The 279681-nt window shown below is 40.6% G+C and overlaps 11 protein-coding genes and 1 long non-coding RNA gene across 23 annotated transcripts; 7 read left to right on the top strand and 5 right to left on the bottom strand.

Annotated features, from left to right (window-relative positions):
- Window positions 1-72048: 72048 nt before the first annotated feature.
- On the bottom strand, window positions 72049-79013 carry gja1b (gap junction protein alpha 1b). The gene is made up of 2 exons (XM_037087200.1): window positions 78784-79013; window positions 72049-75933 (listed from the first exon to the last, which is right to left on the bottom strand). The coding sequence occupies exon 2, from the start codon at window positions 75915-75917 to the stop codon at window positions 74751-74753; it is 1167 nt and encodes a 388-aa protein (XP_036943095.1). The 5' UTR covers window positions 75918-75933; window positions 78784-79013; the 3' UTR covers window positions 72049-74750.
- A 3044-nt stretch (window positions 79014-82057) lies between these two features.
- Window positions 82058-84496, bottom strand: LOC119011976 (gap junction Cx32.2 protein-like). Its single transcript, XM_037085411.1, has 2 exons — window positions 84142-84496; window positions 82058-83105 (listed from the first exon to the last, which is right to left on the bottom strand). Exon 2 carries the CDS (start codon window positions 83087-83089, stop codon window positions 82220-82222), a length of 870 nt encoding a protein of 289 aa, XP_036941306.1. The 5' UTR covers window positions 83090-83105; window positions 84142-84496; the 3' UTR covers window positions 82058-82219.
- Window positions 84497-86278: 1782 nt separating this feature from the next.
- LOC119012671 (gap junction Cx32.2 protein-like) lies at window positions 86279-88633 on the top strand. The gene is made up of 2 exons (XM_037086700.1): window positions 86279-86363; window positions 87270-88633. The coding sequence occupies exon 2, from the start codon at window positions 87279-87281 to the stop codon at window positions 87987-87989; it is 711 nt and encodes a 236-aa protein (XP_036942595.1). The 5' UTR covers window positions 86279-86363; window positions 87270-87278; the 3' UTR covers window positions 87990-88633.
- A 1545-nt stretch (window positions 88634-90178) lies between these two features.
- On the bottom strand, window positions 90179-105891 carry mcm9 (minichromosome maintenance 9 homologous recombination repair factor). 3 transcript variants are annotated; one of them, XM_037086698.1, is made up of 15 exons: window positions 105691-105888; window positions 104060-104247; window positions 103222-103387; window positions 102557-102663; window positions 101657-101863; window positions 101439-101520; window positions 100116-100316; window positions 99888-100013; window positions 99096-99215; window positions 98726-98900; window positions 96436-96638; window positions 96090-96293; window positions 94593-94675; window positions 93558-93703; window positions 90179-92467 (listed from the first exon to the last, which is right to left on the bottom strand). In XM_037086698.1, exons 2-15 carry the CDS (start codon window positions 104222-104224, stop codon window positions 90589-90591), a joined length of 3864 nt encoding a protein of 1287 aa, XP_036942593.1. In that variant the 5' UTR covers window positions 104225-104247; window positions 105691-105888; the 3' UTR covers window positions 90179-90588. The 3 variants fall into 3 exon arrangements, 2 of the variants coding, with proteins under 2 accessions (XP_036942593.1, XP_036942594.1); XM_037086699.1 differs by lacking the exon at window positions 99888-100013; XR_005072557.1 differs by lacking the exons at window positions 90179-92467; window positions 93558-93703; window positions 94593-94675; ... (1 more) ...; window positions 96436-96638; window positions 98726-98900 and having other exon boundaries at window positions 99888-99978; window positions 105691-105891.
- A 2315-nt stretch (window positions 105892-108206) lies between these two features.
- On the top strand, window positions 108207-125205 carry cep85l (centrosomal protein 85, like). 3 transcript variants are annotated; one of them, XM_037087144.1, is made up of 13 exons: window positions 108207-108502; window positions 111097-111261; window positions 112200-113068; window positions 114553-114638; window positions 115093-115210; window positions 115306-115458; window positions 115765-115917; window positions 117961-118112; window positions 118800-118917; window positions 119013-119063; window positions 119919-120026; window positions 123004-123181; window positions 123347-125205. In XM_037087144.1, the coding sequence occupies exons 1-13, from the start codon at window positions 108454-108456 to the stop codon at window positions 123511-123513; spliced, it is 2367 nt and encodes a 788-aa protein (XP_036943039.1). In that variant the 5' UTR covers window positions 108207-108453; the 3' UTR covers window positions 123514-125205. The 3 variants fall into 3 exon arrangements, with proteins under 3 accessions (XP_036943039.1, XP_036943038.1, XP_036943040.1); XM_037087143.1 differs by having other exon boundaries at window positions 117958-118112; XM_037087145.1 differs by lacking the exon at window positions 119919-120026 and having other exon boundaries at window positions 117958-118112.
- Window positions 125206-126080: 875 nt separating this feature from the next.
- gopc (golgi-associated PDZ and coiled-coil motif containing) lies at window positions 126081-140653 on the top strand. Of its 2 annotated transcripts, XM_037086696.1 has the most exons (9): window positions 126083-126766; window positions 128419-128583; window positions 131042-131065; window positions 133629-133804; window positions 134216-134381; window positions 134466-134561; window positions 135493-135657; window positions 135745-135910; window positions 137190-140653. In XM_037086696.1, the coding sequence occupies exons 1-9, from the start codon at window positions 126506-126508 to the stop codon at window positions 137306-137308; spliced, it is 1338 nt and encodes a 445-aa protein (XP_036942591.1). In that variant the 5' UTR covers window positions 126083-126505; the 3' UTR covers window positions 137309-140653. The 2 variants fall into 2 exon arrangements, with proteins under 2 accessions (XP_036942592.1, XP_036942591.1); XM_037086697.1 differs by lacking the exon at window positions 131042-131065 and having other exon boundaries at window positions 126081-126766.
- A 4377-nt stretch (window positions 140654-145030) lies between these two features.
- Window positions 145031-171710, top strand: kcnk10a (potassium channel, subfamily K, member 10a). The gene is made up of 7 exons (XM_037085434.1): window positions 145031-145824; window positions 151257-151642; window positions 163829-163946; window positions 164477-164637; window positions 164902-165094; window positions 166466-166608; window positions 167130-171710. The coding sequence occupies exons 1-7, from the start codon at window positions 145770-145772 to the stop codon at window positions 167805-167807; spliced, it is 1734 nt and encodes a 577-aa protein (XP_036941329.1). The 5' UTR covers window positions 145031-145769; the 3' UTR covers window positions 167808-171710.
- Window positions 171711-174684: 2974 nt separating this feature from the next.
- cgrrf1 (cell growth regulator with ring finger domain 1) lies at window positions 174685-181398 on the bottom strand. Its single transcript, XM_037086425.1, has 6 exons — window positions 181146-181398; window positions 180139-180275; window positions 178243-178420; window positions 177728-177875; window positions 177296-177403; window positions 174685-176092 (listed from the first exon to the last, which is right to left on the bottom strand). The coding sequence occupies exons 1-6, from the start codon at window positions 181247-181249 to the stop codon at window positions 175727-175729; spliced, it is 1041 nt and encodes a 346-aa protein (XP_036942320.1). The 5' UTR covers window positions 181250-181398; the 3' UTR covers window positions 174685-175726.
- A 367-nt stretch (window positions 181399-181765) lies between these two features.
- ddhd1b (DDHD domain containing 1b) lies at window positions 181766-199762 on the top strand. Of its 3 annotated transcripts, XR_005072504.1 has the most exons (14): window positions 181767-182865; window positions 183466-183642; window positions 184057-184185; window positions 187457-187604; window positions 187689-187798; window positions 188337-188443; window positions 188683-188939; window positions 190844-190919; window positions 192232-192381; window positions 192586-192650; window positions 193012-193190; window positions 194702-194959; window positions 195085-195235; window positions 196660-196793. XR_005072504.1 is itself a non-coding variant. In XM_037086424.1 (13 exons), the coding sequence occupies exons 1-12, from the start codon at window positions 182103-182105 to the stop codon at window positions 193383-193385; spliced, it is 2262 nt and encodes a 753-aa protein (XP_036942319.1). In that variant the 5' UTR covers window positions 181766-182102; the 3' UTR covers window positions 193386-193402; window positions 194702-194836. The 3 variants fall into 3 exon arrangements, 2 of the variants coding, with proteins under 2 accessions (XP_036942319.1, XP_036942318.1); XM_037086424.1 differs by lacking the exons at window positions 195085-195235; window positions 196660-196793 and adding an exon at window positions 193285-193402 and having other exon boundaries at window positions 181766-182865; window positions 194702-194836; XM_037086423.1 differs by lacking the exon at window positions 195085-195235 and having other exon boundaries at window positions 181769-182865; window positions 196660-199762.
- Window positions 199763-204871: 5109 nt separating this feature from the next.
- Window positions 204872-219165, top strand: stxbp6l (syntaxin binding protein 6 (amisyn), like). Of its 2 annotated transcripts, none has more exons than XM_037086551.1 (7): window positions 204872-205121; window positions 205735-205902; window positions 211374-211504; window positions 211692-212019; window positions 212112-212207; window positions 217341-217498; window positions 218564-219165. In XM_037086551.1, exons 2-7 carry the CDS (start codon window positions 205749-205751, stop codon window positions 218585-218587), a joined length of 891 nt encoding a protein of 296 aa, XP_036942446.1. In that variant the 5' UTR covers window positions 204872-205121; window positions 205735-205748; the 3' UTR covers window positions 218588-219165. The 2 variants fall into 2 exon arrangements, with proteins under 2 accessions (XP_036942446.1, XP_036942447.1); XM_037086552.1 differs by having other exon boundaries at window positions 205715-205902.
- A 17716-nt stretch (window positions 219166-236881) lies between these two features.
- Window positions 236882-239387, bottom strand: LOC119012656 (gap junction delta-2 protein-like). Its single transcript, XM_037086671.1, has 2 exons — window positions 239317-239387; window positions 236882-238124 (listed from the first exon to the last, which is right to left on the bottom strand). The coding sequence occupies exons 1-2, from the start codon at window positions 239385-239387 to the stop codon at window positions 237281-237283; spliced, it is 915 nt and encodes a 304-aa protein (XP_036942566.1). The 3' UTR covers window positions 236882-237280.
- A 29797-nt stretch (window positions 239388-269184) lies between these two features.
- LOC119012724 lies at window positions 269185-271061 on the top strand. 4 transcript variants are annotated; one of them, XR_005072580.1, is made up of 3 exons: window positions 269185-269219; window positions 269419-269482; window positions 270827-271061. It is a non-coding gene; the product is annotated as an uncharacterized LOC119012724 (long non-coding RNA). The 4 variants fall into 4 exon arrangements; XR_005072579.1 differs by having other exon boundaries at window positions 269186-269263; XR_005072577.1 differs by having other exon boundaries at window positions 269186-269263; window positions 270790-271061.
- The last annotated feature ends 8620 nt before the right edge of the window (window positions 271062-279681 follow it).

The following is a 279681-nucleotide window of genomic DNA, read 5'->3' as shown; positions in this document are numbered from 1 at the left end:
CCAGGCACATCCAAAATAAAAGTCCCACAGCGCTTTTGTTGCTGATGGCTGCACAACTTTAGCAGAACTACCTGGTGTTTTTTCATGGACCTGTACAGCTCAAGTCTTGACTCCTAGGTGTCTCAAATACATAAGAGAAGGTTTCTTTAATGAAATAATTGTCTCTATGGCTGTGAACAAAAGATTCAAGGACATACAGCAAACAAATGTATTCATGAAGTGCTGCAGTATTTCAACTTGATCAGCAGTGCATCAAATGGCTTCACACGATTTTCAGCAGGACACTTTTTTAACATTGTGATGAACACTGTCTGAACTTAGTTATCCCAATCAACATTTATGTTGTGTGTTTTTAAAACTCTGGCTGAGAGTGTATCCGGCAGAATGTATGTTTTGTCCAACTGTCTTTACAGTATTTAGATATATGACATACAGAGAATATTAAATGATCTTGTCAGTGTGATGCATTCCAATGTAACATGACCACAAACTACACCCTTCAAAAAAGTTACAGCAGCATTGACATTGTGTCAAGAATGTCTTTGTATTTTGTTGCAGGGATGTCTAATGAAGTTAACTGGCTAACCTAGAAGACACTCCCGTCATGTCTCATAATACCACTTTGTACCAGAAGAGGTGATAATTGAACAGCGCCTTGTTACAGAATAAACTCACAAAATCTCAAGGAACTAAATAATGTTTACACTTATTTTCCTTTCTAGACAGACATACAGAGTATCTATCTATCTATCTATCTATCTATCTATCTATCTATCTATCTATCTGTCTGTCTGTCTGTCTGTCTGTCTGTCTGTCTGTCTGTATAATTATATATAGATATAGATATATACACATATATACAAACACACACACACACCACCCACCCATTGATATCTACTTATCTGGGGTCAGGCTGCAGTATCAGCAGGCTCAGTAGGGTATTCAAGACTTCCCCGTCCCCAGCAATGCTATCCAGCTCCTCCTAGTGGATCCTGAGGCATTCCCAAATCAGATGAGGCAAAGTAATCTCTCCAGCGAATTCTGGGTCTGTCCCGGGGTCTCTACCCAGTTGGTAATGCCCAGAAAACCTCCAAAGGGAGGCGCCTCAACTGGCCCCTTCGGACGCAAAGTAGCAAGGGCTCTACTCAGAGCTCCCTCTGCATGTCTGAGCTCTTTGCCCTACTGGTAAGGCTGAGCCCCGCCACCCTATGGAGGAAACTCAATTTGGCTCCTTGTATCCACAATCTAATTTCTTCGGTCACCATCCAATACTCATAACCACAGGTAAAGGTTGAAGGTAGATGGACTGGTAAATTGATAGCTTTGTCTTTTGGCTCAGCTCTTTATTCAGCACAACTGCAATATTGCTGATGCCACAGGAAACCATCTCTTCATCTCATGCTCCATTTTCCCATCGCCAATGAACAAGACCCCAAGTTACTTGGAAAAGGGCAATCCACCATTTGTCCAGCAGAGTGTATGGCCTCAGGCTTAGAGGTGCAATCTCATCCCATCCGCTTCACACTCATCAGCAACATGCCCTGGTGCCTGCTCTAGGTCAAGGACCAAAGATGCCAGCAGAGCCACATCATCCACAAAAAGCAGAGATGCAATTCTGAGGTTCCCAACTGGACACTCTTCTCACTGCCTTGTGATCTTGTCCATCACTGTCATGAACAGGATTGTGGAAAACCCTGGCTGAGTCCAACACCAACTAATAACGTGTTCAACTTTGTGCCTCCAACAGCTCTTACTTTGGTTATATTGAGACCAAGTAGCTCATAGTAGCTGCCCCAGTACCACATATTCCTTCAGAACCCCCCACAGTACTCTGGCGGGACACAGTCGCATAGGCCTTCTTCAATTCCACAAAACAGAAGTGGTTGGGCAATCTCCCATGACCTCCTGAGTATGCCTGCAAGGGTAAAGTGCTGGTCCGCTCTTCCATGACCAGGACAAACTCCTTTCCAGCACCGTGTAATACACTTTCCCAGGGAGGCTGACCAGTGTGATACCCACAACATTTGGAACACACACTCCACTCCTTTTTTCATAAAATGGAAACCACCACACCACTTCACAGGTACTGGCCCATGCCTCCATAAGTCACTGAAAAGGCATTTTAACCAAGACAGCCCAACAATGTCCGACCTGTTGAGCCGGCAAAGATGTCATGGGCCTGAATCAGTGAGACGTTGAGGAAAGTGGGGTACCTATTTAAACTGAAGCCATTCAGTACAACTCCAATTTAGAGGGAGGTACCTTACAGGACGGAAAGGAGGAAGCAATACCACAGGCTCATAGATTGCTCAGCTCGAGTACCTGTAAAGGTGTCTGGTTTGGGGGGTCGGTGTCATAAGTTGGCAACGTTAATGTCAAACTAGAACAACTATTTTGAAAAGAGGAGGTGGCCTACAACATTACTTATCACCCACCTACATTACATTACTGAGTTCCCTCCTCAGACAGCTTAACAACCATCCACGCCTAGGCTCACCTAGCCCTAGCATCCCACATGAAGTCCAGTTGGGTCAATGACTCACAAGTGGCCCCAACAACTCTGAAAAGTTTGCATGTGCTCTTAACAACTCTGTAAGGACATTCCCACACAGAGTTTAAAAGCCTGCAATTCCCTTCCAGTTAATAGGAACTGAAGAAGCCTCTTGGATGAGAGATAAAATGTCTTCAAGAAACTGAAAGAAGTCAGTTTGCCAGTTGCCTACAATATAGCACTAGAAGTTGTTATGAAAACTGAGCAGTCATGGGTCAAAATGTTAAAACTTCAGTCTGGAGTTATGAGAGAAATGTGGACTTAGCCAGAAAATTCCTTTTTCCTCTCTGCAGCCCTGCCTTCAAAGCCCCTCCCCACAGAGGAGCCTGCCATGCACGAGCAGGCTTGTAACCACGGTAACAGAGGAAGCCAGATAACCAAGATGGTGAATTCACATCAGGTTGAATGCCAAGTAAAATATTCCTCATATCACAGTAAATGGAGTTACCAGCTAATCATTACCCAGTGCAATGCCATGCTGCCTGACTGAAGCATGTGTAACGTTATTTCTCCAAACCAATTCAACCACTTCAGAGCTTACTGTACACAAACTAACATTACTGCCTGGTCACTTGAAAGACACTTTTGCTACGAATGGGGGGCACTGCCCAGTACACATTACATGAGGGTCGGGGGCTGCCAGAAGTTTATGCATGAGCATGATTGACACTTCTCAGACACTCCCCCTGACTCTGATTGGTTGTGTTAATTCAGGAACAATTCTTGCAAACCAAATTACAACTACTGGGTGGCCTCACAGACAATACTTTTTTTCACAGTTGATCTGTATTGTATTCTACTGTCAGATCATATTGACAGTTTTAGCAAATATAACAAAAAATTGATCTGTAGATTCCTTCTTGAATTCAGCATTAAGTGTTCACTTGAGGAGTTTATGGTGTGCATTGTATCATTGTTATCAGTGACCATCAAAACATAAGGGTAGATATCATCTTTTCTGTGTTAGGCATGTTTGGCTAAGGAATATGAAGCAAAACACATAGTTCACTTAAGGTGGAAAGTAGTATTGTCACCATGAGGTAATCTTGCAATGGCTCTATCTCTGAAAATATTCTAACTCCCATACCGTACAATTGTACCAAGTTTCATGCTTTCATGAAAAAGCTAATTACGTTTATCCATCATCTGGTCTAAGAAATGTATTTATGTATCTGATGCTGGTGTTAACTCACTCAACAATATTGGGTCGTCCTGGAGCAATTCTTGAGTGTCTTTGGGATCAAAAAATGTAATCATTACCCAGTACGCATCCAGGAATTAAGTTAATCCAAAGTAAACGGGGAAGGGGTGATATGCATGTTAGGGGGTGTCTTTTTTCAAACTTGGATAGAGGAGAGGCCCACATGCAATCTCAGACTCAGCCCTGATAGAGATATTCTGTTGCCCAGCTTGTGTATTGCAATGATGTCTTTGAGCAGTCCACACTTACAGCAGTCAGGAATCTGCAGGTATGTGTAGTTCAAAGAAACTGCCAATACACTGTGTATTTAATTTCAACATAACTATAGTCTAAATAATATTGATCATGGCTGGGGAGTAAATAATCCCTCTTCAGGTTTCAGACTGAGAGGAATGAAGGTGATACAAGCCCAATACAGCAGTTTGGGGCATCCATGTTTCAGGTAGTGTTTTTTGACAGTTTGCAAATCGGCATGGTCTCCGCTCCCTCGGCCGACATGCCCCTGGCATTTCAGATTGGAGAAAACTGCACATATTTTCATGATTGTTCAATCTCATTTTACAAACCTAGCAATTTCTTTTGGTCATTCACATTTGGATAGGTGGTTGATAACACATATCTTTCTGTAATGTGACAAACTAAGAACACATTTTAATCATAGTTTTATATTAATTGTATTAGAGTTGGCCCTCAGAGCTTGATTTAATCAATTTTGGTGATTCTTTGCCTTACCAACTGCTTATTTTTCATGAAAATCCATGACATGAACTAGAAGGTCCTTGGTGAGTTGATATGGCAAGACCCCATTGTATTCAGCACCCTTTTTTATCATTATTATTATTATTATTATTAATTAGAAACACCTAGTCACCAAGCCTGACTTGTGATCGACCCACATTTTCTCCCACGTGGCCCATTCAGATAGACTGCCAATTAACACAAGTATAATCCATGTCACTCAGTTCAAGAAGGGTCTGCAGGTTTCCATTCCTAAATTTTTAAGGTCAGTGGCAGTTGTTACCCCCAGCCCCCAACCAAACCTCACAATCTGTTCTGAGCTGAGATAAGCTGTTCAACCATTATAAAGTTACTGAAATTCCTGGATGATATCCAAAATGGGGCCTCAAGAACAAAATTATGCTCCCCCTGTCCAGAACACACACATACACCATACACACATACACACACACCCACACACACACACACACACAAACTTCTTAGCATCAGCCTTCTATACCATGAAAGTCTCACACACACTAATTCTTGCTGTCAGCGGCCTCTTTGTTTTCAGCGTCATCTAACTTCTTAACAGGTGACTGAGTGACCCCTGCCCAGAGATTAACTAATTTCTTTAACAACTCTGAGCTTGGTGTCACATTTACTACTGTCTCTGCGTTCAGACATGACTGGAAACCTGGGGAATTGAGCTCATATGTGTGTGCGTGTGTTTGTGTATGTATTGAAACCTGGTGATCACGTGGCTTTGATGGACCATCAGCTAAAAAAAACTATTTTAGAGCAATTTGCAGAGGGGGCTGACAGTCATGATAAAATACAGACCAAACCAAACTGAATCTATTTTTTCAACAAAATGTATAGTGCTGTATAGAAGTAACATTGAAAAATTCTCTCCAGAAAAATCTTACTGGTATGTATTTAAGAAATGAACATATCTGTATGATCAGGAGGGAGCTGTGAACGCAGAAAAATAATAAGCTTTTACCACAGCATATTTCAGACCTACTGGTGTTTGTTTGGGAAAATTAGCATATCTACATAGTCAGGGGTGAGTCTTGTCAGCAGTCTGTTCAATGTAACTCCAGCTGCAGAAAACACCCTCTCTGATGGCACTGATGTCCCTGGGATGCACAGCTATGGCCTCATTTTGTGTTTGCTTTCCACCAGTTAATGGGGTTTATATCAAGAGGAGCAAGGTTTGTCACTAAGGAAGTTTTTTTACTTCCATTTCAGCACTGTTGGGTGCATTTGAAAAGTACTGGTCGCAGCACTGTACTTTGGTCGAGCCATGGCTCCTTGTTCATCAGAGGTCAGTATTCCTCCATCTTCATCTCTGCTAGCCATAACATGACTCAATTCATCAGTAGCAGGGTCTAAAATAACATAACATAATGACATAATCAGTGCTGGCAGTGACACAAAGTCCAGTGACTGATCCTGTGCACACAAATAATTCAAGAAAAAAAAATCCTCCATAAGCTGCCAGTATTCATCTTTCAGTTCAAAAACTCTGGCTTCTTGGGGTGACTGCCTAGCACTGCTCTAACAGTCTTTCAGACATCTTGCGGACAGAGTTCCATCTCATTTTGCAGGACCAGTGAGCTGGTAGTTTCATTTGTTGCAGCTTGCTCTCCAGTGCTTTGGTAGCAATGGTGCTATGATTGAAATGCTTTACCAGCTTCAATGCTGCAGTAATGACCTGGTACAAATGGCTGGTAAATCCATCTTTGACGGCAACAGTGAAGTGTGCACGAAGCATGGAACAGAATGCCTGTTAGCACGAGTGGGATTGATGCTGTTAAGATATTTTTTGTTCTGTCGTGGACACAGGATGTCACTTGACCCGCTAGCCCCCACGTCCACAAAGCCTCATTCTGTGTTTCTGAGTGGTATTGCTCGGGTTAATAGGACAGTTGATTTCAAATGCCAGTCTTCATCGATGGTGTGGCAAGTAACTGTGATGTAACTCTATGCAGTGAAGAAAGTCCACAGACGGTCGTTATAGCCACCCTTGTTGGCTGAAAGTGACTGCTTCTTAAGTTCATCTTTCTTTTTACTGTATAGCTTCTTAACAAGAGGTAGTAATCGTAATTGTAGTGGTTGAACCTCTTGAGAGGATGCGATTTTCTACCATATAGCAAAGCCTTTGGGTCATTTCCTCTGCATGCACTTCACTACAGCCTTTCTGACTTGAACAGCAACCACCAAATGCAACCATCGGGTGTTGACTTGTCAGGAGTTGTATTTTAACACCGCAGTATTTATGTTGAACCTTGTCCTTTTTTACTGTGTAATGCTTCCATACTGGCCTACATTTTGCCCTCTTCATTTTTAATCACCATTTCCAGCACTTACCTCTTCCTTTGTTCCACCAGTAGTTTTTTTCTGAACTGCAAAGGTAATGTATGTCCTCTTGAGGTACAAAAGTTATAAATATATGTTGGCTCTGTAAAAATGGTACATAAAATATAATCATCAATCGATAATTGCCATACCGACAAGGAATGTTTTAACACGATTATACAGTCACTCGAAGAAAATAAGAATACAGAAGTAGTTCCATGACTTATTTAGGTGAATTAAGAGATAATGCTGTGTCTGTGATGTTTCTTCATTATATATTAAACACAGGTGGTCACTTCCTTACTTAGACCTGAAGATGACCTACTGTGTGTAAAACATTACATCAGTCATATCCATATTTGAGTGTGTCATTTGTTCTCTACTTTTCTGTCTCTTTTCAGGTTACACCAATAAGCATGTCTAGTTAAATGCATGGCACTGGGTGCTAACACGCCATTATCTTGAATATTTAAGTTAGGACAGAAAGCAGCAACAGTACTAGTAGTTGTACTGAGGCAGGATATTACCACAACAGACGCACCATAGGTTGAGTTAATTTGCCTAACTTGACATTGCCTGTCCTCCGAAGTGACTTGCACATGCGGATATTGCTATGCAGTTGCTGAAACGATACATTGTGCAGCCCTAGAACACAGCAGTGAGAAACCGGCCGCTGTGACATTTGCAGGGCAGCTGGTGATGATCCATTCATGGGTCTCATCGCCAGCTGTGCCCTTTCCACACCAGACCCCCAAGGGCCAATTCCCAATTTGTGGGGAAGGTTTGGCAGTGGGGAGTTACCTGCCCTCATTATAATGGATATAATACAGTAAATAACTAGGAATAATGGTTCAGCTCTTTTATTTTGCTGCATAAGTTTTGGCTAGATGTAATTTCCTAAATGGCTGTGTACTTTTTGTCTGACATTCTTAATTGTTTCTAAAGGCACAACATCATGTTCACAGTCACATTATTTGAACATATGTTCTCTTCTGGAGGGGAAACTCTGCACAGTTAAAGACATAGTAGGCTCAGCATGATGCTTATTACACCCAACAACTTCTTTACTGTGGCTTGAGAATAAATCTGGAACAAATTAAGCCATCAAATGACACCCCCATTACAAAGTTTAAAAGTAAAAATCTGTCCACATAGTTACAATCCAATGCCGATGAGCTGGGTATTTTAAATGATGCCAGTTTGACTCAGTCAGTGATTATTTTAATCGGCAGCATGTTTATGGTGTGTGTTTTTGCGTGTGTGTGTGTGTGTTGGGGGGGGCATGGTGTGCATGGTGAAATGGCTGAGGGAGTTAATTGGAGGGTAAGTAGGGAAACAAAAAGAGAGGGGTGGACTGAGGGTGGTGGGTGGCGAGTAGTTAAAACGCCTACATTAAAACTAATCAAAAAAAGGTAACTTCAATAGAGTAATATGACTGTTTTCACGTATGCCTTTACTGTACCATAATTGACAGTTGGTACATTACAGTAAGCCTTTTGTCTTTCATAAATGAATTAATTTTGTTTCACTTAGACATGAATTTTCCAAGATACATTTGCATTACATTACAATACAGACAGTGACACAGTGTATTGCATTTCAGTGATGTGCAGCTCATCCACCAATAAAGCACATCTTCACTTTGTATGTATGCAACTACTTTTGATTTAGATGACAAAGAAAACTGAATAATTTGAGTGTAATTTAGTCAATATCTAAAAGTCGCATTTGGAAGGTTATGGCACTGAGGTTTGTGCTGACAGCTCTTACATACTTACTTCTTGGAAGGATCTTTCTACACATGTTGCCCCTTACTTTTTTTAATGGTAAGTAAAATTGTAAGTCAAAATGAAGTCAAATGTTGTTCACAAAATTGTATGAGTAGAGCTGCTTAAAATGTTCTTGTATGCAAGCAATGGAAAGTCACTTTATTTTGTATAACAATTATGTTTCTGCAGGAATGCCAGAATACACCGCAGGCGAGAGCCACATCATCCTGCAAAAAATAGTATGTCACGGGCAGTGTTACCACAAATCAGCCCAAAGGTCATTAAAGCCAGCCCAAAAAACAGCCCTGTAACAGAAGTCAAAATATGTCCCTGCCAAATTACACTGCTATTAAAGTACAACAACATTTCTATCATAGCAACACCATAGGAGTTTTGTCAGCATTAGAAGCAGTTTTCCCAAATCCATTCTTTCACCCTGGTCCCAAAATCGCGTCACATTAGTAGAAAGAGTGTATTATCATGAACTTAAAACAGATATGCAACCGTTAAGACCAACACACTGAAGCATAAACAAATGTTATGCTTTGTCTTTCGGCTTTGTTATTCCTTGTGCCCATTCCTCGATGCCTAGAAAACATGACTTTTCCGTTTTAACTTTAACTTTACTGTTTTAGCTTAACATATACATTTACTGTAGTTCTTTCAACTGAAAAACACTCTTAATGTTGCTTCATTTTATTTTAATCATACCCTAAATGAATATACGTGTGAATAGGCTGCATTAATTCAGTGCAATGGTTTGTGTTTACACTTTTTAAACTGATGCACCCCGTCCTGTTATAACCAAATATTTTATAACATACACAATAGATGTAAAATAAAATCATTTCAGCTTATCTGTTTGACTTACCTTACCTGTTACCTGTTTGAAAACAAACAAACAGAAAAAAAACAAGAAAGAGAAAAACCCCTTTCTCCAGATGTTTGGGTTTTCCTTGGGATTGCTAGCTTGTTGATAACTTGTTTGCTTCAAACAGTTGGGATTGAGAGGCGAGTGCCGGCAGATGTAAAGCGTAGGCATACTGTACATATGTGCGTGTGTGACACACAGGGACCCACGCTAAATGCGGATGAGAACATTCTCCGGTTCAGCGATGTTTGAACCTTGAGAAGTGAGGACTCTGGTGGCAGAGTATGTTGTCGAAAATATGCTGCAACTGTCAACAGTGGATTCTCCATCTTTTAGAAAATTGTGAGCAAGATCCCCCTCCAGACTAGCAACGACAAGGTAAGCTATCATTGCCACAACAGGTTAGTGCTACTGGGCTATTGATTATAATATAAATAACCACCAGAACAGCGACATAACATCAATATGTTTCACTTCAGTCTGTATCCAGATAAAACATACAAAATCTTCTGTTAAACATAATTAACATTAGCTAAAAGGCCTTACAATGTCAGCAAATGAATTAGATGGTGGTCACAGGTGAGGATGTTTCAGCCTAATATAAATCAATAATATTTCAAAATAAATTGATGAGTTCGAAAAAATGGCTGCAAGGCTGATTTCATTTTCTTACTCGGTAATGACCAAATGGTCAGAGGGGTTATTTTGTAATTTAAATTTTTTTTGTTTTCTTTTACATTACTGAGGTCATCTGTCAAAGGTCAAAGTTACATTTATAGTGTTCTTAGTGGTTGTAAAGTACTGAATTAGTTATTGTCACTGTGCAGAAGTTTCCAGGCTGGGTGTGTTTGTGCCCAGATCAGATCTGAGCTAGCCTGGGTATGCTAGTGGGCCTGACAGGCCTCCTCCAGGCGCTCTCTAATAGGTGCTAATTGCATTCCATCCAAGCTGGTCAGTAGCCAGAGGGAATGTGGCTGTTATTATGGTTGAGCACTGGAGCCACAGGCCATCAGCACATTCTTCTGAACTCAGTCAATATACGGATCGTACAACCACAAAGGTGTGAGGCAGGCCGCTGAGAGAGTGGCCCCAGTGCAGGGCTTTCTCATCTGTGTATGAATGCAGATAGTTTGTGTGTTAATAATATTAATGTGGATGCTGATACCAATTTGCAATTGTTAGCACCCAATTGCGAGCACCCATGGCCAACTGCGGAGTGACCAACTCTGAGGATAGTAATGAAGAAAAACTAAAAGCAGTGACAATGCCAACAACTGATTGCATTGCATTGCACTGCCAACCCATCAGGAGCTGAACTTCCGAACCTGCGGTTCTCACAGGGTGTAATGACGGTTGCTGTATGTGCGAACCACGCTGCACACAAGAGCTTCCTGAAGCTTTCTAAAAAGCTTGAGGTGACCAGACGCATGATTTGAGCCTAACTTCTGTCCTGCACAACTGAAAGCATAATAATCATAAAAGACAGGTTCTAAATATCAAACACATTTTACAATTGATATTCAAACAAAAAGGGACTCAATTGCAAGACACGAAGGGGCAGGCAGGGTAAAGAAATAAAGGCCAGTTCTAATAACAAAGCAAAAGTCCAAATACAGAATCTAAAAATCAAAAAATGCAAGTTACAAAGAGAACTTGCTTTGGGATTTTTAAGTAAACTGCATTAGGCTGAAATATCTACCAAGATCAAAGATGGACAGAGCAATGTTAGCCGCTGCTGGTGAGATACGTTAAGAGAAATGCTTCTGTTGTCCACTGTGTTGCCTGCAGTGGTTTGTGTGACCTGGAGAGAGAGGTCTGTAAGCCGACCAGCGAGGCAGTTAGTATACATCTGGGTACTTCTTGTATACTCAGAATCTTCATACCATTCAGTTAGGACGCACGATATACTCAACTTGACCTCAAACTTATGAGTGAATATTATGTTTTGAATAGTACTTTATTGTGATCACCCACAAAAAACTTAAATATACAATGGAGAGAACACTAATAAGATGCAGGTAATAGGGCAATCTAAAGAAACAGGCAGAAACAAAGACTAAAGCTGTTTTGACATTAACAAATACATTTACTCATTTCCATAACAGCTATAGCCTGCACAAGCTTTATTGTTAAGGTGTACTTGCTATTCCCCATTTTGTGTTTTGCTTGCTACATAGTAGCATAATGCATATTAAGCCTCACACAGAGTCAGGTTCAGGTGTCCAAAAATGCTTGCATGTACCACCACATTTATCATGTGATTCAGGTCATGTGATGAGAGCTAAATGGGCAAAATGGATGCATGCACTTTTTGTTATTGCTTTTTGATTGTAAGTGTAATGACTGCTTTGAGTTCATCACTGAGCAAGGGTTAACGGTATGACAAAAAATAAGGAGGGCCAGGGTAGGGAGGGATCATGGGTTCTCTGTTAGCTTTACCACAGGTCATTTTGTGAGAGCATACTGAGGACTGGAACCTTGCCAGCTGAAGACAGCTGAGGATACAGTATGAGACCTCAGCTCCCACACAGCATGAATGAAGAACGATGCTTGCATCCAGTTAAAAGAACTGTTAACCGGTGGGAACTGCTTTCCCATCTGATGGGTTATTTCATAACCTGGAGGGCCTCTCACGTGTGTGTGTGTGTGTGTGTGTGTGTGTGTGTGTGTGTGTGTGTGTGTAAGAGAAAGAGAGAAAGAGAGAGAAAGAGAGAGAGATGAGTTACAGCAGAAAAGTGGGCTGACCCCGAATCAGAGTGCCCCTGTGAAAACATTGAAGAGAAACTGGCTATGATGGTGCATGTCACACTGTCTCTTTTTCTGTCTCTTTTTCTCTCTCTCAGTCCTTCCACCAGGTCTTTGTGAGCCAACAACTGTAGAGGAAGAAAATTAACTCTCTTATCCTTCCTGTCTTTCCTCAACTTCCGAGTATTGTTTGCTGAGCTAGAGCAAATGAGTAACACAGACACGGCAAAGTGTAACATTCTGTTGTGGAGCAGTGGAATGAGCAGATTATTTAAAGGATATGTGATGATGTAAAAGGGCTTGGTTACTCATTGTACGTGATGCTGAATGAGTCACATTGGACTGCCCTGGTGTCACATCCTGGTGCCTGCTGGTAAACGCTACAGATTCAGTCCAGCATTCAGAGGTTGTACACTAAACAGGATTATAGAATGTTATTTAAGATTTAGGACTGTAATATGGAATAAAATGCACTGTAAACTCAATTAGATTAGCAGAACTCAAAAATAACGAGGCAATCAGTTGCCACAAATTCATAAATTCAAACATCTTTGATATCAGAGCTTTGATATTTGGAGGTAGATTTACTTATGCTTTTTGATTACAGTTATATCGAATTATCGATTAAGTCAACTTAATTGTTTTTATCAAATGCAACTCAGAATATTAATTCATTGCACTCACTACAATGAATTAACAGACCTTACTTATTTATTATTAAGTATGAAAGGGTTAGTTTGATATTTAATGATACACAACTCAAAACCATTTAAAACAAAACTCAATATAATTGTGGCAACCAATTATCTTATTTACACTGAGTGCAACTAACTTACAGAAACAAATTACTAAAATGTAAATCTTTTTATCTATTCAAAAGTTGAGTATATCATCTTACTTTTTGGTTACGTTCAGGACCTCAGGAAACCTAATAATTATGATTAGCATGTGCTAGCATGCTAGTGCTAATCGTAATTAGCATGGTAGCTTGGTAACTATAAGCTATCTGAAAATAATACAGTATTAAAACCACAAACAGCAGCAAAGAATGCATGTAATGGAGCCTCTGTATTTCTATGCACTAGAGTAGCTGTGCCTGCCACGCACCGTATGACACTGCGGACCAGTCAGCCTTCTTTTAGGTGACTAAAATACGTTTCGCTGCCGGTACCCTTTACAGCAGTACAATTCTCTGCTTCCCTGTCAGTGCTGCGTGCTGCTTCTCTACAGAGGGGGAGAGCTGACGGCCATCGAACCCCAACCATCATTTCATCTGATCCACAGGATCCACCCACCAATAATCGTACTGTCTCCATTTCCCAGTTTCAAATTACTAACCTAACTACTACTAACAACTAAACTAAGCACTCTTTTCTTCAAAATTAGCAACTTTTTGTGAGCATAAAATCAGGATAACGTATTGTAATATATATCAGATCCAACACTATCAACCTATTTCGATCTCAAGTGCTCTCAGGCTGCCAAAACAGCTGGAGAAAATCGAGACAGCAGTCTCAGAACTGCACACTGCATGATTGCGCGCTCAAATCTGATTCTGCTCTTAGGAATCCATGCCTGTGTGCTCTCATATGTTGACTCGTGGACTGAATAGTTCTCAGAATTAGTTTTGTGCTCTCTCAAACCTTTTGTTTTCAATATACTTCCATAAAACATGCTTGGCATATCAAACATACACAGTGAAGAAAACATTTATCTCTATTACAACTCAGTCTTTTTATTTTTTTGCAATACTTTATAATAAATGAGCATAAGTACTAATTCCGATGAGAAGCAATACTCACGACAGCTAAGTGAACATGACAGACTGATGGACCTAAGCATTATCATACCTGATTCTATTGATGTAGTCACATGGTCCCCCTCCCAGGTGTTAATAGCATACATAGGTATTCTGTCCATACAGAGTAATGTTTGCCCGTCAAGCTGTATAGCTGTGTCTGGAATTTTGTTATGAAGCCACATTTCTGTGAAATAATAAACGTAGCAGTCTTTCAGTACTGTGTCTATTAGTAGACCAGTTTGTTTTGCAGAGATGGGGCATTGGAGGAATTGAGGGGACAGTTGGCCTGTTGAGGTTAGCCTTGAGCCTAGTATGGGTCCCTGCCCTCTTACCACATATCCATTTCCTCGGGCACCACCTCCTGTGCTTCCTTACCTGGGCAGTTGCAGCAGGGGGAGGGAAGGTCTACTTCAGTTTAGCTGTGCACAACAGTCTCTGCTGTTATTCTCTTTTACATCTCAGCACCTGCTTGTTCAGTGGGGTGCAGCAGCATGGAACCAGAACTCAGTGGTGACTGCAGTGTTATTTGAGTCAAAGTGAAAGGATTCACCTTACTGTTATTATTGTCCTTCTGGAAACTGCTGGGAGGGAGATAACAAAGCTGTCAGGCGCGGCAGATGACTCTCTCCGTCAATAAACAATCTCTGATCTTTGTTGAACATGGCTGTTTAGGCAGATGTGTCAAGTCAAATAAATAGAAGGGAGAGTCCATTAAATCCAGATCTTCTCTGTAAAGGAGACGGCAGCAACAGATGCTGAACCACAAGATTGGAAACATGTTTTTTGTGATGTTTGAATGGTGTTAACATCATAGTTGGGACGTACTTCACTCAAGTATTTCACAAAGTGCTTGGTGTTCACATTTTCACGTGTTCACAGTATTTACAGAATTAGTACAGACTGAACATACAAAAGAATCTTTCTCTTTTATTTATAAATTAACAATAATACTAATAAGAATAATGCATTTTATTTAAAGGCGCCTTCAAGGACACCGCACATAACAACAACAGTTCAACAAAAACAGGAGACAATTTAGTGCAAATGAGGAAATGAGGAATGAGGAAAATTGTGTAATATTTCTTTGTGTTGATATATAGATATAGTGCTTGCCAGTAATTGCGAAGGTCTCAGAACAGTGATGTCTGGCATTTCTTGAAACACAATCAAACAGAAAATGAGTGCATCTGAAATGTTACACACGCTCTCATTTCACAGGAACGGAGTGTTCACACCTGTAAATAGTACAGTAGGTCAAGGCAGGAAGTGAGTCTGTAAATTATGATGGGTGTCTACAACAGACAGTCCATGTGATTTTTACTCTTCACCTCTCTCTTTCAAATAAGTTTGTCTACCCTGAAGATTTTTTCCAATCATGCTGCTTGAAATTCTTAACCTGTCAAGACCTCTTTTTTATAGTTACTGCATTTTACAGATCTTGGCCTTTAAGTTGATGAGTGTGACGTTGTTGCTGAAAAAAAAAATAGATGACAGAACTTTGAGCTTTAATTCACAAAAATATCATCCTTTAAATCCTAAAGATGGAGCACACAAGTAAAAATGTAGTTGGAATTGTAGCATAATATTATTTTGCAGCAACATAGATGTTCATAAATCAGTCAGTTCATTTACATGATGTTTTTGTCATGACTATTTTGTTAGTCCAACAGAAATCGTATTAAATCAAATTTCTCAACGTCAGACTAACACACTCAGATATTGTGGTTGGAAGTTGATATACTCCTTCATATATATTACTATGTGTCTTAGTTGGACCTGAACTGCCCTTGCTAGTAACAACTAGCTGACACAGAGCATATTGCCACTTACCATGGTGAATTTGGACAACAATAAATTCATTCTCTGTCGTTGCTTGTACACTGGGACATTGGCAGAAGGCCAATTAAATGGCCTAATCAAGCTATGGCCGTAACTCGACTAAAGCGTACATAGAAGAAGTACTGAGTGGCTGAAGTTTGCTCAGTTGTCATGGAGATTTTTTTGTTGTCTTGACTATAAATTCAATAAACCCAAAATGAGACCAAATATTTTTCACAAAGCCTAGTATTACTTCGTCACTGCTCAATGTAATATCAAAGAATATGGAAGACACTAAAAGTGAATTAGTTCATCTTTTGGCCTGACCTACAATCTTCTGTGCAGCAGAAGATACATCACAAAGACCAAACTGGTGAGAGAACTCTGATTTGTTACCCATCTGCACATCCTGCCCCGTCAGTACTGCACATATGCAACTCTCACAGAGGTGAAAAGGAAGTGAAATGGCTCACTTGTTAGTGACATAATTGGCCGATTATGGCAACATTATGGCAAAACTTGGTTGTTTTAACTGAAAGAGTAAATGCCCCCAGTTGATTAAGGCCGCTGTATCATATATGCAAAATCAACATTTGCCTCCCGTTCACTTACATTACATGCACACGAGCAGTACAGAAACGATTTCCTTCCGTTAGCAAAGCACTTACACATCTTCGCTTTTCAGGGAGTTCAACTTTAGTCAGCAATGACACAGATCTGCTGAATGCATTCAGATGACCATAATTTACTTGGCAAGACCCTAATGACCTTGACTCATTGATGACGGATCTGACTGATTTGATGATAGGCCATGTTAAGTCGAGGTGTGCAATCTAAAAGGCTTTTCATATTGCATTTTGCCAAAAGCGTTCTTAAAAAAGAGATGAATGCCACTGTTGTTCAAATTGCCAAAAGGTTAAAAATTGTGACATTTAATAATTCCAGCAGCTTCTTAAGAGTCAAGACCAGTCTACCCCATTGTTCCCCAACTGCTGAAAGGTAAAAGGTTTTACTTTCCAAGGCCTGACTGATAACAATGACTGCAACAACTGAGAGTATTCTCCGCAGTGGAAACGCAAACAGCGTTTAGGTCGGGGAGAGCGGGGTAAGTCAAGCCAGTGGGTAACGTGAGTCACCCCCTGTATCTATGTAAGTAACCATAAACAATAGTTGTCATGGGACCACAAACGAAAGAGCTACACTTCACATTACCAAATTCATGTTGGACTGAAGCACATGGAGAGAGGGGTTTTGATTGGATTGGAAAGACTTTTTTGCTGAGTGGCAGTCTTGGTCTGCAACAGAGGTCAACTCAAGCAGTACACAGCATCATAAATAATGCTGTAAATAGACAGTGGTGAACAGACTAGAGCAAGGATAATGATAGTCGTCGTGCCAAGTAAATTCATCAAGTCCATCAAGCCTCTCTCTCAAAAAATTGATATGTTTTGGACAGTATCACATGTTAATTACAGTCACTGTAAGATACAAAACAAAGTCATAAACTTAACGTAATTATGGATTACACAATTGTAGACACACATTCTTGTTATAGCTAACAAACAAAAATTCCAGTTAAATCTTTCCTGAAAATGTTGAGTAAGCATATCTAATAAGCGCACAAAAAAATATGGTTTTACTTGAATCATTGCCTTTGTTTAATTCATGGCATTAAATAGGTTCAAAACCATCTCAAAATTGTTTGATCTTGTGTCATTTTTATATTTAATAGTGGCTGTTCAACCTTACAGGACTCAATTTACCCGGACCGTGGGCTCATTCTATCATCCCCTTAGCCCTCTGGCAAATTGTGCCAGAGGGCTACTTTCCCTATGTCGAGTTTTTCCATGGATGAAGCTGAGTCAGTTGACATGGGGAACAGCAGTTTGTTTCTGGCGAGTTTTATCAGAAATTTTGATTTTTGGTAACACTGTGGTTTGCCTATCTTACCTTATATATGCACATATTTTTTCCAACTTTCACAGAACTTGGTATATACCATATTTAGATGATCTGAAACAAAACTTATGCACATTTAAGGGCATAGCCTGTTGCATTTGATATAAAAGCGTGGACATCAGTTGCCTACACTGCTGTAAAATGTGATGTCAGTTCTATCCCAGGGGCCACTTCAGTAACAACATAACATGATAATGCTGCAATTCTGTTGCCTTTAATCTGGAATTTGGTATGCATGTGCATGACAAATTAAAGTGCAGTATCAACACCACCTCAGTGTGGCCATTAAAATGCTGTCACAGTTCTTTAATGCATTGTTTGTGTACACAGAGTTTTCTAAAAAGAAAGTTTTTGGACAACTCACGTTAGCAGATGTTTCCTCTGCTCACCACCGTCCTGCCAGTGAGAAGTGTCAATTTCTGAATGCGAGGTAACCTGGGGGACAGTTAAGGTGGACTGCTCCTAAAGCTTAGTTCCACTCAAATGCACGTATAATTTGTTCTTTTGTCATTAGCGAAAAACAATAATGACCTTGAAGTTGGAAAGGAGCCTCATATAAGAAACAATACTAAAATCAAAAGCCGGAAAAGTCACATGAGATATTGCGTGGAGAGTTGTTGCCGGAAGACAGTAGCATTCCACCTTAACTCTCCTCCATGTTACAGAGATTACTTCTCAACTCTGTCTACATAAAAAATGTTATCAATGGTCTTGTTCATGTGTAGAGACCCTGGTGATACTATGAGCAAAGTTAATGTTGTGTCAAGCCTTCTTAGTGCTTTAAAAATAGCCATTTTGATGCTATTGCTAATTTGCCCCAAGCACTCCTACTGAAAATGAGTTTGACCTGACAACGAAAATTCGGTAAATCTTAAAAGTGCCTCTTTCATCGCAATTATGCTTTTACACAAAGGTTTGACTCATATGCATTCCCAAAAAAAAAAAGCCTAAGTTGCATTTTGGCAAGAGTTTCACTTTAAGTACAATGCTTGAGAGAAGCTGCTAATCCAGAGAAACATGATTTGAGTGTATCACAGGAATGATGATTTGTGCATTGAGGTTTGATTAATTAAAACTTAATAACTGAGTGACCGGAAATGATCTATATGATAGTTGGTGTATTGAATTTTAATTTGCTAATTAGGAGATACTGCTTTAGGTTTTCTGGTGAATATTATCTGGTTCAGTCTTTACTCACAGTCCCATTAGATAAAGAGTCCGATCAATTCTAGTGTACAGCCAAGTTATTTATTTGTCTAAAATGTCTCCAGCTCGGTGTGAAAAGTTAGATCAAGGGAGAAACTATGTCTCCCCTGGCTGATAGACATTGTGCGCTGTTATACTTAAACATTCAGATGACTTCAACCAAGTTACTTGGTCTTATGCATTTTAGACAGTATGAAATTGTGTTAAGGTCCGCATTCAGTCGTGAAGGTGAAGACCTCGTTTATTCACTTTTTAAGGCATAAAAAAATGGAAATGAAGATCCTTCTCCTCTGATGAAGTTGCACCTTTAAAGATTTCTATGAAGAGGAAAGGATAAATCTAGGAAACTGTCCTTTAAATCTGATGGGAAGAGATTTGTTGCGTAAGCTACATGCCACCATTCATTGGACTCCAGATTGACTATATTTATCACGACCAGACAACAGAGCGTTTCAAGCAATGCATCATTGATGTCTGCCATGACACCTATATTAAATTGTTGTTGTGTTGCTGCAGTCAATCCATATGAACCATGTGGGATATGTGACATCTGCTTCACCTCCTAATTTGCAAGCTATAAGTAACATGGAGTTCCCACAGTTCCTGTTGTGCCAGATGTCAGTGTCATCCATGCATCACTGCCCCAGATATAAAATACTACACAGTCACTGATTTGTTTCCAGCCTACTTTTCTATCCTGTTGATCCAGATAGCAAGTATCTGTTTGCATTTACATTTAAAGGCCAGCAGCTGACCTTTAACCTGCTCACCACAGGTTTTCGTTGATAGTCCGACAGTGTACACTGCAGCAGTGAGACGCAATCTGCACAATTTGCACTTGATGATTGCGTGAGAGAGTCAGAGATGTCTTCACAGAAATTGCAGTATTGTCAGCCTATCTGGTCACCTATCTGGTTCATGTGTTGAGTGATGGTCAGCTGTTGTCTCCTGAGAGAGTGAAACTTCTGACCGACATGTTTCCACCACGAAAAAGAAGCAACTCTTCTCGTTTCTTGGCATGACCATTTACTGCCATCACTGGATTTGTGGGTACGCTGCAATAGACTCTGTGTTACATGTAACCACAGTGCAAAACAATCCATCTGATGTGCAGTGAAATGAAAACATGCACACTGTCTTCCAGGATCTGAAGGCCCCTCTTCAGGCAGCCCCTGCTTTGGGCCTACCGGACTACACACAGAAGTTTCATCTCCATGTCTGTGAAAGGGACGGTTTTGCCTCTGGCATTTTGGTGCAGGGTCGCATTACCGTCCTGGGGCGTACTACTCGTCTACTACTTTCTCCTGTTCTGGGCATGCCGGGGTGTCTCAGGTCAGTGGCTGCTGTTGCAATCATGATAGATAAATCTGTTCCTGCTGGACTGTCCAGTGACTGTGTTGTACTTGTTCCACATTCAGTGCCACGCATTTTGGAACACTTCCGCCACACAACACATGACAGCTGCACGTCGTCCGTCTGATAACACACATCTGGCTGAATATGCTGTAGTGAGTGACTAGGAAGTGATTGAAGCAAGGGTGTAGCCTCATGGCACCTAAGCACAGGCTGCAGAGTTGCATGCTCTTATCAGAGCCTGCATACTAACCAAGGACAGAGTGGCTACTATCTGCACTGACTCACGTTATGCTTTCTCTGCAGCATCACATTTTGCACAGATTTAGAAAATGAGAGGATTTGTGACATCATTGCGAAAGCCTATTAAACATCGTGATTTGATTAAACTTTTGCTCGATGCTATCATGCTACCTGCACAGCTTGCTATAGTCAAATGTGACGCACACACTTCTGGAACTGATTCTGTTTCGCTTGGACATGAGAGATCTGATTTCCTTAACCTCTGTGGGACATCAATGTGCCTCCCTACAACTAACACAACCCATTTTGTTGCCCTCCTTTGATGATGTTGCAGCATTTTAAAACCGTGCTGATGCTGAGGAGAAAAAAAGTATTGGTACGTAAACGATGCACACAAAATACAGAGTCTGGCTTGTGGCTCCAGCCCAGTGGTCAACCTGTTTGTTCTCATGCTCTCTTCCATGTGCTGGCAGACGTGACACATGGTCCCACACATGAAGGAAAAGAGCAGATAAATGAGATAATTCGTTCACAATGGTTGGCATCAGGTGTCACACAGGTTGTACACACATTAGTGGACAGTTACATGACATGTCTGCAGATCAGGAAGAAAGGCAGTTCAATAAGACACGATCACTTTCCACCGCCATTGGGGCCTTTTATAAAGAGTCTCGTTGCAGTGTTAGAATTCGCCTGGCAATTGCGTGTTCCCTACCATCCACAGAGCTCAGGCCAGGTGTAGAGAATGAACTCCATCAACAAAGAAAAGTTGATTAAAACCAGATGACAAGAGGCTGGAAGACCAGTGTTGTTTGTGATTTGAAGCGCACCAAACAGAACGATAGGGCCTCATCAGGTTCTGCTAGGGAGACCAAACTAGTCTTTGTCACCTCACAAAACCATCCTGTTATGGACTGATGAATATACAACTGAGTATGTGAAACAACTAACAGACATATCAAGGAGATTTCATTTCATTCAAGCCCCTGAAACATTCAGAGAAACCTATTCACTCTTTCTAATGTGGCAATTTTGTGTTAATGAAATCTGTGAAAAATAATCTTTTTTTCCCTAGTGGAAAGGTCCACACCAGGTGCTACTGGTCACACGGACAGCCCTAAAGGTTAGAGGGCAAAGCAGAAAGGATCCATGCATCCAGATGCCAGCGGGCTCCCTCATTGGGGGCCCAACGAGAGGGCTAAAACGCCTCCTCCTTCTTCTCCTGCTGATCAGGCTCTGCCAAGAGGCGACGCAAGGCAACCCTGGGGCTCCAGGTCAGGAGACAGAAAGTGAGGAAATGGACGAGTCTCACAGCGGGTCAGGGGCTCTCGTATTCAATCCAGTGGGCGGGGTGCCAATCCAGCACCACATGTGAAAACAAGTGGTACCGAGATAACGATCTGGGAACACAGAGAGCACGTAAGATGCACCACGCACACACACACACTCAACACCAGTTAACAACACAACATACAGAGAGAGGCAAGCAGAACACACACACTGATAGAAGAAGAAACAGAAGTGACTCTTAAAACATGTTTTGGTCTCATCCCGTCATAGAGATTACAGAGATGGGGGGAGGGTGATCATTGACTGTCCAATTAACAGATGTAAAATTAACAGCTGTTTCTTCGCATTCCCAAATCATAACGCAGGGGGGAAGATTGACATGGGATATTATCGATCCAAATCTAGTAGAATAATAGTGAAATTCTAAACCACCCTCATAGTAACTCTGATTAGCTCCAAAACAGTGATATAAGCCCCTCGAGTTCTAGTAAATAATGATACATATGTGACGCACGTGCGATATGATCATAACCGCGAGTATGCTGAACAGTGTGAAGATGTTAAAATGTGACTAACTGTTTATTTTTAATGCAAATGTAAGTACATGTGGTTATTCCTGCTGAGTCTTCCCTAGTTAGATTGAAATTGTGAGAAGAATCTAAAGGTCCAGAGCACTCTGGCCTCACAACATAGGATGTTTTACGCATGCTGTATAAACCACAGGCCTGATAAGGTATGGATGAGGGCATAGTGACATCTGCTTTATGAGTTTATAGCGCTCATGGTTTTTGCATCATTAACCATTTGTCCATAATTGGATATCAAACTTTTGAGGGCGTGGCCTGATGCACGTGACAGGCTGTAACTCTTCGATGCTAAATCCCATTAGGACCAAGAACTGGTAAATCCTTTAACACTGCACAAATGTGAGTCAAATTTCACATAATCTAACCCCAGGTGGCGCTATAGTAACAGTCTAACACTATAATCTGCAATTATGTTGCTATCAAACTCAGTACGTGAGTTCCCCATGGGCATGTGCACAACATGTTAAAGCATGTTAAGCGCATGATTCAATCAGCATCAAATTTGGACAGTGCCACTGGATCAGATTGTGATACTTTTAAGACAATGAACATTGGTATACAAGTTCTCCATGAGCATGTTTACTACATAACAAAGCATGGTACCAACAGTGTCACCTTGTGGATATTTAAATTATGTTATATCTCTTTGATGCAAGATTGATTTACCACCAACGCTGGTTGGTACCATCAGAAAACAATCCCCACTGCTACTGTGAAAGGTGATGTCATTCACCTCTAGGTGGCACAGCAGTACAAATCAAATATGACTGACTATGGTAGCAAAGCCGTATGTGCACAGAATTTTGTGATGAATTTACCACTCATGGCACATTGATTATTGAAAGCATCCCTCACCACAAGCAGTGGTGGCAGATGCAGCGATCCCATCTCTTACTCATGATCGTGCCTCACGCAGAGTAAGTTCGGCACTCATTTACTAACTAAGTAATCTGGAGTTATTCTGTGCAACCAAAATGCTGCTGTCGCTGTGGTGAGAGAGTTGTTCGCGTGTGCCACCGTCCACAAGCATGAGAGTTGGCAACTGGGCAGCAACAGGCAAGACTGGTTCAAAGTAAAGGAGAGAGACACAGTAAACAGCAGCTTTTGATCTAATGCAAAACCTACTAGGCATTACAGCATCAAGTTTTGATTGCAACCGATACAAAAAGACAGGAAGGACATTGGATGGGCTAGAAGTAGGGTTGGGAATCGAGAACCGGTTCCGACTGAGAAGCGTTCCAACTGACCTATTCCATCAGAATTTTGCACCTCCAATGTTAACGATTCTTCTTAATAAGTCTCTCATTTCCCTGCCTGCACAAGGTTTTCTGGTTTTATTGAAATTTTGCGTCATGGTTACATTTGCGTCATACTGTCTGGAACGACTCACACCTTCAACTGCAAGGCAGCATCATAGAGAGGAGGAAGCGATCTAAAGCCTGGCTGCATTTCACCAAACAAGATGAGAATTCTGCCATGTGTAATCAGTGCAATGCTGTAATATCGTGTAAGGCTGCAAATACCAGCAACATGCTAAAACATTTGTACTTATACGCAGGCGATCAATCTAATTTATTTAGATTATATTTCCTTTCTACACTATAACTTGTCAAGGTGTTGTTCAGTATGTTTGAGTTGAATATGTTCATGTTCACAGTCTTGTGCAGACAATTTTGGCAAAAAAAAAAAAAAGGTTGCTTTTGGTGCAGAAGAGTGTGTAGAACTCCTTTTTTGCCACTCATTGATCTACTCAGGAATCAATATGAGAATTGATAAGGAATTGGATTGATAGGCAGAATCGAAAGTGGCATTGATATCGATAAAAGCATATCAATTCCCACCCCTAGCTAGAAAGTATCACTTTCTGTTCTGACTCAAGAGCTGGATCAAGGGAGCATCTCACTGTAGCATGGGCTCTGGTTAGAAGCCAGAGCCTATTACACCTATTCTAACTATACCATTAATCATATTAATATAAATTTTTCAGAAGTATCTTAATGTCATTTTTTAAGGTTTAACTTAAGTCATGTTTTAAGCATGAAGAGACAGAGAGCAAAAGAGAGTGAATTGTGGGAAAGTTTTCCAATTAAACTCCCAGTACTCTGAGCTTCATTACTATACCTAAAGCCATGCCACTAGCGTGGCTAAAAAAACAATCCTTTTAGGTACAATTGCATACCTCTGAATCCTGTTTAAAGGCTAATCCTCTGCAGTGACGACAAAGCTGAGGTTGACCAGTTTCAAGTAGAGATAAAATCTGTGTTGTGTGTAAGACAAACGGAAGCAGATGGCTGTGCTGTGAGCTTGCAGTGAACTGTGGTGTGCAGACATCCATAATCAAGTTTAGAAAATGTTTCTGGATCGTACAGGAGGAGCCATGTGGTCACATATGTATGCACGCAAAGACATGCGAATGAAAACCACATCTCTCAGCCTGTCTACTTTTAGTTTGGTGTCTTGATACTTGCTCACTCTAATAGACATAATCTCAAAGAGTCTGTGTGTATGTGGTTTTGTGTCGCCTGTTCAGCAATTGCATGAAGAGAACAGTGACTGCACGATAGTGCATGAATAGAAAATCAGGTAGAGGCTATAAAAGTGGTGAAAGCAGACACAGACAAACATCTAAAAACAGGACTTTCTGTCTGGCCTAAAATTTAGCAGCTGAGGACTCCAGGGGGAGGAGATGGGCATGGGTTGGCTGGAGTTGGCCTGGCTACTGAGCAGGCTAGACGCAGCTGTGCCCTTCTGTGAGACCGTAATGGAATGCATGAATCCTGGGTTGGCACATTTTTTAAATGAAAAAGAAAATAAAAAATAAAAAATACAGGTCTGATCTCAGCAGTTTGGTGAAGTTACAGTGTTATTATGGCTGATGACCAAACTACTTTAATGAGACCAAGTATATAGTATCCTGGAAATTATGAACAACTTGGTGTCTAAATAAAAACAGTTATGCTTTTTTCAAATGTCTCTGAGAGCACAACTTCATTACATTATAATGGTTGGTCGGAGTCTAAGGCAGAAATGGGTCTGTCGCGTCCATGTTTCGCCGTAGGTGGACTCAAACAGATGTGACTAATATGTCATGTCATTGTCTATAACCTTAAGCTTATCCCTTTCCATGGGGTCACGGCGTGTTGCTGCTGGAGCCAATCCCAGCCTTGTCTCAGGGTGAGGTCAGGGTACTCCCTGGACAAGTCGCCAGCTTATTACAGGATGAGTATCTTGCTCAAAGACACTTCGACATGCAACCCAGCCTTACCCGGAGCCGGGATTTGAACTAGCGACCTTTTGATCACTAGTCGACCTGCTCTACCCACTGAGCTACAGCCGCCTCTGATGTGACTAATATGTCTGAGCATACGTGTTTGAAGCAGAGACTCTCCAGAGGGTGTAGCTATCAAACAGGAAAAGCCGCCTAGTGTTAGTGTGGTTTCATGTCCATCCTGGTATTATTGTTAGTGTCGAACATGGGGATGGAGGAGAGCTTGGGAACTGCCAGCTAACTTTGTTCTCTGCCATTGTTCATCTTCAGGATGTCCTTCAGGAATGTTGCACAGGAGGTCAGAGGAGCAGCTCTGTATTACTGTCTGGAGAGAGGCCAGCAGGGCCCAACTCCTCTGATGTCCCTGGAAGACAAAAGAGGCTACTAAACAGGCTACCTTTATTCCAAAGGGATACAAACTGTTTATGTACTGCAGGATTTTCCCTAGGTTCTTAGACAGGTTAGAGGCGGTGGCTGTTGTGACTGGGGGTTAGCTGGGGTCACCCCTCCCAAGAAAGTTATTTTTAAACAAATACTATGCATTTTCACATCATGTTGGACCATTTTCATTTTTTTTCCAGTTCCTTTTAATTAATGACTGAATAATTACCTTTGCAAGACAACCGTGAAATAGGCCACATGTTTGTGAACACCGTACCCCGGGAATAATGTTAATGGAGCGGAGCAGCGATCAGCTGACAACACACACTGCATTGAACAAAGAACACAAAATCTGTGGAGCAGCAAATAAATATGCTCAGTCTGTTTACCCCAAAAACCCACAAGACAGTGCTCTCCACTGCTGGAATTATAACATTAATTAACAACATAGCACATCAAACTCTGTCATTTTGTTGTCATTTTGTTTCAGTTGGGCTTCAGGCACAGTGAAGGGTCTGGCACAGAGTAGGCTGAAACAAGAGATTGAAAATAGTTGCCCCTTTTTACATTATTTCAAGAATCAGTTTTGAATCAGATTTTGAGTCTCAAAGGTCCACACCCTGACATCGGCAAGAAAAATAGTGAAACAATATTCTTATTGATGAAGCCAGTTTGATGCTCTGAGGTTATTCTTTGTATTTTTGAGACTGATCTCACTGTGTAGCATGAAGAATAATAATTGCTAAATTAAGTTGATTAAACACTTCAAGTGGAGGGATTTAAGCTGTGTCACAGTCTTCCTAATCCTCCTAATGACCGGCCGAAGCTACTAACCAGCTGTAGGAGGAGGTATTTATAGGATTTTATTTGTATTTTAACCAGAATTTAAGTGACCCTTTTCAAAAAGGAAGAGGAAAACAAATTGATTTATAATTCAAATAAAAATGACAAGAAATAATAGCAATTACAATTTGCTATTAGCTTAACAAGTCTGCTTTGGTTCTGTGATCAAAGCAGGTACAAAGCTTACTTTTCAACTTTTTCAACTTTTTACTTGACTTGCAAAAAAAAGTCAAGTACCCCATTAAAACGCTATTTTCACTTCAACTGACGAGCTGTCTCCACCACAAGTTGTCTGCTCTGTGTGTGTCTGTGTAAGCTAAGCCCCGCACTGCAACCATAAATGACTGCAAAATGTGGTAAAGAATTCTCAGTGTAATAACTGATTACTCAGTCAGAATGCATTGATTGATGTCGCGCCTGGTGTGATCCGATCTGTGATCCATGTGATCTGTGTTTTGTTTTTTTTTTACGTTTGGCGAAGGCTCTGTGAAACGTCAAACTCTGGATCAAGCTCTTGAGAGAAGTTACTGGTTCCAGCTGCTTTATGAATTGATCGTATGAAATAGCTAGCTACTGGACATACCACATTATTTTGTACTTAACTTCGCTATGCCATCCCTCTGGAAAATGTAGTTAAACTAGTAGCATTACTGAATGTAGCAAATGCTACCTCCAATACTGATTCAAGGACCATATCGTTAAGCTGTCAATAAATACAGCTATTCCCCACAGCCTCATATTAAAAGGGTTAAAGTTTTGGTTTTCTTTGTAAATATCTGTCTATGAGATTTTGCTTTCACCCTAACACAATGGGGATCAATGGAATTACATTTTACGCTGCTCACAGCATTATTTTATGAAAAGGAATAAAACATTTGCTTTCAAGACAATCAGACAATAAGCCCCCCGTAGAGTTTAGAGTTCAATTTCCAACCACTGATGGTTGGAAACATCTGTCATTAGTGTGGTTTCCTCTGCTCTCTGTTCTCTGGTAATGAAGCCTGTCTGCACTGTTATTTGTACTCAGCAATGGTGGGGTACACTGATGGAGCAAGGAGGGTGTGATTTGACCATTTGGATTTGTTTGTGTGTGTGTGTGTGTGTGTGTGTGTGTGTGTGTGTGTGTGTGTGTGTGTGTGTGTGTGTGTGTGTGTGTGTGTGCATGTGTGCGTGTGTGCCTGGGTAAGTGTGCGTGTGTTCAAAGGGAGTTGGGAAGGCAATTACATGAAGAAGCAATCCATGACGGCATTTACTGTTCTCAAAGCAAGGCATGGAGGAGTACTGAATGCGAGCAGAGCACCCCGAATAATGTCAACACACACATGTAGGCACGTTTACTTTGTGAGTACTCACACACTTACATCAGTTTATGGGCATGTAGGTGTGCATCCAGGCTATATGCTCTTCGTTCTCGCCTATCTTTGTTTTTCAGTCTGCACTGAGACAGCGTGATCAGCTCTGCGCTGTATCATCATCCAGCCTGACAGCAGTAATTATCTCAGACGTGGATGTGAGCAACAAACATCAAACCCTCTTTTAGTGCCTGGCTGGCTGCTGAGATCACACTGTAAATGAGTATCTTTCTCATTTGATATCCACACTTACTTATGTTGTGGCCAAATCTCTATTCTTCAGTCCAAAGTGGCACTTAAAATATTGAGATAATTACTATAATCTTCTGCAGGCTTTGTACTGTTTTGAAGAGCTGGGACTGCAATAACAGATATTGTGACAAAGCTGAGGTTCTGTTTTTCACGTCACATCTGAAACCGATTTAAAACAGTTGGGGGGTTGAGGTTATAAATTACTGCATACTGAATTTTTTGTCTGTTTCAGTTCTCATTGTACTGAATGTGGTCTCTACCTCTGAGTTAATAGTCTGCGTATGAGCAGCGTCACACACCCTGATTATATTGTATCTCATGTTATTTGTCTAATATAAGGAGGAGAAATCATATGACTCAGTCATATTACAGTCATGCGCAAACAGTAGTTAATACACACAGCGAATGTTGCTTACTATGTTTGAGACCCAGACGTAATTGCTGGGAGGACCATAATGTGTGCTCAGGCTGGCTGCTCTGTTATAATCCCTCAGTGCTCAGGCTGCATTAACATGGTTTATGTAATGATACCATGAGGCGCTGACTGGCCCTTTTCTCCGACTACGATGGTACAAATAGACCTATTGCCTTCAGGTATAGGTTTGCATATACAAGTTACCGACAGTCACGTGTAAAGTCAGATCGAGATTATACAATTTGTCACTTCACGGTAACAAGACCCACTCTTCACCTTGTTTTTCTCCAGACACTGTAAATGTGAGGTCATACTAAAGTGTGTAGGTAGAGTCCCTTTGATATTTAGATAATAGAGCTGCACCAACCACTCATTAATCTGGGATTAAAAATAACCAATGCTATCGACAGTTTTGCTGTCAGCTGTTTCAGGAGTTGTTAAATTATGGCTGGTGAAAACTCAACATTTTCTGATTCTGCTGCTTCAAAATAAAAGCTGTTAAAGACAATATAACAGAGGACTTTTATCGTGAAGAATTCATACGAAATGGTAAATGTGTGTATTATCTAATAAGGGTATCTTTTTTTAATACTGATTCTTGGATGATACTGCAGGGAGGTAGAGTGTTTACAACCTTCTCTGACTGCTAGTCATAGCAACGGATGAAATGGTCGCTCTCTGTGGAACACCACTCAACGATACATCCTCGCATTTTCCTAGTATGTATTTCTATGATGTGCTTGTATTGCGTAGTGGAGAGTTGCTGTTGATGAAATCCCCAAATTTCCTGAACTCCTGGTACAATGATGGATTAGAAGGGGGGATAATCTGCAGAAAAGCCAACAGGAGAGGCTGGAAGAAATGAACCACAGTTAGCATCATGCCAAGGTCCACTTACTATACGAGATGAATCAATTTACAAACAGTATAGTTATTCAGGGTCCAATGAGAGCAGGAGGATTATCAACAATATTAATGGTGACAGTTGAAAAGTTAAATAAGCCTATAACAAGAGCCTCCACTGGCACACTCAAAAAACAAGAAACAGAATACAGCATCTAAAAAGTCCAACTTTCACCATTACAGTCCTTAGTTACACTAAGTTTACTGAAATAGTTTTTTGATCTTCTGTTATTACATTCCAGTTTAAACGATCAACTCGTACCCAGCTGTAGGCTACAGGTGATCACACAATGTGTGAACAGCTGTGAGCAAACTTGTAATCAAGGGTATGTACTCTAACTGTAGAGACACCAATGTAATCACCATTGATATGTCACTCATGTTGTGTAAAGGAGGACATGTGTGAGTGCTGAGCTAAAAGAAAGCATTAAAAAGAGGCAGCGCCTGACATAGATTGAAAATGACAGGCAATTGTTTAATTTATGTCGAGTGACAAGCTAATAAGCCTTAACATCCGTATGTCTTGACACATGGGTACAGCACAGATTACATCCACCTGACTGACTGACGTTAGCTATATTACGTAATGCTGCTGTTCCTGCAAAGTAATATTCATAACAGCCTAACATATCATAACATAAACATCAACATACGCATAAAGAAGAACAACATTGCTCATTTGGGACAGAAACATAGCAACAGCAATCATAGTTCGCTGATGAGAAACGTTTAATCTAATTCTTAAACAGGCAAAAACTTTCCTGATGAAGAAATTCACATTTGGGCTTGCGACTTAAGCAAGTCAATCAAGTGACTTCTGAGAGTAGCGTTCCACCACCTTGACCCTTTAATTTGCCAGCTATGCATCTTTCTTACTGCCCTCTTAATTAAAATAAAACGTTTTCTCTGCAATTGCATTAATTTGTTTTTAATATTTGATATTTTATTATATGTACCTGTTCCTCTAGCTAGTTCAGACGGTACATTTCTTTGAAGCTCTAACCTATTTTTGTATGGGCAATAGTCATACATTTTGAGTTTCTCACATGCATTACGCATCACAGTGACCTTGACAACAGCCATGGACTTTTCTATACAACATGGTGCTGATTTCAGAGTTTACAACATGCACCTAAATGCAACATAAAGAATGTTAAATAGCACAATAAACCAACTTACGGGAATCATAAATCTTGTTAACGAAACCAAGAACCAAGTATACTCATAAACTGCCTAGTTCATGCTACATTACCACAACCCAGAGGGAGTCCTTCCTGTTGTTTACTGGGCGCACTCCAGCAGACTCAGGCCGAGGTCTTTGAGTACATATGTTAAATATGTTTCCTCTGTTACGTGATTGCATCCACATTCCCCACCCACATTAAAATAGCTCTCTGGCCACACTGCAAGGACTAATTTCATCCTGCTCATGAATCAGACTGATCAAACTGAGAAGAGGTGAGAAGTGATGACTTTGTTTCTGAGAGCATGCTACTGCTCATTGTGAGGGGTAATTAACAAGCCATGTGCCCATATACATTTTTAACATTTCTCTTCAGATTGTCACTTTTTCTTGCTGACATGCTGTAGTTAGGGGTGTTTCCAGAATCATCTTCATTAGATTTCTATTTCCTAGAGTTATTTCTCACAGTCCAGCAGGAAGAAGGACAAGTTTCTGTATTGTGTGTACAGCACAATATTATTCATGGGGCATTTATCTAAGGAATAGTTCTGACTTCAAAAATGCAATTGCATAAAACTACATGGACAGTTTTCCCAAAGAGGTCAGCATCAAGCAGAATGTAAGTGAACTACCTAACTGTAGTTCAGGAGTGTCAGTGAAATGACCCACCTAATCAGTGCATGCATTTTAACAGAAAACTGTCATCAGAGTGTAAAAGGATATGACATGAGTCATTCCTTTAACAGGAAGGAACAGGCCACAGGGAGTTGATGGGTCACTAGGATGACCTAGCTCACTGAGCAGAGAGTGCTGTTGTGTTGTTAGGCTGTACAATAAACAGTAAACAAGTGGATTGGTGGCTGTGGTAGCAGTAGTAGCACTGAGAGGCCTATATTGTACAGCAGGTTAAGATCTTAAAATCCTTTTTTTTCCCTGAGACTTTTATTCAAACAATGAGATTTAACCTTTCTCCAAAATTATATCCAACATTTCACAATGTAAATCAAATCAAAACTATTTTATTTGAAGTATATAACCCAATGTTACAATCACATTGCCTCAGTGGGCTTTAAACTCTGTACAGGGAAAAACACCCTCTGTCCTGTCCCTCGATTCAAGTGAGGAACAAAACCTAAACCTATTAAAAAGGAAAAAAGATGGAAGAAACCTCAGGAAAAGCCACAGAGGAGAGATCCCTCTCCCAGGACAGACAGATGCCATGTGTACAGAACAGAACAACAAAATATATCCATATACCCTCACCTTAACCACTGACCCTGACATCAGCTTTTTCCCAACTGGGGACACAGTTTTTGTCCCAAGATGGACAAGCTGACACCAATTAACTGGTCTATAGAAGAAAGTAGTCTATGTCAAAAACACATACACACACATAGACATTCACACACACAGTGGCAGACGTTTTATTTCTGTTCCAAGGAGCACTGAACAAGCAATTAGATGTGACTCAAAAACTTTATGATGAGAAAAGCTGTAGTAAAACACATTACTCACTTTCATTTAACTCTGAGGCACCAAAACAAATGTTTTAATTGCATCTCCGTCTCTTGTTATAGACAAACCAACAAACCAGATACAAAAACAATATAAAACACATGCACACGCACACACACACACACACACACACACACACACACACAAAATTCCCACAATTTTGGGAATGAATCCTTGGTTTAAAAGTGATATTTTTTTCTCAGTAATACTAACATCCTTTTTTCCCCCCCAAGTGGGGCATTTTCAAAACTCTAAACACAATTCATGTTGTCTTTACAGAATAAGTCCATTAAGACTTCTAAAATGCTTACATTTTTCTTGCATACGACCTTACCTTACTAAAAAAGATAAAAATAAAATACAAATGTAGTTTGTAGTATAGTACACTGAGTTGTATGATATAGTAAATAGTTGTGTAAGGAATTCAGTAATCATATTACTTACTGCATGGGAAAGCAAGGGAATAAAAGTGAGTCTTAAGACATTTTTTACTGGGTTCAGTAGATTCTACTGTTGTTATATCTAAAGGGAGGCTGTCCTGAAATCATGGTGCAGCTAAGGAGAAGGACCTGTCTCCAAGAGATTGTCCACGAGATTGTGGGATAGTTAATAGTCCTTGATCCTATGCACGGACTTGATTACTGTGCAAATTTGTTTGTCAAATTTCATTGTATTAATGGACTACTATTCGAAGGTTTTTTGCTTACTTATAGGAAATTACTAGCCACCCATCACTTTATATCATCAAGACATTTATATTGATGATCAAGAGTAGTAGGTCTGGATTGAATGGGGAGGTACAGCTGGGTGATGACTGAGACTTGAGGGACCCCACTTGAGAAATATGCAGGGGAAATATGCAGAAATATGAAGGATGAGTTGTTAACAGAGACAAAGAAGGTCCTACTTCTTATGTAAGATTTGAATCAATTGAGGGCTGTTTCAGAGACCCCACACCAGTGATGCAGATGGTCAATTAGTGCTGCCTGTTCCACTGTGTCAAAAGCGGCGCTGAGATCTAAAAGGACCATGAATGAGGAGAGGCTGCTTCGAGGAGATTGTTGGTTAACCTCAGCAATGCGGATTCTGTGCTGTGGTGTACCCGAAAACCTGACTAAAATTCTTTGAAAATGTTGCTATTGAGGAAAACAAGCATCTGTTTCAGACACCTGGAGGGGTGAACTTGACTGTTGGCCTGGAGTGGACAGGCAGCTGCTTCTTGATGGATGAGATGAGAGATGATGAGATGATGTGGGACCAGGAGCAATGGTGGTAGCCGTGGACCGTGGGGCGGGATGATCAGGAGGACGTCTCTGACCTGTCAAGACATGGACTTAAGATCTCTTAGGAAGTCCAGTGGTGTCTGGCATCAGGGCATTTTATATTGGACCCTCTGGGTCCTGAATGTTGGAGGGTGGGGCCTCTATGGATCAGACCTGCTCCAGCATGTCTTACAGATGCTCGATCAGATTGGGATCTGGGGCGATGAGGGGGTGTACTTGGTCTATAACAGTGTTGGACGGGTGGCGCGTGTCAAGTGGCATTCACATGAATGCCAGCAGCCAAGGTTTACAAGCAGAACATCGCATTGTGATGAGATGGTCAATGGTATTTACGTCACCTCTCAGTGGTTTTAATGTTGTGGCTAATCGATGTATTACCCAGTTCACCAGCATATGGTGAAGGCAAAGGATGGAACGTACATTTAATATTTAGTATGTAAACATTTTTCCATTTTTTAAAATCAACTTAATCTACTTAATAATGACAAATAAGTTAAATCAGATATTCTAATTTTGTAATGTGTAGCGATCTGTGTTGACATATTTCCACAGCAAAACTTGTATTTCTGCCTTGTACAGAGAATATTCTGTGGGGCTTTTTTCCAAAGTTACTAAACTGTAGTTGTTAGTCATTAATGGGTTAAAACTGTTTTTAATTGCAGAATGTTGCTAGAACCCCTTAAATCTTTGACAGATACCAAAGACATGACCTCATTGTCCCCAGTGGTAGCTATGACCCTATGACTACGCAAGTAAGACAGGAAAACACTCATTCCACTCTTGGCTGCAGTGTCTACAATTTCAGCAACTCTAACATAAACACGAGTCTAGATACACATACATATGGTATATATCAATTACATTTATGTTGAAACAGTAGTAAACTTTTAAAAAATATTGAAAAGCGTTGTGTGTGTGTGTCTATAGCACATACAGTGTACTCACTTCCTTTTATTTCAGCTGGTGGTCAGTGCCTCTTGCTGTTCAGAGGTCTACACACACACACACACACACACACACACACACACACACACACACACACACACACACACACACACACACACACACACAATAAATATTTATTTTGTGTGTGCAGCAATTGTATCCCCAGAAGACACACAGAGATCATCCATGTCAGCATTCAGCCTTGAGCAGGGAAGAAGGAAATGGACAAATGGCCCCTACTCCGTGTCTGTTTTGCATCTACACTGATGAGAGTGCTTTATCTACATGCTTCCATTTGACTGCCTTACAACGAGCATTGTGACATTAACATCATTAGGTTGCTGTTAAAAACACAAACGCAAAGATGCATACACATAAGAAATCATGTAGAACAATGCAGCTGAATAGGCAAAACTAAATAAATAAATAAAACTGACTCAATAAGAGACTTAAATGACATTACAGCATTGTTCAGCCAACACCAAGTGGGTTGGCCCGTTGTGTGTGGGGAACAGGGGGAGACTCATTCAGTTATCAGAAACCACAGGGTTGTCACATGGCTGCTGACAGGTTAAACGCTAACATAACAGATGACATGTGGTTTTTGTAATTTTGAAAACAATATTTAATTATTGTCTGAACATCAGATCACATCTCAGGCTGCCAAAAATGATTTTAGAGGATCTGAATAAACATATCAGAGCTGGCTTCTTTCTGGGGTAGGTCATTTCTCTTTCTCTCTGATATAATGTACCTTATTAAAAGCAGCTTAATAAACAATTCAATTATTGGAAAAACAAACAGAATGACATTGTTTATGAAATTATTAGATGTTAGGTAAACTATGCTCAAACCTCCCCAACCACTTAAACTAGTCATCAAGTTGTAATCCTTAACATTTTCAGTATGTCAAACCCCATTTTTTTACACTGATGATTGCCTACGATTGTTTTTTCTGTGTTACAACACAAGTGTGCCTTTACCCCCATATGATTTAAATTGTGTCTTGAAGCACATAGAACTTACAGGAAACTACCCTGAAAACTAACTATTAAGCCAGTTAATGCGTTATAGGTTTTAAATTACCTGCTGCCGAATTGACAACAATACTATTTCACATCCTAGGAAGTTAATGCCTAACTCGAAAGTCTCCAGTAAAGAACACTCCCTTTTTTATTATAATGTTCAGTCCACAAACTTATCTGGACATATTTATCATCTGCTCCTTCACAGTTATTGGAACTATAACCAAAACTGAGAGAGACTTGTTTACAGGTATCACTTTGGCTCTGAGAAGCCACAGCTAATGCCTACATCATGGCACCGATGAAAACTCCACAAACTAGGGGGACGGAATTTGTTTTGTGTGTGTGTGTGTGTGTGTGTGTGTGTGTGTGTGTGTGTGTGTGTGTGTGTGTGTGTGTGTGTGTGTGTGTGTGTGTGCGTGTGTACTGACTTCATGATCATGTTGGTGAAAGGTCCTTAGTGTTATTCCAGGCAAGGTGACTGTGGAACATGGGAACAGCTCATAACAAAATATCTAGCAGTGGCATATCATTGTTCCATGTGTTTGGAGTGAACACCACCTATTATTGTTGTAATATGAGGTTCAGGAGGGTTCAGGCCTATGCGGAGCTGATTCTTTGGCTTCTAAGAGGGGTCCTGACCTCTAGGTGTGGTAGCTGCTGTTAAAGAGGGTTGTCATATACAGCTGTTATGTGTTTTTGACAGTCTGCTTTATTATGAGTGAGCTTCCTCTTCCCCCAAAAATTGATTGATAAGAAGGGATAATACTGGAGTTGGGTTTGTTTTCCGACAGGCATCTTTCCCTGAGATGAATGTGATGTGAGCACAATGTTTCATACTGAATCCACTGACTGTAAATTATCACTTTAATACAGGGCTCTCAACCTAACTTTTTATGTGGTTTAACATTATGATATAATCTAAATGTGTTTCCTTCATTTACCCCAACTACAAAGGGCACTAAGTCTTGGAAACAGGCTTTATTTCGAAATTCCCTCTGTTTAATAAGTACATTTCATCATATGATAGTACAAAACACACTTGTTTCCTGGTCCAATGTTACATTTTTGCTATACTTTAGCCAATGAGTACACCATATTCTAAACTGTTTAATCTCCATTTTTGTAGCATTTAAATTATATAATATTCATTTTTGTAGTAGTGTTCACAATATATACGATTACAAGGTACATTTGTTGTCAACACAAGGGTTAAAAAAGTTTGAGCCCTTTGTGCGACATCTATTTTATGAAATGGAGAGTTGATGATGAATTGAGGAATATTATAGCCTAAGACCAAATATATCTAAGATTAAGCCAATTGAGTAGGATGATTGGGCCAAAAAACAATAAATGTCAAACCATTATTTCTATCAAGTTTAAGGGCAGATTCTTTACTTCTGAATGAAATCTGACAAAACCAATATGTTTAAGTTTTAAATTGTTCTTTATGGTCTGAACACTGGCAGACAGTGGAATAGTTCACCTATCTGAGGTTAATCATTAATACTAAAAAAATACAATGAATAAAAAATTAACAATCAACATCAAATATATGCAAGAATGAAATACGGAATATTCCTTTTTCAGTCCTTTTGCTCAACAAAATATCCTCACAGAAAATGTAAATCACTGTGTGAGTGTGTCAGTCATCCAGGTCATGGTTGTTCAGAATGCTGTATCATAGGCAACAGAACATGTTTCAGATTCTTGAGTATGTCTCCCCTCTCATCCAAGAGGCTTCTTCAGGTCTAACTAGCTGGTGGGGTGTTGCAGGCTTTTAAACTCTGTGAGGGAATGTCCTCATGGAGTTTTTACACATGTCAGCTCTGAGTTTCAGAGTTGGTCGTGCCACTTGTGGGTCATTGACCCAACAGGCCTTGATGTCAGTTGCAAGGGCTAGGTGAGCCCATTTATGAATGGTTGTTAACCTGTCTGGGGATGGAACTCCGTACGGCAATGTAGGCGGGTGATAAGTAGTGTCATAGGCCATCCCCTCTGTTCAAAGACAGACGGTTTTCCAGTTTGACAAAGATGGATTCCTTTACTCGTCTTTCAAACCATCTGTCTTCTCTAGCTAAGATGTTTACATTGTTATTCTCAAAGGAATTTTTCAACTTCAGATGTAAATGGACAGCAGAGTCTTGACCTGAAGAGTTGGCCGTCCTGTGTCATGTCATTTATTTATAGATATGTTGTTTTGTCTACCAAATGTAGAAATTTGTACAGTTCTGGCTGCTTTGAACAGCACTAACTACATTACTCTGCTTATGCCTGGGTGTTTTGTCCTTAGGATGGCCAGTAACAGCTTTACTAAATGAGATATGAATATAAATAATGGAAAAAATATAATAATAATAACAATAATAAGAAGAACAATGATGATGATGACAATGATGCTAGAAGTCAAGCAGGTACACAGCAGCAGGGCCAACCACCATCCATAGGAACCTGTGAAACAAGAGAACATAGGGACTCCGGTGAAGAAGCCAATTCAGTAACATGTAATAATAAGACATGAATGTGTACAGTTAGAGAGAAAGATAGTAGGAACTACAGGTGGCCAGCAGACGCTTGAGCTCATGGCTTGGGCTACCTGGTAACCTGGGACTGAGGGCTAGGTTCACAGGGCTACGGCATGACCAGCTCCATGCCAAGTCCACTCTGGGAGTCACTGAAGTTAAGTTTGTCCAACAAATTTTGGAGTACATCACATTACAGATTTTATGGAAATGACCAACTCTGATCAGCTGTGTCCGTAGTCTACAAAAAATATGTAAGTACTAGGCACGTGTGGACTGAAGAGGTGACCAAACAGTACCTCAGCCTCATCCACGAAAGAAACATCACAGCCATTTTAGATGACAAACAGCAAAGAAATGCCACAATTTACCAGGGTTTTAATAAGGAAATTCTCGCCCATGGACAAACCCTGACACAATGGTTCATGTCAGCAAAATCAGAGATGTCTCGAAGTGGTGCTAGTGGTAATAACAGAATTCATTTCAAGTTTTGTAATGACATGGACAGGATCTGGCTCCTCTAGCAACAACTGAGGTTGGTATCAAGTTATTAAAAAATCAAATTAATACCAAACATTTAAAGGGAAACTGTAGGCTAGCTACGCTATGTTCCTATCATTTTGAGTGACAAATGAGGACATGTTTTGATAGCTCTACCAGCACTGAGTGAGCTTCATCCAATGGATCTGATGCAGATCATGTAACCAATGCTGATTTAGACTGTAGTGTATAGCCCTTACTAACAGCTCGTTGCCAGGTATAGCCCCAGTATCTGCTTACCGTTCAAAAAAGTTGTAGGTTACTAAATCTATCCTCTCTTTGGAACAACCTCAGTGCTATACATTTGCAGGTCTAGGTTAAGATATCATGTTCATATGACTCATCAAACTACTATTAGCAGGAGAGGGGACCTTTTGAGAAATAATTGAGGAATAAACTGACAACTTTATCATTTTAATTAGAATAAGAGTCACCAGATAGACCTGACTCCATGGGCTCATTGGAAGCAGATGTTGAGAGATCTGAATCAGACATATCCCAGTCCGAGAGATAGGCAGCACTGCCAAGGAGGCAATGATTCTGGACATGTTCCACTGCACACACAAAGCCTACTTCAAGAGCAGAGGAGATGACAACCATCATGCCTTCCTGAGACTCCCTGGGAGCAAGCAGAGAAAGACCAAGACCAACCATGCTGTCCATTTCTATTGTTCTGACTCAAGCAGTGCAGTGGTTTTAGTGTTGTGCACAAGCAGCCAAGAGACAGTCACATGCAAGTGAGGTAATGGCTGAGTCAGGTAAACAGGGCAACAGGTCAGGGTCTACCTCCTGCCTAATTTTCCTCACATAACCAACAGTTTACCTCCTACAAACAATGACCAACGACATCTTATAACAGTGGTCTACCTCCCACAGCTTCGAACAGTCTACCTCCCACAGCCACCACCATTCTACCTCTCACAACCAACAACCACCTACCTCTGCTGATACACAGGATTCCAGCATATGTCAGCAGTTTAAATGTGCGTAGTTAATGAAAGCAGAAGGGAGGAGAGGTGAGGTGGGCAGAGAGGAAAGGTCAGGTCAGAGGGGGGGTGGAGAGGTGAGGTGAGGATAGAGGAGGGTAGAGTGAAGAAGGGTGAAGACAGAGTTGAGGAGAGGTAGGGGGAAAGGATCTGTCTTTCTTTTGTCTGTATAAGGCAACTTGTTCTGCCGCAGTGTCACCAGATGACATGTTTTTGATCTTCTGATTCCCACTTTAGGGAGACAAGTCTATGTCTACAGATAGGAAGGGTGGCAGATACAAAGATATGGCTGACTGCCCATTTCACAATGCTGATGGTTGATTGGTTGGAAAAGCACTGCAACAGATGCAGATCCCTGATGAATGGCTGCCTGTCCTTACCTGTCCAGGTTAAGTCAGTTTGCCACAAGATTATTCATGATTGCCCTGGTATCTCTGTTGGGTTGATCAACAGTGCTGACGACATAGGTGGTGTGGGGTTCCCAGGGAGTTCCAGAGCACCGGGTGGGCCAGCTGCTTCTCTTTCTCACACAAATTGTGTGACACACAACATAGAACCATAGCTGTTGGCATGAAGGAGTCATGCACATCTCACCGCTTGTCTAGAATATGCCATCTTGACTTAAGGTGCCTAAATGTGTGTTCAACCTTCACACGAATAGAACTGTGACGCACATTGAACGCCTCTTCCTCCTCTGAAAAGTTTGGACCAGAGAACCCTTTCGTGACCCATGGCAGTGGTGGATAGGCTCGGTCTCTGGCTATTAGTAAAGGCAACTGGACCCCTTCTACATCTGTGTTGGCTTGGGGGTGTTTCTCAGGACAGGAGGATCAATTGAACATGGAGTGAAACACAAACATTACATTATTAGGCTCTTATGCACATAGAGCCAAGTCTACTAACCGACTGGTTGTCTGGAATCATACCTGTACAAGTTGGACGTGGTGAACACAGCTGCACTGCCAGGTGATCCAACACACTCAAGCCCCTGTAACACTATGGTGGGCCAAACCCTTCTGGTTCTAACCCTAACCCTGCCACAACACTGTATTCTGCACAGGTAGCCAACTTGTACAATTATTGGAACCAGTGGTCCAATCATACAGCACAACCATTCAAAAGTGGACATGGAAATATGGAAAAACTTCAGGGGAGCATTTAAAACCTGAGGCAGACAGAGTGAAGGAGACAAAATGTGGCAACATCATCATTCCTTGTATCTGATAATCTGAGAAACTCAGAAGGAACTTCCTCTCCCTCTCTCTCCTCCTCTCTCTCTCCCTTTCCCTCTCTCTCAACCCAACTGGTCGAGGCAGATGGCTAGCCACCATTGAGTCCAGTTCTGCTTGAGGTTTCTGCCATTTTCATGCCACCGTCGCCAAGTTTGCTCATGGGGAAAATGTTGGGTCTCTGTAAAAACATTAATCAAAGAGTATGGTGTAGACCTGCTCAATTTTGAAAAGTGCTATACAAATAAAGATCAATTGATTAATTGATTAACTGATTGATTGATTATTTAGGAATATTTGTATACACATGGTCCAAGATACTTCTTCCTCTGGTGGGGATGTGAATATGCTGGTGGAATTTAGGCACTTCTTAGTTCTATTATATTAAAATTACCAGCTACCATGAATATCCCATCAGGATGTGTAGTCATATTGCTGCTCATGACATTACACAATTCCTGCAGTGCATTTTTTGAGTTTTCATCTGGAGGAATGTACAAAGCAACAATAAAAACACAGCTGATAATATACAACATCTTAGCATCCACTTGAACTCAGTTGAGCACCAAGCATTATTTATGTAGACAGACAGCCCTCCTGCGCTGCACTTCCCGGAGTCCTGTGTCTTGTCTGCTCTGAACAAGGTCTGCCCATCCAGTGCAATTGCTTGGTCTGGGGTGTTAGGGGTTAACTACGTCTCTTTTAAGATGTGCGCGCAGGAGTTTCTGATTTCCCATTGCTGAGTGATCCTGAGTCACACCTAACCCACGTTATTCTCCTGCAACCGGACACTAGCCAGAAGAAAGCTTGGTAGAGGAACAGCTCTTGGTCCAAGTAGGGTCAGGGCCACCTCTCTTTCCTATTTGCTCAGGCCAGTCCTATCGCTTTTTGTGATGTTTTGTCCCGCTGGTCCGGCTGTCTGCTCTGAAGTTTCTGCTAATGGTGAAAATCCTCTTGTGGTCTGCTGCGCTCAACCAAACCCCATGCTCCCTTTTACAATGTTGATAAATGCATCTTTATTGTAGGCAAAGCATGCTTCAGTAAAAGGGGGCATAGAGGCAATAAAAAAAAAAAAATGAATATTAAAAATGTTATGCCGTTGTCATAAAATGTAATGTTTTAGTAGAAGTGTCCAATCTGATATATCAAATGTTCTTTCTGCAATATTCATACAGCTTAAGACAGCCTATGCTTTCTTGTAAAAAAAAAGAAAAAATATATATTTATTACTTTCTCTTCCAAAAGAAGAGGAAAGTTGTGTATTTGGAGTATCCATTTGTAGCTTTTACAAAGTGCAGTGGCAAAGTGGCAGTGCTGGTAGACTACTACTGTCACACTCAGTCCTGTTTCAGAATGAATACACTTGAAATAGAGTTACACACGGTGAAACTACACCAAGATCAAAGATATGAAGAAGATATGAATCACCGCACTGGCACTGTGTTATAGTGTGTGAAATAAAATTACAATTTGGATGAAAATGAGGTTACATGACTTGTTTAGTTGAGCATTTTTTTCTTTTTTGTGGTTAAACAAATAAATCAGCTTTATTTTCAGCAGGAGAAATATCTCTCTACTGTCTTTCACGCTCCTCTCATCACTGGCTGCCAGTTCAGTTCAGCTAAAACATATGCGTAGTAGTTACAGCAGAGTTAGAACAGAACAGAGGTGGGGGGCTTTGTGTGTGTTGTATGCATGGCTGAGCCATTTATTGTGTAAGAACCATAAAGTGTAAAATTTACAACAAAAACTGCACCTCTGGAATGGGTCCACATGTTTTGATAAAGTAATACAGGATTAGCTTGGCTCAGTAGAGGGACAAGTATGTGGCTGCCTTGTGCTCAGCTAGGTCCTCGCAGTGCAGAAAACCGACAACAGCCACACCGATGCACCTCAAACAAGCATAAGGCATCTGTTAATTTTAGTCACCTGAATATTTTGAAGATTGTTTATGCCAGTAACATATCTTATACTTTTAGTTTAAAAATAACATTTTTTAAAAAAGCCACATGTCTTAAGTTTATCAAAAGTCAAGAGTTTATCAATTGCACTTCCAAAATTAAGGCAATAAATAATCATATGTATCTTTATGTAGGCACCTGGCATTTTCTTCAGAACTCTGACTGGACTATTTATCATCACGCAGCTCTGGTAGCTCAGAGTGTCATACTTCCACCAGACAGAAAAGAGTACGCTGCACAGGTCTTTATTTTCTACATTACTGGGGGTGGCTGTGTGTAAAGTGGTTGTCCACCAATTGGAGGGTCAGTGTTTCGATTCTCAGCCCCTACAGTCCACATGTCAAAGTGTCCTTGAGCAAAATACTGCACTCCCAGTGGGTCTTCCATTGTTGTGTGAGTATATTTGAGTTGTTGTCACTCATGATAAGCAGGTGGCACTATGCATGGCAGCCTCTGCTAATAGTGTGTGTGTGAATGCTGAATTGTGTTATAAAGCAGTTAGAGATGTTGACTACAAAAGTGCCATAGAAAGACAGTTTATTCATCACTTGCCATTCTTTTCATGCAAATGCATTTTTTGTTTTTCACAGGATGATTACGTTTTCATGGCTGTCAGTTTTCATTTCAACATTCATCCCACTGTGGATGGAGCACCTCTCATATCTCGAAATCTGACTTTTTCAGAGTTTATCCTATCTACTTCCAAAGACTGTGTCACCCAAGTTTCAAATAAAAAACTTAATAAATATCAACACTACAACTGTCTAAATAAAAGAAACATGACATGTGGACTCATAAGATCATCAAACATCAGATGTCTATCATCCAAAGCTATTTTAGTAAGTTATTTACAAACCCTAACCCTAATATCACAACATAATATTGACTTATTCAGTCTTACCGATACCTGGTTATGTAACGAAGAATATGTCAGCCTTATTGAATCCACTCCTCCCATCCCAACTTGAAACTTAGCTCATAGTATCGCCAGGTTCTCTACACATAGCTTAACTGAACCACATACACTCTACCCAGAAGTGTCAATCCCGTAGTAGGTGGAACGGAACAAGCTACTGCTAATGTGACTTGTTCAGAAACTTTCTTTTTAGTAAGTTCTGTGTATACAAACATGTTCTCAATGCTCTGTTCATGTGTAGAGACCCTGGTGATACAACAAGCAAAGTTTCATGTTGTGTTGAGCCTTCTTAGAGTTTAAAAAATAGTGATTTTGATGTTAGCGTTAAAGTTCCCCATGCACTCCCATTGAGAATGAGTTTGAGCCGAAAACGAAAATAGGGTCAATCTTTAAAGTGCCTCTTTTGTCATTATTATGCTTTTATGTGAAGGTTTGACTCATATACATTCATAAATAAAGCCGAGGTTCCATTTTGGCGGGAGTTTCACTTCAAGTTTTTAATTTTTTCTTAAACCAGATAAAGGAATTATCATGGATGACTTTAATATTCATGTGGACATTGATGGCCTTGGTACTCAATGTACTTTATCTCATTATTAGATTAGACTGGCTTCAGTCAGTGCATACATAAATAAACCCACTCTCTGTTTTAACCACGCTCTTGACCCTGTTCTAGTATATGGTATTGATATTGAGAAGAAGAAATTGAGGGAGAAAGGAATAATGTACCTGTAATAATGCATCCTGCCACACTTCGATATCCAATATAAAGGCAATACCACAATATTCAACTCCCCAACTATAGCAGAGAATTTTGTCTGAAAGATTAAGTATAGTCAAGGATAACATGTTGAACCTCTACAATTCAAATCCACTGGGTGAGCACAGAGAGCGGATCTTGAACTTACCCTGTATCGTCAAAGGACTACCAGTTGCGTATCAGCATCCCAGAAGTGGCTCTCTGCTCTGCTCCATGGAGAATACGCACAGTGTCTATTGTTGACGGAAGTTAACTGCTTCTGCATCAATCTGCACAGACCGGATAGAGCCCGACAGAAAGTCAGACAGTGGAACGCATCCGGTCAGTTTTCAAAATCAGCCTGTCCAGAGTTTTTAGGAAAACACATGGACTATTTAAACATCTTCCCTGTTTAGATACATGGACTGTGTAACCCCCTAGGTTACCACCCACATGGACTGCTCCTTAGATTGCTACAAAGACTGTAGACAGCACCTCACTCTTTGGACCAAAGGGACCTAACCACATGGTTCTATCAATAGAGCGGCTTGCATGTAGACCAAAGCCTAACATGTGGCCTCCTTGCTCTAACAAAGACTGGTAAACAGAGGAACATGTACTGATCCTAGTGTCTAGTAGGTAGCAGGGCCGTTGCCAGGATTTTTGAAATACCGAGGTCAAATACCGAGGTCAACATTCAGCAGACAATCCCCTAATATTTTAATGCCATGTATAGTCACATTATTACTTATCCATCCAAACATCCAAATAACATTATTGATGGATAATTCATACTTTGACTGAACATGGCCTTAAAATATTCTGATTCATTGCATGTCCTTTCATATTTTAGCCTAGGCTATATTTACAGTAGGTTACAGGTTATCATCTCTATTGGCTATCTGTTGCATCTGTAGGCTAGTTCACTATTTTTTTCATTCTCTTAGCTTGTTACAATTCTCACCTTTCCTCCTCTTTGCCTGATCATCCTCTGCCTTTCTTGCTGCAACAAATGATAACTTGGATTGATGCAGCCTCTTACCACTGCGTTGCATCTTTGCTCTGATTCATTCAATTGCCGTTCTAAAAATAGACCCGCAGTCATGTCGCGACTGTGTTTACTTTCGGTTTTACTGAGTCAAATATATGGACCGCTGTGTCACGCGAGACCGCGTTGATGTCATGATAATTAGGTGGGCTTCATGTATTTGGTTTTTCGCAAATGAAAATGAAATGAAACTTAAGGAAAAAATACAGAGGACATGACCTCGGGGCCCTCAATGGTGGCTATGGCCCTGGTAGGTAGCCCCTGGTTTCCATAGTCCCCCCCAGGTTGGAAAACCCGTCTCCCATTGTCTGAGAGTGCAACCCACTTAACGTTAGTGTACAATAAGCAGCATTTCCATCAAGGAACAGTGGTAGGTGAGATGGGTCACCAGCCACTGAGTGAGGTGAGGTGTGTCTCGGAAGCATCTACTTCAAATTCGGAACCAGAATCTAGCTCTGTCCAAACCACACTGTGATTCAAGGAACATGTCGAGATGACAGACAATGTTCAAGTCTGGTGTGGTCACTCCATGACATCATCTTCCAAGAGATCATATCAGCCATCTTGGCTCTCTTTTCTCCACATCCGTCATCTTGGCTTTCTCTCTTTATCCCAAATATGCACTGGTGTAGTCTGCCATTTGCCAGTCTTGTTGGTTGTACTAACACCAACTCTGTCCCTTCACCTCCTGATGTGACAGTCAGTTTATAAGAATATGATGTTAATGCGATAGCCACGTTTGCTAAAAAATGTCAACCTTAGAGATATCTGTAGTTTGCAGAAACGTTAACTGCTAACATGACATCCTGGTGACTGGGCTGTGGAAGTCACATGTGCACACAGAGATCACACAGAGAAAATTGGCCGTGCTTAAGAGGACCAACAAGAACAAATGTCAGTCTTTTCTGTCCTTTCAAAGATACACAAAGGGAGAATGGCACCCCTCTGAAAGCCCACTCACTCTCAAAAAGTGAGAGAAATCAAAAAGTGGGAGGACTCCAGATGTTTCCCAGAACAGACCTAAGTGTTCTGCTACCCTTTGCACCAACAGGGAGAACGCTTCAGCATTGTGTGCTGCAGACAAGAAGGCACAGGCAGGAGAAGTGTGGGCTTAACCCTTTGGATTTCTGCAGACAGGCCTTTCATCTGAACATTAAGCTTACATGTAAGTCGAAACAGCTTGAGTTAGAGTTGTAGTGGTCAGTATTATTCCCCAGGCACAGTCAAGCAAGTCAGTTTACTGCTATTGCGACTCGCTGACTCAGTCTTGTTACGGAGAGTCAAGCCAGGCCACAAACGGAAAGAGCTGCAACTTTCTCATGTAAAACCACTGGATACTGTACACAGTGTGTGTGTGTGCGTGTGTGTGTGTGTGTGTGCGTGCATGTATGTATGTGTGTCTGTGTGTGTGTGTGTGTGTACACATGGCATAGTTTTTTTCTGCAGAGTCAGTGCTGTTCTCAAGTATGCAATTGATTGTGCTGCGGCTTTGCCAGCCAAAAGCAGTTAAAAATACCCAGCCCAACCAAATGAGGTGCAATTTGTTTGTTTCTCTTCAAGCCTGTAAAGTGGAACCATGTGAAGCAAATACTTATATCTCCTGAAGGCTGTTTTCTTTCTTGTCTTCTTTGAAAATAATTGGAAATCTTGATATTCTAGTTACCACATTTCAAACATAATTACAAGCTCTGGGCATTGTTTTCTTGTCTGATGTGGTCCCATGTCTTTTTTTTCTCTTGTATAAAAAGGCTAAACAAGCATTTTTTCTGTCTTTATCCTAATTTGTTTCAAAACTGCCCTTTTATTAAAGTACTGTAGGCCAAGAAATGTTGAAACAAGCTCCAAATTAAACAAAGTTTTAGAATGCTGAGGTTGAATAACTATTACCAGAAAGACACAATTTCCCATCCTTTTTAAGCATTAATGATTCTCTCCGTTTGACTGTATTGCACTGCAACAGAAAGTGATTTTAGCTTGATGTCACATCTTGCTCTCCAGAAAAAAAAGTGATAGAAGATAGTCTGTTGTCTTCGGACTCCTGTCCGGGACAGAAACCTGGCTTCTGTTTGGACAATTCCTCTTCAGCCACAGTGTGGTGAGTTGGCTGAGATGAAGCTCTGCAATAACTCTATTGAAAACTATAATCATCAAAAGCTGTAATCACAGGCTGAGGTTCAGAGCGAGGTATCATCTCTCTTCTGTCAGGCTCAAAGCATTTTCAAATGTGTAGAAATGGGACAGCTGGTGTTTAGGGTGTGGTTCTATTTTCAACATACACAAAGTTTGAAGCGCAGTACATGTTTTTTTTATTCTATTTGATAAAATAATCACATAAATATCTATGTTTTGCAACATTCCTAAACGAGGGATAAGGTACAGGTATATCCTTGTCCTCTCTGCTGTAACCAAAAAAAAAATGACATGACTAAAGTACAGAAACAGGTTAAGGCAGCAGTCTATGTACATTTAAAGTGACTGTATGTCGATTATTGTTAACAACCTCTTGTGCCTATTATACCTATTGTATTGTTCCATCCAGGGAGAAGATGAGGATGTCATCCAGGTAGACGAACACAAAGCGGTAAAACATATTACGGAGCACATTGTTCCCAGAGCTTGGAACACAGAAAGAGCGTTAGTTAGTTGTTAGTTTCTCTAACTAGGTGATAGGCATTGCATAAATCGAGCTTAGAGATCATTACAGTGAATGTCAAACTGGTACCTGTTTTTCATGGTGATGTCATTGCAGCCAGTGTAGTCAGTGCAGGGTCTTAGGGTTTTTTTCCATCTACCTGTGGGAGGTGGACAGGTGGGATGTAGACAACCTGCTCCCCAAGCCCTGACTTTGTCTGTGTCAGGGCTTGGGAAGCAGATTCTATGTGAGGGGTTGTGGGCAATGAGTCAAAGATTACCCAAAATCAGGGTCTGTAAGGGAGCCTGGTAAAGGTGAAAACAAAGCTCATCGGTGTGAGAGTCAGCAAAGGTGAGAATAACAGAGGTGTGTGGTGAGTAACCTTACAAACTAAACGTAAAAGCGTCTAGGGCACTGGACTCGTGTGGACGGTGAATCTGCATACTTTGCGAATCGATGATGCCATTGCCCCACCCGTCAACGTCTAGCCTTCGAAAACTTACCCCCGCAACGCCTCATAACAACACCAAAAACAATGGCAGACTACATGTTTGTGTTTCATGCTGCAGAAAATGAGCCTTTATTGCAACTTAATAACCTGGTGATTCAGACCTCATTCTTTGGGCACATAATGTTGCTGAACCTAGACCTGACCAGCTGAAGCAACCCCAGATCATAACATGGCCCCCACAGGCTCATACATAGGTACTCTTCTGTCATCTGTCTTCTTACCCTGATGCACCCACCATTCTGTAACAGGGTAAATCTGGAGGCAGACCACATTAACTTTTTCCTTGCTCCAATCTTTTGCAAATAGCAAATTAGCCTCACTGAATTGATTTCACTAAATCTTGATCTCTGTAGTTTAACAAATGAGAAGCTAGTCACTGCATCAGTCAGGGTTAAGTAAACTGTTGCCAGCTGAAACATATGAATCACTGCAGTAAGTATCCAGTGGAAAGCTCTCAACTATTTGCCTTTTTGAATCCTGTGGGTGACTTTTCATTGGCTAGGCAGTGTAGTTCAATGATTTTCAACCCACTAACGTGCTCTGACTCCTAGTAGACACAACAGCCTTCTTCTAGCTTTTTCACATTCAAATAGTCTTATTCATGCTTAGGAGCTAAAATAATTAGGGCCTCAATTTCAGTGGGAATGGCCACGGGGCTGGGTGGTCGTTTCTAGTCTCAGATAATCCATCGAGGTAAGTGACAGACAGGGCAGACTGATTCGAGTTTCTGCTGCAAGGGTGTGAAAAGCAGTGGCATAATCAGTAACACGTCTCTTACCTCGAGAGGAGCGACAAGAGACAATGAGAAGAGTTTGAAGCCCCTACATTTTTAGCCAAAAGCAAACAAAATGTTTCCCTGGCACTCAGCCCCCTCCCTCATTTCATGTCTGAGAACACTTAACAGCTCGTCATGGCGATGTATTGTCTGTCCTTGGGCTTGGAGAGCATTGGGGATTGTTTCAGAGTCTGCAGGGTCCAGAGCATGCCCCGATCTCGCTATCAGGCACAAACAAAAGATAGACCTACAAAGCAGCAGCAAAGCAGACAGGATTGATTTCAGAGGCCCAGGTCAGTACATTTAAAATCAGTCCTGTAGACAAAGGTATCAAAATTGGCAGGCAAACGGTAGGCAATAGTGAAGAGCAAAAAGTCAAAACACACTAGGAATACTAAGAAAGAAATGCTGGAACTCAAGCTAGCATAAAGGCTAAGAAAACATGGCACAGAAGCAAGGGAAGACATGGACTGAATACACTAGGAGAGGGAAGACAATCAGACAACGATAGAACACATGAGGTGGAGCAGGCAACCACACAGGAAAGAGGCAGGAAACTTGACAGGAAGTGGATCTGACCAGAGGTAAGTGACCAAAATAAAGCAGGAAACACTGGGGAAATGTGGGGGGAAAAAGCAAAAAAAAACATGACCTTCTGAGGCTGGACGGGATGTGATTGATGTGTTTTTCATAATTGTATTAAAACTCATTTCTTTTTTTAAAACATCTTCTCCAAAACACTGAAATGCTTGAGAGGACATTAAGATGTCTACATGAATATGTAGCAAATAGATTACTATCCTATTCATTGACAAGGTCAAACCAATAGATTTGTAAATGGTATAAAAAGCAAATAAATAGATATATTTTAATTTCATGATTTAATTTAATCTATTTCCTTAGACAAGTTAATTTTTTTTTTGATAAATGCCTGAATAACAACCGTCTATGGCATTGGAAGTGCATTCATATGGAGCCAGCAGCTCCTTCAACTTTTGTTAAGTTTTTCAGGGAGGGATCCAGAATGGGAGTGTTATCTATCTATCTATCTATCTATCTATATATCTATCTATCTATCTATCTATCTATCTATCTATCTATCTATCTATCTATCTATCTATCTATCTATCTATCTATCTATCTATCTATGGATTTAAAGCTGCTCCAGTAAAAATGGGATGAAGTAACAAGCAACAGGAAATCAAGGTTATAAGGTAAATGTCTGTGTTGTATAATGAAAACTGAATAATGTTCAAGCTAGAATCTTGATTCAAACATGATTCCATTAAATAGTCAATCAATTTTAAACCACATATACAGCAGATGGCCATCTAAGCATGCAGCGTTAAAGGGACTGGTTCGGTCCCAATTTTGGCCTGTTCTAACCTGCAACTTAACCCAAAGCTAACAGTTGTTCAGAGTGTGGGAATGAAAACTCAAACACATGGAAACCACATCAAGCAAGGTAGCAATTACTAGCTGTTGATACACAAATACTGCCTGAACACACAAATACTCTTTAGCATTGATTGATTTAAATATGTTTAAAACAACACTGGCTAATCTTTTACATGATTGAAATGAGGCTATAATGTCTTATCAAGCATTCATTAAATGATACATCAGACCATGATGCTTTGGATTGGAACTCACCATTCTTTAGAATGAATATATTAAACACGTCCTCAGATATACTTTAAACTAGTGTTGTAATTGTTTATATAGCACACATCAACATATTTCTCACCGATGATCTTTGTTCAAGTGTTTATTTGTTTATGAAGACTGTTTACAGTATACGGTCTGAGAACTAGACATGACATGCAAACAGGCATATATTCACACAAAATGGAACACAGGTTCACTGGGTTTTGGGAGTCCGTCAAGCCCGTCTGTCTGTTTGGTTTGTAGATGGCTGAGGACTCCCTCTCTCTCTCTTGCTGTTGAGGGAGTTGTGGCAAAATGGCTGAGGCTAATGGAGAAACCTATTCGGCCCCTGCACAGTTCGAGACTCAGATTTTATCAATATACAAAATGCTGACCGATATTATTTGTTTCCATAAGCACCATCAATACCCAACTGATAATGTCTACGTGTCAGAAACAAACAGATTGTGAAGGTGTTCGTATCTTGACTGGACTGTCAGACATTTTGCTATTATTATCATTAGTGGTAGTAGTAGTTGTAGTAGTAGAAGTATCAAGTGTACACTATATTTAGAATACTTTTGTACTTTACCTTGCAGTCAGACGGCTCTTTCGGACAAGACGCTGAAGCCACTTTATCGCTTTCTCCAAAGCCACAGGACTGCCAGACTTCCTTCACAACTGGAATTGTTTGCTCAACTTTGACGCCAATATTGTTGAGAGGCCAAAGGTCTAGCTCGGTCTCTAAGATTTGTTTGTTCATTTTGGGTTGTTTCTCTTAATTTCAACCGTAAATTTCTCTATTGAGCTATGCGATGAGATTATACCATGTGGATAGTTATAGCCTGTGAACTGTGGTAGGCTGTCAGTATGTCTGGATAAAGCTGAGAGCTTTTGGCGTTGCACTCAGCTGTTTCCTTTTCATATGTATGTTACTGTCTAAAATCACCTTAAAAGCAAAAGGTTAGTATTATTGCCTGCAGCTTGGATTTGAACAAATATTTATGGTAATCATTTTAATGTTTGCCTCAGTTGCACTCATAATTAATGGTTTAGATGAGATGCTTAAACTGCTGAGACTGTGGACTTTTTAGGGCTTCTCCTTTGAACAAGAGAAGTAAAAAAGAGTGAAAAAAAGTGTGTGTGTGTGTGTGTGTGTGTGTGTGTGTGTGTGTGTGTGTGTGTGTGTGTGTGTGTGTCAGGGGGAGGGAAACAGTCAAGGGCAAAAAGCACTTAGCTAAAGGGATAATTTCTTTGTTTCTGCTTCATGCTGACTGCACTGCCTGGAAACCCCAAAGAATTTCACAAGGCATTAAAGACCCGAGAACATGATAACTAGAAAACCAAATAAATTGCCCAGGCTCCAAACAAGCTTTCAAGACTCTTTCTAATGACCTCTCCTCTCAACCTTTTCAAAAGAACACACAGTTTCTTTAGTGAATTTCCTCTCATACTGCCCACATTTTTAGCCTCTTACCTCTTCTTTTGATCCCACTGTTACTGTTTCTAGCTGCTGGTATTGTTAATGTGACAGCGTTCAAGATTGAAAGATCTTCCTTTCAATAGGATTTTGACCTTCACAGGCAAACAATCAGACCTATTTTAGCACTTAAGGAAGAAGACGAATAGAAGTTATAAGTTATACACCTAAGAGCCGACCCTCTCCTTGTGTGTCATAGTGTGGTAACTGTTTGAGGCTGTGCTTAGACATCAGTGAGGCATGAAAATGTGCAGCTACTTCATTCATTTTGACAGAATCTCTTTGTAGGATGCAACCAATGCAGAGGTCTCTGGCAAAATAACCTGCATGGTCTTCTGCTATGACACAATCCAAAGCTATTCTGCAAAGAGGGTTAGGGTTATCAACAAGCACACCATCCTAGTTGGCTCCTTATTTCAATACAAATGGCATATTCAACAGTTTTTGCAACACTGCTTATTATGGGTGTCTCTGAATCAAAATGTTATATAAATTGCTCCTTATAGACATATTAATAGTATACAACTACCAGATAAAAAACTTAAAATGACTAACAGGTGACATGAATTACATCGAGCATCTTGTTACAGTGCGATGTTCTTCTGGGAAACCTTGGAACCTGGCATTGACATGGATGTATCAGCCAACCAAACATGTTGGCAGACCAAGTAAACCCTCTCATTGCCCAACACTCCCCAGTGGCAGTGACCTCCCAGCAGGACAATGCCACTGCAACACCGAGAAAACTGTTGAGAGATGGCACCAAGGAAATTGGCAAGGAGCTGGCCTCCACATTCCACAGATCCCAGTCAGATCAGGCATTCATGGGATCTACCTGAGGTGTGAGTTCCATAGAGAGAACATTCCCCCATTACACAAACCTTCTAGTCCAAGCAGAGAGAATCAGTTAGCTGCATGGCTAACTGTGCTTACTAGTTAAAAACAGCTATCGTTAACTCCTTAAGCACAGCAAGTCGAGGTGAAGAAAATCAAAGGTAAAGCCGAATAAATAATTTCTCTATAGAATTTGATTTAGATCAGGGTCCTGGTTGGAGCCACTGATTTTGCATTTCCACCACAATCTGATGCTTGAAGGTGTGTCTTCCAATGACACGCTTGTCCCGATTCTCGCATCACTATGGAGGAATCGCCACTAACCAAGCGTCTCCGCTAATTCAGTTACAAACATGTTTCAAGTTTCATGCTCAGTGCGGCCAAAGATGCTGGTGGAAAGAAGGCAAGAGTCCTGCCGCAACAAGTCAAAGCCAGAGCCAGGCCAGTAGATGTAATGGAAAAACCACATTTCTGTATTTGCATAATACATGCCAGTGACCGAGAACTCACTGATTTAAGTCTGTGTTGCCCTAGCAGCACCCTTCTTCTCCTCTTCTTTACACTGCTAATGCTCGATATCATCATATTCTGACAAGCGTAAAGACAAGTAGCTTCTTTCAAACAGGCATTATTTAGACTAAACAATGTTAGCAATTTAGTGATTTTTCTACCATGTCTTTATTGATGATAAAATTCACATTCACCACGACTGACTGAAATCATGTATTGATTTTTTAATTATGAAAATTGAACGTAGCTCGAAGTCCTGATTGTTTCATACTGCACACCACTAAATGCAACTTACAGTGTGACAACTATACAATTTCTCTCTTTATCAAGTCAAATAGAAACATCTAAGCAACATGGCTGTTGTGCCCACGGAGACCTGTCTCCACCACAAGATCCTGGATTAAGCTGTTGCATTGTGTTCTGAGCCAGCAGACTGCAGGACAACAGCTGGACGAAGAGAGGTGGGCTCTGCGTTTATAACTTCGATGCTTGGTGCTCACACAGTCAAAGCTAATAGTAAGTGTTTCCCAGGGGCAGAACCTTTAAAATGAAGATGCTGACCACATTATCATCACAATCCTGTTGCTGCTACTTACATTCAGCCTGACGCAGATTCAAAAGATGAACAACATGTTTAAGTTTATGTGTATTTCTATACCTTGTGAATTTGTGTATAAATTACCTTGTCCCCTGCACTTAGTTTCAACAGACCTCTGCAGGGCCGGAACACTAAGGACTAGTGATAGTACAGCTTCTTACATCAAAATGTGGACTCACCCATCATGAATATCACTTATATGTCAACATATCAGATATTTTTTTTCTTTCTTTTCATTTCCATTGTTTCACTTTTCCAAAGTGAATCATGGGACCACTGCAGCTCACTATGGCAACATTCACCATTTTTTCCCTTTCATGAAGAGTTGAAACACAACATTTCCTAAGAACTGCCCTTCTGAGGAGCTGCAAGTGAAATTAGACTGTGATTGCAGCAGAATGTTGCGTGAAGGTTCTGTGTCTCATGCTTTTGTGTCTTTTCATGTCTCCTTTCTAATGACAGAAGGAGAGCTGTACTTCATTCCACAGCAGTGACATAGCTCTTGAAAAGGCTTTGAACCACTCCTCATTGATCTCAGAGACATGGGTGGTGATCTCACTCACAAAATTCAGTTGATCAGCACACCAGTGTTACCATTATCTGTCAAAGTGAGTCAGCACAATAGCAGCAGCACTGTAAAAAAAAAAAATGGAGACAAAAAAAAAAACTGCACAGGAACTTAGTTGAATCTTTGGATCTTTTCTCATTAACTTAAAGTGAAACTCTCGCAAGTGCAACCTAGGTTTTTTGTGAATGTACATGAGTCAAACTTTCGTGTAAAAGCATAATTACGATGAAAGAGGCACTTTTAAGATTTACCGTTTTCAGGTCAAAATCATTTTAAATTGGAGTGATTGGGGCAAATTAGCGATAGCATCAAAATGGCTATTTTTAAAACACTAAGGCTCGACACAACATGAAACTTTACTCGTATCACCAGGTGCTCTATGAACACGGACATTGAGAACATTGTTTGTGTACACGGAGTTTACTAAAAAGAAAGTTTTTGCACAACTCACGTTAGCAGATGTTTCGTCTGCTCGTCGTCGTCAATTTCCAAATGCGACGTAACATGGAGGACAGTTAAGGTAGACCGCTCCTAAAGCTTAGTCCCATATAAATGAATGGATGATTTGTTGTTTTGTCATTAGCGAAAAACAATATTGACCCTGAAGTTGAAAAAGGAGCCTCATGTAAGAAACAATACTAAAATCAAAAGCCGGAAAAGTCACATGAGATATCACGTTGTGTCGTTGTCGCAAGACAGTAGCGTTCCACCGTAACTCTCCTCTATTTTACGTCGCATTCTGAGATCGATACTTCTGGCTGCCATGGTGGCTGCGAGCAGAACAAGCTACTGCTAATGTGAGTTGTTCAAAAACTTTCTTTTTAGTAAACTCTGTGTACACAAACAATGTTCTCAATGCTGGTGTTCATGTGTAGAGACCCTGGTGATACTACGAGCAAAGTTTCATGTTGTGTCAAACCTTCTTAGTGTTTTAAAAATAGCGATTTTGACGCTATTGCTAAAGTGCCTGTAGCACTCCCATTTAAAATGAGTTTGACCCGAAAACGAAAATACGGTAAATCTTCCATCCATCCATCAATCCATCGTAATTAGACTTTTACACAAAGGGTTGACGAAATGAAAAAAACAAGGGAAAAAAAGCAAATATACAAGTTTCATTTATTTGAAGTTGATTAAACTTTTCTGGTTCAATATTCAGACCACTCCAGGAGTTCTTCTGACTTGGATGTATTTTTGTTTCAAGTTCCATCAATTTTATTAAAGATACATAATCTGAATATTAGTATACTTCCCAACATGCCTTGTAGGAGAGGCAAAACTCACCAGAGACCCCTTCATTTTGATAGTTTAAAGAAAACATACGTGATGGAAATTGCTGTGTGTTTTTTGCTACATGTTGACATAAGTCATGTTTGTTTCCTTTATCAATAAAATACAGCTTTCATGTGTTCCAGCCCTCCCATGACCCAGGGCCTGAAGCAACTGACCTGTTGGAAGACCTGGTTACAGCTGATATTTGCAATGACAAACTTGACATAACTAAGTTTGGTTAATATTATGCATCAACCAATCTGTCAATTACACATTTTTGAATTCCAGTTGAAATAAACTGAAAGATTGTGATGACTCAACAAAATAATGTTTTAGTTTTAAATATCCACTTGTGGTGATGAAACATGACCATGTTAAGGCTTTAAAACACTTGCTTAATGTAAGGGAAAGATAGTTGAGTTCACTTGAATTACAAAACCAGACTGATTTTCTTTCTTCTTATTTTTTTTTTTTTTTACCAAAAACCACCTTTCTCTCTGAGGCTAATCCACTTATCTGCTGGCTGGGTCCAGTGAGATCAGCCATATCTAGTTGGTACTGCTCCACCTCCCACACTAGCTCTTGTTCCTTTCCCACCAAAGAGGTGACACTGTGCCTAGAACCAGTCTGTGATGCCAGAGATCGGGAAAGCTCGGTCCCTGCCTTCGCCTGGCAGCCCCCTGAAGTTTTCTGAGCTGTGCCCACCCGTGTCTAGCCACCACATGCTCGCTGGCAAGCTCCCCTCCCAGGTGTACCACAACCTCTTGCCTTAAGTTGGGATTGGTTACATGCCCCCCAACACTAATATAATAATACAGTATGATGGACAGATTATTTTGTAATTTTAGTATTTATATTTACAAAGTTTATATTTTATAGTTCCAAATTCTAAATCAATTATCTATATATAAATATGCATTATTATTGTTATTGTTACCTGAAAAGTATACTTCGGAGCATGGATTTTTCTTTCCATATGAGTCATTAACAGCTCTGTTAAATGAAAACAGGCCTTCCTCTGCCAGTGCTGCTGCATCAATTGTTTCCAAGGCTGTAGGGCCTATTTACAACTCTGAGGTCATCTCTTCTGCATTTTTGCAGGAGATTTGGAGCTTTTAGCAACCCAAGATGCAAGTCACAGGTACTCATGGCAGGACGTTACACAATTACAGCACATGCAAAGTCTAGCTTTCCACTTCTATTTATGCTTGTGCTGACACAATATGATTATGATCTGGTAGCTGTTTCTTGTTTTGAACAAGGGTAGTTGCACAAAGCTCTCCTATAAATGTTGTTAATAAAAAAAAGGTTTAATTTTCAGGTGTTATTACCAAGATGTGTATTCGGTTCAGTTTCTTTTTCATTATTATATTATTTCACTATTTTCATTCTGTATTCATATTATATTGTTACTATGCTGTGTCACGCTCATGCCGCATTTAAAACACTGTCATTGAATGGCAAATATCAGATTTAAGTTAACTGAACACGTCTTCGAATGTTATGTTGTTATTCACAAGTTACATGCATAGATTGAGTTACTCATTATCATGAGATCATTTGTGTGCAACAGTGATGCGCCTTTGCAAGATCTTGGGAGAGATTTCTCGTGTTTCTGCCCACACATGCTTTGGACTTGCTGCCCTTGAGTCGAGGCCATTGTCCACATCCTCTTTGGTCAAGTTTAAACATACTTTTGAGCACACTGTCATAATGCCTCCTGGGGGCGCTACCACCCCTGTTGAAAAAAACTGGTGTATCTGTTAATGTCCACCATGGTGCTGGGCTAGAAGCTTTATGTACATTAATTTTGTATGACCCATGAGTGAATTAGGGGCAACACCGTCCTCAATTGTCCCTGCTTTTGTATGATGGTTACAGACAAACGCCTGGAAATGAAGGATGATTTACATTCAGGCATTAATGGTTTAACTTTAAGTTTGACGTGACTATGTGACTTCTGTGATGTGCCAGTAACCAGGCCAACTGAAACAAAAATGTCTCTTTGTGCTTGTGTCTGCAGTGTGTTGGTCTGACCAGACAAGTTTCAAGCACGATGTAATACCAAAATTACACTGCTTATGCATCAGCATAAACACAACCTCAGCAACACCATCCAGCTTTGCACAAATGGATGTTCATTTGTAGCCAGGAAATTACCAGGCACCGAAAATACGACCACATGACGGTATCAAGGCTGCATTGCTGATACCACTGAATGTTTGTGGATGGTAACTGAGGAGGCATTATGTGGGAAGCTTCCAGGCCTCCCACTGCCAACCATTCTTTCTCTGATAGATGTCTGAGCCTCTTGCTGAGTGCAGCCCTGCATTTCATGAGGAACATGAAAGTTTGCTTTGTTAAAACACCTGCATTTACTGATTTACAGACACATAAATCTTCACCAGAGATTTAATAAAGCTCAGCTACAAAAAACAAGACACTCTCTTTCTCTCTCTGTTCTTTACACCAATAAAGCGCATATGTTCCACCCTAGTTTCTGAAAGTGGTGCTGGATATCCTCAATGGCTAAAAGAAAAAAAACAAAAAACGTTTTCTTCAAAAACACTGTCACACAAAACTTTCAAAATGTTGTTATGCTTAAAGGATTATTACCACATTTTATATTTGGCATTAACAAATAAGAAACCAATCCACATGGATTTCATTAAGGAACATAACCTACAAAATGTATAATGGTTTAATTGATCCACATTATTATTATACAAACATTACACATGTGGTATACACAGTATTGAGTAAAAACTGATTCTAGTGAAGGCAATGTGTCTGCATGTGAGCAGCTAAGCCATTATCCCAACTTTTTCAGAAACAGGGTTGTACTGTATAAGCCTAACCAGTGCAACATCTACTGACCTACACACACATGCATGCATATTACCCTGTTCAATTGAGAATATTAGGGTTTTTTGTTTGTTTGTCTGTTTGTTTTTGATAATTCTTTGTGGATTGTCAATGCAAAAGGAAACCCCAAAAGCTTGACTAACACTTTTCCACAAACAGATGCTTTTTACTCTTACCTGCTTAACTTAGGGGTTTGGAGCTACGGAGACAGCAGCAACCCCATCTTGGCTAGCATAGAGCCAGCGTTAACTACAGACAGTGCATTGGCTTACACGAAGGTACTGCTGTTAATGTAGCACAGCTCGCCCATGCCACCACCCTCAGCAATGACCACTCCTTTCATCTCACCACGGATGGTGAGTTTAAGGCTTTTCTGCTAAGAGGTAAGGAGCCTCGTTTGTTTGAATATTGGCAGTCTAATGTGAGGAGGGCCAGGTCAGATTCAGCCTGACTGGTACTACTGGCATTATCATCAATAAAAACCCCAGATGTGTGGTGGGGGAAGTATCAAATATTTTTACTGTTAAACCTTCCCCAATTTTTTTCCGTGGTTATAGGTCTTACCACCAGCTGATTACAAATCACACTGTAAGGAGCAGCAAATTGTTGCTATATGGTTTTCAGCCACAAGGGGGCCACACTGCTACAGTGCCTATAAACTATCATTTTACATATTATGTCATGTGAACAAATTTTACATGTTGTGGCCATTATAAGATCTAATGTTATGTAAAACACTCACTGCATATAGTTTATTTGTTGTAAGGTTGTTACACTTGATGAACTTAAATGAACTAGGGGCTCCATCTGTATATTTACTTTGTAATAAATCCAGAGGTAACTGTATAGCCATACATAATGTCAGCGTCTTTAGACTATCTCACCTCAGCAAACTGCCTTGATTGGCAAGTGATTCTGAGATTGGCATTAATTTGGCAGTAATTTCCCATCTCCCAAGAATGCAACAAAGGCAAAGACCAATCAGAGAGACATTGCAGAAAAATGTGGAAATAATTTCTTTATGGCAGGCAGGTGTCTATGCTGTGACAGGTTTCTCCAAGTGTTTGCTAACATATCACATCAGGAGGTTTTACGCTCAAAAAAAAGTTGTGGGTGGCAGTGGCAGTGATTCAAACATCATCCTGTGATATATATGTAAATGTCTATATTAGTTCCAAGTTACATGAACATGTGAGCATAGCAGAAGTTACAGCTAAGGTGTTTTGCATCAGCACAGTAGCAGGCAAACTGTTTGCAATTTGCAATAACCTATTCATGCCTCCAGGCTGCCACCCTCCTCTTAGCCAGTGACAACAAACTAGCCTAGCATGTATTTTGTCATTTTGCTTTGCCAATTTAATGGCAGCTGCACAGCGACCACTTCTGTCAGCAGATGTGAGAATATCCTGCTGAGGGCACTATAAATAAGGCAGCTGGTCCAGATAATACACCTGGCCGTGTGCTAAAAACATGATGATCATGAACTGATTTTCATCATTGTCCCTGTACCAGTAAAGTCTGATGTGTCTAGTCTTAATGACTACCACCCTGTGGCTCTCACCCCCATCCTGATGAAGTTCTGGTCCTCCAGCACATCAAAAACAACATCTCTGCCAGCCTGATACTCACCAGTATGCTTTCAGAACCAACAGACTCACAGGGGATGCCATATCCACTGCCCTACACTCAGTCTTCACACAAGTAGAGAATAAGAACAGCTACATCAGGCATGTTTGTTGTCTTCAACTCAGTATTCAACACAATCTCACCCATGAAGCTGATTGGAAAACTGAACACTCTGGGCTTGAGTTCAATACAACTGGATATTGGACTCACAAACAGACCCAGGAGAGTTCTGATTGGCAGTCACACCTCCTCTAAGTTAGTGCTCAGCAGCCAGGGATGTGTCCTCAGCACCCTCCTGTTCATGCTGTTCACCATGACTGCACTCTCTCACAGCAAGAGTGGCGCAAAGGGAACAATCCACTGCTCAGAGCATCAGTGACATCAGTAAAGTGAAATGTCTGCGCAGAGCTCAAAGGATACTAAAAGACAACACCCAGGCACAGTCTGTTCTCTTGGCTGTTGTCTGGAAGTATCCATTTCCATACCACCAGACTACGGAGTAGCTTTGTTCCCCATGCCATGAAACATTTAACACTACATGTTCTAAATTAAATGTAGCACAAAGGATTCAAAAACAGTTTTGTTTTTTTAAACCCCTGTGTTTTAAAAAAAAGATTTACAAATAGTGTACCTTGTGAATTTATTTACATTGTAACAGATAGTTTGTGTTATTTGTGGAATGAAAGTCTGTAGAATATGCTCAGTTTCTGGTAATATGGTCCAAGTAGACCCTCTGTTCTGTGATCTACCAGACTGGTTTTGAGCTCAGTGTATCAATGTGAATTTTGTGTGTGTGTGTGTGTTTTTTGTCCTTCATAATCAAGATAACTTCATGTCAGCCAGCGTCTGGCTCATTTGGTTTCGAAATTAACAATTGTTTTCTTCTGTGGAAACAGAAAAATCTTGGAACCATGAGGAACTTATGAATTCTACCACCATGTTAAACATAGTGAGCACATTGGTTTCTTGCGGGCACACCATGTGCACAATAACAGGCTGTTTCATAATGAGGGACAATAATGAACTGTAATTGCTGCATTAATAGGAAACAACAAAGCAAATGGAATACATACTTCTGGGCTTGGATGGTGTTTGTTTTAGAACCTTCGTAAAAGCATCCAGTGTTTGGCATCGAGTTTAAGTGTGTGTCAAAGTCTTTGCTGGCTTTAAGCACAGTGGCCAGCAGGCTAAAAGAAGGGTGGAGGAATGGACAACAAGGAGGAAGACATGAAATGTAAAGAGGAAGAAGAATCACTATCGTTGTGTGAGTGAATGGAAATAGATCTGACCCTTGATATGGATAGGTAATATTATTTGAATTACTTACATACTGATTTACCCTTAGAATTGGGTTGCTAATAAAGCTTGTCACTGAACAGGCATTATTAAAAAGTTCATAGATGTGCTTAGGTGCCAACTTTGCCCTCAGTATGAATAAATGCATGTTGCTTTAAACAAGTACTTTGCAACTTAAAGGACAGGACGAAATCCTGGGCCAATATATAAACTTAACAAGGTACGAAGTGAGTTACGTGAGTAAATTCCAGATACACGAAAACATATATGCAGCAGCTAATGTCTAACATGAATCCATTTACTGCAAACAATCTGAGGCCGGGTCAATCAAGGAAAGTCCTTCTGCCTGTCTGAGCCTCTCGCTGTGTGTCTCTAGTGTCCATGACAGCTGCCAGTATGGCTTTACTCAGATTTACTTGGCACAAGTCAGTGCAGCAGGGATTTGCAATTCCAAAATTAAGCAGGCTACCTAAGGTGTGTCTTTAACTAATAAGCCGAAATATGCACAACATGATTTAACCAAAAATTCAATGTAGGCTTGGGGTTTCATTGGGGGGGGGGGGGGGGGGGGGCATTGTCAAGCAAACTCAGCCGTTGCTCTCATGAACTGTTTGAGACCTGAAGTATAAAAACACCTACCTGATCTGGCCTATATGATTGAACATTTTACATTTAATTCATTTTTTTGCAGCCACAAAAAGATAAATGCTTCATGCTTCACCCCTGAACCACGGCCTGCCTGGAAGAGCTGGAGGACCAGTGGTTGTGGTGTCACAGTTGCAGTGCCTCCTGCCAAGACACAGGGCGGCCACATACCTGTGGCAATCTCTAATCAGCCTGACACAGACACGAAGTTTTTGTACAGCTAGAAAAACTGTGTACACTGCAGGCAGGCCAGGCTGGTTTGAGGCATGGCACAACTCACTTGGTCAATAAAACGCTGAACAAAGATTAAGTTAACCAGCGACCCTCTGGTCACAAGCTCACTTCTCTAACCTTTAGGCCACTACTGCCCCACAGCAAACCCTCGCTCATGAATCATGATTACTTTGTACAAAGACACAGACAGAGTCATCAATGATTGTACCTTTGAGAGCTCACCTTTCCTAAGTAAGCCAGTGACATTTCAGAGTCAAGTTAATTATACAATTAAGTTAGAAATGGAACATATTCACTTTGGGACAGCTGTTGGTATACGTATATGTGCTGGTTTGGTGACCTGGAAACCCAGGGTTGAACCTCATCTAACTAAACCCCAGCCTGTTTCCATTTGCCCGTTTCTCCTCCTCTCCTCTCCTCTTTTACAAATGGTCTTGTGTTTGGACTTAAATGCCATAATCGTTTGGTTTAGCCTCTTAATGCACTTTGAGCCATTTTCCGACACAGTACAGTGACACATGTACACACATACATAGACACATCTTAGAGACGTTGTACTGTGTACTAACAAACAGCGTGTGTTTCATTAAAGCTGTCTGACCAGTAACTGTCAGTTGGACAGCCTAAAGGTGCAGGTGATGGGGACTGACTAAACTCCTGATTCAACATGTCGAGGAATGGAAAGAACACAAATCGCAAGCTTGCAATGAAAACCAGGAAACTAATCACAGGAGTTGATTGATGCTGTTCTGAATAATAAAGTGCAAATTTTCAATATTTTTTTCCATACAAATTAGGGGCAACATTTGCCTCCAATCCCCACAATAAGTTGCTAATGAAACTACCCAAAAAATATAATGCAGTCTTGGGCCAGGAAGCCAGACCTGCTGCAAATGACGCCCATTGTAATCAGTGCCCTGTAAGTGGAAAATTCATCACAAAATTCTGTGCTCATAGAGATTAGCTACCAAAGTCAGTCAACGTTGATTGTGTCCTGTAGCACCACCTTGAGCTGAATGACATCACCTGTCACAGCAGTGTTGGCGATAGATGTCTGATGGTACCACCCAAATTTGGTGCCAAGTGATATATGCGTTAAAAGGATGTGACGGCACTTTTCAATGCTGTCAATACTTCATGAGTTTCATATAATCTATGATCCTTGAGAAATGTCAGTTTCTCCATAGATGGAAATACAAAGAAATGTTCCAAACAAAACAGACATGTTCAGGATGAGAGTGAGTACACTGCCCACAGCAGCCCAATATCTGATCAGAATAATGTTATGAATTGATATGGATTGAACTGGGAACACATCTACAATCAATCTCAAAATACTCTCAGAGAGCTCCTGATTTAGGCTTAACACTGCTATCAAGGAGTCTTAGCTTGAGAGTGATTTACCCATGGAACACACTGCCTGCTTGGGTAGTGTGTGATGGCTGCCACACATATTTGTTTTCATTTGCCTTTTATAATTAACAATAGAAATGAGGATGGTGATTTTCCTGTAATCCCATTTAAACCTTCAGAAGAGCAAAGGGGGGCTTGAGTACATTTTGATGGTCGTTGACCATTTCAAGAGGTTCACTCCTACCCAACCCAGAATTAATCTGGGCAGATAGAAGCAGGGCAAATCTACAGTTACTTTGGACCCCATTTTGGATTCCCTAACAAACTACATCATGACAAAGGTGGACCATTTGAGAATGACCTATCCTCAACACTTTGGCAATTCTTTGTGGTAGGCCATTCCCAAATATCTCCTTCAAGATGAGCAATACAGCTGTGCATTGTGTAGATGATAGATACGCTTACGGATAAAGAAAAGGAGGCAAAGAAAGAACATCTCCCATAGGTTTCTCACCTCACTTTCTGCTCTATGACTGACATCCTCTCCTCTCATTCTGTCAGTGGAAAATGCACTTTGGAAGTAGGTGAAGGTGTGCCAGTAAACTCTACTCTGTTCCGGCAGAGGACAGAGGATCCTATTATACACATACATTATGCTTAGAAGCGTTGTAAAAGGAAGATGGATGCATACTATATAGCTTATAGCAACAGCTTGTCATCTAGTGCACAGACCAAGACCTATTATGATCAAAGGGGGAGGGGAGGAGTGGTCCTAAATCAAGGGGACTGGGTGTTGGTTAGGAATTTGGGTGAGCGTGCTGGGCCTGGTAAATTACATTCCAAACCAGAGAAGGGTGTGTACGTGGTCAAGGAAGAGATTTCAGAATTTGGTGTATGTCCTCCAACCAGAGAACATTGAAAAAAAAGGGGAAACTAGACAGCTGCACAGAATCCTGCTTGCCAGTGGAATTCCCATCACAGTCATCCAAGCCACCCTCTGAGCCATCACACAGGCAAGGAGAGCACTTGAGTGAAAGTAAATTAAAGGAGACTCACAGGATAAGTCAGAAAGAAGTTACTGGTTGAGGGTACCAGCAAACTGGGCCGAGCTGAGAGGAACGGCTACCTCTGATAACTAACCATGTGCCAGAGAAAGCAAACGCCAGACGAGCTGGCATTTCCTCTAATGAGGAAATGCCAGCTCAGACTCTCAGGGAACATGACAGTCCAAGACGAACAGAGGAGCAAGTAGCCTAATGTACCTAGATTTGCTTCAACGTGCATGAACTATAAATGCTGTTGATACTTACTTCATGCCCTATACTCACCTCTGGCACCAATCAATTATATGCCATACATCCAATAACTTTACCTTCTCTTTACCCACCCCATACATGGTTATTGAAATAAAAAGTAATCATGCACATAGTCAATCCTCAGAGCCATGACTGCTCTTAAGGTGTGAGAGTTAAAAGAGGTGTTTCCATAGAGTAACTGTGTTAAAAGAGGATTTTGAAATTTGTATGAATGAAAAGCTGTGATTTTAAGTGCCAGGTGCCACTTTCAACATTGATGGGGGGAATTTAAGGGTGATTATTAAGGCAATTGTTGCTGCAGTGAAGTTCAACGTTTGTGTTGTTTGTGCTTGTTGTTCTGGGGAAACGTCAAGAGAGCACCCGCTTTCTCAGAGGCAGTTTGGAGTGAAGCAGAATACACTTTTCTTCATTGCTGTGAACTAAGACAGCCAGGCTTCACTAATGTGACATTTATTATTCGCAACACATTCACACACACATTCATAAACTGGTGGCAGAGGCTATCATGTAACACACCACCTGCTCACTAGGAGTAGAAGCCATTCATAGGCACTTACACATGGATGTCATTGCCTAAGGACACTTCAACATGTAAACTGCAGGGAGTAGGAATCAAGCCACTGGCCTTTTGGTTGGTGGATGCTCACTCTACTGCCACCTGAGGTTTGGATGATTGTAAGAGTTATTTAATAGTCAGTGTATTATTCAAAATTTAATTGAATTCTCATTTAACAAGCTCAGTAAAAGGTTCTTTATTTGAAGAGAGAAGCCCCAAAATGCCTTTACTGACCTGAATATAAAAAATGAAGTGGATCTCAATTGAAACTGTGTTTGGCGTTATACCATACTGTACATGTTTCTTGCTAGAATAATGTCTTGACAAAAGATTATTTCACTAAAATAGAAAAATAAAATGTTTACAAAAACATGTGTGTATTCTGTCAATGACTGATTAATGATAGCCGTATTTGGCATTGTTAATAATAGTTACTAATGAGAAATGCCAATATGGTGATGTGGATTGCTGTAAGTGCACAGGTGCACAGAAAGTTGCCATTGTATGGTCACTGCACATTAACATGGTACATGCAGAGCCTATTGTAGTCATGTGTTTGTCAGACATGCAGAAATGCAGGTGAATGTGATAAGCAGATTAGGCTGACAGCCAAGTAAACAGTCCCCGAGTCATTCTCCATGCTACAATGGATGGCAATACACACTGACATGCAGGCACTGTGAACCTGCACGTAAGAGTCCAATTCAGCTTCACACAGACATCATGTTTGACACAGGAATATACTGTCCAACCTGTGTCTGATCCATTCATGTCCCACTACTGACATCGTTTAATTCCTGGTTAAGACATTGGTAACAACAATTGGTAATAAAAATAAAAGCTTGCATTAAAACAGCAGTACAAGAAAAAGAAGCAGGAAAATACCTTGTCCTCAACAATTACTTTGAGAACTTACTTATTTCTCTTATAGGGGCAATGTCTATTTTTGGAGAAGAAATTCAAACATAGAACAATTTTAACATTTACAATATTAATGAGGTAATAATACCAACTTTTTCCATAAGCGAATTAACAAGCTGTTCTAAGTGTAAAACAAGGTCCCAGAACACCGTTTGAAGCTAGAAAAGGTGGCACAGTCCGCCACATATAAACACAGTAAAACAGTATGACATCGTGCTGCCTTTAACATCACTTTGTTCAGTTTATTCAGTCATGAAACATGTAGTATCGTGCATATGAACCTGTGGTTCTTGTTTTCATATAGGCAGATACCATATAGAGGGGATGTGGCCTGTCTCTGCTGCCAGCTGGTTCATGGTTTAAACATGATGTCATGATTGAGGAAGCTAGTTGAAGGGGCACATTTAGATACCATCCTTACTAACACACTATCAATGCATTTTTTCCAGGAAAGCCATAGTTCCACCACAGCTCTGTGGTGTGTGGTCATAAGTCAGCCAGTGACACCTTTGGATGTCAGAGCACAGCGAACCAGTAGCAGTACAACAGATGCCCCCCTCAATGTTCATTTACACACTAAAATGAGTTTGCCCACAATATATTGAAGATCTCAGTCAGCCAGGTCAAGGTATATCTAAGGGCTATCCAGAGGCAACTAGACTTGCTAGAGTTTCTTGAAGACATTTCACCTCTCATCCAAGAGGCTTCGTCAGTTCGTACTAGTGGCGACCCGCAGGCTTTAAACCCTGTGGGAGTGTTAACTCTTACAGAGTCATTAAGTTCACATGTGAGTCGTTGACCGAACCAGTCATGCTGTGTGTTGCTGGGGTCAACTGCGTCCAAGTGTTAATGGGTGTTAAGCTGCCTGGGAAGGAACTCAAGACAACATTGTAAGTTGGTGATAAGCAGTGATGTAGGTCAGCTCATCTGTTTAGTGATGGTTGTTTCCAGTTTGATGTATGGCTTCTTTAACACCTCTTTCAAACCATCGGTCTTCTCAGGCCAAGTTTTCTACATTGCTGCTGTCCATAAAGTAATGTCCCTTCTTCTTTAAATGTAGGTGGACAGTAGAGTCTTGACTTGAGAAGTTGTCTCTCCTTTGTTGTGCAATGCGCTTGTGGGGAGGTTTTTTGATTCCGCAGTGTACAAATCTGTTAATTCATGGGTACATTGAACTGCATACATGACTTGACTCTGCTTTTGCCTGGGTGCTACTGGACTAGTCCTGTAGGGCTGCTGTCAAGTCAGGTGAAAGTCTCATAGTGGAGATTGGAACAATTTCACAGAGGTGACTCTCAGCCATCATAGACCTCAGTCTGCACTCGGTCAGCATAAAATGAGACAATGTTAGTTGCATATGTAAGTATGGAGATACATGGCACTCATTTAGAAATATGGACTATTTCAAACCCCTGTAGAACTCTGACAGCAAGCAAAACTACACATACAGTAAGTTAGATGTTGTACAGGCTCTATGCCTGACTCAAACTGCTAACTCACAAGCTAACTCCGGGCATTACTGGGATGTTCAATATACCGGCTAAAATTTGGCCTTGTGGTTTTTTTTTTGTTTGTTTCTCTGAACTGAGTAAAATATTCCCAGAAGACATTCAAGTCCCCCGAAAGACACCTGAGATCAAGGCTGGATCACGAAGACGCTATAGTTAGGACTGTGAATGCACAGATCTAATGGAGCCTTCATTGGACCTGCACAGCTGACAGCTTCAGGGAGAAAAGAAAGTAAAGAGCTAAGATTAACAGCTGAAAAGTTATATAATCACTCCTAAATGACACAAATGATAGCATATACAATGTCAGTGGGCCATTTACATGTTTGGATGTGTAAATAATTTATACATAACAGAAATTATGGCATCGGCCCAGCAGATCAACAGTCAAAGTTGGGTTGGTTCTTACAGAACCCAAACCCTTACCCATTTTGGGAAATGATAAAATCCTGTAACCAAAAATGCACATTTAAGGAGTTTCAATCTGAAGTCTCCCAAGAGGTGAGTTGTTTCAGGAATATGATGGTGGAAATGTGAGTCAGAACTGAAGACAGGAGATGATTTACCAACAAGAATTTATTAAGACATTTAGGACTGACTTTGATTTTTGAATCTAGTTCAGGCAACAACTGTGACCACTCACCTAACAAGATTTCAGAGTCATACCCTTGTTGATGGAAGGAGGCTGGTGTTTTGGCAAAAAAAAAAGATCTTATTATTTAATAAAAGGGTCTATCTCTGTTTGGAATCCTATCCTCAATGTCAGAAAGTTAGAATGATGACCTAAGCGGTCAGTTGCAAAGATGTGTAGCTTTAATGGACGCAACTTTCATGGTTGGAGTTGCCCCATAGAATTATTTTGCAGCCAGCTCGGGTGATATGTGGGACCGATTTCAAAACTTCTGGTAAGTATGAATCATTTACACACCAAAACATAAAGATATAGGACCAAGCTTTAAAACTCTGGAATTCCCTTCTATGTCCTTTGCAATGGCTAGATGATATTGAAAGTGCTGGTACATATGGTATTTCCCGATTTTCACAGAGCTGCTTGTGACGTTGGCAGACTGGAGACAATTTCCGGAGGAGTTGGTATGTGAGCAGCAAACCCCGTCACAGGCTTGCTTCACAATGGGTCAATGTTCCAACTGAGTCACTAGTAAAAAAGTTTACACTTTGCATTATATAAGATTTTAAATTATGTTACTTTTAAATTTAGAATTTTAGGTCATTCATTCTGATTCAGGCTTGTGGATTGTTTAAAACACCAGGGACAATGATGGAAATAAATCCAAGACTAAGACTGTTGTAATTCTGTCAGTCTGATAATGTTGTATTTTATAAATATATCTGAATATTATCAATAAATCATACCAAAACCAAGAACATCCACCGCTCTCCACCGTATTTACCTCACCTGTATGGACTTACTGAAATCTAAATGAATAAATCATTAATGAAAGTTTTTAGATTCCCCACTACTACTCTTCCTCTCAAGCTTTGAGCCACATGTGGTCTTCAGGCCACGGCTCAGTTCTGTGCGCACATGTGGTTCGATTTAATGCCGTGGAAAGACTGAATAGGAAACTCGGGGAAGCGAAAAAGAGCTGTGTTCTTTCATATTGTAAAGTTTAACTGCATCGTTCGGAAGCTTTTATCAAAGCTACAGTACACTTTAGGACTGAGTACCTCCCTGGTTTATGTGGTGTTCAGAATTAGCTGAACAGAGTTCTTCTGTGTTATAGGCATATGATGGAATCCTCTAGAAATGTAACAATACTTAATTCAGATTCAGCTTGATCATTAAATTAAAAGATTATGAATGAATGCCAAGATGGTTATATTGTAGAGGTTGAGCTCTGCCGGGCATTTATCTGAGCACACAGTAAAGTGTCAGCATGTGTAACAGTAACATGGGGCAGTTACAGAGAGCATTCTAATGCTGGTGTCAGTGAACCTTATGTCCAACTTTGGTCTTGTTTCACATTAGATCAAAATACATTACTGGCACCAGTGAGCAAGTCTTGAAATGGGTTTTATTGGAGGCTGGAGTGTTTTTCCCAACCCTGATCAGCAGTGGCACACGGCAGCTGACATAGTGTGATGCTAGCCACCCTAGAACACTAACTTTCTGGAAATGTCAAACTTGATCGTAGATTGTTAAGATCAGCTGACCTCAAAGTCCTGCTAAAGCCAACATGCTTTATTCACTTTAGTGACAAGTACACTTAACCAAGCATGTGAGCTGAATCAGACGATATATTAAACATTGTGGGATATGATATCTTCTTTCACTTGTTATACTAGTCATCAAGCTGCTGAACTGTTTCTCTCTTGATCAGAAATTCATGGTCAGTGTCTTATGAGAGACTGCAACACACTATCAGCTGGGAAAGACAAGTATAATTTTGAATTCTAGATATTCTTTGAAATAAGTCAATAAATGTGATGTAAAAGAGGACACCACCGTTCTGTCTGCAGACAAAAAGTGACAAAAATACTTTTTCCACAATAAGGGCTGAAACAAAAAGTGACTTTTAAAGTTCCATTTCCAGATGATGTTACTGATTCTTAGAGAAATGTCATGGACATGTACCTCATTGGACCTTGCCAAAAAACAGCAACACAACAGCTGGAACAACCATGCAAACCGAGAGGCCAGCACAACAGCATTTACAAAAAGGTAAGTATACAAGAACAAAACATTATCAGGGGCTTTTGATGTCGAGGTAATGTTACTTTGAGTCTGACCTTTCATGTTTATCAGAATGAGTGTAGGATTAATCTCAGCTGTCTGCCATCTAAATCGCCTGTAGATGTTCACTAAAGGAATGCAGTATCTCTCGGTTAATGTTATCGGGTGCTGTGTTCAAACAGCTAGGTTTGAGGAGCTATGAAATACATCAAAGATGAGTATTTACAGTGAGACTTTACTGAGGAATTCAACTGGAGCACAAAATGACAAATAGTCTTCCAGAAACTAAGGTGCATTTTTGCCAAAAGACTAAACCTAAAAATGTTACAGTGAGGTGCAAGAATGGCCTCTGCTTCACTGACTGATGGTCCCTTCAAACCACAGTGATGACAGAGAAAACGGTCTGCGATGAAACCAGTCAATCATTGATGAAGACAGAAAAATATTTATTGGTTAAAATTGCTTTTCACAGATACAATTAAAGACTTTTTGTTTTGCTATCATGCACTTACACTGTACAACAGTGGATCCCCATGGATAAGCATTGTTTGAATAGCTGCAACAAATGACTTTTGCTCCTTTCCTGTCATTGGAAGACATCTGTCACAGGACCAGTCAATGAGACCAGGGGTCAGATGTCCAATATTATGCACTGTAGTGAATGTAGTGTTATAAAATAAATTAGTAACATGTGTATCAGAAAACTCTTACCACTTACTATGTGCATCATATAACATCTCTTTCACCAAGATCTCAGTGCAAACGCCATTGTAGCTGATGAAGATCCATAACACATATGTAAGTACCGGCAAACTGAATGACAATTTTAAAAGATGACAATAAAAAGAATAAAAGCCCGAATTGCAATTTATCCTACTGTTTGGTAGTGGTTTGTGGAGCTACATTGGCATATATTTTAATATAACTGACTAAATATTAGTCCAGATCTATAAGCAGTCTTCTAAAAACTCATATTTTTAATTGTGACAGCTTGATTTACAGTACTAAATATCTATTTCTCAAGCAGCAATGGTTACATCGAGTCTGAAAAACAACAAAATACCTACAGAATGAAAAAAATCATCCTCTCAAACATGTAAAACACAGATAATCATTCTACTGTATTTCTCTACCACCCCAAAGATGAAGAAAGAGAAGACACTTGTCGAATCAAAGACAGTGATAAAGCCTTCTTTTATGGAACCCACGCAAAAAACAGATCAGAGTTTGCTTCGTCACAGCAGCCTGAACCCTCGGCCCTGCCACTCTCACACAGCCTCAATAGACAAAGATAAAAGGCACAAAATGAAAACATTACACCACATGAATTCAAAGTTTATCAGGAAACAACAGTCCACACTGACTGACAAATTTAGCTAAGAAAAATGTTTATCCTGTCAATAAATACAGAGTTCGTGGGGATTAATGTAAGTTGTTTACTGTGAGTTAGATATACTGTTTAGTAGTCAATTTTTCATCTTAGTGGTAGGTGTCCTACAGATGCCAAGCAATAAATATTTACTATAACCGATATTAAACATTCTCCCATAACCCTTACTTACTGTGTAACATACAAAGGAAGTACCAAGTGGTTATTAATACTTTACATGTGTGTGTGTGTGTGTATATATATATATATATATATATATATATATATATATATATATATATATATATATATATATATATATATATATATATATATATATATATTTGTGAATGCGATGGCACTGGATAATAACTCTGTCTTTGCCATGACTGAGAGACAAAAACTCTGATTTCAATAACAGACAGTTATGACAGTCAAGTAGTGAAAATGTATTCATAATGTTGATTCCCACATAAATTCGTCTATGTTACATGAGCAAACTGTGAGAGCTACTCACTTCAAGTGTGGCTACGAGTCAAACTACCTTTCGATGGAAACACGTCGAGGCACTCGCGGCCAGTGTTACCATCGTCTCATTCACCTGCTGCGCTGAGGAGCCACTCACAGCTTTATAACAGCGCGCCCATGCAAGAGATCACAATGATTCTATTAAAGCAGGGCATTGTCCTCCCCTGCCAAACAATAGCACTGGTTGTTGGACACAGTCATAGGACTGCGATGTGATTTTTAAGCGTTCTTTAACAATAGATCTGTTCCAGTCGTTTAAGTCAGTGGAAGTAGTGTGACATCAATGAAAGTAAGCGACTTCAAGACTGAAGAGTTCACATCCTGTTTCCAACCAAAACTCACAGATTCTTTTTTTTTCCCCATTAATAACCTCAACTAAGAAGTTTAAGTCAACTTAACATTCGTTTGTTTGGGCTTGTTGTGCTGAACTGTCCATGGCTGCAATTAGAATTATTTCCTACAATCTGAATGGATCCAATTGCGTCAACCCTCAACTCACTTCTTCATATCACTCGATATGTGGTTTGGATCATCAAGATAAATTAAGGTCCTGGGTCCTTGGTCCTGGGAGAGATTTATTTCTTGCCCTACCGGAATCTACTTTCTTTCATTACTGTATTTGACAATGCTCGCTGATCAACAGAAGAAGAAAAAAAACACCGTAAATACACCAGAGAAAGCCTAAAAACACAAAGATACCGTTCATCTGGCCAGATGTTAAAAAGACACAACTAAGAAGGCAACCTATTGTAAAGCTATGACCACACCTTCAGATCTCAGTTATGAAAGTAGTGAGTAAAATAATGTCACCGAGAGAAAGAGTAGCAAAAATTATGAAAACAAGAAAAAACAAGAATTTTCTTTTAATGAGAGCTTGACCAGTGTCATCCACTGTTCTTGTACTGATCGTACTGGTTCTAAGAGGCACCTGTTAGACTCTTGCCCCGTTCCTGTGACTGTTCTGTTCTCTTACAGCTGGGTTAACTCCGCTATAATGTAATCGTAAACATCACTAAAAAAAAAAAAAAAAAAAAATATTTGCAACTTGTACCTTTGACAGTGTTACATAAGTTGTAATGTCTCTTTGATCGACTAAGAGTCTTTATGCTGAAGACAGTGATCGAGGTTAGTCCAACCTCTCTTATGAATCTATGTGAGTGTGTTTCCTGATTCTCTGGCTGCAGCCGCACATCCCATCAGCCAGGCAAAGGTGGGAGAAGGAAACAGGGCTTACACGTCCAGGTCGTCGGGCCTGGCTCGGCTGCTCATTCGGCTACTGGCCCGGCTACATGGTCTGGCCTCCATCAGCGCCAGCGGCTGCAGCTCATGTCCCGCTGATGAGGACAGTTTCTTATGCTCGTGGGTATCATCGGGGAAGTCAAAGGCTTGTGCGTGGGAGTTTGAAATAGTGCTTCCTCCACCGTTCTGGCCGAGTCGGTTCTGCTCAGTGGAGTAGTTGGCCCAGTTCTGCTCATTGGCCTGCTTATTATAATTACGGCATGAGCCAGTTCCTCGCTCCCCTGTGGCCAGCTTGTAACCTGGGGGGGACATGGGTGAGAGCGGGGCCGTCGGGGAGGAGCAGCCATTATAGTAGGCGTACTTGGCGGTGGACAGGTCTTTAGGGGTGGGGCTCAAGGTGCCTCCGCTGGGGTAGAGGGTGGGCGGCTGTTTGCCCTTCACACGGTCTTTGATCCTCTTAAAGAACACATAGAAAAGCTCGATGATGTTGAGCAGCAGGGACACAAGCGAGACCACCAGCATGAAGATGATAAAGACAGTCTTCTCCGTGGGACGGGACAGGAAACAGTCCACCCTGTGCGGGCAGGGAGACCTCTCGCAGGTGTAGACTGCAGACAGGCTGAAGCCGTACAGCATCCACTGAATAACCAGGAAGCCCACCTCAAACATAGACTTGAAGAAAATGCTGACTATATAGGTTCTGAGCAGGGCCCCCTTCATCTTCACTTTGCCGTGCTCCTCGATGCCGTACTTGAGCTTTTTCATCTCAATTTTCTTCAGCGGGATGTCAACATCACCGCCGTCGTTTTGCACAGCTTTCAGCAGCTCCTCCTTCCTGTTAAATTTCTGCTCCTTCCTGTTCAGATAGAAGACGTGAGCCAGGTAGAGTAGCGTCGGGGTGGACACAAAGATAATCTGGAGGACCCAGAAGCGAACGTGGGAGATGGGGAAGGATTTGTCGTAGCACACGTTCTCACAACCAGGCTGCTGGGTGTTACATTTGAAGGCAGACTGCTCGTCTCCCCAGGCTGACTCCACTGCAGTGCCCAGGACCAGGATTCTGAATATGAAGAGGACTGACAGCCAGACCTTCCCCCCGGCAGTAGAGTAGGCCTGGACCTTGTCCAGCAGACGACCCAGAGCACTCCAGTCGCCCATTGTCAGCGAGTGTTAGCTGGTGAAAAAAAGGGACAATGTTGAACGTGGAATAATATTCAGACAGAACGATCAATTAGAAATGAGTTCAGGCTGACACCATGCAGAATACTATATGTACGCTCCAAACAGTAGTTTTGCTTTTTAGCAAAGATTAACATTCTCAGCATTCCTGACATACTGCAGTAATGTGATTAAATCATTGAAGGAGACGAAACTAAATGTTTCATGACGCAAAACACAAGCTAATCCAATTACTGAAAGCAGCAGAAAACACATTTTGGTTCATGCAAGCCTGCCCTTTGAGCCTGCTAAAGGATGTGAAAATAGGATATAAAATCTCCCTCATTAAGTAAAGGAACTCTTTCGCAAACCTCAAGCAATCATCAAGAGCAAAAAAAAATAAAAATGTTTAAGATGGAAGTGATAGAGTGAGCTGGAGAGTCTGTGAAACCTGAACAAAACAATCAAATCATAGGCCAAATTCATTGTTAACCCTTCCAATAAATAACTATGGAGCAAATACATATATGAAGAAAAGTTAAATCATCAAATGCAGTTACTTGAGTATTAACACCCCCCCCCCAAGTCTTCTCTGCATCACAAGTGCAGTCATCCACCTGGTGAATGCCCTTAGGAAAAAAAAAAAATCCACATTTCCAATATTTCAGTCACATGAGAGGATTCTACCTACAGTACTTTTCCACTGGGCTTCTAAACCTCCTTCTCAGGCAGTCAGACTCAAGCCAAGTGAGACCACCTGCTTGGTCATGGTGATTTTAGGCTAGTTTAAAAACGTGTGTCAGATTTTACACATAAAAGTCTCTACTGCTCCTCTTGTGCAGTATCAAAAGAATACGAAGATTTGAACTGGGGTGCGAGCCTCAGTCCTGCAGTCCCTCAAAAGCTGATCTCACGGTGCGAGGAGTGGAGAATAAATGAGAAATGCAACACACGGAGCTGAATCATCAGCAGTCCGAGCTTACAAATACAAAAAAAGGTGACGGAGAACAGTGGCAAATCTACTGAATGCTGTTTGTCTTAGCCAAGCTGTTCAGAATGAGTTGGCTGGAAAAAAAAAAAAAAAGCTGCTTGGTCGAGCACCAATCTGATACGTTTGTGTGGCAGAGCCGACACTGTTGCTAAATCTTCTCAGAAGGCCTCTGCTGAGCTTCTCTCCTCAGTGCTGCAGAGAAGCCCTGCAGATCCACAGAACATCACCTCTGAGGGAATTAGCCCAGTATAAAGGCCTAGTGTTCCTGTCGTCAGTTAACTCCTGGACACTCTGACACAACTCAGCCCAAATCGCCAATACGCTGCCTCTCCAGGGTGCCCTGCTGAAAACTCAGTGACACTTTCAATTCACTATGATTAACGCTGAGCCGCAGTCAGAGGACAGCCGGGGCTTATCCCCTGAAAACTAGTGCCCCCTTTGGTCAGAGTGTGCCATGAGTGTCCGCTGTAGATGCAGCTTATATCAGTCATCTCAAAGCTGATGGACAAAAGAAAATTGGGAAAACTGCTGAGCAACTCTGGCCAAGTTATCATTACAGCCAACGCCAGACAAATTCTGAATGAGCGGTTACATTCTTGTGGTCTTTTGGGACTTTCTTGCGGGTCTTTAAGTCACTCAGTGCAAAAGTAGCAGACCCACAATGTGATATTTAACATCAATTCATGATAAACCGCTGATTATGAAGCCATTTTAATCCCACTCATTCCGAGCTTGTGAGTCTGATGGCGGTTTTAAATATCTAAGAAAAGCTGTTCAAATTTGACCGCAGATCTTGTGAGGTGATGAAGACAAGCGTACAACAGGTAAAGACATCCTGACCCCGATGAAGACCATGCCTTCACGAGGAGGTCGATGTGGGTAAGTAGGAACTTCCCTCGAATCCACATGGTGCCAACCATGTGCTCTCACTCATTAAAAAAGAAAAAAACTGCACACACTGTATCCTATGACCTGGAAAATATACTGCATGCATTGTCATTCTGTAGAAAATACCATTAGTGTCAATATTCAGCCTCCAGGTGTGTCGAACACGAGGAGTAAAGAAAAAAAAATGGGACAATAAGAACCAATATTTCTTAGAGTTGTGGGTCAGAGAATATCCCGCCAGTTTATACATGAGTGAGTCTGTCTGGTGAAAATGACAAAGACAGAGCAGAACAATAGACTCCAACACAATGACTCTCAGCAGACCCCCTCAGATCCGACTAAAAACTCTGTACAGTGCTTTTTCAAGTCTAAAAAAAAAAAAGAAAGAAAGATAGAAAAAGAAAAAAGTCTGTTGAAAATCCTCCAAATGATTCAACCTTCCAGTTTGCTGGAATCCAACTGCGTCAGGGGAGAAGCAGAAACCTTTAAATATGAGACATCACTTGCCTCCTATTTAAAGTGCAGAGGACAGATCAGATCAGATCAGTGGTCCACACTGAAGCATAACTTAAAGCCAGCACAACAGCTTCAGGTCGTTTTGACTGAAAAAAAAAAAGAAGAAGAAGAAGAAAAGTGGGCTGACGCGTTCAGGACTTCAACGCGCCCCATTTGATAAATAAAGAATACTGAAGAAATGTTTAAAAAAAAAAAAAAAAAGTGGGGAAAAAACTTTTTCTGCGTCGGCACACATGCTGGTGCCTAAAGTTTCCTTTCTGACCGTTGGAGAAGGGAATAAACCAGAAACAAACTTCCAGAAGTTTTTTTTTTTCTTTTTTTTTTTTCCCCTCAAACTTTTAAAGTTCCGCTGCGTGAAGTCTGGAGCGCACCGGAGCCTTCCACACTGTTCCTAACGGAAGTACTGACAGGGGAAAAAGTTTCCTCAGACACGTTCTTTCATAAATACTCGAAAACGGGGCTTCAACTTACCTGGAAAGTTTGGGAGAGAAGGAACAGGAGTCACAGGGACCCTCTTCGCCTCTTGGGGGGAAAAAAAAAAAAAATCACTGCACGGCGAAGGCGGAATCCAGGTCTGGGACGAGGAGAACACTGAGTGGACCTGCTCAAAGCTCCCTTATAAGAGTCCCGTCAGAGCAGATGTAGTCACCTGATCTCTACGTCAAGACCAAGCTGCTGGGCTGCTGAGAGGACAAAGACGGGAAAGACTACGGGGACAGCCAAGGTGTTGAAGTTCAGGCTTCACTGTCTCACTCAGAGCAGATCGTCTGAGCCTTTCTGAAAACACACACATGCAAAACTTTACACGAGTTGCGCCTGTTCCCAAGTGTGTTGCGGTCAGTGGACCAATGTAACTGAGTGTGTCTAGGCCTACTGGAGTACGTACTGCACTTAAAGGGGCACTGCGTAGTTTTAGAGAAGGAATTCAGACTCAGAATTTCAATATTTACTTTAATATTTCATATTAATGAGGTAATACTACAAAGCCAGGAATCTGTGTTTTCTCCACAAGTGAATAAACAAGATGTTCTCAGAGGAAAATAAGGTCCCAGGGCACTGTTGGAAGCTAGAAAGGTGGCAGGGTCTGCCACATATAAACAAAGTAAAACAGTATACATCGTGTTGTCCTTTAAGTTCAGTTTATTTATTCGGTTTATTCATTCATGAAAGACAAAGAGAATTTGTTTATTTAGTTTGTTGAGGCAGAAAAAAAAAAATCAGCCAATGAGGATTTTTCTCTTCTCATTAACATTTCTTCACCCAAACTTATAGAGTGCTCCTTTAAAGGATTTAAAGTTCCTAGTGACTCTGACTTTTCTTTTTCTGTGCTGCCTCCTTCACTACATTTATCTGATTGATTCATTTGATTGACTGATCTCATGCACACAGAGCGCCCAGCCCTCACGGGTTTTCGAGACACCAAAAGTACAGCTGCAGTGGTCAGACAGTTCATTTCATTTCGTTTGGCCACAAAATAACAAAGTCTCTTGCAGCCTGATCTGAAACAAATCATCCTGCTTTCTCTCCCAAGCGTGACAGAGAGAATCTGCAACAGAGAAGGTTGCCCTCCTCAAGCACAGGTCACGTTTTTGATAATCATCCAACCAAAAGCAGTCAGCAGAAATAGAGGACAATTCAGCAAAAAAAAAAAAAAAAAAGAACATCTCCAACGTATTCACAGTCAGCAGAACAAGAAATGAACGTCATTCTCCATTTCACCTCGCTCATACAACAAACACTGGACAAAAGTCTGTTTGTGATATTTTGTCCACTGGCGACTATAGTTAATAACTTGCCCTTTATTTACTTGGTTAACCTAAACTACCTTTCATTAAGAGGATCAACCAGCTCATTAGAAAATCATTTTCTTGAAATAAGACAAACATTTATATCCCATTCACCTCAAAGGATGTCGAGAGTTTTCTGTCAACTTTTCAAAATGTAAGTGCTTTTGCGTTTTTTTCTTCTTTTAAGACAAATATAGAAACAAAATCTCAACAATAACTACAACATTATAATACTATTAATTGTTGTCCCATAAGTGAATAAACAGAACACTGAACACAAGAACACTGTTTGAAGCTAGAGAGGTGGCAGGGTCCGCCGCATACAAAAACAGTAAAACAGTATAAATTGTGTTGTCCTTTAAGGTCAGTTTGTTTATTCAGTCATGCAAACAAAGAGAGTATTATTATGTGTGTTGTCTGTTCAGGTAGGAAAAAAATCAGCCAATGAAAATCTTTTTCTTCCCATTAACAGTTCTTCACCTAAACTAGACAGTGCTCCTCTAAGGGCTGCATAAGAGACATTTACCTGTTAAGATTAGACATGTCTGTTGTTGTTTTGAAGTATTAGTCTGACAACAATAGGCTGTTTGTCTTCACAATGCACTCACAGTGTAATTATAATGTGCTTTTAATGCTTCATTCCATCATGCCTCCTCTTCTAATTATCCTTTGCTTTGGTTTAAAGTAGAAAAGCCAAGTGTGGTTATGAAGACTTAAAGGGCCTAACCATCTCTGTAATGGCTTTTTTCAAAGTAAAATGGTTTAAACACGCTCCCAGAGCAAAACTCCTACAGTCAAATCAAAACCGGTTCATATTGAACATTTATGTTGGGTCTCTTGTACTGCCCATCCAAGTGCACAGCACCACCTAGTGATAGACAGATTGCAGTGCAGGCTGCAGGGGCATGACACAGGGGTCATGCTGTACATGTTGGACTGTTACATGGTATGAAACAGGGCTTTACATGTTTTAGGATTTAACAAGGCATATGATTTATTAAGGGGAATAAGAACAAAAGTGACCGCCCTAACACACACATACGCATGTGCACACACACACACACAATTTTAGGAAGGCAAGCCAGTGAGTGAATTTGCTGCTATATGAGGCAGCAGCTTTAACACAAATCATTTACGTTCTGTCAATTAATCAATTTACTGGTAGAATAAGACAGTGCGATGCAATCATAAATTAAATATACTTTGATTCTGTCAATTACTGTTGTCAGATTTTATGGATGGTGTTTCAGTGTGATAGAAGCGTGAGGTTTAGTGTGAGAGTTTGATACTGGCTAAGAAATCCTATTCTGGAAGTGATTTCATTTCAGATGAAAGCTGCAGGCAGCACTGTAGAGTAGAGTAGGCTGGAAACTTTACTTTATGATGCAGCCTATAGTTGGGGCCTGCACGGGTTCTTAGCTATGCTGGGTGACTTCCCATGATGCACTGAGCTCCTCTCTCTTCCTCTCCATCTGTGTCATTAATGCGTGGCACTGTCTTGGCCTTTTCCCTGGAGTGCTCTCTCGTGTGGCAGGTTCCCATGGATGGCGGTTGGTCCTGTTGCTGCAGTGCTGCTTGACTTCTGCCGTCATCACTGTCATTATTATTATTATTATTATTATTATTATTATTATGGATCATAGTTTTACCATACTCATTTTTACAGCTTTTAGTTTTATTCTTGTTGTAAATATTTGGCATGGTTTGGCAGAAGGGGTTGGCTTTCACAGCGCGATGAGTAGTTGATGAATGGTTTGGAAAATATTTAGCCCTACATTCATTGCGGCAAGATGTAACTCATATTGTCAATGCAACACTTAATATGACATTATATGATGATAGATTGAATACCCATAGTCCATCACTGGAAACACATGTACTTGGTGTTTAACAATCAGCTGTATCTTGAGTATTTTTTTTTCACATTCATGCAATTGAGCATTAAAAAGGAAAACACAGAATGCTTATTGTTTAATGAGAATTATTGATATTCTACAGCACAGAAATGTTTGATAATTAACAAATCAAGGACCTCACACAATCCAGCTTCAACTGTTTTAAGAGTAATTAAGTCAAAATAAGAAACAAGCAAACTTCCAAAACTGACATGTGTAACTCAGTCAAGTGTCTTTCTCTTTACTGATCGAGTCCATGTGTTTGTCATCGCTGCAGAAGTCGACCAGACCCTGAGCAGTCAGAGGCATCAGTGGGAAACCTCCATACTGGTTGCTCGTGGCCTGCCAAGCTGGGTTGGATGGGCGCGGCTGTGAACTGAGCATGTGCTGCTGAGCCAGTCGCTGTTTCCTGTTGGCCCTGCTCCTGTTGCAGAGCAGGTATATCATCTCTATGATGTTGAGCAGCACCGAAACCCCAGAAACAACGAGCATGAACACGATGAAGATTGTCTTCTCTCTGGGACGAGAAATGTAACACTGTGCACCGCTGGTATGCGCACAAGGTAACATAGTACAATGGAAGTAGCTGACCATGAACACAGAGCCAAAGATGTAGTATTGGCCCACACAGAATCCCACCTCCAGAAGGATCTTGAAGACCAGCTGGGTCATGTAAGTGCAAAAGAGGATGCCTTTGATCTTCACCTTTCCTCTGTCATCTGTATACTTGGGCTTCTTCTTTACAATCCCATCAGTTCTTTCTTGTAGCTGCTCCATCATCCTCTTCTCTTTGTGGATGATGTGGATGGCATGGCCCAAATAGAACAAGGTGGGTGTGGACACAAAGGTGATCTGAAAGACCCAGTAATGAATGTAGGATATTGGAAACATCCAGTTGTAGCAGGCATGTTCACACCCTGGTTCCTGGGTGTCACATTTGAACTCTGACACTTCGTCTCCCCAGACTTTGTCTGCAGCCGCACCCAGGACAAAGATCCTGAACAGGAAGAGGACGCTCATCCAGATCTTCCCCACCACAGTGGAATGAGACTGGACCTTGTCTAGAAGTGAGGTTAAGTAAGACCAGTCTCCCATGGCTGTCAGCTAATGTCTAAAGTGGAGGAGAAACACACAGATGTCAAAACTGCACTTGAGAGTAGTACACGATTAATTACCACAGTGTCTGCGATTCCTATACTAATCCTAACTCCTGTTAATAATGATTTGTAAATGGTTAATAAATAGTGTATAGTTTATGAACAAACTTTTGGATGGCCATTTGCAACTGATGTTTTCGCACTTGCTTGATAAATGTTTTATGAACCTTGTCAAGTGTTACCCATGTTAATAAAAAAAAAATGTTCTGGCATAGAAACAAGTTTAAATAAGTTTAATAAAGTTAAGTAAAAATTGTCCATACTTCTTACTTATTTTCTTCTTCTTTTGTCTGAATTCGAGCCGAGTTAGATGTGCTGGCACTGATGTTTTTTTTCCGAAGCAATTATGGTTCCGGTCAAATTGTAGATAAATGCACAGATTATTACTATAGTCTTCAAAGTTTTAGCACTGGATGGTGGCACAACCTCAGTATATCTAAAATCCAATACAAACACCCCATAATATGAGACCTTACTAAAGGAAAGGAGAATGAAATATTTTGTGTCTGCATAGAACATATACAGCTGAAAATTAGATGAACTAATTGAGTGTGAAAGGCCGAGCCAGAAAAGCAATGCAACTGGCATTTGAGTCTGAATCGAAGCCTTTAAACTAACTCACTCGCTGTACCGGTAACACCTGCTGACGAGCTCTCTTAAAAACAAGTGAAAGTTTAAGCATGAAGGAACTGGATAAATAAGTTTGACCCTTAAGTTTATAAGCAGGAGAAATACTAAAGCTGTTTTGTTTTATCTCTGCTTCAGCCCAAATATCACGCTGATACAGACGCACCCAGACGTCTCATAGCAATGGCTTTATAAATGCACAAACACACCTGACTTAGAAACAAGTTACTAAATATGTTGTGGCGTTAGCAATGAGCATTCAATTGAATTGTCCATCGAAAAAACCCTGAACTTCCTCCTGTGACATCACGTTCATGAACAAGAGTTTGAATTCAAGGTTGCAGATACATAAAATGTACTCGCCTGTCAAGTTCAGTAATGAGAAATTCTTTGCCGTGAGCCCATCACAGAAGAGCCAGGACGCGGGTTGCAGAGGACATGATGCCCTGATCAGAATGATACTTAAATAGTGTTGAGGCCTGTGTGGGTTTGGTCTTCCTGACTCAGACACGTACACTTCTCGTTTGACTCAGTTGCATATGTCCCGATTTTGCTGAGTCTGATGAAAACGTTTCTGCACACCCTCTTCCTGTAAAGTAAGCGCCGACAAACTTTGACAAAATATTTTTCCTGACAACCCTTCACAGTGACAAACATATCCTCCCAGGTGTGTCACGCATTACACCCACAATGTATCTGTGTATTCATCCCATAGAAACGCCCTGTTGATGGCAAATGTCATTAGAAATCAGCAGAAATGATTATCAGTCGAAAGGGGAAGATATGCGATTGCAACACGTAGCTGGGACAACAGGGATGTAATTAAAGCACGTAGCACAATGTCATGGCGGCAAATTGCAGACAGGGTGGATTTTTTATGGGAAGGGGGTTTTTTTGAGGTCAAATGCATATTCCATTGAATCAGATGTCAGTCCCTGACTGGAGCTGAGAGGTCACTTCATGACTGAGCACATTTAAAAATACAAAAAAGTGTTTATTTAACTCAAAATGTCTATATGCATTCCACAGACACACAGCGACTATATACGCACATGATAGCTTATTTTCATAAATGTTTCACGTTGTAATGACAACAAACTTTTCCTTGCTATAACACTATACTGTTTATCTTACTTAATATGAAACTCTTGTTATGGTTGTAGCTGTAAAACTAAATATGAGAACAATATGAGAAGTCATGTTATCGCTCCGCTGAGGCTTTGACGCAACAGCTCTTGGGGTATCCTGTGTTTGCTGGCAGCAGTTCCTTTGCAGCAGATCCTGTGAATCCTGAAGACTTCAAGGTAGAGCCTCCGTGGATGTGTAGATGGTGTAATTGACCTTATGATTCCAAAGGATAAATTATGGATAAATAAATGGTTTGCACCTCATCTCCCTGTTGTTCTGTATTCATAGTCCATCAGTCATATCTACTGCAATTCTCATTTTCCTGTGGGGGGTACGACGTGCCACCCAAAACTTCATCCATGGTGACTGATTAAAGATTTTTGATACCGGGACTGGGAAGATGTGGGCTCCTCTTGTGGCAATCAGACATAAATCAGGAAATCATAACGGCACCGTTTGTTACAAAGCCAGATGGCTTTTTCAAGACACCCACTCATGATATTCACCATCACAGTAACTGACGATTATCCCAATAATGGAAATTCACCGTAATCAATTTAGGGTTAGTGTTTTTATCCCAATCTGGGATAACATTGTATATCATAACATTGGTCACCTCTCTTAACAAGGCCCTTCTCCCCCGATTGCTCAGTTTGGCTGGGCGGCCAGCGCTAGGAAGAGTCCTGGTTGCTCCAAACTTCTTCCATTTTAGAATCATGCTGCGCTCTTGGTGACCTTCAATACAGCAGAGTTTTTTTGTAGCCTTCCCCAGATCTGTGCCTTGACGCAATTCTTTCTCTAAACTCTGCATGCAGTACCTTTGACCTGATGGCTTGGCTTTTGCTCTGATATGCAATGTCACCTCTGAGACCTCATATAGACAGGCGTGTGCCTTTCCAAATCACATCCAGTCAATTGAATTTACCACAAGTGGACTCCAGTCAAGGTGGAGAAAACATCTCAAGCATGATCAAGAGAAATGGGAGGCACCTGAGTTGAATTTCAAGTGTCATAGCACCGGGTCTGAATACTGATATCAATGCGATGGTCTAGTTTTTCCTTTTTAAGAGATTAAAAAGAAAATTATTCTGCTTCTGCTTTGTCATTATGGTGTATTGAGTGTTGATGAGGGCAAACATATATTTAAATGATTTTAACATATTGATTCAACATAAGAATATGTGAAAAGGGTGGAGGGGTCTGAATACTTTCTGAATGCACTCCATATTTGTATAGATGAAAGATATGTATATATATTATGACTGTACTACACTTTTACTGGAGAAAAAGACAAGGTATTGCAACACTCATTAGTGACAGAGAGTCATGTGGTTTGGGAGTGTGAATGTGTCAGTCAGAGGTTATAACGCAATGTCAGCCTACATTTTAAGAGGGATGTGAAAGAACCGAAGTTACAGTGCGAGGGCTGACTTAAGAAGGAAGAGGTCATTACCGAGGTAGGAACAGTTCTCACAGTACAAAGAATTAATGTTATACAAATACATTTGTTATTATTGGTGACTTAAAATCTGAAAACCATGACGCTGAATTCTATTCAACCATTTTATTTCACAGGTCTCAGGAATGTTTGATCAGTCTAGGATAGCAAAATGTTTATGACATGCTACAGCACATCTCAAATGGTGTTAGGTGTTGAGACAGCGTGAATCTAATCACATGTTACATTTAGACTATATTATACAATGTAATAATACTGGACTGGAGGCTACAGCAATATTAGCATTGGTGAAAGTAAATCATTGTGTTTGTTAGCTTCACTCTTCATTATGTCATATGAAGCATATCTGCACGAGTATGCATGTGTGTATTAGCTTTTTTATCGTCATTTATTTTATTCTTTTGTATTCCCATTCATCAAAGCAACTGATCCAAAACATGTGCAACCTCGTTCCTGATGGAATATCAATGTTGCATCACAGTGATTATGTAGATTGCTTCTCTGTTGCATTTTTCACATCGCACATTTGCAATAACTTGCTGCTGCCCCTAAATGCACAACCCAGCCTACCTCAATGCTACTTTGTACCTCATATAAATGCTTTACATTTCTTATTTAGTTTATTTAGGCTATTTTTATTATATCTGACTTTGTTTATGTTTGTGTAACTAACATGCTGTCTTATGTACTTCACATGCTGACTGTGCACTTTACGTGCTGATGTGTTTGTGTCCGTGTACAACTACCCCCCCGGGGACAAATGAAGTTTATGAATTAAATTGAAAAATGAGGTTACGTAAATCTACTTGTTCATAAAGAACATGTTAAATGGGGACAGATTAAATGAAATCTGACATGTAGCTTGTCCACAGTATATTCACTATTGCTGTCTTTTCTCTTGTAGTCTGGCATCATGGGGGAGTGGTCCTTTCTGTCTGCATTGTTGGACAAGGTACAGTCACACTCCACCGTGGTGGGGAAGGTCTGGATGAGCGTTCTTTTCCTCTTCAGGATCTTCATCCTGGCTGCTGGCGTAGATAAAATATGGGGAGATGAGCAGACGAACATGAAATGTAATACAGAAAGCCCCGGCTGCAAGCTGGCCTGCTACGATCGATCTTTCCCTATCTCTCACACACGCCTCTGGGTCCTCCAGATCCTCTTTGTCTCTACACCCACGCTCATCTACCTGGGCCATGTCATGCTGGTGATTCGCCGAGAGAACAAGCTGAGGGGACGCTTGGAGCAGAAACTTGGTAAAAATGGGATGATTAAAGCTCCAAAGTATTCAGACGAACATGGCAAAGTGCAGCTCAAGGGCATCCTGCTGTTCAGCTACATGCTGCAGCTGCTGTCCAAGATCCTGCTTGAAGTTGGGTTCATTGTAGGCCAGTACTACCTTTATGGCTTCATACTTATGCCTACCGTGATTACATTTGACACCTACCCCTGTCGGACGCCAGTGAACTGCTTCATCAGTCGACCCACTGAGAAATCCATCTTCATCATCTTCATGCTGACGATGGCCATCTTCTCTGTGATCCTCAACATCATGGAGATGTTCCACCTGATGATCTCCAGGATGAGGGAGAAGAAAAGGAGGAACAGTGGCTCAACACCTTGACGAACGACTGCAAACCGAGATATTCGGCTAGACATAACTTCAGGGTACTCCATCCATCCATCCATCCATCTATCTTTCTAGACTTCAGAATGCTTCACCCTACCGTGTGCACAGGTCAGGGTTTTTAATACCCACACCCACCCAGCCCATTATGAAAGCCAACTCTTACTACTCCATGTAGAGCTAATCTGCGACCCATGCCAAGGTGGATCAGCAAAACAACTTCATACATTACTGAGGACAGAGGCTAAGACAAAGGGTGACACTGCTCTGCTGTGCTCTCAGAGATGCTGATTACTGCTGGGGGCAGAGGGGTCCAGCACAGAGTGCTCTCTCTCCCTTTCCTCTTTCTTTGTGGGAAGATCTCCGCTAAGTAAATAGAGTAAATGAAAATAAATGAATTGTTGTTCCGAACAGTGGTATTAATTGTTACATTAAAGGAGCAATTTGTAATCACCTGCTTTAGCTGTACTGGGGACAGTACTTCACCCTTTCTCAACAATTAGTTCAAACCCTTTTTTGTCACTGCTGTGTTTCTTTTACTTTAATGCAAATGTATTATTCCAAGTTGGTAAAATTGTAAAGACTGAAATAATTCCTACTGTGTATGTTTTTACTCATAAACTCACCATTCCTCATCTGCACTGTTGCATTATTTTCTTACACAATATGTAAATAAAACTTTCGAAGGTATACACCCATACTAAATTCTGAGCTCTATCGGTGGAACAAACACAGGTCTGTGTAAGGAATCACTGTCACCATTATTTGAGTAAAGCTGGCACAAAACCCTTTCCAGCAGGTTGGTTGGAATGTTCCATTTAAGTTATTGTCAACACAAACAGCTTCTCATGGTTCGACATTTATTACAGAGTTAAAAAGATTTATACAAATATTGGTGCAACAGTTGACACCAAAGCGCCACTCCTTTTTCTAAGAGGAAGGAATTTGTGTTGGTGTCTGGTGCATAATGAATGAAGGCTAATTATTGCAATATCACATACAACGTCTGCTAAATGCCCTAAATGTAAATGTACATATAGAACACAAAAATTGCAATCAAAATATAAGGAAATACTATAACAAATACTATGGCAAGTATGTATGATTTTAATTCACAACGCTACACAGTTTAGTGCAAATCTCTTCATTATGGGATGTGTAAAAGTTCACAGTATATGGAATATGTCAGCTGACGTAATGTATAGAGACAGACGTCCACTTACAGTTACACAATAATGTATTCAGTTTTAGCAGTGTTGATTATTTCATTTGAAATTAGCTTGATTCATTGTTATAATGTTGTGTTATTTGTATCATATAGTATAGCTGTAATAATGGATTTTATATTTCTTCAATTCATGGCTGCTTTTATAATCTTTGCTTTGTTTTTTATTGCAATATTTCAGGGTGAAGGTGTACTGATGTAAATAATTAAATAACTGGGCAAAGATCTGACTACATTAATCTAAAAAACAATAACAATACCATATGAGATAACATTGTTTACAATGTGGTGCAAGGACTATCAGAGTGTGTAATGTTGTTTTTTTTTTTTTTTTTACGTCATGCCAGCATGACCACATGATTGTGAAATGAAGCTTGATTTCACTTGTTCATATGTGCAGTTTAAGCACCTTTGTTTTGCATTCTCAGCTTTACATTCTGATTGTTCATTTATACTGAAGTTTATTCTTGATGTTGGGATCAGGATGTGTGACAATGTTACATCACCCAAAGGTGCACCCTCTGACCTCTCAACCCCAGAGTTTGCTCAGCTGCCATCACGCAACTTTCAGCCAGGTTACAGCAGCTAGTTATCCATGAAGGGTGAGGATCTCTTTCTGGTGACAGATAAGAACGGTCTCCTTGATATTTCTTTGGCTGCCTACCAAGTCCTGGCTAATGACCCTCGACCTTTCACCAGTCAATACTTACAATACATTTTAAAATATTGTAGATTGAATTGGCCCAAAAAACTGTTCTGTTCTCCTCTCATCGCCAACATTGTGGAATAATAAATAAAACCAGAGCCAGGATTTGAAAACAAAGAAAACAAAGCCAGCTTTATTTATCAAACATTATACAGTCATACTATATAATGGCGGTGGGTGAAGATGTGAAGAATCCTGTAGTATTGGTTACTCAGCGACATGGATGGTGCCCTATTCAAAAAAACATCCATCAACTTTATTTATTCGTATTTAATTCGTATTTGTTCAGCATGAGGAAGACAAGATGTGCATAGCAGAAACAGTGATCTCATGGAGACATTGTGTGAGCGTACACCATCATTACTGAGAACATCCCACCAAAGATAACAGGCATCCAGATCAGGTATGGTGTAAAAATTATGAAATTATATGTGTTACACCATTCAGCTCAGTAACTTCGATGAGCTGTAGCTGCTGTAGACAAAATCCACCACCTTATTAGGCATAAAAGGAAGCAGAAAATCATTACCTCAGGGATGATTTGACATTTTCTCAGGCCAAAATCATACATCAGACAAAGAATGAAACTGCTGTGCTCCAGAGAAAAAACTGCTTAACTGTGGTTTCATCTGCATCCACGTACACTGTGACAGTTACTTATGATTTCAGATTCTGTCTGTCTTTGAAACTTCTTGGTCCCAGTCAGTGTCAAGAACATCATTACTTAACTCAACAGAGCCAAACAGAGGCAGTCCTGAGAACGGTCGCTTGGAACCACTAACACAATTTGGAGGGCCCAGCTCAAAGCACTTTCTTTTCTTCAGATTGACAGTGTTTAGGTGGTCAACAGGTCGATCATCAACACTGTTAAAACATGTCGAAGGGGTAGGCCCCATCTGCTTTTCCTGGCACTTGGACATTGTTTTTGCTGGTGATTCTGCCCCTGGTTGTTTCTGTCCATGTGGTAGCTCTGTGTTCATTACTACAGTTCTGATCTTCTTTCCTAGGGGACCGTGTTTGGAGAAATCTTGAGTTTTCTTGCAGAAAGCATCTTCTACTTTAAGTGAACTTTTTTCCTCTCCAAGAGGAAGATTTTTTCCTTCTTTCATTTGAGCGGTGGTGGGATGAGTAGAGCTGGTGAATGAGAATCTTGAGAGTTGAGCCAGGGTTGAGGAGGCCACTGTGGACTTGGTGGGCCCCGATTTGGACGATGCAGGATCACTGATTGGTTTAAAAGGTGGGATACAAGAAAAGCCAATCACTTTAGTCTCATCACCAGTGTCCACTGTGGCTCTTTGTTGTTGATGCAGATGTTCTGCATTGACTCCCTCCTTCATGCTACCTGCAGGTTTTCTTTGTGCTGTTCTGTCCTTTCCAGAGGAGAAAACATCCTCATCTAACCCTTCTGATATGATACAAATACTGGCTTCAGATCTACTGTTGCCACTGACACAGCTCACCTGTTGTTCCCTTCTTCCACTTTCCGAAAGAATTCGGTCCTGGTTCTGTCTTTTCTGCCTTTTATTCTTCTCCGTGTCTGTATGTGGGCTGGCTGACTCAATGTGACTAACTGGTTCCAGTCTACTTCCGCTGCTTTCTTTGTGGGTGCTAAAATCTCTGCTATGTTGGTTACATTCAGTTTGGAACTCCGCGCTGATCTCTGAGCTGGTATTAAGGGTGTGGTTGCAGACTGAAGGTCTCATCCTTTTTGGTTTGAATTTGAAGCCTGACAACTTTGCACACAAATCTTTACCTGTTTCAGCTGCTATCTTTTCCCTTAGCACAGCACTAATGTTTTGAGTCCCAGCCTGGTCACCCTCATCGTCCTTCGCAAATACACTTTCTTTACTGGAGGACATGTTATCCGTAGCAGGGTTATTTGAAGGGCTGTTCTTACCTAGTGATCCTGAAGTCATTTCCAAAACATTAATCAAATTTTTACTTGCACCATCTCCAGAAACACTGCTCTCTCCTCCTCCGCCTCCCTCTTTCTCATGATGCTGGTGCTTTAGCTCCAGCTCCCTGAGCCTTCTGTCTCTTAGATTTTTAGCGACTTTCTGAAACACATACCCCGATGACACTGGATGTTTATCATCTTTTTGACACTCCGATTGCTTCAACTCCTCTTTGGTTTTGAAGCCTTTTTCTTCAATGTTTTGATTTCTCTCGTGTTTTTGGTTTTCTTCATCTGAAGCAGAGATAACTGATGTTGTTTCAGTTCTTTTTGGATCAGAGTTTAAGGTTAAGTCAGTGTTTCTTAGAATGTCATTCTCACATTCACAGTGTGACTGTTTGCTTCCTGCAGACTCTGACCAGCTGGTGTTTGGTTCTCTAATTAGGTTTTGCTGAGTTGATGTTACTATTGGTGAGGCCATTCCATCTTGCAACAGTGATGGAGTTATTGAGTGGAACCAGTCCAGGCCATCACCCCTGCAGTTACTGATATTTTCCTCATGGTGTGTTCTGTTGATAGAGTCAGTGTTTCTGAGTTGATGTTGGTAAGTACCAGTTGGTGGGGAGGCCTCTGAGGTGTTGCTTTTTAGCCTAGTGAACAAAGAAAATGCAGATGAAGTCCTGTGTTGTGACTTTTAAAGCTTAACAACCCTCAACTATTTATAGTTATGTGCAAGGGAACTCTACATTGTCATCCAAAAAACTACTTCTAACACATCAAATACGTTGCTCCTGTACACAAGTAGTATTAAAAAACAAAATACAACTGCAAAATTAAGCAAATAAACAATGGCCATGTCCATCCTAGTAAAAGAACATGTCAACCAGTGCAACAGTATGAGTGTTTTGTTCTCATCCATAATCCATAATAACGCCTCACTCCACGCTCTTCTGTCAGTGACCTGTGGTCATGGTTCAGTGCGTACTTCGGTACAGGTCGAGTTCAATGGGAAAAGATAGTTGAAGATTAAATAAATTACCTTTAAAAAAAAAGATTAAAAAACAAGCCAAAAATATTTACAGATTAAAAAGAAACTGTATGTCAAACTTTTTGCGAGGCCACAGTGATGTTTTAAACCCTGATGAAATTAAGTCAGTTAAAAAGACCTCAGGTATTCAGGAAGCTTGTTCTACAGGTGGAGAAACTAAAAGCTACTCCACCTTGCTTGGCAGTGCACTCTCACACAGGTCATATTTTTTATGCAGGGCTGATAAATATTAATTAATAAATATTAATGTTATGTTCATGCAAATTACTCGGGTCTTTGGCATTGTCTGCTTTCAGATCTACAGTCTACTTAAAAACACAAGTTTGTTGCCTCGCTCCAGTGATTGATACCGATGCTGTCTGACATAGCATGTTAGCATGTTGATGGGTTTCCACATTACACAACAACATCGACAATCGTCGTTGCCCAATCAAGTCCCCAGGACGAGCACCAGGCTTTGAAGACAATTTTTGCAGTGGCCAAGCCGTAAAATTACAAGGTGACTTGATACACTGCGGGCCAAAAAATACTTTTGTTGGAAAACAGCTTTTTGGCACATTACCGCCACTTAGTGGATCAGAACAGTTAATATCTCACCCATTAACGTATGTTTTCTCCATATGATATTCAGACATTTTCATTGTATGACTGTCACGTCACTCCACAAATGGAAATGCCCGTCAGTTACTCACCTGCCCAGTCTGTCCATCTCCTTATGTAGAAGCAGTGGCAGGTTCAGTCCTTCAAGCAGTACCTGACACTGAGTCTGATATTGCTCACCAGGGTCAGCAGGGAATGAGGTGAATAATGCATTCACATTTCCAAGCAGAGCACCACCCTAAAAGAGAAGAACATCGTAAGCCTTTTTCTCACATGATACATTTCTAGGGAATCTGGTCCGGACTTTGTCCAGAGTTGCCCTTTCACGCATGTGGCACACAACAGAAAATGATCAGTGTCAACTACTGGAAATAATGCATTTGATCTAGTCAAGGAAGGGTACATCATGGGTAAAGGGTGCAGGAGGAGGTGGACTCATCTTTAATGATTACTGTTTATGCCTTGAAATCAATACTACATGTATGATTAGGCTTGACTAAACTACAGAGGACTATGAGGTCTTGGTGGAGGTATGTGCTCTGAGTTCCATTCTAGTTATATTTGTGTTTTATTTGTCTTTATAAATCTATTGGACACTGTGTGGGCTTGCAGCTTTCAAAATACGACTACAATTGTTATCACACCATATGAATACAGCTAAAAAACACATCAATTCAATTTAATGGAATTCATACATATCATTTCAGTCAGAGTAACTCAAACATTGAAATTATAAGCCTGTTAATTTATGCATTCACACAGTGGACCATTTTACTTTCGACTGTGTTGCTTGTCGCATAGATTATGTCCCTATGTTTAAAATTATAGCTGTATGAGATACTTAAGCAGATCAAATAAGATGTGGTGTTTTCCCTCTTGGATGGAAAAGATTTTAAGAAACCTTTTTCCATGTTGAACTTTATCCACTACTGTTCTTAAATTTTAATGGTGTTTTGGCTGTTGAAGTTCTGCATCCTGCAGGAAAAGACTGAAACACTGACTCAAACAATTTGACATCAAAACAAAAGCAAATACTGAGTCAGGTAATTTGACAACATTACTGTGCATGTTTTAGGAATCTGTCTCAAAATTGTTCAACATATATTATAAAGTGTGTTTTTCCTTACCTGCATGGAGCACTCCATGACAGAGACAGCCATGACAGCATCCTCTATGGTCACAGTCTCTCTGTACATGAGCCTGGCATGGGCTATAGGGTTGAAAAAAATTCAGTGTGAGGTTTACAGTTCTACTAGTTTCAGCCTCACATAATTAGATTTATTTGTAGTTTTGTATTGGGAAAAAATCAGTGTTTGCTAGTTGATTAAATCAGTCTGCACAAAAACTGTCACTTGGAAGAAGATGGCATAAGTAAAAATTACACAGGAATGGCTTCCTAATAACAGTGTTTATATCATGGAGTGGTCAAATCAAAGTCTAGATATCAATTCAGAATATGTAAATCCACAAATTATTCACCCTAGCTTTAAATTACAGAGATGTTCACTTGTACTTGTGTATATAGGTTTGATGGCTAGATGGCTAGTTAATTACATTCAAAGGGGCCATTAATATTATATCATATTATATTATATTATATTATATAAAAATATGTGGACTCCTGATTGTTATACTGTGGCAAATATGCAGTCCACAGCATTACATGTTTATGATCAGGGTTAATGTATTCATATGTTATAAGGTGAATTAGGTAAATAACATCTGAATCATATGTATTTCGCATGCACTTCTGGGCCTTAGCAGTCATTTATCATCAGTGTGACATAGGCACAGTGAGGTACCTTTACATAACCAGTGTTTCTCCTGCAGTAAGTCCCCCTAATAATATTAATCAGTCAATAATCAATAGTAATTTATACAGTTGCATTTCCTAAAGAAACTGCATGCGATTGCTGCATCTGCTGCTAATTCTGAATCTGTTTATTCATACAATGTTGATTATAACAAAATTGAAGTAGATCATTAATTTTGTATACATACAGTACGTATTAGAGCTGCACGATATAGAGTTTGAGCATTGTCATCGCTATGTACATGTGTGCAATAGTCACATGGCAGAGCCTTCCATGTAGAAGGCAAATGAACTCATCTAATTTCAAGGGTACCTGACAGATGCTGTGCATGCAGACTCCGCATGCGCAGCGATCCATCGATCATTAGTTCTTATTCAGTGTGCCAAAGCAGACCACACCCCTGCACATGGAGTGAGTCGCTGGTAACAACACTGAAAAATGAGCAACGAACGAGAAAATTGCTGAAAGCAAAGACTTCGTGCCAAAAAGAAAAGCAACGTCAGCTAACTGGAATTAGGATGATATTGACCAAACACGTGTTCTGTGTTGACAGTGCCTTGCATCTGTTGCCACAACGAGAAGTAACACAACTAATTTCTTTGACCATTTATGTGGTGCCACACAGCTCAGTACAACAAAAAGAGGTAAGATCAGTGCAGGTTAATCTTCCACAAGGTCATCTGATGAAAATTCCTGTATTTTTATCTAGTACGTATTACACTGGAGGGTTTGATTTACCACCAATTAGTGGCACAACAGTGATCCATTAATATTGGTTTAATTCAGGTTAGGTCAAAATTCCATCCTCACCTTCAGACAGTCTGCTCAGACTTTCCAACATGCGAATGGTGGTGCGGGCATTGTTGCGGCCATCACTCTGTCTCTGCAGCTGGTAGTAACGTGTCAAGATGCTATTGGCCTCCTCAGACACCTGCGGCTGCAACCCTTTGATCACAGTAATGTACGCTTTCATTTTCTCCATGGACCACAGGCTGGAAGAGTCACCAGACAGTTCTGAGAGCAAAAAACAGCACTGACATTTCACCACTTTCATCATAAATGGTCTTCAGGTAAGGGGTATATGATCAGACAAAATTCATATAAATTGATATATTCATTAGCCTCTCATTTGCAAATTCAAAAGGACAACTTCTACCTCTGTTCTCAAGGATGAAAGAGGAGATGATGCGGTCCCACTCTGCATTTCTGGTGTCCATCAGAATTAGAACAAGGTCAAAGCGACTCAGCAAAGGGCTGGCCAAAGCTACATTCACAGACAGTGGCTCATTAGGATTGTACTGTCCTTTAGGGTTGGTGGCTGCCAGGATGGTAGTTCGAGTGTTCAGCTTACACACAATCCTGAAGGGAGGAGAGAGAAGGTAGATTTTGACAAGAAGTCCATGTTTTCCTCGCTTACCAACAAGAATATGGTGTGTACATTAAGTTTATGTACAGGTCTATTTTAAAAACTCAGTGTGCCTGATGTGTAAAGCACATACACACACTGATTATTATCCACCACACAGTCACGGTCAAAGGTTTCCATGCACTACTAAGAAAATGGATCATGGCAGTCTTCGGTCCCAATGATTTCTACAGCGATCATGTTTCTGTGATGAATGACAAAAACATTCATGAAGTTTGGTTCAGCACTAAATTTATTCCACGTCTTCTGAAAATGTGTCAATTTTGGTGGTAACGCAAAGCTGTGTGAATCAAATGTTCTTTGTAGCATTCTGATAACAGCTGGTGACTTTTCTGGCATTTATTGACAGGACAGATTGATATGACAGGAAACAGATGAGAGAGGGGGATTGACATGCAGCAAAGGGCCCCAGGCCAGGACTTGAACCCAGAGCGGCTGCAGCCAGGACAAAGCCTCTGTGCATGGTACGCCCGATCCACCAACTGAGCTAAACAGCACCCCTTACAGGCCAATTTTAATAGGGCTTATCTGAAACACCCATTTGAGTCAGCCACAAACACTTCAAGGGGGGCCATTTCAAAGCAGTTACAGGTCCCAATATAAACTGCACAAACAACTCTTAGTAAGTAGAAAGTGCATGGCACAGTTGTGTCACTTCCACGATCAGGAAAAAAAACACCAAACTATCACCTGCTGCTGAGAGAAAACTGCTCAGGATGATCAAGAGTCAACCAAGCAAAAGCAAGTCTGCAATGAATCAGAAGCTGCTGGAGGACAAGTGACAGTGTGACAAGTGACAGTGTGTTTTACATCAACATGGGCTGAGAGGCTGCTGTGCAAGAAAGAAGCTCTTGCTCCAGACGCAGCACCTTAAAGCTTAACTGAAGTTTGCTGCTGATCACATAGACAGAAGAATCTTCTGGAGGAAAACTCTGTGGTTAGATGAAACAAAAAACAAGCGGTTTGGCCAGAGTGAGCAGCAATTTGACCTACTGTCAAACGGGGTGCTGGTAGTATTATGCTCTGGCGCTCTTTTGCTGCAAGTAAACAGAATAATGAAGGAGGAGGATTATCTCTAAATTCTTCAGGAAATACTAAAATCATCATGATCAGAAGATTGGTTCTTTGCTGCAGCTGGGTGTTCCTAGAGGACAGTGATCCCAAACACACATCAGAAGCGGTAAAGAAATGGCTAAATCAGGCTAGAATTGAGGTTTTAGAATGACCTTCTTAAGTCCTGACTTGAACCCCATCGAGAACATGTGGACTGTGCTGGACAAACAAGTCTGTGTCAGGAAGCCAACAAATTTAGTTGAACTTTGCCAATTCTGAAAAGAGGAGTGGTTCAAAATCTAGCCAGAGGACTACCAGAAGCTTGTAGATGGCTATCAAAAGAATGTAATTAAGGTGAAAATGGCTGAGACATTTAACCAAATATTAGAATTACTGTATGTATATTTTTGACCCAGCCACATTTTCAGAGGACCTATAAAAAAATCATTATTGAATCAAACTTCATGAATGACTGCTATGATATACATTTTCTTAATAACAACCCGACTGTATATTAACTGTATATTATTATTCTCCTGTGGGTTTTTGGTGCACTGCTATTATTCCCTACTATACTATTCCAATATATACAAATACTCATTTTGTTGCTTCGCCATACTCTTCACTGATTTTGATTGGCCAGTTGGCTTTTCACAGATATGTAGGTGTCAACATTTGTGTTGTCCAATAGGAAAACTGTTTGTTGTTTATGTTATGTAAAAACAAAAAAAAAAACAAAGATGCTTGGGGTAATTTATAATATATTGTGAAGTTAACCATTTTAGTGCAACAATATAATTTTATAAGTTTATTTCTAACCTGCCAAATATTCTCCCTCCAATATGTACACATCTTTGCTGCCTGTGTTATAAAAACTGCATGATTCAATAATCTGGATAGTGCATGGTGGTGGTTTTTTGCCTAGAACAGAATTCTGTGAGTGTGTGGATATGTAAGAATGACTGACCCAGCTTTAGCCACACTAATAGATTGTTGCTCCATAGCTTCATGGATGCTGATGCGGTCATGCTCCTTGATGCTGTTGAATTCATCAATACAGCACAAACCACCGTCTGACAGGACAAGGGCTCCTGCCTCCAGATGCCAATCCCCTCCATCTTTCACCGCTGCTACTGTGAGTCCTTCAACAAATCATATGTTCACAAATTGATGTTATCCAGTAATACACAAAAATGACTGTACGTGTTTATACGTAGCATGTAAAATTATTTTTCCAAGGACATCTAGGTCCTGATGACAAATTCCTGAAAATGGCTACTAGGAGCTACTTTAAACAAACTAATTTAACCTGTGAGCCAACAGTGAACAGGGCCTACCTGCATTTGTTGATCCAATCCCAGCTGTGAGAACAGAGCGAGGCATGATTTTAGCTGCATACTTCAGGAACTGAGACTTCCCTGTGCCAGGGTCACCAACCAGCAACATATGACAGTCACCTAGAGAAGACACCACAGTTTCGCTAAAATCCAAAGGGAAACCAGTCCTTTCCAATGACAAAAACAAACATACAGCAAATCTTTGGCACATGGACACAGGTTTTCATTTGTTTTTGACTAGTTGTCAATTTCAATTGAGTTGATCATAACTAATATGAGTCTGCCAGAGGACACCAGAGAAGCTAGTCCTAAATCCCAAGTATTTGGGGTTATGTTTCTGTCTGCATCTATTTGTTAACCTAAATGTACTGAAACTGACAGAGAGAACAGTGCACAGATTTTAAAACTACAGAGGAGGGCAGCAGGGCTGTTAAAAATGCATTCAAGTACATGTCACTGCAGGGACCAAGTGATGTGGTGATAGCTCACCTTCACTTCAGGCAAGCCTACGTCGTTTTCTCAGCCAGCTGTAGCATCGGCATTCAGCTATGCCTGTTACCACCAGCGGTGACTAAACCCTCTAAACCTAAAATAAATAATTCCATCTGCCCAACCTATACTATGATGGTATATTGTTTAATAAATATGTAATCTCTCTGGCTTGGAGGCATTTAAATTTTTAAAAATGTTTGCCTGGCCTTCTTAAATGATTTAAAAATGGTAAAAACAATGAGGTTTTATTACCCTCTTTTCTGATGGTTAATTTAGACACATAGCAGACAAAAGATATACCTCTTATCTTGATTCCAGAAGAATCTTTTCTCTGCACCCCACCAGCCAACACCATAGCCACTGCCAGTTTAATCAGATACATGCCAAATACCTGTGGACACAAGCTCAATAAGATCTGGTTCCTACCTACGATGAGAGGAGAGAGAATAATGTTTTTAAAAAGAAACGCATTTAAAAAAAGAAATTAAAAAAACATTGTAGATGTTTCATTTGCAAATTATTACATACCAGCTATGGGATCATGTTTGTAGCTACTCCAGAAGTCTTCAAATTCTTTCTGAGCATCCTTAAGTGCTAGGGAAGCAGCAGCCTGCTGGTTGTTCACTTCAATGTTGTTAGCTTTGAGGACCAGCTCCACATCACAGCAGGTGTCATCATAAAAAGGCTTCCAGCGCTGGCACATTACTCCATAGACAGTAACATCATCCCCTAGGAGTACCCCATACAGTTCAACATTAATGGAAGCTGCAACATGAGAATGACTTTGTACACTACCAACAATACATGAAAATAAATTGGACTGGTTAGACGTCACACAAAAAAATAGCCAATCAAAACTAAAGGGTTTGAGTCACTTATAAGGCACAGAGGAGCAGCATTAGGTAGAGTTGCTCCAGTGAGCTATTGGAGCTACAAAAGGTATGGCAGCAGGTATTACCAAAGTTAAAGACATCAAAATTCTCTAAACTGAAATTTAAAAAAAAATACAATACTATAATCTCTTTCTGTTATGCCAAGCATGCTCCATTTCACACACTGAAAAATAACATTACTAGCCCATAAGAGTTATTCTTTTTTGTTAAATGTAATGTTAGCCATGAGCTAACGCAGGGTTGCAAACACTGGATACTTGGCTTGAATTTGATGCTACCAAATTCATACGCATACACACTTAAATGCCCCAAATGCCAAACTGAGCACTAGTAGTGGTTGCAGACCAAAAGAAACCAGCAGGTCAGCCACAAATCTCTTCACCCTTCATCCCGCAATGCGACTACCATCTCTACCTCTCAGCCCTTCTCAGCAGCAGCAGGTGTTGCAAAGCACAGATGAAGCTCTCCCTTGAGTTTATGCTGGACAGTTTTTTGATGACCAGTTTGGCTGTTTAAAAATAAAAAACACAACTAGCATATAAGTTCTAAATAGTCATATATAGTGTACATTTGAACAGCATTAAATCACATAACCCGCTAACCCTATGATCCACTGGTGCAGAACATTTTGTCTGTTCCTTCCAACTTTTCATGCGCTCATGGTGTTCGTGGTGCACCTGTGGTCACTGCTTTAGGTGGGCCTTAACTGACCGTTAGTGTTGAGCACACAAGTGCTGCCTGCAGTAAACTCATCCAGGGAGGGACTCAACATTATTATAACCCTCATAATGCTCCACTTTGAACATCAAAAATGTATTAAAAAAAAAACAAACAAACAAAAAAAACTTGCTAACTGCACACTGTGTGCATATTTCTGTTCTAAATATTTTTCATCAGTCTCCTTGATTATCAATAATTGGTATTGGTACCATCACATTGGTCAACCCATAGTTTTTACCAGATTTACAACTGTCGACGAGGTCATCCTCCAGAACCACCACCATAGAACGAGGAATACTGCCTACTGAAAGTCTCTGTACCTGTGGAAGGGACGGCAAGGTTTATACCAGAAGAGGAATCCACATTTTAGACAACTCGCAATTTATGTTTTTTATATGTCGAAATAAACAAAACCATAAGAGAGATCCATTTGTTCAGTAGTTAAAAATGCCTTACCTGCTCTTGTATCTTGATTTCCTGGTAGTCCTTGCAGGCAGCCGGCTCAGATCCTTCAGACAGACAGCTGAATTTGTATGAGTTACAGCCATCAGGATTAGGACAGGCCACCAGTTGGGCAAAGGTGTAGAACTGATCAAAATCCGCCTGTACCGTGAAAACATGACGACACTTTGTGCACATGTAATCCCGCTCATATTCCAGAACCTGTGAGGGGCGCAGAAGGAAATGGCTCAGAGTAGAGTTCTCAGCGGTTCAGCCCGGCCCGACCGGACCTGCAGGTTCGGGCAGGGTTTGGGCTGAAAATATACGCAAATGAGCCGGGTCGGGCCTCTGGCTTCCTTTTTTAGAAAACACATTTCTTGCAGGTTGTAAATTATGTACTGTTTGTTGTGAATCATCACTGTTCACATGTGATGAAGAGTAAGTCTGGCTGCCGCTTCATGGGGAGGAGCAGATGCAGACCTGATGCCGCTGCGTAAAGTTACAATAACAAGTGTATGAGGTAAAACAATGCAGGAGTGCGGGGGGTCAGGTTCGGGCCGGGTTCGGGCCGACAATTCATGCTGGTGTGTCGGGCTGCTTCGGCTGGGTCGGGTCGGGTTGTAATTTTCAGGCCCGTTGAGAACTCTAATTCAGAGTAACATTCAAAATGAAAAATATGAAAATATGTTATTTTACTAACATGTCTTCATATTTTTCACTTCGAAAAAATGAAAACGAAAATGACAAAAAAATAGATGTTCATACCTATTGCCCTTTATTGCTGTTACGATTGTGGCAATGTTAAAAAAGTGTCACATAATGACTGATTTCCATATGAAGTTTGATCAACTACAGAATGGTGCAACATCCAATTTAAGCAAATTGTTGAAAACTGAACATGAGCCACGCTGTTACCTTAGTTACACTGGTACGTATGACAGTACCAGTGACAGACAAAAAGTGCCCTACATCTCGGGACCTCGGAATGGTGTCTCTGGTCAGCTCTGGACACACTGGAAGACCTAGGCACACATATTAGAGTCAATAAAAACTTAAAAGTACATTTAATTAATACATTTGTTTAACAGCGTAAATCAAACTCTGGGTGGGTAATCTTACAGTTTGTAAAACCCAACACAAATAAAACACCTCCCATTAGGGCTGTCAGGGCTGATTACACTGCGAACAGGAGCCTTTCCCAAACAAAATCCAGGGATGGATAACATGTCAGTCACTCGTTAATCTACTCTGAGATGTATGGTCGTTCATTTTCTGGAGGCATTTCTTCAACAGAAGTGACGGGCCACAGATATGTTGGGTTTTACCCACCCCCTTTTGACATAAATACAGCTGCCGGAATAGTCTGGTACTCAAGGCAATATTCTCATGTCACACACTCAAATGTAAATCAAGACTGGGGTGTATTGCTCAGTACCCAAGGTAAGGTAAGGTGTAATTATTAATTGTTTGATCTTTTCTGGAAAGCTGCAAGAAGCTACAGCACAGACCAACTAATAATCCCCTTTTGAACTGAAAGCTCTGACCATAATATGACCATCATTCCCAGTTAGATGTCTCACCTGTAATGCGGGCATGAAGAGTGTGTCTCATTCTGTCCTTGTTTGTTCTCTGTCCTCCACAGTTCTTGGGAGAGGCATTATTTAAGAACTCTGTGGCTTTTCTTTGAAGCACTTTATCAAATATAGTCAGGACATCGTTGGGATAGGCATTAAAATAGTCCCCAACCTAATGAAGACAGAAGAGATGTCATGTTATTATACAAATAAATACCACTCACATCTAAGCTATTCTGATTTACCTGAGAATATTTTTCATAATCCTAGGTAAAGTGTAGTGGAAGGAAATGCAATAATGTTAAGTATGTATTCTCTATTTTTATCAAAAATAAAAAGCAAGGATTCTCTTTCTGTGTGTCAGTATGCTTGTTTGTATGTCTTTACGCATCTCAAGAACTGTTTTTCCAGTCTACTTCAAACATAGTACTTTGTTATTTTCCTTATTTTCCTGTTGTTAATGTTGTGGCTGAACTGTGAATGTCTAACCCTCATCCAGGCACCGTCTAAAAATATACAAACACTAAGTAGAATAGTGATAATGTGCAATCTCTTCTACTGGTACTAGGATATTTTCATTCAAGGCACAGACAGCTTTTGTTGAAGCACATATGTCTACATCTCACGGTAGACCAACAAACTGATGAAAGTAAAGAGGCAGCCCTACTCCATCTGCAGGAGAATTTGTGAATAAAGTCACGGGGAGCTGTGCGAGGAAGTGTGTTTATACTCTATTTTCAACCAAATCACCCGGCATTAATGAAACAAATCCAAATCTCAACTATCCCCCTTCTATTCATATCTATCAAATACAGTAGATTGAGTTTTGAAGTGTTAACATTACCTCCATATTGGCTTCAAACAATGTCATGGCATTAACAACAACAGGGCGATGAGTCTCTTCATCAGTATCTGCGATAAGCTGAAGAATGTCCCCATGATGATGATCCGTCAGATAGGTTTCAAACACTCGGCCAATTAAGGCTTCCTGTTCTGGGCTTATCATCATTGTGACATAATATGATCTGAACCCTAGAAGAAGAGAAAATAATAACAAATGGTCAGGGTATGACATTCATATAGTGTATAATTAAAATGTAATTTTAATTAGAGCTAAACAACAATGTGTTTTTACAATCAATCAGTGACTTATCACACCCAGGACTAGAAAATAATAATTGACTATAGATTAAAAGTGAAAGGTAAGATCTCATGACAACTGTGATGTTCAAACACAACAAAGTTTCCGTCAATGCAAGGTCAGGGTAAAATAATTTTGATGTAGACTGAATATTGTGACTTTTATTGGGAATAAGACAAAGACTGCCTTATTCCCAATAAAAGTCACAATATTGATGGGTTTTGATTATTAATGCTAGGGCTCCACCTAACAAAGTTTATTTAATCAACTACTCTACCGGTTATTTTTTCAACTAATCTAACTATTATTTTTTAATAACCCCATAAATATAACAAATTTAACCAAAATAACATTTTAAAATCTGTCATTTATATTTCAATATTGTATTAAATCATTTTCAGTCATCAAACAAATGCAGTAATGCACTGCAGGGCATTATTCTCTAGTGAAAAATAGATCAGTATTAAGCAGTATTCTGTGTAATCCTAATATATATCACGTTTGGGTGGGGAGACAATGTAAACAGGACTAGCTGACTCAAATTTTAGAGGAATGCAGCCCCACGTCATGTTGCGGTGGCCAATCACATACGCTGGCATTCAGGAGGGCATCTTATTAACATGGATAAAATAGTACAGAGGGAACACAACACACGTTTATCTGTGTAGCTTTAAGTTTCACTTTCACTTCAGCTCGGTCTTGTTATTTTTAATCCTTCTATGAGGAAAACCAATCACTAGCAGGATGAGCATTCCAGTAGCATAACAACATAGCAGCTTCATCTTTCTGCAAACTTATCAGTGGGGGTTCACAACATGTCACACACATGGACCATGGAGTGACTCTCACACCATCACAGCATCATTATTCATCTGTGACTCTGACTACATGGGCTGAAGAGTTTGAGAAAAAACATTTTACACAAACCTCAAATAGTGCCAAAATAGTAAGATAACATCAGTGGTAATTCGACGGTACATTTGGACTTAAATAAATGTACATGAAAGATTTTTAAAAAGCCATTAAGATATAATGTATGTGTATTCATAGAGTCAGCGAGTTATGGAATAATGTGGTCTAGTTTAAATGTTAGAAACAGATTTTTATTTTTATTTTTTTCATGCTATGTTTTTGTAGAATGACCGTACACAACCGTGATATCGCTCATTGAAAAAGTGTTCAACATCAGCATTAATCTCGGACTCCTGGGGATAACTGAGTTGCGGAGTGGGGGGGAACTCTCTGAAGCCATACACACTCTTTGAACATTGTGTAACGTTAGCTAACTTACCTGTCACACTGCTCCCATACACACACAGACGAGTATTACATACCGTATCTCACAGGGACAGGCGTACTGTTTTGAAAGACGCCTCCATTTCGTTCGCTAGTGCTAGAACGCTTCGTGCAGCGGCCAGAGGACGGTGTGTGCCTGTCCTGGTAACGTCAATTCTGACTGAGAGAACGGGTTTCCTTCTGGATCGGCGAATTGAGCTCTCGCGGGCTTCAGTCGTACGTACCGGGACGTGTTCACGTCATCACGTCAAGTCTGCGACTGCGTGAGATCGCGACGCTGACAGACAGACCTGAAGACTACAATAATAAAATGTACTTTTTTACCAGTACCTCTCTACAGTCGGAATATTTCTGTATTATTCTGTGAGTATTATTTCTAGCAACTTGTAACTTTATAATAAAGTCATTGGGTTTTGTTTTAGTGATTTGCAAACTAGGTTATAGACGCAGTACAGCCACCTACTGGACTGGAGTGTGGACCGGTCCATTCTTCCTCTATTGGCAAAATGTAATGCTGCCTCTCCATCCAGTGCTGAAATTAGTTCCTTTCTTTCTTCATGTATGTTGCAGTTTATCAGGACATGACTGTCAGTTTGGTTTAATACAGTTTGAACATACCCCAGAGGGGTGCTCACCTATTAGGGTTTGATTTGAACATTTATATCCTATACTCCTGTGCTCCTGCTTCATATAACAATTTTTTTTGAATCATTTAAAGATGTCCTCCTGTGTCACATAAATCACAGTATTCGTGTCAGATTTAGCACATGTACACTTTAATACACTACTCCACCTAATGTGACTTATATCCCCACAATATAAAACCATCGAAAACACAATAATAGTTGTGGCACATCCTATGGTTGAATTTGCAGGATATGACCAAAACCTCTTCTTACCTCTTCATCCTTCAGATAATTGTCTGCACTAACAAGGACCTTAGTGCAGGGGCACAAGTGTCAAGGTACTATAGGGGTCAAAATTTGGGGCAAAGAGATATTGCATCAGTAATGAAAGAAGATGAGAAAAGACAAGATGAGAATAGTAAAGGAAAGACAAGATGAAAAAGGAAGAAGATATGGGAAGAAATGAAAAGAAACAAGAAAAGTAGTAAGGAGACAAGACAGGAAGACATGATCAAAGGAGAAAAGGGGGCAGAAAACAAGACAAAACAAAACAAATGCTAAAAGAGCAGATGGAAAAAAAAATAATATGAGGATAATAATGAAGAGAACATTTCAGGAAACGAAGAGAAGAGACATAAAGACGTGAAAAGACACAAAGAGAAGAGGACAGAAGAGGGGGCCGCAGGGAGTGTTGATCTTCTCATGTAAAAGGTATGGATTACATGTTATCATGAGATCTTTTTACCCCCATACATGACATGGGAGGGTAGAAGGTTCTGTTTTACAGAAAGATGAATTAAAACTAAACTTAATCTGTATGTAATAAGCTGAGACAGACAGGAAACCCCCCAAAATATGTTTTATAAGGTTTATGTTTCACCTGACGGTGGATTTTTTTAGTGGCTTTCATGTGATGGAAAATCAAAAGGGTCTGTGTTTTTTACACATTTCCGAACCAGTTAAATGAAATGATTTTGTGAAGAGGGATAAATTCTGCCACCATAGAAAGAAAGAAAGAAAGAAAAAAAAAGAAAGAAAAACCTTATTATCAATGATGTGTTGATGCAGTTGATGGTTGTAGTCTGGTAGAGAGAAAATAGTCCCATATGAAAATGCTCTCATCAAGGTCTGTAGATTATTCTGAGGAACGACTTCTGGAGAGAGACAACACTTTTTTCAAATATTCACTTAGGGGCTTTGAGCACCACAAGCTCCAGGGTACCATCTAGTTCCACTATATTGGGCAGCAGACATTTCTATGGCTGATTTCAGGAAAAACTCTTTCACCAAAAAGCTACTTACACCAAAACAACTAAAGAGAACTGTGATTTATTTATTTATTTTTTATCTGGGGGTGAACTGTCCATTTCACTTTGACACCGGAAAGCCAAAAACCTGTGTTGTTGTTGTACTCTGGGCTGCACATCTGGTGTGTTGAATGAACTTGCTGACTGGTGTGATGCGACTGATGTTTCGATTTGCAAAAAATATTGTTAATGGAGTGATAAGTTTTGTCAGTAGAGAGTGCATATCGGTGTACAACAAAAACTCGCCATGAAGTGGATCATCACACACACACACGAAAAGCCACCTGTGGATTTGTCATCTCTGATTGTTTTTGTTGTCTTCTGTGAAAATTCCTAACAGAGAGACTCAGATATGAGGAATGGTTATAGTCATCCAAGAAAGTATATTTATGCATCACTTGCAGCATGATTCAATCAGGTTTGAAAGTTATTTTGTAGTAAATGAATCCTTGTTGATGTAATCGAGCCTTATAATTATATAGACGATGGGTGGCTCTGTTGTGTTTGAACTTATGGCATCCTCTTAAACAAAAGTGCAACATCGCAGTGCCATGACAGCGGTGGAGGCTGTGCAGGCAGAGGCTGTTGTGATGCACAGTAAAGGAGGAGGAGGAGTCTGCTGTGGTCACTTCCTTCCAGAGGAGCCAGGATGTGAAGGCTTCATCACAGAAGGATACCGTTATCAGGCAGAGGCTGTCTTGAGACATGCCGCGGAGGGTTTCTGGTCATGTGTAATGCCGTGTGTCGTTACATGTGACATGAGACAGCGCTCCGACTTTCCCAGACTTTGGTCTTGGTGTTTTTTCCTTTTGTCCTGTCATCGGACAGGCGTTTTTTCCCGCGGTTACATGTAGCCCAGGCAAACAGAATGTGGTACAGAGGTTACTGTGAAGATGGATACGAAGCTAATAAATCAGGTGAGACGTCCGTAAGATAGCCGGGTGGGAAGAGGAGATAAAGTCTAAGTTAAGAGGAGAGTGAAGCTAGCTGTTTAAAGGGCCAGGAGCAGCTGGGTGTACAGCAGCTAGCACAGAGCAGCATATTACGCTCCTGTATGCTAAGGCTGTGTGGACAAACACGGTGTCCCTGAACACGGAGTGTGTCTGTTAATGAGCTGCCCCTCGTCCTGAACTGTGGTGAAGTTAGTGTGTCAGCTCAGTACTGTTGGCGTCAAATTGAACACAGTGGCCAGAGCATCCACAGCGACAGGGAGCTCTTCTTCGTTTGGTTTAATGGCGGTTTGCTACCGTAACTTTTCAGCTGACACCGCCACCCACTGTACCAGAGTATGTAGCAACTGAAGTGACTGGAGGTGAGAAATAATTGAACCCAACTAGGCTGTGATGTGTCTAAAATGATAATAGGCTACTGTTTGTAATTACTATATCTAAATAGAGGCTGTGTAAAATCTGAAAATCAAGATATTGATATGAGTCATTCCCTGTCGCCCAGAATCCTACTTCATGTCATGGATTTTCTCAAATAACACTACAAATGTAAAAACACATGTTAAATTCATGGAACCTTGCAGATTGTTTGCATGTGTGTAGCTTGTCCTGAACATCCAAGAGACCCTGTGGATACAAAACCAATTCATTAAAATCGTGCCGCATCTTTTGCTCAGTAATTACGTTCAGAGCTGAAACCCAGCGTGTAAAGATTTTTACTTCATATCATCTGAAGGTGGATTTCAATTTCCTTGAGACTTTTTTATGTGAGGAGACTTAATATTTGTTGTAATTATTCATTCACAATTTCCAACCTGTCTGTGCTCACTTGTGACATCATCAACCCAGCCAAACTAACAGTTAAGCCTTCTTTTAGCCTAATTAGAGCAGATGAAAGATTATTAGTTGGGGTAAAAACTGATTTAGTATTAGTTTGAATACTGTAAATCAAACTAATGTAAACAACTGTTCAACAACTGAATACATGTTACAAATGATCCTTCAGTTTCTTGGATGATCGGGGCATATTTCAACCCAATCCAGTTAAAAATAAGCACTCGGTGAGGCTGAGAATACACATATAAAGAATCACAGAAAAGAATTAACATTTATTTCTGGCGAGAGTTGCATTCATTTTTTGCCAATATCTTGTGTTGATGATGGGAGAGTCAGGCTGCTGCGTAAAGCCTCCTTTAATCTCCATCCTCAAGATTTTCAATGGGGTTAATGTCTGGACTCTGTGGTTGCCAGTCCTTGTATGAAAATGACTCTCTCATGCACCCTGAACCACTCTTTCACAATTTGAACCTGAAGAATAATGGCACTGTCATCTGGGAATATGCCTGTGCCATCAGGGAAGAAGAAATTAATTGATGGAAGCCTGGTCATTCAGTATATTCAGGTAGTCGGATGACCGCATATTTTGTGCACATAACTTTGCTGAACCTAGGCCTGACCAACTGAATCAACCCCAGATTATAACACTGCCCCCACAGGCTTGTGCGGTAGTAATAGACGTAATGGGTGCATCACTTCATCTGCCTCTAACAAAATAAATCTGTACTCATCAGACCACATGACCTTCTTCCATTAGGTTCGATCTTTCTACTCCCTACCTAATTGAAGCCTATTTATCTAATTAGCCTCACTTATAAGTGACTATCTCAAGGCTACACAACTGTTTAGTCCCAGTCCCTCGAGTTTAACATTTTAGTGACCTCCAATCACGATCATTCAAGATTTTTTTATGACAAAATTTCAGCCTCAAAGATTGAAGGCTCTTACCTTTTTATACCCAGGTGGTGACTGTTTTTGGCAGTGTAGTTATAAACTTGTTATACATCTAAAAAAGTATTTGAGTACAGTTATATGAATTTGCAAGGTCTCACTCATTTTAATAGAAGACTTGTTATGATTTTTCTTTAAGAAAATACAGGATATGATCTGAGATAGCCAAGGTGAGATGGCATGAAATGACCCTTAAAATGTAATTGGATGTATTACACTTTTATGTTTTGATCTACATCACAGAAAACACAGAAATCTTCAATGACTATTAAAAGCTATATGTTTTTAATAACTATTGCCTTTAATCATTCATTTGGAGAGCAGCATTTTGTTAACTGGAAATAATTTAGCAGTTTATGGGAACGAACTAGAGAAAGCAATGACTAAAAGCATAACGCTCACACTAGACTAAATTGATGGCTTAAATTGAAGTTGCATCTGGAGGAGAATTCTAAGTGCTGTATTGTAGGCAACTGGACTTGTTTCAGTTTTTTTTTTAAAGACGTTTCACCGCTTATCCAAAAGGCTGCCTGCAACACCCCTCCAGTTAGTTAGAACTGGAGTTTTTTTATACAGAAGAGATCTTGCTGACTTAACATGCTATAATTGTTTATCTGTACTGGACATTTGATTTGCTGTTCTTAAATAGAGTGCACACTTTTTCTACTCTGTGCGGATCGGCCAATCAAACATCAGTCAGCAGCTCATCTCATAATCTTATATTTTGCAGCTGAATGACTTGTTTGACAGACAGCTTTTTAAAATATGTTTTTCAGGCTCCAAAAGTGTTGATTCTTCAGGATGGGTCCCAGGCCACGAGTCAGCCTGGCAGTCCAGCCCCCTTGGCTCTGGGAACAGTATCTCACGCGGGCACCGATCCAGCTCAGTGTCTGACAGTTGTGACACCGGCATCGGCACTTACTGCTCTGACAGTGTGGAAGGTAGGATGTCCTGGCTATTTATTCTGCATTGTTTGTCATTTTGTCAAGGGGTAACCAGCAGGACTGTGGTGAAATTGAAACAGGGACCTCTCACCCATCTTTTCAAACCTTTGTGTCTCTACAATGTTAGTAGTATGCAAATGGATAATGATAAACTTCTCCCCGTTTTGCCTTCAGCCAGAGCCCCCCACTGTTTTGCCATCAAAAATTTCCAGTTCATGCAAAATGCACTATTTAGCTCATTTTAGGGCGGTTTCTATCAACTTCAGGTTGTACATCTGCATTTTTGTATGCCCGCAACCACAGACTCAAATAGTAGAGCTGCCTGATGGGTGTCGCACCAAACTCTGATCAAACTGTTAAAATAATGTTGTGCTAAATAAACTTTAAGCAATACCATAGTCTATTTGTTGCCTAAAATGTTTTCAGTATATAAACATATATAAAATAAATATTTTAGTGTATGGTCTCAATTCAAATCGTTTCTTAGTGTAAAGTTTAACTATAATGTGACATTGTTTGTTACCCCTAGAAACATCCCAAGTCTGTTACTTGATATGCAGATATACACTGCACAGTGCTCTCCTGACCCAGTCAGAGCTAGGCAGTGAGCGATGGTGCAAAACAGGATTCTTGACAAATACATTTGAGCGCACTGTTAGACAGCCACTAAATACCTCACTGTACTTCAGGAAATGATACTATTCCTGTGCAGAGCTGACTTGAGAGTTGGGCACTATAGCCACCCCAACTCCAGGTGGTTTAGAAATCATTTAATGTACATTAAGGCAGTTGCATTGTTGTCATTCAATGTGATTTCACCAAACACAACAATGCTCACTAATATGCATGTGGTAATGTTGTTGTGTTGATGATGATGTCTGACATGATTCTCAGAAATTCACATTGGTCTCTTTTGCCTGTATTTCTTCCGACAGATGACTCCAGTTCCAGCACCATGCCTTTGTCTTCTCAGCCACTGTCCCGGAACCACCTGGGCAAGGATGATGATGGCATCCCCATTGTCCATGTGATGCCATCCCCATCCTCCTCACCCTACACCAGTTTTAGAATGCCAGCCTCACCAAGCAGTACAAGTCGCTGGAGCAGGTCTTGCCAACTGCTATCGCCGGGCGTGTCTCCCCTGGGTGCACCAAGCTGTCTGGATATGAAGGATCATCAGCCCATTCGGAGATCGTCATCTCTCAACAAGTTGTCATCTGGGGCCGATAAGAGCTTCAGTCGGACATCAGGCAGGCAGTACAACCCAGACGGTCAAGGCTCCCTGGACAGAAGTCTGCGATATGGGTATAGAAAGGAACCCCTTGGTTCAAACCATGACCTTTATTTACCTTTATCATCCTCCTTACTCTGCTACAGCTTGCTGCAGCGCTCACCGGGTTCTGGCCCCTGCTACCGGTACAACCATGGTAGTAGATCCACTGGTTTGGAAACAGACCTGTCACCTTCCTCAGCTCTGTCCTCACCTGTAAAACACAACAGTTTGGACATGAACTGCAACGCTTTAGCAGATGCTCAAACGCCTCGGGGAGCTGGACAGGTCTATAGCCCCAGCCTACCCAAAAAAACAGACTCCCCTCTGGGTCATCAGAGTGATAGAGGCTCCCCAATCCAGACTGCAATTCGCACCCAGATGTGGCTGACTGAGCAGATGGAGTACAGGCCCAAAGTAGAGTGTGGAATTAAACTTGATCAGATCAGCCCTTCTGCTGCAGCAGAGGGCTGTGGTGCAGATAGGCTGTCGCCGTGGCAACAGGGACATCAGCAAAAGCCAGGGCTTAACCAGGTAAGAGGAGTATTATAATAATGATGTAAGAAAAGGTATTTTCAAAAAATTCAGGTTTAACATGCAGTTCACCTGCCCTTAGAAATCAGTTTCAGCAATATCTGCATTGCAAGGGTACTGTTGTTATTTAAAAAATGAAGAAGGCTGCTTTTCAACATATTACGGTAATAGCTGAGGTCAAATTTCACACTTGTTCATTTGTCTGACAACAGAAAACAGATGTTAGAATGAAAGGATCCTAAATCAAAGAGATGCCGATTCACACAGGACTAGAAATTTGTGCATGACCTCTGTATTAAAAAGAAAGTTGTATGCAGTGTAACTTACTTTACAAATGACAGACATACGATTTGCACAGGATCAAGGATCAAGATCACGGACATTGTCCGCAATTACTACAAATTACCATAGTTCCCCAGCTAAAACCAGTCCCCTGCATTTAGAGCTTTAGTACCATATTACAAACAAACGGGGATATTTGCATCCAAAGTCGATGGATAGAGCAGAAGAGGGACTAGCATAGTTTTTTTTTTACTTGAATGTTGGGACTAAAGCTAAACTTGAAGCCACTGAGGGGATACATAGGCATTTAATGCCCTCACCTTAGCATTGCATATCTAGGGTAAATAACAATCCAACTTTTTCTTGTGTTTTTAATGGAATGTTTATTGCTAGCTGGTAATTGTCTCTAATGAGGTACTCCAATGAGTTTGTCCGAGTTTAGGTGTAGAAAGCTGCAGGTCCATCAGGGTTTTAACTCCTGAAGACATGCCTGAAGTTAAACTAATTGATTGGTATCATTTGACTTCATTGATAAGTATTAATTGGATATCATCTGCATAACAATTAACATTTAAAGGGTTTTGCCATTCATAACATTTCAGGCCTGTACTAATAATGTATATCACTCATTCATTTCTAAATTCATGATATCTTGTTGATTCATAAATGAGATATATGTGATATTTTGTACCATTTAGAAGTTGAGAGCACCACCTTTTTATCAATCTGTTAATCCCTTAAAACATTCTGTTTTGATTATTAAATATGCAGATAAGATAAATGAAAGTTTGGTAAGTTAGAGGGACAGAGTGGAGGAGTGACAGGTCGCATTTCACAGTATGTCAATGTCAATATCAATGACTCCTTAAAACAAAGGATGAAATTCAGCTCCCCTTCTTAACCTCTGGACACAGCTCAGAATACCATCGAAGCCCGTGCCTGGATCTTGGCTGCATCCCTGAAACTCAAGAGTATGCCTGGGGACCAGAACATCAAGAAGCTTGTTGGTTGTCCCAACATCACAATGTTCGATCAACCAGAAGTTCACTGTGTTATTATGCTGTCTATGAGGTCATATCGCTGGTCGAGTGATTAACAGTAGTGTGTTCATTATTGAGCTTATTTAATGAGTCTACGCTGGATGTGAGTCCAACGTTATGCACTCTGTGTATTCAGTAATGTATGCTTGTGTGTGTTTCCAGATGCTGATGGGGACCTCACTTTCAGTCAACACTCTGGTGAAGGTTAAAGAGGGGCTGCTTGGACAGAGAGAGCTGGAGATAGATAGGTACTGCAGGACATTCTCAAAAACACTTAGAACTTGCCCTGACACTTCCTCCAGCTATATTGTGTGTCACATATCTCTGTGCTGGTCAACACTGAACTTAATTGATGGCAATTTGAATGCACAGAGATACTGTGAAGAGATCCTCAAGCTCACTTTTTGAAAGAATCTCACTGACTTGGATGCTGTGGACCCCGAGCTCTAATCAGTTGAACCACTTCCTTCTGTTAAACAGGGAAATGTTTGAGCCTATGAATACATGTGGCTATATTTTTACTTGTTTTGCTGTGTTTTCCGGGCCCTGACATTTGCCTTTGCTGTTTTGGAGAATTCCTGCTATTGTCATTAACATGTATAGCTGTTATATAATGCTATCAACAATGACAGAAAAGAGCTTTGTAATTAAACTGTACTTACAGATGACATGTCTCTAAGCAGGAGGGAATCTTTGTTTCAGACAAAAACAGCAGATCTTGCAGCTCCATGCCCGGATCAGAGAGAATGAGCTCAGAGCACAGCAGGTTCTGCAGAGCCAGAGAGGATGGCTTGACGACCCCCACAGTCTGAATACTAAGGTGACACCTTGCTACATGTATGTCATAGGTGAGCATCCTAATTCACAATTTGATCAGAGCTTCACATATTTATACAAGTTCTGGTTGTCCAATAGGAATCAGTGAATAAAACTCCAAGCAAACACCCATCTGATGAAGACCTTGGCAGGAAGCTAGCAGTGGCTGAACTGGAAGTACTCCATTTGAATGAGTTCTTCAAACAAACCACGCAAAAATATGCAGAAGACATCAGAAAACTGGAGGAAAAGGTACAGCAAATTGCCAAGACAGAATTCAGAATCGTTTTTACAAGGAAAGTGTAGAAAATATGGTGAGAAGTGTAAGTATTCAATATGAACAGGAACCAAAACATAGGCCCCTTGTACCATTTGAATAGAAATCAATCAAGATTTTCTTTAAATAGTTATTTCGTGTACCCAACATGGTAACTGATGTGAACTGATTAATGTCTCAGCGGTTTGTTTTTATAACCATGCTTTTGTATGAGTTAAATGCATTCACCATTTTGATATGAAAGCAATGTGTTAGTTATGTGAGGTGTTATCTGTCAACAGATAAAGACACGGGATCGCTACATCAGTAGTCTGAAAAAGAAGTGTCAGAGAGAGAGTGAACAGAACCAAGAGAAACAGCAACGCATAGAGACTCTGGAGAAATACCTTTCTGACCTACCAACGCTGGACGAGGTGCAGGCCCAATCCTGGCAGGTACACACATATGTAGACATATATGCACAGAATCTAACCCTGCATCAGGTTAAGTTGCACAAAGCAGGAAGTCAGACAGCGGAACGGCATGGTGTGTCTGGTCAGTTTAAAAAGAAAAACGAAGAAAAAACACTGTGTGCTGATTCTGGCTCTACAACACAACAAAGTAGGAAATATTAACAATAAACACACTTTTAACACACATAACTTAATGCTTTATGATCTACATAGCCCACTCAACAACAGAAGAAGCACAAAAATCAAGGAGAAATAAAAGGAGCCCAATTTGAGAAAGTCAACAACATCTGGCAGGTATGCTGACGCTCTATTTCTGAAAAACTCCCTGTGGGTTACAAATTTGTGTGGAGGACAGAACAAAACAGCAGTGCACACACCAAGTAACAGAGATGTGCCCGGTGGAATCAAGGCGTTAGAGACAGCAGGTCTTTAAGGGGAATTAGAGTGCAGTCTGCACTGGCCATTAGCCAGCTGTGTCATTATGGATGCAGATGGAGGAACATCAGAATTCACACAGTCTCTGTTGATAAAAATCTGTAGAGTCTGTGCTGAAGAGTTACTGTAATTGTGGCCTGTGTGGGAGCAGGAGGAGAGAGAGGGAAAGCATGCACATTAAAAGGTCCTGCCATTTCTGCTGTCACTGTCTACATCCTCGCTGAGAAAAGTAATGTGCAACATAAACACAAGCCCGAAATGTTGAACCTAGATTGCTCATTTACTTTCTCCATCTGCTTTATGAATCCATATATTAATTTATAATCTCACTGTTTTTTCCAATCGTAACCTAGTTATGATAATAAACTTTTCACAGTTTGCTTTGTATATGTTGTTAATAGTTTACCATTTTTTGTGTATAGGGTATTAAGCATATTCGATAATTTCGTAGATGTTTTCAGCTGGCGAGGTTAGCCTTTCAGCTAGCCTAGCTGGCCTCCTAAAAAAGCTCTGCATCTCAGCTTTGTGATTTAAATTCAGCAATGAAGTCAGATTTTTACTGCTCCCTGTACAAGACACATTCATTCATGGCAGCTCTTTAAAACACCAAGTGTAAAAAGCTAGCTAAGTTATCAATTTGTCTATGTACAATATAACTATCTATAGTTATCTCTGTGCTTTTTCAACCGTAACACAGATAAAAATATTTAAAGGAAGAAAAAGAAACACTATTGCAAGTCTGAACAGAAATAAAGGTTGTGACATTGCTTAAGCTCATCAAAACATTGACATGGCAAATGCATGCCGCATTCAGAGCTAAAGGCAGTCCAATGAAATATTAGTGTGTGACTTTTTAAATGTATATATTTAGGAAGCCAGCTAGGCTAGCTGACAGGCTAAACTCGCTGGTTACAACTTAAAATCTTCATTATCAAAATAAAGAAAATAAAAAGATGTACAGGTTAAGTCGACACTGAAAGCATAAGGACGTGACATGATGTCACAGTACATCACCTAAGCAGGTTTCAACCACACAAAATTATCACTTGACCATGCTAACAACACAGATTAGCCATAGGTAACAGCAGCTGGCTTGCCCCGTCTTCTTTCAAAAGTTGTTCCTCCTTCTCACAAATACGAGTTGACTGCACTAACCAGCACTTACAGAGTGCACCTACCACAACTGCAAACAACAAAACCCAACTTTATACACAAATAGTCTCTGTCTGTCTGTCTGTCTCTCTCTCTCTCTCTTTTGCTCTCTCTCTCTCACACACACACACACATAAAGGCACTCACATATATAAATATATATACATACACGTTTGATGATTTCAATAGTTGGTTTCTACATGTGTGATCACTTGTATTGACCTGGTATAGACTGTTGACCTGGTATATTTGTTTGAGTAATGTATGTAAAATATGAATATCAGTATTGATATACATTGTTTGCAATGGTGAATTGGTTGATAAATACATTTTGCCATCAATAGTAACACTCATTGACAGTGTTTGTCATACACAGTTTGGACGAATCATTGTGCAGATCTAGTGACCACACTGGGTACTATTGTGTGTGCTCAGCAGGAGGAGGTTCAGCAGAAAGCCAAGGATCTGGACATAACAGTATCTCGGTTACAGAAGAGCATCCAGGACGGATGTGCTCTGATGATGGAGAAAAACATCAAGATTGAGATGCAGGCCAAGAGAGAAAGGGAGTTGATTGCATCTGTCCACAGGTACATAATCAACTAATGCCTGCCATGACACACAGCTGCTGTTAGCTTGTTCGTAGTGTATTTACAAAGCAAACCTTCGCCATGGATTTTTCATCCTAATCAGACTGCAGGGGTGTTGCTTAAATAGCCAGTGTGTAATGTGTAGAGATGCATGGTTTGGCTAGAAATCAGTGTACATGCCAACCATGTCCTGCACCGTGCACCTAAGCTGTGTTTGTGTGATAGCTGGGACTGATCTTAAAACCTTTGTGTCATTTATCTGTGCCTTCCTTCCTATTCATCTTATCTCTGTACATTTATGACATCATAAAGCCTAAACAGTCTTTTCCTGAAATTTGGTAACACACTAATATTTGTCATATCATTAAATAAACAATTATATACGATTGAAAATTGCCAATTTAAGATTAATTACATTTTAATTAATAGTTATTTTTACAGTTTATAGTTATAGTTGAAATGAAGCTAAAACTATTGAAACTATTTATTTCTATTGGAAAATTGATGCAAAGTTTTATGCTACTGACTTCAAAATGTTCTCGATGGATGAGTGGAGATGGGGGGCACGACCTCAGAAGTTCTAAAATCCTGGCTACGGCCCTGGGCATCACTGTTGCTAATATGGTCTAATGTCTTGCTCTTTGTAAGTACTTGTCAGTGTGTATCTCGCTCTCTTTGTGACTACAGTCTGCAGAAGAAGGTGCAGCAGTGTTTGGATGATGGGGTGAGGTCACCAATGCAAGACCTGAAGCAGCTTGAGGTGGAAAACGTTAAACTTCTGGAGCAGCAAGACCACAGCAGCAAGGTAGCATCCCAAACATACATGTGCACAATTGCATGCACACAAATACTCAGTCAAGTCAAAAAAACATTAACATGTCACCTCTGTTTTTCCAACAGCTGATTGAGCATCAAAGAGAACAGATTGAGAGACTGACCTCACAACTAACGGTATGGTAATGAGCATTTCCACACACTAAGGAAGGTTTTCCATTCCGGGGTCATATTCTTGTAAACAGAATGCTTTATTCAATTTGCATAGCCAGACCGCAGCATCTCCACCTCACTGTGTCAGTCGGGAGATTCGCCAGAAACAATGGTCATGAACCTTATATCCATACGCACAGGCAGAGCCCTCTACTGGACTCCATGGGTATATAGAAATCTGTCTACACACAAAAAGGGGGAGCATGCATACACAGAATCTGAATCTTTATGTCTGACCATCCCTTAAATGCTATGAATGTTTCTAAGCATGCCCCCAATCACTTGTTTGCATGTAAAGTGCCAGAATTTAGCTTAAGCTGGAATCCAATAAGTAAGCTCCTGGAGGAGAGGGGATTATAATGCTCCCTCCATTTGATGAGCGGTCATCATCATGGTCCAGAACATCTGTATGGTCCCTAAGAACTCACTCTAGCTCAAATTGCACATTAGCAATGTCCTCTCACAATGCCAAAGCAGTTATCATGTCACGTGGCACAGCCATTACACACAGGTACAGCCCTGATATAGTGCCAGATACACCTGAAGGTAATGTTACTCCCCAGTAATGCAGGAAAATAATCTTTATTTACATACATAGAGATCATGTATTTATTTGTTTATTTACATGATAATCATTCTGATTAAAATTGTCATAATGCACACAATAATGATAATAATAATAATAATCAGACTGAAAGGACTACTTGCACGGTGTGAAACGTGTGGAGAAAATAATCATTTCTGACATCACACACCTGCTGTATATTCTTCCTCCAAAGAATAAATCAGGCTTACCTCCGGCATTTTGTGCTTTGTTAGGCCAACAGTACAAGACTGCAAAAAAAAAGTGGCCTTCTTTATCGACTTCAGTCTTATCCACGAGAAAAGGAGGAAAGCCTTGACACTGCATCCAGAGCCTTCCCCCAGGTATCAGTGTTGAAAGTCTTAAGCATCTCTCAATGTCTTTCTGTCTGTCGTGCCGCATTATTAGCTGCAGATTGATGTGTCAAGAGATCCTACAGGCAGTCAAAGTCTATTTATTTAGACCAGACCCCATTTCCATATCCATATAAAAATGCACAGACTTTCCACTTCCTAATGTCACAAACCTAATGTACATTCACTGGGACTCAAGGACCTAACTGGAGGGGTGATGCATTTCAGCCCTTTGGCTGCTATCACTGTGGCAGGCTTTGAGTGAATGAATGAATGAATGAATGAATGAATGAATGACTTTATTTCAAAACAAAAATTAAAACTACATATTGAGGAACAAACAAAACAGAAGTAACAGTGTCTGAAAAGGAGAAGGTAGAATTAAGACTTGTATATCCCTACCCCTTTCTCACTTTACTTCTGTTAAACCCAGATATTATTTCAACAAATTCTCAAACGTATTTATAACTTAAGTACAAACAACTATCCCCAATTAATTTACCACCCTGATAGAATCAATCTATAGATTAATCAATTAATCAATACATAAAATAGATAGATAACAATCCCAGATTATGTACGATCCAAATATCCACCCAGTGGGAACAGCCCTAACACGACCTTTGCTCTTCCATATAGCTGCCCGATCTTTTCTTTTTGGGTAGCTTTTTAATTGATTTGTATTTGTGCTTTGTTTGAACTCATCACCCAACCCATTCGACAAGTTCACCCCATACACTGACATACACAGACTCTAATTTGTATGAACACATTGTGTTTTAAAAACTCAGTTTTCCTCTTAAATGATAAACCCCCTCCTTGTCACAAAACATCCTTTGAAAACATTCTTTCTAAACATGATAATTGCAGTTTTAAATTTGACAAGATATATACATTTCAATGCATGTGACATTAAAAACTGTCTGTTTCTTATATCCCACATTATGCACTCACCTGTTTGCTCTCTTTTAAAGTACGCATAATGATTATAAGTTGCTTTTGTAAGTGTTGCCCCAAACTTTCACTCAGTAATTCAGATACGGTGACACAGCACAGAATGCGCAGTGATTAATGGTCCAATGGCCAAGAAGTGTAATGCTCTTTGCTGTCTTTGTTCTAACATAATTGATCTGTGTTTTCCAGCAGATTTTGTTGTCTTAAATCACACCCAGAAATTATTTTTCATATACTCCACACTGATATTATCAAGAATCAGTACATTTGATGAAGCTGCTTCAGATATTCTGCAGATTTTCCCAACAGTGGGGTTATCTGCGAATAAAATACATTTTACTTTTGCGGACGCCGTACATTTATCATTTATGTCCAAAATAAACAATTTTGGACCCTACTACCGACCCCTGTGGGACCCCAACAGTTATGTATAGGCATGTTGATATGCAATCATCCATTTGCATTGCTGCCTGTCTCCCATAAATCTTTTCACCCAATCCAGCACAACCCCCATATCTTTCCAATTGTTTGAGTAATATGGCATGGTTTATGGTATCAAATGTTTTTTTTTAAATCTATAAAAACTCTTTATCACAAACTTCAGATTATTGATACAACCAGTAATTTTTTCCGTTAACTCCATTAATGCCATTGATGTTGACTTATTTTTTCTAAAACCGTATTGATTGCCTGACAATGAATTTTGCTTTTGAATGAAATTATCCAACCCTCTAATACACAGTTTTTCCAATATTTTATTGAACTAGCAGAGTAATGATACAGGCATGCAGTTGGTGAAACATTGTTTGTCCCCAGCCTTATATAATGGAATTAATTTAGCAATCAGTTTTTTTGTGGAAATGTACCAGTTGTGAATGATAAGTTACAGATGTAGGTTAGTGGGTTTTCAGTACTGTCAGTGAACTTCTTGACAAACGTCATTTCAATTCTGTTCCAGTCAGTAGATGTTTTATTCTTACATATCTTTACTATTTCTATGATTTCTTTTGTTTCTACAGCATTGACATAGTTTCAGTTTGAATTTCTTGCTGTGTAGTTAAGTTATAACTTAAATGCAGTGCTATGGATTCCTCGGATGGACTGCGTCTGTTCCCAGGATAGAAAATGTATTGTATCATATTTATTCATTCTCTAATACCGAAAATAAACACAGGGTCAGTGTTGGTCAGTGCTATAAGATTGCACTGCTATGAGATATGAAACATGCATTTTAGATGAAAGACGTGTTTCTACTTTGAAACAACATCATGCAGAGTGACCGTTATCACTGTGATCTCGTGACAATGTCTTATTATGTTGTTATCTCCATATAAGAGATTGTTTTCTTGTGATAACAAATTGATTAAATGTGTGTTCGTCTTGATATCAATCTACAAGAACTGCCACAAACGGCTTCCGTACTATTAAATGACTTAACAAATGTTTAATTACATTTCACATAACATTGCTAAGTTAACATTAGCCTTTATTTATGTTAACTGAGGCAGCCAGATAGATGGGAGTTTGTCAGCCTCTCATCTGCTAACCGTTAGCCCCTAAACAAACCCAGTCAAGTAAACAAACTAACATGAATTGTAACTTACCAGTAGGCTACAGCTACAGCCGGCTACAGAAGCCGTTAGTGGCAGCTCTTGTAGGTTGAAATAAAGACAAACACATTACTGATTAGAAAACAATCTTTGTTATATGGAGATAACAAAATAAATTAATTTGTTATCACGAGAAAATAACCCTTGTTATATCGAGATAACGACTTATTACGTTGTTATCTCGATATAACAGTGCATAAAAAAGAAGAAAAATCCATGGTCGTTCTCGGCTTCTGTAGTAAACAAACATTGTGACTTGGTATATTTTACTATTTTTGAATTGGTTTAAATGTTGATGTTTTTTTTTAAAATAAAGGTTAAGTAATCAATACAGAGAACCACTGTTATAATGCTGAGAAAGTTACTAGAAACTAAAATATGTGCCCTTGTCTCCCGTTGAGAAGCAGTGGCAGGCGGATGATGGGCTGTTGCATCCTCTATCTCATGTGGAGATACCACAAGTGGGCCAGCTGCTGAAAGAGATGTCCCTGTGTCTGCTGGACCTCCAGGCTCTGTGCAGCATCCTGGCTCAGAGGGCGCAGGGGAAAGAGCCCAACCTGTCTTTGCTTCTGGGCATGAAATGTATGTGGATCTCTCTCAAACACATACACACACACACACAGAGACACACACACACATACACAAATATCCTCACATAAACGGACTTCATTTAGCATTCCTTAATGTATGAAGTGAGAGTCTGGCTCCTTGTGATAACTGTTTTTCTACTGTGCTGTCTCTGTCCAGCACTGAGTGTTTCAGTGGAGGAGACTGACTGCAGACTGAAGGTGCAAGAAGAACTGAGGTCCAAGCTGCTCGAGGTCAGCGAGCTGCGGAGAGACATCGATAAGCTGAGGAAGAGCATCTCAGACTGCTACGCTCAATGTATGGGTGACAGCTGTGTCTCCCAGTGACACCCATTACCTTGACATGAAGAACGACAACAGTTGGAACAAAAGGTTATAAGGTCAATAATGATGCTGACTTTACCCAGGGAAGTGTTTTGTGTTTCTGGCTCCTAGATGACGATATTCATGTTTCAAGTAGTCCAACCATGTTGTTCAGCCTATCCTCATATGGAGCTGCTGGTTCCTACATTTGATGGGGACTCATTGGGATTGCACCAGTGAATGCCCCAAGGGTGCATGTCAGACTTCTGGATGTTAAAGTTACATTGTGTAAGATATTGAGTATTTAGTGGCATCTAGTGGTGAGGTTCTAGATTGCAACACTCACCTCTCTCTTTTCGAAGACATTGGAGAAACTCAAGGAGCTCTGATGGCCCTCAGGGACAAGAAACACATTTTATAAATATGGATTTCACAACAGCGTAAAGTATTTCTATTAATACCAATGATATGTTTAAGATGTATGGAGTTATTAAGTCCATAAAATTAAATTATCTCTGGTGCACTCCCAGCTCTATATATCTTAGTTAGTTAAAACTAGTTAGTTAGTTGTCACTGCAAAAGACAAGGTTTAAATTTAAATAAATTTGCTAACGTGACATTACCAGCAGCTCTCTGAGAGGCACAGACTGAGGCTACGATGCTAATATCTAAGGTTACAGGTTGCAGTAGTTCTTGTCAGCAGAACTAATGTACTGCTAATTGTTCATTATCTACGTTTTGTACCATTAGCAGCAGGGGTGCAAACATTTCTCTGTCATCAGAGATTTCCACCTAGGGAAGGCAGCTCCAGTGTTTATTCTTCTTTTATACTGTTGCTTGTCCCAATTTCATTTAACATCTTGGAGTTTTTGTTTCTTCAACAACGATTCACGCTCCCGTGATTTTTCTTGTACAAAATAACTTTGATCAGCCATCTTTTATCATATTGTGGTTTCAAACTTCTCTCAATACAAATAGTCCCTATGTCGATATAAGCGCCTCATTCTAAGGTAATGAAAACTCAACTCTTATTTTCAGGTGATTATAAACTAATTAAAACATACTTATATTATATTCTATTTCCGCAAAGTCTGTTCTGATAGATGTGACTACATATTACACACTGTACCTTTAAGATAACTGTGAGAAATTAATTCAAATGTCCTACAATAATAGCAATATCGACTGCCATTAGGTTGTCACGTTATCTTTTTGGCCATTTTTCACTTTTTAAATGCTTATTGTTTCCAGTGACCCCAAGGTGAAGTGAATGCATACAGTATACAATACATCAGGTTCACTATCAAGCTTGATTCATCTGAAACAAAAAACACTTTTTTTTTTGTCTGCATGATTTAACTGGTTTGTAGTATATCATGCTTTAATGTAAAGTATGACAACCAAAATCAAATAGTTGGTGTGTTTAGTCCAACTATTGAAGATTTAACAAGCCACTGGATGGCTTCTTTCTCTGTGTGTGTCTATATATATATATATATATATATATATATATATATATATATATATATATATATTGACTCTTTTTGGTTTACTGTCAAATTCTATGAATGCCAAAGTTATGTTTATATACAGTGATGTTTCTAAATAATGTTTTTTGTTTTTTCTGTTGTTCTTGTTGTAATATTCAGCTTTGATCTTATTTGTTCAGATGGCAATAAAATTATTTTTCTACAGAAATAATATGATTTCTTAAAAGCTGGTGTTAGAATACTTGCAGTATTTTGTGTGCACATTACAAAATAATGTCAACAACAAAGAGCTGGCATCCAGAAAAGTTCAACAGCAAACCAATGAACATAGTCAGGATCTTCCTATAGAACATAAGAGAAAGAGTTTGTATATTTGAACCATACATGAGGAAAGCAGCTTGTGGAGAAAAAAGACAAGGAAGTGATGATGAGGAAGAAAAATGTTTCAAAGATCAAACCAAAGGGAAGGAGCATGATCTGAAAATATTAGTTGGATTAAAACCTTTTAGAAAATGGCTGAGAGGAAATTGATGATATTCATGTCAGTCCATTTCCCTACTAAAATATGACTTCAAATACAGAAGTACTCCTTATTTTTTTGTTTCCCTTGAAAATATGAGCCACTGATGTATAGGCCTGAAGACTACATGAATAAAATGCATTTTGATTCCCTCTTCAGCATGTACTTCTAAATGTTTCTGTTTGATGATGTGAATTAATGTTATTTCCAGCCTACACAATTCAAGTAATGTTTTTACTGTGTTTTATACATTCATAAAAAGTTTAACAACATCACATACACATTGCAGTGTGTCGTGGGTAATGTAATCAAATATGTGAAGTCTGGTGAAATCCACACCCAAAGCGGACCCTCTGGAAGTCAGCAGAAAGTCATTTGAAGGAGACATTTCATTTTATTTACTCAAATTAGTTTTGGTTTGTATCGTCAGCTCATACAAGGGACACGACGGCGTTCAAGGACTACAGTAGCAATATTAAAATGTAGTTTTTTATTAGGATTTTTAAGATAATAAAACAAAAATGAAATACATTACACTTCTGCTCATATGTTCTACATGATGTACAGTAAACTAATACCATATAGCTCCATGCTCCATACAGTGGTACAGTAGGCGGCGGCACGGACCTTCAAAGTCATGCTTGCAACCCATCATTAAAACCAAAAGAAGAAGAAGAAAACGAGGAAGCGCTGCATCGATGGCTCTGCTTTCAGCTGCTCTTCCCTGTAGCCAGTCAGACAGTAGTAGTTGCCTCAGATACAATCCGTGTCTCTGTGCTGGAACTTCCTGGTAAGGTGGTGCTTTTCACCAGAATCACCAAAAAAAAAAAAAAAAAAAAAAAGGAAATTCGCTAGACTTGCAGCCGCCGAGCCTTGACGGAATCTCGTCGTTGCGTTTCAACGTTATTTCGACTGTCCCTTCGCAGAGAGGGGATTCATTAACGTCACTCACCAGCAAAGTGCTAGTTAAGCTAACGTTAACGTCAGGGCTCCGCTGTCTATAGACATGTCCGCTTCGGGTGGATGCTCCCCGGCAGGCCAGGGCTCCGGTCTCGGCCCTGGTATGTCAATGTTTCGGTGGCTTGAAGTGCTGGAGAAAGAATTCGACAAGGCCTTCGTGGACGTGGACCTGCTTCTCGGAGAAATAGACCCGGATCAAGTCGACATTACGTACGAGGGTCGGCAGAAGATGACCAGCCTCAGCTCCTGTTTCGCTCAGCTCTGTCACAAAACCCAGACGGTTTTCCAGCTCAACCATAAACTGGAGGTGAGTAGCTGTTGTGTGATTCACGGTCACTGTTCCATTGTTGTGTAGTCAGAACACCCCGTCAACATCGACTCATGGTAACTAACACTACTCCACTTCGGTTCCGGCTTCACAAGCTGTCAGTCCTGGTTTTTGCTTTGTCGCTGCCGATCCACCGGCTTACTGCTCCTCTTCCATGACAGAGAGCGATTGTTTTCGTAAGGTACAAGTTACATTTGTTGTCTTTTGAAAGAAAAAAAAAAATCACAAGGGTTTAAACATGTTTGAGGTGATGAGTTCAGGTGTCTCACAGTCTGAGCAGTGAAGCTGCTCTGTAGTCTGATGGCACAGCAGCAGGTACTGCTGTATCTGTTGTCAGATGGCAGGTGGGTGTTGTCTTTTAGTGTCTCTGGGCTCTGTGCAGATATCTCACTTCACTGATGTCACTGATGCTCTGTAGATGGTACCAGTGATGTTTTGGTGGTTTTAATCAGCTGCTGTGGAGCCTTCCTGACCTGGACCATGATCAACTGTGGCAGTCTGTGATTTTTCCTGTTGGGAAGCCTTCATCATTTTCACCATAAGCTTGACTAATTGTTACTCATAGTACTGCTGATGATATGCTGTTGCCTTGTGTGATGTCACCTTATGAAAAATATAATAATAATAATAATAATAATAATAATAATAATAATAATAATAATAGTAGACATATTAAAATGTCGACAATGGTGTTCCGTGTACCTCTAATCGCTATGCCTGCTAACCTCTAAAGACCTGAAAAACAGGATTTCAAACAAGTTTTGCCTCATTCTGGTGACTCTGGTACAGGAAAGCCAGATAAATGGAATAAAGCACCCTCTGGACTTTTGACCCTAGCCCTCAGTGGCTTTAACCCCAGCCTCCCCTGACCCTGCTTGAGCCTCTGGCTCTAACTCTCAAAATGTACCAATCAGCCACAATGTTAAAACCATCGACAGGTGATGTAAGTATCATTTGTTCTTGTTACAAAGCAATGTTCAGATGAGAAACCTTGGTCCCTAGCCTTTAATGTGGTTGCCACTTGACACACTCCACCCATCCAAACACTGAACCCAGGACACCCCTTTATGTCAGCATCACTCCTTGGTGGCAGTGGACAGTATAAAGGAAAGGTTTAATCAAACTGTATGAGCCCCTGCAGCCTCATGTGGCTCCGATGAACTTTTTGTCTCATTCGCTGCCAGCGGTCCTCATGATGCTCAACTAAAAGGCAGAATGGTCCACTGTGATTTTTATGCACTTGGAACTTGAAATTAGACCTACACAACCAAAGCCATGGTAGGTCACGTATGAAGAAGGTGGTGTATGTAAATGATAATTGTGATTTTTGAAGCATAAATTTAATCTTTTTTGCCTGTCTTTTTTTCCTCCTTTCATTTGTTTATTCTCTTTTTTTTTAATGTCCTCTTTTAACTTTTTGTTTATTTGAAAAGAAGCATTGTAATAACAATTTTGTGGCTTGATATTTTGAAATGGGACTACATAATGAACATATCTGAAACAACAGAAATACAGTCATTATTTTTGCATCTCAATGCAGTAAGAAAAATATGTCTTGAAAACTAAAATGTAGTATACCGGTAGTTTGGTCATGCCTTTTTGTCTGCCGTTCACCCACCCCTCCACTTCAGGCTCAGCTGGTGGACCTACGTTCTGAGCTGACTGAGGCTAAAGCTGAGCGGGCAGCGATAGAAAGGGAGGTCCATGACCAGCTCCTGCAGCTTCATGCTCTCCAGCTGCAGCTTCATGCCAAGCAAGGCCAGGCTGAGGACTCAGACTCCATCAAAGACAGACTGGTAAGTAGAAGGAGGAAAAGCTTTCCACAACATTCAGACTCAATGAATTAAAACTTTTTACTTATAGATATAGAAAGTGCAGAAAGACATAACAGAAATTTTGACACTCAAACTAAGAGCTGTGCTGCTGTATGGTGTGCGTCTTATGCGATAACATAATCAACATATTTAACCAAATGAGTTGTTGTGTTTGTTTTTTTGGTCAATTATCATTATCAAACATTATACACTTAAGTTCATCTTGTCATGCATTATATGAGTACAATCATCAGGACTAAAGACTAAGACAAAAGACAAGACTGCAAGGTGCTGAGTCTAGAGTCCAGTCCAGCCTGGGCATCCAAGAGCCCAAAGGATTTTCTTTTTGCTCACTTATGCGACTGTAAACCGTCTTCTATTTTGGTGACAGTTTCGGGGATTTTATTTTTGTTTAATGATAAAGAACGAACGGATTTGTGTGGAGCTCAAAGTGGCACTGCTGTTCTGTTCACACCATGGGTCTGAAGTTCGCACAATGTTGAGCTAGGGCTGCTCTGTAATTGCTGGAAGGGTGGTCTTGCCTGCGAGCTTCTGTCAAGACACACAGTCTGAAGTCTGTGTTGGCCAAATGTGTATTCTTGAAGGCAAATTCAAAAGAAGTGTAGGTAAGAAAACCTCCTTGTAGTTAATTTTAAAGTGCCCATGATAGGGAATATAGGTTAATGTTATTTTATGTAACCCATATGCACATAGCACAAATCATTTTTTGTTATTTAAGGTGAAGCAGTGTCTTCACGGTAAGTTGCTAACTGGTTTGAGTGTGAGACACACGCCTTAAAGTTAAACAGTGACCATATAATGTTCCCTTGACTCTGTCCTATGTGACATCTGCTGGCTAATGTTTGCAAGTTAGCTAGTTAGCCAGCTATATTACAGTCAGTAATGTAGTAGATTGAAAGTTAGCATCAGAGCATCTCTGCAGTTGAGCGGACAACACCTCGGTCCAGACACAGAAGAGGATGACATCATGTCGTCTGCAAAAACAAAAAAAATCATGTAACCCAATGAAAAACAGGCTCAGTTGGTATCTCACAAAAAACCTCAAAGTCAGCACTGAACAAATATTTATCAATGAAATAACCCCAATGAATGTACATCCCAGCCAGGTGAAAAGTAAGAAAAACATATCATATATGCAATTCATATCCAATGAATATTAACACTTTCACATAAAAAAGTTTCAAGGAAATTAAAATCATCGTTCTTGGGAAAATCTGCAACCAAAGTAACCAGAAAGTGTTTTTTTGCGAGTTCTGAAGCTATATTTAGCAAGATCTCAGTTTTTTATTCAGGACCAAATAACTTTTAGATGTGACAGAACTACATTGATACTACACAGAACCAACATTTGGGGACAAAGTGAAAATATTAAGTTATTGGTTTTTAAAAATGAAAAAAACCCGATCCAATGAAATATAATCGATTGGTGAGGTTTAGAATCCACATGATGCTGAAATTTAGCTCTGGGCCAAACTTAACTAAACAAATTCTTAACTTAAAAAGTATTTGGAGAGAAGCTGTAGGATTTTCAAGTTCTGATGGTTGATAGAAGTTTCAACATGAATGCTTCTGAGAAAATCCTTAACACAAATTGAGAAAAGTTCTGGATTTTGGGTGAGATGGTGTGGAATTCCCTTAATGCTGACATATTGCTTAATGTGACATCTATTAAAAATCAAATGTCCACAGACAGTGGATTTTTACACAGCTGACCTGTTTCTTATTCTGCTGTCAGATCAGAATGACAGTTTTAGCAAATAAAACAAAAAAATTGTTACAGACTACAGACTTAGATAACTTAATATTCTAGTCGTAATCACTGTTAGAGTGTTTGGTTAGTAACCCATTTTTTCCCCTATGTTTGCGTGAGTGGTTGTATTACTTAACATCCATACGGTATATTACCAAACATGCCAAGGCAAGAAAGGAGTTGTGGGGAGTGCTGTGACATGGGGAGGAATAGAGGAGGAAGGATTGCTGACTTCACAGTGGACGAGAAGCTAGCAAAGGCTTACAGCAGCTTTAGGTGATGCACAGAAGTCAGATGAAAACGGACTTGAAATCCCCCTCTCTGTTCCTCTCCTTCTCTCTTTCTCTTTTCCTCTCCGTCTCCCTCTCTCTCTCAGCCTAACTGGTCAAGGCACATGCCCGCTGCATCTAGAAAGTGTCATGAAGTGGTGCTATACATATAAAAATTGATTGAATCGTGATACTGCATTTCAGTATGCAGTTGCAGCTTCTCTTAATGGGCAGGTGTACGCTGCTGTTGGTTTGGTGCTTCCTACTCCTGCTATCCTACAGTTCCACTGCTTTCAGTCACCTACTGGGTGGTTGACTCACTAATGATCTCTGTTGGCTGAAATTGGAATTTCTCTAATTTATTTATTTCTCTTCTTCCTCTGCTCTTTTCCCCCTAAAGCCTGCACCGGCATTGGAAGAGATGGTAAGTCTGTATGTTGATGTTTGTAGAACAATCCAATTTTTTGAATAACTTGGATTTGGTTTGGATTGAACGTAGATTGTATATCTACACTTGACTCAACTGGTGATTCATCATGGGGCACACCTCAATGGATTCCTTAAATTGGCTTATGATCAAGTGGGCATTTCATGAAAATTCACATTTTAATCTTCCAGAATTGTTAAAAATCACACAAATATGCTATAGAGCTGAAATTTCAGGACATCCATTGAATAGTCACAAAACTGTGTTGTGCTGCAACCTATGGCCAATTCAAAGGTGTGGCTCAATGACTGTCAAAATATGGAAGAAAATAATAAACGTCTCTATCTCCGAAAGGGTAGCTTCAAATATTACTAAGTAAGATTGACACACACCTTCTCTATATGGTATTGATTGAGCGTGTCAAATTGTGTTCAGGGCGGTCGATGAGTGTGTTCGCAGTGATATTAAATATTTTGTTGTCACATGCACAATATGCACAGCATTTCTAATTTCATCTCATGTTTGATCTACTTTCACCAAAATCTTTGACAGCACACTGGAAACCACCAGAATGTTGTGTTACTTAAATGGTTAAGTTCTTGTGAATTTTTTTAAGACGTTTCCATGCGATCACTGAGAGCTTTGAGTGGGCAGGCCTGTCTTCACCCCTGCCTCCATCCTCCTAACCCCTTTCTTTGTCATTCAAACTCATAGTTACCTCAACTTCTCTCGGTCCTCCTCCTCCACATCCCCGAACGTCAGTTCAGCTCATAGTAACCACAGACCAGAGTATAATGGCACTATAAAATACAAGTCCTTCATGTAAATAAAGGGGCATTTGGATAGATCTAAAGTCAACGGGGGAGGGATGCCTCTTCCAGGGTGGACAGACATGTAGCATGTACATGAACAGAGCAACAAAAATCAGTTTACAAATTGCGTTGATGGAATATCTGATACATGTGTAGCGTGTGGATCCAGGAGAACGGCTGAGCAGGATGAAGCATCGCCAAGTGGTGCCCGAGCCACACGACCTCCTCTCCGCCATGGTGACCTGGAAGTAGGCAGGGCGACACAAGATAATTAGCCATAAAAGAGGAAACATGGAAATTTTCTAAAATCTCGCTCCTCTTGTCCACTTCCCTTATAGTAAAGTGAGCAGAGCGCTTAAATGAAAAGCAAGGATATCTTCAACTAAGCAGTCAATATCTAATGTTACCTATAGGTGCTGCATGTGCTGGTATTTCTAAGTACTTACAGTCCTGTCTGTGTTGACCTATCATCTGACGTGTTTGGCTCAATATTACTGCTGCATTAGTGTGTAAGCATTTTACTGCTGTTTGAGTTTGACCTCAATTAACTCCTTTATACACTGTTGTTCATTAAGCTTTAGTAGGATCATTTTCAAGCAAGCATATAAAGGAACCCTTCATCCTACATTGCATCAGAAAACAAAGCACACTGTGACGGAGAAAACTACACTGCATATGAGTCCAGTTGAAACAGCCATTCTTTTTACTCTCCTCATTTTTCCTTCTCATTGTCTTCTCTTTCTTCTCTACTTTTTAATAATAAATAGTTCAACATTAGACCAAACACTTTGATTAACAGACTATCAGTGCCTGTCTCATTTTTGTATTTCTCCTCAAGAAACATTGTTGGGAATGATACATTAGCAGGCTCCAATCACATCCTTTCTTTGCCTCCTCAGTCTCTTAAACAATTTTTATTCTGCTTTTACTAAATTCCTTGACAAAACACCTGATACAGCAGAATGAGGTCAGATCAGGTGCTTTTTTTCATATTCAACACTCTAAACAGTTAAATTTTTATGAATTTTTAAAATGTTTTCTGTGTCTGTGTGATGTCTTTTTGAGGTTTTTGAGTGGGCCTTGGCTAAAGAGCCTGTCTTCAACCCAAATTTCACTATGATAAGGTTACGATTCTATAATTCAATTGTGTTAATTTTTTTCTCACCATGCTTGAGGCAGATGTTGTCATTCGACCAGGACAAGTACATCAGTCCTCAAGAAATGTAAAGTCCTGCTGCCAGTTGTTAAGCGCTATGACAGCACCAGCATATAGGCATGTAAATGTGCCAGGCCAGGACTCTTACTAAAATGTGTAGGTTAGTGCAGATACCATGCACAGCGGATTTTTACCAACGTCCTGTTTCCTGATGAAACACAAGATATTTGCCTGCCTGCACGGCAAACACTCAATATGACGGGTGAGAGGGCAGCGATAACACATCAACAAAAAAGCCGAATATAATGATCATGACATTGTTACAGAAATTTACACAGATTGGTTTAGACTTTTTAACTGCAGCTGTTTTTTCAGAGAGGTTTAAGTCAGAGAAAAGCATTTGACCTTAATCTGATTATGAGTGAATCATCTTCTCATGTGATTAAAAAAAAACTGTTCTGATACAACTAATAATGTATGAATTGAAATTTCTGAAGAAGATAGATCTGCCTGTACGTGGATATTGGTGTTGAGCGTTCACTCAAGTTGCTTATTATGCTTGTTGTGTTTATATGTGATGTTCTTATTTCAGGAACAGGAACTGGAGGCCAGCAAGAAGGAGAAATTAGCAGAGGCGAGGCTGGAGGCAGAAGTCAGACTATTTAAGAAGGAAAACGAGGCCCTCCGCAGGCACATGGCAGTACTGCAGGCTGAAGTGTACGGCGCCAGACTGGCTGCTAAATACTTGGATAAGGAATTGGCTGGCAGGTAAGGAGCTGGAGCTCACAACACCTTTTTAGGTTGAAGCTGGGTGCATGATTACCACCTCCTCAACCTCAACCTCAATAATTGCAAAGTTTCCATTTCATGACTTAGTTCAGCTGGAGTGCCTTTTCCCCGATCCCTTCACAACATACCAGGACACACACTGGTTGTGCATATTAAAAAGGAATGGGTTTTTTGGTCATCAAGGTTAATTGTGGTCCTGGTGCTGGTGGCAGGGGGCTCTGGGAAAAAAAAATGGTTAAAATGTACAACCCTTCACACATACGGGCCATGGAGCACCACATGGTGTCGCCACCCTGCGTTTTTTTCGCTGGACTGCCAGATTTGTTGGTGTCCGGCCTAAATGAAATGCCTGAATTTTGAAATAACGGCGTCCCTTGGTTTGTCTTTCAGGGTGCAGCAGATCCAGTTGCTGGGCCGTGACATGAAGGGGCCAGCACACGACAAACTGTGGAACCAGCTTGAGGCAGAGATTCACCTTCACCGCCATAAGACCGTCATCCGAGCATGTAGAGGTCGCAATGATTCTAAAAAGCCTCTTCCCTCTCCTGTGGGGCATGTGAGTGTGAAACTACAAAACAGTTTAGACTGTTGACACCTTTTTGTTGTGCTTCCAAAGCTGAATGTGTTGATTTCATTTCAGGAACCAGACATGTTGAAGAAAACCCAGGGAGTCGGCCCTATAAGAAAAGTGGTGCTAGTCAAAGATGATCATGAGGGGCTAGGAATCTCCATTACAGTAAGTCACAGTCACAGCTGTTTTATTCCTTCCTTCTTAACAGTACCTGTTAAACGTTGTCATCCCTAATTTCATGGAGATGTGCTTGAAATGTGCTTGAATCTGGAAATGAAAATAAATTACTCTTACAATGCAGGGAAAGGCTATCAAATGATTTCCACTGGACGAAGCATTAAAGAGGATTTTAGACAGCAGTCTTTTGTAGCTGCCTGCCTTCATTGTGTGTAATGTTGACATCATGGCAGCCGTATGGAGAGCGAGGGCAGCTGCTACCCCTGTGAACAGACATGGCTATCTGCTCATCATTTATCTAATCAATACGTGTTGGTAAATGGAGACGGTGCTTTATAACACTCGCCACGTTCACTGATTCTCACAGACTATTCATACATGGATGGCAAAGGTGGCCATGCAGAGTGCTCATCAGGAGCTCATCATATTCAAAGCATCCCACAGTATTTCACACACTCTAACATTCTAATAGAACAACACAATTTCATACTGTTTTACTTTGTTTATATGTGGCGGACCCTGCCACCTTTCTAGCTTCAAATAGTGTGCTGGGACCTTATTTTCCTCTGAGAACAGCTTGGTTATTCACAAATGGAAAAAATACATATTTCTGAGTTTGTATCATTACCTCATTAATATTGTAAATATTGAAATTCTAATTTGAATTTCTTCTCCAAAACTCCACAGTGCCTCTTTAACTCTTTGACTATGTATGCCAGCAATACAAAACCTAGTAGTTCACAGAGCACTTGCTTGCCTGTTTAGGATACTCAGTGTTTGAAGTCAGATTTGGCTGCTGTAGTGTCTTGTCAGTACATCTGTCATATGACTAAAACATACCTGACAACAACATAAAATTGTCTAAAAGGAGAAGTATTTGGCAAAACGAGTGTAGTTAACTTCTGTGTGTTCTCATCAGGGCGGGAAGGAGCACGGTGTCCCCATTCTTATTTCGGAGATCCATCCAAGTCAGCCTGCAGACAGATGCGGAGGTCTGCATGTGGGAGATGCCATCCTTGCTGTCAACAGCATCAATTTGCGAGATGCCAAACACAAGGAGGCGGTCACCATTTTGTCCCAGCAGGTAACGGAAGCTTGCACACGTGAGCGCAACATGCCAGGACCGTTTCGCAGCTTCTCTGAAAGTGCTCATTCTGGGTGTCTGTTACAGAGAGGACAGATAGAGTTTGAGGTGGTGTATGTGGCTCCGGAGGTGGACAGTGACGATGAGAATGTGGAGTATGAAGACGACAGTGGCCATCATTACCGACTCTACCTGGATGAAGTGGACAGCAGCAGCACGGCCCCCCCTGGCAACACCTCAGCATCGCTGCAACGTAAGTGTGCAAAACTTTGTTTTTACCTAGACAGTAAAAGTTTAAGAGGACTTGTGTTGTTTCTAATTTACAGTTTTTCATCAGCGTTTGTGTTTTCCAAATCCTTCCAACAAAAGTGGTAAGTGTGAAGTTATTATGATGTGGTCAGGATGGCCACATACAATATGCAGTGTTTCTGGTGGAAAAATCCTGGAATTTTGTGTTAAGACAGAAACTGCACAGGCAGCCTCTACCATCTCATTGAATGTGTAGCCCAACTGTTTTTCTTTTTCTTGTTTGTTTCACTGATGCAATCATAAAGATGGATGTTAACAACATATGTCTGCTTTAGTGAAGCCACAATGTTCTTAAGGTGGGCTACTGAATGTGTATCTTTGATACTCTCCATATAAAAGTGTGACTTCACTGGCAGTGCTTAACCACTCTGCAGACTGGATCCACGTTCAGGCCTGGCTCACCCCCTCTGTGGAACTATGCCGCATTATTGTCACACTCCACTGTTATTTCTTCTCCACTGTTCATCCGGGTGGTGCGAATGTCGTAATCCTAACTCAGTGATTTACTTCAGCTCAACATGTGTGGTGCCTTTTTAATAGCATGGATTTGGTTGTGACCATGAAATCATACAGACTGACACATATCTAAGCAGTTGGGCAGTTTTGGTGATTGTCATCTTGCATCATCAGCTCTTTGAAGCTACATGAGAAAGGAACATTCATGTGACAGGTCATGCAGCACTTGAACACTTACAAAGGAATAAAACATAAGCATTATTTGTATTATTAGACAGCGAATTTATAAATAATGACAAACATAATCTGAACAAAATTACATGCATATTGTACAGCAATATAATGAGGGGATTGATGAACAGCAGGGTAAGCAGACTGCACCCAGTCTCACGCTGCATGCATTTTACTACAACATTCTCACACTGTATATTATTGGAATGCTTCCTGAACAGTTCACAGTCAGTGGATGGATTTACTCTTCAGCTTCTCGAATTGAGCTAAAAGCACAGATCTGCTGTCACAAAATACTGCAGTTATTCCATTTGCTTTCACACCACAAATGAGCTGGAGAAACCAGAGACCCTTCCTTTTCTACCAAGATGTTTTTTCAAACAAATCCAGTTTGGTTTAAAAGCACCGTTAAAAAAGCTCAGTTCAAAGTGACATTCAGATGTTGTTAAGTGGCATTTAGCAATAATAACAATTGGTGCAGTTAAAGGAACGATATGTAAGAATTTGCATTTATTCTATCTGTGTCTTCCCTTCAGGTCTGGAGAAGATGACACTCAGCAATGGACCAGAGAATGGAGGAGAAACTGGGATCCCTAATGAGACACCTTCAGATGAAACCCTTTCAAAGCCTCCTGAGACTGACTGCTCTTCCTAGAGCGGTCAAGCCACACCGTTGGTATTTGAATGAAAAGGACAGGATTGGTGGGAAAATCCCTCTCGAACAACTGAATCAAAGAAGTTTATGACAACCCTGGAAACAAGGGAAAATAAATGGAAACTCTCTGTTTTCCCTTTTTTCCTCTTGGTGTTCTGGGGTGGTGGGATTTGGGGGTTTGGCCTGGGTAAGTATTACAGCTAAAAGTGCTTTTTTTGAAGGAGCTAAAGTTGTGAGATACGTAGAGGAGAGAGTGATACTGAACATTGTGTGACTTTTTGGGTATTCTGCATTGAGATGCCGGTGGGAGTTGACTTGGTAGCTGTATGTGAAAAAACGGCTAAAGGAAGTACCAAGCTGTCACGGGGGCACAGTGAAATCAGGGAGGAAGAGATTACTTATTGTTGAAAATGTCTTTATGCGCCTTCTTCTTGAGAGACACTTGTAGATTGTTTTATTTTTTGTTCATATAGCTATTCATCTGGTCTGTCACGCCATGACAATACGATATCCTACAGGGATGCAGACAGAGGCCAGGACAGTATATCAAAAAGGACATTAATGAATAAATTCTGGCATTTTGTGATCATGTTTACATATTTTAGTGCGTAAATGATTTATACTTACCAAAATAGATTGATTCAGCTGGCATCTGCACACAGCTGCCACGGCTGCAAAATAAACCTTTGGGGAATGACGATAAAAGTCAGCTCCACTAAAAGTTCTTTTTTTTTTTGCTCACAAGCAGAAGCAGAAGTTATTACTCTAATAGTGTCCGACAGCTTTATAAAAAAATATGTGCTAGACCTATTTGTTGTTATTTTTGTAACCAGAAACACAAGAACCACTCAAGTCTTACTCTGAAATGTTGTGAAGTCAGTTGTTACAGTTCATGACTTATCCAGAATGATATCAGCTGAATGTCCAGCAATCCAGAGCAAGACCTCTCCTTAAACAAATCTTAAACAAATGTTGTTTTTCTGGTTACAAAAAGGATCTTACTCATTTAATCACACTCAGAATAACAACCACAGCCAGTGAGAGGCAAAAATGAGAAAACCAGCTCTTTCAGTGGACATAACTTTGATAAACTGAGTCACCCTAAAGCATGACATTATAGCCGTTGCAGTTATGTTGCAGCTTCTAGCTGAGGCAATTTACTGGACCAATTCCAAAAGCAGCAGCAGTAGTAAAGTATGGTTTATTTACACACCAAAATATCTAAACTTATTTCCAGTTCTAAAAATACCGGAATTCCTCTTGAATGATTGTCTTCCATAAAGAGAACGACAAATCAGTTCTCGCTTCTCAGATGTAATTGATCATTTGGTCATTGTAGAGAAAGCGCAAGGCTATTGAAACTCTTTCACATTGAGATGTTCAATAAGATTAGCAAATTGAAAAAAAAAACAAAAAAAAAACCTGTGAAATAAATATTAAATGGAAAGAATTTTGTAAAATCTTGCTTGTTGTCACCAATTCACTTTCCAAGCTTTTATGAAACGCGTGGAAAACTGAAAGCAGGGCCGGTTCGTTGTTTTCGGTGGAATTGTGTGTCCTAGGTCTATTTTCAAAATGATGTGAACTGAAGTTTGAAAGCTGAAAGGAACAGTGGGCAACGTGTCTTCGGAGCTGCCCATGCTGAATAGTGTGAGAGTACTTGACTCACAGCTGCTGATTCTATGTTTGAAATGCTCAGTCTCTCTGTAGTTATCCGTAAAATTACACATTTTGACACTTAATAATCTTTTTTCCTGTTATACAACAGGCAGTTTGTAATGGAATGTTTTTAGGGGGTGTAATTTACTCTCTGGTGACTGCTCTTGCTCTTTGACAAAAGTGTGCAACTGTTTTTTTTTTTGTTTTGTTTTTTTGCATCCCACTCCATCCAAAGGCGCTTGCAGAACCCTTCCAGAACTTCGGCAGTCTTTTCTCTAACTTTGTAGCGCACAGGCAGTGTCCTCTAACACCTCAGTAGTATCCCAAATCCAAGTTTGTAATGGTATGGTCAAGGTGTCCTTGTAAAGTCATAAAGCCCTTCAGAGCCAGCATTTTACAAATCAATCAAATAACAACTATGCCACATGTACATTTTAGGCTAATTTTTTGTAGCTGGAATAAGTTTTCCCTCCTCCAGATATTTTTAAAGTGTAAATACTAAAATAAAAAAAAGCATGTTCATACAAATCTGATGCCTGACATTGCAAATACTCTCAAGTCCTTGAGGACATTCTAATAACATCAGTGACTGTACTTGTCATACTAGTGTTTGACAACAAAACCCTGACCTGATATCATATCCTATTTATGAGGTGGTGATTGTAGATGTTCCATTGACCCATTATCCTGACATTGTTTTTTTTTTTTAACCATGATCCATCACTAACATATTTTGGCATGTCACTGTATGCTGAAACTCCAGGGGTGGGCACAGTAACACTTGTATGATATGCAACACTGATTCTAAAAAAAATGCTGTGTAAAAATAAAAACGGAACACAATCATTTGCTAATGAACTCAGTTTACCGACGGTTTCACAAAGTGTTGCCGAACCCATGTATTGATGATATTCTTTATACAATCGTGTGTCATGAAGCAGTGAAACCCATCCATGAAAGAGCCTTTTGCACCCGTTTACCTGAGGAATGTTTCACCAGGTTTCTGCGAACTGTCCCAATGAATGAAAAGTCAAAAAATCGATGAAGTCGATGAGGTAAAACATTCAATAAATTGTCTTTGAACATTTTCCACTCAGTATGTCAAACAGGATTAGCAAACCACCATTGTTACATTTCTGTTTTACACAGTGTCGCAACTTTATTGGAATCAGGTTTTAGATGGAATTGGATACAATCATTCATAACGATGGGGTCTTTCTTTAACTGTGTATTGTTGTGTATTGTATTTTATTACTGATTTTTTTTGTGTTGGATTATATTCTGTTGTATGATGTATTCTGTTGGGGACAGCTTGCAGTATAATGCATTAAAATACCACATACTACTTTGAACTGGGTACACAGTGGAAGTTACTTCTCTCTGACAGACCGTTTGTGCTGTTTAATGCAAATCTACTCAGTTTAATAGATTATTGTGCCCAACTCTTCCTCTACAAGTGTTCTAGGCCCGAAAACCTGAGTAAGGGGAACCGGTAGTATGCCATTACTCATAAGCTTAAAGCATTCAAATGTTTCTTTACTTGTTTTTTGTTTTTTCTGTTCTGTTCTTTGCACTTGTTCTTTTTTCTTCAGTCTCCTTATACACGATAAGATGTGCATCTTTACAGCTAATGTATTTAAGTTAAGCAATTTATTGAGCCTTTGAATAAAGTTGGCTATAATTTGGTGAATTTGCAAAACGTTGAGTGCTTTTTGTCTTCAGTGCCTCAAAAATGTTCTCTTTAGGATTCCAACTAGACTTTCAAAAAGTATGGAGCGTTACAGGAAACCTCATGCAAATTAGATTTTGAGGCTTATCCAACAGAGATGCCTTACCTACTGAAAAAGGGTTTAACAGACAAAAAAAAAAAAAAAATTGGATTGCATACCTTCAGACAGTGATCCGATATGTGAGCCAGCAAGGAAAAATACTCAATGCTATATAGAATCAGAATTACGTAAACACAGTTAATAAAGAAATTAGTCAAATTTCATTATAGATATTAAATGTTAATACAGTGGTGATTATGAGATTGTATCATGAGATTTATTTTTATAATTCCCCAACCTACATACAGTGCTCATACAATATTCAACCCCTTTTAAAAACTCTTCTGTCAAAGTTAAAACAGATTTCTACAAAGTGATGTCAATTTATTGTGAATATATAATGTAAAATAATTGCATAAGTATTCACTCCCTTCAAATCACTATTACTGCACCGGTTGGCTGGATTTCTGTTGCGTGCGGTCAGTCATGTTAAAAAGGGGTGAATACTAATTGTTTTTTTTGTGTTTTTTGTCAAAAAAAAAATCTTATTACATTGACCATGATTCCATTTATAAAAGTAATAAAAGGGAAACAAATTAAGGGGGTGAATTCTTTTCACAAAAAACAAAAACTACACAGACTCATGAATAATAAAATAAAACTATTCATGTTGGAGGAGTAGTTCTGGGGTCTCATAGCCTGAGGAAAGAAGCTTCTCTGTAGTCTGGTGCTATTGCAGATATGAAAATCTTTCAGTGTTACTTTAAAGTTTTCTCATCAGTTTCATAGTGGAATACTTAAATGCTGAGCTGAAAGGAACAAACATCTTTCTGACGCCGGTATTCTTGACTTCAAGGTGCGTGACAACTGAACGGAGGGAAGTGGATATGACATCGCCTGTGGATTTGTTAATTGTAAATTCAAACTGATGAGCGTCCAGGCTGGCTGGGATGTTTTGTGTTGGAGATGCAGTCTCTCAAAGCACAACAAGCTCAATACCTTTCTTCACCTTCCTCTTATCAGAGAGGGTTAGGGTTAGAGAGAAAAAGCTTTAGGGCCAAATCAGGGCAACTTATCCCTGATCCCTGCTCTCTTCCCTTTCCTCTGGGGAGTGATTGCATCGTTTACAGTGACATTTGGTTCTGCTGGTCTGGCTGGTTGGTCGGTAGACCTCATAATACAAAGCCAGCACATTGCTTTCTGATGACAGTGATTGGATTTCTGTCCTAAGACATACACACTTCAGTAAAAAAGGTGGAAAAGGGGAAACAAATGAAATTTGTTTAAAAAAAATTTGTACATACATACATTTGACAAGTGACCAATCAAATGCATCAGAGGTAACTCCTTTGCTCCTTTCACTGCAATGTGCAACTTTAAAGGTCCTATTAGTAAGAAAAGTAGATTTTTGTTTGAGTGTCATTCCTAAATCATCAAATCCTGACACTTTGGGATTGTAGGATGGGTCGATCATCGTCTAAAAGCATCAGTTTTTAACGATGTAAATGAGATACCAACTTTTCTTACTAATAGGACCTTTACAGTGTATGTCACCTTGTAATATGTTTGTGAATATGTATTATGATTTAAATAGCTTTTTAATCGTTATTCTTATTAAACATTATTGCATTTTCACTAAAATAGACATGACAATACTTAAGTACATACTACATACTGTAGGTTCACTTGATTTTGTTGGAATTTGGATTTAGCATTTGTATTCCAGGAGGACGAACATGGTGCCAAAGATGGATTTGCATATAAGACAACAAAATGAATCTCAAACACACTGTGCATGTGCACAGCTAATAAAGTTGCATCCAGTGAAAATATATATTGTCTTGTAATTTTGTATAAATATGCTTTGACACCTGAAAAAGCCTGATGGGCTTGTGTGCATGCAGTTTATTCCCCATTATTGAGTTCACAGACACATATGCTCTTGGACTTGGATTCTGTGGATTGATGCTACGCTCCCTTAGACTGTGCATAGTGCACAGGGACGTCGGTGGATATGTAGTAATGGTAAGAGACCAAATAAATCCGTCATGCACTTTGCATAGTCTAGGAATGTTAAACTGTTCAGGAAAGACTTCCAGTAAGTAACTCTTTCTTACAGCAGTGGTACAGCAAAAGTCTACATAACACTTTTTATGGTTTTGATTTGCGTTTTTCTTCTGGTTGATATTCTGGGCTGTGTCATTGTGAAGCTACACATTTTTCTCACTGTCGCCCAACTAATTTACAAGTTGATGAGCGGCCACTTGAAGTGAAGTGTATAGTGTCACCTTTAACTTCATAATCTGACCATTCTTTTCACACTGTGGTATAACAGGAGTTCAATGTGTTTTACATTAATTTAATCTGTGCTTACACAGTGTTAGTACGGAGCCAGAGACAGAGTACAGCCGGTTTCTAGCAGGCCCTGGAAGTTGCTGCACAGCTTTGCCTCAGTCCTGCTGGCCACTTCCCCATAAACCAGCATTATAAAAGAGACATGGGTAAAACTGCTGACAAGACATCAAGAAGTGCACACAAGATTGATTATGAGTCTTTGTAGTATGACTTTTTGATCCATGGAGGTTGTATATTTTAAAAACATCCCTCAAGCTCAGAAAAGCCGTTTAGAAATCTGGGACGTCATCAAAATGTGAAGTCTTCGGGTGGAACGGGAACGGGCAAGCAGGGGAAACTTCACTGCATGTACTCACTGGAGCGATAACCAGGAAGTTAACGCAGAAGCCAGAAAGCTTTTTGGGCATATGAGCCAGGAGAGTAATTCGCATTGGTTTGAAGAGTTACCATTTTAGCATCCGGTATCAAGTTCTTCTATAAATCTATGGTTTCTAGTGGGGGTTTCTGTTTCTAGCACAGAAGATCTTTGGCTGTGTTCACACTAACTCAATCAGTATATACTGCATCCTGCCCACTATATGGACAATTTACTAATGGAAACACACATTATGAATATAAATATTCTCAGAAGTGTAGTTAGTGTTGAAAAAGCTTGCGAAAACTGTGAATAATTAATGCTTGGGCTTTCGGCCTCACATCCTGCCATCAGACAGTCTGAAGAGAAGCAACTCATTTTTTAGGGAGATCGAGTATGTTGTAGTAAGATGACAGCACGTTAAATAAGCGCCATTAGCTCTGGTTGAGGGCAGCAACAGAGCACAAGCCCAGCATAAAAACAGGACATTTCACAACTTTTTACTTCCCCACTCAAAAATAAAGTGAATGGTTACGTCAGATTAGAGTTGTGTTTCTATCGGTGAATTCCTTTCTATAAAATGTATTTCTCTCTTCTAGGAACAAATGCTAAACCATACATTGGAAAGACTTGTCTTGGAAGTCTTTCATTTTCTAGTCCTTCCATGACACTGTTAATGAGCCACAAGGTTTTCCAAATATTTTCTGACAACTTCATTTTGTGCTCACAGTAACAACATTTAAGATGCTGTTAAAATGGAACAATGACTTCTGACCAGGCCTCAAGGTTATAATCTGATCTGGTCTCTAAAAGTAACCGTAACCCTAACAAGGGGTAGGATGGAGGTGGAGGATAATTGTGGAACTGGTGCCAGATAGACAATGGCAATAGTTTAAAATGTTGTAGACAGCACTTCACTGGTTCTCCTAATGCAACAGGTCCCAAAACTGAGTGTTTTTCAAGGGAGTCTGGTGACTCTCTCCATTTCCATCTTTCTTCAAGTAGCCTATATTAGATACTGTGTCTTGTATTTGTAATATTTGATGATTACCGTCAATGTGTTATATTCTTTAACACATGTGGTGCAAATGGTGAAATGAGTTGGAATGGTGTTCAAACAGCGGCTGGGAGGAAAGGAGCACATACAGACAGGCTCTCACAGCAATGCCCCCACAGAGACACACCTCGGTGAATTGTATTTGATGCCGAATTCGAAAGAAGGGATCAGTGATTTAGAATTCACTTCAGCTGTAGCTTTAGTTTCTCCTCATGGTGCAATAAAACCAAACGGTTTGTGAGGGAGTCTGGGATATTGTAGATTAATACTGAATTCACTTCATTACATGGTCGAAACCCATGACTTTGACACACACACACACACACACACACACACACACACACACACACACACACACACACACACACGAGTAGATCACAACAACAGTGACATCATTTAAATGTAAGAAGGTGTGACAGCACACAGAGACTGCTGACTGTCATCCAGAGAGAACATGATGCGTAGTTCCTCTGGAAAACATGCTCCTTTTAACATGTTAATCACCAGTGTAATAAACACTCCTTACATTGCCAACAGTTAATTATTTGTGATGAGAATAAATGTTAGTTGGTGCTGCATCAGTGCCCGCCACACATGGTTAATGTAACAGCTGCCACTGGCCCCTACGTGACTCGAACCCTTGCTTCAATAATACCTGGTAACGAGGGACTACTTCATGGAGCACAGGTTCAAACGTGTCTGAGTCAAAAACAACGGGCAGGAGTCCATGTTATTCCACCGAAGCATCCCCCGCTGGGATCGTTTCCATTCCCTCCCCTTCGGTCTACGCAGCCGCCCGGCTCTCTCCGGCGCGCCGCGGCATCCAGCCGCGTCCACTGCGCGTCAGAGGCACCTTTGCGTCGGAGAGAGGTGGACCCTGACAGCCGGCAGCGCACACTCGCCGCATCCCGACGCAAAATTTAACGACAAAGGAAAGCCGTCACGATGTAAACGCTCGACCGTTCAGCGGAGCTCCCGACTCACTCACGAGAGCCGACGTTGACTCCCGCTACTACAGAGAGGCAGAAGGCGACGATGCGGCGAGCAGCGGGCGTGTGTCCCGAGCGCCGTGGATGAGGAGAAAACAGGAGCTGAATCCCGCCGTCCCCTCAGCCTCCCCGAACACAGCCACACGCTGCGGATGATGTGTTTTTACTCCCTGCCCTTCTCCATACTCTCTCGGTTAAAGTCCACGGAACTGACCGCACGGACCCCGACAGACTAGACTTTTTATTCGACCAAACGGAGGAGCCAGGAGAATTCAAGATGAAATTTCCGACGGAGAATCCAAGAAAACCAGGGAGCGCGAACCCCCCGCCAGGTTAGATTAGTCAATTAGCCTGTAATATCTCATGTTAACGCTGTGAGGGCTCTGTTGTGTGTTTGGGCCAATATGTTTCTGCTCCATCTGCATCCACCCACTGCTCATCTACTCACTGAGTGTTTTCATGTGAAATGCTGCAGTCTCTGCACAGTCCAGCCTTCACCTGCTGTGAGAACAGGCTCCTGCGACTGTATCAGTCAGGCAGCTCCAAACAGACTCGTCAATAAAAGATGAACGCTGAGTTTCCAGAGAAACACAGAGCAGTACATAGCTGCTGCTGCTGCTGTAGGTGCTGCATGCTGAAGTTCACTGCAGCCGCCTCCTCTCTGTGGCGTCCCCACTCACTTCTCAGCACACTGTGTTTGACACCTGACAAACACTGGATCCACTTGTCAAATCATGTTTTCAAGGCGTCACGGTGATCAGTGAGCAAAACATCTTTTGTTGTTGATGTGATGCACAGGGTCTGACTGAAGCATTACCTCACTGATGCCCCCCCCCCCCAAATTCTGCATGCATGTCACGTTCGTACACAGGCATCAGCATCAGCATGCTGCTGTTCCATCCCCAGTGTGCAATCGATTTGTTTCAGTCCTGGCACATTACAGAAAGAGAGAGAGAGAGAAGAATGGAACAGCCGTCTTTCATTTCGAGTGTCCTCCCCTCACCACCTGTGCTGTGTTGACTGATGGGCGCCGTTCATCATCCTCACCTGCATGTGAGCAGGACTGCACGCTGTTGATTAGTTACATAGATCAAAAGCAGTCACTTGTTGTTTTCAAGAAGTGTGCTCCATGTCGGTAAGATGTAGCACAGCGGTCACGATTTCCCATCCCACTGTTACATAATGTTATTTAGTGAATAGAGGATGAAAAAAGAAAAACACCTTGGGCTCCTGGCTGTCAGTTACACTGGCAGCACTCAGCTCCCTTTAGAATCTTCACCACAATCAACAGCCTGCGTTGTGTTCTGAGAGATGGCAGCATGGAAAATGATGGATGAGGTGTCCATTATCAGGGGTAAATGGACGACGTGAAGGCCTGAACCATCCAACGCGGTTCACCTCGATGTGCATTATCCCCCCTATACAACATGGTCACTTACCAAAGAGCTTCCATTTGCGTAAATGTGCCTGTGTTTTTGCGTTTGTTTGTTCACAAGCAGTAGCCCTGTTTCTCTGGCAACACCTGAGAGTTTGACTCATGGCTGAAACGATCCTTACAAACCCGTCAGGTTCTTATGTCGTGGAAACGTGGTTCACTGCTCCTGCAGATAGAACCTTACATACGACTTAGCAACAGGAGATCCACTCAGCTCATTCAACCTAACAGCTTCGTTACGCAGGCAAGATTTAAAGTAAATTGCATTGTGTACCAGGCCTGGTGCCATGATGAAGTGACTGAGGGGGCTGTTAAAAATTCGGAACGGGTGATTTCTTTTTTTTTTTTTATACAGTATAAAACCATTTAACTTACCAATGCAATGACAACAAAAGGTTGGTTGGTTGTTTGAACAAATACTAAACAACTAATCACAGCAGCGTTTAAGAAGCTATTTGTTATGCTTCAGATGAATAGGGGACAGTATTTTAACCCTTCTCAATGTTTTGTTCGAATCCCTTTTTGTTTCTATGCAAATTCACAGCTGCAAGTTGTTGAAATTGTAAGGACAAAAATGAACTACTACAACGGATGTATTTATTTACCCACATATTCACCATTCCCCAGGATTTATTTGTTGCATTCTGTTGATCCACAATAAATGGCTCATTCACGATAAGCGTAAACCATTTGGAGGTGTGTACACTGATACTCAATTCTGGACAGCTCATTCTATTGGTGGAACAAACACAGGTCTGTGTAAGCAGGCCCACTAAACAACAACTGTAACCTGCATTTGATTAAAGCTGGCACCAGCAGGTTGGAATGTTGCATTTCAGTTATTTTAACACAAACAGCCTTCAGCCTACTGACATTTATTACAAAGGGAACAAATACACAAATATCAGTGTAATAGTGGACACTAAAATGCCACTCCTTGTTTTGTTTTGTGTGCATAATGAATGAAGGCTAATTACTGCAACATTCAAGAACATAAACATAGAACACAAGATTGACAATTAAAATATAAGGAAATACTATAACAAATATTATAGCAAGTATGGATGTTTTAGACTCACAAAGCTACATAGTGCAAACCTCCTCTTCATGAGATGTGTATACGTTCACTGTATAGGGAATATATATTATGGAATAATGGTCTAATATGTCAGCTGATGTAATCTGTAGAGACAGACGTCCACTGGGGGTACTTGTTGATGAGACCAGCTGCGAGTGAGAATAAAGGGCAGGGTGGTAATTCATCACTGGGGATGGCTGGACTGGATTTCTGCTCCTAAAGCAGTGATGTGATCCGGCTCAGATATATACAGTGTGAAGAGGGATGTGATCAGACTCGGACATATATACAGTGTAATCTTTATGGTTTTTTGAATGTTTTTTTAGGTTGTAAGATATAATTTGTAAGATCTTTACTTTTTATATTACAGACAGGATTTACTTAGTTCATTTTGATGATGTCAGTACTCATAATACATCACAGTGCCATCTGCCCTTTTTTTTGGTCAGATGTAACTTGCCAGTCTAAAACGTTGTTACTTCATCTTTTAATTCATCCACAGCAGTCTCCAGTGTTAGAAAGCCTCGACAAAATGTATTCCTGCTTAGCTTCTCTCTACTTCAGTTCTTTTCTCTGCTGCGGCCGTGGTTTCTTTTCAGGAACTGTTGTTGGAGATGATGATAAAAGTCGTTTTTCTGGAGCTTCTGCATCTTTTCATTGACTGTATATATAACTGAGGCTGTAAACCTCTGCGGTAGTTCCCTCTGGAGCCAGCTCGACTTCTTCATCATCTCCTGTGGCACACTAGAGGCTACAGTGACTCACCATATCGCCCACCAGGCCACAAGGACTTCTTACAAAAGGGACGGCCCGTCCTGGCTGCTTAACAGTAGATATCTCTGCAATACAGTACATCTTGGACATAACGGTTGATCTGTTACTCCTTCACACTCTGTTGATAGGGTTAGTTCATTTCTTTTTATGTTTTAAACTTAAATTATGCCCAGACCTTAAAATAAAATGCACCTTAAAGAGTTTCTTAAAGAGATGTTAGCATGGACAAATCAGATCAAATAGTCTCTGGTTGTGGCTGGTTTGTATTACAGCCAGCGGTGGTGGTGGTACAGCAGGTTGCCAGCTGTACTTCCCCCGGCAAAAACACCGTCTGCTTCAGCTAACTGTGCTAGCATACAGCTGTGTCTCTGGGCAGAGAGCACAGGCTGGGTGTATGCATCGTGGACTGCCCCTCCACAAGCTCCAAACTTACTTACCTAGCTGCTCATGGAGAGGTAGCACCTGTAGTAGGGGTAAATACGCATAAAGTCAGTTTACCAGCCTTTCTAAATCAAATAGGTTTATTCACCTTTTTATTAGATGCCCATTACTTGTTATGGACACTTCAGCCAGCGGACAGTTAAGGTTATCCACTTTATAATTTACCACAGCCCTGAGTGTAGGCTACATGCTGCAGCCTGTGTGTTACAAGCGCCACCTTGTGGTGTTCAGAGCATGATGCACTTAGGGACTACACTTTGTGTGGTAAATAAGAGATTCACATTTGTTAATTCAATGTATTTGAAATGTAAAGGTGTCTGCAGCCATGACAATGCCACTCATGTTAGACACAGGCTATAATGCATTAATTTGGGACAGTCAACAGACAGTTTGACTGGAACCACTCAGGGAGTTCCAGAGGTGTCCGATTATCAAGTTAGTACACACCCTGTAGCCAATCAGAATCAAGTATTCATCCAGCCCTTTGTATGATAAGCAATGTATATTCCAGTTTGAATATTAACAACACTGAGCAGTTTTAATGAAGTAGGTCCATGAAGTGAAGTCAGGTAAAGCCAATCATAGTATTTATAGATTCACCACATTCGAGAGAGCTTTCAGCTTCACCTCACATTCCTCTTTTGACGATTTCACCTCAGACTTCATCAACTACATCTGTAAACTCTATTTGCTGACAAAGATTGTGAGATGCAGTCGTGTTTTCTGGAAAAGGTTATGTAGACCTTAGGATTTTATATCCAAATACTATTTCCAAGGTATGGAATGAACTTTGTTAATCTGTGTCCCATGATTTCATTCACAATGAATCTACAAGCAGAGATTCTCACAAGTTGTTTTTTTGCCAGTCCAAGTCAAGTCTCACATCTCTTCTGGCTGTCATGAGCGACTATCATTTCGGTGTGCCATCTGCTCTGTTTAGAACACTGTATGTAACTATATCTAAGGAATTCAAAGCATGCACTGTGTTATTACCAAACCTATTAGCAAACAATATCAACATTGATCACCTTTTTTTCATGAGTGATTTTTATGATCACTTCAAAAAGGTTTATTACATCTCAATATAAGATAATAATAAAAAAAAACTTGAGCAACACAATGAACCATTTTCACCAGTTAAAGACAAAAAAAGACGAAGCCTTGATATAAATATGTATACATATATACATATACATATATATGTACATACACACGTGCAGACACACATTACATCTATCTATCTATCTATCTATCTATCTATCTATCTTTATATATACATATTTATATATTCAGTGCTTCTGGGGCTTGTACGTGGTTGAATGTATCACCAATGGTACTGTTATGTCCATGTCAAATAGATATACTAAAACAAAAATGCTAGCAAGTTTCAGGTGAATCCTCAACATCACCACATGAAATGCCTTCGTAAGCCAGGAAGGCTGGATAGAAAAAGGAGTGAAGGAGACAGAGTAGCAATGGAAATGGTAATATTAATTAAAAAACACGGGGACCATTTTACAGTAGAATGAATAGTTCTCGTAGTGTGTCTGACAGTTTCATCCACCTGTGACAATATGTCTGTTACAGTGTCACTTTAGTGGTGTTGCTTGTCTGTCTCTGTTTAATGTATAGACCGTTACAAACTCTGAACTGAACCATTGTAGATTTGCCATCTTCTTTAGTGTCCAGTTTTTACTCGTCAGCCTGCACCTCCATAGTTTATTACAGTACAACAGTAGGGTCAAAATACATCAAATTGGATTTGTCTCCTTTTTTATTTCATATATGAATATTTTAGTGATATTTTGACCACCTCTGAGGAAATGTCCCCAGTTTTCATGTTCAGAAATGTGGTCACCTTGCTTTCTCCCTTCAACTCTTTTTACCTTAAGGTATTCACTGACATTCACAGAGCTCACACAAAAAAATCATTCATGTTTTTTGCCAGTTGTGCATTAGAACATGGATCAGCAAGACAAATGACCGTGTCATGCAGATATTGTAGTTCACAGCTGTTCATTTGTTCCTTGTTTCAGTGGCCGTCCAGACCAACTTGGTGCTCCCCAAGAAGGTGCAGCCAGGCATGCTTCAGTCTAGCCTGGTGCAGGCCAGCGTGGCCACCATGCAGAACCCGATGGGCTGTGCTCTGCCGCGGCTATCCGTCACCACCCGCCCTCCCAGCATGGTGGCCAGCATGGAGGCTGTGGCGGATGGCTCGGCCCCCTTCACCATGATGAAGTTGAAGACAGTGTTGGCGGTATTTGTGGTGGTGGTCGCCTACCTTGTGGCAGGGGGCTTGGTGTTCCAGGCACTTGAGCAGCCCTTTGAAAACAACCAGAAGATCACCATAACAGCAGAGAAGGCAGCCTTCCTGCTGAAACACCCGTGTGTATCTGCGGACGAGCTGGAGGCTATCATCAAGGTAAGAGCAGCTGCTGGTCGATACTAGACCTTTCCTCAGCCCTGGATGTAGTCCCCAGTGGGAACTCAGGTCTGCTGAAAACTGAGCTTCATATTGATCTGACGCCATTCAAGCTCCACACATACTCCACATTTAGCCAGCCACCCAACACCACACTGAACTGTCTAGCACGTACAAAGTGTAGATGTCTGGATGGCTCCCGTACATCCTTGAAGCTCCTTGATGTTTTTAGCATTTTTGGTTATTCCCCTGAGATGTTTTCGTATGGATGGAAAAGAAAAACTAATTGAAGTTATGATGTAATTCTCGTATGAAACTCTTAGAAAGAACACTTGTCACTATGTTGAGATATACAATCGCTGAATTAAAACAGATTGCTCCCCATAAAGTAATTCTTACAGTGAAATGTGTTATAACATCAAGTAATATTTATCACTGATTGATCTTACTGGCAGCATTGGCTTGTAAGTATCTGACAAAATCAGAGTGAAGATTATAGGTTATACCGAATATGGTGGTCACGTCTGGTCCTGGACTTGATTGAAATGCTGTTTCAAAGTAATGGAAAGTAAAACAATTCACATGAAAGTACTGAGTAGAATTCTGCCAATAACTTTACATCAAACGATCAAATCACATTTTAAAGTAGCAGAATTTTCCTTTCACTGTGGCTTGTACTCATTTAGAAATGCACGTCTGCATGTTTTCATATAAGTAAAAAGAAAGATACATACTGGTTTCTCTTTAAGTATAATCAAGTAAGTTTAATATATGGGACTGGGACCTTGAAGGTTGTATGCGTGTGTGTGTGTGTGTGTGTGTGTGTGTGTGTGTGTCTTAATGAAAATAAGAGTTCATAGGTTAACAAGCGAAATCAGTATAAATACATTCCATTATCTTTCCTTTTCATTGTATTGCTCTGTTTGAACAGCAGAGGGCGCAATCATAGAGTCAAGAAGACAGACTCCTGTTAGTATCAGTCCCACCTGTTCTCAGAAGACCAGCCTGCCTGTGCCTCTGATTGGTTGGCTTAGTTTTTGGTGGTGTTTGAGTTGTAGTAAGTCTGGAGTGTGTCTCCAGGCTCGTCGCAGGTCAGGCTGCCACCTGGCTGCCCTGCCAGTGCACCGCCACCCAGTTGGTCTGCTCTACATAACAAGCCCAGAGACACTGCAACTGAAGCAGCCAGTCAGTGTGTTCACTGGTGGGACAATTGCAGCTCACAATCTGCTGCATCAGCTCCACCAATGGCTGATTGTTTTTATAAACCAAATGCAAGATGAACACAATGTCAAGCCCATTAACACCAGACGACCACTGGTTAGGAAATAATAACATGTCAGTTACGATGACAGAGACCTTCATGGGCTGCGGCAGCTGCTGGTCAACCAGAGGGAGGGAGGTATTACTACTTATTGCTTGCTGCTGCATTGCTCTGCAGTTGTACATAGTCCAGTCATTGATTGTCAAAGACAAATCATAGCTACTTTTATTTTACTATAGAAGGAAAGCAGAAGTACCTCAAGAACAAAGACAGATTGTATATGTATAACATGCTTTACACATTGATTATTATTACTACTAAAGGACATTGTTCAAGTCATCCTTGTTTTTTATTATCACGATAAGTATATCATATCTATTTCTTGTGAAGATATCATACTGTGAGTTATTGGTATCACGATATCCCTAGTTTTCGAGCACTAAGGTATCAAGGTTAAGGCTGGTTTATTTTACATGCTTAGAACACTGGGTTGCACAATAAAGTTGCTGCCCCCCAGATCCCCAGGAGCTTAAAAGGTTTTGGCAGCTCCACCGATGTAAATGTGTGTGTGTGTGTGTGCGTGTGTGCGTGTGCTTCCCTTTTCTTCTAAAATCAAAAATTAATCTTTCAAAAATGATTTTGCCTATGTTGAGCAGCAGAATATTATCTGTCCACCACCACCTTGGAAGATTAATCATTAGAGGCATCATCCACAAACATCAGGGATTGCAGTCATAAGCATGCTGTGTGAACAGGATGGGGCTCAGCACACAAATCTAAGAGGCTCCAATCCTGAGCACCAGATTGGAGGAGGTGGCGCCACAAATTTAAACTGTCTGGGGTGTGATTGTGAGGAAGTCCATTATCCAGTTGCAGAGTGTGGTCTTCAAGGCAAGAGTGTTAAGTCTGTGAGATTCATGGGGGTGACAGTCTTGAATGCTGAGGTGAGTTTATCAAACAGCTTCTTATGTAGCCTCTGAATGCAAACCGCAGAGGGCCAAGACTGGCTGGTAATTAATGAAACAGTTGGGTTTGTCTTACCCGGTCTCTGCATGGGATTACAAAGCTAACGAATGAAAAGCTTGCCATTTGGGGGAGAAAAGGTTGAAGGTTGTTGAAAAGTCCTTGAGTAAGTTGTCAGGTGTGGTGTGCATGCTGCCCTTGGTGTCCTGTGGGTGGTAGTATTCTCTCTGAATGAAAACCTGGGCGTGTCTTATGTTTGTTTTCCTTCAGGTCAAAGTTGTTGCCATGCACCCTATGGTGATGACAGATGTTACTGCTCACAGTCAGTGGAAACTTATGTTGCGTTAAAACCTCAACTGAGTCCTCCCATAATCCATAATTTCTTACTGTGGAGAAGGAACAGTTTATAAATTTATTTCAGTTTATTTAACACGGACAATTCACAATCCAGTTTTTGCACCAGGTATAGCTTGAATCTGTTGCCCCTGCCGTAACTTGCTTGTCACTTGTGAACGGTGACATGGTAAGCAATGATACCAACAAAGAAGGGAGTTCTATCCTTGCTCACAGACCACAACTCAAATAGATTTTAAAATGGATTTTATGATTACTGACTATCATGTGTGAGAGCGATGCATGCTCGCACAACATTTTTTTCATCAGTTTCATAATTCATTAAATTGAATACGCCGGCTATTTATTTTCTTTGAGGGTTTTTTTTTTTTTTTTCTATCTCGGCCTGACATCCAAAGAGCAAAAAGGTGCAAGTTAGGGTTTGTTGAGTAAGTTTAGCTTTTACATGTGGCTTCCATCCCCTGTAAAATCATTATTTGGATGTTAGGCACCAAATCTCTTACACCCAATTTGAGAAAATGGTTTGTAAACATTATTTTTACAAACTGTATGGCCTTTTTGACATGAAGGGGATACACTACATAGGGAATTTAGGATATGGTCTTATCACTCTAAATCAGATACTGTCAACCAGTATTAAACCTGCCCATTTCCATCATGTCTTTAAGCATAAAATGTTCTATGAAGGATATATGAACCTTCTGTAATCTTTAGAATATAGAAAGGAATAAAACTTTAAATTTTAATGTACTTAAACGCTACTGAAGTAGCAGGTAGAGATTTCTAGCTCAGAATATTAGAAACAATGGGTACAAAATATTAGCAAAAGATCCTAGCAATGAATCTTTCCAAGCTGATTACTTACATTAAAAACAAGTTTTCACATATTTTATGTTTAAATACCCAAACAAGTGTATCTTAATAAAAAGTGTCCAGAAAAGAAATTACAATGAAACATTCTAATTTGTATTTATTTTCACCCGTCCAAAAGCAGGCATTTCATGGAAGCCAAATACCTCAAAATCTCAATCTTCTGAAAAAAAAAAGATGATTTTTACTTATGTGTCTCATAAACACATCCTAATTTGACTTGTTGCTAACACCAGGAATTTTCTTGTCCAAATGCTCTCATTCACATGTAAACCAGCATATAACACAAAGTTGTTTATAGACGTCGGCAGTGAAATTCTGTATGATAATGGATGGGATAATGCAGCGCACAGTTACTGCAGCTCAGCCCTGATTGAGCTGAATGCTGCAGCCTGCTGGGAGACAGACTTGGTGCAGCAGTAATACTGGGCTCACACAACAGGAGTTTTAACTCCTGACAGATTTAGAAACTGGGTTGCATCGCGCATATAAGGAGAATTTCACGTATGTTTTTCTTTCTAATCTCAAACCTGCACACACTATAAGACTCAATAATGGTGCACACCCATTACAGGATATCATAAAGATTAGTATGCCAGAGGGAGCCATGCAGCACCTCATGTGATCTCTCCCACATTGTATCTTTGGAGGCAATTGCAACCAAAAAGGAGACTGTGGCACAACAGCTTGCAGTAGAAAGAAAAAAGAAATACTTTTTGCTAACTGAAACGAAAGCAGCAGAAACAAGTCTGGATTTGGAAACGGTCAGGTTGTCTATTTTTCTGTGAGAACTTAAGATTTTATCTGTCGACAGGACACAGTGTTTTGTAAATGCAGGGAAAGTTAACCCCCCTGGTTCTTCCTGTCAGAACCGCAGAATAAGAAATTAAGCAGGAAGTGATGTTGTCAGCTCAAACTTAGGCATATTGCTTTCTCAAAGTCACTACAACCCACTACCTCCCTGTAGATGGCACCATGAATAAGTTTCACAGTGTTGGGTCATTTTATGTTTGTGTCAGGTGATTATTTTCATTATTTTTATCCATATTTTGCAAAGTATTCAGGCTAATTTTCAGCCAATGGTGGCATGGCTGTTGAATGTATAACAGTGAAACACAGCTAACACTACATAGTAACTAATTCTAAATAACAATTACCTTTATTACTTATTTCTCCACACTAGATGATTATGATCCTTGATTGAACATTAAAGGGAAATTGTAATTCAAAAATGTCATTTTAGAAACTGTAAGTCATCATTACCAGTAAATCATCCAAGTACCAAAAAAGAAGAATTAAGTCCTATTTACCACCTTTTATTTCTGACTTACCTTACTTTGTGTTTTTACTTTAATTTTCACACTTTGTCATACAAAAGCCTGTCAAAAGCAACACTCAACTGTTCCTTGGAGGAAATATTATGATTAAGAGCTGATTGTTGATGTCAACATGGGCTCACAGAGAGCAGGCTGAGGGAGAACAGAACTCCAGTGTTCACCAGATCTTGAATTGCCAGTGCTAAGATGTTGTGTGTTTTATCTGCCCAGAGAATTCACCAGTGTTTTTATTGTTGCTGTGTACATTCCTTTAATGCAAATGCAAAAAATGCGCTGCAGATGTCATCAGCAGCAATAAGATGAATCAAACAGTGAATCTGACCTCATGGCGTCCCATTCTTGTAATCAGCATAACTCAAGAATGAGGAAATTTCAAATGTTCACTTGGACTCACGGATGAACTGATTCAAATGTGGTGATCAAAAGTCAAAGGTCTAGGTCACCGTGACCTCACAAAAATACATTTTTGGCCATTACCCAACAAATCACATGATAAGTATAACAAAACTCGACACAAATGACAGAATGTTTTGCAAAAGAGGCTCCGACCATTATTCAACACCACAGCTCAGGAACAGCACCTTGACTAGTGTGCAGATATACATACATTCCAGGTGGTAATTCTAGTATTGCTATTTATCCATTTCTGTTGTGGTATATACTGTTTAAAGGTCGACCAGGGCTTGAAGTTTAAGGCAAATCTATGAGTCTGTCCTAAAGTGGAACTGTTGATCAGAGTTTTGCTCTCTGTGGATAAGGTGCTGGGTTGCGTCCTTGTGTGTGCCCTTCAGCTGGCCACACAGCTGCCATACCCTGAGAATGGCTCACTACACTGTAACTCCATCTGCCAGAGCGGACACTCGCAGGGCAGACTGGCACTGAGTTTGACCCCTGCTCATGAGTCCTGCCTTGTTGCCATGCCCTCTCCCAGCACTTAAGCCAAGCCCAGTCTGCTGTGCAGAGGCACACTCTGCAGACAAACAGACGGTGTTATGTAACAGAATAAATGGTGCAACGGATTGAGGAAGTCTCAGGAATCTTCTTTTTGCAGTCACCTGAGAGATGTTGTTGGAAGGTCAGACAAAGCGTTGATGACACTACTCACATATTAACATTTATTTCACAATGAAAAGAAAAGCTGATTTTGGGTAGTGTTTGTGACACTGTAGATTTAAAGACATCTAGGCAAGGCGTCACTTTGGGCTGAAAAGTGGACGGGAGATAAGGGCTCAGATGAAAAAACTATTTGTAAATGGTCTTCAACACATATGATCTTAAAGGTATGATGTCAGAGTTGATAATTAATAAGCAGTAAAATGTGCATAATGACACGTAAACAGGGCACTGTTTATTACAGAGTCAACTAAATACGAACATTCAGCATAAAATGCACAACAATATTGACTGCACAACAGTCACCCATATACATTACATCAACAGCTGCAACACCATGTCAATCAAACAATACCAAAATAACATCTACTGTAGAAGCACCACCCCACGTCAGTCAGCCCAGTCTTTGTATTATCTCACATCACTGCCCTATGATATGACAAAAAGAAAACCAATGAAGGAATAACATTTACAACTTTAGCGCAAAATATTAAATCAACTCTAGAGGTAACATGGAGTTAACTGAAACTACCATGTAGTTTCAATGCTGCCAGGTTCTTTAGAAACATTGGAGAATAGTGAGTTCACAAGTGTTCAAGGATCATGCTCAACCAATTATTACTTATTCTTAACATAGGGTAAAAATATCTGTAGATGAGTCCATGAATTAAATTGGAGAAATAAAACCAAAGAAACTTAAATCACTAATACATTTTTTTTTAATTCATATTCATTCAAATTATTTAATATAGTTCACACAATTAAAGGACCCGGAGTAGCTGGACTGGATTCCTGCTCCTAAAAGGACAGAGGTGTGGCAGGGTAGTTTAGTTCAGACACATTTTATTTTTATTACAGCACGTTAGGACTGTGTTTATTATATAGTGTGAACAGTGATGTGATCAGGCTCAGATATACACAATGTGAACAGTGATGTGATCAGGCTCAGATATAAACAGTGTAAACAGTGATGTGATCAGGCTCAGATATATACAGTGTAAACAGTGATGTGATCAGGCTCAGATATATACAGTGTAAACAGTGATGTGATCAGGCTCAGATATATACAGTGTAAACAGTGATGTGATCAGGCTCAGATATATACAGTGTAAACAGTGATGTCATCGGGCTCAGATATATACAGTGTAAACAGTGATGTCATCGGGCTCAGATATATACAGTGTAAACAGTGATGTGATCAGGCTCAGATATATACAGTGTAAACAGTGATGTCATCGGGCTCAGATATATACAGTGTAAACAGTGATGTCATTGGGCTCAGATATATACAGTGTAAACAGTGATGTCATCGGGCTCAGATATATACAGTGTAAACAGTGATGTGATCAGGCTCAGATATATACAGTGTAAACAGTGATGTCATCGGGCTCAGATATATACAGTGTAAACAGTGATGTCATTGGGCTCAGATATATACAGTGTAAACAGTGATGTCATCAGGCTCAGATATAAACAGCGTGATCTCTGTAGTGTTTTGAATGTTTTAAGCCCTCCTGTACATGTAACCTATGGTTAGTAAAATCTTAATTACAGACACTCTGATGATGTGTTCATCAGACAGCCACATGGTTTCACAGGGCACACGGTTTACAATGTACAATGAACTGAGATCTTCAGAGTCACTATCACTTGGTCCAGTGCTTGATACAGCAGGATCTTCCAGCTCTGCAGGCCTGGTCATTTCTTCATGAGGATAGAAGCCAGAGCTGCTTAGACACGTGCAGTAAACCTTTGCCCATTGTCCTCAAATGTGAATAGAAAAATCTCCCAACATCAAATCTGTCTCATAACCATACAGCCAAGTTGTTACGATATGATGAACTGAACAGTTTTTTAGTCTGTCTACTACTGGGTCCATACAATCACGATTTACAGTCATCAGTCATAAATAAAGGCAACCAAAATGTGACAGCAGAGCAAGAATACTGCTGGTCAAAATAAGACTGCTATCTTAGATACTTCATGTGTAGCATTTGTCCTGAGTTTATATTACAGCTCTCGTAGCTAAGCTTTAGCAATGTCACCCTATCTAGAAAACAGTCACATGACACTGTTACAGTTGGTGTTGTCATTAGTTAACTAAAGATGCGTTTCAGTAAACTCACGGTGTTAGATATCACTTACAAATCTAAAGAAACAGTGTGAGTTTAGCTTTTTACTCCCACAGCTGTCTCCAGCATGGGAAAGCCCTGACAATGTGTACTCTTGTCTAGCTTCCTTTTCTTTTCTCTGCGGCAGACGTGGTTTCTTTCTGGGAGCTGTTGGTGGAGATGACAAGACAAGTCATTTTTTTTCTGGAGCTTCTGTATCTTTGTGTTGACTGAATAAATAACTGAGAGTGTAAACTTCTGAACTTCTCCATGCCCTCTGGCCAGCTCGACTTCAGGAACGGGCTGTCCCTGGCTGCTCAGCAGCTGATGTCTCCGTAATGCAATACATTGGCATCTTTGGCATAACACCAGAACTTTTACTTCTTCACACTCTGTTGATAGGGTTAGTTCATATTTTAAATGTTTTTTACTAAAATTATAGCCAGATCTTTCAAAAAGCACCTTTAAGTTGTGATGCCGAGTTCATACTATTGTTGTTGTGACTGAATAATTGCTTTTTCTACCCGATATTCATCGTATTGTATTTCAATTTTAGATGAATCTAGAACGGGTCAGTGAGCTGTGTGTGGCATCTGGTTAGATCTGGGCTCATGTCGGGGAAAAAAGCTGACAATCTTGCCGTCAGCAGCGATGCTTCCTTTCACTCTGGCAAGAATCAAGGCAGGTGGATCAGAACAGGATTAAGTGGTTGATTTTGGCTTGGGATTGTCCTTGCCCAAGATGCTGAGTGTCCCTTCATTGAAAAACTTGGGTATTGCCCGCGCTGCTTTGTAAATATCACTTGTGTTGGTCTTGTTGATCAGATCAAGTAAGAATAATTGTATAAATACAGACCTATGTTTCTTTGTTTTGGTCCTTCAGGAGGGCTTACAGTGTCTCTTACTCTCTTGCAGCTGTTGCTCCAGTCGCTCTCCTTCGCCTGGCCATGACAGCTCCTCCGTCTGTGCCTTTTCACACTCTCCGTCTATCTTCAGCCACTGTCACGTTGTCCTGTCTTTGAATCTGCAAACAAAGACAGATTATTTGTATCCTGCAGAATTCTATCTCGCTGCTATAATCCTGAACACCTCTGATGACATTTTTACCATTACTTTGCTGATGTTAGCTTGCATTAGCATGCCAACATCTGATGTTAGCTGCTGTGCTACCACAATCCGCAACAAGTAACAGTATCTGCATGCAGCTCTGGAGTGACTTATCTGGAGCACCAGGAGCACCAGGAGGATAACCCCCCAAACAAACAACAACACTCTGGATGAACTGATTGTTTACTTAATAATATACTTCATCATTATTTACTTTTTTGTGTACCTTCAAGTAAAACATATAAGTAGATACCCACCAGATGCTTCAGAAATGCAGGTCCAATTACCATTTAGACTGATGAATAATTGATTACTGAATCATTAGGCAACCCTTGACTCTTCATAGTTCTGGGTTACCTGTTGCAGCAGGGGGGGGATTTGATTAGGGGTTAAATTGGCACGTTATAAAGTCATTTAATTCTTCCTTGGCATGTTATAAAGTAATTTAATTCTTACATGGAAATGTATTAATACATAATTGCTAACATGTTGCAGAGTCTTGCTATTTCTTTTGGACAGCAAACTCAGCTGTAACTTTGGTTAAATCTGTTGGAGATATTTACCTCATTTGCATTTTAAATGGGTTGCTGCAGGGGACTGCTGTGCACTGTGCTGTGTTATCATGTTAAATTGTATCCTTGTGAACTTTCATTGATGGAAAAAGTTTCCTAATAATGTAAAAATAAGCTCCTTATCTTCTTTCTCCTCTAAAGAGAGTTATATTCACGAAATCCCAGGGTGCAACATCTAGTGAAAACATTAGATTTGGCATCATTAGACATCTATTGATGTTCACATATTTTATGAGCAGTAGCATATTTTGTTACACATATATATTTTGAACTAAAGAAGAAGAAGTACATTTGGATGTCTTTTGTTTTGAGGATTGAGACAGAGTCTGACTGAGAGCACAGACCAAATTTGAGCAGGAGCCCTGGGCTGCACTGGAAACAGTGGGTGGCGGGTTTAGAGTGAGGTCTGCAATAGCAGACATTTATTTTTTAGGGTTAGCATCACTAAGGCTACAGAATATATCTTGGATTGTGAATATGAATGTATAAGTGTGTGAATGTAATGATTTTTTGAGAGTGTTAGTGTCTCTGGTTGTTTATTAAAGACCTAATTGTTTGCTCCCAGGAAAGAGTAACTAATGATAAAGCAATTAGTATTTGATGAGTCTAGTGGGTAGCTATTCAGTATGATGCCTCACTTTACTTCAAGGTACACAAAAGTAGGAACTAATGATTAGGTAATTAATTCTTAATGAGCCTGTTGGATAACTGCTCAGAATATTTTTTTCACTCCACTTGAAGGTACACAAAAACAGTAACTAATGATTCAGTCATTAAGAAGTAATGAGTTGTCACTAGTTCATGCCGCTCAGTGGCTGGTTGATGTTTAATCAGGAACAGCTCAAGAAGAAAGTGGTCAATATGTTTATTCAGAGATATTTATGAGTAGTTATTACCTCATGATTAATTTCATTTTGTATCTTCCTGTCTGTTCTCCAGTAACGATTAATCGAATTCCAAGTCATTGCTGCATCATTACCGGTCATCAGTTTGTGCTCTAACCCATTTTGTGTTACCAAATTTATTGTGATCATTCCATTGATGTACACTGATGAAAAACACAACATTTCCACGGTTATGTGGTGTTGAAAAAAGTCAGCCACCTGGAGGTTGTGATCCTGACCTGCTGTCTCTCAGGGTTTTGAATGGCGAGCTACTTCTTAATGTTATGAGATAGGATATTATGTGATATGAATGGCCATTGTTTATCGTTTATGTATTTTGTGTCAAAGTGTAAATTTAAGTCGTAAATGTCATCAGGTTAAATCTCCCACTGGCGACACATAAACCTTTTTTTTACATGGATGGACTTTGTCACTGTAATCTATATCAATCCAACAACAGGAGGCTAAGAACTGGTGTTATAACAGCCCCATCAATAGCCATCATAGTAAAAACAATGAACAGCATCAGTCAGATGGTCAGGGCAGGAGGAAGCAATGAATGCTTTGACTGATTGCCAGAAGCACTTCATGATGGAGGCGAGTGCTCCTAAATACCCCACCATTAGTACTGCTGATACACTTATATACTGTACATGCTGTGCTTAGACCTACTCTGCTCTATTTATATACTGTACATTCTGTAATATCTGTCTTGCTGCACTATATACCGTACACACCTTGCACTTTACAGCTTTTTACTCTTCTGGTTAGATGCTAACTGCACTTTGTTGTCTCTGTATTTGTACTGTGCACAGTGACAACAAAGCTGAATCTGATCTGATGTAAGCTTAGCTAAAGGCAAGTCTTCAGAGGGTTTTGGTCTTTTTGTGATCTGGATCTATACTCTGAGTGGCCGTGATTTAAATCAGACATGGGCGGTGCTTAAACCGGAAGTTGTTCATTTATACTTGAAATTGATATGGATTGATTTAAAGTTGCTATATTTACAGACCAGCCGCAGAGTTGACCTTCAGATAACTTTACAGTAACTTGGACAATCGATATTGGTGGTTGTGTGAATCAAATTGTCTTTGTAGCACGGCCTCTTCTTCTGAGTGGTAATGATTGGTAACAGTTCTGACTGACATGTTCTTTACAAGTGTATGTAAACTTCTGACCACTGCTGTATGTAGCATTTCAAGATATATCTAGAATGTTCATAAATGCAATATTTAAGATCATAGCCCGACTTTCAACCCAAAGCGTCAGTATTTGAGTCATGAGCTGTACCTTGTGTTTGCACCGTGCAAACTGAATTCTCCAAGTAACTCTGCTGAAGGTATTTTAGAAATTGTGGAAGGAGCATGCATTTGGAAGAAGAAAAACCCAGAGAAAGGAGAAGGATTTTCCTCTGTACCTCCTCAGCCTGGAGGTTGGTCTCTGTTAAAATGATCTGAAGAGATGCTGACATTTTTCTCAGCACAGCTGCGTTTCCTTTTTGAAGTCTGCGATGGCGCTTTGCCCAGACCACATGTTTCTACTGTCAGACATTATCCTCAGAAACAAGACTGACATCTAGCTTTTCTGACTGTTCTGTCTGTACTCCTCTTTCCAGCATTCAGTGGAGGCTGTGAATGCTGGAGTGAGTCCTGTCGGCGACACATCCTACAACTCAAGCCACTGGGATCTCGGAAGTGCCTTCTTCTTTGCCGGAACTGTCATCACGACCATAGGTAATATGTAATGTGTAACTCAATAATACTCACACTGATAAGGTTAATGCTGGTCCAGGGAACATATTGCATGTTGCACTGGGTGCTGGCTGTCCAGAATGATTTTTATTTCACTCCACCACGCAACTAGGAATTTTTTGCCATGGAATGTTTTCTGAATATGTTCTTGTCTGTTTTGTTGGTCAGTTTGTGAAAAAAAACAAACAAACATTGGAATTTGTCTCTATTTTATTATTATATTTTGTTCTATTATTTTTTATTCTATTTTGTTGTAGCTGCAATAGCCTTGATTTTCAAGTCAGGTTGACTCTTGAATAAAAGTGGGAGACCATGGTCCCGGTCCAGGGTTAACACCTCAAGAACCTTAATTTGCACTAGTGATACAGACCCCGAGTTATTGGCGATAACAGATTATCAGATTAGTTTCAGGGTATGTTTCTAGAATTTAAAACAATGCAGCTAAATCTGCTGCTGTTGCTTGCTTAATGCAGTCCTGTAAAGGTTCTTTTTTTTTCCTTGTTGTCTTCCAGGGTATGGTAACATTGCCCCAAGCACAGAGGGCGGAAAGATTTTCTGTATTCTGTATGCAATATTTGGCATCCCACTGTTTGGGTTCCTCCTGGCAGGCGTTGGGGACCAGCTAGGTACCATATTTGTCAAAAGCATCGCCAAGGTGGAGAAGATGTTCAGGGTGAGTCACAGTTTCATTGTCCTATCTATGACTCAGTTTTGTAGGAAAATATGAAGTTGACACATTTAATTGGTTTAAAATAAAAGGGCAAAACACTGCGTAATATTGAACAAAGCACAATTGCTGAGATGTGTTAAAGCTAGTGATATTTCGATTCAGTTTTAACACCAAGAAGCCCTAAATGCAGCCTGAACCCTGATAAAACAGACAGGTTTTATGGCTTCTATCACTTACACTTTGTGTGATTATAATTTTCTCTCCCAGAATAAACACAACCAGATCAGTCAGACTAAAATCCGCGTAGCCTCTACGCTCCTCTTCATTTTGGCCGGCTGCATCTTGTTTGTCACCATCCCAGCTGTGATCTTCAAACACATCGAGGGCTGGACGGCTTTGGACTCCACATATTTCGTCGTCATCACTCTGACAACAGTGGGAATAGGTGACTATGTGGCAGGTGAGAGCTTGTTGTTCATAGTCAAAATAAGAATAAATGAAAATTCCAGTTCTGTGTGTTGCATATCATCATTCAGTCAAAGCCCTTTAGTTACAGGCTGTTTTATTTATTATACGTTAGTGTAGCTGTTAGCTTTGTTTATTTCTAAAAAAGAACAGTCATGGGCAGATATTGGCGTAGCTCTGGCAGAGTACTACTGGGTCAATCATTACTTTGTACAGGCCTCAACTAGCTTACATTGTCTGGGTGAGTGTTTTGTGGCAGTGCGGGTCAGGTTTCAGCACCCAGATTTGGACTAGTATAGGCTAGGTCTACAATTTATATACATTATATACATTATATGATGTATACATTGTACACCTACAAACTATATATATATATATATACATATATATATATATATATATATATATATACTGTATATATATATATATATATATATATATATATATATATATATATATATATATATACACACACACACACACACACACACACACACACACACACACACACACACACACACATATATATGCTTGTTTCAAAGCTCAGTATCCACCCTTGGAATCAATATTCACAGCAGATAAATTGTGAATATGCCAAAATTAGTCATCAAGTTGTCAGTTTAATGTTGCTCACACTTATCTTATTCTGTGCAAATAGGCCTCTATGTGCTCTGTCTCTCTGGCTCAACCACACCAGCACTGTTTCACTGTGTTTTTTTTCCTCTCTCCTGACTATTGATACAATGCCTGATTAATATCCAGTTGAAATGTTAGACATTAATGTGCATTTAAACAGAATTACCAACTTGGGGTACTTGGCTGGAGTGAGGTTTTAATGCCATCAGGCATACATGCACTCACATAATCAAGAGCACATATTTGAAGTCAACATCGAGGCATGCAGCCTACACATGACGTGTTAGGTTACAAAGATAGGGCAGGTTTGATTATTAGCAATTAATAATTACTAATAGTAATTATCAGTAGAAGAAATAAATCTGAGCACTGCCCATCACAACCAGCTGTTATCACAAAACACATGCAATAATAATCACAGAAAATGGCTCTGTACAATACAATAGAATTAATTGATATTAGTAAAATTGATAATCAGTAACAATCAACCTGTCTATTATTCAGCTACAGCAACTAAACATGACAACTCAAGCAACAAACAACCATGTGGTGTGTGTGTGTGTGTGTGTGTGTGCGTGTGTGTGTGTGTGTGTGTGTGTGTGTGTGTGTGTGTGTGTGTGTGTGTGTGTGTGTGTGTGCGTGCGTGTGCATACAACACCGTCATGTCTCTCTCTCCCTGTTCATTAATTCAGTCATTCATTCATGTCTTGGCATCTTGCTTTGTTATCAGGGGGAGACCGGAGGATTGACTACCGGAAGTGGTACAGACCTCTAGTGTGGTTCTGGATCCTGGGTGGTCTGGCTTACTTTGCTGCAGTGCTGAATATGATTGGTGACTGGCTGAGGGTGCTGTCCAAAAAGACAAAAGAAGAGGTATGCTCTCGTAAAGAATGAATAATGCTGATATGATGAAGATGTTGATAATCATGTTGTATTCCAGTAGTTATTGTGTATCATGTAGCACACCTTGTAATGCCAGGCCCAAAGATTCTCGCAGAACATTGCACTGTAGCAAAATAACTAATGTTATTCAGTGATGTTGATATTTAATGTTGTGGCTGATCAGTCTATAATTATCTGATAACTTGCAGGAAATAAAAGCAAAGATTAGAAAAAAACAGCACATTTTCTGTTGCAGAAATAATAATCTTTCAGACAGTGATAACCATCTGATAATCACTTGACCATATAATGCTTGTCAGATCTGGGAAGAGATTAATCTTTGTCAATGGTGATGAAATATAATATGTATATGTATATAATGGCTCTCATGGTTGATACAATTTGATACATGCATGTACTGCTTGATTTATCTAGAAAAAAACCTTAGTCTGCTGCAGAATTATTTTTGGGATAACATATGCATAACTGATGTACTGATTTGCAATGTCAAGGTTGGAGGAATCAAGGCTCACGCAGCAGAGTGGAAAGCAAATGTGCGAGCAGAGTTCCGGGAAACACGTCGACGTATGAGCGTTGAGGTCCACGACAAGCTGCAGAGGGCTGCCACCATCCGGAGCATGGAGAGGAGGCAGCTGGGCCTGGACCAGCGTGCCGTGTCCCTTGATATGCTCTCCCCAGAGCGCCGCGCCATCTTCAACAGCCTGGACACCAACAGCTATAAGACCTCCTCACAGGAGAGCATCGACACCAAGCTGAATAACCTTCGGCTTCGTGGGGCCGAGCAGTGTGAGCGACGCTCCAACCACCAGACCACATCCGAGGACAACATCTTCAACCGCCTGGGCTCTGTCACCAAGCTGGCTAAGCGAAACAGGAACCGAGACCTGAAGAAAAACATCCCAGCTGAGGCTCGAAGGCCTCACAGTGAAGCCTACGGCTGTAGCACGCCCACCTTCGACTACTGCATACCCACTGCAGAAGAAGTGAAAAGGAAGGAGGGAGGAGAGGATGACAATGAAGACAAGGAGTGCAACACTAGCTTGTCTGATTTCCCACTGTTTGTTGAGGTTTGCAAGCCACAGAATGGGTTTATTCCAGAGCAGACTAAAGAGAATGAGAGTGAGAAAATACTTGAGACAAAGGAGCTGGATATGCAGATGGACCCATAGACAGTGTTCTTCAAAAGAGGTTTTAAATAGCACCATTAGTGCCTTACTTTTCTTTAATTCCTATGTGTGCTTAAGCAGGGACAACACCTGTCTCGTTGTGGTATATACTGTAATTTTCACATATTCACTGTGCCTATGGATCTGACTGACACACATTGTGTTTTATGGATGCATGACCTGGTAGGGTTTCTGCAATTGTACTATACCAAATGGTGTTCATATTTTAAAAAAAAAGTTGTCAGCTAAAAGATTAACAGCATAGTTATGTTTGGCAGCTTTGGCCACTATTTCCCTCAGACATGATACGATGTACTCAACTAAAGTAATTGCTGAGATCCAGGTACACAATCTCCATGAGGGATGTTGGGGAAAGCAAATGTTTTCCCTCAATATTCAGTTTTACCAATTCCAAACTAAACTAGATATGTAGTGTTCATTGAATACCTCCTCTTTCTTGGTAGCATATATTTATGTTAACCAGCAACAATGAACACTACTGCACGGGGCTCATACGGGATCAGTTTTGTATTCTTTGCACATCCTGCACAGATCCCTGATACACAAGATGGGCTCTTTGTTTGAGTGACTCCATCACCAATTTGCATCGGTGTGACATCTGTTTTGATGCACGAAACGTACTTTGTCCATCTGCTTGGCCAAATTTTACGCACAACCGTACATGCCAACAAACGTTTATGGACGCATCCACCTCTGCAGACACTAGGGATGTTAATGACTAATGGTTAATCACCATTAAGAATTTAACCAATTAAAAAAAAACGTATTAAACGACAATCAGAGATGGGCATACATGTATCAAGAAGTATCTTACAGTGAAGGATTACAGATACTTGCTTTTCAGATACATCCAAATGAATTACAAAATACTTGTATGAGAAAATGTATTTAATTGGAGTACAAGTAATTTGTAATTTTGAAAATACAACGCAAATTCTATGCAAGCTGATATTATTACATTTTAGCCATTTAGTAGCCTCAGCATGGGCTGGATTTTGTTTGGGACAGACAAAAGTCATTATTTTGCGTGATTTGGTTTTTAATCATTCAAGTAACTTCATGTTTAATTTATTTGTTCTTTTAACTCTCAATGTAGCCTACTCTGTTTTTGCATCAAACATGGATCAAGTTGGTGGTGACATTTTTTTTTCTAGTGGAATAATGTCCAACATATTTAACAAATGCAGCCTTTTGTCAAAAAAATTACTTACTTACTAATTTGCATCCCGAGCGGACACCCAGTGTGGTATTGGAAGATCAGCATGTGTGTCCGTTGTTCCTTCACAACTCCATTTTGGAGTCTACCGGTCCCTTTACACATCAAAACGAGTGTTCATAATTAATGCAACATGCTTCTGGTTTCTGCTTTTCACTCACTCAGTCACTTACATTTGAAAACTGATTGCTTATTTGGAGACAAGACTCTGACACTGTTAACCAACCATATCATGGTGTCAGTCAAAATGCAGACCTGGTGATGGCCCTTTAGAAAAATCTGTGCGCATGGGTCTGAACATTATTTTTGGAGGTTATTACATTGTACCTGTTCTGTATGTCGTGTTTACTGTTCATCCAATTTGTAGCTGCTGGTTTTCTCTCTGGACCTGCATCCTACTTGGTAATGTTGAGGTTATACAGCAAAATGAAAATACAGCGAAATGAAAATACAGAGAGAAATAATGTTGGAGCTAGTTTCACTTTTTGTAAGGCATCAAAAGCAATTAGGAGCCTATCTCAACGATACGGCGATAGGTCCCTTCCAGGTTACAAATCAGTAAGTAGTTCAGTAGCAAAGCTAACTGACCTGCTGATGCTGATGTGACAGAAATACTCCACTCTAATGTTAGACTGCCTTGGAGGATATCTAGAAAGACATGTTTTAATTTTTTTTTTTTTTTTTTTTTTAATTTATCGCCTTGTCAGACTTGTAGTAAACTGTCGTAGTGATGTTGGTGCAGTCCCAGATGTTATTTTCAGATTTTTACAACTAGACGAAAGTAAAGTCTGGACTGTCCATCTAACGAGAAAGGGAGGCTATTAGTCACAGTTCTCCTGCTGACAGTTTCAAATGCTCTCCAGACTTTCCTGCTAGCAACTTCACAACATATTGGCAGAAAAGTTTGGATTCACATTGGTGTGAGATTGGTGGCTACATAAAAGCTAGAAAAAAAAAATAACAGAAAAATCTAAAAAAAACAACAACAAAAAATGCAATGGATGCCCAACATGGAAGTATTTGAAATGTGGTCGGACATGCAAGTGGACCTCCATCTTGGTGATGTGGAGTGAGAACAAAAGAAAAAAGAAATAATAAAACATCAAAAGAATCACCCAAAGAAGCTGCTGTGGAAAAGAAGAGAAAGACTTGAGGGACGCTTGATTTAAATGTAACACTTACACTGCGTGTTTGTTGTCCTGCTGTCTTCATGTTGCCTACTGAAACTGAAAATGTGCATTTAAATGTAAATGAAAACGATTCAGAGCATCCCACATGTTGTCTGTGCATGGTCCCTGAGCTACGCTGTTGTCTCAGTACAATGTCCAAAAATACTACCTAGACCATGACCTCTGAACACCATCTCAGGGCTTGTGTTAATTTTCACCGCTCATATTGTCTATCAAGTGATGCATTCACACTTTGAGAGAATGAGGGAACTGTGACTGCAGCTATGGAAATGAATGTCAACAGAATGAAAGAAAAGCCATAATGCAAGTGGATGGAGTATTCAATGCTGCACACGGACAACACTGATGAAGTGATGGATGGGGATTTGAGATTAAGCGCACTGTGGTTACTGTGAGATATATATTGTGTACTTGCCTTCATGACCCAAGCATATCCTGTCTGTGGAGAAACACATAAACATATGGATCACCTGAAAGTTCCTGAAGAGACATTTCGGAGTTTGCTTGCGCAAGGTTTTCCAGTCCAAACTGAACAAAGTGCAGGGCGCCTGAACGGACCTTAGTTGGGACAAGCAAGTTGCAACCACTGCAGCGCACATGCTTAAAAGGCTGAGATCAGTCAAGCGAATATGCTCCGAAACACACATTTCTGGAAGCCTTAATACCTCTTTGATGGATTCTCAAGCTCAGCATGATGGCGCAAACAGAAATGGAGAAATAAGCTCTTGAGAACCAAACGTCATGTGAAAAAAAAAAAAAATGCATTCTTGCAGAAAAAGGACTTTTTGAATGGAGTTCTATGCAGTTGGAGAGCCTTTGCAGCCAGCATATGGTGGCCATTGGTGTTAATACATCTCAAGGCACTTTTGCATCGGCCAGTGCTTTTAACCATGGTGGTGGTGGTGACTTGAGCGTACGAGATTTTTCCCACAGAGTACTATACATCATCATACTCACCGTCTGCCATTGAGGAGAAATACACCACACGCATAATAAATGTGAACTGTGTCACTGATTGTATTCCAGTGATATTATGATGCTCGCTCTCACATGTGCCCCCAAGCCTAATGTCAATGTGCTCACTATCTGTGTACGCACACTATCAGTCCTGTGCTTCACATTACTAAGTAAAGCTCTAGGCTAGGTGTGAATGCAACAAAAGCAATGCCTACATGTGTTTATAAAACTACAAAAACTTCAAAGCATAAAACCAAGACATGGAACAAAAAAGGCATGCTATATTGCAAAGCTATGTTACAATGTATCTGGTGTTGATTGTATACTACCACATGCTTCAGAGGATGATGCTTACCATGTTTTTATTTTTTATTTATTTATTTTTTTTTTAACTGCCTGTGTTAAGATGTACAAGGCAGCACATGTTCTGTACTTGAACGTTGCTCACAATATCGCTCATGCAACCAATGCATTAAATGTTATTGCCTTTTGGAATTCACCGAATTAAGTGCTATTTCTGAGTGTGTGTGAGAATGCATTCCAAGGTCCTTGAGGTGGTTTTGGGTCTATCATTTTGGAGGACTAAAAGTGCCATAATTAAATGAATGAATACACCATTAAATAATTAATTAAATGTGTCATTAATTAAAATTGGAATTTAATACATGCATGCGTGCGTCATTAATTCATTAAAATACCAATTCATTTCATGTAAAAAGAAAAAAAACACTTTTTTTTAATTATTTCACTATTTAATTGATTATTTCATGGTCCTGTGTTGCAGTGCTTCATGAATGTATTTATTTATCTGTTTATCTGTTAAACTTGCCCATCAAAGTCGGTGGGCGGATTCTAACACTCTGCCAGCCCCAATGTTGATACAGTGTGCGAAGTGAACAAAATGTCAAAAACTTGCCCTCACTAGAAAGTTCATGGGGATCCTCCATCAACGTAGCCACCATGTTTTGAAAGACTTCTTCTTTAGGTTTCAAGACTTCAGACCAAAGCAATGGATTTGATTGAATTTGTGTTAGCCCCGCCCACTGACTTTGATGGGGAAGTGTGACAGATTAAATAAATTCATGAAGCACTGCAACACAGGACCATGAACTAATTGATTATATAGTGACATAATTATCTATGTTTTTTCACATAAAATGAATTGGTATTTTAGTGAATTTATGACACACACATGCATGTATTTAATTCCAATTTCTATTACTCAATGACACATTTAATTAATCATTTTATGGTGTATTTACTTATATAATTATGGCACTTTTATTGTCTACAACTCACTCTTTGCATCACTCTTTGCACATTACTTCACGTGGCATGACCAACGACCAAGTGGAGCTAATGATTAAACAGTTACCATATGGACTCATCCCAAAGAAGAATTTTCTCTTCACCCAGTCCAGTCCCAGTGATATAAGAGAAGCTTCCCTTTTATAATATACAATATACATAACGACTACTTGTGTACACCCATAAAGAACAGTATGTGCAATTTCTGCATTACTGGGCAGCATCATGCACACTTCAAAATTATGCAAACCCAACAGCATCATACCTATTTTCTCACCTTGTGCATTTGGCATTTTAGATTTAGAAAGATGTTTATGTAAAAAGGTATACACAACAGTACAATCCAATGAGTGTGTGTTTTTTTTTTTTTTTTTTTTTACATTTTCTCCAATTTACACCCTCTGTGTTCAATTTTCTTACAGCCTGAACAAAACTCAGAGCACAGGGAGAGTGTTTTTCATCCTGACTACAAAAAATTGGCTCGAGGCTAGCTGGTTGGCAGACCAACTTCAGTAGTTATCCCTGTAACACGAAACATTTACTTATCTTCGAGAAATTGGTCGAAACTGTTATTTCTTAACATTCTCTTGACAGTTTTAGATACTCTTTGAATGTTTTGAACTAAAATTCTTACATACTACACCTTTAATCGAAAATACTATGGCATGTATCTGTATTTGCACTTATAGTGAAGGGTAATAATTACTCCATAAACACCCTTCAGTTGTAAAAATATCATCCAACACCTGCAAATAAGGACTGTATGATTTATGAAATCCTAAAGTCAGCGACCGCTCTCATAGAATTGTTACACTCCATATGCTCAATGTCCTGATCATGATGCAGACCGAGTTCACCGTAACTACATTTTAATGAATAAATAGTGTTTACCCACCAAACTTCCATTTTCAAAATATATCCCAGGCTGAGGCTCAGTGTATAACAAAGAAGTGATCCAGATGGGGATTTAGAAAAGGGTAAAGGCAATGCAGATGGAAAAATAAATAGGTACGTTTGCACGGTTGGCGAAAAGCAAGTGTGCATGTACCCTTCACTACACGGCTGTTTAAGCTGAACAAGCTTAACGTCACCTAAAGCTAGATGGCATATCCGGGGACTGCCTGAATTTTGAAACACATCTGAGAAAAGTAACATAAATATATAGCTGATTCTACCATGGAAGATTTATCACTTGACATGACTGAGCCTGTGTCTCACTCAACTCGTCAATGAAATGTGTACTTTGAATGCCCACAGTGAAATGAAGACATTTATCTTATATACCTGATATATGTTAACTGATATAATAACTAAACACCTTCATACTGTATTGCTCATAGTGAAAGAGAGAATGTATCCTGTGCATGAAGGCTTGATAGCAAGAATAGTCCCTCTCTTCAGTATCAGTATCTGCTCCTGCATCTAATATTTTTGAACCATAGTTTTTAGCTCAAATAGTCACAGCAAACATCCCATGTCTGTTTCCTATAAAAATTTTAGAGCTCAAAATGTCATTATTTTACAGTCTACCATTCTTTGCTCTAAGTTCCATTCTGCCGGTAAGCCCTATTGTGACGCAGAGCAAAACTTTTTCACCTCACATGCTTTAAAATGCATTATGTTTCAGTTACACTAAAATGCTAAATCAAAATGGATGGGGTATAATGGCACGTTTGGGGGAACAGATGGTTCTGACGCTGTTCAGTCAGAGAGAGGTGATTTTTCATGGCACTCTGAGAGCCGTGGATGTCACTTCTCTTTAAACATTCAGTGTGGCCAAAACCTTTGATGTGCAGTTTAAATTTACAAACCATCTCCATTATTTTGACATAAAAAGAAGATGCAGTCTGTGTTCATGCCCATATCTATAAAAAGCGTTGGCACCACTTCCACTGTTTATGGGTAGGAACAGTAAGAGTACCAGAAGACCTGGCACCAGCTGACCACCTGCCTCTTAACAGAATATGCACGGAAGCATAAACATAAATATTGCGCTATTAAATGCAAATGTGATGGAGTAAAGATTTTACTCAAAACTTCAGGTAAGAGTGAAAGTCTGCTCCACTGAAATTAATCAAAAAAGTACAAGCTACCCAAAAAGTCATCCAGGTACATGGATCTGTGGAAATGTAAGTCATTACTACCCACCACAAATCTGTGACTTTATACACAATAATCCCACAAATACCACAGGAATCCATTCCACATTTAATTACTTATTATCTTGTTGTCCAATGTGTACTTCACGTAGTTTGCTTATATTATGACCACCAAGATTAGCATGAGGAACATACATATATATTCATTCAGTCTGTTGATGCAAAGTTTCTGTAAACAATTTTGTAGCTCATGTAAAATCTATAAATAAAGTAAGAACACAAAACAAACTACAACAAGTCCTCAGTTCAGTCTTTTTTAAATACATTATGATGTAACACAGTGGTAAACATAAGTTGTCCAAACTTTTATGGAACATGTTACGGGCATCAAATTAAGAATGACTGTATGTTTGCAAGAAATGATGAAGTTTATCAGTTTGAACATTAAAGGAGCACTCTGTAGTGCTGCGGAAGACGTGTTGATGAGAAGAGAAAGATCTTCATTGCCTAATTTTTTCTGTCTAACAAACTAAAGAAACAAACCGTCTTTGTTTTCATGACTGAATAAAAGGTATAAACAAACTAAGGACAACACAATTTATACATTTGTACTTTGTTTATGTGGCATACCCTGCCACCTTTCTAGCGTAAAACAGTGTTCTGGGACCTTTTTTCCTCTGAGAACAGCTTGTTTATACACAAGTATCTTGCACTGTTTTTAAGTGTTTGACTTCGGTTGTACAAACTGTATATAGTCGATCTTTCGATAGATAATACATACTGTATATTGTGTATACTGTACACAGTTAGTCTGTAGAATTGATTTGCATATAACTCATGTGAGCATAGTTTGTGTCAGACAGCCTAACAGGTGCATTAAAGTAAAGGTACCCATCTACAGAGCATCAGTGACATCAACGAAGTGAGATGTCCCAGCCACAGTATGTTCATCAACAACACTCCACCATGAAAAGTTTATAAATATGACTATAGTTTTTGTTTTGTGTGTATGCTCCTTGGGGAATTACAAAAAGAAAATTCATCATACAATCTTGTATTGTATAATGATGATTAAATAAATCTTGACAGTTCACTTGCCCATCAAGTTTGGAGTCATTGTTCTGCCGGAGGTCACTGTGTCAGGGTGAAAGACTCCAGGACGAAGGCCCTGCAGATGGGGCAGTGCTGGAAGTGTGACACACAGCTGTCACACACACAGGCGTGTCTGCAGGGCAGCAGTACTCTGTTCACCGCTGCATTCTGACAGACCACACAGTCTCTGCCCCTACCCTCTGACCAGTCCTCCTCCTCCTCCTCTGCTTCTTCCTCTTCTTCCCTCTCCTCCTTCTTCTTCTCCTCCTCCTCGCCCTCCTCTTTCTCCAGCACTGGATTCTGCTCCACTCTGCTGGCCCTGTTGTTGGGTTCACTGTGTTGGGTACTTTGCTCTGTATCAGGAGGCCCAGATGCTCCAACACTGTCAGCTGACATGAAAAGAGGCTGCAGGAGACAGTTGACATGCTTACTTTGATTTGTAATAGCAAAGAAAATGCTACCGCTACAATGACTCTATTCCATTTCTGCTCCATAGTCATCCAGGACCTGAAATGAAATGCACATATCACCACTAACTGATCCTTGCTTAGTCCTGCCTATTTTACTCTGTGCACCAAACAGCCAAGCAAGTTTGGTACCCTGATGAACTTTGGACAATGTTTCTGTTTCCTGCAAACTTATACAGTCTTGGTAAAAAGTTTCCATCCACTTGTAAAGAACATGTGTATCCTGATGGTCCTGAGTTCCAATGATTTCTACAGCTCTCATGTTCATGAATCTGCTAGATCAAAAATATACATACAGTAATTCTACTATTTAGTTAAATGTCTCTTGGCCATTTTCACTTTAGTTGTAAAGAGTGGATTTGGCAGTGTGGTAGACCTCTCTGTCAGCTGAACATCAACAACAAAGACCCCTTGTTTGTTGTAAGTTGTCATTGCAATGTAAAGTCACATTGTATCAATACCACGATCTTCATGGACATATGAAACTGTATCTTAGTTAATTATTGATAGCCAGAAAAGTTCAAGGCTTCTCTTGTTTTCGTTGAGACCAGAATTTACATGAGTTTTAAAACATCATGACTATATCCTTATATCGCATGGTGTAGTCCTTTCTGTTGATTTCTTATTAGATTAGCCATCTAATAATACTGTGTAACCCAGCTTAATGGGACGAGCATCACACAATTTATCAGCCAGCAAGTCGAATGAAAAGATGCTCTCCAGGTGTATGAAGGGAAATGTAGGTTTTTGGAGCTCAACCCATACTAGCGAATCAAAGTCTGCAGTGACAGTACTGCAATGTTTATACTAAAACATATGGTATAAAGTAGGAGCGGCTGCCTTCCAAGAACATATCCACATGATCTGACTAACTCTGACTGCTAAAGCCTCAAATTATTTTTTGCTGAACTTCAGAAGTCTTTACACAGAATGTGGACTGTATTTGTCCCTGTTCACTCACACTGAAACATATTTTAAGAGGGGATCTTCTTGGCAGTGTGAAGAGGAACACTGGCCTGGTTGCCTTGCTGAGTAGCACACTTTCTTGCAGCTAAACACCCATTTCAAACATAACATGGAAAGGCTGGCTGTGCGAGTTTGAGTGAAACACAAAACTTGCTCTAACCTAAATGTGACATACCTTCAACTCATACATGTTTCCTTGTGAGGTGAGAAGGTACTGAAAGAGAACCCGTGCAGAGAGCCTGTATTTGTCATCAGGAACATGAATGACAGTCACACTGGACACCTAAGAGAGGACAGACAACATCAGATCTTTAAATATATAATTGTGAATCACTTCCCTATGCTGAGGATGTTTCTCTTTTAAGCTTGAGCTGGTCAGGAGAGTTCATGTTGTGGGCCTGATAGACAACTGACAGTGTTGCTGATGGCGCTAAACAAAAATTCCTGACTTGCTCTGTCCTGCAGTTTTGCCCTGTTTTCAGTCTTTGTGCTAAGCTGTGCTAAATGTCTTGTAAATATATCTGTGGTAAAAATAGAGATATAACTGGTGTGATTTTGGTTATCTGCCTCAAAGGCAAAAAGATGTCTGAATGTGCGATTGACTCACAATGTTGTACGTGTCTCTGGCCTCCGGCTCTGAAAGTGTCAGGACAGCTACAAGAGGGTAGCGTTCCCTTGGCAACGGCCCAAAATCAGTGATTCCGTTATCAGCCGGAACCTGTGTACGATGTTCCTTTCCATCTTGACTGCCAATACTGGGAGGGTGGGGTCAAAGAGGCTAACACCAGGAACCGCTTTAAGATCAGCCAGACACGGAAAATAAGACCAAACAAATATCTCATTCATCATGAGGATCAACACTGGGATAAAGTGACTGTTGTCTGATTACTGTTAATATTCTGCAATACTGAATCACAGTTAAGCTTGTTTCTGTATAATCAAAGACACCTGACAAGATAAAAAGAGAACAAGATCACAAGTTAAAACATGTAAGATTAAATATATAGAAAAGAAAAGTGGTTGTGGGGTTATTTTGGTGAAGGCAAGCCAGAACAAGAGGAATGTACTTCCACATTAATACAATCCAATAAGTCCTAACAGTCTCAGTACAGTGAAGGATACTGGAAGCGCTGGCAGTAGTGGTAGCGGAGGTGCAGGGCCTCCTGGAAATGTTGAAGGGTGCTGAGCCTCAAGCCGTGCTGGTGGGCCTGCAGGCCTCTCTGCAGGGCACCAATCTCACAGCCCCAGAAACAGCTCAGGACACAGGGCTCCAGACAGCAGGGCTTCAATGACACACCATCTGCAGCAGAGTGTTCACTGATGTTATCATGGCATGGGACACAAGAGATTTGTGCACTACATATTTCTGAAAAGTCTAATTTCTACCAAAGAACCTTTGGTATAGTACCCTTTTGTGTTATATTGTGTTATAAAAATATCGAGATATCGATAAATGTTGATACTTGAACATTTGAAGCTGTTTGAATACTCATTCGGGCAAAAAAAATACATTTGAATACTCAGAATGGGCAAAAAATTTCAAATATCACAAAATACCTAACTATTTACAATAACAGCTAACTAGCCTGCCAATTTCAATATGAATTTGCGACGCTCCCTTGGATCAACCACTGCACACATCTGCATGATCCTGCCGGCAAGCTGTTTTTGTCTGATGCGATAGATGGACCGATATCACAGAACATTTCTCATGTGATATATATATATATACACACTATATATATTCTGTGGTACATGCCCACAGCATCCTTCAGTTTCACACCTACCAACAGTTGTCTCTGCAATAAGCTGTACAATGCATTCTGGTAGCACTATGTTGCCTTTTGAGAGAGTACATCACATTGCTTGCACCTCATTTTGATGTAGTCGAGTTCGAGGACGAAAATCAGGGGTGTCTAGCCTCTTGTTCTTGTCTTTGGTGAACCGTTTTTGGAATATAAGAGAGAGTTTCCAAACTAGCCACCATGTTGGTCCAGTTTAAAATCCTGGAGCAGACGGTCTTTGAGCAAAGTTAAAGCCTGTGTTTGTCAAGTGTCCAATGCTGGAAAGCATAAAAAATGCAACAGTCTGTTTATCTGAAACGCATTTTCTAGGAAGGATAGGATGACACTGGGACAACAGGATGCCATTAGTCATGAGCCCTGCTCCACTGTTGCATTTTAGTAGCGCCAATAGAAACTTACTTTCATGTGTTTCGCTTCATCTGATGGCTTTTATAGAGACAACCATCAAACAATTCAGAAAAAATATGAACTGATACTGATCAGTGGCTGATAAATCTGAGCAACCTCAGCATGCAGTACTGTTAATTGTATGTGGGTTTCCTACCAGTCAGCCTTCAGGGCTAACACCATTCACTTTTCCAGCAGTTTGGGAACAACTGATTGAGAGTGTTGAGTAGCTTTTGTATTATTGACATTACATCATTATAAATGATTACACAACACTAGAAATATGCTGGGTATGAATCCAGGTAAGCAATCAATGACAATCAGGTCACCATATTGTGGAAGGAATCAAATGTTGTATAATATTAGTATAATTGTAATGAAGTAATGTAATTGGTGCAATAGTAACAATAAGGATAATGATGGTAATGATGCTAATTACAATTATTGTCAATGTGATTGTTATTGTATTCAAAACAGTAGCAGTAGTAGTAATAATAATGATGATGACGGTCATCATCTTCATCAGGTCATCAGATAGTATCTAAATGGCTTTTACCAAACACTGCTGGTTGCTCACCAAATTAAATCAGTGTATTGAACTTATCTTAATCATTTCAATTACTGTGTGGATGTTTGAGTCTCTTCCTGTCTATTTTGTGTGTCATGTGTTATGATGTTAGTCATTATGATGCACTGTCACAACATAACGCTTGTTGTGGACACTGGCGATGAACAGATGCTGCAATGACTAGTGCTGACCAGCCGAAATATACTAATAAGCTACACAAAACTGTGTTACATGACTGATGATAACGACTGCCCTCACCAGTGACAGACGCCGGCCCAGAGGCCAACTCCAGGGCAAAAGGATTGGTCACCTGAACCATTTGCTTCTCAGGGGTTGGTAGGATGGACTCAGTGTCATCAGAGCTGCGAAGGATCACTGGGACATCGAAACCAAACCTGGTAGGATGGGAGGCAGAGTGAACAAAGTGTGAAGGACCGCAGATCATTATAAATATCTTATTCATTCTATTTATTTACATTTTTTATTTGTCTGATTTTTTTTGTCCTGTACTTGCTGCATCTTGAGCTGTTATAACAAGTGAATGCCCCCATTGTGGGATAAATAATGCCTATCTAATATAATCTAAGGAGCACAAAGTAATCATGTTCTGCATTGGTCTCTTCTCTCGCAATCTTCTAACAATGGAATAAAAAGCTGAGCAGCTCATCACATAAACACCCGCTTTGCATATATAACCCATGCAATAATTAATCCTTTGCACTATTTGTATTTGTTTACAATTAACATGAACACTTGACTATGTATGCAGACATTTATGTTGTTGCTTTTTATAATATTTTATATATGCATAATATCCATTTCTATCCTGCTCTGAACTGGTTAAGTGTATAAGAACACCAGAGAGCAGCTTAGATAAAATTAATTCTGAGTGTGCAGTATTTGGCTAACAAAGCAGATTATGAATTAGTACTTTTTTCAGATATGACTGTAAAACTGGAGGTGTCGCAGCATTGTGTACTTTATATTTTGAAGTTGTACATTTCAATTTTGTCGTACAATGTGTATCAGGCAACAGCTGACATGTGAATACATTTGGTGTTGTCTTATCAAATGGTCACTTTCAGGGTGGTGATGTTGTCCAGAGGCCAGGCCATTAAGATAAGCGACAAGGATAGTACCGTTAGCCGTAGTCGACCTAATTCTACGCACCTGTACAGAGCTAGTGTGTTAAAATAATGTGTCATACTGTATGTTGCTGCCACAACAGGACAGTTGATTTGCTACAGTGGCTACGTATCACTTACCAGCCGAGCACCATGGCCGCGGTAACGACGAAACACAAAGAAACCACACTAATATAAAAGAGTGGTGAGTACTCATACAAAGTCACCAGGAAAACCGCTGCCATTTCATTTCATTTATGTCATAGAGCAAGACGAGTTATTAAATAAACCCCCTAGTCCAGCAATCCCATGTCGGCCATGACAGAAACTCCTCAGCGACAACTACGGTGGCCGAGAAGGTATAAAAGTTGTAAAAACGATGACTCGTTCAATCGAGAATCCGGTCTGTTGTCACTAAACAGGGTACGTTTATTTAAATATTTTACTCGCTAATTTAACTTTATCGCATTTCAAGTTCCCATGTTTAAAGGATCCGTAGACGAGTGAAGCGAGGCAGACACTGTAAAACTGCAAAATTGCTTTCAAATTAAAAGCGCATGAATAAGGATATGCTTGGAAGAGCTGACTGCTAGCTACGTTTTAAAAACTATTCTGTAAACAACAGTAAAAATGACGCACATGTTTTTGGCATTTGTATTTAATGAATATGCTTCAGTAGACATTAATAGGAAAACAGGTATAAATCGCCTATTCATGGATTTTATTTTGAATGTTTGAACAGGAAGTTGAAATTTGTCGTCGTTACTTTGACGTGATGGAGCAACGGAGATTACCATCCTAGCTAGTGCCGTGCATTGATTATTCCTGTATTTATGTATATAAAAAAAGCAGTAATATGAGCGGGAGTGTGTACAGGCAGGAGAGCGGAGGGTATAGTGTTACATGTCGCTTAAACTGTTCGGATGATTGCGATTTAAATCTGTAGCTATGGTGTTGTTGGGGGTCAGGACAGCTCGGCATACAGATGTTACCAGCTGGGAAGAAAGAAACCGTTAATCTGGTCTAACAGTCTGACGGCATCGTTGCGATTTCTTTTAATATTTTAATTTATCGAGTCGATTCACTTGCGGCCGAACCATGAGCAATATGAAGGAGAAACCGACTATCCGCCAACAGAGCTCGGAGAATAACTCTGTCAGCAGTAGTGAATGGGATATGGCAAATGATGTGTTTGTGTCCGGCTACGACGACAATCCGATGGGAGACAGCGCTGCTGCGGGGGACAGGGACCCGGCGCAGCACGGCTTGGAAAGACACCTGCCGCTGTTACGAGGGGACTCGCTGTCCCCGGATGGCATGATGCTGGGCCTTGCCGGGGAGGAATATTCGGGCTCATCATACCTGTCCATCGAGCCAAACTACACCGAAAGTGACGGGAACGTCACAACCAAGAAGCGCATACGGTCCAACAGCTCCCGGCACCGTGGCGAGGTCGTCACGGAGCTTGGACCAGAGGAGGTCAGGTGGTTCTACAAAGAGGACAAGAGAACGTGGAAGCCATTCGTCGGACACGATTCCTTAAAAATCGAGATCGTCTATAGGAGATTCTGTGAGCAGAACCCGGACAAGGTCAAACACCCGGCCAATCCCGCCGAGGCCGAGGGCAAGGATGCTGCCAGGTCCGGCGAGATCCAGCCGGAGAGCGGGGCGGTGGACGGTGGAAGTGTCCCGGCTGAGACGGCGATGCTGCGGGGCGGAGGGCAGCGGCGCTCCGTGTCAGTGTCCGAGGAGATGAAGGACCCGGACGACGTCCGTATCAGCGTGGAGGCAGTGTGTGTCAGAGGGGGGCTGTATGAAGTGGATATCAGGGAGAAGGAATGCTACCCTGTTTACTGGAACCGTGAGCATGCCACTGGTTTACCTGCACAATGATACAGCAGTTACCATGTAGCTTACACTCTGAAGGAGCACTCTGTAGTGTTGGTGAGGAAATGATGCTGAGAAGGGAAAGTTCTTCAGTGCCGGATTTTATTTTCTTCCTTTAGAAACTGAATAAATAAACTGACCTTAAAGAACAACACAGTTTATACTGTTGTACTTTGTTTATCTGTGGTGGACCCTGACACCTTTTCTAGTCTCAAACAGTGTTGGGGGACCTAATTTTCCTCAGAGAACAAAAAAGTTTGTAGTATTACCTCATTCTTAGATTGAATTTCTTCTCTAAAACTAACCAGTGCTCCTTTAATTAGCATTCTGTTACATGTACTTATGATTCACCATCCTGCTACTGTTGCTGTACTACCTGTCCTTTAACTAACAAGAAGAAGTAGCATTGCTGCCACTTTGTACTACCACTATTATTATTGCACAGGCCATATACTAATTACTACGTTACTGGATAGGCATATTATAGGTGCCACTATAGCACCACTAGCTGCTGAATTTGAAGTTACTTCATATATGATGTCACTACATTAAAACTGTGACACTTGTCCTCCAGAGCAAGACCGTATTCCTGTGATGAGGGGTCAGTGGTTCATTGATGGATCGTGGCTTCCCCTGGAGGAGGACGAGAGTGACCTCATCGAGATTGAGCACCTCGCCCGTTTTCGGGGTCAACAGATGAGGGACACCTATGAGATGGATGTGGTGACCACCACAGTGGACAGCAAGGACGGTAAGGGATACAAGACCCAGAATAGGTCCCAGACAAAGAAGATAAAGGTGTGTGTGGAGAGGAGTGGTGTATATAGAGTGCACAGAGGCTGCAAAAGGGGCAACCGTGTGTGTGCGCGCGTATGTCTGTGTTAGTGTGTGTGCGTGTGTGTGTGTTGGAGGTGGGGGTGTTAACTCTTCCATTCAGAAGAGGCCACAGAACAAATCAGGTGGTGATATTTTAGCTGACTCAAGCTGAACCAGTAGTTAGCGCACCTGAGAAAGAAGGAGGCACAGAGTGTGTGTACAGTCTGTATCATGACTTTCATACACACACACACACACACACTCTACACACCCTCATGGGGAACGGTACATTAATTATGCTGGGTGAAGTGTGTCACTTGCTGTTAATCACTGCTCGACTGTCTCTCAGCTATCCACAGTCTGAAGCTGAGCAGGAGCCATGTGGACTGGCACAGTGTGGACGAGGTGTACCTGTACAGCGATGCCACCACCTCCAAGATCGCACGCACCGTCACTCAGAAGCTAGGCTTCTCTAAAGGTAAAGGAACCATCACAAGACATACATAAGAGGAGAGATCTGATGGAGTGTGATTGATTTCATAGTGGTTTGAGTCTTGTGCAAGTTATGCTCCATCACCAGGACCATTGCTTGGAAACCGAAAGAACCTAAAGAAGAGAAAGTCTGCTAACTGAGCATCAGTTTAATGAACCAGATCCTTCCCTCCTGTTAAACAACAAGAAATCGCCTTCTCCTTACAGCCCATTACACACTGGAGAGTGTAAGAAATGTAGCTCTGTGAGGTGTTTGTAAACTGTCCACTATTCCGCAGTGTAAATATAGCAGTAAGTTGGTTGTCTGTCACAGAAAGAGGTGGGCGTGGGTTATTGCCAGCTAACTGTCTTTGTCGTAGATTGTAAAATGATTGTGAATTGTTCAGGTTATGGAGGATCAAACGTGATTTGCCCGGGAATACGATCACCTTGTCTGTTAAACTTAGCTGTATTGATCATTTCTTTGTGGAGTTATTTGCACTTGACTGTCCCTGAAAATGACAGCTACTGAGTACCACATGTATTTTACAATAGGTATCTGATGGTAGCCTCTGAATCTGGAATACTGTACAAAGTTCACAAAGTCACCAGAGATCTACAATGGTACATACCTTTACATCGATGCATCGCTTTCTTCTGAGTCTTCACTGACTTGAAAATGCTGTAAAAAAACTGGGTTTTAGGATGGCATAAAAAACAGTGTTTGATTTTACCTCACTAGATGGACAAACATTAAATGTCGTGAAAAAATTGCATCTGAACATGCACTGGGTGAAAGTCGAAGTGAGTAATGGCATGTTGGGCTTTCCATTGTCTGCTTTTGACATTGTACAGTCATTTTACCACTACATGCTACATGGTTGTTGAAAGTACTTTGGCCACAGGCTATTAAAGGCTCAGTTCACCCAAATTAAAAAAAGATTATATATGGTGCTCACAGCAGCACATCCCCCTGCAATTAAGGCCACTATGTTGATTCAGCACTGTGTCGGCCAGTCAAATAAATGCAGGTGCCCACACACACACACACACGCACACACACACACACACACACACACACACACACACACACACACACACACACACACACACACACACACACACACACACACTCAAAACCACAGTTAGTGTGCAGCTCAATACATCCCTTGAGAATAAAATGATTGTTGCCACTACTCTTTTAGGGTTGTATTGTAATTGTATCACTGTGAATCTCCAGTAACTGGGACAAAGTTGGAGGAATGAAGCTGCTCTGTAGTCTGGTGGTGCAACAGCAAATACTACCTCTTGTCAGATGACAGCAGGGTGAACAGACTGTGGCTGGTTGGGTGTTGTCTTTTAGTATCTCTGGGCTCTGTGCAGACATCACTCTTCATGTGAGTACCAGTAATGTTCTGGTGGGTTTAATCCTTCCTGTCCTGGCACGTGATAACCAAGCCAGTTTGTAATGTTTCCCTTCAGGATGCTTTCAATTTTCAAACTAATTCCCCTTCATCTCTACTGTGTTGGGTTGAAGGCCAGAATCTCAGAGCCAGCTTTTTTCCAAACCTGCAGGAATGAAACCAAAAGTATCTACATGAAATGACACAACAGATGGATGCTTTATTTATCTTGATGGATATTTAGGCTTTCAGTAGCTTGTATGACATTTACAAAACATGACATGTACCCAAATACACACAAGGATACAAGAATAAAGAAGGACAAATAGGAATAGAACAGTAAGGTAGTAGAGGTAGTTTTAACTGTTAGGTGACCAGTGCAGGTAAATGATTAAGATCAAGGCATTGTATGAATAGCTATAACCACGGATGATATACATTCCACAATATCAGATACACTTTTAACAAAAATTCAAACAGAGCAAAGGCACATTGTATGTTGGACTAACATAGATGGTAACTGACTGACAGCCCTGCAGTCAAACAGCTGAGTGCAGACCAGGAATGAGACAAGAGTCTGCCGCTGAACATACTCTGGCTGGTCAGTGTGCTGTGCAGATGCTGGAGGACACTGTCCATAAGCGACAGCAAGATCCTCCTTCCTGCCACTGATGTTAGAGAACACAGCTCCTTTCCATCCCCAGAGCCAGCTCTCCACACCAGCCTCCATGGAATTATCCACACCCACCTTCTCCTGGTAGACAAACTGGAGTGGGTCGAGTGTATGGCGGACCTGGGGTCTTAGGAAAGGAAGCAGCAGCCGTTGCATGGTCTTCATCAAATGTGATGTTAGGACAACTGACTGAAGTCATTCAGTGCACTGGAATGTGCCTTCTTTGGGTGAACTGACCCACTGATTTATTAAAAGGTGCGTTATGTAAGAATTTTGGCTGAAAGAATTCAAAACTCAACTAAACTCATCAGTTGGTTTGACATTCTGACATCTGTGTTTTGTGTCGCAAAGTGTGTTAAACATGCTAACCAGAGAGCCCCGTCCCGGTCAACATGTCCTGCTCTAGCTGTGTGAACCCTAAAACTTCTCTGGTACTTTGAGCTCCTGGTTCAGGCTGCTAGCTGCACAGCTAACTGAGCTAACTAGCAATAACATCAGTTTCAGTATGCAGCAATGAGCATTTAGACTTCAGACTTCAGACTCATTTTATTGTCATTTCTTCACCAAAGAACATGGGAAAAAAACAAAACAAAACAAAACACAGTGCTCAGGTCCCAGTGCCAAGTTACAATATATAGATAAATATGCTACTAAAAAAGCATATAATATAAGCATATAATTATGTATAAATATAAACAAATCAGTAGAAAAACTAAACATCCAGACTAAGACTAAAGATTGAAGTCATAGCCAATAACTTAAGTGCAACCTCATGCCAAAGGGAATGGACATTTAAGCCATGCAGCAATCAAGGCTGCAGCACTGTTGAGCTGTTTAGCAGCCTGACAGCATCCGGGAAGAAGCTGTTTTTCATCCTGGCGGATCTCGACCGGATGCTGCGCAGTCTCCTGCCTGAGGGGAGGGGGCAAAACAGTCCATGTGCAGGGTGGGTGGGGTCACTTTTATATACTGTGTTTTTGGTATTTATTCAACAGGTGGCCAGTTCTTGCATATTGCACTTTCCAAGTGTTGCTGACAGGTTGTAGGTTAGAGAACAGACTTTGATGCTCTGTAGCTATTCATGAAAATCATTCGATCTATTTGATAGTCATTAGCTGGCAGTGTCAGACAACTGCCTACACACAGGTACAGTGCTGTGCAACATATCACTCAGGTGTTAATGTTCCCTCTCATGTCCTCAGCCTCCAGCAGTGGCACACGTCTTCATCGGGGATACGTGGAGGAGGCGGCACCTGAGGACACCCCACCTGAAACCACACACATCGTCTTTGTGGTGCACGGCATCGGCCAGAAGATGGACCAGGGCCGCATCATTAGGAACACCAGCATGTGAGATACCGATATGTTTTCAGTGCACTGAAAAGGAATCAGGATCATTCTTGAAGTAATTGTTTTGTCTCGGCTGGTGTGCAGGATGAGAGACGCTGCCAGGAAGATGGAGGAGAAGCATTTCTCTGATCGCACCACAGAGCACGTGGAGTTCCTTCCTGTGGAGTGGAGGTCAAAACTAGCTTTGGATGGAGGTATGCTTCCCTGAAGCTCGCGGACATCCTAAATAACAGCCATATTTACACATGAAAACTGTAGAACCATTATTTAGGGTATGTTCTGCCCTAGAATGCATTGCTACACTGATCCACTTGTGAAAAAGCAGGATTCACTACTGGTCAGTCTGAGCAATCCAAAATTCCAATGGGCAAGACAATAGCAGGGGGGCGTAGGGGTCCATCCCAGGAAAAAAAACAAAAAACACCCAATTTGACACAATGACATTTGTTCATTTTTTTATCCTGTGTCAAAAACATTTGATTAGGTACAGTATGACTGAACAGAGGTGCTTGAAGTAGGTTATATCAATAATATCTATACTATAATATCATAAAATTATTATCATTTCACTTATGGTCTTTGTAAGCATAAAAATATATGTCTTGATAGGTTTTATGGCAGATCAAAATCACTGTTTTTTCATTGAAAAATTAAACTGCATTAAGAAATAAGTCATTTTCCTCCAGGAGCGTGTGCAGTATTGTTGGATGTTTGTATGTGTCCATTCTGCAGACACGGTGGATTCCATCACGCCTGACAAAGTGCGAGGTCTTCGAGATATGCTGAACAGCAGCGCCATGGACATCATGTATTACACCAGCCCTCTGTACAGAGACGAGGTGAGGCTGAGACTACACTCCCAGCTGTGTTACTGCACTCTGACACCCTGCTGTTTTAATCCAACATGCCTGAACAGCATTGAATTATGCTCTGCTGCCTGACTGTTAAATATCAGATGAAAAATCAAGACTATGAAGCATCAAACATAACCAAATCTATTTGACCAAGATCAATTTAGCAACGGGGAGCCCAATTTGCTGATGTGTTGTTGTTGTTGTGTGTCTGTGTGCGTATGTAGATTACCAGAGGTTTGACTCTGGAGCTGAATCGTCTCTACTCACTCTTCTGCTCACGGAATCCAGACTTTGAGAAACACGGGAAGGTGTCCATTGTGTCGCACTCGCTGGGCTGCGTGATCACCTTCGACATCATGACAGGCTGGGACCCGGTTCGCTTTCATCATCAAGAAGTGCCAGACCCGGAGGAGACGAAAGTCCGCTGGCCGAATGACAAGGAGCGCCATCTTCAGGAGCAGCTGAGACTCACACACCTCAGGTACTGCTTGGGTAACCTCCATTTACACAATGTACAAGGATTTCAGTAATACTTCCAATCCTCTTACACTGTATAAACAGAGGTTATATTTACAAGTAAAAACTGTCTCTAAATTGTTTCTTATGACAGAAAGAACATATTTAGATTACGTCCTGTGAAACAATCAGAACTGTCTTAATTGAATTCTTATTCGCTGTGGATTAGTTTCAACATAACATGTCACTGTCAGTATTTCTGCATTACAAGAAAGAGGAGAGGTAAACAGCCTGAGTCTGAAAGGAGCTTGGTAAATCCTGTCTTTCCTTTCCTTCCAAACAGATCCACACTAACACTGTTCTACAGATACGCTACAAAAACATGTTAATGGTGGAGTCTATAGAGTATGGCACTAAATGCTATTATATTGTTATCGTGGAATGAGACTATAAATATGTTCTTGGATTTTGCAGATTGGCATATCGTGATATGGAATAAATGTTTTTAAGTAAAGTAATCTAATTTTCTTGCTAGTTAACTTACCAGCAGGGCTTTTCAGATCTCAAAAGCACTCAATAAATGCTCGGACTGGGTGACAAAATTGAATGTCTTATTTGATGTTTGACCAAATACCTCAATATCAATATTTCAACAATATTGTTGCGGTGATCATTGATACTTTCATGAAATACAAAGACAATGAGATTTTTGATCAGTATTCACCAGTTGAATGGATGCAGCTACATCAGGAAACAAAGTCAAAGTCGCTGAGAGGCTGAGATTGGACCGAGGTTACCTTGTCTGTCTCTCCATGAAAAAGATTTCCTGAGATCTGAAAAAAATGTAAAAAAAAAAAAAAAAAATTATTCATTATAAAGATCAACTTATAAGATCGAACACAGACAAACAAAGTGATCAAATATGATATAGCAGTCAACAAAAACTACAGCAATCCAGTCACCCTTTCTCCACTTACACATTCAGGTGAACAGGTGGTTATATTATGAGAGTCACAGCATAAACCTGTGAACCCCTTTCAATCACCACAATCACACAATAAACAGCCAATAATACCAAAATATGAATGCTCACAAAACTGATTGATATTGCGAAAACTCAGCCATTCATGGTTCCTACAATGAGTAAGCAAGTAAAAGCAAGTAAGTGTATGTTATATCACGACTTAACAATATCCAAAATCTAAGACCATATAAAGATTAATATCACAGTAACAACACAATATCTATAAATTGCCCTACAAACTGGACTGTTCTACTTCATCTAATTCTTGCCTGTACCCACTTAGTCCTTATATCCACATTACTGATGATAATTTATCAAAAATCTCATTGTGTTGATAATTTTGTGAAAGTACTAATAATCCCTGCAATATTGTGGCAATATCAATATTGAGGGATTAAGATATATATCAGGTATTGCAATATAACCCTGGAAATATTGTGATATTGTGATATAAGTCATATCCCCTAGCTCTAGCTGTCAGCCTGTATTTAGATTCTTAATAGTCATGGGTGTGTTTTGAGTGTAACAAACATTAAACCAATCAGAGTGTCATTCTCCATCCCCTTTACCGTAGATGGTGTACATCTGACCCCTTGTCTTTGTCCTATATTCAGTTGCAGATAGGTTGAAAAGAATTTGCAAATTATTGCATGTTTACATTATTTCCATTTTACACAATCACCCAACTTTTTTGGGCTTTTGGTTGTAATGATGGTAATACATTCAGCATCTTTTCTATGTTGCACCCTCCTACATCAGAGTTGCAATACTACTGCATGGTCACAACAAATTACAAAAGAATGCATTTCTCTTTTGGATAGTAAGTTAACATTTTGGTTTGATTTGAGTGTACAACTTTGTTGCATTGGAGTAATTATATTTTTCTGTATGATGTCAATGTCTAGGTTGAGGGACTTGGAAGATCAGTTCCAGGGTCTGCAGACCTCATCTTGTGTAGCAGGACCAGCTTTGAAATTCAAGGTAACGTTGAAAAGTGTTGTATTGTACTGTGTCTGTCATCAGTTGTAACAAGCCAGAAATGCCAGAAATTTTCTTTTTAGGGCGTGTCACCGACACGATTACAACTAGAAACCTTCTGATTAAAACTACAAACCCTCTGGTTCAAACTACAAACTCTTTGATTCAAACTACAAACTCTCTGGTTCAAACTACAAACCCACTGTTTCAAACTACAAACCCACTGATTCAAGTTACAAACCCTTCTGATTCAAACTACAAACCCACTGATTCAAACTATAAGCCCTCTGATTCAAACTACAAACCCTCTGGTTCAAACTACAAACCCACTGATTCAAGTTACAAACCCTTCTGATTCAAACTACAAACCCACTGATTCAAACTACAAACCCACTGATTCAAGTTACAAACCCTTCTGATTCAAACTACAAACCCATTGATTCAAACTATAAGCCCTCTGATTCAAACTACAAACCCACTGATTCAAACTACAAACCCACTGTTTCAAACTACAAACCCTCTGGTTCAAACTACAAACCCACTGTTTCAAACTACAAACCCACTGATTCAAGTTACAAACCCTTCTGATTCAAACTACAAACTCTTTGATTCAAACTACAAACTCTCTGGTTCAAACTACAAACGCACTGTTTCAAACTACAAACCCACTGATTCAAGTTACAAACCCTCTTATTCAAACTACAAACCCTTCTGATTCAAACTACAAACCCACTGTTTCAAACTACAAACCCACTGTTTCAAACTACAAACCCACTGATTCAAGTTACAAACCCTTCTGATTCAAACTACAAACTCTTTGATTCAAACTACAAACTCTCTGGTTCAAACTACAAACGCACTGTTTCAAACTACAAACCCACTGATTCAAACTACAAACCCACTGATTCAAACTACAAACCCTCTTATTCAAACTACAAACCCTTCTGATTCAAACTACAAACCCACTGATTCAAACTACAAACCCTTCTGATTCAAACTACAAACCCACTGATTCAAACTACAAACCCACTGATTCAAACTACAAACCCACTGATTCAAACTACAAACCCACTGATTCAAACTATAAACCCACTGATTCAAACTACAAACCCACTGATTCAAACTAGTAGGTCACCAGGTTGTCTGATCGGGGCTGTATGGTTTGCTCTGCACTCAGACTAAAATCCTGCCTTTTTTAGTGGTGGCTCTGACACTGCAGTCTAGTGGTCCTATAGGGTCACATCATGTGCTCTGTAGAGGTTCTGAGTGTCTCACATCCTCTCATGTTGTATTAACCCGGTTCTCTTTGTTGTAGGTAGAAAATTTCTTCTGCATGGGCTCTCCTCTGGCTGTTTTCTTGGCATTGCGAGGGATCCGGCCTGGAAACAATGGCGTGCAGGACCACATACTCCCCACATCTATCTGCAAACGCCTCTTCAACATATTCCATCCCACAGACCCCGTGGTGAGCTACAGACCCACAACTGAGTGTGTTCACTATCCTGCTTGGACCGTTATCATCAGCCACTTTATTTATCATCCTATGGTCAGATTTAAAGTCATAAGCTATGGTCTTATAACAAAATGACTCCTCGGTTGTGTCATATGAAGACAACATCACATGTTTTAAGACCTGATCTGCTCAAATTCTTGTCTTTGTTTGTTGCAGGCGTACAGATTGGAGCCTCTTATCTTAAAACACTACAATAACATTACGCCTGTTCAAATTCACTGGTAAGACAAGTCATGTGCTTGTATATGACAGACACTATCTTGTTTATTGATGATTTCTCATGTGAAGAGATCGAAGCAGTAGATTCTGTAATCAAATGTTGTTTTTTTGTCCACAGTATCTCTGTCTCTCATTTAATCATCTCTTATCATCAGCTCTAAGCAATTTACAATAAGAGCAATGGCATACTTCGCTTAATAAGTATGATGTTATTAATATGTCTGTCATGTCAGTCTTTTATTATACAGTATAACCCAGCTCTGATTCAAGTAACAGTATGCCCAGTTATTGAAATCACAGCTCTTGAGACATGGTGGACTATATGTTCCAGTGATCTGATGTTGATGTGGGTGTGACGTGCAGGTATAACACCACCAGCCCAACACCATACGATCAGATCCGGCCCACACTGCTCAACCTACCAAAGGAAACCACATCTGTCTCTGACTCAGAGAGCATCCCCAGCCCCTGCACCTCCCCGCCCCAGGCCCGACGGCACTATGGAGAGTCCATCACCAGTCTGGGCAAAGCCAGCATCATGGGTGAGCACACAGTGAGGATTCTGGCTGCATAGATGGCATATACAGCAGAACACAAGCAGTGTTTTTGACCATCTCCACTTATTTCATCTTTCAGGCAATCATTGTATGACTGGCATGCACGATTACGAATCCTGCTATGGCGAAGGCAACCCGCAGACTAGCCACAGGCCTGCTAGTAGCATGAATAAATCCTAGAGGCTGAATGGACACATGTTTGTAACATTTAACTCAGAATCACTAATTTTGGTCTTGTGCACCTGTGTAAAGTTGAAATCCTGGTATGGGATGATGTCACTGCCACCTGTAAACCTCTAAAGGAAGACGCTCAGGAGGCTGAGCCCAGTAATTGTACGGCAGAGACTCATTTAAGCCACTTGTATCCACGACTTCATTCTTTTGGATCACTACCCATAGGTGAGGGTTGGAACATACTGTAGATTGACTAGTAAACCGAAAGTTTTGCCTCGGACTCCCCCTCCTCTTTCTGTGGTACTGCTAACACCACACCATTCCACATCCTTTCCACGCTTCATACTACCTATACTTCATGTTACTTGCAAAGAGGGTCCCTTTGTTACGAGCAACAATCCAGCTCCCGGTTTTCTGACAAAGAACTCTGGCCTCAGAGTAACTCTCATCCTGGCCACATCATGCTCTACTGCAAACTAGGAACAGAAGCTGCAAGGCAAGCAGTGAACAGTGTGCAAAAACCGACACAGGGAGACGTTTAAAGATCAGGCTGGTAGATTTACGCCCAGAACCTTCTAACTGTGATAGGACAGTTCTTCCAACTGAGCCTTGTGACAAACCCTTCTCTAAATCATTCACTGGATAAACTAAAATGTAAATTCAAGTTCAACTAAAATGGCAGTCAGTAGAGTGCATACCTCTGCCAGGGCCCAACAGTCCCTTATAATTCAGTTAAGCCTAATCCAATATCAAACTGGACAGCTCTGTATCACACACATGAATGAAAGATTTACCTCCCTCTCATAACATAACATCAACATTTGCGTCACGTGGCAATAAAAATCCCACACTTTGGACATTTTCTATCGTTTGCTCTGGTCTGTCTCTTATTTTTGCCCCAGGCTGTTTCAGTCCCGCTCTTCCTCATTATCTTGCAATCCGCGCCTGATTTCAAGTTCATGTTAGGCCGCATCAACAGAAGAAGCAAGCACATTGTGCAGTATAAATAATCATCCATGTGATACACAGTGTGCTGTACAATTACCCAGGCTCAAACAAATGAAGCTCATGATAAGTAATGATGCTTTTTACTGATCAAGTCACTCGAGGTACTTGAGTTACATGAAGAATGGTTTCAGTCCTGCCTGATAACGTGTTTATTGTTATCCATGTAAGGCTGGAAGTGTGCGTTAGAGTGATCGGCAGGGTAGGCAGCTGAGAATTCTCTTCAAAGGGATGATTTGACAAGAACCCAACTTCCTCGGGTTAGGTCTGAAAATCATTTAACCCACATGCTAACCCACCCTCTTCCTGTCCTGCAGGTGCTGCAAGTATTGGAAAGGGAATCGGAGGAATCCTGTTTTCCCGCTTTTCCCGTTCTAGTGGCCAGGTGGGCGGGCTAGAGGAGGAGCCGTCTGATTCTGAAGGTGGAGCTTCTGAAGTGGAAAATGTGGCATCAGGAGAGGAAGGAGTGACAGTGACAGAGAGTGAGGAGAAGGACAAACAATTAGAGGAGGAGGGGAAGGAGGAAGAGCCGGCCATGTCGCAGTCCACCTCAGCTGTCTTGGATAACACTTCATGTAAGTACTGTGGCTCTGCTGAACAACTCTACATCAGAGGGTCAACACCAGTCATACCGAATAAATCTCGTTTCCTCTCGTCAATTTTGATTACATTCAACTTCCTTTTCTATGTTTTTCTCAAGATCCCTCTTGTCCAGTTCCAGTATCGCCCCTCTCAGCACTAAGCCCTGACAGACTTTAATCAATGTGACAGCACCATAAGTGTGTGAGGACCCCAAACTCTGTTAAAGGAGTGAGACAGACCTGGACAGACATTTCTGTGGACAGTAAAGTGTGAGGCTGATATTTCAGGCAGGACTGTGTGTTGTTGAAGTGAGACTATTCAGTACAAATAAATCATCCAATTTACAGCAATTTTTTAAATCCTTCCCTTACTCATTAATGGAAGCATGCTCCAAAGTCTGTGAAGGTTTAGAGGGTCATGCAAAATATTATTTACATGTAAGAAATATTATTTTGGATTATTATAAGAAGTGACTTCATTGTTTTCTTTGAATGCACAGAGAAGAATCTGAATAGAATTTAAGGTGACAATTCAGAATTCGGGATTAATATTCTGTAATTTTAACTAGAATTACCATCCTGCTGGAATATGCCTCTGTGCACCTGGCAAGTTCCAGAAATACGGCGATGAATAATGGAAAACATTTTTTCGCTAACTATGATAATTTCACAGGAAAGGTGACCTTTGACATGTTTGGACAAAAAATATCCCACCAAAAAATCTCCCTCATTTTTTTCCATCCCACGTGTGTGTAGAATATTATCCTTGAGTCCAAGTGCTTATTTATTTCCGCCAAATGTAATCCTTAATCCTTAAATGACTCTAGAGCTTAATCAGAACCTCATCTCTATTTACATTCAGTGTCTTGAACTGTCTCTTCAAACAAACATGCCTGTTTAATTACACAGACTGTATGATAATATATAGAGAGATGATGATTTGATCATAACGATTATACTGAGGCACCTGTCCCTTTGTAATTTCTCTCTGTCAGTGTAGGCAGTGTTAAATCAATATTTTTTGCTGCACAACATGAAATTACTGATTACTCATCAAAGTATTCTCATTAGCCCTTAAAGATTCCATAACAAATATTGTTATCAATGATAATAATGATCATAAATGTCAGAACAGCTCTCCATAAACATCATCCATCACTCTCATACCATGTTTGCAGCAGCAGGCAACAGTGTGCCATTTAAAATCACTGCTGGCTAGTGGCTGGTGGTAATGTCCTGCTCTTCTCCAGTGTCAGACAGCTCACAGCAAGACTTGTGCTTTTTATCAGTTCTTGTTTACATGTTCACCATTTTGATGAGTGATAGGAATGAATGAGTTTCTCTTCCTTTGGAGGCATTGGAACCGGGCCTGTTTCTGTCATTGTTCCATACCTAAGCAATGAACTAACGAGGAGAAATTGTTAAAGATTCTTTACCACCAAGTGATTTTTCTTACTGAGTTCCATCAGATCATCACTGCAGTCCAAACTGCTTCTGTTGTTGCCATCTGGAGATGACAGAAAAACTCGTTTGGTTCACTGAATATATAAAAACAAATGTATTGTACTGTGAAGTATATACGCTTCACATCTAAACAATGAGCATCAAGTTCAACATGGCTCCTACCCAGTGATGAAAATGTCTTGTGACGCTTCATGCAGGTGGATATTGATCTGTTGTTTTCTCTCCTCCAGTGGAACTGGAGAGACGCATCGACTTCGAGCTGCGGGAGGGATTAGTCGAGAGCCGCTACTGGTCAGCCGTGACCTCACACACAGCCTATTGGTGCTCTTATGACGTGGCTCTGTTCCTCCTCACCTTCATGTACAGACCACAAGAGCCCCCCGAAGCTGCAGAGGACAACCCAGACCCCTCATAACACAAGTCCAGACTGACATATGGCTTGGGTCACTTCACTCTCTAGTCACTCCTTTTTGAAAATAGAAACTCAAAGCCCGAGATATGGAACATTATGAAACAGACTTCTTCGTTTGCAATTTTCTTCATTCAAATAAAATAATTCCCTGCTTCAGCCATTTTTGTGTGAAGTATTGAATATACGAAAGATATTATTTAACACATTCTTGAATATACACTTATATACACTGTCAAAAATTGGAATACTCATTTCAATTTGAAATAGTTTACATTTTGTTGAAAGATGTGGCAGTCTGTTGTGGGCCATAATCTAAAGGGACTTTGGCTGTAATAAGTTTTTCTGACTTATGAACATTTTATTTTCATTTGAATGTCCTACGCGAAGCAGCCATAAGTGATAAATCCGACATCTAATTTTGATTTTAAAATTGGCCCTGGACCAATCCATATCCTGCTAGTGGGGCAAACTAAAAATGACTGTTATAAAGGAGTGACTTGAAAATGATGTGACCCGACACATACGCGAGCACACACAAGCCACTTTCCTGTTTTACACATGACATCTCGATTCCTCCCAGTTGACACATGCTAACCAGGATGTGACCTTTGCCCCAGACTGACTGGATATCTACTGTGCCCAGACCCAGCCTTCACAGAGGAGCTAACGCTTTAAGCCTTTTCCATGTTTCCTGGTCTTCTCTAAACAACAACAAGCTGCATCCTGTTCGGCCGGATCAGTGACGTCCTGCTGAAGGTTTTCCTCGTCTTTCGGTCTGTGACTCCCCATGTGCTGGTGAAACTGTAGCCATAGAGAAGGTGTTTCGTTCCAGGTCTAACCTTGTGCTTGTCAGAAATCTGTTTAATAGTTTTGCATGATCTCACGCCTCAGATGAGAACATTGGTCATATTATAGAGGAGGCTAAAGAGAACTCTTTTCCAACACAGTGCACTACACAGACACTACATCTTAAAACCTGAATACTTTACAGATAATCAGAAACAGTCGATATCTGAGAGAAAGTAGCATTAAGTGATTTTTGACCACTAGAGGGCAGAAAACCTCTGAGGCAAAGTTCCTGTAACAGAGCCTTGACACACCATTGGCTTATCATGTGGTTGTTAGCAACAGTTGCCTAACCCTTATACTATATATACACAAGAGGCATAGCCTTAGCTGCATGTTAGCAGAGCAGCAGCAGCTTCAGTCCTCTGTTTCTGGACAGCGCTGAGCGTAGTGGGGCTTTTCCATCTCCATTTTTGGCCATGCAAGTTTGATTTTCCATTCCGAGTTTAACGTGTGCAGTTGAGCCGAGCTAGGGAAGGACCCTCTCTGGGGTGGGGCCCCAAGTGCCTGCTCCGACTGCTAGCCAGCTGTGGTGACATCTCAGAGCTGTAGCCAGCCCATGCCGACACCCCCAAACCCTCAAACGAGCATGTGTTGTGATCCTCAGCTGATGTAGGAAAGTTTTGAAAGTCTCAGTGTGTTCAGCTCTCAGTGCGTTCATACCTTCTCACTGAATTTCTTATGTTTTATTCCTGCGTCCCTTTTCGTATTTTTCACAAATCTGCTTAATTTATTATTTTCGAGTTCGAGTTCGACTCTTAAATGACTATATGATAGACAACTTTTACTCTGAAGAAATGAATAATTTTTGTCATCAAATTAGCAGAGCTTTGTTAGCGGAAATGGTGTTTGATAGCACTGCAGGGAGGAAAAGTACGCAGAGCCACACCATCGATCGCTGTTCAGAACAAGCGGTTCATTTGTTAAAGACACGCCTTTCGAGAAAAGTGAGGTCAGCCCAACACACAATCTCTGTCCAAAAAAACAGACTTGAAGAATTAAAACTTGTTTTGGGGTGTGTTTACGTGTATATAATGCAAGTAGCGTCACATGAGATCTGCCGTGAATACCCAGGTAACCAGTGGGGCCACTGGATGAAAAGAGGGATTATAAGTAGCTGGGATCCTTGTATTTAAAATAATTCAAACCAAAGTCTGAAACTGAAACTAACACAAGGGCTCTGTTTTTGTGAATCGAGTATCACGTCCTGCACCCTGTGCAGTCGTGATGGCACATTTGTTCATGAGGTGGGAGGTAGTGATGGTGATGGCCAATCATATTTACCGCTTAGAGTTTTTTAAACAAAGGACGCTCCCCTTCATGAGTTTGGGAATCTTGTTAGTGTCCTCAGGTGAAACTTACTGTGTGAGACCGGTAGTCGTTCATGTATAAAATCAGCAGTTTAAATTCACTGCCAAGACCAGATGATGCCTCGTTTCAAAGTGAATTCACTTTGCTGGATATGTTTAAGAGCTGACGGTCACCATGTTATCCGATTGTAACAAAATCAAATTTTATTTGTCTTCACAACGCAACAAGGAACTGTAGAATAATTGATCGTAACGGCTGTGTGTGGTGTGCTCGTGAGCAGAGAGCTTTTTTCTTCCTCTACTTTTGGTGGTTAATTTGCAACAGCCTGGATCCTGAAAACACAAAATGAGCAAAAAGGTCTCAGAACTCTGGGCAGTTTCTGCTCTGTTTGCACCCATCACTACTGCCCTCTGCTGGTACTGCACCTTCAAACACGCCACCCTCACATGCTGACCTCTAGTGGAGCGGCAGGACTTTTGCAAACATTTGGCGTGGGAACATGCTGTTGCAGCCCATATATTGAATGAGGGGTCTCTTGTAAAATTGATACCATCATGGCCACTGTGGACAGGAAGAATGATTACTGTGAAAAAAAAATCATAACGTATCCTTTGATATTAAAAAAAAAAGAAATCACTTCATGGAGCTACTTTACTCTCATATAATTTACGATGTGTCATAATATCATGTTTACATTGATTGAACTGTTGTGTGTGTCAGGAGTGAAGGACACGACAATCGCATTTGGGTTAAAAAAAAAAAAAGTGGTTGCCAAATATTTGTGAGTTGCCAACAGACTAGTTGTTGTAGCGGTTACAGCTCTTCCTCATTGCAAAATGACGGCATGATGCTGACTGTAATCTCAGGCTAACGATTGGCAGAAATTACTGCGATACTACAATATCATACTGCATCAACTTACTGCACTTTGTACTGGGCAACTTACCAAATGATCAGTCATCTGTCAGACCAGACTCAAACGGTCGAAATGAATTAGTTCAATAAAGCAAAACACTAGTATTTTGTAATGTTTGTTAACGCTAAGATGTGTGTGTGACCGGGGCTGGATATAAGTAAAGACAAATTTACATCTGAGAATATATTTTTCACATTTACTTATTGATCATTTTTATTTTTTTTTTATTTTTTTTTTTTAAAGGATTTAAAGCCAAGCTGAGGCTCAAACAAAGCATGATATGGATATGTGCCATGTACATAGACTATGGGCTGTATTTTGATTTAACTGAGAGTGAGCATGCAGACCTGGTTTAACTTCTAATTAAAGGATAAACTGAGAACCATTCAAACCTGCCAAGAATGAAATTGCACACTTATATTTTAACCTTTGTGTTCATTGTTTCGTTGTACTACGCGTTTACAGTTCTGTTTTCTGTTGGTTTTCTCATATTGGTGTATGTACCTTAATCTCTTTAGAACACAAAATTGAGTTTGACATCTAAAAAGGTCTGTTGGAGGGAGAACCTCTGGACACAGACATTTGGGGTCTCGTATCTACGTTGGTTTGTGATATTTTCATTCAAACTCTTCCCCTCAGGCCACCAGCTTCACTCAGAGCTCAGTCACCTGTCTAAACTGTGTTCTAATGGCCAGCTATGAGAGCAAAACTGGATGTCCACAGCTTGATGGGTTATTTAACTGCAAACCACCTCCCTTTGAATTGTGTGCATTTGCAGTAGCAGTAGAGTAAATTAACTACCAATTGATTGTATCTGATATTCTCTCTCTATATATTTAAGTTATTTATACAATTTGTAACAATATTAATTTGTTTTTGTTTTTTTCTAAAAAGTCAAATCATTATTTACTTATATTTCAAGAAGGTGAAAATCAGATTTAGTGTTCCATAATTCCAAAATCTCCCTGAAAGTATGATTTAATGTTTGACTTTTATTGGTTGGTGCATTTGCTTCCTGTTTCCTGAAGAGTCCTTGTGCCTGAACAAGCCAATTTAACGACTATATGATAATATATAGAGAGATGGTATGTTAACTGCCACAGATTTTACCATGATGACATTACTGAGGCATATATCCCTTTAAAATCTCTCAGAGTCAGTGTGGACAATGATGAGTGCTGGTACTGATAAACACCGATGATGAGAAGCCTGAGTACAAGGTTAAGGGGATGATACCTATAGGTTACAGACAAATGCTGCATGTACAATAGGGTCAAAATGCTCGCCATCACGAGTTCAGTACCTCTATTTTGCATTTGTGCTTCTATTTTTTTTATTAATTGCAAACAAAAATGTCAATTTGATAATTTGAGTGAAAAGTCTTTAAAGAATGTGCATGACTCTCAGAATATCTCACTATTTGATTTGTCACTCTTCTGCTTTCATGACTGCATTGCACTGGCTGCATGGACTCCACAAGTTAGCGTAAAAGCTGCTGACTCATGATATCCCAGCACGATCTGACAGTGTTCCACAAAGCTTCTTGTGATGTCACAGAGTGCTCGGCTTCCTCAAACTTCAACTCCCCCCCCATCCATGTTGAATGTGGCTGCGATCAGGTGGCTGTGGAGGACGGCCTTTCAACACAAACACACATCAAAGGACTTTTATGGACAAATGCAGAATAGAAGTATTTCTATTTTTTGACCCTACTGTAGTTCAAGAGGAAAAAGTCTAAATGAAGTTGGAAGGGAAAAAAAAAAACTATTGTTTGCTGCACAATACGAAATTGATATTCTTGTTGGCTCTTGAACATGCCAGAACAAATCCATCACTCTCATACCATGCTTGCAGCAGCAAGCAGCAGCGTGCTCATTGAGAATCACTGCTCTCTGGTGGTAATGTTAAACCTCATGTCAAACAGCTCACAGCAAGACTTTTTATCTGTCCTTGTTTACATGTTCAACTTTTTTGGTGAATTACAGGAATAAATGAGTTTCGGCTTCCTGTGGAGCACCTTCGGCGTATTTAAGCAACAATAAATATATGTGCCAGAGATTTCTTGTTAAAAAGTCATGTATCATTATTCAGTTTGTCATATCACATCCAGTGATATAGAATGTTTTGGGTTATTTAGCTACCTTAATGAAAGTCTTTGATTGGATTTGAATGGATACTGTTCTAAAGTGCCATTTAGTTTTTTTGTTTGTTTGTTTTCCACTTCTCATCTGGATGAATGAAACTGTTGAAATGTTCCAGTGCATGTGGTCAGGATAATGATCAGCTCTGCAAGGAATTATCAAAACATCTCTGGAGGAGGGTCCACTTCCTTTACATGGGTCCCGCTGTGCAGATGAGGACAGTGTCACTCTGATGTCACGCTTAACCTTTTACCTGCTGTACTGTTCCTTCTCAGATGATGTGGTGCTTTGCCTTGATAGATCTTTAAGTTTTTTTTTTTTCTTCTTTCTTCTTTGTTTTTTTTTTTTTTTTTTTTTTAATAAAGCAGACATAGACCTCACCTCTGGTCTCCAGTCAGTCATTTAGTCTGATCAGCCTGACCTGTTTAATCAAACACCCCTTGCTGTTTTAACCCTCCTGATGTCTTTATAATCTGTTAACTAATAAACTGATTTTAATTATTTAACGTACACTCATTTTATCACAAAAAACGTTTTCACCTTTACTTGATGTGGAACGTTAATATTATAACAGGTCCAAGCTGCAACAGTGTTGAAACCCTGTTTTTTATGTTCACATAATTATTATTGTTGTTGTTGTTATGTGTGTTATTATTATTATTATCATTATTATTATTATTAACTTTAATTGTGTGTGAACGATACCATTTGGAGATCAATAACGAAGTCAGAGGTTGATGTCTCAACCACAGAAGGGCGCTAATATAAAAGCAAATGTGTTTTGGTTCATTTCTCACTAAACATACATCACATCATGATTTTGTTCTTAGCATAGTAACAAGATACTTGACCTCACATGAAAGGTCCAAAATAAAAAAAAACAACAAAAAAAAAACAACAAAAAACAAATGTAATAAGCACAGCCAGAATGAGCTGCTGATTCATCATGGAATATTTCTTTTAGATACAACATAAAGGGCTATGAAACATGACATTTTTTATTAAAGGGGTTCTATCCAGCTGAGCAAAATCATATCCAGAAAATGTCAGTTCCACATCTTTGCTGACACTGAAAAGATGCCCAGTGAAGTACTAAAATGAAAGTTTTGTTCACTGTACACTGTAATTCTAGACATCTTTTCAACTTCAGCTACAGGTGACTAAAGACCTTCTTGTGGTTCAAAATTCCAAAAGTTTTTTTTTTTATGAATTTGAACCCTGAAACCTCAGCAGCTTGCACTTTACCAGGTGAGATACAAGGGTCAAAATCCATGTCTCAAAAGTCGTCACAAAAAAATCGCTCTGGATGTGTTTTCAACACCTGCAAAGTCGTGACATGTGGGATGTAACAATTTGTGAAATTAAAAAATGACATTCAGTGGAATCACTTTTATTGGCTCACTTTTATTGGTGAGCAGGTTTTAACGTGTCATGAAAAATGACACCGTCTTCATCTCCTGGACACGTATGAGAGCTATTGTAAGCTTCCTTTCCATTTTGCAGTTAGTAATTCCCTCCCTGCTCTCCATGTTACTACACTTCAAAGCAGCTGGCTTTGCCTCTTTCTTCTTCTTTTAAGTGTTTTTCATCACCTGGCCTGTTTGGTAGTAGAAGCCATCACCAAGAGCCCTGGAATTGGAAGCAGTTCTGTGATTAAGTTACCAGAGCAGGGAGGTCCTGTTCGCTGCCTCTTCCATGAGCAGACAGGACAGCCTGCAGGGATACCTGACACTTTATTTTCTCTTTTACTAATTGAGAAGAGAGACTAACCAAACTCGTAAATATACGCGTCAATTCGTTTGATGTGAAAACATGGCAAAACGTGCTGGCTGCACCTGATTCTCCCAAGACCACTAACGGGTTGCTGCTGTGGGATTCCAAACTGGACTAACATGGCGGCTCATTTGAAAAGTCTTTTGTATTACATAAACAGCCCAATAAGCCATGTAGTTATAGACCATACACTCACTCGTTCGGTAGTGGTGGGCTTTCTATGGACCAGCAGTACATAGATGACAGAAGCACCAATGGTACCAAACAGCCTTGCGGAGGTAGGCCCCTGCACCACTGACTCGTTACGTAAGGACACATCCGCCACCTCATTTTTTTTTGGCCATCTCCAGGTCCAGTCCAGTCTGTTCACAGTAAATCTGTCCAATTCTACCATGCACACAGCAGACTCTTTTGACACAAAAGTCGATGGTATTTTGTCAATGCTGCCAGCTCAGTGTTTGCATGTTGCCCATAATCACTGAGGGTAGAACAGGTTTGTAGTGTCGCTGCCTGTTTCTGACTCATGTGTGTCCTCTCCAGCCTCGTGGTCTCATTTCAACAGGTAGATGTAGGGAGATCTGTTCCGCCACAGCTGGGCTGAAGTTGATAGCGCTCCACTGAACTGTAGGTGTTCTTTGCCATGCAGGAAGCTCCATTTATTATTTTAATAAGAAAATAACACTTATGGCAGCTTTAAGATGGGATGAGATGTGACTTGATGCACATTCTAGAGGGCCTCGTCACAGTGCCTCTCTCCGCTCTGCTAATACAGAGCAACATTAACTAATGTTACTGTCTACATTTTTACAAGTCTTTTACAAGGGAAATAATATGTACTATGTAATATTGTGACACTTTATTTCACATTTCATTGTTTTTCTGCATGTTTTTGTGTATTTTTCCAGATGTTTTAATATGTTCCTTAACAATTTGGATCTCCATAGAAGATCAGCACGCATCCATCACCCCAGCTGGTGCCACCCCTGCCCCTGCAGCAGTCAGCGCTGGCTCTGTCTATGAGACAGCTGGTGTCTGTTCTCTGACTTGCAGCCTTTAACCACGTGCACGTCAACCTCTTGAAATGGGATGGACTGTGGTTTATTTGTGCCTTCGCAGCAAGGCACGCCGTTTGGTGTGCCTGGGTATAAATACCTGACAGAATCCTGGGAAATATTGAATAAATATAACTGCCTACTAATTTAACGCTTGAACTAACAAGACAGTCTCCCTGTGCTTGAAGACACAACAAGACTCAAGTGTCAGGCTTTTGGGCGGATAAAAGGACAAGAACAGGTAGGCTTCTATGTATTTCAAACCTTTTTGACCTACAGATTCATTCATTATAACGTCTTGGGTATATACTGAAATTGTTTCTGTGGATGTGTTGCTTGGCTATCTTACACAATGGCTATTAATTTCAAACATCATCACATTTTCCCAGAGCCAACGCAATGTCTTAAAATGTCTTGTTTTCTCTGACCCACAGTAGAAAATTCAAAGATGTTTAGTTTACTGTGAAATCGTAAATAATAAATGCTCAGAATTGTTTATTTATAACTGTACACTTGACTTAGTGTCTGAGCATTTATTCTACCAATACCTCTTATTTTACACATATGAGGATGCTTACATGACATTATTTTTTGAATTAACACATGAATTGCTTTATGATACCATTATAACATAGAGTGAATAAAGTCATTCTTATGCAGAAAATAAGACAGACTTTATCCATACTGTGCGGGCTGTGATCTGAGGTAACCTCTTTTGGTTTCTGTTAGTCATTGTTTTCTTTGCAGTTACTTGTTGGCATAAAACAGCTAGCCTGATTGTCAGTCCTTTTGCCCATTCACACTGCTTGAGAGTTGGTCCCGTGTCCCTAACAGGCCATCCATCACCTGTGTAGGTCTGAAGACTACAATGAACATTCAGTCTGCCATCAACAAAGAGCTCTTCATCCCTCGTGATGAGCGGATGCTGGTGGCAGTGGAGGTGCGGAGGAGGAAAAGGAAGAGGATGTCCTCCCTGCTCCCTGGAGCCAAAGGAGACTACACCACATTCATCTGTGTTTCAGGTTAAATTTGGTTTTTATACTTTTGTTATTTCAGAGTCTGAACTGCTGCCCCCCGGGCCATTTCCTCTCATCATAATAATACAAACACTTCCATCATTAAAATTATAATGGAAAAATCCAAATGGTTTGAACACATTTTTTATATAATCAGTATATAAATGGTAAATCTTTTTTTTCTTACTCTTAAATAACTTACTGAAACCTTGCCCTGAAGTAACAAATTGCCTGGCAACAAACAGAAGTAAACATCTGTATACACGTCAGCTTTAAACTTAAAATCATTTTTCATGATAAATACTTATTTAAACTTTGCACTAGGCCTCTGGTGGTATTTGGTGTTCCCAGTGTTATGCATGAACAAGCTTACACCAGTTACCTTGCTTGCCCTACGAACCCACACCATCGTTTTAGTGATTGAAATATCAGTATTTAAAGGATGGACGCCACAATGAGGCGAGGCCAGCAGCAGGGTCTCAGCACAGAGTGACAGGACTCACATTTTTACTTAAAAATTTGTGTGCAAATACATTCATTTAATCCTTCTATTCCATTGCAATTTTGTCAAGCTTCGTCACTTAGCTTGTCCTTTTACTGCAAATTGGTCATATGATGTAAACTCAATTGTAAATTAGAATAGAAACTTTATTGTCATTGCACATCAAGTATACAATGAAATTGCAATGCTTCTCCGGTCAGTGCAGTATAAATATCAAAACAGAAATAAATAAAAATAACCTAAAAGAATAAAAGGATTTTAAAGGGGATACAAAACATATACATCATTTACACTCAAGCATACTCTAAAAGGCCCGACAGCAACTGCACTTTCTAAGGATACTTAGAAGGAAACTTCTGGAGGAGTGGCCTTTTACCGTAGCCTTTACCGTTCAGGGTCCTGATGGCCCAGGGAAAGAAACTGTTTTTGAGTCTTTTAGTCCTGCTTTTGAGGCACCTGAGGGCAGGAGGTACAACAGGTGCTGTCCTGGGTGTGAGAGGTCACCAGTGATTGCCCTTGCTCTCCTAAGACACCACTTGCTGCTATGTCTTCTAGCGAGGGTAGGGGGCTGCCAGTGATGTGTTGAGCTGTATTAACGACCCTCTGCAGTTTTATCCTGTCTGCCACAGAGCAGTTGGCATACCAGGCTGTAATGCAGTACGTCGAGATGCTCTCTATGGTGCTACGGTAAAAGGCCACTCCTCCAGAAGGTTCCTTCTAAGTATCCTTAGAAAGTGCAGTTGCTGTCGGGCCTTTTTTTTTTTTACCACCACAGATGTGTTTGTAGTCCAGGAGAGGTCCTCAGTTAAATGTGTCCCCATGAATTTAAAGGAGGACACCCGCTGAACACAGTCCCTGTAACCCTAACCCTAACCCTAACCCTAACCCTGTGCTGAGTGTCAGGAACAATGCAGGTGGTGCCTACCTTAACTGTTTGTGGGCAGTCAGTCAGGAAGTCCTTGATCCAGGCACAGGTGGAGGGGGGGAGCTTTGTCAGTCAGCTTATCCACCAGGATGTCAGCGATGATGGTGTTGAATCCCAAGCTGTAGTCTATGAACAGCATCCGGACATAGCTTCCTGGCTGCTCGAGGTAGCTGAGTGTTGTGTGAAGAGCTGTAGTGATGGCATCCTCCGTCGATCTGTTTGCTCTGTAGGCAAACTGATGTGGGTCCAGGTTTGAGGGGAGACAGGCCTTGATGTGGCTCAGGATGAGCCTCTCAAAGCATTTTATGACAACTAATGTTAAGACAATTGGTCTGTAGTCAGTGAGACACTTCGGGGCAGGAGTCTTTGGGACAGGGATGATGGTAGCTGACTTTAGTCATGGGGGGATGGTAGCCTGGGACAGTGAGAGGTTGAACAGCCTGGTCAGGACTCCCACTAGCTGGTCAGCACAGGTACTTTTCCGAGTACTCCATCCGGTCTGGTGGATTTCCTGGTGTTCACAGTCTTCAGCACCACTTGGTGTTCCTGGAGGTGAGCGTGGTGTGACTGGACGTCTGCAGTGGCCATGCTGCTGAGTGCGGAGACTTTGCCTCAAAGTGGGAAAAGAAATTATTTCATTCCTCTGCCAGCGAGGCATCAGAGGTGGTAGAGATGGGTGTGGAGCCTTTGTAGTTGGTGAAGCTCTGTAGCCCCTGCCACACCAGCCGCGGGTTGGTGTTGGTGAGATGGTCCTCTACTTTCCTTTTGTGAGCCACCTTAGCAGCTTTGATGCCTCTCCGCAGTACTGCCCTTGCCACGCTGTACTGTTCCCTGTCACCTGACTTGAAGGCTGAGTTCCGGCTTCTCAGGAGTGTCTGGACCTCCAAGGTCATCCATAGTTTCTGATTGGGGTCAGGCTCTTTATGGGAGGCATAGTAATAAAAGCATAATGTAACTCAAACTACTGTACAATAAACATGAAAATGCTGAGACTGTAAAAGTTTTTGGACATTATAATGTTAATCATCCAAGATGCAATGTCTGCCAATAGGGGGCGATCTGTCAGTGTTGAGTGGGGGAAGAGAGAGTCTGGATTACAGCCAGACTCTCTGGTGAATAAACACCAGATCTGGAACCATTTACTGATGGGAGGAGAACTTTAAAACTTTTGGGATTAAAAAGTGGATCTACTGTAAATTCACTCAGTTTTCGGGTGATTATGAACTGTAACATTAATGCTGACTGCCGCCTGGAGCAGGAGGGGGAATGTTCTTCACTTCGTGAATGTCATTACAGAGAGGAGCGAGGAAACAGTGAGGAAGTAGCTGAGACCATAGGCTACTAAATTCACAGAGAATTGTCCTGAATTTAACCACACAGACACACATACCCTCTACTGCAACGTTAGTGCTGATGAAACCAATGGATTTCTCTGGATTTGAACATGATGACAAAAAAGTATAGTTCACTATTTTGGCTTGTAACAAGTGAACATGGCATACTGTAGATCTGTTGGTTCTGAAAGCACACTGGTGAGGGTCCAGGCTGGCTGGGATGATGTCTCTAATGTGCTGAAGAACCAGTTTTTTAAAGTATTTCATCGGGGTGAGAGCCAGAGGCTGGTAGTCAGTACGACATGGCAGGCTTTTTTAGGTACAGGGACGATGGTGGCTGTCTTGAAGCAGGTTGGGACACTCTGCTGTGACAGAAATATGTTAAAAATGACAGACTGGCACATGTTTTTTCGTACAGGGAGGGATGTTATCAGGACAAGAGGCTTTACTCACATTCATTCGTTCAGGATCGGATACTGACAGTGTCCGGTCCTCTGAAAGTGAAGTAGACTTTGTCTAGGAAGATCAGAGCAAGCATAAAACATGTATCTGGCAATGTGGACTCACACATGATGGACACACACCTGCTTTTGTTGCCTGTGCTGTCTTGAATGGTCTGCTTTATATCTTAAGTGCTGTTGGTGTTGAGGTCCCTCTCTAGTGTCTGCTGATGTCTCCTTGATGCTAAGCTTGCGTTACACTGGTGGGAACCCTGGGAAATGATAGACTTTGTGATCACCACGCCATCAACACATCTGCTAATGTTTGACGTCACTGATGATGATCTTTGTTCCTTGTGATTGATGTGATATTCTGTGCACTCTACAGTCCTGTAGAGCTGCTGCAGATTCATTTGTCCACACCTTGTCTTTTTCTGATGGTTTGACCTTTTTTATCAGCTGGGAATGAGTACACAGGAGATGCAGGCTTGTTGTATTTCTTCAAGCCAATCACAATAGTCTTGAGCAGTGCGAAATTAGTCACAACCCTAACCCAAAAATTTAGGTCCCAGATTGATTTAAAGGCAATATTTAAACCCCTGATTTGTAGTCAAGCTCATGTACCACCTCCCCTCTTCCAGCTGCAGTCCTGCACTCTGTCAACTGAGAACATGGTGCGCCTGTCAAGTGCAACAGCTAAATATGTGTTTATTCTGACGACATTTGAGAACATGTGGAGAGTTCTCAAAAAACACCTGTGTGCAACATTTCACAGGTAGACAGGTTCATTGGTGACAGGTGATAGTATCATGATTGGATGTGGAAGATGTATCCTCAAAGGGCACAGTCATGGACAAGCAAAGATGAAACATGTTCACCACTTTTGGCACTTGACCTTACATCCCAAATCCTCAAACTTTATGATTATTTATGATATAGATGACAATTTTAGAGATTTTCAGTGTGGCCTCAGACTTTATGAACCCACCGTGTGTGTGTGTGTGTGTGTGTGTGTGTGTGCGTGTACAAAGCGATGCAGCACAAGTGTCATTGCTAGTTTCAAACCAATGTAGTTGTTGTTTTACACATCCAGTGCCCACGTTGTGTATGTGCTGTGCGTCCCTTGGTGGGTTGGTCTTAAAATACGGAATGCTTAGGCAGGTTGATAGCGCACTGCTATTATGAGGCAGAAGAAAGTGACTGCAGCATAGACCAAAAAGAAACCTGGTCTAAAGTCAATGGCACAGTGCTTTTTCCTGCAGTTTAGAAGTTTTGCAGTTTTTGATAATGATTACAGAGGCTGCTTTCAGTAATTTTTCAGTTGTTACCATGCGTGCAATAACCTCACTGCAGCAAATATATTGTGCCACACTGAAGCAGTAAAACTAAAAACTGTATAAACGCGACAGGACAGAGGAAACTCTCCAGAAGAAGCAGAATTAAACGTTTAGCCTCTGAAATAAACTATTTTAGCTCAGGATTTATCAGGATGGCTGCTTTATTCCAAACAATTTTACTGTAGGATTCTGAACTGTGTGTGTGTGTGTGTGTGTGTGTGTGTGTGTGTGTGTGTGTGTGTGTGTGTGTGTGTGTGTGTGTGTGTGTGTGCGTGTCCTTTTATGGTGTAGGATTACTCAGAACTTTAATTTACACGAGTGACCTATCCTGTTTGTGAGTCAGAAAATGTGAGTAATGCATGAAGTTAATCTGATGTGCCTAATGCACTGGCTTTCTCAATGGAGGGACCCACTTGTAATTAATGATATTTATATATTTCTCATTAAAGGTGTATTTCACCCACCTGGAAGCCATCTGTTATTAATCAGCATGATACATGAGCCGTGCTGCCTGATCCATGCATCACTGCTACACACTCCTCCTCCTCTTCTTCCTCCTGCTCAGTTAAATATCATTTAAAGTTAAAATTTGTTATATGTAGTCCAACAGCATTGTTGATGGGAAGAGGATTGGAAAATTACAAAAGCAGACAATCCACCAGCTAAGGATCAAATACCTGTCACTCAGTGGAGATAAGTGCTGCTATATAGATAACATTGTGTGAGCCTGGTGCACATAACACTGTGATTGGTTTCATTTATGTCATGCCCAAGACAACTGATTTAAAGTCTAAATGTATCCTTACTGTGTCTTGTGCCTTACTTGCGCCCAGATTATATGCTGTTTAACCAACAGAAGTGACATGCCCTCAACACATTTACCCCATGGTCATAGTGGTTCAACAGGGATGTCATTGTTTGTATCGTCTGTTTACCTAGTGACCAACACCAGGCCACATCAGCTCCTCATTACAAAGGTGAAGCGGTTTGGTGGCTCCTCCTCCTTCACCAGGAGGTCCCAGTGGACAGTGGAGCAGCTCAGACAGGTTAACGGCATCAACCCCAACAAGGTCAGCTGCTTTTTGGCACTGTTTTTACCCATAGAGGTCCATAAAAAACACCTGTAATAACACATTACATACACCCCCCTTGTTGAATGCACTTGTAAACCATATTTGACACAAGCATCGGATTAACAAACACAATGTCATGTCATGTGATTGTTAATTTTTTCTCTTGGACTCTCTGCTCTTCTAGGACAGCCCTGAGTTCGACCTAGTGTTTGACAATGCTGTGGACCAGTGGGTGGCCAGCTCATCAGCAGAGAAGTGTATCTTTGTCCAGATCTTGTATCACGCCTGCCAAACCTATTGGGAGGGGAAAGCAGGGAGCCTGGGAAAGGCAGGGAAGTTGGGCAAGGTGGGACGCAAGGGGAAACCAAGTCAGCACGCTCACGAAGAACTTGGAGCTGGTCCAAGTGACTCCTCACCAGGCCCTGCATCAAAAACCCTGAGGGCCCGGAGAAAGAGCTATGTCCCCCCCAGAAAGGCAGAGTTCATCAACTGCCAGTCCAAACTCACAGGAGGTAGGGTCACATAATTATTGAGGTTCTTAATACTGTGGATATCATTTAGTTTGTACATGAGTCAGCACAGTTGTGATGTGTTGTCCTTTCAGATGCCTGCACTATGAATCTGGTCATCTACCGCTGCAAAGCCTTCTTGAATCGTATGAAGAATATGATGGTCACAAACCAAAGATCATCAGGTCGAGGTAAGGCAGTGAATCAAGTGTTGTATATTTAATTTATGTGCAGTTGGTGTACTCGTATTGCAGAACCCATATCATTAAGCAAACAACTGAACGGCCTCACCAGTAGTAAAAGGCCAAAGGTTATTTTATTCTAGAAAAAACATCTAATCTATCTTTCTTTGATGTCGATTCGATAATGAATGTAGATTTCAGAAATACCCAGATAATTCATTAGAATACCTTCTTATATGTGTTAAATGATAACGTATGCATTATTTGTATTGGTCTAGAATGAACTGACACCAAAATGTATTTTACCATTACATTATTCTTTAAGTGCAGTGAAGTGTGCCATTTTTTTAAAAAAGTGTTACTATAAAATAAGGCTGAGGAACTGCCTTTTGGGCAACACAATAACTCACATAGGACTGCTGGATATAATAAAAGACCAGTGAGACTTTTAACTTATTATAGTGAATCCATTTAAACCATCACTGAATGGTTACTGAATTGAGAAAAATAAGTTGCAACGCATTGATAAATCAATGTTTTTAGTCAGCCCTGGGGACCAACAGTTACAGACATGGCATGTCGGCTTTTTGTCAATTCAAGCAACATAATCTCTTCAACTCTAACTTCATCTCTTCAACTGGTGGACCAGTTTTGGCCATGTTACCTGAGCCTGAGGTTGAAATAGCCGTACAGAAGCCACATGTCTTAGCTTAACATGTCATCTAGTTTGCTAAATAACTTAATTATCACAGTCAAAATTAAACCAATGTCACAAATTATCTGTAATAAAATGACACATGCAATGACACATGCAACTCCTCTTGTGCCCGCATGCAATGACTCAACTGAGAATGGGATTGCTACAGTGTGCTGTGTGCACACCTAGGGACCCGCTGAGGATGCAGCTGCAGTCTAGGCTGCTTCGTCTATGCCTGACTGGAATTTGGTACAGTAATGATCTTATAAGTTCATTAGTCCTGGTTAGTATTACTCAGCCCTATAATGTCTTCCGTGGCTCTTGAAGTCATGGTGATGTGACTTGGACAATCTCCAATTATTTGTGATAAATAATACGAATTACACTACCTCATAAAAGTTTGAGGTGAAAAAATGTTGTGTGTTCACTGAAAACTTGAAATCGAAATAAGTTGCAAAATGAATAGAAAAGACATTAAAAGGTTAGAAATAATGACTTTTACTGAAAGAATAATTATTTCCTTCAAACTTTGCTTGCGTCAAAGAATCCTCCTTTTGCAGCAATGACAGCTGTGTAGATCTTTGGCAGTCTAGCTCACAATTTGTTGAGGTAATTTAAAGAAATGGTTGGATTGTTTGGATGGGCACTTCTTTTATATCATACGGTCAAGCAGCTCGATCTGGTGACTGTGCTGGCCACTCTATGATAGACAGAAAACCAGCTCACTGCTTTGTGACTAAATGGTTCTTCATAGTTTGGAGTTGTGCTTTAGGTCATTACACTGGTGCAGGATGCAAAAATGGAATGATAGCCTTCCTTATTGAAAATCTTTTTGACCCTGTTCAAATCTCCCACTTGTCAAGCACTCCTCCAGCATCTTTTCATTTGTTCTGCATCTCACAAATGTTCTTCCCAACACTTCAAATCTAGATCTGTCAGATGGCCAGTATCAGATGTGTCTTTTTCTCTGATGCTCTTCTTAGAAGGCCAGCACCGTGGATTCCACTGTTCACTGATGACGTTGAGATGTGTTTTTTGGGTACCATTTAATGAAGCTGCCAGTTGGGGACGTTTGAGGCATCTGTTTCTCACACTAGAGACTCTGAAGTACTTGTCCTCTTACTCGGGTGTGCACCAGAGTCAGAGGTTAGAGACAGTTTGTGCTGGTGTTTAATGGGAGCAGTACACACTGATGTATTAGATCTTAAGCTTATTAATAAGCTGAGAGAAGCAATGAACAGCCTTCTTTCCAAGAAGAATACTAGACTGATGAGTTTCAGAATTTTCTTTTTTTTCATTGAGACTTTGACCCACCAGTGCTGATGCTACAGATACTCAACTAGCAAGTCATGCCAAATAAATTGTTTCATCTACATTGACAGAATTGCACAAGGGTTTTCTAATGATCACTTAGCCTTTTAACAAAACATTTTTAGATTAGCTAACACAATGTGACAGTGGACCACCGGAGAGATGGTTGGTGAAAAGATATTCAATGATGTCTCATTAACAATCAGCAATTTCCAATACAAAGGAATTGTACCTTTCTGTCAAAGTTTTCAAAATTACAGACATTTCTAAGTGACCTCAGACTTTTGAACGGTAATGTATATCAAAAAGCTTATGTTATAAACTGGAGGTGTGGGCTGAAACATGAATGTATTTACCAGGCAGAGAGGGTCTGAAATTCAAGAAGAAGAAGAAGAAGATGCTAATCGTTGTTTTCTCATACAACACAAGACAATGTGCGGAGTTGCCCTTTTACACATAAAACACACAACAGAGTATTGTCTGTTTCAGAGGCATTCATTGGCGCCTGGTTACACTTTAGGATGTAGATACTTAATTGAGCCTCTGGGGGTTCTCCTTCTAAAAAAACTGTAAATGTTGTCTTTCTCTTTATTGGCTCCATGGTGTGCAGATGGTAGGTAAACTCTTGTTATAGCCATTTTCCTGTATAGACTCTACTTCTGTCAGCTAATGGGATTAATTAATTGATTTGGGATTTTTCTTTCATAAATGCCGCAGTATGAATTTGATAAAAGAGGGAAGTCACAAAAGTCACACGGTCCATAGACTGACAGAAAGTGATCCACAAATGGATCAACAAAATATCCCTTGTGGCCTCCTTGATTGGTATGGCACAACAAACAGAAATGCTGCTTGTCCACTGGCAATGTGAAAGGAGACAATTGTTTAAGAGGGTTTACCTGTGTTTAAAACCTGCATGTGTATTTTGGTGTAGGGGTGCTCAGAATTTCTAGCTAGTCCCTAGCATAGAGAGTGGCTGTGCCGGACTTTGTCCTTTCCAATCCATTCAAACTCCTGTCAAGAAGATGATCAGTGGAGTCAAGCTCAGATGTTACTGACACTTCCATTTCTTCAGGTCATCTTCAGGGTATGTATCATCCCAGGCCTGTGTCTCTCTGAGTTATTTTTCTTTCTGTCTTTTTTTTCTGTCTGTTGTGCTCACTGTGCTGCACCTCTCCACTGCAGCAGAAAGGCCTCTCTGTGATGCGGCGGTCAGATGAGAGGAGACTTTGTTTATTTTTGGGGACATCGGTACAATAGATGGTCTATAGGAAGCCTGGGGCTCTGAGACTGACAGAGAGCACTGCGCGCCATTGAACCCGCTGATGGGGGCAGTGTAATGGCTGGGAGACGTGCCAGGCTGCTGCAAGGCACCAGTTACAGTTCAACAGCACTTCATGCTTAACCTCATTCGACCTGTGACATCAATATACTTATCATACACTACTCAAAATGAGTAGTTATGCTGTGACATATTTGAATTTCTATTTTGTGTCAGGTTCCATGGGGTTCAGACATGACCAGCCCTTTTCAAGTCCAGGTACAAAATCTCTATTGGATTGAATTTTGGGCTTTGACTCGGCCACTCCAGAACATTTACCTAGTATTTAAACCATTTATGTGGAGCCTTTGCTGTATGCTTCATTGTCTTGCTGGAAAATAAATCTTCTCCCAAGTCCTAGTTCTCTACAGACTGATTCAGGTTGTCCTCCAAGATTTCCCGTGCTGCATTGACGTTACCCTCTACCTTTACAAACCTCCCCGAGCAGCAGCCTCATAACATGATGCTGCCAGCACCATGCTTCATGGTGGGGATGGTGTGTTTGTGGTGATGTACAATCCCTGGTGTCTGCCAAACATAGCCTCTAGTCTGATGGCCGAAAAGCTCTATTTTGGTCTAATAAGATGAAAGAATATTCTTCCAGTTGACCTTGGAGCATCCCACATGACTTTGGGTGAACTCCAGCGGAGATTTAATGTGCTTCAATGTGCTTCTTGTCTTAGTGGCCTCCCTCACTAGTCTCCTTCTGCATGGCCACTCAGTATATGCGATGTGCAATATTCCTTCCATTTCCTAATGATGGATTTAACTGAACTCTAGGGGATGTTCAGAGACTTGGACATGTTATTTTATCCATCCCCTGACCTATACCTTAACCTTTTCCCAGAGCTGCTTGGAGTGTTATTTTGTCTTCATGGTGTAATTGTACCCAGGAATACTGATTAACCAGTGACTCAACCTTCAGAAAAGGGTGTCTTTTTCGTTGTTATACCAGCACCACCTGGCTGGACCTCTGTTGAATTCAGTCAGAAATTTAAAGGAGGTGAATACTTATGCAGTCTCTTATTTTACATCATATAGTTTTAATTAACTGACATTATTATTTGCAGAATTCTGTTTTCATGTTGACAGATTTTTTTTTATCCATTATTCTTTTCTCAAAAAAGCCAAATTATACTGACCGTGATACCATTTATAAATATAAATCAGATTTATATACATCTTTAGTATTGCAAGTTGAATTGAATTGGGTTTACTTCCCATTGCTTAATACACTAAATGCACACATTCTTTTACACATTCTAACACTAATATTTTGAACACACTTTAAAATCAGCTGTACTATAGCACATAGAAATAGATTACTGCAACTACTACTTCACTAAAGAAGAGACAGAACATCTTTTAAACTTTAGTGCAGGATGGTACTCTGGTTACATGGGGCACTCTGGGAAATTGTCTTTAGAGTTCAGGGGTAAGGGTCATGCCCAAAAGGACTTCAGCAGAGTAAGACTTGCTGACACAGTCAGTGACCCAAAAGCTGTTTGATTATGTCATATTATACAGCAGCAGATACAAACAAACAGAGCTGTCAACAGTATAGCTCAGGGGACAGTTGATGGGATTTTGTGAAGCTTGCCAGAAGTTAAATGTTTTTCCTTCAGTAAATGTATAAATTGAAACATTCCTGCAGGAACACATAATTTGTGTTCCTTGCAGGATTTCAGGCGCTGCCTGGAGACATGATTGCAAATATTTCCTGTGTTATGTCAAACCAATTTCTTCATGTGCGACTGCTCATTAAGATAACAGTCTCTCTACGTGCTTTCTCTTATTTTACGTGTGCAAACAGGTCAGCCTGGACAGCGTGCCACAGGGAGCACTGTGGGTAATGTAGTTCAGAGGGTAAATGTGTCTCTTGGAGAGCGTGGGGACAGACTGACTCGTGCTGAGGACAAGACTGTGGAGCTGATGCACAAAGCCCATCAGTTTGCAGACACTGCTCACAAGGTGACATAATCATGCAGTTATTCTCCAAGATAAATAACTTGATTCTGTAGCAGGGTGTCAATTAAATCCTGATATGCAGACAAATTTACATTTACATTTACATTTAGGGCATTTAGCAGACAGTAAATGCCCTGCTGCTGACAGTACACATGAAAGCTTATTTGTTCGTCAAAATCTTGCTGGCTAGATAGTCTTGTTAAAATATACAGTTGAATTATATTCACCATTTGTGAGCTGAACAGAAGATTATTTACTTTGAAACTTGCTAGCATAAACTTAGCTTTCTTCTAACCCTCTGGCAGGTCTGTGATTGCAGCCATTTCTAGGCAATGCTTCCCACCAGGGAAACCACAACAGGTTTCAAAAGTGTCCCAGGAGCAGTTCTTCACTCTGCTGCTCAAAAGAAAACAGAGCAAACTACACACCACAGCACAACTGAGTCAGAAATGATAATAATGAACAAACCCAAAACACACAAAAGAAGAAACAATTTAATAATGTGGCCTGTTCAACCATGGAAGGAGCACATAAACCAAGGAAAAATGATGAAATAAGTCAATCCGAGCAAGTCAGCAATTTCAGGCAGGCACGGCGCTCCAGATCTGAAACGCTCCCAGTGTGACGCTGTGTGGAGGACAGAACAATCACTGACATGTGACCAGTGGAGGAAAAGCATGATAGCTGAGCCAAAGGGTTCTGTGAGCTGAATGCACTAGTTTAACTCCAATTGCAAAGCATTATATATGACATAAGAACCTGATGGGATTGTAATGATTAAGCCATTAGTTAAACAGTCGGGCGCTGCTGAAAGAGTGAAAATCTTTAGATAATGGCAGCAAAACAGCAAAAGTGTCATAACACCCTGCAAGGTGTCCAGAACGAGGAATTAATGGACTCCACAGACACAACAGCTCTGCCCTCTAGGTCATCCATTCATTCCTAATAATGGACTCCTTGTCGGGCATTATCCTTTACATAGCACATGTAATAAGACAGATTTAAATATGAAATTGCATTGATTTTAACTATGACAAATGTATTTTTGATGTTTTATTACCCATGCAGCTGGCCCTGAAGTACTCAAAGTAGAGTCTGGTGGAGGATGAATGGAGCTCTTCAGGGTGTAAAAGATGATTTCTGTAACATGGACACTAACGCTTTGGGATGCAGTGATGCAGTCTGGGCCCAGCAGATGCTGCTAACTCCTCATGAAAGCCTGTTTGTGAGAAGAGGACCGGAGAGGAGCGACCCGCAGGCTCCGGACTGCCACTTAAACTGCCCTTCTCTTATGACTGACTGCAGCAAAACATCTTAATGCACTTTAACCACCTTTTGATTTGACACTAGTGTCTCAGGGGGATCATCTACAATGTGTTCACCCTGAATGTTTTACCTGTTATCAGATTAATCTTGTGTCGTTTATGAGAAGGCAGGACTTTAAGATGCAGTTACTTAACACTGTTTTCTCTATAAGTTTTAAACACTCCCATTTTTTTTGTTATTTTTTTTAATTTATAAACATCAAATAGTTTTAACCAAGCTCTTATAACGTTGTCTATGAAGGCAGACTACTTGTCTGACCTAAGATCCATGTGACAGGTGACAGTACACTGGGTGAATGGTGCTTTTGTTTTTTAAGTGCACTAAATGTTTTATAGTCATCACCACGTGCCGCGTCATCATTCTCTGTTCCTGATATGTGTGTGTGTTCATGTGTTTCTGTGCAGTTAAGAGTGCACAATGTATTTCGATGTTGTCAGATCTACGTTCTCGTCCTCGTTCACATCGACGTGTCCTAAACACTCATCCAAATGTTGGCTGATTAGATTTAGATTTTGTCTGCTGTCCTGTGTCTTCTGGTCTGTGTACGTCATCATGGGGTTTTAAGTTTGCATGAGAGGTCTGGAGAGTGAAGGTGGGTCAGGTAAGTCAGTGAGAGTATTTTTGTTTTTCTTTCTTTTTTTTTTTTTAAGAAGTGTTCCCAAGTGAGCACCTCGAGTAAAGCTGGTCTGTGTAGAAATGTCAGGATGAATTCAGAAGGTTGAAATGTTGACTTTAGGTGAACGCCTCCAGGTTGATGACTCTTTCTGTAATTTGGTGTACAACTGTTTGGTTTGTTGCGTTTGGCTCCAAGTTAATGTATATAATGTGACTAATGTGACCATGTCCCCGCTCCTGTCTTTGAACCAATTAAATAAGCCTCATCCTGTGTGTTGAGCTGTGTTTTGTGAAAGTTTTATTTTTATTTGTTTATTTATTTATTTTACGTTTATCATCATTATGAGCTGTTTAGATATTTACCACAAGATGGCGCCCACAGAGCAAAAAAGTAGCAGCTGACAAAAACACTGCTGAAATGTAATGGAGGACCAGATAAATTCATATATTGGTTCAAGTAAATGCATCATATGGAAATTAATGTCAAATTGCATATTTCCTTGATATGGTGAGGATTTTTTTTTTCAAATATAGATTGGACATGGATTATACTTATTTTTTTACAAGAAAAATAACAGGACTGTGAAGTGTTGCTCCCAGGTGGAAATCTCTGATGATAGAGAAATGTTTGCAGACTGATGCTGATGTGTCCTGCTTCCTGCTGGACAGGTCAGAGTAACGTTAAAGATTACAATGGACCATAGTATGTGTTTACCCCTGCTGCTAATTGTACAAAACCTAGATAATGTACAGTATTTATTATCAGTACATTAGTTTCACCGAAAAGAAATACTGCCACCTATAATGTGCAATATTTGCACAGCATAGCCTCAGTCTGTGTCTCTCAGAGAGCTGCTGGTAACATCACGTTAGCAAGTTTAGATGTAAACCTTGTCTGTTGCAGAGAGTTAGCACATGGAGCAATAACTAACTGAGATATATAGAGCTAGGAGTGTGCCAGAGACAGTCAAAGTAATGTGTTAGTGTGACAGATAAACTGAGAAGAAGGCTGCTCATCAAACCCAGTTAATAGATTATGTAAATGTTCTTCACAGTGCTCCATCATTTCTTTGTATGATCCTGTTTTTTTTTTATTGTAGACCATAGTTTTATTGACTAAATACCTAAATAAATATTTACATCATCACTTAAATTAGTAGAAATACTCAAAGCTGTTGTGAATGAGTCCATACTTAGAAAAGGAGTTTCTTGTTCCTGAGGGCCACCGTAGCTTCTGGAGCTATGAGGGAGTGTTGCAGTCTAGAACCTCATTGCTTCATCATGGATTCTTTCGACCATCGAACCTGACCAGGCAGACCGCTGCAGGGTACCACAGTATTATCACCATCTTGTTGCTGCTGTCCACTTTGACTCGGATGCAAATTCAGAAAGTGCACCACTGAAACATAATATGTTAATAAAACAAACTGTCTGCTGTTTTTGTGTGGCATGACAGGGTTTACAAATGTCCATCTCATTGTGCTACCCAGAGTTGTACAATGGCAAAAAAATTGTATCGATAAACCTTGTTAAACCTTGAAATGTGTACACAGACAGACAGAAACAGAAACACCGGACAAACTGCTGTTGTGGTAGTTCCCACCTCTGAAAGGTGTTGACAGGATCCCATTTTGCCATGACACAATCACACACGGGCACAATTGTGATATTTCTATTTTCTGCTACTTTATGCTTCCACTCCATGACAATTTGGAGGCAAATATTGTACTTTTTAGTCCTCTGCATTTAGATAGAAACCTAATGTTTACCCCTTACTAACACTGTATGCTGGAGATGATAAGGCGTTCTCTCACCCGATCATTTCTAGCTTCCATTTGTTCGGTACTTGACATCAGGTGGATTATCTCTAGACCAGCAGAGAGATCTCTCTTTCCCTCATCTGTGCTCTGTGAGAGGGGCGGGGCATTCCTGCACCCACACACTGACACAGAGACACTGCTCTGATGACAGACCACTTAAGTGCAGTATCACTTCAATAGAGTTGATGTGGACTATATGCCTATTGATGCATTTGAAACGAATATTTTGCACGTAAGAGCAGAAACAGGAGCAATCTCTCTGAACACGTGCATATATATATATGTGTGTGTGTGTGTGTGTGTGTGTGTGTGTCAGTGGGTTCATAAACACAGTCAGAAATGGTTGTTCAGCAGCAATTTACAGTTCCAGTTTCAGTTCAGGTCTATGTACAGATGACATTTTTGTTCATAATTGAAATCAAAAGCCCAAACACAAAATTACAAGAGAAACAATCAAATTATTATTTTATCACACTTAAATTGAAAAAAGCAAATGTAAAATGTAAAATGATGTCAAGTGAATAAATGAAAAGGTGAAATGTAAAATATTAAAGCTAAAAAGGAAATGCTCAAACTGAAACCTTAAAGATGAGCTGAAAATGGCAGTGAATATAAGAGAAGGGATCTCAAAATGGGGAGTAGAATGCTTAAATTAAAAAAAAAAAAAAAAAGATTCATTTTGTTTTGTGTTTCAAGTTGGAAACGATCAGCAGATCTTGGCACTCAGTTACAGTTCCCCTTGCTGTTGGATTGAGGCAATAGTGGAAAGGTAACCAACAATCGTTAGGAACGATCCTCTCAGGACCATGACGCTCCAAGTAGAGGTCCAGCTATATGCTTTGCTGTATTGTGTTAATTCTTGCATGAGAGTGACATCTGTCAGTGAACATCTGGAGGCCCATGAATTTTGCATTGCGGTTTTAGCACGGAAGGGAAGTGAACTTTAAATTCTACTTTTGGCACACAGACAGAACAGAACCGGAGCTTTCATTCAAACACCCTGACAGACAGGTGTGTGATAAACCTCTGAGCAGATTTATGACTGAAGTCCATCGTAACAGACAGAAAACTCTCGTGGGGGTTGAGGCAGAATAGCACCGCTAGACTGTGTAGGAGGATTAAGGACACACGTACATTACTATTGGGAGCTGATGAAAGTGGGACAGGGAGGAGAAACTGTGTTTTTGAGTTTATCTACGGTAGTTAAGAACATCGTGAGTTTTAGCAGCATGTGCTCTTTTTCACTCAAAAATCATTTTATGTGAGCGAAACGCTACATTTCATGCTGTTAAAAATACAAATGCATGAACGCTTTTGTGGTCTGGAATTGGCAACAGCAGTTGTGTGTGGCGCAGCTCCACTTGTTCATCTCCAGAGCTAACACAGAGGACATTATATAAACAGCAAGACAGAAATGATGAGGAGATGAACAGTAAAGATAAAAGAAACTGATGACAAGAACAAAGAAACACAAGGATAAACTCCAAATTAACCCCTACCTCCCAATATACTGAGCCAAGTCAAGTGTTCGTCCAGATGTTTGGAGCTGTCTTGTCCTTGAGATGAGTGCAGGGCAGAGAAGAGGTCATCTTCATCAGATGAATTGGATTAGCTGCAGGAAAGCTTCTTCCATGTGTTGCTTGATGGAGTCCAATCCTTAAAAATACTGAAGATGACAGTATAAATATAAATGATATGACTATTACAACATTTTATGAGTCCACCTTTAGGTTTGAGATTTCCAAAATGAAGCGATTTCTCTGTGATCTGACTTGTAAGAAGCCTGAATCCACACTTCGTCACATCTGTTGGCCAGACAGGAACTTTCAAAACCCTTGTTACATGAATAGAGTTCGGATCCATCAGAGCTACACAATGCCAGGTAGTTTGACTTTCTTGCTCGCTTCCCTCCACAGCAGCTCCTTCTTTGTCTGGTATGGTATGAGTAGACGTGTTATCGTGAAGATCTGGGTGTCTTCAAAAGGCCACGATTTGCAGTTATTATCCTTTCCTTCACTGTTGTTTGATGTTCAAAATCCAGACACCAGTGGACACGCAAAAACTTGCTTGATCTGAATATATCCAACTCATGCAATTGTCGCGTGATGCAATTATTAGAGGGGGGCGATGGGGGGTAGAGGGGGAAGAGGAAAACAAAGGGGAAAAGAGAAGAAATTGGGAAAGAATTAGAAGGAAAAGAAAACTGTGTTGTTAAAAATGCCCACTTCCATTTTTCTTTGTTCATAGAAATGAGAAATAACCACTTTTGAAATGTTTATTCCAATATTTGATATCAATATTTATTTGATAACAATATTTACAATCCAATTATTATCTACAACTATTTACAATACATTTCACCTAATTAATTAGGGAACTTTTTCATCATTTGCTCCAGCCACTGGTGTTTTGAATTAAATTTAACAGAGGGCAATACAGTGCTCCACTGTACTGTCTGTGTCCAGTGTCAGCTGTGTGGAACTGGCCACACTTTTTTACAAGTATTTACTTCTACAGTTTGGCTACATTGCCTCTTTGGAGTTGCTCCAGCTTCCACTGTATTGGTAGGTGCACTGGTTTGTGGGTTGGTCTCTGAACTACTGACACAGGAAGGACTAATACTACTAATGTTACAGTTTGTCATGCTGGTGTGGGCCTCTGTTGTGCCTGACCTGCTGTACTCTCAGGCAGTCAGTACTGATGCTCCTGTTGTGCTGACATGGGTTCAGCAGGGAGTACTCTTGACTGCTGGGGTGGCTCCTCAGTCTTAGGGAGGCCTGGATACAATGTGGTACCCTGGAGCAGAACAGAGAGCTCCTGTCTGTTATGTGTGCTGTTGTGCTGTTGGATGAGGGTGTTCTGGTTCACTTCCACCAGCTGAATCTTGGTTACTGCATAACCAGGGAATTGCCAACCACAAGCTGCCTAATCTTATGACAGTCCCTCAGAATTAAGAACAATCTTGAATTGGCCCACAATCACAGATCAGTCCTATAAAAAATGTTTTCCACCAATAGACAGCTGTCAGGCCACTGAACAGGTGCATGACTTGCGCCTAACATGCAATGGGTAGTGCTCTCCACACCAAGGGTTTTTTAAGGCTTGTTGGGTGTTCTGAATTGTCCACTCAAAGTCTCTCCTGTCATGCTGCATATAGCACCCGCCGCTTGTCACCTTCATCCAGGCTCCTCCACAAGGCTATAACTGTACTCGTATGCTGGTTGCAGAGACGGAGAGAGGTTTGATCCCAAAGCTCCACCAAGTAATCAGAAATGTTATTGATGTGGTGGGTTTCCCCCCCCCGCAAAAAAAAAAGCAATGAGATAGCTAGCTATCTATATACCTTCATATGCTAAATTGATTACACTGATATTTACCATATCTAAAGCTTCGGCTTGCATATCAAGCACGCTGATAAGCAAGACATAAATACAGGGCACTGCTGATGAGCATTTGTTGTGCATCCCAAGGCACCTTCCACAATTCGTAGGACATCCAGACGAGGCAAACAAGGCGTCTGGAGTAGGAGCCTGGTGGTACAGATGACTGTGGTAGACAATACGAGAGTTTCACGTTGTCTCGAAGCTCTAATTTTCCCTTGGGGCCCAACTTCAATAGGGTTTTCACAATCCATTTGTAGTCTTAAGGTTGAAAGCCCTGTGACCATAAACTGGGCAGCTGAGGTTTTTTTTTTTTTTTAAGTTTCAAGCGTCAACACAATAAGAACACACTGCGTAAACATACTTAATACTATAGTAAAAGACAGTGCTGATGCTCTATACCAGGGGGATTCAAATACAAATCTTAAAGGGCCAGATTTTTTTCAATGACTCAAAGGTCCATGTGTTGAGGTTGGTCAGGCCACATGCAATAATATTGTAATATTCAAAACAAAATGTCCTTTTCATTCAAAAGGACAAAAAAAACAAACAAAAAAAACAATAATAAAATGTCATTTCCATTTTGACATAAATTGAAATACACAGTTGAATATTTTCTATGTTTGTTTGCCTTCAAACAATGTGTCCATCATTTCAGTCTTTTATTATTTCTTCATCTGAAAATGGCTTCTTGTGCTTACCCAAAATCCACACCACTCTAAGCGAGCACTCTGTTGCTTTTTGTTGTTGTGTCATTGATGTGACAAGAATCCTGCTTGCAGCTTGATATGACGATTTCAGTGCAGTTATTGTTGTTGTTCTTACCTCTGAATTTTGAGGAAATGTCTCTTCAAAACTGGAAATCTTCATCACAGCTATAATCTCCTGGCATATTAAGCACATGGGTCTTGTGCTGGTTGGAGGAAGAACAAATGCAAATTTTTCAGTCCATTCTTCTTTGAATTGCCGATTTTCACTGTCCACTTTTCTTTTAGCAGCGAACTTGGAACATGCCATTTTCATGCAATCTAGGCATCTGTGCTACAGCCTGCAAAATGTCACTATGCAAACGGCTCCAAAAATGAAAGTGAAAGTTAAAAATGGCAATGCAGCAGTGTGTGACCCAGCTGTCTGTGTATCATTGGCATCGAGATAGGTCCCGGTGTACACATGCTGACCCAACCAGAACACATGGTGAAGGAATAACAATTAGGGGGCCACAAATAGGCGGCCAGCCTGGGGCCGCCTATTGAGGACCACTGCTCTGTACAGTATGAAATAAAATGTTGAATTAGTTCCTGGCACAGTGGCACACATTGCTATGCTACTGAGGACAGGCACTCAAGCATCTATCAGAGGATTTGGAACTTGTAAAAGCATGGTGAGGAATTATCACATTAGTAACCTTTGTATGTGATTGTCAGTGCAAAGAAGGAGAGAGGAGGATGGAGAGAAAGAGAAAAGGATGAATCGGACGAGATCATGGAACAAGGCATGGGTGAGGTCTGGATGATGTGTTGGTCTGTCAGGGGGATGCTGGGTGTGAGTGTGGGCGAGGCAGAGTGAGGCTGAAGGTGAGTATACACCATATGGTCCTACTGTGAGCAGGCAGCTCTGACCTCAGCTGCTGCTGCTGCTGCACACACAAAACATTGTCAAACTATCCATTTGACTGTTGTGTTTTAAGATCGTATGAATAAGGAAAGACATTTTGAAAGGGCCGAATGTTTTTCAAGAGGAGATTCTACTTTGTCCGCATGATTAATTTAGTATTTTACGTCCATCACCAACCATTCTTCAGTTAAAGTTGCATTAAGTTTGGATGAGATGGGCACAAAGTGTACAGGTTGTTTTGATTTGACTTAAACAAAAGACAACTCTTAATTTGGCATATTTCTCCTCCTAGCAACCTCTCTCTCTCTCCCTGTCTCTGTCTCTCCCTGTCTCTGTCTCTCCCTGTCTCTGTCTCTCAGTCGCAGGTGGTGTCTTTCTCTCTGACAGTAAAACAAGTCGATAAAGTCCACGTGTGGGAAACACTGCATGTGTTAAGAAGCTTACAGAGAACATCCCCAACTGAACTGGAGTTGATTTGTGAAACTGGTGAGCATCAGTTATGGGCAGTTCAGACAAGGTCATAAGGGCAGGAGGTCAGGCTCTCTGCTTCACTACCTGGTAAATCAAAATTATAAATTTTTTTTGGGGGGGTTGACAGATTGCAGTCTAGCTGTCATTAAGACTGTAGCCTGGCGGCCTTGCCTGATCTCTGTAAATTATATTAAAAGACAGATGATGGACAGTACGTACATACTACATACTTATGTAGCAGGTATTTCAGAGGGTGACAGAGATCATCTGAGAGTGACTGTAACATCTTGGGGCACGTGTCAGATTCTATGAACTTGCTGGGAAGCACGAGCTGAACGTGACTTCTGCATCACGACAATTACTAATCGCGTTAGCCACTTTCACCTCAATCTAAAGTCTGCAGCCATAAATAATAAGTGTTACAGCAAGCCCATCTAATCAGCCAAGATCCAAGGAGGCGTTGTCAATGTGTCTGTCCAACTCTGAGAGAGGTGTGTGCAGCAGAGTCAACAGATGCCTTAAACTTGCAATGTGAAAACAATATGTACTTGTTTAATATCTAATGAAAACCATATTATTTCTAGTTTTTGTCTTATTTGACAAAAAGCAGAGCTTATTACATACATCTTATTAGCGTACTCTTAAATAAAGTGCAACTTCTTTTTGTAATGTTTATGTTCTGGAAAGATGCATCTTTTATTGTGTAGACTGCTGTAGTGTGATCATTGGAAGGACTTTCTGAATAAAGGGAAATTAAAGGGAAATAAAGGGTGGAGTCATGGAGTTGCATCCTTTGTGAGGAAGGACCAGATTCTGCAGATGTTGTAGAGGGGCAAATCTGCATCCCTGGCAGTTGATGAAGACGATACCGTGACGTCCATGACAGTGACTGACTGACAGATTATCGAGGATGCCATACAGAGATGCATTCAGAATTGTTTAGCATTCGAATCATTAACAGCTGAATTGTAATGGAATCGAATAGAATTGTGGGACCAGTGGAGATTCACACCTCTAAACGTGAGGTGTTACCAGTCAGGCAGTGTAGTTGGCTGGACACTGTATGAGGGGATCGTGCATTGTTTTAATTTATGATTATTTGTTTAAAGTGGTTTGCCTCTGAATCATCTGAATCACAAGAATACTTCTCGCAGGCTTGCAGGCTCTGAGTTTGCGCTGGTGTCCATTGTCAGGTCCACAGCTCGGCGTGACAGCACTCCTGGCAACCTGAGGAATTAGACAGACTGCACAACAAACAAACAAACAGAGAGAGAGCGGTGTTCGTGTTTGTTGTTGTTGTTGTTGTGCAGCTTCACCCTCGTTTCAGTGTCACGAGTCATCCTGCTGACAGGCTGGCTTGGAGGTTACTCCTCGATAAGACGGACTGTCACACCGCGAAAATCGGCGGTGACATCCCTATGTGAAATGTGCTGACACCTGGAAGTACATACAACACAGCCGTTACCCTGAATCCTCTCAGGCAGCTGTGGGACTGTCACAGAGTCATCAAGGAGGAGGGAAAGGAAGGAGCTCCCCTGTGCTGTCTGCTGTACCTTTGCTAAGGTAAAGTCACTGTGGGCTCCTGGAAGATGCCTTCTGGGGCCAATGAGGGTATCAGACAGGAAGGTTTGGTCTTAACTGTCATTTAAATCTCAGAAGGATGGCTCACTTTAACAAGGATGAATTACTCTACAAAATCACAAGATTAGATCAGTTCAGTCCAGGAGCACCCCTAAAGCTTTTGTAATCATATGACTGGCTCTAGATGAAGGATGGGGAATCATTCCTCCTCCTGCAATAAGTAAATTGTCTTAAAGAAATCTCCTTATCCCAGCCGATACCAACTGAACTGCGCTCGGCTCACCCTCCCCTGTGGTGGCTACTCAAAATGTAAAAACGCAAAACAGCTGTCTCAGATTGTCAGAGATTGTTGTGCAAAACAACCCAAGACAATACTGACTTTAATTTGGGTGAAGGGTTCACCAAAGGACATACTCCTGGGCATTTCTTGAGTTGCAGTGCCAGGATTAACAGCCTGGAAGTCAGTTTTGCTGGAATTCCTCTTAACAGGCTTTGTCCTTATTACATCTAGCTCTGTCCCTCGACGGAGAGACCATTAGGCATATTTGGGATCGGTGTTATTCAAAACAGAGTATGATTGCGTGTGGCCTCTTTAATCACTCGTCAGCGCAGCAGCGTGTGTGGATTATGGGATTTGCAGCTGCCCCTCTGTCTCATTGTTTTTCAGGTGAAGTAGGCCAGTGGTTTGGGACACCAGGACTAAAGCTGTCCTGGCTGTCACAGCCCAGACTGAACCACTGAGTCCACTGCAAAAAAAAAACAAAAAAAACAGCAACAAACAAACAAAAAGATAGTTTGTGAAACATTTTTGGGGAAATGTTCTTTCTGAGGGTGGGGTGGGAAGATATCAACCTTGAGTAGTGATCTGGAAAAAGGGCATGGTTAGCCTAATGTTAACACTGGCAGCAGGGGACAGAACGACAGGCAGCAGGCAGACACACTTCTGTCCACACATATTACACTCCAGGTTCTTCCACTCTGTCAGTCTGTTTCCCCCTGTGTCTTTCCTCTCTCACTTCAACTACAGTTTCATTTATTTCACTGAACCCAGTACGATCCTGATCAGGTTCGTCAAAAACAGTGTTCAATGTATTCTTCCTAAAGTACACACCATATTAACAGATGGCACAAAAGTCACATCCTAATGCAGAACACCTACATCCAGACCCTCTGGAGGATAAACACCTGGAGTCACTTCAGATTCTGCTCGGATTTGGAACTATTTACTGACAGGAGGAGAACTCAGAGAATACTTTAAAACACTGGGGATCAAAAAATGGATCTGTCTTCACTCAGCTTTCGGGTGTTTATGTTCTGTAACATTAACGGTGACTTCCAACTTACACTTTCCTGTGGAGATGCTGAAAGGGGTGTTTTATAAATTAAATTTCAATTATCTTCATGATTTTTTTTTTTTACGAATGACTGGCAACCTGCTTTTTCTACCTCTTTTTGGTTTTTGTCTTTTCACTGCTCTCTCAGCCTCCTTATTGTACAAAAGGTTCATATAACTTATCTGCCTTGCTACACGATTTTCGAAGTTGTCAGATTGCTGCACACGACACGACTGATTGGCGACAGGGGGTCGTACGCTTCATGATCGCACACACACACACGCACACACACACACAGATGCAGTCCACAACGAGGAATAATGAGAAGGGTGAGGGAGTGGATTAGGTTGACAGGCGGGAAAGATTATTTTTGTACTGAAAACGTGAACCTGCCAGCTCGTATTGTGGTTCGGCAAGGACGACGCAGATACAAACAGTGAACAGCTTGTGTTGTGTCTGCTCCCTTTGTCTTACATCTTTTCTTCCCTCCTTCCTTTGCTTTTGCGTCTCCTTTTTCTTCCCTCTCTGTATTACTTTTCTCATTTCCCTCTGTTTTCCCCGTGGTACTTACTCTCCACCTGTATGATATTTTCCCCTTCTTTGACCCCTCACTCTTTCTTCTCATACCGCCATACCTCCTTCTCCTTTTTTGACTTGATCCTTGTGACTTCCATCTAAGGCACAGATAGTTACTGAAATTGTCCTGAAAAGTAACTTCCTAAAAAAAATGAGGAACCTGCAATAAACTGCACCATTTTCTAGGTCCTCTCCTCCTGCTGGCAGTGGGATGTTGTGATGAATGTCAGTGGTCTCATGGCCTCAGGCTCTGGCTCTGCGGGTGGAGACAGGCCAGGCACAGACAAGCACTCAGGTTTTTTTGTCCCCTCCTGAGGCTTTGGCCACAGGGTAAACTGCTGCTGACCCAAAACCACAGAGCTAAGCACTGCCCCCTGTTGTCTGCTCACAAAAAAGAAACACACTGTGTATTCTTTTGAGTGTGTGTGTGTGTGTGTGTGTGTGTGTGTGTGTGTGTGTGTGTGTGTGTGCTCCTTGTATCTCCACATGTGGTTGGACTATTTTTGGCATTTTTGTGTTACAGCTTTCGCCGAGTTCCATCACAAAGCAGGCTGGTGTTATTCTTCAACGACAGTTTGGAAAAAATAAAATAAAACCAAGACCCAACCAGAGCCAACATCGCAATAACATTTCAAACATGACATTTAAGTCACAGTACCAAAAATTACCGATGGCGTTCTACATATTGAATAGTCGGTATTAAATGTTATTGTCATGTGTGGATCAGGAGGTAGACATCCACTGATCTGCGGTTGGCAGTTGGATCCACACCTCTCCCTGTCCAGATGTCCCTGGTAAATCCAAATGTGAGGTAAGGCCAGCATCCTGCACAGTAGCCGAATGCCATCTGTGCACGATTTACCAGTGAACGTCATAATTAAAGTTTCATTTTTGCAGTGAAGTTTATCAGTTTCTTTGACTGCATGTTAGACAAACTAGCCAGCTTACAACTGGCAAACCCAGTTGACAGTGTAGCCTTAATCAATGACACACATATCTTGAGTCAATGAAATTTAAAAGCAGTACCCTCTCACGCGCAAATGATCAAGAATTAACATTTTATAGACTCATGGTGGTGATGGTCATAGTGGGTCCATGGACTGAAGGTCGTGTTTCAGTTTAGTCAGTTTATCAGTGGCAATATACCAAATGCAATGAGTCAGTTTCTAAGCCATAATTTTATGACTCACCTTTAGATCCTGGTTGTCTTATTGGTAAGTTCTTACAGTGTAAAAGTTTTTTTTGCAATTGGACCTCTGGATCTATAGTTTAAGTCTGAAGCTAAAGTTGGCAGTCAGCTTGATATGGCCTACTGATGATGCTTTCTGGACTGATTTTAAGACTAAAGCACACTTTTTACTGACTGCTTTTAAGCTACCTGGGTGCAACCAGTTCATCTCATTCCCTGGACAACCCCTCTCCAGGTGCAGATAAAAATCTATATGGTATCACGGATGATACCACTCTTCCGTGGCCTGGCTCAACCATTTCAGTAATTGCTGAGTCTGACACTATTTTAGTCCAGCCTGAAGAGCAGTGGATCCACGATGGGAGCAAAGCTGAAAGTGGCAGCTATCTCCTCTCCATGTTGCACCCCAGCTGAGGCTTGGGGTCACCCCTTGGTGGAGGCGGAGTGAACGCTCTGTTGTGTTCCTCTCCACATCCACCGGAGCAAAGGTGCGAAGCCCCTGTCCCCACCTGCTCCACCTCAAGTCCTCGCACTGGCCAACAGGTTTGGCATCCTGAATATTAAGGACTTTCCTCCCTCGTTCATATTCGAGAAGTTCCAGATTCCACTTCCATCTCTCCCATCCTCCATAAACAGATTATTAATCCCTGTGGGATCAATACAGATCTCTGATTTTAAGTGGTTTTTAAATCTCCAGATGTCCTGAGGGTTCAGCAGGCTTGTCAGCCTCCACACCTGGCTTAAGTCTGCTTGTAGGGCTCACAGTTCTAGTTTAATTGATTACTTTTATCTGTTTTGGGACTGTTGTTAGGAGGGATGAGCCTCAGCCAAACAAACTCCACTCAAGAATACTAGCCACTATAATACAGCATGCGGTGCAGATGTCTGAGTGACTGTTACTCACCACCCACAACCCCCAAATCTCTTTTCCTTTTAACTGTATTCAGCGCGTCTGGTCCTACTCACAACAGGGGACATACTTTGAACCTTGCCTTTTACGCTTCGTTTAAATATTGAGTGCATTAGCTCTGAAGAGCTCCATGTCCCCTGACCATGACTGTGTTTTGTCCGACTTGTCTTTTAGTTTAGATTCTCTGCCGAGAAAATGTGTTAGTTCCTCTCGCATTCTTAATCATCCTTAATCTCCCTGCTGAGAAGTTTACGACAGATTTTGTCTCAAGTGCAGCGCTTTCATCACAAACAGAGAGTTTTCAGTCCACTCAATTCACACTGCTCTACAGTTCTGGATAAAATAGCTGATAAGAAAATAAGACTTGTTCCCTCCTGCAGGTCATCCACCTGGTTATAAGACATCATATGTTGTTTCTATAGGGAGGTTTTTCTTAATGCCTGCAGCCTGTTAGTGTGTGTGTGTGTGTGTGTCTGCTTGTCTGCTGCTCATCTTTGATGAATAAATACGTAAAAACTCAATCTTAAAACAGCAGAGACACAATTTGTAAAAGATAGTATTTTCTTGCTGCACCCAGAGAAAGTAGCATGTGGAAACAACTGCTGCAGATTGGGTCTTTGGCTTCTTTAATCCTTTTGGCAAGAGTCAAGGCACTTTTCACTCTAACACAACTCACCAGCTGCTTCTCTGGCTACCCATATGGACTTTTATCTACATGATTACTCATTTTTTTTTTAGAATTGGAATGGACAGGTTACTTTCTGAGGAGGCATAAACAGACAGGTCTTTTCACACACAGAGACATAATGATCCTGATGTATCCTGTGGGTGGTTAGGACAGACATAGACTGTGACTGCTGACATTACCAAGATTAGTGGTGCATAGCTACTATATGTAGTGATAGTGATTATGGCAGTGTTAACTAATCCACTTAGAATCCACTTAGAGTGTATAGCCCAATAAGGATAAGCTCCCTGATTAAGCAGGCCTTCTAAGAAACGTCCTGCTTGCTTCCAGTGAAACAGCCTCTCGCTGTATTTTACAGATATTTACAGTTAAACAGCTTTTGTACATTTTGTCTGTATACAAAGTATCTAAGTACTCATGAATCAACTCCCCTCTGTACTCCAATGCCACAGATGGACAAATGGAATTGTGCTGTAGATTGATCCCCCTTACTGCTACTCGCTCATGTGTCCTGGCTGGCAGTGCACTTAAAGTGACTGAATGTGCCTCCTTGTCTGGAGCTCTGAGGTCAGAGGTAACATAGCTCATCCCTATGTTGCTGTGGAGGCCACTGCCGTGGCCAGATGAAGAGAGGTGGACAGGAGGTAACACACCAACAAAGACACATATGCTGTATGCCACAGTCACAGTGGATAAACACCCCTATCTGAAAATCAAGGGCACCTATACACAAAAATATCAGAATGTAAATTGATATTAGATATTATTTTTTTAAGGTAGCACTCCATAATTTTGGTGAAGAAATGTAAATGAGAACAGAAAGATCTTTATTAGCTGATTTTTTTTTTCCTGCCTAAATAAGCAAACACTCTTTGTTTTCATGACTGAATAATCCAACTGAGCTTAAAGGATAACACAATTTATACTGTTTAACTTTGTTTCTATGTGGTTTATAAGGTGACAGGGTCCCTACCACATTTCTATCTTCATTATTTTCGTCTGAGAACAGCTTGTTTATTCACATATGGAAAAAAATACAAATTTCTGAAATATTTCTTGTGCCCCTTTAAAGTGGTGCCACCAAGTTCACATCACAGTCCCATGTTATCTGTCTCTCAGCTGTCTCTCTCAGTATGTTGCTGTTTGCGGTTATATTATGAACAAGGCTTCATGGTCAGTGTTCATCCTGCTCTTGAAGGATGCTGTTTTTGAAATCAGTGTCACTATAAACACAGCATAAAATAGACATGCAGCATTCTAAGTGCTGAAAGTCAGTCTGCTACTCAGTGAATATATTCAGATGTTTGAGCAAAAGTAAGAGCATGGTGAGAAGACAGCTTGAACATCAGATCAAGACTTGTCACAGTGGATCACTTCCACCTCAGTGCTTTGTATATACAGATGACATTGTGTTTCCAGAGCAGGGAAAGTGTGTGGACACACACTGTGTGGGTTAAGACTATTGCTATGCTATTTTTAGCAGGAGGTATTGTTACCAGTGTCACCCTGCCCCGTGCTATCAGGAAGGTCACTGTGGGAAACATTAGAAACTGATAATCCAATAAGCCATTTGATGGCTAGAATAGCTGCTTGATTTCCATCAAAGTCACGAGGATCAGAGAGCAGGCAGGTAACATGAAGGTGCTTGTGAAAGTGATGCAATTGCAATTGTTTTCACATATTTAAAGGCTAAATCCACCAATTTCACACATGAAATTCTGTGGCTCCAGGGGAAGCTGTTTGCCATCAGATAAACTGCCTCCAGTGATGTCACTAATTGGCTAAGTTGCATTGTGGGTAATGTAGGCACCAGGTTTATCAGATTACATTACAAGTTAATTTCACTGTAAAATTTGCTAAAAAAGTACAGTGGCCAGCTGTTTTAGGAAATGACTGAGACTTAATAAAAATGAAGGTGTATATTTGTGAGGTTTTTTTTAAAGAATTTACATCTCAAAATGGAAAGATGGACTAATACATGGCCTTTTAATAGAAACTCTCCTACTCCATTCAGAATGTCAAAACTAATGTCCCCTTTCCTCCACAGGCTGTTCAACATGCACCTGCAAATACCTTGTAGCAGGCTGCAATGAACACCATAACATCAGACATCACACTTTACCCATTCATATAGTGTCCGTTTTATTAAAGATGCTTTCATATTTAACAGTGGCATACTTCATATTACACTTGATAATGGTAGCACCGGCGGCAGTAATGCATGGCCTGGCTGCTTCCAATTGAAATTCTTATTTATGCTGCACTTGAATAAGATTAAATCAGTCAAGATTAAAATCAGATGAATTTGCATTTGTCGGCCCATTTTTGTGTTGCAAAATTAAATCCACAATGACAACAGAGCAACATTTCCATACTCTCCAGAATGTTATCTGTTTTCTTATGTTCCCACAGGATCGGGGTTACTCTGTATATCTACATGTATGGCACTTGACAACATGAATAGAAGAAACATCACAAATGAAAGAAATGGGCGCTTAGGTGTAACAGAAAAAAAAAAAAAGTGATGGTGGCAGTTTTCCAGGCTCCACGTTCCTCTAGCTAAACTAAACTAAAGTTGCTATTTGTTAGGTTAAGGTTGGTGGTGCGAGCACAGGCATCCAAAACAATGAGATTCCTTAGAGAAAGATATTTGAAATAACAGATTAACTTTAAGAATGTGTGATGTATTGTAATGTCTGAAGAGGAGCCATTCCCTTTCAACTACCAGAGATTCTGAGTCAGAGATGTGATTGGAAGAAATGGGACATCACTGACACACCATCATAGCCGATAGAGCCGATAGACATGTTCATTTGGCATCTTCGTGCAAGACTGAATGTCCATTCAGACATCAGAAACAACTGCTATCAGACACATCACATGACTGAAAGCATAAACACTACAGGTTACTCTTGGTCAGGGGCAGTTTTTTACTGGGCTACATCATCAGGTTCCAATTCAAAGACCACATGAACATTTGTTAACTTGTTATGAGGAATCCTACCCAGTGAAAATGCCAAAGTGAATATCTTGTGGCTCTGGAGGAGCTTTGTCATGTCTGAAACTTCAAACTGACAACAGAAAGCCTGTGTTATGAATGGAGAGATGTACAAATGGACTAATTTGGCTATGCCAGGCAAGGGGAGTCACATGCCATGTACATACGGGATACAGAATGAATTAACAACTAATAGCCTTCACAGTAACATCTAAGTCGTCAGTTGGACTGTGATTTTCCTAAAATATGCCTGACCTGGTGAAAACTTAAGTGCGTAAAAAGGCCCAAACCACAGGTACTACATAGGTATTTTTTTTAAATGTAGCTTGACAATGTTTTTCAACCACTGGCAGTGTTTAAGGTTGCTGAGAGCAGACCTTGAGGGTGAAGATGTTCAGATACTCCATGTTCAGTGTTGAAGTCAGGGTGGGTAAAACTGACGTTTTTGGTAACAATGACACCGACACCAACGTTTGTTTTCCAAACGTGTTATTAAGGACAGAGACTATTTCTGAAACGTTGCTAAAACCCTCGTCAGGAAAGAGAGGCTTGTTTTGAAAGCTTTTTCTTTCAAAAGTACCTGTGTACATGTGAACGAGGCCAAATATAGACAACTCACAACAGCAATAAAACAGTCCTTTAAGGTATCCCACACTGTGTTGCATATTGTCAATGCACAGTGTTTTAAACAGTCACACAACCAGCAACCAGACACCCGGGTGAGGACACCTCTGCTGCACAGATTCTGACCTCTTTTATTTAATCCGTCTATATTGATTTTGTAAAAGTGTAAACTGCATCATCGGAGTACCTTCTTTAAGGGAAAGTTAGATTAGTAAGATAAAAGTGTGCTTTTTTAATTTTGTGTCAACAGCTATGTTTATCCTTCTCCCATTTCAACATGACAATACCCCCATTCACAAAGGGAGGCCCTTATCCCTAATTACCATCGAACACCATTGGGATGCGACCAAAACGCTGACTGCACGCTTCATTAGTTCCGAACCAGAAGAGTGAAGGATGTTAAAACAAATGAATAAATAATGCCCACGTAAGGCTGGAACGTTGGGGTGTTCACATACGTCTGAGCATGTAGTGTTTCAGTTGATGCTTTTTATAAACACTTGATTCTTCATCAGGGCCTTCCTCATGTCAGTGAGCTAGCCATCTTTGTCTCTCCATTAAAGACAATGAAAATGGATGCCCTGCGAAACTATGATACCCTGACACTGATAATGACCTCCAGCAGCCTCCTCACATACTCATGTATATTGAACAGGCAGTTACACATAAGCAGAGTCACTGGACTGCGTGCGCCCAAAGTTGGGCATACTCATCCGGGGCAAGTCTTTGTTCCTGATCTCATAAATGGACTTCCTCCTAGCCTGCACTCCTCTCACAGCGGTTTTGATCTTCCTCCAGCCGAGGTGGTTGAGCTCTGCCAAGTTCAGCACCACACAAATGCCACTGACCGCAAACATGAAGACGAGAAACACCGTCTTCTCTGTCGGCCTGGAAACATAGCACTCCACATCTTTTATGCAAGGGTATCGATCACACTCATACACCACAGGGACGTTGAATCCATACAGAAAGTATTGGCCCACCAGAAACCCTATCTCTAACGCATTTCTGAACACCACCTGGATGATGTAGAACCTGGAGATGCCCTCCTGCCTTCTCATTTTTGACTTTGTAGTTCGCGTGACAGAGTTGGGGATGTCCTTGAACTCCAGGCAGTCGGACACTGCCTCCTTGTTGGAGTTTTCTGTGTTCTGTAGCACTCCATTCACAATGGTGTTCTTGATCTTCTTGCTGTCATCTCTCTTCATAAAGTCTTGGTCTCGATCCAGGGAGAGGTACACTGTGGAAAACCGCCGCTCCTTCTGCTTGGCAGACTGGTGCACAGAGTAGGTGATGAAGCAGAGGCTGGGGCAACACACCATGATGATCTGGAACACCCAGTACCTGATGTGGGAGATGGGAAAAGCCTTGTCATAGCAGGCCTGGTTGCACCCTGGCTGTAAGGTGTTGCACACGAACATGGACTGCTCATCATTGTACACAGTCTCGCCGACTATTGCCACGATGAGAATCCGGAAGATCACCACCACAGTCAGTAAGATCCTGAGGAACAGTAACAAATTCATGTTTTGAGTGATTGTATTAGCTTAACCTACAGTTTGTGTTCTTGACCCACTTTGAATATTCACATGATTCTTGTAAACGGTAATCATTTGGAGATGATTACAAAGTCAGAATCAGTCAAAATAATACTGAAGTTAACATGTCACAAGCATTGTGTTTATGAATTAAATACATGCCCAGAGCTTCTTGGTGAATGACAGTAATTAGTTATCACGAGCTTGACCACAGAGCCCTTCTTGTGCAAAACTAGAACAGCAGATGTTTCTGTGAAGATGTAAACATTGTACCTATAGCCTCCCACCCCCATGTGTACATGTAATGTCATGCATGTTTGTATGCATGTTAAAACTACTATCCAGTCTAAAATATGTCATTGTATTTATTTCTCCAGAAGCATCAGGTGAGCCCCGTACATTAACTATTGACCCATTTGAGGGTCGCAGGAGGTTGAGATCCAGCAGATTACATGGCGTAATATATGTAGGGGTATGTATTTACTGTATATGTGCATATATGGTCATCTGCCCATTGCATGTATCATACCTGTGCATTTGTCAAGTGAAACAGGAGCATCTGAATTGGGAAAATGAAAAAAATCTTTGTCCTTAGCAAAGGTCAATAAAACATTCACTAATACTTCATAAATCTGGTATAAACCACTAACAACTCATTTTCAGCTTAAAAATATATCATTAATAGGTAACACTGATGTATTAACCATTCATAAAGCCACTGCCTATACACCCTTGATAAAGCATGCTTTATTAGAGGGAGCTAATGCCTCCATTGACAGACCATCAGCAGGTGTAGGAAGATGGAAGAAGGACTTTAGGGTGGAGGGGAGCAGACCCCGGTAAGTCCTCTGTGGGAGCTGTCCGGTGCTGAATGAACAGTGTAACCCGCAGTTTGATAATGCCTTGATAATCTACATTCATCTGTCACACTCTGGATGTAAATCTCTTGGCCTTAACTTTAAATTTGGATAGAAAACCACTTCCACATGTTTTGCAGTCTACAGCCTGAAGAAGAAGACGCGCTGTTCACTAAACTGAATCTTGAGCTGGACTCGAAAACTCTTGATCTTTTCAAACCGCGAAGGACACACGATTCTTCTTCTTTCTTTCTTTCTTTCTTTCTTTCTTTCTTTTTTTTGTTTTCGACCAACTCTTACCTTCCGATCATAGTAGAGTGCTGCTGGACAGCCGCCTCCAACAGCCGCTCTAGTATGGTCCATTCCCCCATGATTGTTCATTCGGAGAGGAAAACGAGCAGAGGATCGTGTTATTCCCTTTCTGCCGGTCCAAGAGCTCCGCAAATATCCAGTGGCTGCATCAGTGTCTGTGTTTGTGTGTGTTGTCTCCCGCTGTGCGCTCCCGTCCCTCCGTCCTCCGAGCGCTGATTGGTGGACAGCCGTCCTGAGCGCCTGTGCGCGGAGGGCGGGCTGTGAGCCTGAGCGCAGTGTGGAGCACCGTGTGCCGCTCGGCTCTAATCCCGCTTTAAGTAGACTTCTTTGCGTCACACACACACACACACACACACACACACACACACACACACACACACACACACACACACACACACACACACACACACACCGGTTGATGTGTGGGAGTCAGAGGAACTCACCCAACCATCGACCGCCGCCCGCCGTCAGTGTTGGAATCCTGCAAAAAAAGTGACAGCAGGTGACTTTAGCCCATGTACAGTATGTCCACACGATCGAATCAATGATTATTAATGAACACTATTGATAAAAGAACTCTCTGTTCCTTTTTCAAAAGTATTTGTAAATCATAAATGATTAGCCGTCCTGTAACAACAACAACAACAACAACAACAACAACAACAACAACAACAACAACAACAACAACAACAACAACAACAACAACAAGATCATCAGGGCTAGATTCAATGATAGAATACAGTAGGCAGATTGTATTGATTTATTTTATTGGAAAATTATAGCCCTATATTTTTGTTAACTGATTGAAACACTAAAATATCCCAACACCCCTTACTCATTTTTGAGGTGTCTTTACTTATTCAGATTCAAGATATTATAATGGAAACATGCACATTTGCTGATGCTTCCTTTTGAATTTCAGTGAGGTGAGACAACTGAAAAAAGTCTTCCTGCACATGTTTTTAAAATAATAAATAGATCAGCATAATTCTTTTTTAGTTAAACATTAGTTAATACGGGCATTTGATATCCTTTCTCCCTCAGGCAGGTATCATTATCGCAAAGAGGCCCTGGGCATGTGCCACGCATCACTGTGCCATCATCAGGTCCAGACTACAACAACATCAAGCAGCACTTCAGCTAAAATAGTTATATAAAAACATTCAGATCAACAAAATCAACTGAAACAGTTGCAAACAGATGATGGAGGGTTTTTTTCATCTCATTTGAGACAGTTTCCCAATAACATTCCTTATGTGATATTTAAGTACCTATACTCCCTAGTCCTTTCAATATTTGAACCGCGACTAACTGAGGTGTGCAGATTTAGGTGGTCGATGTTGTTGGATCACAATAGCTAATTGAACAGAAGTAATAATACAGCACATATTAGTATCATCTAAAAATGGATTGCTATGGGAACAGTAGCACATGACAATGCAGAGGCTGGTAGCTCCTTCAAATTGGCAATTTTTTCTTATTTTTTTGCAACACATACTGACCATAGCACAAATCCTGTCATCATCATTGGAGATGAAAGTTTTGGATTCACAGCAGTGGAATTTGCGAACATCACCTGACTGAACCACCCCAGGGAGGAAAAGAGTCATGCTAATCCTGCTTGATTTAAGGCTGCTCCTGGCTAATGTCTGGTCTCAGGATAAGGAAATATATAAAATGGACCTCTTTCACTTTTCTCAGACTACAAGACAACATGAAATCAGAGTCTATTGTGTCCACAGAGACCTCTCTCCACCACAACATCTCGGATCTAGCTGTTTCGACATGTGGAAAGTGTTCTGAGCCGACAGACTGCAGGACTACTGTCGGAAGAGAAGAGGTGGACTCTGTGTTTAAAACAACGATGCTTGGTGCTACACAAGTTGATGGACAGGTGGACAGAATTTTCCAGAACTTTTTATATGAAGATACCAACCACTGACTAAAATCACCCTGACGCAGAGTCAAAAGACAAACTACACTTTATATGTTTGTATATCAATAACTGAATACATATTCAGTAATTTGTTTAGAATTAAGGAGTTTCCAAACTTGGATTTTTTATGCGACCCTGTGTTGTATGATGATAATGATGAATACATTATTTCATATTTCATAAGAGACTATTTCATTGATATACAGTAGATAGACTGGGCCCTGAATGGCTTGACCCTTTTATACGGGGGTTTGATGTTTATGTTTTGATATTCTATGTGTCATCGTCCTACCCCTTTGAATTCTTGCAGAGATGATGAGCAACAAACTAAACATTCTGATATGGTTACCCACCCACATTAAACAGCTCAGTATATTGACTGATATACATAGAAACACTGAGTTGCTGTAGCAGCAGTGATAGTAGAAAAAGAAGAGTGATGTGAAAGATCACACTTCAGAAGAGTGAGCTCAGAGTTCAGTTCACACAATATAACAAATTAGTTCATGTTTATTTTTTTTCCATATCACTTTTAACAGTAACAAAGCAATATAAGGCTTATAGTGTTGCTTATTATATTTTGTTTTTTATCTTATGTAGTGTTCCAACTTTTAAAAAAACATATGGATGAAGTTTTCTTTTTGGTACTATTATTTTCAAAACGTAAGTCTACTTTAGATGATAAAACCCCTGCCTTCAGAAGCTGTCTTGTAATTTATCCAGTCAGTCTGATGTCAGAGGTGAAGCATATTATTAGCTGACCGGTCGTTCAACCAGCACCGACTTCAGTGATACGAGCACTTAATCAGAGTCTCTAAGTCTTTAATAAGAGAGATCACAGTCTATAAACAGTGTCTGAGAGCGACACTACTATAACTTACAGTGTGATGATTTACTGAATGAACCATGCTACAGTAAAGCTTCTTCACTTCCAAACAGTGCATGAGTATTGTCTGAACAAGCACATCCACTCGGCTGAATACACCCAAAGGGGATGTCTGACCTGTCAGTCAGCTGGGGGGAAACAGGAAATGGGCATTTGACTTTGTCTAGAGAAACAGAGTGAATATTCGTATATCAGAAGTGCGACGAGGGCCTGGCTGTGTTCCAAATCACATACTTTTTGTACTGCACCTATACTTACAAAGTACACATAGCTGCATGCACTATACATACATGTTGGACATAAAACTTTGTCATAACATGAAATCTGTCATGCTGTCATCTGTTCTCTGTGACCCAGCAGATGTGATGTATCTTCCACTGCCTAAAGGACTGTGAGTCAGCCAGGAGAGCATAATGACCTGCACACTGCAAACTGCAAGTGGACACAGGAGGACATCCAGGTCCTTTTGTGTGTAACGACAATGACACAGGTCAATGACAATTAAGCGTTTAAGCTAAAAAGCTCTTTACGCTAAGACTTTGTGGATTATTGTTCCTCCCTTGCTTTTGGCACACTTTGGGCTGACGCTGTTATCGCTCTGCTGATCACGTTCATGGTGCAGGTGCAGGAGACCTCAGAGTTCTTGCTCATAGAATGACTCAATAGGTTATCATTCAAATTAGAGTGCCAACGAGGAAATTAAAAAAGAAAAAATGGCATTTTATTACTCGACTAAAAATAAACAAGCCATAATTAACTCGATAAGAAAAATGTATCTGATGATAGTTTGACAATGTAAAGTGAAATCTAGAAATTTAAATAGAAATGCCTCCTACTGAAAACTGTTGGATAAAACTGAGACTAGAGGAAATAAGACAAGAAGATGCCAAAAATGGAACTAAAAATTGAATATGTAAAAGTTTAAATGTTGTGCTGTTGTAAATTTGCACTATATCTTTTTTGATTTTCCATCAGGCGTTTGCCATTTTGTATTTCATATCTGGCTTTTCAAGCTGCAAGTACCCGTGGGAGGTTTGAAACAGCCGGGGGAAGAGGCACATTACGGACAGCAATGGGAGCTGAGTTTCACAATTTCAAGGCTTTGAACTACACTGTGGCTTTTATTCTTTAGTCTTATCTGTTTCGAGGCTATTTTATCTTTATTTCCTATTTCTTCCCTCGTTTAATGTTTTGTTTCGTGATGTCTTCCTACCGTTTTAAATGTATTTTAAAAGCAGTTTTTAATCACTTTTAATGTCATTTTTATGCTCCTGTAAAGCACTTTGAGTTGCCTTGTTTCTGAATTGTGCTATTCAAATAAATGTTCCTTTTCTTGCCTTATGAACTTAAATGATTATGCATTTATGACTGATATACACACACAATAAACACATCAATAAAACTGTATCTGAGACAGTTATAGTTGGTCCTATTCTGTCCCAGATAGAGACTTTAAGGACACCTAAAAGACCTGAACCACCTCTGATCCAGGAAATCATCAAAATATAACAGCTGGGAATCACTGCACCAGGACAATGTTGCAAGGAGTGTAAAATAAAACACAAGATGTCAAAGAAGGAAATATTCAAAAAATATTTACTGTGGGAGCCAAATCACTAAAAGTGCAACAATTAAAAAAGGCGACATGTTTCCACCATCAGGTCTTCATCAGAACAAACAAAAAAACAACACCATTAGGCTTTGCCTCTATAATGACCTCAGGCAATAGGAGGCATTCAGATGACCCATAAAATGAGAAACCAGGTATAACAAATTCAAGTTAATGAAGCAATGACACACCAAGGGATGAGAAGACACGCACAGTATACATGCCAACAGAATACAAAAAAAGCCCACATGAAAATAATACATTACCTTAAAAAGGCTGAAAAAAAGAGGATGGAAGCCTTTATAGAAACAGTGGATGATAGAAAACATGTGAAATCTATGTCCTCATTAAAACCAGGATATAAGAATACAGCCTTTGAATCCAAAAAGCCTCCCTTTGGTTGAGGTTTTGTATCCTGTCCCTCCCCCTGTCTAAAAGTTTGATGTGCTTGATACCCTCAGAACAACAACCCATCATTAGCATTGTGATATTCACTAAGTGTCTATCGTGATTCCTGGTTCTGATGGTACAGTACATTCATGTTTGGTGAAGGTGACCCGTCACACGTCTTTTGGTACGGCCTGTGTAGAAGATGCCCTCCACATGTGGATAGGACAGATGCTTTATGTCTAAAGTGGTGGTGCAGTTAATGAAATCACATGTATAGGCTTATGTCTCCTGTTTTTGAAGAAGAGTATCCTGCACAACTGACTGTGCTCTGTCTGTTAACTGTTGGTTTGTAAGCTCTCTTGTACATTGGCCTCAGCCTGTTCAAAAAAAGTCTTCTTCGTGCTTACACATATGCAGTAGACACTGGAATTGGCCATGTGGAATCTTGTCTTGGAGCAGTCTGGTCTTCTTTCAGAGAGCGTTCCTAAGCCCTTCAGAATATAACTGATTGGGTCTCGCTACCATAAGAAATCATGAGCACATCATCAGTATAGCAGCCACTCCAGTGATGGAATGGGTAAATAGGCTTCAGAACATATTCCTTTTCCCAGAAGAACAGGTATAGCTGGGGGAAAAAAAACAAGAGCCCATTGACACCCCAATCTTGTGTTGCATATTTCATCCATAAACAAAAAAATATGATGGCTGAACCAGCTTGTCATTTTCAATAAACAAATAAAAATAAATAAGTAATAATACATTTAAATAAAAAGAGCAGAGGGGGGGAACGCTCTCCTCCCTCTCTGAAAAGTAGTGCTTAGCCCCTCCTGGTGGCCAATATTTATATACAGAATTTCTACCTCCAAAGTGACGTATATTTAGCCAGTCATAGTAAAGAAAATGGGATCAAATATCAGTCAGATTAGTAATCCTATTCAGCACATCAGTACTGCACTCCGTAAAGGATGGACATTTCCTAACCAGAGGATTAATAAAGGAATCAATATATCTACTGGAAGCAAAAATATTCCCTGCTGCATCTTCACTTGGAGTAGCACTTCTTCATCAGCCTCTGGTCTTGGACTGAGGGCCCACTGGATGTTACAGACACAATCTCCATTTGACCTCCATGTTCATTTTTAATGGTTGGGCATCAGAAGAAATGAAACAGCAGCTGACCAAAACGTCTCCCCTTTCTCACTCCAAGGTTTTGTGAAAAGTTGGCATCCCTAGATGGTTTTGACACGGTGTCAAACTGTTACTTTTTTCACATTCTGTTGATTCATTTTTCAACATTTTAAACTAAAATGCTTACATGTAGATCCTCTTAAACTGAGAGTTTCCCTGTAAAGTTCAGAGCAGCATGCAGGATATGTGAGTCTGTGTTTTTAGAAGATCCTCAACAGCCTCAGACAGATGCGTTTTTTCACAAAGATATAAATAATGGATGTTCTTTTCCAGTGAACAGAGCTGCAAAATTCATGAGCCATTTTAACATCGGTGTTTTATCCTTTAAGATTTTTGTTCCCGAACAGCAACATTCCCAGTGCTAAATATTTTAAGCTATTTTGCAATACAGATCCCATATCTGAACACTTTGTAACAATATTGCAATTTTCTATCTATCTAACGCTCATGATGGTTGTCTTTTCTTGCAGGGATTTTGAAACATTTTTGCTGAATATTTGACATTGCCATTGTTGCTTGTTATCATGCCAGCAAGGTCTTTTTTTCTATCTACCACAGCAGGGAGAAAAGGCCGTGACGGGGATCCTAAGTGATTCTTATGCCTTGATTCCACCGGTATCATCTCTGTTACTTGGCTGTGCAGCGCAGTTTTGTTCTGTCCTCCGCACGGCTTCATATCCCACTGAAAGAACACAGACAACTGAAGCACCATACGTACATTGTTGATTTGCCTAAATGTTCCTTGATTTCCGTGTGCTAGTGGGCTGCGCAGTAGAATGGTTTCTTCTCTTGTCGGTTAAAAGTGTGTGTGTATTTGAATTTGGTTTTCCGGTTTAGTTATTTCTTTTTTACTCTGAAAACAAAAACACAACAATGGCTTTGTTTTTCCATTTTACGTTTTTTGATTTCAAACAAAAAAAAGAAGAAGAAGAAAACCACATTTCTGTAATTTCCTTTATTGATTTAAACAGGAAATCGATTGAGACAAAGGTTCAAGGACCGCCTCCCCCATGCATCCTGGCAGCTCTTTGTTTTACACTGGCCCCGTGCTGGTATACTGCAGTGGTGGTCTCTGTCATGCCATCCAACAAAGTCCTGACAGTGCAGTTCCCTTGGTGTGCCGGGGTCTGTCTGTCAGATAGCCAGGAATCCATGCCTTGAGGTTCTGGTTCACCTGCTTCACTGAGAGCATTTCAGCACTAGAAAAGTAAAAAGAAACATAATCCTCTCAGTGCTTTGTGGCTCCTTCAGGTGTATGTAAGCTCTGTGAAGTATTGGATGAATAAAACTTAATAAAACTGAAAATGAAAAGTCAAACTGGCACTAGAGACCCTGACTTACGGCCAGGCAGGAGCAACTCAAAATCCGGGTGCAGTGAGTGCGAGGTATATGCAGATGTGTTTAGCCCTCTGATGTACTGCACTGTTAGATATACTGGGCATGTCACCAGAAACAGCTGTAACCTCAGGTGATTGTTTAAAGGAACAAGTGTGAAGTCACAACAAAGTTGACATTTTGACAAAGACGTCTCTGTACTGTGTTGCAGAGGTGTTGATTGAAGTTAGCATGCTAACCAGCTAGCCGCGGCCCATACTGTGTCATAATACCACTTTGTAAGTCAAGGATTCTTCGATAGCCCCCATAGTTTCAGCTAGGAGGTAGCAAGCTTTAAGTGTAATAAATGAACAAAATGTCAAAAAATGAAATACTCTATTTTCCTAATAAATGGAAATAATATTGTAACTCGTTTACTGATTTCCAGAGACCACAGAGGGACTGCGAGCCTCTGAACATCCACGGCTCCCAATTAGAGATTGTGAAGAACACAAAATTCCTTGGTGTCCACCTGGCGAAGAACTTAACCTGGTCCCTAAACACCGATTCCACCGTGAAGAAAGCCCAGCAGCGTCTGCACGTCCTGAGAAGGCTGAGGAAAGCCCACCACCCATCCCCTATTCTCACCACTTTCTACAGAGGAACTATAGAGAGCGTCTTGGGTGGCTGCATCACTGCCTGGTTCGGAAACTGCCCCAGACTGGACCACAAGAGCCTGCAGCGAGTGGTGAGGAGGACTGAAAAGATCATTGGAGTCACTCTCCCCTCCATCTCAGACATTTACACCACACGCTGTATCCGTAAGGCAACCAGCATTGTGGAAGACCCCACCCGCTCCTCACATAGACTTTTCTCCCCCCTTCCATCTGGCCCATTCAAAACATATATTTGATCACAGATGATCAGGTAATATGAGGGTTTACAAATCCAGTCTGAAGCTTTAATATGTAGCTACCCAAAGGAGATGGTGACATGACTGCCAGTGTTAAGACCAAAAGTGGACCAACTGAGACCTGCTGAGAAGTGCACTTCACTTGAACTCACATCGCTGCCCACCAATGGCTGAGTGACATTTTACTGAGCTCATAATAAAAACATAAACCTGCATTCTCCTGAACAGTCTGAGCTCATTTTAAAAGCATCTTGATGGCTTGCACAACTAATGGCTAACTGGTACAGGAGCCAAAGACCTGAGTGCTGCTCCGCAGTCAGCACAGAAAGCTCAGTCAACACAGAAATAAATAGATGCATCTGTGTGAATGATACAGAAAGCCTTTGTCCCTAAACCTGCGGTTCTATTCATGCAGATGTACATGTCTTCCCAGTGTCAGTGGTGTGTTATTGGACAGTAAGTGTAAGTTTATCAAAACCTTCTGTTAACAGCTCAGACCCAGAGAACTGGCCCTAATATGATTTCCTGGCCTGTTCGAACCTTGACAACTCCCCACATCTCAGGCACAGATCATCTCCCTTCATCTCATTTTCAACATCTTCTAATCCATACATTTATTTCTGAATCTAAAACTGTTTAATTCCCACAATAGTGTGAGTGAAATGCTTACACACACTGCTATTCGACTGAAAAACAGATCTAAATCACATTAAACCTATTCAAGGAAAGAAAGAAATACTGTAAGTACCAACAAAACAGCAAGTTGTGGAAAATGAAACACGTTGATACAACTGAAAAATTAGTCCCTTCAAAATTTATACATGTAAATTGATATTAAAGTGCAAAAAAAAAACTGTTGGTTTCAACCATTTCAAAAGCTCAATCAAGCTTTAGTCTGTCTGTCTGATTGTTAGTTATTTAGTTAGTTAGTTAGTTAGTTTGTGTCCCCTTGCTATAACTTAGTGTTGTTGAACAATCTAGTGGCTGGGGGTGACCAAAGAGTTTCTAAGTATCTAAGGACTGGGACAGCAATCTTGTGCTGAACATGCTCTTCTGCCTGGTGAAGGTGCTGTGCAGAGGGTGGTTGGTATTGTAGTTTGTCCAGGGTCCACCACAGAGCCACCCCTTCTCACTCGTCTTTCCCAGACGTGCTGTGTCTCCCTTCTTGCTGCTTCCTGCCCAGCCCACCACAGCGTAGAAAAGGCCAATTGCTACCGCAGACGGCTTTCTTAGGAAGTACAGATGCCCCTTCCTGTGCAGAATGTCGATGTTTGCTGCCTAGTCCAGCCTGATGTCCAGCTGCAGTCCTAGATATGTGTACATCGGGACCAACTCAACATCCACCCCATCGATGGATGCCAGGTTGTAGGCGTGTTTTTTTTGTTTTTTTTTACATCGGAAGTCCACTGCCATCTCCTTGGTCTTGTAGGTGATCTGCAGATGGTTAGACCTGCACCACATTGCAAAGTCCTCAACCAGGCTCCTGTACTCCTCCTCCCATCCACCCCAGATAATGCCATCTATCAAAATATCGATCGAGTATTTCTGTATGTAACAGAGCTCAGTGTTATACTGGAAGTCAGGTATGTACAGATTAAACAAGATGGGAGATGGCACAGTCCCATGCGGTGCTCTCTGTGAGAGGGAGTCTGTTTTCCATCTCACCAGGTGTGCATCTACCATCATCACTTGTCACTCAGGAGGGAGTGGATTGTGTTAATGGTACTGGAAAAAAAAAAAAAAAAAAAGATACGTGAAACATGATAAGTGAGCCCTATGTAGCAGTTAGAGGATGGTGTCCTCCACACCCATTTTCAACTGGTATACGAACTGCAGTGGATCCCACGCATGGTGGACCTGGATGTAATAGGATATAATAGGCTTAGCTCTGGACACTGCAAAACCATTAGGATTTCAGGATTTGGCGATGTCGTAATAGATAGCACCTATTGTCTCTAAGTGTACACTGGACTCCAGTGTTGGGTTACATAACTTGTAAATGTGCTATATCGTAGGCCAAGGCTTCTTCAGTTCTAACGAACAGGAGGGACATAGCAGTATTTTAAACTCTGTATGGGAGTGTCTCTACAGATTTGTTAAATACTCATGTGAGCTCTGAGTGTCAGAATCATTAAGGCCACTTGTGGGTCTTTGACCCAACCAGCCTTCATGTGGGTTGCTTGGGCCAGGTGATCCCAGGTGTGAATGGTTAGTAAGCTGTCTGGGGAGGAAACAACAGCCATTCACACCTGGGATCACCTGGCCCAAGCAACCCACATGTGCACTGACACAACTTTTTCCAGATTACTGAACTGAACTGTGAAATGAACAGATTACTCGAATTTGCAGAACTAACGCATTAATTTACAGTACATGTCACAACAAGAAAGTAACCTGGGCACTGTCGCTGATTAATTTGCTACAAGTTACCCCAACACTGTCTGAGTCAAGTTAAAACAAAAAAAAAAGATGGATCCTCCAAATCCCATGATGTAACTTTTTATTGTCTGGTGTCTCTGTCTGTTAAATGCTCTCATCTGTCAGACTCCATGCCCTCGTATTTAAAATGTAGCAGTGTGGCAGGCTGACAGATATGTCTGACAGATATTTAATGTCTCTGATCACATGATCAGGATTTTTTTCTTGGACTTGACAAAGCCACAGAAGACATGCTGGGTAGTCGTCTCCATGACAGTAGACCTGATTATTTAACTACCTTTGAAAACACAAATAGATGATAGTGAAAACATTAGAAAACTGAAGCAAATTTGATTTCTTTCTATTTTCAAAATGCTGCCTTTCAGAGATATGGTAATTAGAGCTATAAATATTTCTCAAGTCTCTTCTGGCCTTTTCTTCAAGCCCTTCATAAACAGGCCTTCTCTTGTCATTTTCTCTTTTTTTCATTAATATGACTGCAGTAGTTCGATAAGAGCTATATTTAGCAAGTTATGTAATCAACCATGCACTAAAATAGGCAAGACAGCATCTCTGTTGCTTTATTATACTCAGTGACAAAATATTCTGAGAAGTCTGGAAAAGAAACTGTTCAAAAGAGTTAAAGTTCTTTCTTCTCTGCATTCAAACGCATAAAGAAACAGAAACATACTAGTTAGAAGAAGCAGACTCAGATCATGTTTGAGAACAGGCTGTTGTATTTGAGCACAGCTGCAGGATCAGTGGGCAGATGGACTCGGGTGTTTATTTCCCTGTCGCACATCATGAATCCCAGACAGTGGGTGTCGAGCGGGTTGTACGGCCATGGCGGTCTAACCCAATCAAAGAAAGAGGTACACAGGTCAGAGCAGGTGCTCCTGGGATTATAACTTGTGTCTACATTCACCAAAGCAGTGTCACAGATTAAATTACCCTGTAATCATGTGCTGACCTATAAAATCTGCAGTTGTGATGAGTCGGGGAGCGGCCTGACTCAGACTCACAGCCAGGGCAAAATACCATGCTGAGATAAGAAACATCAAAGGCAGAAAGATTCAAATAGTTCAGTGTCTGAGGCTCAGTGAGAGTGTGATGCTGAACCGAGGCTGCCAGTTAAATGATGGAGAGCTCCCGTCAGAATCAAATTTAACACATTTTTATTCAGATGTTCACTCAGTAATGACCAGAATTAATCTGCTCAATCCTCATATCACTGTGGTGTCACAGCAGGGAGACATACAATTACAGACAAAGCAGTCAGACAGTATGTGCAGCCTCTGAGGAGGCAGCTACAGGGTCAGAAAGCTGACCTTTCTATAAAACGAAAAAAACAATACAAAAAGGAAAACAACACATTCACACATTCTCACTCTATCATATTTCAATAATCAAGACTCACTGAGTAAATCCAACAGCAGGAAAATAGTGCCACCTTGTGGTAAAACTACAAAAGCACACCTAATTGAAAGAAAATGCATCTCCTTTAAAAACAGAAGGAAATCTGTACAATCCAGCACGCTGTCTCCACAGGGTTACAGAGATATCCATTAGTGAATAAACAAGCTGTTTTCTGAGGAAAATAATGTCTCAGAACCCTGTTTGATGCTAGAAAGTTGGCACGGTCCGCCACATACAAACAAAGTAAAACAGTATAAACTGTACTGTCCTTTAAGGTCAGTTTGTTCATTCAGTTTATTCAGTCATGAAAACAAAAAAGAGTTTAGGCACAATGAAGATTTTTTTCTTCTCGATTCTTCATTAACACATATTCTTCTTCATCATCGTCATCATATTATCAACTCACCTCTTTCTCCCTCTCCCTTTGTCTCTCTCTCTATCCTCTCTCTCTTGCTCTCTTGCTGTATCTCTCTCTCTCCATCAGGGCTGGTTCCTCATTTGGGCATTATGGGCAGCCGCCTAGGGCAGCATTTGTGCCCACAAAATGCTCTCTCTCTCTCTCTCTGTCTCACTAGGTGTCCAGTTTTGTCCAAGCATTGTCTCTTTCCTTAAATGTACTATAATTTCTAATATATCTAACAAAAAGAAATCACTTCAACCCATACATGAGGTTGCTTACTGTAAGTGTGTGTTACTGAACAGGACAGCGGTGTTGAGCTGTTGAGAGCCTCTGTATTGTTTTCTCCACTATCAACTATCTCCACTGCCATTGGAAAAGTGAAGGAGAAAACACAAAAAGCAAAAGCCGACCAATCACAGTTATCATGTTCTTCTCATAGCATCTACATAGACGTCCATTGCATCCTCATATCGAAACGACTCAATAGGTTGTTGCCAGTAGAGGTAAGATCTTAAGCCCAAGCCCGAGTCTGAGCCCGCATTGTCGTTTCCTAGAGGCAGAGAACTTAGTAGCCACGCTGGTGTATTGACGGAAGTTGAGGCTTTTCAGATGCCGAGTGGTGTCTTTGCGCGTGGTAGCAGTGCTTTGCCTGTGTTGTGGCCGCAAATAGTTCCAGATATAAATTGGTCTAGTAAATCCCTTCGTGTTAATTTGCATTTATATGTGTACTCGATATGAATGTATAGGTCACGAGAAATAATTACAAAAAATCTTGAGTTATTTGATTCACTTTTGCAACAACATGCTAGCTGGACACTCCGGATTACAGCGACTACGCTAAGCTAAAGCTAACTGCGGCGTTTCTAGATTAGGACAATGGCTGGGTCGGCTAAAAAACGCTTTGGCTCACTCATCCAACTCTAGGGACTGCGGGGAGTGACTCAATTTCACCTGGGGGTGGCGTACTCCTTTAAGGACGTACTGCTGCTGTGGTTTATGGCCCAATTTTCAACCCGTCAAAATGACGGACGGCCTTGAATTTTTCCCGTCAACTCAAAAAAATCCGTCAATGATGGAAAATTGTCGGTTAATGTAACCTCTGCAGACACAGAAATATAAAAGATGTAAGTGTTTATACAGTCTTGTTTAACTTAGATTTTGTTACAAAAGACAGGCTTTAATTTGTTATCATAAATCACCCCTCCTCCTCCCGAGTCCTCACAAATAAAATATGAAATTTCGGGTTTGCTTCGGGCTCGGGCCTGCAAATCAAGTTAATTGGTCGGGCTCGGGCTGGGACCGGCTTTAATACCCGCGGGCCTGGGTCGGGTCGGGCTGGATTTTTTAGGCCCGATCTTACCTCTAGTTGCCAGTGATCCCAAAAACAACATGGCCGTCACATCTTGCCACTGACAGGGGTGCCTCCATCATACTGTCACAGGTTGGTTAGGCTGAGGATAACATTGTAGTTTGGGTTAGAAAAAGAACAACACTTAGGATGCATCAGTCATGAAAAGTACCAACAATACGTATGTACAGTTAAATTATGTAACATATGAAATGTATAGGTACATTATGTACATTACAACCCTTAACTATGTAAAACTGGACACAAATAGCGGTCTCTTAAAGTCCTGTGTATGTTTAACCAAATCACCTGGCCCCCGCTCTCCTCTGCATGTGGACTTTGGTGCTCTTTCTTCCTTAGCATGACTTCCTTCTTTGCTGCGGTGATAATAACTATGGCCACCGGAGGTCACTGCCTAGCAGAAAACGTAAATATGGGTTGCAATGAGCTGCTTTGCAGTCAACCTATTTTGTCTTTCTGATGAGTACAGCATGACGTGCAGCTAATAGTGAAACCTTCACAGTAATACACCACATAGATGAATAAATCCATCTTTATGTGGCACTTTTAGAATTTACTGATTCTGAAACATTTTCATACAGTTGTGTTCTTGAGTGGTTTTTATGATAAAATTCATTAAATGGGATTTTTTTTCAAACTACATCACAGCAATATGACATTCTATCATTACAGCGTGCTGTTCCCTCTCATAAACAACACTAAGATGAATTAATCTGGGTATTTAAATAAACCCAAAATACTGTGTAGTGACACAAATGGTGAGAAAGCCATCCTGATGGAATAGCAGTCATCTCCGTTCTTATGTTTCTGTCCTGACAAATTGAAAGTGAGATTTTTGTTTGCGATGGAGAAATGAAAAAAAAAAAAAAAAAATCCTTCTACACTCCCTCTGCAAAGTGCCCGTGGGACATGACAAGCCCTGGACTCATCACTGGCTACGGCTCCATCTCTGTGGAATGATGCAAATGATGACAAATTCCTTCATCCCTCATCATGCATGTGCAGCTAATCGGTGTAACACACAGGGATGGGCACGTCTTGGCACTTGGCTGAGGGGGTGAGCTGCCTGATTGAATCATTCAGAAGTGGCCTGTTATCGGACTGTCAGGCTGCTCAGCCCTCTCCTCTGGCTGGGGCCTCCGTCCACTTGCATTCAGAGGCATCGCTCACCTCTCTCTGCTGCAATGCGTGTGATGATTGAAGCATTATTCCCATTTGTCACAGGGTTAGCGTGTCAATTCCATTCAGGTCCTACACATGTCAGTGTCTGGCAGTAGACTGTGCTTTTGATATATCTGTTGCTAGAAGACAGTCTGACGGAAGCTGTCAATTTTATGTCCACAACACAAAATGTATCACTTAAATATTTCAATAATATCCAAGTATTAAAAAAGGTCAAAATCACAACAAGTCTGGTTTTATTGACAGCTGCAGAAAGGTGAGTCACTTAATGACTGTCTATACATTTTTAGTTTTATGACAAATGGCTTATGACAATTTCTTAAATTGGAACATTATCTTTTAAATTGACAAATATCATATGTATGCTTTATGGCACAATTCATATGGGATCAAACAATTATCTGTCTCTCGCTGGTAACTATTGTACATACTTTTTCTAAAATAAGATCCCATTGGGTCTACCGGACGGGGTGTGCTCTCTGTAGAGAGCTGCCTTTATCTAGCATGAATGCACAAATAGACCAATAGGGCTAAGTAGTAGGGGCGAGTTGTTTTTTAGGAATTGGCCAGAGCATCATCCTGCATTGTGCTGAACTTCATCTTCTGCTTTGCTCACTGGCAGTTCACCCATTTCTCAGACATCCCTGCTCAGCCTGTTATTGCAGAGAGGATGTGCTGTTGTTTCGTTTACTGTTTGTCTCTACTGTACATAACCATTCTGGTTTAAATCCATTGTCACAACAAGGTCATGATGTTTCTATAATGCCCCACATCGTTGGCCACTTGAAGAAGTGCACTTTTTGGAAGTGTTTTCTTGATTTCACTGCTTGATGTCCAGGCCACTGCAACAAACTGGCATCACTTTGTCTTTTTTCCCACGTGCCAGAGAAAATTGCATATCCACTTACAACTCATGACAGACATGCCCATGATTGAGGAAAGGAGAGGGAGAGAGAGAGAGAGATAAAGAGAGAGAAAGAGAAAGAGAGAGAGCGTGAGGTAAAACCAAGTGCAGTCAGTCGACAGACATTCAAGGACAGGTACTCATATTTTCAGTTCCCTGTGAACATCCATTTGGGAACTTTGAGTGCTTACTAACCCACAAACTATGAAATAAGGTCAGTTTGTTGAAGCAGTTGCTCGGCTAATGTGGTTCTTCCCACTCCCAAGCGATGTCTGGCTAATGTTGTAATGCTGAGGGACAGTAAAGACAAACTGTGAACGTACAGCATCATTTGAAGCTAAGTAACAAGTAGTAGGTTTGATGCCAGTTTTAAATGTTGCTTTTTAAAATTTGTACTGCAGCCCTAGCACAGCTAGCATCAGCTTTATCTTTTTATGAGGCTTGTTCTGCTGTGGGATTCGAACCATTAGTGCATATGTTGCTACTGATTGTAGAACCACTTGCATTGACATAGCTTCAAGAGACAGAAATGGTCAAACTGCATGATTTTTGGCAACCGTGTTTCAACAATTTTGATTAGTCTAGCAGTCACTGGCGAAGGGGGGGAAGACAAATTGAAGCTAATACCAAACAAAGATCATTGCAGCTGAAAGAGTTGAAATTTTAGTGGCCAGCTGGGCAGTGAGGCTAATATGGATCATATTCCCTCTAAAACATGTCAGTTGGTGAAGTTTTTTGTTTAGAAATGGCTCATGATGAGATTTACTTTAGAAGTGCAGCTAGCTGGAAGCTAAAAACAGCAGGAGAGCTGACACCGAACATGGCGAGCATCACTGGCTCAGACAGTTCATTAAAGAGACGGCAGCTAAAACAGAGTGTTTCAGATCCAGAGAGAATAGAGTTGGTGCAGCCAGGGCTTAAAGTGAAACTCTTGCCAAAATGGAATCTATACTTTTTTTATGAGTGTACCTGAGTCAAACCTTTGTGTAAAGGCATAATTATGATGAAAGAGGCACTTTTAAGATGTACTGTATTATAATTTTTGGGTCAAACTAAACTTTAAATGGGGGTGCTAGGAGCAAATTAGCAGTAGCATCAAAATGGCTATTTTTGAAACACTAAGGTTTGACACAACACAAAACTTTGCTCGTAATATCACCAGGGTCTCTACAGATGAACACGAGAATTGAGAACATTGTTTGTGTACACAGAGTTTACTAAAAAGAAAGTTTTTGAACAACTCACGTTAGCAGTAGCTTGTTCCGTTAGCCGCCGTCCTGTCAGTGAGAAGTGTCGATTTACGAATGCAATATAACATGGACAAGAGTTAAGGTGGACCCCTCTTAAAGCTTAGTTCCATTTAAATGCCTGGATAATTCATTGTTTTGTCTGTAGCGAAAAACAATACTGACCTTGACGTTGAAAAAGGAGCCTCATATAAGAAACAATACTAAAATCAAAAGCCGGAAAAGTCACATATGATAGTTGTTGCTGGAAGACCGTAGCGGTCCACCTTAACTCTCCTCCATGTTACATAAGGTAACTTACATTGCATTCTGAGTTTGATTCCTCTGGGCTGCCATGATGGCTGCGAGCAGAACAAGCTAGTGCTAATGTGAGTTGTTCAAAAACTCTCTTTTTAGTAAACTCTGTGTACACAAACAATGTTCTCAATGCTCGTGTTCATGTGTAGAGACCCTGGTGATACTACGAGCAAAGTTTCATGTTGTGTGCATTCATAGTGTTTTAAAAATATCAATATTGATGCTACTGCTAATTTGCCCATAGCACTACCACTTAAAGTGGCTGTTTATGCTGTAATATAACAAAATGAGTAAGACTGACTCAAGATGTGTAGCCTATGTGAGGTACGATGCTGTCCGTATTGAAATGGACTGAAGGTGTTCGATCAGACAGACAGACAGACAGACTTAGTCTTGGCTCACTGGTTTTTGTAGTTGCTCTTTTGGCCCTAATTCCATTTCCCCCCATTGTAGCCGTCCAGAGGCATGGCAGGAGAGAGAGAGAGAGAGAGAGAGAGAGAGAGAGAGAGAGAGAGAGAGAGAGCAACAGAGAGCAAGAGAGAGGGGAAAGACAGCAGTGCAAACCTAAACGTTAATCAGCTGTAACCTCTCCCTGCTAATTTTGACGATGCTCTGATTAACGAATGCCAATAAATACCGATAATGCTCAGTTTGTAACAACGTGTTTAGTTTTTGGAACTGCTAGCCCCTAGGCCTAGCCATCTGTGTCCCTCGACCTTCTCATTTACAAATTAACCACTGGGTGAGGCACAGGACAGTATGAGAAGGCTTCTTTATTTTATATATATATATATATATATATATATATATATATATATATATATATATATATATCAGAGCATGAAAATACTCTAGTAGTAACTGAAAAAAGTATTAACCTGAATGTGAGCACAACATTTCCCCTTTAGGATATTTTCTGCAGAGCACGTGAGCAGAAATATTACAGGTTACACACAACTGCCTTTAAAACCAGGCAAAGACAACACTTATGTCATATCACCATATAACAATATCATAACTCATAGCCCTCATGATCATTTTCTTAACTTGTTTTAACGTTTTGTTTGAATGTAATTTTATGCCCTTGTAAAGCACTTTGAGTTCCGCTGTGTTTGAACTGTGCTACATGAATAAAGTTGCATTGCCGTGCCCTATAATTTCAGCCAGTCACGGTGTGGCAATGACATGTTGACAGTTGAGAGATTTACAACAGTTTGAACTAATGGATGCACTTTGAATTGAGCCGTAAAGAAGTTGGTGTTGTGAAATTGTACGCATGTGTAGAGGTTTAAATCATTTAAAACCATATTTTGATGTTTATTTATAACCACATAACGGAGTATCTAAGTTTGACAAACAAAACATAAATAGTAATTAAAAACTTAAAGGTCATTTTGTCCTTGTAGCCTGAGTTTACATATCAGTGGTACATTGGATAATAATTCTTCTAATTTCCCTGTATTGCTGTGGATATGCTGGAGTTATCGACTCATATTGTCCTTTATTGTGCTATCACTGCAGTAATGGAGACACAGTGCTGGGTCTCACGTAACAAGGCAGCCTGTATCACCAGAGGGCAGTAGTACGTCACTGAGTGCTGCCTGAACTGAATCCATTCCAGAGTAAATGACACACAAAGATGTTTTATCAGTTAGAGCGATCTCATTACTTTACAACCATATAATCAGTCTTAATAACCCTAACCCCGCAATACTCGGATAACTTATTGTTCTATTCAAGATATCTCTGCCATTCCCAACACCAACTAAGACTGACAGTAGAAGAGCTCATCTTTTAAAACCATTTCCGAGTGGATTTCTCCCAGCGAACACCCATAAAACTTCCCTGCGCTGCAAGTTGGGGATCCCTCCTTGCACCCAGACTCTGGCTCCACCCTTTCAACTCACTCTTGTCCTTTCAATTAATTCTTACCCATGACCAGTCTCATCTCCTCCGACATGGCAGGACAGGGCCGGCTGTGATGGATGTGACATTAACGGGAAATGAAGCCAGGGAGATGCGACGCCCCAGTCCAATAGTGGCATTTGTCACTGCCCTGGTCATGCAGATTGGGCCAGCCTTGCACACTGACTAAGATTAATGATGACGGTGGCCCTGTCTTTGTCTCCCTGTGTGGCTTCCCCGAGCACAGCACCGTCTCCAAACATGACCCCTCTCATATTGACCCCACACAGATCAGAGACACAACATATACCCTGACACGTAAATACCGGCATCACTTTCTTTCACATTAACTGAGGTGAGTGTGAATGGTGAAGGAGAGATGTTGGTTTTCCTAAATCCATTGAGAGATATCTGACTTCAATCTGTGTGTTCCTTCTAAGAATATCATTCAGCCATAACGGCCAGTGAGACAGAAAGGGGGGAAAAAAAAAAAACAACAACTAAAAACTCAGAGCTGGTTTAAAGGTGTATTATGAAGCAGCAGGACTGGTGTACAGTATATTGGGAGAATCACATCCTGGTTTGTAATAAAGAAATGGAATAACCTTAAGCACCATGCTCCGTTGCACAGAAAATGGCTTTTCCCTGACGGATGAGGTAGCCAAGGCAGGCTCAGATAGATGGGGGGATTGGGCCAGTTGTGTGAGACTGCAGGGATGCAGCGCGTTCCCCTGGTCATCCATCATTCCCTGACACATCCACTTATACTCGCACCACACATACATACAGATGTAATCCTCCGTTTGATCAGCAATCTGGCAATTCTTACACAGCGCACGTTCTGCTCTGCTCTGTCCTACATCTGTCTGTATTCTGTGTGTGAATACATGATTTAAATGGAATTAAAGCTAATAGCTAGCTTTGACGAGCATTTTGATAGCATTTGAAAGATAATGTTAGCTTTATCTATGCAACAACCGAATTAACTGAAATAACTGTACACGCATTAGCGGCTACCACTGTGGCTTCTGATGTATATTCGCCTCATGGACGTCAAAACGGTCAAAGCCTTCTCATTATTTCCATGTTCACCTGCTGTTTTGTTTCTGCTGTTGGCGTTCATATTTATTTAAAGGAGCACGCTGTAATTTAGGAGTAAATGTTAATAGGAAGAGACAGATCTGCACTGGTGGATTTTTTCTGCCTAAACAAACTAAATAAACAAACAAAACAAACGTCATGACTTTTCAATTACATGACTGTTTTACTTTGTTTACATGTGGCGGACCCTGCCATCTTTCTAACTTCTGGGACCTTGTTTTCCTTTGAGAACAGCTTGTTTGTTCACTTAAAAAATACATATATCTGAGTTTGCATCATTACCTCATTAATATTGTAAATATTACAATTTTGAATTTTGAGTTTGAATTTCTCTTATAAAACTACACAGTAATCCTTTCACCAGTAGACATGATCTGTTTTTGATTTTCTTCTTTGATTAAAGAAATGAGACCAAATGGAAACAGTTGAAATTGCAGATTTGCTGAGCTTGTGTGAACTATCTGGTATGTTTTACTAGAGATTCTGTGTAAGAAGTGTGTCAAGCTTTTCTCTTCAAGTCAACACGCTTACAGTGGAGACCAGAGACTTTTGGAACAGGCTGGTTGAGATCCAGACAACACTAACAAGACAGTCCAGGATAATAAAAAATGCCTGGAGACTTAACTGAACGCTGCGATTGGTCTCTACTGCACTCCAGGGCCTTCATTTATCATCACAAATGTATTAATGGGCATGTACGTGTGAAACTGTATCAACAAGTACTCGAGCTTAAGAATGTGTGTGAATATAAGCATAGCTAATACAATATCTTGTTTCAGAACATTGAAAAAGCATTGCAAGTGTAACAGCATACATTTAACAATTTAACAATCTCAACATCCTCATACGTCTGTATTTTCTTTGATTAATAATTACTCAATGAGTGATTTTGTCCTGTTAATAACACACACCATCCTAATTGGTGTCAAAATCTATAACATGTTATCGGTGACAGCTGTTTGAAAATGTAACACTGCTCATCTCACACTGATGGAAGATTTATTAAACCATGTGCTCCACAGGGGCCAGGTTTTCAGAGACTGATCTGTTTTGTTGTTTTGCTGTTTGGTGTCTTCTGAGTAGGTAAATCATCCCAAAGCAGACATGGTGAAATGTATTGCATTTATTTTTGAGCAAGAAACTAAACATGTGTAAGCCATTCCTATGTACATCCTAGTCTGGTCCATCCTCGGGTGTTTTGTACGCTACATGTTCCAGCACGAGGTTCGAGATGGAGATGGATCAGGAAGGGGACTCTTTGTTACCACGTATGCTAAATTAGGGGCATGTGGGATTTAGCAACACTGATTACATGCAGGTGTGTGTATGACTGGTGTGTGCATATTTGGTAAGTGACTTTTTTTTTTGTTCTCATCTGAATATTATTTATTAGAAAGAATACACAGTGCTGTAAAAAATTATTTGCCCCTTCCAGATTTCTTTGTTTTTTGCTTTCTTGCCACCCTTAAATGTTTCAGATCATCAAACACATTCTGTTTGTTTGATGAAAAAATGGAAATCCAAACCAATCTGGCCCTATCGGAAAAAATAGATTGTTATTTATTCATTTATTTTTTGTTAAATCATGAATTAACTGTGATCAACCACATTTTTTGGGAAAGCTGAGTTCAATTTCACTAACTCCACCCAGACATGATTACTGCCAGACCTATAGAATAAAGAATCACTTATAAAGCTAAAAGACCTCAAAAAGCAACAAATCATGCCCGGTCCAAGGAAATTCAATAACAGATGAGAAACATCATCGTCATTGTCATCTATCGGTCTGGAAAGGGTTCTAAAGCCATTTCTAAGGCTTTGGGGGTCCAGCGAACCACAGTGCATTGCAGGCCTCACTTGGTCAGTGTTCATGATTCAACAATAAGAAAGAGATGGAGCAAAAATGACATCCATGGGAGAGTTCCAAGGCAAAAACCACTGCTGACCAAAAAGAACACAAAGGCCTGTCTAACATTTGCCATAAAACATCTTGATGATCCCCAAGGCTTTTGGGAAAATATTCTGTATGCAGACGAGACAAAAGTGGACCTTTTAGGAAGGTGTACGTCTGGTTAAATCTTGTGTAAAACTAAGACAGAATTTCAGAAAAAGAACATCATACCGACAGTCAAATGTGGTGGTGGTAGTGTGATGGACTGGGGCTGCGTCTGGACCCTGATGACTTGCAATAATTTATGGAACCACGAATTCTGCTGTCTACCAGAAAATCCTGAAGGAGAATGTCTGGCCATCAGTTTGTGACCTCAAGCTGAAGCGCACTTATGGGTTATGCAGCAGGACAATGAACCAACCGATGAGCACACCAGCAAGACCACCTCTGAATGGCTCAAAAAAAAACTAAATGAAGGTTTTGGAGTGGCCTGGTCAACATCCGGCCTTAAATCCAATTGATGTGCTATGGTATGACCTTAAACAGGCTGTTCATGCTCGAAAACCCTCCAATGTGGCTGAATTAAAACAATTCTGTAAAGAAGAGTGGCCAATATTACTCCACAGCGACGTGAAAGACTCATTGCATGTTATCGCAAATGCTTGATTGCAGTTGTTGCCGCCATGGCTGGCACAACCAGTTATTAGGTTTAGGGGGAAATTACTTTTTCACATAGGGCCAGGTTGGTTTGGATAGCCCTTTTCCCTTAATAACTGAAACAATCATTTAAAAACTGCATTTTGTATTTTCTCAGGTTATCTTTGCCTGCTGATATTAAAAACAAAAGAAACCTGTAAGGTTGCAAATCATTTTTCACAGCACTGTAGAAGTATCTCTACAAAGTGTTGATAATGAGGGCTCTGGAGTTTCTTTCTTTCAGTGGAGTCATTTGTTTGGTTTTCAGAATATTTCATCACTGCATGTTCATTTACAAGACTTAACCAGTAACTTTCGCTCAAATAAATGTAGTGTTGCTAGAGGTTACATTTTCTCCCTCTGTAATATAATTGATCAGCGAATATATCAAAGCTAGTTAACTATCTAGCTAACTTTATAGCTTTTTGTTATGATGCATTTGGTACATTTTCTGATTGGAATTTAAAATATGACTTGTTGTGGATCATACTGAACAACAGTATATACCTTTCTTGCAAAGGATGCTTTGATAGACAGACACAGCAGTGACCCACCACTTCAAACTTATACTTGTAAACTTGTGTTGTCTATCAGATATCAATATCACAACAACTACACATAGGGCCACTTATAGTGCCATGTGTTTTCACATAATCATCCTTGCCAATATGTTGGATTCATGTTCATTTCTATTTTCAACCATATTTACATTTTTGAAAAAAATAAAACTTTTAAATTGAGCTCCCCTGCACTAACTCAGTGGACCCCCTTGCAAAGCGGAACTCCTGCTGAACACCAAGGCCCTAGACAACATTTAATAAATCACATAGATAAAAATATATATTCATAAATCTACTTTCACTTATATATACTTGTCACTTAGTCTGTGGCTGAGTGTGTTTCAGTGAGGCTGGAGCAGTCACTGCTGCTGCATGTGTGAAGAGCTCATTACCATTCATGCATATTTGTAAATCTCTCATGCATGCGTCCAGCACATCCCAGATGCTGTGGGGTCATCCGCCTGCACACATCCCCTGCTGTGAGGAGAACCAAGTCTTCATGCTGCTATCACTCACACTCACACACACACTCATGCGCACACACACACACAGTAATCTTAACCCATAGCTAGGATTTTTAATTAAATTTTTTCTGAACCTCTTACCAATTTCTATTCCTCTTCTATTTCTATTCTCCTCCTCACCTCTACTTTTAACAAAATAAATATCTATATGCTCAGACGGTTAAGGAGCTTATTCAACTATCTCTGGATTGGTGATTCGATTCCTCGCTCATCGTGTACACATGCCAAAGTGTCTTGGGGTGAGACATTGGGCCATGACAAATTGACCAGGTCAGCCAGTGTCAGGCTGTTGGTAGCCATGCGTGGCCCTAGTTTTTTGCCCTGTGTCCCTGAACTGCATGTTGAATCAGTAGAGGTGAGGCAATGCAACATTTGACCATCATCGCTACTCATTGTTTGATGTCAGTTTGTTGTGTCTGAGCCCTGAGTTGCTCCAGATTGAAAGGCCAACATCTTGCATGGCAGCTCTTTCAGTGTGTGTGTGTGTGTGTGTGTGTGTGTGTGTGTGTTAATGGGTGAATTAGACCAGTTTTAAAGTGCTTTGTCCATTATGGTACAAGACTACTACATAAGTGAAGTCCATTTATAATCTAAGAAAAATAAGAGCTGACTCCTTTCAGGACTCCATCGCTCTGGAAGTGCCGAACAGCACATGTCCCCCTGCTACATCCAACCTGCTCTTGACCCTAAACGGTTGCTGGCTGAACTCCGTCAGAGCATGATAGTGGCGAGGGATGGGTTTTCTTAGTGTTCTTGATCCATTTGCGGAGGGAAGATCGATCTGCTGCTCTCCAAGCAGCGTTCCCCCATGTGGTTGATTTGGCACCGTCATGTGCACTGCAGCACACAAGAGGAGGAGGGATGACAATGTGTCCACTGGAGTTTGGGAAAAGGTAAACAGCAATGCCTGCCAAGAGGGCCCAGGGGAGCAGGCCTAATGTGGCCGGGGTGGTGGAGCAGATAGCTCCCTCTCCATCCCCAGGGCATATGAATGTTGATTAAACATGTGCTCAGCCTTGGATATTGAGTAATTGGACGTGGAGCAAATGTCAAGCGTTTGTTAATTTCAGCGTTATATAGGGGGTTTTATGGTGTGTGATCAGTGGAGGGAGCCTGACAAACACACCACTACTTTTAATAGTCAAACTTCGGAATCCTTGTTCATTAACAATGCAACCATGGTATAACAACGATTCAAACACAATTGATAAAAAAGTAGTTAGTGTTACACCTTCATGCCACATGTCACAGATTAAATGGGCACCAAAGGAACACTCTTAACTTTTGAGCCAATAATGCTAAACATAAAAATGCTTAGACGTTTGTCCATCGAGTATATGAATGTATCAAACGGTGTATGAGGTAAAACTAACACAAACCTAATTTCAATTTTGATTTTGAAGACCTACAATAAATTCATTACCGAACAAAACTTTGCGAATGTTTTTTGTAAAGTAGTGTGTGTTCCACTCACTCCATCACAGAATGGAATTGATGTAGACGTCTCCAAAAGTCAAAAATGACGCAGACAATTTCTAGCTGATATCAGAGAAATATCAAGTGCCTCGCGTGACTTTCAGAGGTAAGTCTGCATTGAGGCTGAATATCTTGCAGTAATTTGTACTATATGTACACCATTTATTTTTTGCTCAGAGTATGTATTACATGCCACCAAATAGAAAAAGTGCATACATTCCTAATTAAAATGAGTGCACACTGAATATCGCTGTGGTCTCATTGTCTGACGCCTGAACTGAGCTTAATCTACAGCCATGCATCATATTCTTTAAGATCATCGTATGTTTGAAGTGTGGTTGTCCTTTGAAATCCACAGATCTCTCAAAAATATGTAGCCTCTTTTCAGCTTTGTGATGAGGTTTAATCTTCTCAACCCATAAAGGAACATATCCCGCTTCAGTTTATCACAAGCATTTGGGATCAGCAGCTTGGAGATTCATTGCTTTCAGTGGACAGAAAGAGTATTAACTAGAGACCGTCTTGTGATTGGCTCACCACAGTCGGCAACGCCCATCATCATGTTGACAGTCCGACCCCACTGGTCAGACCAGTCCTTTCTTCGAACTTGTCCTTCTTTTTTATTTCAACTGCATACCTGTGAGGTTTCATGACTGCACAGTTGTGATGCGATCATGATGACTAAAGAGAGAGACGTATACAGGTCTGTTTCTGTCTTTTTGGGGGCCCTATGCAAGATGCAGTTTGGGGGCCCTTACTTTGTCAAACTACGATGGATAGATTCCTGACCCCTTTAGGTGATCCACAAAGATGCAACAATCTATTACATTTTAAGAGGAAAACAGGTTAGAGTCATAAAAACCTCTCTCAAATTAAAATCTTAAATTGACCCAATCAAACAAATTGAACTGATAGAAAATGATAATACAAGATGGGGATCCTCTATTGGTCAATAAATTAAATTTATGCAGTGTTCCTCAGAAATTCTTATTTTGAATTGTAAAAACATAAACATCCTGGCAATACACAGCACAGTGTCCCTTTAAAGCACGCACCCAATTTCAAAGTTGTCACTTTTAAGCAGTTCGACACATTGTACTTGTTAGAGTTATAAAACGAAAATAAATAACTGATGAACACTGTGTGATACTGAAGGAATATGTTTGTGTATATTTCGCAGGTATTACAAAGTGGACTACTTGTGCCTAACTGATGATATGGTCTTAACCTATATTCTGTGGTCATATATAGTATAGTTTACTTTAAATTGACTTTAATTTGTGTTATTATGATTATTTTGAATAAAACAAAGTAATACATCAAAAACATAACTAAACTGTAGGAATGTAGGCAAATGAAAAAACTTGTGGCAAATATTTAACAGCAGAGGAGGTCTATGACGGAACAGCAGCTCTCACTGAGCGAGGATAAAGCAGACATGACAGAGACCAGTGGAGAGCAGATCGGACTGGTAGAGACCAGATCGGACCAATCAGCAAGCGTACGTATCGCCGTGGCTCACTTGGAGCCTCAGCGGAGGTGCTACAAAAAAAAAGTGCCAGGTACTTTTCACACATTTTCCGTGGGGTCACTCCTCAGATATTGAGGCCAGATTTACAACTTCAGGGGGCCTCCTAGTGGTGCGGGGGCCCTATGCACCCGCATTGTCCACATATAGCGAGAAAGAGCTCTGGATGTATACACACAATAAAATACTCAAAACTGCTTCGGTGTTAGCTTCGGCAGAGACCCGTACTACTTAGCAAGATTTCTGGTTAGCGAGGTAAGTACAACTTGTTCACTTCTTAGCAGGGTATATCACCATGGTAACATAAGCTGCACAGCGCACTCGCTGTATCGTGCAAATAAAAGCACTGCCTTCTAACCACTCAATTATTTGGAAAATGGCATTATAATTCATGGAAGATCCTGTGGAGCTCTGTGCATGGATCATGTTTCATAACCCCTGTGTGGGTGGGCCCCTCTCATATTTTTCATTTTATTTTCCCCTGCTGACCACAAGCGATGTCAAAGACTTTTCAGTGTTCATCCTACAGAGAAAGTATTCCGATGACACAGTTGCAGATAGAGTTAATAATGGGGAGTCAACAGTTATAAATTCATTTCCAGAACATATTAAATACTGTACATGCCTGTATATATAAACACACATGTAATTTACAGTGTGTTAATTGTGTGAATCAAAACAAATTGTTTGTAAATGCACTTTTAGCGTAGTAGCAATGCTAACCTCTGTTACTGTAAAGATGTGCCCCCAGCTTATGAAATTTGGCATTGATTGACTTGTGAATATGTACTCCATAGTACCAAATTCATTTGGTTGGTAACCGTAAAAGTACAGGGTCCAGTACCTGACCCTAAATCAGATCACTTACAGAAAACAGTGTTGACAGTCCGTCTCTCAGATTTGAGTTGAGAAACAAATCGGATTTGTCTGCAGTTTTTAAGAGTGAAAATTTGACCTGTAAAGATTTTTTAACCATTTTGCATGATGACATCTATCCATCACGTGTCTCACTGTTGTTTTGTTTTTTTAATTTCTATTTTATTTCTATTTTTTTTTTTTTTTTAAGAAAAACAGCTGTAATTTCTATCTGCCACCGTTCTGCTGTGATCACTGCTTATATTAGCAAATATTAGCATGCATGTTTTAGGATGGTGAATATGGCGAACATGACCTGCTAACCATCAGTGTATTAGGTGAGCTTTGGCAACTGTTGTTTGACAAAAAAAGAAAAAAAAAAAAAAACTTTCCTCAGTGGCAGCTAAGCGTGTTCTGAAGCTATCAACGACATCTCATGGGTGCTGCGTGTCAGCTTCTTAATCACTTGGGAGTGATTTGGACCTTGTGTTGAAAACTTTGTGTCAAGAGAAAAATACTATTGCCATTGTACCCTAAAGCACACTGACATTATTTTAAGCAGACAGTGCCAACATACAGCTTCACACAGCTGTTAGCCTGGTGCAGTCTTTCATCTACACACAGAAAAGAAAAACAATGGCAGGTTTGCACTTTGCTACGTTTGCTCAGTTTCTCCTGTTTCCAGTATTTTTGTGTAACTGTACTTCACAAATCCAGGCATTGTGATTGCCCCAAAGAAGAGGGTGAGTCCTCTCATCTGAAACAGACTTTTATCATGTTAAACAATATGTGACACAACATCTTTTAAATGATTTTCCATCCAGAGAATAGCAACAACACACATACAAACCTTTAAGCACTAGCGGGTATGGGGGGCCCTCCCCCGGCGGTGTTAGCGCCTAGCTCTGCCTCCTGAGGTACACGAAAGGAGGAAAGAAAAGCTCTACTTGCACTTGCAGAACTCACGTTTCCATCATCTGTATTGTAAAGTGTGCTCTAAATGTGAACCCTGGGCTTGCTTTATTTCTCCCAGTCCAATCTAATGAGCATCATCTCTGTCTAGGGATGCTGGCAGAGGCTCTCAAGTCTCCTTTGTGTGGCTGGACAGGTGTCTAACTGAATGATGAATGACCCTGTTTCTCCCCACATAATTGGCTCCTCGCTGTTTGGCCTTAGACTGGCTACATGTCTGCTGGGCAGCCACCTCCATCTGTCAATCACCGACCTGCTGCTGCCTGGCTGGACCTCTGATAGCTATGCTAATGCATAGTGCTCACGCCCCATTGGCTGAACCTGTGCTGGTCCAAGCTAATCCATTAAAGCTGTGACAGTAATAATCTCCCCCCAAACACAGGGTTCCCAGTGTGCTAAACGTTATTTGACCGTTCCTGTCACGTTGGTGCTGCCAGGCGCACCGGTGAGGTGATGGATGAGCCCGGCCCCGGCCCACTCATTCATCACCTGCTGACTTTGTGTTTGTGTGCTTTTGAAAAAAAATAATTTAAAGCTTTCTGTGATTTTTGACGTAGTTCAATTAAGATTTGTCCTCCCACCTGCATATTACTGATGGGAGTGCGTGAAAGCCATTTCTTTATTTCCAAAGATAAGACTTGTACATTGTGTGGATATTATCATTGGTAAGAGTAGAAGTTTCTTTGATGAAAAATCAATAACTGGGATCAAACACTCTGTTAAGTTATAATGCCAAATGGACTGGCTGACATGTTTATGTTTGGGAGTAATTGCACTGGCTCACTGTGATAGATGTAATCAGCATCAAATGGCCCCACCTGACAAGACCAAATATACAGCCCGTGCACTCTGCAGCATACCCATTAACTCCACTGGTTTATTTTGCTTTCTCTTTCAGCAGCTGTGGAGAGAAGGTCAGGCCGCTTCCTTCAGAGAGTCACAGGCAGTTTTCCCACCTGTGAAGGGAATCTTTTGGCTTGTTTGAAATAAGTTAAAAACCAAGTGAAGCCCTCTGGGAGATACTACTAAATGTTTAGACTGATATTCAGTAATTCAAATTGTACTCCCTAGATTTTTGTAGATTAAATTATGTCCCTATTGTGTATCTCACAGATATATTGTTCACCCCTACATATTCCTATGGCTGGACAGGAATATTTGGGTAATTTTTCATTGGGTAGGTATTGATTTTTCAATTTTTTGGCTTTGGGTATTAATTTTTTTCACTATAGCTTACTTGGGATTTTGTATATAAAAGCCACAATCCTTTTTATTATATGTACAAGTCTGAGAGAATGATGCCGTCTATGATCGATTGACTAGTGGAATATCTCCCCATGCTCTATGCCCCCATATGTTGCTTTTTAGGTTTTTGCCTCTCCTTTATTATGTTATGAAGCATTTATGTGCATATGAAAGGTGTGCAAAATGAAAAAGCCTAAAGTCTATGTCAAAGGGAGTTACTCTGCAGAAAACACTGCTCCTGCACTGCCTGAAGCGCCTGGCTTTGAGTTGAGCAACTTCTGCACATCACTATGTAACAATAATGTGTTTTTTTGAAAATTAAAGTATGTAAACCTATTCTATGAGGACCCGCAAATGTTCGAAAATGCAAGACATTTGGGTATCGTTAAATGATGGTAAGGCATAAACGGTGTTCTTTCCTGGCATTAAAGCTGCATTACAATAAAGTGATGTCATTTTCTGAACTTAGAATCTATTTATCTATCATTCATATACTTGATGGACAAACTTCTAAGCATTTTTATGCTTAGCATCAAAAGTTAAGAGTGTTCCTTTGGTGCCCATTTAATCTGTGACATGTGGCATCTATCTATCTATAAATAAATCCGATATATATCTATATCTATATATCTATATCTATATCTATATCTATATATATATATATCTATATCTATATCTATATATATATATATCTATATCTATATCTATATATATATATATATATATCTATATATATATACATATATATATATGCTCACATTCCCCTCCGATGCCAACAGATACGCATAGATTTCTGCAGCAGTGAATTTTAGTGTGGGCAATTTTTGTTGTATACTGTCGCCAACAACCACCCTGAAGCAGCATGTGTGCATTGCATGAAAGTTTATTCCTGGTTTGGTGTACCAGAGAACTTCTTCAGGATCCCAGAGATAACAGTGGAAACACACACTTAAGCTTATTGTCATTAATAAACGCAAAGCCACTAAATTCAAAGCACATTCTATGGACTATGAAAGGACTTGCTGAATATCTGTGCCCTAGCTATGAGGATGCATAGGCCAGAGCTGAACAAGAGAGAGTCCTGCCTCACACACCTGTAGCTCATCTTATCATCAGCAACAGCTTGAATTCTCTGGTCTGCTCTCCAGTCATTGCCAGATTAGGTTTGACTCCACAATGTGGGATATGGCTAAACTGCTAGGATCAGTGACTTTTTGCATGCATGTTTTCTTTGCTCAGCTTCCTGTCGAACTGTGTTTCTCGTCGACTTCTCCAGTGTTGGTGTAACCTCTGAGCTCTAGCTCCTCATGCCACCCAGCCTTCTGCCCCTCTGCCACCAGGCTCTACTCCACCTTGGACCCTCCATGTCTTGCTCACCAGTGTCTCCACCTAAGCCACTGCTGACGCCTCTGTGAGCCCCGGTACTGCACCAGCTGAACCACAGCCCGAGCCCTCACCAGCTGCCTCTCCCAACCACTGGAGCTTGTGAAATAAATTCCTTTAAAACCATCCCCCTGTATTAGTTTCCACTTCTGGGTCCAGCTACAATCACCCACAAATCCCAAGACAATCATCACAATTAGTTTTCCTTTTACATCATGTCTTCACAGGTTTTATTGTGAAAAATGTTTTTTTTTTCTCACCACTATAAGATCTGAAGGAAATCAAATACCTCTAATAACCCTAATAACCAAGCTTTCTCAAGACACCCCATACTGAAGAATGCATCCTGAATTAGCCACACAAAACATGGAAAATTTCCCCATTAATTGGAGCTACTGTTGAAACAAGTTTGAGTTGGAGCTTCTTGCAGGAGTTCGGTTGATGTGGGCGACACATCAGGCCACAGTGGCTGTGTACTGGGGGCCAAAAACTTAAAGGGGGTTCTGTTTTTGTTTGGTTTATAATTTGCAACTCCTCAAGTTGTTTATCATTTTTCTTTCTTCCATTTTGGAAGCTGATCTGCTATAAACAGCCTGCACTAATCCACTGCTGAGAGTAAAATGAAGAAGTTGGACCGAAGATGAGTATAGACTCCAGATTCTGTTTGACCATCACAAGATCTATGGCCACCTTTGTGAAATGTGCGTCAAGAGGTTTTACAGTTCTTTCTACATTTTTGTGAAAAAAATTCTACAGCTCACTTTATAAATCTGAATATATATATTCCAAAAACATGTCAGGAGGTCAAGTTGAAGGCAGAGTGTTCCTTTTGAACAGATTTCTGTTTTGTTATGGCATTTCTCTGGCCAGCCTGTGACATTACTGTGATGTGAGTGGCCAGGATGCATTTCCTCTTTGAGATGAGCCTGTCAGGTTTCATCGCAGGCAAAGGGCAGAGGCTTTTGCCACCCGTGAGGGATTTTCACCCAGTAAGTTATTTCCGTCCGAAAGAGAATTCATTGTGGAGCCTAATTTTTTCCAGCATGAGTTCACCCCTTGACTCCATGGGCTGAGGTCTGAGCAGCTTTGAGGAGAATTGGCTGCTTCTACATGTCAGAATCACAGCACACACATCACTTGCTACTGCAGTCCACCCCAAAATCTAATCTGATAAGAACTGAGGATTTGGTAACACGTCAAATGCTATCAAGCTGACCAGGCGCTGCTGTTGCCAGCACTGCCTGCACAATTGACAGGATACAGGCACCACTGAAATCTGAGGATGGATGGAAACGGCTCGGAGTTCAGAAATGCAGCCTGACTCAGTCATGTCCCCTGCCTCAACCCCTGTTCATTTCCCTCAAGTGAGGCCCCACATGTTACCTCTGTCTGCGCCGACCATCCATCAGACCAGCACCACACTGTGCTATTGTAACGGACCAGATGAGCTCAGCTTGGTCCCTCACTCTCCTCTCCCTCACAGGCATTTGACTAGAGGAAGGATCATGCCAAGAAGGTCTGAGCTGGGATCAAGTGTCTCCATAGTGTTTTATATTAGGTGGGAAGTTGGTTTCTTTTAAACTTGACCGCAATTCCAGAGTGCCAGAATTCAAAAGGCCATGACAAATGACTGCACTTCCCCTTACAGAGCGGACTTGTTTAAATGAATACTAAGTGCGCTAAACAACGCTGTAACCTATGATGAAATATATACAGAAATGCCCAAAGTAGAACTACACCAATCAAACCAAGAAAAATAAACAAGGTAAGGTATTTGTGATTTGTGCTCCTGAACAACTTACTGAACATATGTATGGTGCTTTTTAAAATTGATTTAGCTCAAGTTTAAAGTTTAAAGCCAGGGTCTTCTGACTCGATCACAGCTTTTTGACAGTTTTCAGAGTGCAGCCATTCATAAAGTGTAAATAAAGTGTATCAGGATCAGGTGGTGGATCTGTGACCGGTGTTGCTCCAGAGGGAACCAGCTTTAAAACAAAGTGTATAATATGAAGAGAATCTCGGTTGGTATGATGATGTGATCATCCTGAGAGAGATTCAAGCAGATTTCATCACTTGTAAAAGCCTCTGAACAGTAAGAAAACATCTACCTCCAACCCTTGAAATATGTCTTTTTTCTTTCCATGATAGAGCAGGTGACACTGTACCTAAACAAGCCCAGCTGTGATTGACCTGACAGCCTGACTGTTTGTGACAGATGCGGCCAAACACTGCGACCTGCTAATCAAAGTCACGTGTGTTTTAAGAGTTTGGCCTCAACTCTGACCTTTATTTCTCATTAATTCATGTTGACATATGATATCTCATTTGTCAGCACTGAGCCAACATGTGGGAGTAATTAAGTAACATGACATATGTTAATGTCTAATCCCATTCAAGCTAAAGTACGTTAAGCGTTTTCTTCAGAATCAAGCTCTTTTGATGAATGCAAGGTGTCCATTTAGTGTTTTCATTAGTTTCTGCAGCATACTCAGATGATAAACCTCTTTCCCATTGCATATTAGCTTGCTTTTAATAGCTTTTTGGATGAACTGTTGGTTTGGATCCAAACATGACATTTGTTGACAGACATATTATTTAACACAACCATGTTTCCCTCTGCACACACAGAAGGGTAACTGCCATGACTGCATTGTAAAAATCCAGCATTATTTGCAGCATTTTGTGGGCATATACAGTATATTATGGTTTATGCTACTTAGGTTCTCAAATTTAACTTTGTAAAGCCATTTCATATACATTTTTGATGACAGATACCATAACAACTTCAAAACTAGAAAAGCTACACCAAATGCAGGCTGTGGGAACAGTAATCTGAGCACTAGAGTGATGTCAATTAGCAAAAGAGACTTCTTTTCTCCTGTGTGAATGTTCTGGCTGTAGGAGTATTTGATCTGTTAGTAGGACATGTTGAGAACAACCAGGAGACTATAGAGCAGATGATCCTGGGAATCTTCACTATAAAGAAGTAAGTTGCAGAAACCACAGATGACCAAGGAAGGGTAGAAACACACCAAAATCCAACATATCTACATCATATGACTTCTGATCCAGAAAATGAAATAACACACTTCAGAGAGGAACTCAACCACTGATTCCCCGCCAACCCCCACCCCTGCAAATGACTGATAATGCTATGATCAAATGGGGGAAATCCAACTGATTTCCACTGATGAGACTGTGAACAGGAACCTTTCCTATACAAAACTGAAGAAACATGTCGATAACAAAAATCAGTTGTTCACCTATGTGTGCACCCCCCATTGACCCCCATACAGCTGACTCTGAAAGTGAGATTCAGTGACGTAATGACCCTTCCTTCTTTTTTAAGGTTCCTTGCACATTCATGGTGTGAAAGTGCTTCACAACAGTGGTACTGAACTGAAACTGTTGGAAACATATCTGTCCTCATGTATGTATTGGACAAGAAAAGTAATCAACATACCACAAAGGTACACAATTGAGGTTGCTTAAAAACTTGGAATTGAAAGGGAAAGAAAACTGTTTTGACAGAACTGTTTAATTAAGAAATAACAAGACACTGAGCTTGGTGTTTACTTGAATGGTGAAGAAGCGAAGAATAGTCTCTGTGTCAAATGATTGATGTCAGAATATGAAAAAATTGTTCCATGAGTAACCATGATAAAGTAACAGATGGTGCATTCAATGTCCGTTTGAATCTTTGACACCAAATTAACATGTTTGAATTTTAAGATGCTCTGTCTGATTTATTTAAACATCAAACATCAAACACATAACATGTTCATTCAAAGCAAGTAGTGCTTTTCTAAAAAGGTCCAAAGGTTACCTTGCTGAAGTGGCATGTATATATATATATATATATATATATATATATATATATATATATATATATATATATATATATATATATATATATATATATATACATATACATATATATATATACATATATACATAATTAACATTCTATATGTATCACACATTCGATATATATCACACAGTGTTTTCCTGATGTCGAGCTTTTGATGTGAGGATGATAATCATAATTTCACCACCATCTTGTTATTGCTGTTTACATGAATCCAGATACAAATTCAAAAATACACTACTGAATTATTTGCAAGATGTATACATGTTTATGTATAGACTCACAAAGAGGAACATTTTACTGCTCAAAGCTTGCTCCTTTACGGCTATGAAGCTGTAAAGGAGCTCAATGAGAGTTCTCATTTCAGTCTTGTTGTAGTCTTTTTTGGTCTCAAACATTTCTCATTTGTTTCTCCTAAAATTCATTAGGAGCAATAGGTGAGACTTGAGACTTTACCGCTTAAACCTTGCTCCTTTCCAGCACTGGGGAGACATTCTGAAACTTCACTGAGAGCTTGATGAGATCTTTGAAACTTACAGGGAGCCCAAGTTGAGATTTTCTGCACCTGTTTCTCAGGAGAAACAGCTGAGAAACAGGAGAAGTCAGCCACAGCCTCGCTTTGGTCTCACACAGATCTCATAGTTGTCTAGGAGAAATGGATGAGACACTACTGAGATCTCTTTTCCAATTTTCGTTTCCTCTGGGCAGTCATTGTGACGTTTGCTAGCAACAACATACGCAAGATAAGTGGCAGTTGATCTTTATTGTGGAGATATGTAAAATTGGCAATGTTTATTTCTAAGGCTGGATATCAACACTTTTATGGCACCAACCAAATTTCCTTGATACTACAAAAGGATCCAAAAATTGTCATACCAATCCCAATTTCTATACCACAGGAGTTGATCTCATCAGTATCAGTGAGCCAATAAAACAGCCTCTGTTTTTTAATGATCAATAAATGACACCTAAATCAAATCAAATATTTTATTGAGAACATTTCTGTAACTAAAGACAGAGTTCATATTTACATACTGATTTCAACTATATTCATTCTGCCCCCGACTGGAAAGCACCTCAGTGTGTAGGTTTCCATTAGATTTCTATTTTGAATTTTTGTATTTTAAAATTTAAAGTGAGAAAAATGTATTGTTATAGATCGTTGAAAGGTGAGCCTAAATTTCAACATTGTTGCAGAAAGGTTTCATGAACAGACAAAAAGTATTACACATGTATCCAAATCCAATCCCACTGTTGTTAGTGTGGTCTTTTGATAGGTCAGAGGTTGCTTACCCTGCAAGAGTGAATTGGGTCCCATGTTATAATAACAACAGCCATAAAACACTACTACTAGTGTTGAATTCCAATGAAGAAAAGAAGGAGAGTTGGGTTGGTGGGTGGGGGCAGAGGGGTCGGTGGTTGCAGGGAAGTGCTAACTTTAGTGTGAGGGGCTGTCACACAGGCTGGACAACAGTGGCAACAAAAATGTCAGGTGAAAAACCTGGGACGACATGTGTCACTTTGATTCCAGAGCAGAGGCTAGGGCTGCAAGTTCAGTGTCCAGCGTGCCTGTCCAAATCCTCCTCTGTGTCCCCCTAATCTGAAGGAAAACACTTATATCCAGAGCCAAATGGACAGAGCTGCAGGGGAAGAAGAGCCTGGCTGACAGAAGATCCTGATTTCTATGTAAAACTAAGGGGGTGGGACAGTAGATGGGTTTCTATTCACCTAGTTTGTGCATATTATCGGGGGAAACACTGAAATTGACAAAGATATTCAAAATATTGTAACCAAATGTTTTGCTTAACTGAGGTAGGAAAGTTGGTTTATCAATAAAAGTATCTTTACTTTTCCAGATTGCTCCTTTCCATCAAGGAACAATCTTTAGGTTTATCTGGAAAAGTAGAGATGCATGTTTGCATGCATGCACTTCTTATATTATAGTGTATATGATTATTGTTAGAATTATTTATTAACATATATGACTACGTGCTTAATGGGAGGGATCAAACGAAGTCCAGTATTGTACTTTTTGCTTTGACTTTTATCTTTATCAGCTCATGAGGGAAATATATCTTTTATCTGTATATCTATATCTTTATCTTTCCCCAGCAACACAGTGAGGTCTTTGTGCAAAGCGAGGTCACCGTTACATCCTCCACGTGGCTTCATATCTGACCAATAGCATTTCAGAAGCAGGGCATTGTGCCTATTGAATTGTTCAGATTGTGTGTATTTCAACATGTTTCCCTGATTTATATGCTTCTACCACGAGTGCATAGATATAGTTTTTTGTCTGTTTTAATTGTTGGTTTTATTTTGACTTCCTGCCTGGCTCCATCTGCTCTGTGCAGCTTAACGAAACATCTGTGAGATTCCGTCCGTAATGGACTTGGTGCATATTCTTCACTGAGCAGAACACTTCTGAAACGTGTTGTGGTGTAGCTGGTGGAACTACACACAAAATTGTCAGTCTGTAATGGCCAAAAAAAAAAAAAAAGCATGGGCTGGACCCAAATGCAGGGCTCATGAATGGACAGACAGGAGTCGGGAAACCAAACGGACAAACAAAGATAGGCAGACCAGAACCAGTCTGGGAGCGAACAAAAAAGGAGGGAGTCTAAAGTTCAGGCAGTAGGTCAAAAAGGCAGGCAAGGCGGCAGGAATGCTTCGTGAAGGACACATAAAACAACCTGACAGGAAACAAGTGGAAATGGGTTGTATCTATCTGCAGGGTTGATGAGGAAAGTGGGAGCAGGCTGCAGGAGCGAGGGGACACCAGGTGACCGGGACTGGCATGAATGTCTGTGGGCATCTAGTGGATGGTTCAGGGATGGCCTGTCTGTGGAGTGAGAGGAGGAGATGGCCTGGGGGAAGTGAGCGTCAGGCCAGGCAAAACCAGCACACAGCTAGACAGCGCTCATTACACTGTGTGCTCTTTGGTTTGGTACTGCACTATGGGTTTAATATGTGGATGAGAAAAAAACTAAACAATTTGTCAAAAGAGGCTGCAGAGCTCTGTAAAGCTAAGGGGAACTCAAGAGTGGTGATATTTCTGTATGGGTTCACCTCACAGAAAGTATTCCTTTTCACATTATACAATTTGCTCCATTATATATTTTATCAATGTTAAAAAGAATTGCTCTGGCTTTATAAACATAGCCTGTCTGTAAAGACATGAACGCTTGTGACAGAAACTCTCCCAGCTGGTGCTCTAGTGACAGCATCTGAGCAAAACAGCAGGAGGGGGGGAGGGTCTGTTTTCTGATCCGTCAGACGATTCATTTTAAAGCAACAGTATGTGGAAATTTGTATTCTGTGTGATTTGGCGCCCCACACAATATTAAATCCCCAGGTTCCTCTAACAGTTTGCCTGATCTAATGTACAGTTTTGTGCTAACTACAAACATAATGCAGCACTTTGTAACAATCTTGCAAACTTGAAACTTGAAATAATTCAGAATATTAACAGTATGCAAAGTAGCCATAGCCTGAACCACAGACAACACCTCTCCAGCATCTGCAGACTCTTCTTCTCAAAGCTGTCACCTGTGAAAAAAAGGCAGTCTGAGACTATTTCCTCTTACTTGGTCATTGTTTGTTTTTTTTTCTCTTCAGCTTCCTCTGGCAGTGTCTTCTTTGGTCCCTTCATGATGTCTATAGAGACTGCAGGGCCTGGTTCCATTGCCAGCTTGTCCTGGACCTGAATATTTCCTCCTCCCAGTGTAAACACCATCACAGCTAACTTGCAGCTACATCATGAAGCAGTGAAAGGTTGCTTTCATGATGCATGAGGCTTTCATAGGGCGGCAATTACTCAGGGGATGGCAATAGTTTGACTTGGGGACTCGAAGGTCGCCGGTTCAAGTCCCACTTGGACTAAAAATGTATGCTGTGGACTAGTAGTTGGAGAATGCTAGTTCACATCCTGGGCATTGCCGAGGTGCCCTTGAGCAAGGCACCAACCCCTAACACTGCTCGTTTGGCGTTGTAGCAGCCCCTTCACTCATCCTCTCTATACATTACGTATGTGTGCACACCTGTGTTAGATCCAGACAGCATTTTCTCCACGAAAACTACTGATAGTTGGTGCTGTGTGTGATGTACTGATGATGAATTAATGATTTACAGAGTTTAGTACAAAAAATGCCTTAAGCTCAATGAACAGTAAAGATTTGGGGTGTTGCTTAAAACTTAAACTGGCAACAGATACTGATGCCACAGTGTGATGACTGTAGAAAAATGATCCATATACAGATTTGTTCCCTATAAACCTTGCTTTCACCATGCTATCACAATGCCAACAGTTGGATATTTCCCACAAAAATTAAGGTCACATTACGGCACAAAGGAAGCTCATCTGCCGTTATGCAACCTAAATGGGAAGAGACATTGTTTCCCCCAGTCATTATCCCCAGGTAACACTGGAACAACTGGAAGAACTGTGGACACTACACTGCTTTTTTTTCATACAATTTTATTTTGATTTTTCAACACATATAAGCATAGACAAGACAACCACAATCTTGATGACAGAACAAAACAAGACAATAAAGGCCAAGCCAAAAATAAAATGAAAAACAAAAACGCTTGCTCCACATAGCCAACACATAGGTTCAATATCAGTATGTATTAATTATTAAAATCAGAGGACTAAATAAATAAGAATCATGTCACCCCCAAAATATCCAGGCTAAGTACTCAGTGCCTGTATTGCTTCTGCCTATATGGAAACTACACTGCTAAAGTAAAAGAACCCTGCTGATGGAGGAGGCAAAGGTGAAGAGGGAGAGTGATAGAAACCAAGGTAAAACAAGAAGGAACTGAAATTTGCCCTTTGGGACTTGAGATGGTTCCAAGCCCACAAAATCAGTTGGTAA

Source organism: Acanthopagrus latus, chromosome 22 (assembly GCF_904848185.1).
Source record: "Acanthopagrus latus isolate v.2019 chromosome 22, fAcaLat1.1, whole genome shotgun sequence".
Classification (NCBI taxonomy): domain Eukaryota; kingdom Metazoa; phylum Chordata; class Actinopteri; order Spariformes; family Sparidae; genus Acanthopagrus; species Acanthopagrus latus.
The sequence above is the reverse complement of the archived record's forward strand: the minus strand, read 5'-3'. Positions and strand labels throughout refer to the sequence as shown.

Excerpts from the sequence above, each read along its gene's own strand:
- cep85l (XM_037087143.1), top strand. The coding sequence starts at position 108,454 with ATGTGGTACAGAGGTTACTGTGAAGATGGATACGAAGCTAATAAATCA. Across the intron at positions 115,918-117,957 it reads TGCAGGCCCAATCCTGGCAG|CAGGAGGAGGTTCAGCAGAA; the intron begins GTACACACATAT and ends GTGTGTGCTCAG. Across the intron at positions 120,027-123,003 it reads CATCCAGAGCCTTCCCCCAG|CAGTGGCAGGCGGATGATGG; the intron begins GTATCAGTGTTG and ends CCCGTTGAGAAG.
- kcnk10a (XM_037085434.1), top strand. The coding sequence starts at position 145,770 with ATGAAATTTCCGACGGAGAATCCAAGAAAACCAGGGAGCGCGAACCCC. Across the intron at positions 145,825-151,256 it reads GAGCGCGAACCCCCCGCCAG|TGGCCGTCCAGACCAACTTG; the intron begins GTTAGATTAGTC and ends TCCTTGTTTCAG. Across the intron at positions 166,609-167,129 it reads CCAAAAAGACAAAAGAAGAG|GTTGGAGGAATCAAGGCTCA; the intron begins GTATGCTCTCGT and ends TGCAATGTCAAG.
- LOC119011976 (XM_037085411.1), bottom strand. The coding sequence starts at position 83,089 with ATGGGAGACTGGTCTTACTTAACCTCACTTCTAGACAAGGTCCAGTCT.
- stxbp6l (XM_037086551.1), top strand. The coding sequence starts at position 205,749 with ATGAACATTCAGTCTGCCATCAACAAAGAGCTCTTCATCCCTCGTGAT. Across the intron at positions 205,903-211,373 it reads CACATTCATCTGTGTTTCAG|TGACCAACACCAGGCCACAT; the intron begins GTTAAATTTGGT and ends CTGTTTACCTAG. Across the intron at positions 212,020-212,111 it reads CCAGTCCAAACTCACAGGAG|ATGCCTGCACTATGAATCTG; the intron begins GTAGGGTCACAT and ends TTGTCCTTTCAG.
- cgrrf1 (XM_037086425.1), bottom strand. The coding sequence starts at position 181,249 with ATGGCAGCGGTTTTCCTGGTGACTTTGTATGAGTACTCACCACTCTTT. Across the intron at positions 180,276-181,145 it reads GCGGCCATGGTGCTCGGCTG|GTTTGGTTTCGATGTCCCAG; the intron begins GTAAGTGATACG and ends CCATCCTACCAG. Across the intron at positions 177,876-178,242 it reads CACTACTGCCAGCGCTTCCA|TATTGGCAGTCAAGATGGAA; the intron begins GTATCCTTCACT and ends CCACCCTCCCAG.
- mcm9 (XM_037086698.1), bottom strand. The coding sequence starts at position 104,224 with ATGATGATAAGCCCAGAACAGGAAGCCTTAATTGGCCGAGTGTTTGAA. Across the intron at positions 96,294-96,435 it reads TTTCATCCTTGAGAACAGAG|AACTGTCTGGTGACTCTTCC; the intron begins GTAGAAGTTGTC and ends TTTTGCTCTCAG. Across the intron at positions 92,468-93,557 it reads GAGATGGACAGACTGGGCAG|GCTAAAAAGCAACACCTCAG; the intron begins GTGAGTAACTGA and ends TTTGTTCACTAG.
- ddhd1b (XM_037086423.1), top strand. The coding sequence starts at position 182,103 with ATGAGCAATATGAAGGAGAAACCGACTATCCGCCAACAGAGCTCGGAG. Across the intron at positions 192,651-193,011 it reads ACGCCTGTTCAAATTCACTG|GTATAACACCACCAGCCCAA; the intron begins GTAAGACAAGTC and ends TGTGACGTGCAG. Across the intron at positions 193,191-194,701 it reads GGGCAAAGCCAGCATCATGG|GTGCTGCAAGTATTGGAAAG; the intron begins GTGAGCACACAG and ends CCTGTCCTGCAG.
- gopc (XM_037086696.1), top strand. The coding sequence starts at position 126,506 with ATGTCCGCTTCGGGTGGATGCTCCCCGGCAGGCCAGGGCTCCGGTCTC. Across the intron at positions 128,584-131,041 it reads ACTCCATCAAAGACAGACTG|CCTGCACCGGCATTGGAAGA; the intron begins GTAAGTAGAAGG and ends TTCCCCCTAAAG. Across the intron at positions 131,066-133,628 it reads CACCGGCATTGGAAGAGATG|GAACAGGAACTGGAGGCCAG; the intron begins GTAAGTCTGTAT and ends TTCTTATTTCAG.
- gja1b (XM_037087200.1), bottom strand. The coding sequence starts at position 75,917 with ATGGGCGACTGGAGTGCTCTGGGTCGTCTGCTGGACAAGGTCCAGGCC.
- LOC119012671 (XM_037086700.1), top strand. The coding sequence starts at position 87,279 with ATGGGGGAGTGGTCCTTTCTGTCTGCATTGTTGGACAAGGTACAGTCA.
- LOC119012656 (XM_037086671.1), bottom strand. The coding sequence starts at position 239,387 with ATGGGGGAATGGACCATACTAGAGCGGCTGTTGGAGGCGGCTGTCCAG. Across the intron at positions 238,125-239,316 it reads CACTCTACTATGATCGGAAG|GATCTTACTGACTGTGGTGG; the intron begins GTAAGAGTTGGT and ends ACTGTTCCTCAG.